Source organism: Dasypus novemcinctus, chromosome 7 (genome assembly GCF_030445035.2).
Source record: "Dasypus novemcinctus isolate mDasNov1 chromosome 7, mDasNov1.1.hap2, whole genome shotgun sequence".
Lineage (NCBI taxonomy): Eukaryota > Metazoa > Chordata > Mammalia > Cingulata > Dasypodidae > Dasypus > Dasypus novemcinctus.
Window position 1 is genome coordinate 78676154 of NC_080679.1, and position 288358 is coordinate 78964511.

General features: G+C 37.9%; 7 protein-coding genes and 2 pseudogenes across 16 annotated transcripts; 2 read left to right on the top strand and 7 right to left on the bottom strand.

Moving 5' to 3' along the window:
- Nucleotides 1–1042: 1042 nt before the first annotated feature.
- PHOSPHO2 (phosphatase, orphan 2) lies at nt 1043–8611 on the bottom strand. 3 transcript variants are annotated; one of them, XM_023589487.3, is made up of 4 exons: nt 8360–8611; nt 4201–4375; nt 2315–2469; nt 1043–1811 (listed from the first exon to the last, which is right to left on the bottom strand). In XM_023589487.3, exon 4 carries the CDS (start codon nt 1783–1785, stop codon nt 1060–1062), a length of 726 nt encoding a protein of 241 aa, XP_023445255.2. In that variant the 5' UTR covers nt 1786–1811; nt 2315–2469; nt 4201–4375; nt 8360–8611; the 3' UTR covers nt 1043–1059. The 3 variants fall into 3 exon arrangements, with proteins under 3 accessions (XP_023445255.2, XP_004460850.2, XP_004460849.2); XM_004460793.5 differs by lacking the exon at nt 2315–2469 and having other exon boundaries at nt 8441–8609; XM_004460792.5 differs by lacking the exon at nt 2315–2469 and having other exon boundaries at nt 8360–8609.
- A 46-nt stretch (nt 8612–8657) lies between these two features.
- CFAP210 (cilia and flagella associated protein 210) lies at nt 8658–95583 on the top strand. Of its 4 annotated transcripts, none has more exons than XM_058300677.2 (9): nt 8669–8817; nt 18946–19172; nt 26823–26996; nt 27096–27289; nt 46918–47074; nt 51307–51446; nt 58293–58485; nt 61128–61292; nt 95369–95583. In XM_058300677.2, the coding sequence occupies exons 1-9, from the start codon at nt 8751–8753 to the stop codon at nt 95480–95482; spliced, it is 1431 nt and encodes a 476-aa protein (XP_058156660.1). In that variant the 5' UTR covers nt 8669–8750; the 3' UTR covers nt 95483–95583. The 4 variants fall into 4 exon arrangements, with proteins under 4 accessions (XP_004460853.1, XP_058156660.1, XP_004460852.1 ...); XM_004460795.4 differs by lacking the exon at nt 95369–95583 and adding an exon at nt 70956–71392; XM_058300678.2 differs by lacking the exon at nt 95369–95583 and adding an exon at nt 64590–65496.
- Nucleotides 42942–44715, bottom strand: LOC139439358 (U2 small nuclear ribonucleoprotein B''-like). The gene is made up of 3 exons (XM_071216505.1): nt 44707–44715; nt 43644–44078; nt 42942–43190 (listed from the first exon to the last, which is right to left on the bottom strand). Exons 1-3 carry the CDS (start codon nt 44713–44715, stop codon nt 42942–42944), a joined length of 693 nt encoding a protein of 230 aa, XP_071072606.1.
- On the bottom strand, nt 76715–127701 carry PPIG (peptidylprolyl isomerase G). The gene is given in 15 exon segments (XM_004460800.3): nt 76715–81551; nt 81733–81869; nt 84520–84607; nt 86145–86312; nt 86817–86827; nt 86829–87022; nt 99699–99838; nt 99922–99951; nt 108388–108475; nt 109295–109339; nt 110493–110600; nt 110982–111056; nt 111150–111227; nt 111556–111605; nt 127549–127701. Coding segments are annotated over 13 exon segments (2244 nt in total). The 5' UTR covers nt 111211–111227; nt 111556–111605; nt 127549–127701; the 3' UTR covers nt 76715–80452.
- A 6566-nt stretch (nt 127702–134267) lies between these two features.
- On the top strand, nt 134268–186248 carry FASTKD1 (FAST kinase domains 1). 4 transcript variants are annotated; one of them, XM_058300679.2, is made up of 16 exons: nt 134287–134542; nt 137184–137253; nt 139738–140261; nt 143420–143488; nt 148806–148931; nt 157465–157863; nt 159336–159446; nt 161131–161262; nt 163941–164427; nt 167174–167288; nt 172999–173127; nt 173970–174101; nt 174548–174661; nt 181410–181548; nt 182207–182321; nt 186008–186248. In XM_058300679.2, the coding sequence occupies exons 3-16, from the start codon at nt 139927–139929 to the stop codon at nt 186098–186100; spliced, it is 2496 nt and encodes an 831-aa protein (XP_058156662.1). In that variant the 5' UTR covers nt 134287–134542; nt 137184–137253; nt 139738–139926; the 3' UTR covers nt 186101–186248. The 4 variants fall into 4 exon arrangements, with proteins under 4 accessions (XP_058156663.1, XP_058156662.1, XP_012381537.2 ...); XM_071216305.1 differs by having other exon boundaries at nt 134301–134410; XM_058300680.1 differs by lacking the exon at nt 148806–148931 and having other exon boundaries at nt 134268–134542.
- A 10478-nt stretch (nt 186249–196726) lies between these two features.
- Nucleotides 196727–217060, bottom strand: KLHL41 (kelch like family member 41). Of its 2 annotated transcripts, XM_012526087.4 has the most exons (7): nt 215854–217060; nt 210457–210614; nt 210226–210333; nt 207044–207229; nt 203976–204122; nt 198362–198473; nt 196727–196823 (listed from the first exon to the last, which is right to left on the bottom strand). In XM_012526087.4, the coding sequence occupies exons 1-6, from the start codon at nt 216961–216963 to the stop codon at nt 198362–198364; spliced, it is 1821 nt and encodes a 606-aa protein (XP_012381541.1). In that variant the 5' UTR covers nt 216964–217060; the 3' UTR covers nt 196727–196823. The 2 variants fall into 2 exon arrangements, with proteins under 2 accessions (XP_012381541.1, XP_004460859.1); XM_004460802.5 differs by lacking the exon at nt 196727–196823 and having other exon boundaries at nt 198137–198473.
- LOC139439359 (proline-rich protein 19 pseudogene) lies at nt 199048–203239 on the bottom strand (annotated as a pseudogene).
- A 2507-nt stretch (nt 217061–219567) lies between the features above and the next one.
- BBS5 (Bardet-Biedl syndrome 5) lies at nt 219568–245300 on the bottom strand. Its single transcript, XM_004460803.4, has 12 exons — nt 245148–245300; nt 241594–241676; nt 236426–236491; nt 235282–235331; nt 235021–235148; nt 232350–232485; nt 229703–229798; nt 226890–226952; nt 224712–224846; nt 221072–221155; nt 220123–220146; nt 219568–219968 (listed from the first exon to the last, which is right to left on the bottom strand). Exons 1-12 carry the CDS (start codon nt 245204–245206, stop codon nt 219867–219869), a joined length of 1026 nt encoding a protein of 341 aa, XP_004460860.1. The 5' UTR covers nt 245207–245300; the 3' UTR covers nt 219568–219866.
- Nucleotides 245301–263707: 18407 nt separating this feature from the next.
- On the bottom strand, nt 263708–264593 carry LOC101433153 (ubiquinol-cytochrome c reductase complex assembly factor 1 pseudogene; annotated as a pseudogene).
- Nucleotides 264594–288358: the final 23765 nt, after the last annotated feature.

Sequence of the window (288358 nt, forward strand, 5' to 3'; positions counted from 1 at the left end):
CTCCCAGGGCGGTGGTATCCTCTTCCATGTCTACAGAGCTCCCTTCCTCTGTTTATCTACTTCTGTGCATCTCCTTGACTGAGTGTCTGTTTATATAGCCCACGAAGGGGGTAGGGATTCAAACTGAGTTACACCCTACTGACATGGTCAAATCAAAGCCCTAATCTTAACATAATTTAATCAAAGACATCTCAGCTGAATCTAATACAATCAAAGGGTATCACAGCCCAGAGGAACAGACCAGTTTACAAACATAATCTCTTCTTTTTGGAATTCATAAATAATTTCAAAATGCCACACCATCTAAAATAAAAGCACTATTCTCCATCCTTCCTTGTAGTTAGGTGTGGCACTGTGACTAATTTTTGGCCAATGAAATTTAAATAGAAGTTTGGGGTCCAACTTCTGGGAAATTTCCTTAAAGAGGGTATAACCTTCTTGTCACCCTCCTTCTTGGAGGTTGAATGTTTATGTGAGGACTGGAGTTGGAACAGCAATTTTAGTTCATGAGGGTGTTGGTAAAGCAACACACGTCTTTTTTTTTTTTTTTAAAGATTTATTTATTTATTTAATTCCCCCCCTCCCCCAGATGTCTGTTCTCTGTGTCTATTTGCTGCGTCTTGTTTCTTTTGTCCGCTTCTGTTGTCGTCAGCAGCACGGGAAGTGTGGGTGGCGTCATTCCTGGGCAGGCTGCACTTTCTTTTGCGCTGGGCGGCTCTCCTTACGGGGCACACTCCTTGTGTGTAGGGCTCCCCTACGTGGGGGACACCCCTGCGTGGCACGGCATTCCTTGCGCTCATCAGCACAGTGCGTGGGCCAGCTCCACACGGGTCAAGGAGGCCCGGGGTTTGAACCACGGACTTCCCATGTGGTAGATGGACGCCCTAACCACTGGGCCAAGTCCGTTTCCCCACACCAGTCTTGAGATATTTACCTCTGGAATTCCTCTAAGTGAGAGAAAAAGAAATCTTTCTTTTTTAAAACTCACTAGTATTGGCGATTTTAGTTATATACAACTGAGCCTAATCTTAACTGATACACATTTCAATTGTTGACATATTACTTCTTTATTAGAAATTGTAAATAAGAAATTATTTCAACACCTGAAGACCAAACTACAACAGAGGACGCTACAGGATCAAGATTTTCAGACATTTTGGAAAGAGTTTTGTGCAAAGAATATCCTTTCCGTGGCATGGCAACATCAGCGTTCTTCAAAAACGTTACTGGACAGAAATCGTTTCCACCATCACCTACATAAACAATTTGTGCATAATTCACTCCTTGTTGTAACTGTTTGTCTACAAATTCTACCAAAACTGCTTTTTTGCAAAGATTCTTTGGGCATCTAGCGCAAGAATGAGCATGATAATTTTTCACAGTGAGATGACCATTGTTATCAAAAGAGGCTGGATTTGTAAATACTTTATCAAACACATCATGAAAATTGGAGGCTTTTAAAGCCCAATCTATGAAGATTGAATTTGAATCTGAAATAATGATAGAGTCAAATTTATCCTTATTCCTTCTTATAAAATTTAAAAGTTCCAACATTCCTGGAGTGAAAGGCATTGATGCCATCACATTTTTCATTTCATCTTCTCTTATACCTTCTTCTCCCAAATACTTGAAGACTCTGCCCATAAATTCAGTCCAAAATCCTTTTTGATAAGAATCTCGTAGTTCAGCAGGAAGCTTTTTCTCCGGAGCACATTGTACAATCCAGGTGTCACTATTTTCATTTATGATGGTACTATCAAAGTCAAAAACCAGCAAAATTTTCATGGTTCCAAATATAGATTTGGGTTGCCCTGAAAAAAAAAAAAAAAGAGACATATTCCCTAAACATTCTCAGTTTCACATATCTAGCTTCTATTCTTATTTAACAAACAAGTATGACGAGTTTCATTTTAACAATGAAACAGACAATCTGCTATAAGAAAGGAAAAATAAAAGCAAGTTAAAATGATTAAACACCCTTTTCCGGTTATAGCGTGGAGCGGTGAGGAACTCGTGTCTACTCTGAAACCTTGCCATCCAAGGGACCTTGTGGCTGGTGCAGGTTTTCCAATGCAAGAAGATCATTGCTATGGTACACTGCAAACGGGGCACCAGCCTGATCAAGCTGAATGGGCAGCCCCTGGAGATGATGAAGCAGTGCACGCTGCAGTACAGGCTGCTGGAACCCGTTCTAGTTATGGGCAAAGAGCTGTTTGCTGGTGTGGATATCCTCGTCCGTGTGAAAGGTGCCGGTCATGTGTCCCAGATTGATGCAATCCACCAGTCCATTTCCAAAGCTCTGGTAGCCTTTTACCTGAAATACGTGCATGAGGCTTCCAAGAAGATCAAGGACATCCTCCTCTAGTATGACCAGACCCTGCTGGTGGCTGATTCCTGTTGCTGTGAATCCAAGAAGTTCAGAGGCCCTGATGTCCATGCTCGCTACCAGAAATGCTACTGGAAAGCCTACTACAAGAAGCAGGGTTCAACTTTATAATAAACAAGGGTTGTGGGATTTTAAGGTAAAAAAAAATAATTAAAAAATAAGATGATTAAACATTTTAAGACCATGTTTTTCCTATGAAACAAAGCTTATATTTGAATATATCAAGTGAATGGAAAACAATATTTGAAAAGCATAGTCATACTATTCATGTTTCTGCTGAGGTGATACTTTTAGCGCTCAGAATGAAAATATGGAGTCATCCAGAGAAAAATTATGAAACATACTATTCTCTTACAGTCTAATTTATATCAGTTATAAGAACAGAAGAAAATGTAGGTTACTACTTATTATTTATCATTTAATTTTCAATTACAATTCTACTTATTTTCTTATTCTAAAAATATTTACAACAATCCTCATATTAAATAACAGGTCATGTGAAATAAGGAGTCACTATGTACTAACCAAATTTCTGACCAATTGTTTTTATAACATGAAGTCATACAAAATGTAAAATAATTAAATGTTTAAAAATATTTAGCTTAAAATCAATTTATAAATGCCAATGTCATATGAAACGTTATAATTAAATGACCATCTGATGTTCTACATGAAATTTTAAATGAGCTACTTTAATTGAAGGTCAACTCCATTCTTTCCGACTTGAAATAACTTTTGTTAACAATTTGACACATGTTCATTTCTCTATGCTGTAGATAGTTTAGCTCTGCAGTGCCAAATAATCTGGTTATATAAAAGTAATTACATTGCTCATGATCTAACAGTTACTTAAATCTCTGTTCTCATTAGAAGTTAAGGAAAGTCATTGACTATAAATCTGATGAGAAAAGGAAAGAATAGCATGGTCAAGAGATGGTATGGATGAAAATTATCATGTAAAAAGGAATTATACAGTATACCAGAAAATGCTACAATTAGTGTGTGTAAATGGAAAATGAAAAAAAAAAAAAAACACTAATATTTTTAAGAGTTATTTTGTGCCAGGCCCTGGGCTAAGAACTTGACAACCATTATTGCACTTAACTACTATCCTTTTGTGCCCAGGGAATAAAGACTATTCATCTCTTGCAAAATAAAATACTAAGTAGGTCATTCTGGCAAAAAGATGTTTGATTACATAAAAATATTCATCAGTCTCAAAGTACACACTAACCTTAAATCCCTATCTGTGATGGTAAATGCAGACTGAGAGTTTCTGACTTAAGTCTCTCCATTTAGAATATCTGCAGAATGACTAACCTAGAAAGTTATCTGAATTTAGATAGTAGATAATATTCTGGTCCTTATATCTAAATGCCAAATCCAGGTTTCCTGACTAGCTCCGAGAGATATAAGTGCAAATTTCACTTTCTCATATAAACAAGGTAATACATAGCAATAAGACATAGTTGATTATCATATTTTGAATAAACATGCTTCTTGAATTCTGAATTTAAACAATTTAGAAATAAAATTTCAAATGTAACTAATTCATGTTGGTTGAATATTACCCCATCTGGATTTATTTAATTAGGCATGAGTTACTGTAATGATTGAACATTAAACTCAAAATAGTAAGATGCCTTGTAAGACTGGAAATTAACTTGGTTTGACTACTGACCTACTAATTTCTATTAACAGTGTATGTTTCTTAATTTTGGATCTGTCTTTTATCAACACTCAACATCTCTGTTATTTCTCAACTTTGAAAAACTTAATTGTTGCATGAACCGATCTTTATTAAAAATACTTACCAAAGTAGTATTTCCAAGACAATTAATCTTACTTCAGCATAGGATTTAACGTTAAACAGTCAAGACAATCTTCAGTTTTAACACCAGCCATTTGTTCCTAGCCAACATTATCTCCTACTTTGTACATAAGATACAAAGTCTTCTTCTTTGGAGCAAAGGAATGACTTCTTAATTCCTAAAATTAATAAAAGTATTTTTAAAAATTTTAATTTGTGTGCTCTAATTACCTTTTTTCCTCTTACACCAGAAAAGCACTTATTGGCAATGGGAAAAACAAAATTTTGATTAAACAAGAAGCCTTAAATAAATACAGAAGAGGGAATGTTGTGTGAAAATAAGCTCTTATACAGTGGATAAAATCAACTATTATTCAAGATTTAGGTTGATTATGTTGAGATCTCCGGGTTCCTTTTTTTCAGGTACCAACCCAGGGATTGAACCTGGAACCTCATATGTGAGAAGCCAAAGCTCAACCACTGAGCCACATTGGCACCCCTGAGTTGCTTTTTTGTTTGTTTGTTTGGTTTGCTGGTTGGTTGTTTTTTTGATTTTAGGAGGCACTGAACCTGGGACCTCCCATATGGGAAGCAGGCACTCAACTGCTTGAACTACATCTACTCCCACATTTTTTTCTTTTTGCTTGTTAAATTATAGAATACCACATTCTGTTGTTAATAAATATTCAGGGGATTTAGTACTGTACTTTAAATAAAAATGGCTCCAAAAATTAAAGATATGCACAAAGATTTCATTACAAAGGACATAAATCTATTTAGTAACCAATTTGTTAAAATTCCAAAAAGCTATTTATTCTCTCCACAAGTATGAGCAGTGAATATTTGGTCTGTCTGCAATGTTTCCATCGTCTAAAAATTACCTATTGGCTTTACAATAACTAAATAAGATGCTACATAGATACTCAAGAACCAGGAATTTGTTAAATATGTATGTCATAATCATACAATGGAATATTATTGACCAGTAAAATTAAGATGCTCAGTTTTAAATTAAACAAGAAGTCACAAAACAGTGTGTATGATATCCCATTTTTGCCAAAGAAATCTATGTGTATAGTGGTAGGGTTATGGGTGTCAATTGTTTATACTTTATCTACACTGACTCTGTAATAAAATTTTTTCCAGAATTAAACTTTCTGTCAGATCAGAGTATATATGCTCCTTTCTTAAGTTCACAACAAGGAACACAAAAGAGGATTTAGAACAGGCATTCTTAACCTTTTTTGTTCCATGGACCCCTTTGTCAGTCAGGTGAAAACCATGGACCCCTTACTAAGTCCACACTGTACTGTATATTATTTAATAAACATATCACACCTACACCAATACATCCCCACAAGAACAATGTTTTTTTGAATTTGAATTCAAGCTCACGGACCCCTTGTTAAGAAGCCTTGAAGAGGGACAAGTAACTCTAAATTGACTTGGTTGCAAGGATTCCTAGGTTAAGGTTGGAAGTGAGCCTTAGAAGTAAAATATTTGACCACCATGTCAAATTGGCAAATTACTGACATCAAATCTTAAGAGATTCTACAGGTTTTGCAACCAATTTAGTTTAAAATTTGTGAGACAACTCTCCATGGGTTTGTAGTGGTTCTGCATATCTTATGAGCAAGGCACTGCCTGTCTTTCGTTCTGGGAAAAATTTTCAAAGATGTTTCTATAGTGAACAGCCTTGAAAGGCAAGCCTACTGTCCATTATAATAAAGATTCAGGTTCCTTAAACTCAGGGCTCCTCTCCTGTATGCCACACACTGCATGTGCCAGTGATGTCTGACCCTTTTTACATGGACCTGTGGAAATTGGGGCTTGGGGAACCAGTGCAAAATTGCTGATTCTCTGGTTACTATTTCTCTAAGTCTCTGACTCAAAGCCTTGCCTCTCTACTAGCATCTGTGGAACTGTGGCACGCTAACTTGTTACCTGCAAGTAGGGTAAAATCTCCAACTCTTCCCTGCTTTCCTTAAAAATGCTTCCAAAACAGCACCAGTGTTGTATATACATAAAATAATTTCTCTCTACAAATATTTTATTACTCCTTCCATAGTTACCAGCATCTTTATGGTAGGACATGTGATAGAAAAACCTTAAGAAAAATAGTATAGAGAAGCAGATGTAGTTAAACTGATAGAGCATCCGCCTACCATATAGCAGGTCCAGGGTTCAGTACCCAGGGCCTCCTGACCCACGTGGAGCTGGCCCATGCACAGTGCTGTAGCATGCAAGGAGTGCCACGCCACGCAGTGGTGTCCCTAGCCTAGGGCAGCCCCACACGCGAGGGCTGCGCCCTGTAAGGAGAGCTGCCCCACGCAAAAAAAGCGTAGCCCGCCCATGAGTGGTGCCACACACACGGAGAGCTGACACAGCATGATGACGCAACAAAAAAGAGACACAGAGTCGCAGTGCCGCCGAGACTGCAAGGCGACACAAAAACACACAGCGAATGGACACAAGAGAGCAGACAACGGGTGGGGTGTGGGGGGAAAGGGGAGAGAAATAAACAAAAGAAATCTTAAAAAAAAAAAATAGTACAACTGTGTTTTAAAACCTGAGTTATTAAAAGTCCCAGTCAATTAGCTTGTACTGAAACTATTTGCACAACAATTAGTTAGAAAATGATGTTTTGAAACCAAGCCCGCTGGCACTCTTAACAGACTTTTGTGACCCTAGAATGTGCCCCAAAACACATTCTCTCAATTAAGTATCATCTATTTTCCAAGAAATTTAAAATATCTTAAAGATCCTAACAAATGTTCTGGAAACAACATTAAGTTTTTTGTTTTTAAACTAACAGTGACATTTACTATATAGTTTTATCAGAAGGAATACACTTCGATCACAATTACATGGGAAAACACAAACTATATGAAATTCTTATTTTTTCCCCCTAGAATATTCACAATGCTCATGCAAAGTGAATGAGTACAGGGAAGCAGACGGGGTTCAATTGACAGAGCATCAGTCTACCCTACGGAGGGTACAGGGTTTGATCTCCAGGGCCTCCTGACCTGTGTGGTAAACTGGCCCGCGGGCCACCCCCATGTAGGGGTACCCCACGCACAGGAGTGCGCCCGCAAGGAGAGCCACCCCGTGTGATAAAAGTGCAGCCTGCGCAGGAAAGGCGCTGCATGCAAGGAAAGCTGATGCAGCAAGGTGGTGCAACAACAACAAAAGAGAGGCAGTTTCCCAGTGCCACCAGATAATGCAAGGAGACACAGAAGAACACACAGCCAATGGACAGAGAGCAGACAACGGTGGGTGGGGGGGAGGGGATAGAAATAAAATAAATCTTAAAAAGTGAATTAGTACAATAAAGATGACCACCGTGATTGAATAAACAGAATGTCACTAGTATTTTAGAAACACAGATTCTGACAGAAGCTACCATTAATTATCCAGAAATCTGAGTTAACATTCTATATTGCATAGTTGATAATAAATACAGCCATTAACTGTGCACACAGACTATGAATCCAAGGCAAGAGCCTAGAGGACAGTCACAGAGAATACAGTGAACACCATCCCACCAGAGTGAGAACAGAGCTACTGCAGGTTTTCAGCCCGTTCCCCCCTTCTCCCACAAGGGCCGTCTCTTTGGAGCTGAAATCTTCAACAGCTCACACCCATTCCCTTTGCCCCACTACGATACAAAGAGCCCAAGCCTGGCACTGGGAAGCCTTTCACGTGCTGGTATGATTCTCGATCATTCAACTGGACAGAACCCTCTCCATGGTCTTTCAGGTTCTGACTGTAAATCTCCTTCCCACAGAAGGAATCAGTACTGTTCCTGAAGCCACCAATGAGGTAACACAAAAAGAATTAGAAGAAGGAAGTATCTGAAGAAAGGGCACCTGCAAGTCTAAAGTCCTCTTTGGGGAGAGCACTGCACAGCCGCTGGGGCAGGGCTTTGGAGTACGGGGCGGGGCCGGGCACAGTGATCCACAAAATGAGTTCCCCGCCAGCAGGCAGGGCCCCAAATATCCCTGATCATGTCTCAGAGTCCAAAGGATTTAAAAACAGATTTTATGTCAATTTATCTGTGGGTTTCTATGGTTAATGGAGGGCGCTGCCCTTTACATTCCACCTGCGCGGTGGCCTATGGGGCGCGCACACCAAGCCTAGGCCTCGCTTTCCTCACACACCTGCCGAGTCCGCCCCGAAGGCAGCGCCCGTGAAGTAAGTGCTATGTGGGGACGGGGAAAACAGGACGGGCCGGTCCGGACCTGGCGCTGGAAGCGGTCCTGCTGTCTGCACTGCTCCTGCAGATTCAGCCCTCCGGCCTGGACCCCGCAGGCCCGAGCGATCCAAGTCCGCCACCCCTCAACCTCCGGACAAGACCGACCCCGCTTCTCGCGCAGGCGCAGTCTGGATTCTTCCGTCCGGCTGTCCCGGCCGCAGGGCGTTCTTTGTTACTCTGCGACGACTGGCGTCACTTCCGTCAGCGTTGCTAAGGGACCTGCTCTGTTTGTGAAACTCCATTAGCGCGAGTTCGCGGCTCTGCGCCCTAGACGCCTTTCCAGATCTGGGAGCACCATGGGCACCTCGTCAGAGAAGCTAGTGCGGTTTGGGCGGCGCTGTGGACAGGCGAGGGAAAGCAAGGGTGAGCTACTCTGGGCTCTCCCCGCACAGGGATTGTTTCTGACGCCCAGGCACGGTGTGAGTGGCAAGGGTGCCAAATGAGTTTCGGAGGTGCCCTGTGAAATTGGTTTCACAAGGTCGAAAGCAGCCCCGATGGGCATCATTGGATTATGTGTAAATTGCGCAGATTTGCCCTCCATGAATGAGTAGGAGAAAGGGGAAGTGGGAATGGGTGGGAGAAAGTTTACAGAAATAGTGGAGAAGAGATTGGAAGACAGAGACTGTTAACTGATTGGCTGATGCGATATGCAAGCTGCGGAATTGCAGCTCTAAGAGTCTGGGGTGTGCTGAATTTTTGCATGCCTAAGCTTTGTTATTCACTGAGTGAATTAGAATATCCTTTGGAAATATCAGTGACAACTTTAAAAGTTTTGGCTCTACTGCGAACATACGGAGTGGTTGTAGGAAAGTCTGCGAAGGAAATGTCTGTTTCCTCATCTCTAAGGTGGAGTTAATGTATCTCCTTTAGTCAAATACATCGATAATTTATTTTAAAAATGATACTTAAGGTATTATAATTCAAATAACCTGTTATAAAAATTTAGTTTTGCATTTAAAATAGCTTAGTAGAACTTCTAAAAGAGCTTTATCAGTTTCAAATATGACAGTTTCTTAAGTGGTAATTCCCAGTTAATATTGTTGTCATAGAGTTAGCTAGATCTTTGGGAAATTAGACTATCTTATTGCTCAAGCTTCTGTACCAGTAGAGCCTTTACCCCAAATGCAGTTTGAGAGCCAGCCATTCTTCCACCAGTGATAATAGGTATGTGTGCAGTGGAAGCCTTATCAAGTAGCAGCAGAGGGTCATGTCATATAGAACGAGAAAGACAATGTCCATATTGCATGTATTATAAAAACACAATTACTCTCACATATTCACTTTTCTGTATATACAGTACTGCACTAAAATACTTAAGTTTGCTTACTAGGTGTTAAATACTGTTATGTGGTACCTGGTCCAAAAGTTGCCTTCTGAAGTGATAAGTCCTTTCCCTCACTGCTAGTTTATAATTCCATTTGGAGGATGGTGAAATAGGAGAGAGTTCAGATATGTAGATAGCTATTGCTGTAGAAGTTGAGAGAGGTTCAATTATTTGTGTATAGAAAGGCCAGGATTCAGGAATAATTTTGGGGAGGAAAAAGGATTTATTTACTACCAGCTGGGCTGGGAGCTTCTCATTCAAAGTCCAAGCCCCAAACAAGATTTTTGAGTTCTTTTTATACAGAGGAAGGGCCAAAATGGTTCTTTGTTTCAGTGCTCAAAAAGCTTGAATTAACATATATCTTCCACATCCTTGGTAAGCTTTTAGCATGGACTTCATACATTCTAGATAAGCTTTTAGCATATTTGTTTTGCATTTTCCCTGAACATTTAAAGTTTATAGAGTTTGCATTGCTAAACTGTTTCTCCCAACCAGAGCTGTTGTCATGGTTACCAAGGGAACTGTCCCAAACGCACAGCTCAGGACACACAGCTCAGGGTATCTATGAAGAGATGAGCAGCGCACCCTTCCCCCCATAGCCTACATCACTACCTGCAATCTAAATACTTGCATAAAGAATAGTGGAGTAAGGACCTTGGAAAGTCCTCCATGCAGTCATTTAGGACACTGGTAAAAAATTGTCAAAATCAACTTTTTCAGAAATCTTAAACCAAAAACTTGCAACATGTGTTTATTCAAGAAAAATGGCTGAATTTCCATTGAAAGAACAAGTTTTTGGTGTTTTAATTTGTCCTGGACCCATACTTCTCTTTCAGGCCTGTGGTAGACTGGCATCCTCCAGAGGGAGCTCTTTCAATGCCCATTTCGAAGTCAACTCTATGACAGTTCCCTAGAAAATTCCACTTGAAAGTTTGTCTTTATTAGACCTGACTCAGAGCTTATCCAGTGTGAACAGCTGTTTTTCCCAGGGGTGTCTGCCGAAAACAATCAGCAGCTATTGTTAAACATTACAACTGCTTGAAGCAAGATAATAGTGAGAAACAACAAGTTAACCAAAAAACTTAAAAGAAAAACCTGGGAAATGAGTCTCATAGGAGACTTTGAAAACCTCTGGCATATTCCTGAGAATCTAGGAAGCTGAACAAATACCTAGAGCTATGCACATGCTCAGGAAAGACTTGAGAAAGCCTGAAGCTCTCACCTCTGTCAGACTTTGAGGCTCTGTGAAAATAAGAAGCAAAAGCTATGACAGAGTTGTAAACTGACTGCCTGAGCACTAAAGGCAAGCCCTAACACAGCCTTTCAGGAAAGGCTGGGAAATGGATTAGTTGCAGGCATTTAAGGAAATCTCTGTGCAGTCATTCATTAATTGACCGTTAATTAAGCAGAGGCTTTAGTGGCTACATACAACAAAGAATACAGATTTTTACAGAATTATTTCAGGAACATCATTAAACAGCATCAACAATAAACAGCAACAACAACAAACCCTGGGCGTTGGAGAGACTCTGATTTGCAGATTTGCCACATATTATTTAAAATTTCAAGTTTTCAACAAAAAATTATAAGGCATGCAAAGGAACAAGAGAGTATGGCCCATGCACAGGGGAAAAAGGTGCAATAGAAGCTGTCCCTAAAGAAGCCCATATATTGGTCTTATTAGACAAAAACTTTATTTATTTTTAAATAATCATTTGTTTCTACACCCTCTCCCCCCTTCCCCTGCCCCGCTAGTTTTCCGCTGTGTCCATTGGCTGTATGTTCCTCTGTGATCGCATCCATCTTTACCAGTGGCACCGGGAATCTGTGCCTTGCCTTGTTGCATCATCTTGCTTTGTCAGCTCTCTGCACGTGCAGGACCACTCCTGGGCAGGCTGCACCTTCCTTCGCGCTGGGCGGCTCTCCCTGCAGGGCATACTCCTCGTGCGTGGGGCTCCCCCACGTGGGGGACACCCCTGCATGGCAGGGCACTCGTTGTGCGCATTAGCACTGCAGGCATGGGCCAGCTCCACACGGGGCAAGGAGGCCCTGGGGTTTGAACCACAGACCTCCTTTGTGGCAGGCAGACGCCCCATCCATTGGGCCAAGTCCGCTTCCCTAGACAAAAACTTTAAATCAACAATTTAAAATATTTTCAAATAAATTTTTTAAATGTCTAAAGAACTATAGGTAAGTATGAGAATGCTACTTCTCTAAATAAAGGGTATCAACAAAGAGATAGAAATTATAAAAAGGAACCAAATAGAAAAACGAATTGAGAAGCACAATAACTGAAATGAAATATTTACTAGAGGGGCTCAAGAGCAGAGATGAGCTTGCAGAAGATAAGCCAATTATTAATAAGGTTATCCAGTTTGAGGAACAGAAAGAAAATTAACAGAACCTCAGAAAAATGTAACATGTCATCAAATATACCAACAATGTTTAATGACCTCTGAAAAGAAAAAAGGAAAGAAAGGAACAGAAAGAGTAGCTGAAGAAGTAATAGCTAAAAATTTCCCAAATTTGATGAAAAAAAATCTGGGCCAGTTTTAGCCCTGCCTCACTCAAAATGGTGGCATGAAAAGCTTCAGAGCTCCATTCCTCTACAGAAGCTTTAAACAACCAGCAAGCACTGGCAGAAACATCTTTTTCAAAGCTCCAGAAAAAGTTAAAGGACTATAATAGCAGAACAAGCACTGAATCAAGATAATGGCCACTTAACAGTGATAGGGTCTCCTGGCACGCTGGCTGTCTCCTCCTCACCCCCCACTGACTCTGTGCAGTCAGCCGACACTGCCAGTGTGGATCCCTGGTCCTGCTTCCAAAGAGAGCAGAGTAACATTCATGCATATACTGGGAGCATGTATGTCCAGCCTAGTCTCTGTGGAGGTTGCCTGAGGGACTCATTGTCCCAGAGCTTGTTCTGCATGTAGAAAGTGGCTCCTACAGAATGTTGTGGTGGAACAAGGGATTGCTTACTTTAAGTCATAGAGTGCAGTGCCCAGGACCATGAGGAAACTATTTCCTAGGGAAGAAGAGACATGAGTATCCATGTAAACAGGGGAATTCCTGGGTCCAAACATGCATGTCCAAGACAAGACTCAAATTACTAAGATCAGGAATGAAAGAAGGGATACTACTACCGATCTTATAGAAATAAAGAGGGTTATGGGTGAATATTAAGAACAATTGTTTGCACAAAATAAGGTATCCTAGATGAGATCTGCAAACCCCTAAAAAGATCTCTATGGAAACTCACTCAAAAAGAAATACAAAGTCTGAATAGACCTTGATAAAAGATTGAATTAGTAATTGAAAAACTTCCCATACAAAAGAGCTCAATACCATATGGCTTCACTGGTCATTTCTACTTAATTTTTAATGGAATATTAACAGCAGTCCTTCATAAATTCTTCTAGAAGATAGAAGAGGGGAAACACTTCCCAACTAATTCTTTCAGACCAACCCATCCAGTAGTTTGTTGAGGATTTTGCGTATATATTCCTAAGGAATACTGACCTGTAGTTTTCTTTTCTTGTAATGCAAAATCCTCAAGAAACTACTAACAAACTGCGGCGGCTTGCTCGGTCGGTAGAGGTGGGGTCTGGCTGCGGACGAGGGGTCGGTCCAGCTCTGGACGAGGGGTCGGTCCCGCTTGGGACGAGGGGTCGGTCCGGCAGCAGACGAGGGATCGGTCTCACAAGGGGTTGCGCGGTTCGGCTGACGGGGTCGCCCGGCGAAGCCGGCGACGAAGGGGTCGCCCAGAGAAGCAGGCGACGAACTGGGGACAAGGGAGGCCAGGCCCTTGTCGGGGCTCTCAGGACTGGAGGGCGCACGGCAGAAGAACTACCGCGGAGACAAGGTAAACACGCAAGTCCACTTTATTGAGGGAGAGGCAACAGTTTTATAGGGGCTGGGGAAGGCTGATTGGTCGAAGCCACGCCCTGTTCTGATTGGTTGCCGGTGAAAGGTCAGTGGGCGGTACTGGACGGGGGAGGGGTGGTGGTTAGGGATTGGCTGTCGCTGTTGCTGGGGGAAGGGGCAGGGTTTAGGGATTGGTGGCTGCTGTTGCTGGGGTGGAGGGCAGACTGGAGTTTCCCGCCCACGCCTGGCTGTTGCTGCTGTCGGGGGGGAGGGAAAAGGGCAGACTGGATTTTTCCGCCCACACCTGGCTGTTGCTGCTGTCGGGGGAGGGGAAAAGGGCAGACTGGAATTTTCTGCCCTGCGCCTGCGCAGGGAGAAGGAAGAAGAAGGGTGCCTCCCCACAAGGCATCAGGTGGCGCCATCTGGGAGGAGGGGTGGCCGCGGAAGCATGGCTGCCGAGAAGGGGAGACCCGAGGGCACTCTGCGCCCATGCTGAGCTTCCTTCAGGGGTGGCGGTGGGCCCGACCAACCACCCTATTATGGGGGCAGCGGAATTAGGCCTACCGCGGCCGCTCCCCTCGCCAGGCCAGCAAACCACACTTCAGCCTGAGGGGTGACCGCAACAAACCAAGTCCAGCAGCTTATAAAAAGGATTATTCCTTAACAGGTGGGATTTTCCCCAGGAGTACAATGTTGATTTAACATCCAAAAATCAATTAATATAATGCACATATTAATAGAATAAAAGACAGAAACCTCATGTTTATCCTGATAGACACAGAAAAAAACATTTGACAAAACCCAGTAGCTTCTCATGAAAAACACTCAACAGACTAGAAATAGAAGGGACTTTCCTCAGTCTGATAAAAGGCATCTACAAAAACCTATAACTACCATCATACTTGGTGGGAAACAATGAAAGCCTCCTCCCTAAGATCAGAAACAAGACAAGGTAGCCTGCTTTCACGACTTCTATTTAACATTATTGAAAGTTCAAATCAGAGTACATTAGGCAGGAAAAATAAAAGGTATCCAAATTGTAAAGGAAGCAGTAAAATAAATCTATCCACAGATGGCATGATTTAATATACAGAAAATCCTATAGAATACTCTAAAATACTATTAGAACACAAAATGTTCAGTAAGGTTGCAAGATACAAAATCAGTATACAAATTTCAATTGTTTTTCTATACTTGCAATAAACAATCCAAGAAAAAAAACCAATTCTGCTTATAATAGCATCAAAAAGAAAATAATGCTTAGGAATAAATGTAACAAGAGAAGTAAACTTACATTTTGAAAACTACAAAACATTGTCAAAAGAAATTAAAGATATATGTAAATGGAAAGATACCATATGTTCCTGGATTGAAAGATTTAGTATAGTTAAGATGGCAGAGTGACCTATAGATTCAACATAGTCCCTATCAATATCTGCAAAGCTGACTTCTTTGCAGAAATTGACAAGCCCATCCTAAAATGCATATGGAAATGCAAGGAACCCAAAATAATACGAACAGTCTTTAATAAGAACAAAGTGAAAGACTCACACTTCCTGATTTCAAAATCAGAGAAACATTACTGACAGAATATATATGTGTGTAAATAGTATGAGATTTATTATAGGAGTTGGCTTACATTACATGGGGATTGGCCAGTTTGAATTCCAAAGGGCAGGCTGCAACTTGGGAACTTTGATGAAGGTTTTGACGAATTCCCCAGGAGAAGCTGGCTGAAGTAGAGAAAGAAATCTTTCTTTTTAACTGCTAAAATCATCAGTTCTCCCTTTAAGGTCATCAGCTGCTTGGTTGAGACTTTTCTCATTGCTGAAGGCATTCTCCTTTGTTGATTGTAGATGTAATCAGCCATGGATGATGCAGTCAACGGACTAATGATTTAAAACCAGCAATACCCTCACAGTAACAATCAGGCCAGTGCTTGCTTGGCCAAACAACTGGACACCATGATCTTACCCAGTTGACACATGAACTTAACCATCACAGCTACAGAATTTTAAGACAGTGGTATTGGCATAAGGATAGACTTAAAGGTCAATGGAACAGAATTGAGAATCCAGAAATAAACCTATACACCTGTGTTCATTTGATTTCAACAGGCTGCCAAGACAGTGCAGTGGGGGAAAGAATAGTCTTCAACAAGTAGTGTTGGGATAACTGGATATCCACATGCAAAAGAATGAATTTGGACCTCTATCTCATACTATATACAAATACTAACTCAAAATGGATTATAGACCTAAATGTAAATATAAATAAAACTTTAAAACTCTTAGAAGACAACTTAGATGTAAACCTTGAATTAGGCAACAGTTTCTTAGAATGACACCTTAAGCACAAGTAATCAAAGAAAAAAATAGATTTAGATTTAGTCAGAATTTAAAACTCTTGAGTGTCCAAGTGTAAGATATGGGCTTTAGTTAGTGGTAATATTCCATTTCATCATTTGTAACAAAAGTTTCACAGGAATGCAAGGTGGTGGTGGTGGGGTGATAAATGATGACATACATATTTGTTAAGTTCACAGCATTTACTATACACTTATTGTTTGTGTATGTTTATGTATGAATTATATACTGCCATAACATTTTATTTTAAACTTTTTGGGTGTCAAAGGACACTATCAAGAAAGTGAAAAGATAACCCACAGAATGGGAAAAATATTTTCTAGTCATATATCTGATAAGGGTGTTGTATTCTAAATATAAGGGACTCTTATAACTCAATAATGAAAAGACAACCCAATTTTTAAAATGGGCAAAGTATTTGAATGGACATTTCTCCAAAGAAGTTCTCGTACAAAGGCCAATAAGTATATGAAAAGATGCTTAATATAATTAGCCATCAGGGAAATGCAAATCAAAATGAAATACTTCATATCCACTAGCTTGGCTAGAAAAAAATTGTAAAACGAACAATAACAAGTGTTAGTAAGGATGTAGAGAAATTGGAACCCTCAAACATTTCTGGTGGGAGTGTAAAATGGAATAGCTGCTGTGGCAAACAATTTTGGCAATTCCTCGTAAAGGTAAATACAGTGTTACTATATCCACTCCTAAGTATACATTTGAGAGTTGAAAACATATGTTCACACACAAAAAACTTGTATGTGAGTGTTCATAGCATTATTCATAACAGTCAAAAAAGTGGAAGCAACCCAGATGCTCTTCATCTAATGAATGGATAAACAAAATGTAGTATATTCATACAATAGTATATTGTTTAGCCATGAAAAGGAACGAAGTGCTGATTTGTGCTATAACATGGGTGAACCTTGAAAGCATTATGTAAATGAAAGAAGCCAGATATTTAAGGTCACATATTTTATGATCCTATTGTTTTGAAATGTCCAGAATAGGAAAATCCATAGAGACAAAAAGTAGATTAGTGGTTTACCAGAGGTGTGCAAGGGAGGAATGGGGAATGATTGCTACTGCGTACAAAAAGATACTGCGTATCTTTTTGAGGTAATGAAAATATTCTGGAATGAGATAGTGATGATGATTGCATAACCTCATGAATAGACTAAAAACCATTGAACGTTACATTTAAAATTGGCAAATTTAATGGTATGTGAATTATATCTCAAAGATTTAATAATCCATGGCAAATATATCAAAGATGGCAGACACATGGACTGATTTTAAACATCTTTAGGCAATTTGCAACAGCTTTTTTTTTTAAAGATCTATTTATTTATTTATCTCCCCTACCCCCACCCCCACCCCCACCCCGGTTGTTTGTTCTCTGTGTCTATTTGCTGCATCTTGTTTCTTTGTCTGCTTCTATTGTTGTCAGTGGCATGGGAATTTTTGCTGACATCATCTTGTGTCAGCTCTCTGTGTGTGCGGTGCCATTCTTAGGCAGGCTGCACTTTCTTTCACACTGGGCGGCTCTCCCTATGGGGCGCACTCCTTGCGCGTGGGGCTCCCCTACATGGGGACACCCCTGTGTGGCAGGGCACTCCTTATGCGCATCAGCACTGTGCATGGGCCAGCTGCACACGGGTCAAGGAGGCCCGGGGTTTGAACTGCGGACCTCCCATGTGGTAGACGGACGCCCTAACTACTGGGCCAAGTCCGTTTCCCTACCACAGCTTTTCTACCCTCTGTACTGCTTGAGAGTCTGGTAGTTCATATTATCCTTCATTCTCTCTGTGAGTCGAGTTGAGGTGTCTACCTAATGCCAGTTGCCATGGACCTTCCCAGAACCTCATTGTATGATATTTCCGGATGTATAACTTTCAAGGATGACTATCTGGCATTTTAGAAGGTTCAGTAATCTACTTAAAATCTCTTAATGGATTCCTTTTCTGCTTATCCTAGCTATGGTAAGTTAGATTGTTTACAACTATGATCCTCCAATGATTAAAAGGGTAAGACTCTTTTTTCAGAGGAGGGCTATTGTGAGCTTCGCTATATCATTTAGGGTGCTTTCAAGTTCACATAACTGAATATCCAAATCAATCATGTTTAAAAATAAGGAAATTTATTTGCTCACATAACAGGAACTCCAGGCTTTAGATTGGGTTGTTCTCTAGCAGTTCTATGGAATCATCATTGCCACAAGTTCTTTGAGTTTCTTCTTAGCAATTCACAGTAATGGCTTCCAAAACTGGCTCTTCTTGTGGTCATAGGATGGCTGCCTATCTGACCTTCATGCTTCCTTATTCATATCTACCTTGAGTCACTCTTGGATGTCTCCCAGGAGAACAAGAATAACTTCTCTAACATTTTAAATAAACCTCCTGCCTTTGCCAATTACCAAATTGCATTAATAATTTGCAAGGGAGATGAAAGTATTCTCTACAGCCCTTGGAACTGCAGTTCTCCAAATCACATGCTGCTGCTCAGTGGGGGAGGGGTAGAATACAGTCAATCGCAATGTCTACAGTCCCAAAAGATGAACATTCCCAAAGTTATCCATTTATAACCTGCCATTGGATGAATTCTGAAAAATGTTTTTATAGCAATCCATATTAGAGGTACTGGGTATTATTGATTTCAACTTTACAGATGAGAATACTGAGGTTACCAGAGGTTAAATGACTTACTAATGTTTACTCGGTAAGGAAATGACCAGGCCATGGCTCAGTTCTGTCTTATGATTTCAAGGCCTTATGTTCTTTCCACTTAATCCCAACTGTTCTAAAGAGAACAAAAATAAGATTAAATATTCAAAGTAATTTCCAGAAAACATGCCAATATAGAAATGTCTGAAAAATATTAATGAGTTAAACTCTTCTTGAAAACCTTTAATATTCAGTTTTTTATATTTACTAGAAATAAAGAACTGTATTGAAGATCAACTTCTTTATCCACCCCTTCTACCTAACAAAGTCAATCTCCATCAAGTCACCATAATTCCACACAATGAGTGGAAAAGGATTCAAGATAGCCTTGACAGTTTGACAAGAGAAGCAGCATGCCTTCGTGCAGAAAGAAAGGCAAAGAAAGAAATGCATTTCAAATCCCAAGAAGTGGTAAAACATTGGACTAATACATACATAGTAAGTATTAACCACCCAGGAGTATACATGCACCAAAGACTTTCTCTTGTTTTTTTAGTACTTTTTTATTCTTTTGTAAATATTTTGTACATGTAAAATATACAAATTTTATGATTTTTTGAAAGACATTTTAACAGCTTTATTGAGATATAGCTGACATTCAACAAGTTATATGTATGTAAAGTATACAATTTAATAAGTTTTGACATATCAATACACCTGGAAACCATTATCACAATCAAGATAATGAACATACTCATCACTCAAAAGTTTCTTCATGCTCCATTTTACTCCCTCTCATTTTCCCTGCTCCTTCTCCCCTGTCCCCAGGCAACCACCGGTCTAGTTTCTACTATTATAGATTAGCTTACATTTTCTATAGTTTTCTATAATTTTATATAAATGGAATCATATGCTATATACCTTTTTTTTTGGTCTGCTGCTCAGCATAATTATTTTGAGATTCACCCATGTTGTGTATATCTATAGTTCCTTCATTTTTATTGCTGAGCAGAGTTACTTTGCAAGGATATACCACAATTTATCTATTCAGTTGATGGACATTTAGGTTGTTTCTAGTTTTGGGGTATTACAAATAAAGCTGCTGTGAATATTCATGTACAAGCCATTATATGAACATATGCTTTCATTTCTTTTGGGTAAGTATCTAGGTATAGAATAGCTGGATCATAGGTAGATGTATATTGAACTTTTTAAGAAACTTCCAAACTGTTTTCCAAAGTCGTTGTAATTTTATATTCCTACCAGCAGTGTATGAGACTTCTATTTCCTCCACATTCTCACCAGCCCTTGGTATAGTCTTTTTTTTCCAAACGTTTTATTTTGAAATAATTTCTAACTTACAAGACAGTTGCAAAATTAATACAAACCCGTTCAGATAATTCCAACCTATCCCCACCCCCGCTCCAGATATCCAGATCAACCAATTTTAACATTTTACCACCTTTGCCATATCATTCTATCCATCATAACTAGCTAGCTATGAATCTATCTACCTATTTTCTGAACATTTGATAGCAGGTTTCATACATCATCCTTCTGAATATATAATACTTCCATGAATATTTCCTACAAACAAGGATATTTACTTATGTAATTGCCTTATGTGCAAGAAATTTAATGTGATATACAACCTACATTCCATTTTTTTCTTATGTCCCAACAAAGTCCATTTGAGCTTTTTCCCCCCTATTCTTATATCCCGTTCAGTATCATGTATTGCATTTAATAATCATCCCTTTTCTTTCTTTCAAGTTGTGACTCCAACTTGAGTTGTGATTCAAGTTGTGATTTTCCCAATCACAAACCCCTCTCAAGCATACCATTCAGAGGAATTAATCACATTCACAATGTACCCTTATGTATTAGTCAGCCTAAAGGGGTGCTGATGCAAAGTACCAGAAATCTGTTGGCTTTTATGAAGGGTATTTATTTGGGGTAGAATCTTACAGTCACAAGGCCCTAAAGAGTCCAACTTAAGGTTCCATAAGGCCCTAAAGAGTCCAACTTAAGGTTCCACATGCTGAAGCAAGATGGCAGGTGATGTCTGCGAGAGTTCAACTTTCCTCATCCTCTTAATGCTCCATGGGCCCAGCCTCTTCCGATCTCAGCTGTAGGCTGAAGGACTTGTCTCTTTCTGGAGCTCAGCTGCTCGGGTCTCTGCAGCTGCAAACTATCAGGCAAATGGCTCAGCTCTCTCCCTGGCCATCTGTAGCAGTATGATACGGTTATGAATTCCAAAAATCGATATTGGATTATGTTTGTAATCTGGTCTGTACCTGGGCATGATTGAGTTATGATTGGGGCTTTGATTGGGCCACGTCATTACGGCACAGTTAAAAGGCATGGCAGGGAAGCGGATGGTCCAGTGGATAGGGCGTCCACCTACCACATGGGAGGTCCGCAGTTCAAACCCCAGGCCTCCTTGACCCGTGTGGAGCTGGCCCATGCACAGTGCTGATGCGTGCAAGGAGTGCATCCAAGGGGTGTCCCCCATGTAGGTGAGCCCCATATGCAAGTAGTGCACCGTAAGGAGAGCCGCCCAGCGGGAAAGAAAGTGCAGCCTGCCCAGGAATGGCGCCGCACACACGGAGAGCTAACACAACAAAATGACGCAACAAAAAGAAACACAAATTCCTGGTGCTGCTGATAAGGATATAGAAGCGGTCACAGAAGAACATACATTGAATGGACACAGAGAGCAGACAACTGTGGAGTTGGGGGAGAGGGGCGAGAAATAAATAAATAAATCTTTAAAAAAAAAGGCATGGCAAAGGATTGGAGGTTTCTTAATGTTAGAGTTTGATGCTGAAATCTTAAGCTGGAGCCCAGGGAAAGAGACGGAGCCGTTCACTTGATAATGTACAGCTGACCATGTGGAGAGAGGCAAAGCCTAGAGAGCCTCATAGACTACAGCTGACCTTGTGGAGAAAGCAGGAGCTGAGCCCAGAGGAACCCAGGAAGCCTGAACCCTCACAGATGTCGGCAGCCATCTTGTTCCAACATGTGAAAATAGACATTGGGAGGGAAGCAACTTATGCTTTATGACCTGGTTTCTATAAGCTCCTACCCCAAGTAAACACCCTTTATAGAAACCAGCCAATTTCTAGTATTTTGCATCAGCACCCCTTTGGCTGACTAATACACCCTCCATCGCCTAAAACTCTGCTCTCTCCTCTGCCATGTCATTTTCTGTGTGAATATCTGTCCACCACGGGAGTGGGGACTCAACATCCTACTGACGTGGTCAAATCAAAGCCCTAATAGTAATTTAATCAAGTAAAAATGAAACCTCTGGGTTTAATACAAAGGGTATCATGAGACCAGTTTACAAACATAATCAGCAATTTCTTTTTGGAATTTATCAATAATATCAAACTGCCACAGTTATTTATCTGGGGTAGAAGCTTACAGTTACTAGGCCCTAAAGAGTTCAACTCAATGTACCATAAGAGGTATTTCCCCTCCAAAATCTGTTGCCATGTGTTGAAGCAAGATGGCGGATAATGCCTGTGAGGGTTCAGCCTTCCTCTCTCTCTTAAGGCTCTGTGGGTCCAGTTTCTTCCGATCTCACCTGTAGGCTGGAGGGCTCATTTATTTCCAGGCTCAGCTGCTCTGGTCTCTTCATGAAGTCAGCTGTAAACTATCAAAGATGAGGCAAATGGCTTATATCTCTCCAGGGCCCCAGGATCAGGTTCTCACCATGTCTATGGTGTTCTCTCAATTCCTGTGTCTCTTCCCCTGTCTTCTTGATTGAGTGTCCATTTATTAGCCCACCAAGGGGGTGAAAACTCAGTCCTGCATGCCCTAATGACGTGGTTGAATCAAAGCCCTAATCTTGATTTAATCAAATAAACGTAAAACCTTTGAATTTAAATCAATCAACAGTTAAAAAACCAGTTAACAGGGTGGTGGACTTGGCCCAGTGGTTAGAGTGTCCGTCTACCACATGGGAGGTCCGCGGTTCAAACCCCGGGCCTCCCTGACCCGTGTGGAGCTGGCCCATGTGCAGTGCTGAGGTGCGCAAGGAGTGCCCTGCCACACAGGGGTGTCCCCCGCGTAGGGGAGCCCCATGCACAAGGAGTGTGCCCCGTAAGGAGAGCCACCCAGTGCAAGATGAAGCAACAAAAAGAAACACAGATTCCCGTTCCGCTGACAATGACAGAAGCGGACAAAAAAGAAGACACAGCAAACAGACACAGAGAACAGATGACCCGGTTGGAGGGGGGCCGGGAAGGAGAGAGAAATAAATAAATAAATCTTTAAAAAAAAAACAAAAACCAGTTAACAAACATATTATCTCTTTTTGGAATTTATAAATAATATCAAACTGCCACACTTTACTCTCATTCATTACTATCATTTTCCCTTCATCCCAAACAGAAACCCTAGACTCATTTTACATTAACTCCCCATTGCCCTAGCCTTTCACCCCTGGTAACTTGTACTCTATTTTCTATGTCTATGAATATCTCTCAGATATTTTCTTTGTGGTTACCATGGGACTTAAATTTAACACCCTGAAGCTATAAAATCTCATTTGCTTTGATACCATCTTTTTTTTTTTACACCTCCCCCCCACTTTTGGCTTTTTTGCATGCTGTCTGCTCTCTGTGTCCATTTGCTGTGTGTTCTTAGGTATCTGTATTTTTTATTTTATTTCTCCTTTTCCTTTGCGGCTTGCTTGCTGTCTGCTCTCTCTGTCCATTCACTGCGGCCTGTTCTGTGTTCTCGCCTGTCTCCTTTTTGTTGCGTCACCTTGCTGGAATTGGCTCTTCGTGGCATCTGCAAGTTGGGCGGCACTGTGCAGTGTCTGTAGGCTGGGCGGCGCTCCACAGTGTGTGGGCGAGCCTGCCTTTACAAGGAGGCCCTGGGACGCGAACCGAGGGCTTCCCATATGTGGACAGGAGCTCATCTGATTGAGCCACAGCTGCTTCCCCCATCCTTTTTAAAAATATTTATTTTTTTTATTTCTCTCCCCTCCCTCTCATTGTCTTGTGCTTGCTGTCTGTCTTCTTTTTAGGAGGCACTGGGGACCGAACCCAGGATCTCCCATGTGGGAGGGAGGCACCCAATCACTTAAGCTATCTCCGCTCCCTGCTGGCTGTGTCTCTCATTGTGCTTCCTTGCTGTGTTCTTCGTTGTGTCATCTCCTCACTGTGCCAGCCTGTCACATCAGCTCACTGTTCTGCTCGCCTTCCCTAGGGCGCACCAGAAACTGAACTTGGCATCTCCCATGTGGTAGGCAGGTGCCCAACTGCACGAGTCACATCTTCTTCTCTGATACCATCTTAACAATTTCAGTTGCATACCTGAGCCATGTTCCTATATCCCTCTGTTTACCTCCCTTGTAGTTCTTGTTACAATCACATATTTATACATTATGAATCCCAAAGTAATTAATTTATCAGTAAATGTTATGCATTTGCCTTTTATTCCTATAGGAAGTGAAAAGTGAAGATTAGGTTTCAATTCCATTAGAATTGGGTTTCTGACTTGCTTGGGACCTTGTTCCTTCTAATTTCTCTCTTCTGGGATGGAATATCTATCCAATGCTCATCCCACCTTTGCATTTTGGAAGCAGATAACTTTTTTTGTTGTTAAATAGGCCCTATTTGTCTCATCTCTTCTTTGTGCCCTTCTTCTCTCTGCCTTTCTTTGGACTAAATATTTTTATTATACCATTTTATTTCCTTTACTAATAAATTAGCTTTAACTCTTTTATTATCTTAGCAGTTTCTTTTGGAGTTAGTTGCTTTAGTATATATGTTTAACTTATCACAGTCTAAGTTCAAGTAATATTATACCTCTTCACAGATAGTGAAAGAACCTTACAAAAATATACTTCCATTTCTCCCCTCTGACATTGTACTTTTGTTGTCTTATATTTTACTTTAAAAATGCTAAAATCCCACACTGTCTTGTCATTATTATTTTTTATAAACAATCAATTATGTTTTAAATTTATTTGAAAAATAAGAAAATCATCTTGGGAGCAGATATAGCTCAAGTGGTTGAGTGCCTGTTTCCTATGTATGAGTTCCAGGTTCAATCCCCCGCTAAAAACCAACCAACCAACCAAACAAACAAACAAACAAAAAAGCACTCTCATTGTGGAGTGGATGTAGCCCAGTGGTTGAGTGCCTGCTTCCCATGTATGAGGTCCTGGGTTCATTCCCTGGTACCTCCTTAAAAAAAAATCAGTGTACTAGAAGAATACCATTTCTGGTATTCTTCATTGCTATATGTAGAATCTGTTTTCCGTGTGATAATTTTCTTTCTGCCTGAAGACCTTCTTTTGAAAATTCTTATTTGTAAATTTGCTATGATAACAGTTTTCAGTTTTTGAATTTTTGAAAGATTTTATTTCTGGTCAGGGTAACTTAGTTTAACAGTTTCGTTTCATTTTTTCTTTCAGTACTTTAAAAGATGTTGCTTCACTGTTTCTTTCACTATTACCAGGCAAAATCTCCTATCTTCTTATCATTGTACCCCTGTATATTAGATGTCTTTATTCTCTTGATGCTTTTTAAGATTTTCTCTGAGAATTTGAGTATCTTATGCCTTGGTTTCATTTTTTTATGTTTCTTGTGCTGGGTTTTTTTTATTCCTGATCTGAGACTCTAGTTTTTTCATACTTACAACAATTTTGGCCATATTTCTTCAAATATTTATTCTATCTCTTCCTCTCTCTCTTTCCCTTCAGGGAGGGACTCCAAATTACACATATATTAGTCCACTTGAACTTTGTCTCACAACTCATTGATGCTCTTTTCTGTTTTTTCCCCCTTTATTATCTGTACATCAAAAAAGATATATATTTAGTTTTTCTTTTTTTTAATTTTATTTTCCATATTGCTCTATCTCCATATTTACTAGTCTTTACTCCTAAAGTGTCTAACATGACCATTAATCCCACCTAGTGTATTCTTCATCACAGACATTTTACTTTCTATATCTAGAAGTTTGATTTGGGTCTTTATTTCTTCCCTGTCTCTATTTACAATGTTCAGTCTTTCTGTTCAGAAAGTTTTCATGGGATTTTTTTTCCAAAACATTGCATGTTTCCTTATTTCATTGCAATTATACTATCTTTTGGTAAGGAACATAGAAAGTTTGTGGTATCTTGCTTTAGGAGCAATGTTCACACTTTATTCTCTTTTTTTTCTGTTTAATAGTGGAGAATTACATAATGACTGATATCATATATGTTATATAAGACATTCTGAAATGAGCAGAGCTATAGGGAAAGAAAATAGATCAGTGATTGCCAGTGGCTGCCAGTATGGAAGAGGTTGACTAAAAAGGTACATGAGAAAATTTGGGGCTGAGGAGGTTGAACTGTTCTATACACAGCTGTATGCATTTGTAAAACTGGGCAGTAAATATTACAGTAAACCTGGTTTTATAAATAACCCCTGAGCCATAAAGGAATAAGGGGATGCAATATTCCTTCCATTTTATTTTATAAAGAAGTAGCACACTATACTTAATGCTCTACTCCTCCTTGATTGTTAAAGAAGAAGAAGAAAGAAAAGTCCATCTTACTAGCAGGACTTACTGTAAACCTACAGTAGATAATACTGATATAAGCATAGAAATATACAAAATCATAGGTCAGGAGAGAGAGCCTAGAATCAAATCCATGTTATATATGGGAACTGGACATGACAGAAATGTCATTACAAATCTAAAAGGAAAAGATGGGATATTCAATAACATGAAAAAATGAAATTATATCCTTCAATACAGAATACACAGAAATTAATTTCAGCTGGATTAAAGACTGAAATGTAAAAAGCCAAACAGTAAAACGTTTAAGTAAATCATAGGAGAATATCTTCAGGATATCAGGATAAGTAAGTATTTCTTAAAGAGATTGTATATGAAAGTTAGGATTGGAGGGAGAATTTTCACTGTATACCTCTATAATATTTTGGAATTTTTGAACAATATAAATGTATTACCTATCTAAAATATTCAATTAAATATTAGCTCATAATTATGTCATATTTTATATTTGTAAATACAATAGAAAATCATAACAAGAGCGTGCATTATCACATTATAATGTTTCATTTTGGTAACACTGAATTTGGAAATAGAAGATTGCTTTTGTCTTTTTTACAGGGGATGAAAAAACAGAAGCTTGAAGCCAAAAAGAAGCGTGATGAAGAATTGGAGGCAGAAAGACAAATTCTTGATATAGAAGAAGCAATACACAAACAAGGAGAAAGAAAAAAAGCCATGGAAAATGCAAAGCAGTATCAATTTTACCAGACAGAAAGAGTGAAAAACTTCCATGTACTACTTAGATTTTCTCTTATTTATAAATATATATTATATATTTAATATATCTATACTTAAACTTTATTTTTTTTAAATACTGCATTTTTTTTGTAGTCAGGACTTCTTCTTAGTCGAGTTATGCAAGAACGTGATGCCCAGCTTGAATTCCAGAAGAATAAAATAAAATCAGATAAGAAATGGGAGGAACAATTGAAACTCAACATTGAGAAAGCTTTTAAAGAAGAACAAGAAAAGGCAGAAAAACGCCACAGAGAGAGAGTCGCTTTAGCCAATGATCATCTAAAACAGTATGTGTATATAAATTACTTTTTTTTTGTACCCTCTGTATTAGCCAAATAGGTGCTGATAAAAAATACCAGAAATCTGTTGGCTTTTATAAAGGGTATTTATTTGGGGTAGAAGTTTATAGTTACCAGGCCATAAAGCATAAGTTACTTTCCTCACCAAAGTCTTTTGCCACACGTTGGAGCACAGTGACTGCCAACTGTCTGCAAGGGTTCAGGCTTCCTCTTCCTCTTAAGGCTCCATGGTCCCAGCCTTTTCTCTCTTTTTTTTTTTAATATTTATTTATTATTATTATTTTTTAATTACATTAAAAAAAATATATGAGGTCCCATTCAACCCCACCGCCCCCGCCCCCCACTCCCCCCACAGCAACACTCTCTCCCATCATCGTGATACATCCATTGCACCTGGTAAGTTCATCTCTGAGCATCACTGCACCCCATAGTCAATGGTCCACATCATAGCCCAGATTCTCTCACGTTCCATCCAGTGGGCCCTGGGGGGATCTACAGTGTCCCGTAATTGTCCGTGAAGCACTATCCAGGACAACTCCACGTCCCGAAAACGCCTCCACATCTCATCTCTTCCTCCCGTTCCCCACACCCAGCAGCCCCCATGGCTACCGTTCCCACACCCATTCCACATTTTCTCTGTGGACATTGGATTGGTTGTGTCCATTGCACACCTATGTCAAGTGAGGGCTTAGATTCCACATGGGTACTGGATGCACTCTTCCCGCTTCTAGTTGTAGACACTCTAGGCTCCATGTTGTGGTGGTTGACCTTCTTCAACTCCATGTTAGCTGAGTGGAGTAAGTCCAATAAGTCAAAGTGTAGGAGCTGAAGTCTGTTGAGGCTCTGGGCCTGGGTGTCATATTATCAGTCCAGAGATTCAAATCTCCTAAATATATCTTAAACTCAGCACCAACTACAATTCCAATAAAGTAGCATGCAAGTCTTGTGAAAAGAGATCCCCTCTGAGTCCATTTCCATCACGCAGAAACACCAGCTCCAAAGAAGGGCCATCTGTCATGGCAGTGAACCCCTTCTGCCATGACCATAGAACCCGTGGGTCTCTTTATCCCTCAAAAGAACCAATACCTGGGGTTGTATCTACCTTATCTGTCTCTTAGACTCTGTTCAGTTGTACATAGGGGTATTCCTTCTGACAACCTCCAGACTCTTTTTTAGAGACTCACAGCCTTATAATCTCATTTCTCCTTTCCATTTCCCCCTTACATTAGGTCAAACCGCTTCCCGAAGTCATGTTATTATATGTAGACAGGTATATTCTGCTGTTCCGCATTGAATCTTTAATTCAAGGTCATTTTCTAGTTGCTTCTTCAGCTGGTATGTGGTAGTGATCCCTCGGTGCTAGGGAGGCTCATCCCCGGGTGTCGTGTCCCACGCTGGGGGGAATGCATCACATCTACACGCTGAGTTTGGCTGTGAGAGTGGCCACATTTGAGTAACATGAAGGCTGTCAGGAGGAAACCCCCAGGCACAATGCTACTCTAGGCCTTGTTCTTATTGCAGGTGCATAGGCTCAAAAGTGTAGCCATTAGTATCAAGAGCCCACTGTTGGGCCCTCCTTCCTTCCTGGTTCTTGCCGTTGCACCTGGAGGATTGCCGCTGCTCTCCCAGGGCCCACAACAGTGACCCCCCGGCCAGGAGCCCAGTACCCCCCCCAGCTGTTGTTTTTAATTGTTTCCACTATGAGTATATATAGACATTACCATATACCCTGGGCATATGCCCTGTATAACTCCCTGTCAACCATATATATCCTATCAATAACATCCCATATCAGTATTCCTCCGCTGCCATTGTTGAACCACTCTGTGATCCAAAACTTCCCGTAAAGTGAATCCCAACATAATGTCAGCTTCAGAAGAGTCTTAGATCACCAAAATTCATATATACAATATACAGTATTTCCCCAGATCCACCATAAAACCTTTTCCCTTCCACAGCAATAATCTTTTAACTTATTCATATCATATTTCCTGAAACTGATGTACAGATTCCGAAACTATAGTTTTTAAACAAGGTAACATTTGTGCTTACTATGTGGTCCATACTTTAGGTTGTACAGTTTTCTAAATTTTTTAGTTATCCTATGTTTTGTCTTATGGTTTTCATTATTAGTCTGTCGTCCCCTATATGTTTTTGGTGTAATATTAGCTGTTTTATATTCATCCTCGTGTACTCTCACATAACTCCTCTTTTGCCCCCTTATTTACCTTTGTTCTATCCATTGCACGTCCATTTTCCCCTCCCCTTAGGGCCCACAACGCCTGCCACTCTAATGCCCTGGGAGCCGTCCTTTCTCACGAGAGATACAGTTCTCTCTATTCGACGGCATTAGTCTTCCCCAGGATATGGGTCCACCCCACCCAATGGTAGAACCCACCTTCCAGCCTTTTCTTATATCAACTGTAGGCTGGGATTAGTCTTGTCTCTCTCCTGGGGCTTGTTTCTGGGCTCCGCTGTTTTGCTCTCTCCAGAGCCAGCTGTGGACTGTCAGGCTAATGGCTCATCTCCCTTCCTGGGGCTTCTGCTGTGTCTAATGAAGCCTTCTCTCCTTCCTCACATATCTCCTCTGTGTGTTTACTTCCCTGGCTCCAGGATCAAAACTCTAACCTTCCTTCTCTGAACTGGAGAAGACCAGTTCACAAACATAATCCCATATCTAGTTTTGGAATTCATAAACAGTATCAAACGACTACATCCTCTTAATGGATAAAGCTTTTTTTTTTTTCTTTTTATAAAGTAATCTTTTTATCTTAATTTTCCAAGACTGCTATAAAAAATACCATACCTTGGGTTGGCTTAAACAATCAGAATTTATTGTTGGGAATGTCCAAAATCCAGGTCTTGATATATGTTCTCCTGGATGCTGTTCTGGTGCTGCCTTACTGTCAACCTTGGGGTTCCTTGATTTGTATCTCTACCTCTCTCACATGGTCTCTTCCTGTGGTTTTCTCTGATTTGGGATTTCTGCTATTGACTATGACCTAGTTTCCTCTATGAGGCCTCCAGTAATACAGATTAAGGCCCACCCAGATTCAGTTTGGCCACACCTAAATAAAATCTTTGAAGAGCCTATTCACAAATGGCTCCACACCCTGATTCAACTTAATGTATTTGTGGCAGTTTGATATTATTGATGAATTCTAAAAAGAAATACTGATTATGTTTGTAAACTGGTCTGTTCCTCTGGGCTAGTGATACCCTTAGATTGTATTGAATTCAGAGGTTTCACTTTTATTGATTAAATTATGACTAGGGCTTTGATTGGGCCATGTCAGGACATGTCAGGATTGGGCCCATAGGACATCGAATCCCCATCGCCTTGGCAGGCAGGGACTCAAGAGAAAACAACATGGCAGAGGAAAGCGTGGGAGTCTTGAGCTGGAACCCTGGGAACTAAACATGCAGGAGAAGAACCCAGGAATAGAGATGGCTCCATAGACACAGCAGAGGCCCTGGGAAGAGAGACAAGCCTCTATAGCTGACCTTGTAGAGATACCAGAGCAGTTGAACCTGAAGAGAAGCAAGCTCTGGGAGAAAGACAAGACTTATCCCAGCCTACAGCTGCTAATTGGAAGAAGCTGGGACCACGGAGCCTTACAAGAAAGAGGAAGGCTGGATCCTTGCAGACTTTGGCAGCCATCTTGCTCCAACACGTGGCAACAGACTTTGGTGAGGGAAGTAACTTCCCCTTTATGACCTTGTGACTGTAAGCTTCTACCCCAAATAAATACCCTTTATAAATGCTGACTGATTTTTGGTACCTTGCATCAGCACCCCTTTGGCTGACTAATACAGTATGCAAAGATACTGTTTACAAATGGGCTTACACCCATAGGAATTCAGATTAAGACCTGCACATTTCTCTTTTTGGGGGGTAGCTGATTCAATCCCTAATAATCCTAAAATACCTAATCAAGTAGGAAAATTTTTAAAAAGAAGTTGTTAAAAATCACTATCATCAATAGTATTACTTTACTGTTGTTCCTATTATCACAATAATGCTGCGTAACAACCATACAATCTAGTGATGTACAACAATAAGACTTACTTCTCATACAGCCAGAGTTGGCTGATTTAGACATCCTGGGCAGATCTTCAAGATGCAGGGCTGGCTAGGTTTGCATTTTGCTGTGGGTAGGGGTCTAATCTGCTCAATGCATTTTTATTCAGAGGTCCAGGGTGAAGGGGCAGCATCTTTTCTCATGGTTTTGACAGGGGTATAAGAAAGCAAGCTCAAGCTTGCAAGTCATAACTAAACCCAAAGTAAAGGGGCAAAGAAGTACATGTGGCCCACCATGAGGCTACAACAACACTGGAACAGAGAACTGGACTCCTATAGTATTGGGGGGTGAGGGAGTGAATCTTTTTGAGCAGTTATCTACCACAGGAAATTACTGTTATTATTATAATGGTATATATCCATACAGACTTTTTTGGGGGTAGGTTTTTTGAGGTATAATTTACTTACAGTAAAATACACCTTTTAAAAGGCATGTGGCTATATAACCACCAAAATCAAGGCACAGAACACTTTCATCACCCCAAAAAGTTTCCTCTTGCCCCTTTGCACTATATTCTCTCCCCCACCTTTGGCAGTCATTGATTTGCTAATACAGACTTTGTTTCCCTGAGCACATATTTTTAAAATGAAATTGGATCAATGGTGTCATTTTATTATATGCTTTTTTCACTTACCAGTATGTCATGAGTTCTTGCTAAGACAAAGACCAGTGATCTTTTATTTTTACACAAATCAATTTTACTGGTACCTATTAATAAAGCATACAATTCAAAGTATACAGTCAATGGTATTTGGTATAATCACATAGTTGTGTATTCATCATGTCAATCATTATTAGAGCATTTTCATTATTTCAATAAAAATAATAATAACAAAAAACAGACAAAGAAAAAAGAAACTTCTTCACCTCTAATCTCTGTATGTTTCCCCTGCTGTACATAGCTGCTATTTCTGGCTATTCTTTCACAATTATTTATTTATTTATTAAGAAATTTTATTGAGATATATTCACATACCATACAATCTATGCAAAGTGTATAATCAATGGCTTTTAGTTTAATCACAATGTTGTGCATTCATCACCACAAAAACTTTTAGAACTATTAAATTACTCCAAAAAGAAAAACTCCACAACCCTTCGCATGCCTTCCCCAGCCCTACATAACCACTAATCTAATTTCAGGTTTATAAATTGATTTATGTTCACATTTTATATAAATAGAATCATACAATATGTTACACAATATATTTAGTTCACAGTAGTACAATCATAAAATATTTTTTCTTTTCTGTCTGGCTTGCTTCACTCAACATAATGCGCTTCAGGTTCATCCATGTTGTCATATGCTTTATGACTTCATTTCTTCTTACAGCCACATAATATCCCATTGTGTGACTACACTACAGTTTATCCATTCATCGGTAGATGGACACCTGGGTTTTTTCCAGCTTTTGGCAATCATGAATAACACCACTATGAACATTGGTGTGCAGATGTCTGTTCATGTCACTGATCGCAGTTCTTTTGGATATATATACTCAGCAGTGGTATTGCAGGGTCATGTGGCAAATCTATATGCAGCTTCTTTAGGAACTGCTGAACAGTTCTCCACAGTGGCTGTACCATTCTACATTCACAACAACAGTGAAAAAAGTGTTCTCTAATCATTAATGATGTTTTTTTTGTGGTGTTTTTTCTTCTTTTTTTTTTGGTCATTTGTATTTCTTCTTTGGACAAATGTCTATTTAAGTCTCTTGCCCATTATTTAATTGGGTCATTTATCTTTTTATTATTGAGTTATAACATCTCTTTATATATCATAGATATTAAACCCTTATTGATTTCCAAGTATGAAATGTGATTTCCAAGTATGTTCTCTCATTGAGTTGGTTGTCTTTTCACCCTTTTGACAAAGTCCTGTGAGGTGCAAAAGTGTTTAATTTTGAGGAGGTCCAATTTATCTATTTTTCCTTTTGTTCTGTGTGCTTTGGGTGTAAGGTCCCAGAAACCACCACCTACCACAAGGTCTTTAACATGTTTCCCTACATTCTCTTCTAGTAGTTCTATGGTCCTAGCTCTTGCATTTAGGTCTTTGATCCATTTTGAGTTGATTCTTGTATAGGGAATGAGATAAGGGTCCTCTTTCACTCTTTCGTGATAGATATCCAAATCTCCCAGCACCATGTGTTGAAGAGACTGTTTGTCCAGTTAACATGGACTTGGTAGGCTTATCAAAAGCCAGTTGGCATTCTTGGGACATGGAGTTGTCCTGGGTGGTGCCCCAGGGACAATTGCCAGATGTTGTATGTCCTCCCATGGTCCACTGGATGGAACGTGGGAAAGTGTGGGCTATGGTGTGGAACACGGGACATGGGGTGCAGCGATGCTGGGAGATGTACTCACCATACACAATGGATGTGACATGATGATGGGGGAGAGTGTTCCTGGGGGGGAAGTGGTGGGGTGGGGGCGGAGGGGGCGAATGGGGACCTCATATTTTTTTAATGTAATGTAATGTAATGTAATCTCATATTTTTTTAAAAAATGAATAAATTGAGTAGAATTTGGGAAATAAATAAATAAATAAATAAGCCAGTTGGGAAGTGGATTTGGCTCAATGGATAGAGCGTCTGTCTACCACATGGGAGATCCGCGGTTCAAACCCTGGGCCTCCTTGACCCATGTGAAGCTGGCCTATGAGCAGTGCTGATGCACACAAGGAGTGCTGTGCCACACAGGGGTGTCCCCCGCATAGGGGAGCCCCATGCGCAAGGAGTGCACCCCGTAAGGAGAGCCGCCCAGCATGAAAGAAAGTGCAGCCTGCCCAGGTATGGCACTGCACACATGGAGAGCTGACACAACAAGATGATGCAACAAAAAGAAACACAGATTCCCAGTGCCACCAAGAATGCAAGTGGACACAGAAGAACACACAGCGAATGGACACAGTGAGCAGACAACAGGGGAGAAGGGGAGAGAAATAAAAAAAAAAAGAAAAAGCCAGTTGATTGTAGAGGTGAGGGTTTATTTCTGGACTCTCAATTCTATTCCAGTTGTTGATGTGTGTATTTTATGCCAGTACCATGCTGTTTTGACCATGCTAGCTTTATAATGTTTCCAGCTCAGGCAGTGAAATTCCTCCCATGTTGCTCTTCTTTTTTGAATGCTTTTGGCTATTTGGTATTTTGGTATGAATTTGGTAATTGCCTTATCTATTTCTGTAAAGAAGTCTTTACTTCTTTGATTGGTATTGCATTAACCCTATAAATCAGTTTGGGTAGGATTGACATCATCACAATATTTAGTCTTCCAATCCATAAACAAGGAATGTTTTTCCATTTCTTTGAGTCTTCATTGATTTCTTTTTGCAGTGTTTTGTAGTTTTCTGCATATAGATCTGTACTTCTTTAGTTAAATTGATTCTTAGATATTTGAGTGTTTTTGTTGCTATTGTAAATGGAATTTTCCCTCTGATCTCCTCAGATTGTTCAGTGCTAGTGTATAAAAATATTACTGATTTTTTTTCTTGTATGTTGCCACTTTGCTGAACTCATTTATTATCTCAAGTAGCTTTGTTATGTTAACCTCAGAATTTTCTAAATACAGGATTCTGTCATCTGCAAATAGCATGAGTGTTACTTCCTCTTTTCCTATTTGGATACCTTTAATTTTTTTTTCTGCATTGACTGAGATGATCATGTTTTTTTCCTTCCATTTGTTAATATGGTGTATTATGTAGATTGATTTCCTTAGATTGTACCAGCCTTGCATAACAAGAATAAATCCCACTTGGTGCTTAGTATAAATCTTTTGATATGCTCTTAGATTCTATTTGCAAGTATTTTTTTGAGAATTTTTTTTAGCTATGTTCATTAAAGAGATTGGTCTGTAATTTTCTTTTCTTATATTGTCTTTATGTGGCTGTGGTATTAGGGTGATGCCTGCTTCATAAAATGTGTTGAGTAATTTTCCCTTGTCTTCAATTTTTGGAAGAGTTTAAAAAGGATTGGTGTTAATTCTTTTTGAAATGCTTGGTAGAATTCACCCATGAAGCCATTTGGTCCTGGACTTTTCTTTGTTGGGAGATTTTTTTTTTTTAAGATTTATTTATCTCCCCTACCCCTTGTTGTTTGTGCTCACTGTCTGCTTAGTCTGTTTGTTGTTTGCTTGTCTTCTTTTTAGCATGTACCAGAAACCAAACCTGGGACCTACCATGTGGGAGAGATGAGTTTAATCACTTGAGCCATCTCCACTCCTTGCTTGCTGTGTCTCTCATTGTGTTTCCTCTTTTTTTTTTTTAAAATGTATATATTCATTCCCCACCGCCCCCCGCCCCCCCCCCCATTGTTTGCAGTCAGTCTGCTCTCTGTTCCATTTGCTGTGTGCTCTCTGTGTCTGCTCATCTTCTTTTTAGGAGGCACTGGGAACCAAACCCAGGATCTCCCATGTGGAAGAGAGGCACTCAATCATCTCAGCCACCTCAGCTCCCTGGTGTGTTGTGTCTTTCATTGTCTTTCCTATTTGTGTCTCTTTTGCTGCATCATCTTGTTGCGTCAGCTCCTCACACCTGATGCCTTGCCAGCTTGCCTTCTCTAGGAGGCACCAGAACCAAACCTGGGACCTCCCAAGTGGTAGGTGAGCACCCAACTGCTTGAGCCACATTTGCTTTCCATTTTGGGGAGATTTTTGTTGATGGATTAAATCTTTTTAAACATGATTGATTTGTTAAGTTCTTATATTTCTTGTAGTGTCAGTGTAGGTTGTGCATTTCTAGGAATTTGTCCATTTCATTTGGTTGACTAGTTCATTGGCATACAGTTTCTATAATATCCTCTAATGATAATTTTTATTTATGTCAGTTGTAATTTCCCTCTTTCATTTATATTGTATTTATTTACATCTTCTCTTTTTTCTTCTTTGTTAATCTAGCTAGGGGTTTGTCAATTTTTTTGATCTTCTCAAAGAACCAGCTTTTGATTTTATTGATTTTCTCTGTCAATTTCATTTATTTCTGCTCTAATCTTTGTTATTTCTTTCCTTCTGCTTGCTTTGGGATTGATTTGCTGTTCTTTTTCTAGTTTCTCTAGTTGTTCAGTTAAGTCTTTGATTTTAGCTCTTCTTTTTTTTAATATAGGCAATTAGGGCTATAAATTTCCATCTCAAGACTGCCTTCACTGTATCCCATAAGTTTTGATAATTTGTCTTCTCATTTTCATGTGTCTCAATATGTTTACTGATTTCACATGCAATTTCTTCTTTGAACCACTGATTATTTAGGAGTATGTTGTTTAGCCTCCACACATATGTGAATTTCCCTCTTTCCTATCTATTCTTGATTACCAGTTTCATTCCATCATGATCTGAGAAGATATTTTGTATATTGTGACCTAACATGTGGTCTATCCTGGAGAAAGATCCATGAGTACTTGAGAAAAATATATAATTTGCTGAACTTGGAAGCAACATTTTGTATACGTCTATTAGGTCTAACTCATTTATCATGTTGTTCAAGTTTTCTGTTTCCTTGTTGATCTTCTGTCTCGTTGTTCTATCTAATGATGTAAGTGGTATGTTGAGTCTCTAACAAATATTGTAGAGTTGTCTATTTCTCCTTTCAGTTTTGCCAGAATTTGCCTTATGTATTTTGGGGTACCTTGGTTAGGTGCATAGATATTTATGACTATTATATCTTCCTGGAGGATTGTCCCTTTTTAAAATATATAATGACCTTCTGTATCTTTTATAACTTTTTTCATTTAAAGTCTGTTTTGTCAGATATTAGTATAGTTACCCCTGTTATTTTTTTATTACAATTTAGCGTGAGTGTCTTTTACCACACTTTCACTCTCAGCTGGTTTGTATCCCTGGGTCTAAGGTGAGGCTCTTGTAAGCAGAATATGGATGGCTCTTGTTTTTCTATCCATTTTGTCAACCTATATCTTTTGATTGGGGAGTTTCATCCATTCATATTCAGTGATATTGCTGTAATGCATTATTTGCTTCCAGCATTACATTCTCCAGTTTTGATATGTCACATATTATTTTCACCTCTTTTTACTCATTGGTTATCCTTTCTGTTATTCTTTCTTTTATACTGTCCTCCAAGCCTCTCTCTCCTGTCTTTTTCTGTCAGGCTCTAAGGATTCCTTTAATATTTTCTGCGAGGGTGGATTCTCTTTGATGAACACTTTTATTTTCTGTTTGTCAATATTTTATATTCATCTTCATATTTGACGGACAGTTTTGCTGGATAAAGAATCCCTGCTAGCAGTTTTTATCTTTCAGTATCTTAATTGTATCTTACCACTGCCTTCTTGCCACCATGGTTTCAATTGAGAAATCCACACTGAGTCTTACTGGGCATTCCCTGTGTTTGATAGTTTGCTTCTCCCTTGCTGCTCTCAGAATTTTCTCTATCTTTGACATTTGACATTCTGAGTAGTATATGTCTTGGAGTAGTTCTATTTGGATTTGTTCTGATTGGGGTATGCTCTGCTTCTTGGACATACAAGTTCATTTCTTTCTTGAGAGTTGGGAAATTTTCAGCTAATATTTCCTCAAATACTGTTTCTGCCTCTTTTCCCTTCTCTTCTCCTTCTTTAACTCCCATGACACATATGTTGTTGTGTTTCATGATGCCATTTAACTCCCTGAGCCCCTGCTCAATTTTTTCCATTGTTGTCTGTCTCTGTTCTTTTCTTCAATTTCAGCTGTTCTGTCTTCGGTATCACTTATTCTTTCTTCTCATTTCAAATGTGCTCTTGTATGCCTCTAATGTTTGTGTGTGTGTTTTTTATAACATATGTCAATGGTTATTCTTTCTATAATTATAGGGGAGATAGACAACGTAACTAATTTTGTTAAATATCTTTATCAAATGCCTATATGAAGGTTTCATTATTTTATGATTATTGGTTAATATGTGAAGATAAACAAATGTACAAGTTATATGGATGAGAAATTATGACCATCTACAAGAATCCCACCCTCTGAGATGGCTCCCTCATCTGTCTGCTCATTGTTTGCTCTTCTGGATGATGTCCAGCCTTCCCCTGATGTCCTAAACCCTAGAACAGTGGTTCTTAATCAGGGATCCATGAATTTCAGTGGGTCTGTGAACTTGAATTGAAAATTCAAAACAACATTATTCCTGTGGGGATGTGTTTGTGCGGATATGTTATATTTCTTGTGGGGATTTGTTTAGTATATATGCTGCCAAGTGAGCACCATATTTCAGTTTTATAGAACTCAGATTGCATGTTACAATTAAAAGACTATAAGTAGGGAAGTGGATTTGGCCCAATGGATAGGGCGTCCGCCTACCACATGGGAGGTCCAAGGTTCAAACCCAGGGCCTCCTGACCCGTGTAATGAGCTGGCCCATGCGCAGTGCTGATGCATGCAAGGAGTGCTGTGCCACTCAGGGGCGTCCCCCACATAGGGGAGCCCCACGTGCAAGGAGTGCGCCCTGTAAGGAGAGCCGCCCAGCACGAAGAAAAGTGCAGCCTGCCCAGGAGTGGCGCCACACACACGGAGAGCTGACGCAGCAAGATGACACAACCAAAAGAGACACAGATTCCGGGTGTTGCTGACAAGAATATAGGCAGACACAGAAAAACATGCAGTGAATGGATACAGAGAGCAGACAACTGGGGGAGGGGGGTGAGGAAAGGGAGAAAAATAAATAAATCTTTTTTTTAAAAAAGACTATAAGTAATTGTTATGAGCCATGGGCTCAAAAGTCTCTTTAAGCCAATAGTGGTAATTGGAATAGTAGCACAAGTATGAACCTGAGTTGGGAACAGAGGACCGTGTAATAGAAAAGAGAGAAGCAGGAAAGTTTTTTTTTCCCTTTCTTGAACAATGAGAGATTGTTAAAGGGCAAAATTTCAAAATAGGCTATTTATTCATTCATTAGTGTATTCATTCAATTTTTCATTCGTTCATGCAAACACTTATTGAGCAACCTCCATTTGCCAGCCACTATTCTAGTCATTGAGAATACAAAGAGGAATATGGTACAGTCTTTCCTTAGGAATTTCACAATCTGGGGGGAGGGGAGTACAGAAATGGAACAATTACAATATGATGATAAATATTTGTCAAAGTTGTGTATGGGTGTATGAGGCATAAAGAATCTGACCAAAAGCTTTTCAGAGATTGATTCCTGCACTTAATTATGACAAATGAGCAAGAATAAGCCATGCAAAGAGTGGAGATGGAGAGATATTTTATATATGGGTGAAGCCCAGAGATGAGATAGAGCATGGTGAATTTGGGGTTACCAGTAGTTCAGATGTCTGTAGTATAGAGGATGGAGGGGACAATGTCTCAGATAAGGTTGGCAAATCATATCATGGTGCATCTTGTAGGCCACATAGCTTACAGTCTGCCAAAGTTTGCCCCTGTTTGTGCAAAGTCTGTATTCTTTTATTGACAAAAAAATGCACATTACAGAATACCAAGAGGCAAGACTCTTCCTTTATGCCCTTGTAGTTATATTACCAAATCCTACACAGGTATCACCTTTCGATAGTTTAAAATATATCCATATATTTTTTGATACTCCTCCCTTCAAAGGTTGGGGCCTAATTCTTATCCCTTCCCCCTATCTTGAGTGTCAGTTCTACATAATGACTCACTTCCAATTACTAGAATGTGGTGGAAGTGATAGTATGTGACAACTGAGATTAGAATTTGAAAGGCATTGTGTAGACTGGGTATAGCTCAGCAGTTGAGCACATGCTTCACATTTACAAGGTCCTGGACACTCAAGCAGCTCTATGGAGAGGTTCATGTGGCAAGGAACTGAGTCCTTCTGCCAACAAATATGTCAGTGAACCATTTTGGAAGTGGACTCTCTGGCTTCAGTCAAGCCTTCAGATCGCTGCAGCCCCAGCTGACATTTTGATTGCAACCTCACAATAACTACCCAGCTAAGTCACTCCCATATTCCTGACTCTCAGAAGTGGTGTAAGATATTAATAAATGTTTGTTGTTTTATTAGCCACTAAGTTTCAGTGTAATTAGTTACTCAGCAATAGATAACTAAAACGTATTGTACAGCTGCTTGCCCAATGCCTGAAAATGAGATTCTTGACACACTTTCTAGACAATATCTGGCCCCAGACCTGGACAGCCTATTCTGTTGTGAACTTTTGACCAGTATAAAAGTCCACTTGTGATTTACAGTCCATTGGGCATGATGGGGATGAGGCAAATAAGAGACACCCTATTTACAATCTTTTAAACTCTGAGGGACAATGTTCTCCACGTATTTTCATTGAAAATCTGTTAAGTATATTAAAAGAGTGAGCAACCATGATTTCTAAATAGAGGGACTGTGATCAAGAACCATAAACCTAATTATTGAAAAGAAATTTTAAACAAAGTACTTATGGATACTGCATAGCTCTCCTCCTTCTATAAATAGGTAAGCTTTATACTGAGATGAGGGAAGTAGATGTGGCCCTATCAATTGGGCTCCTGTCTACCATATGGGAGGCCCTGGGTTCACTTCCCAGGGCCTCCTTCTGAAGGCAAGCTGGCCCGCGCTGCCATGGAGAGCTGATGGGCCCATGCGTGCAAAGAGCTGGTGCAGCAAGATGATGCAACAAAGGGAGACAAGGAGACACAGAAGAACACGCAGCGAATGGACAGAGAGCAGACAGCAAGCAAATGGCAAGGGGGGAGTAAATAAAATAAATCTTTAAAAATAAGTCTTAAAAAAAAATACTGAGATGAGACCTATAGACCTTGTTTAAGAACAACTCACTAGTAACTGTCTGTTAATTCCATCAGTTTCCCAAAAGAAGGAAAGAATTATCATAGGGTAGTTCACGTGCTTTCCCCTGGAAAGAGTAGAGAGAAGAGGGCTTAAGTGATCTCATCCATTCCCATAAATTTAAATGCCATCCTAAATATATTAACTTCCAAATTTATTTTTTAAAGATTTATTTATTTATTTATTTATTTCCCCTTCTCCCCCCTACCCCAGTTGTCAGTTCTCATTGTCTATTTGCTACGTCTTCTTTGTCCGCTTCTGTTGTTGTCAGCAGCACGGGAATCTCTGTCTCTGTCTGTTGCGTCATCTTGCAGGGTGAGCTCTCCGTGTGTGCGGCACCATTCCTGGGCAGGCTGCACTTTCTTTCACGCTGGGCGGTTCTCCTTATGGGGCACACTCCTTGCGCGTGGGGCTCCCCTACGTGGGGGACACGCCTGCGTGGCAGGGCACTCCTTGCGTGCATCAGCACTGCGCATGGGCCAGCTCCACACAGGTCAAGGAGGCCCGGGGTTTGAACCGCGAACCTCCCATGTGGTAGATGGACGCCCTAACCACTGGGCCAAGTCCATTTCCCTTCCAAATTTTTAATTCTCGTCCAGAACTTTCCCGAGCACCAGATTCACATCTCTAACTGCCTCCATGACATCTCCATTTGAATGTCTCACTGATGTCCCGAATTTAAAATGCCTAGCACAGGTAACTTTTTCTTTCCCTTCTCAAACTTGTTCTCCCAGTGGATTTTATGTTATCCAATTAGTTGTTCATACTAAAAGCCTAGTAATCCACCATGATTCCTCATTTTTCTTTATCTGCCACATCAAAGTTATCAGTTATTCATCCTGATTTTTTTCCTTCAAAATGAATCTTGAATTTACTGCTGTCTTAGTCCAGGCCACCCTCATCTGTCCCATGGATGATTGCATCAGCCTCTTAATGAGCCTCACTTTCTTATTCCCTAATCCCTTCTCCATCCAACATCCAGAGAGATTTTATTAAAATGAAAATTGATCATATTATTCTCCTGACTAAATCACTTTAATAGCTTTGCATTTATTTAAGAAAAAAAAACAAACTTTACCATCTCCTGCAAGTCCTTGTATGATCTAGCCTCACCTGCTTCCCCAACCTCATCTCCTACCACTCCTTACCCTTGTTTATTTTTCCTCACTTATGATGATCTTCCAGGTCCTCAAGTATGCCAAACCCTTGCCTGCCTGAGGGCCTTCTCCTGTGCCTTTTCTTCTGCCTGGAAATTTACCCTCCCATTCTTCACCTATGGACTTCTCACTGGCTCAGAGAGGCCTTCCCTTTGAAGAAACAGTTCTATGCAAAGTTACCAAAATGAATAATTCAATTATTATTCTTTCTTGATATCTTGTCTTTATAACAGCATAATTTATAATTACATAATTTGTCTAATTACTTGTTTATTTATTTATGCCTGTCTCTAGTAGAATGTAAGCTTCATGAGAGCAGGAATCATGTTCATTTGTTTCTCATTATGGTAGAGATTCAATAAACAGTTAAGTGAATGAGGAATCTGAGGATTATAGAGGAATTAAGTATGATTCTCGTGTGTGTGTGTGTGTGTATGTGTGTTTTAATACTAACAAAAGTTTATTGTACAAAATTAAGGCCTTTGTATTTCACAGCTCAGTATAGAATGAAAGACCAGATAATTTTTAAAGTCCTTCACAAAAATTCGGCTTTCATTATGCCCCATCCCCAACTATTAAAAATGGCCTGACCAATATTATCAAAACAAACACTATAAATAAGACCAATTCCTTTAAAGATTTTAAATAATGAAATGTTATTTCATGGCATAGGTCATCTTCATGGCGTGAGATGGTGCCATCTTAAATCCTTGTAAAGCATCCCTGGCAGCTCCAGCCTGCCCATCATTTTCAAATTCAACAAAAGCGATGTCATGTCTTCCAGGTACCAAATGGACTTCCCTGAAACAAGGGAACTGATTAAACAGCATGGATAACATCATCTCATTAGTTTCTTCTGGTAAATTATTAAGGAATAAAATATAGTTTGGAGAGTAATCAGGAACCTGAGGATTTGTTTTTTGGGTTTTTAAAAAATATTTATTTATTTGTTTGTTTGTTTATTTATTTCTCTCCCCTCTCCCCACCCGCCCCCGCCCCAGTTGTCTGTTCTCTGTGTCTATTTGCTGCGTGTTCTGTGTCCGCTTCTGTTGTTGTCAGTGGCACGGGAATCTGTGTTTCTTTTGGTTGTGTCATCTTGTTGTGTCAGTTCTCTGTGTGTGTGGCACCATTCCTGGGCAGGCTGCACTTTCTTTCCTGCTGGGCGGCTCTCCTTATGGGCGCAATCCTTGCGCGTGGGGCTCCCCTATGCGGGGGCACCCCTGTGTGGCAGGGCACTCCTTGTGTGCATCAGCACTGCGCATGGGCCAGCTCCACACGGGTCAAGGAGGCCCGGGGCTTGAACCTCCACGGACCTCCCATGTGGTAGATGGACGCCCTAACCGCTGGGCCAAGTCCACTTCCCGAGGATGTGGTTTTGTATGTCCTTGAGTGTTAGCTGAATTTGGTGTACCCAGACCAGGCTTTTTGTTTGCAGTTGTTGCAGCCTGTTCCACAGTTTTGGCTTTTTTCTTTTCTTTGTCAGCAAATGTGCCAAGCATTTTAGATATTATATCAGAATCTGTTTTCACATACTGGATTCGCATTGGTTTACCATAAAATGGAAATCCTTGTAACTGCCTTAAGGCATTTGTGGATGAGCACAGTTCTTTAAATATAAGGAAGGCCTGCTCCCTCATCCTCATAGTCTTTAAAGCTACAATACCTACCACGTGACCAAACGGAGAAAACGGGGCATACAGGGATCGCTTCAAATCTTTTTTAATGTTGTCATTCATATTGTTGATAGAAATTGTATGATTTGATCTGATATCAATGTTTGGGGTTAAACTGTCCTAATAACCTGAGGCCTATGCGGTCTCTCTTAGGGGGCTGAAAGCCGGAAATGGAGCCAGCCCCGGAAGTATGATTCTTAAGTCTCTAGTGTGGGCAACTGAAAAGATAGTGGTACTGGAAGCAATGTGGCTCAAGCCTTTGATACCCGCCTTCCACATGGGAGGTCCTGGGTTCAGTTCCCAGTGCCTCCTGAAAAAACAAAGACAACAACAAGCAAAACAAACAAACAAAAACCAACTCAGGAAAGCCAATGAGGCTCAGTGGTTGAGCAGCAGCTTCCTACAGACGAGGTCCCGGGTTCAATCCCAGTACCTCAAAAACAACAAGGAAGAAACAGATGAGGGAGCCATCTTGGGGGTGGGATGGGGAGAGAGTGGTACTGTTTATCAAAATAAGGAAGAGACTGAAAGAATCAGTTAGAAGAGAAAGATGATTTTAAACAAAGTGAATGTGAAGCACCTGTGAAACAGCTAGTGGTGATATCTGGTGGGTTGTCTATACAGTGTTGAAGCTCAACTATCAGATCTGGGCTATAAAAGTACAGATTTGGGACCTTCAGAATGTGAATCAGACATAGCCAAAGAGGTTTCATGACAAATTCAACTCTGATCTCTTTGCAGAGGCTACCCAGAGCATTTTGTGGAGAAGGGCCAAGACATGGAAGGAAAGAGTATATGTTGATTTTTGATGTCTGCTGTGGGCATGGGACTTGGAAGTAGAGTTATAATGATAGGTATTTCTTCCCTGGTCTAGAGGATCTCAAATTTCCATTTTTCATTAAGCCAAATTAGTGGCAGATAGGTGAGCAGTTTATTCATGCTAAAGTTAAAGTCTTTATTGACAACCAGGTAATTACATTTTATTTAATTCTTACAAATTATTATGTAAGTAACAGTATTATTTCCTTGCTAACACTAGAGACATTTTTATTCTTATTTATTGTCTTAGAATAATATATATTTTTTCTAAACCAGTGAGTTATCCAATATGGGCATAGATTTAATGTTAGTGATTTCCAGATTTGCTAAGAAATGTTTAAGCTACAGATTTTTATATCTACAAAATAGTAATTTAAAAACAAAATTTATTTTCTCAAAATTGGATACATCTCTTATAATGTTCTTTAAATCTTGATTGTTGACTTGTGAGTTTTCTTCTAAGAGATTGGTAGCTATAAAACATCAAATAGTTCTGGCAAAATAAATAAATACATACTAGATACATACATATATACATACATGCATACATACCTACATTCATACAAATCTAAAAACCTAGTTTTCCCTAGGGTAGTTATAAACCTGGTCTACCTGTTTACAGTGACCTTTTTCTTAGCTCCTTCTGAAGAGAGTCACCCTGATCTTAATGCTGCGTACCCTGTACAGGTAAGGCAATTGAGGATCTCCTGTCCCAAATTGACTTAACAATAATGAAGTGAACTTATTGGCTAAGTTAACTGTATATAATTCTTGGTACAGGGGAAGGGAAATTTTCTCCTCTCTGAAGCTGAGTGAGGGGACTCCAAGAAAAACATTCTTCAAATTGGGTGCATATGCACAAAAGGGTCATTGCTCAGTTGTATGTCTGTAGGTGGATTGTTGATCTACCCATGCCTACTTGTGCAGGAGAAAAGAAACTTAGAGTGAGATGGCAGATACGTAGCCTACACACATGCTGATCTGATTGGCATGACCAGGTATGCATGAATTTCCCATGGCAAGTAGATACCTTGGGCTTGAGCTAACTTGCCAATATTTCAGAGACTGGGTCTACAGCAGCCAGAGTCTGAAGTAATCTTCTGATGGTGGTAGCTCTGGTAGTATTGGGGTAAAGAAGGTTGGGGGGATATTTGAAGACATGGGCACTTGAGCCAAACCTCCCAGATCAGGGCTCCTCAGTCAAGAGTTGCCTCTGGGACCCCTGAAGAACCCACAGTAAGCCTGGAGATAAAACCAGCATTTGGAACCTTACCACTTAGAAAGCATCAATAGCTAGTCAGTGTTGGCCAGTGAAAAAATGACAATTGGGTAAAGAGTTCTTGGTTCCTCTCCTTCCGTTAGACCCTATCTCCTAATGTGCTAGGTCTAAAGCTTGTATAGTTATCTAGTACTGAAATCGAGAAGGTGGGATTAGGGGCTTTTCTATTAAAAATATCACCAGTCCTTTTTTTAAAAAAAATAATAATTCTTTTTTTTTTTAAGATTTATTTATTTATTTCTCTCCCCCACCCCGGATGTCTGTTCTCTGTGTGTATTTGCTGTGTCTTCTTTGTCCACTTCTGTTGTTGTCAGCGGCACTGGGAATCTGTGTTTCTTTTTGGTGCGTCATCTTGTGTCAGCTCTCCATGTGGGCGGCGCCATTCCTGGGCAGGCTGCACTTTCTTTCGCGCTGGGCGGCTCTCCTTACGGGGCGCACTCCTTGCAAGTGGGGCCAGCTCCACACGGGTCATGGAGGCCCAGGGTTTGAACTGCGGACCTCCCATGTGGTAGGCGGACGCCCTAACCACTGGGCCAAGTCTGCCGCCTCACCAGTCCTTTTTAATGTAATTCAGTTAACTGGTTCTTTCAAAAGGAGAAGAACCCTTGAGTCTGGTGTAGGATTTATTTTGATGAGGAATGAAACAAATTTTGAAGAAAGTGTAGTATTGATAATGCTGAGGTAATCTTACTGGATTTGCTTTTAGTCATTGCTATTATAAATGTCTGTTTTTTTTCCCCCAAAGAAATTCACAATTCTCCTTTGCAACTTTAAAACATCTCAGGCTGGAATCTAACTCATTTCTTAAAAATATAACATTTTTCTGCTTTGTTCTCAGTTATAATTATGTTTATGCTTTAGAATAAAGGAACATGAAGAGGAAGAAGAAAGAAGGAAAAAAGAAGAAGAAAAGGATGCTGAGGAAATAAAGCGACAGAACTTATTATATGAAATAGAAATGAGAAAAAAACTAAAAAAGAAAAAAGAAGAAATGCATGAAAGCAGGAGGCTGTTTTTTGTAAGTTACAAATACACCATATATTAAAAAAATGTATAGTCAAATGCCTTCCTTTTAATTTTTAAAAAATGAAAGTGGAGTAGAAAATAAGTTGCTAGTAAGTCAGTTTCTAAGAGAATACAAACTTTTTGAGAAGGCTATATTTGCTGTGGTGTGATATGTGTGTACTTTCAGGCATGAAAGACGAGAGTGAGATTTTTTTCCAAATGAATGTATTTTCTTATCCTCAAAATGAGAGTTGTAAGGAACAAATGGGGTGATTTATGTTGTTTGGTATGGGGTCTGCTGTACTATTAACATGTATTCAATAACTGGTAATAATTATTTTATAGCTATTATAATTTATTTTATAATTTTTTACATTTTTTAAAATTTTATTTTTATTCATAAGACATGCATGGAGTTAAGATACCGAACAGCACCAAAAGACTTAAGGAAAAAAGAGAATCAGTTTTTGCTTCACTCCTGTTCCCTGGTGGCAACCATTTCCACATTCTTTTAACTGTTTCTTCTAGAATAAAATCCTATTCTAAATACATATTAGAATATATGTTGATTTATTGATTTTATACATCATTTTCTGTCTCTCTGTCCTGACTATTGAGGTGTTAGTTGTCTTCCATAACTACCCCCTCAAAATGATTAATTTCCAACCTTAGTTAAATGATTGTTATGATTACATAAATATTTTTTTCTGCAGAGCCAAGTAATATACTATATTTCTTTGCTTGCATAAATGTTTCTCTCTGATTCAAATTCCTCTTTTAGTTTATGTTTTTGACAAATACCTCATTTTCCCCCAAATGTTCCGTAAGTTCTGTCAAATGTGTATGAATATTACTTTTCAAATGGTCAATTAGGTAATATTAAATTATCTATTGATTTCATGTTGTTTTTTGGAGATCTCCTTCCAGAGGGCTCAATCCTTTTATTCTTCAGAACTGCTTGTTCTTTAGGCTGCTGCACAGCTGTCATCTGGGTACTTCTCTGTGCCACTTTCCTTGGCTACATATCTTATTTCCCGAGTCTTATGTCTTTCAAGAGTCTTGGTTTACTCCCTCATCTTGCTGAAATACATCTTGAAGACAAGATATATGGGACGTAAAACTTTTTGAATTCTTATCTGAAAATATTATCATCTAGAGTCATACATGATTCTGTGTAGAATTCTGTGTTCAAAATTCAGAATTCAGTATTTTGTATTCATGGTTTCATATTAATCTAGTTCCAGTATTGATATTAAGAAGTATGATGCCATTTATAGTCTTCATTTGTACGTAATTTTTCCCCCCTCTCTCTCTGAAAGATTTTTGGATCTTATTTCTGTTGCTTTAAAATTTCACAGTGATATGCCTTGGTTTAGATTTTTTTCATTCATTTTTTTCTGGGCATTCATTTGATGCTTTCAGTCTGGTAACTCATGTTCCATTAGTCCCTATTGAATATAACTAAATATGAATATGAATATTTTTGTTTTATTTTTGGATAATTTTATCCTCTTCCACTTTGTCTATTTTCTTGCTCCATAACCCCTGCTAGACAGATATTAGACTTTCTAAATTGATTCTATAATTTAAAAGAAAACCAAAATAATTGTAGCTTAAACAAATATAGGTTTAAAGTGCAAAGGTTGTCATTCCAGGACTGACCTCCAGAGTCAATAGGGACTTGAGGGATCTTCTCTATTTCTTCTCAACTGTTCTTGGAACATGGGTGGCTTATGTCCTCAGGCTTGTCTAATGGCCCTTAATAGCTTTGGAACTCCAGCCTTCATGTCTACATTCCACACAGCATGAAGGAAGAAAGAAAGAGAAAAGGAGTGCCCTAGCTGTTTTCCTTTTAAGGAGCCTTCCCTGAAGTCTTGCTTTCCAATTTACACTTAAGTCTCATTTATCATAATTTGGTAGCACCTAAATGAAAAGAAAGCATGCATATGTAGTCTTTTAGTTGAGCATATTGCCACCCTAAGTAAAAATTGGGTCCTACTACTTAAGGAAGAAGAAAAGAAAGAATCTGGGGTAGGCAGCTAATTGTTCCTCCCATTTCTGCTGTTTTTAAGTTTGGATTTTTTGTTCCACTTTGAGACTTTTCCACAACTTTGTCTTCTAAGACTTCTATTAAAGTCTTAATTTCTATCAAAATTTTAATTTCTAAGAATTTTGCTTATAATATTATTGTTGCTTTTTAATACAATCTTATTCTTAGTCAATAGGTCCAAGATTTTTTCTCTCTCCAAGTCATTTTGCAGTGGAACAGACCTGGTCTTTTTTTTTTCTTTAAGATGTATTTATTTCTGCGTGCCCCCTTACACACCCATTGTTTGTGCTCACTGTAGGTGTCTTCCTTTGGAGGCACCAGGAACTGAACCCAGGACCTCCCATATGGTAGACAAGAGTCCAATTGCTTGAGCCACATCCATTTCCAGACCTGGTTTTGAACGCTAACTTTGTACTTAATAGTTACATGACCTTGAGCTGAGACTTTCAATTTTTAAAGATGAGAGTTAACTCTATGTTAATTAATTCAGTATTCTTTCCTACTATAAAAAGTCTATTTGGGAAGTGGGTGTTGCTCAACTGATAGAGCATCTGCCTACTATATAGGAGGTCCAGGGTTTGAACCTAGGGCCTCCTGGCCTGTGTGGTGAGCTGGCCCATGGGCAGTGCTGCTGTGCGGAAGGAGTGCCATGCCACGCAGGGGTGTCACCTGCATAGGGAAGCCCTATGTGCAAGGAGTGCACCCCACAAGGGGAGCCACCCCATGCGAAAAAATTGCAGTCCACCCAGGAGTGGCACCACACACATGGAGAGCTGAAGGAGCAAGATCACATAACAAAAATAGACACAGATTCCCATACTGCCGAGAATGCAAGTGGACACAGAAGAACGCACCACAATGAATGGACACAAGAGAGCAGACAATGGGGGGGGCGGTGAGGGGAAGGGAGAGAAAGAAAGAAAAATAAATCTTAAAAAAAAAAGTCTATGAACATTAAAATAAACTTGGAAAAACAGCAAAATAACACTTTTTAAAAATTATTCAAAATAATAACTTGTAAAAAGTTTGGTGTTTTCATTAGTTTTTCATGCTGTCTAATTTAATTCCTAAACAAACCCCCCAGACCGTTAAAAGTAGCATCCCAGGAGTAGAGTAGCTCAGTGGTTGAACACCTGCTTCCCATGTACAAGGTCCTGGGATCAATTTCTGGTACTTCCTAAAAAAAAGTAGAATCCCATAGACTAGAAGAGTACTTAAGATGCTAAGCACATAGACTCTGAATTATAAATATATTAGAAGAATGAATATTGCATTTAACAGTTCATCAGGACAGCTTTTACCTTGAAATTGTTTCTATTTATAGTAACAGAATAAACTAATATATGTATATATCCAGGCTATTTTGCTTATGTAGCTTATAGGCTGTTTTTATAATTGCTAACTCAGGCTAGGGTCATAGAATATATGCTGGTATGAACAGATTTTTATTTTTTGTTTAAAATTTTAATGATCTATTTTTAAATTTGTGTTAGAATAAACATCTGTATTGTATATATGCAAAAAGAAAGTCTGGATACTAAACTAGTAACTGAGTACTTGAGTCTGATGGGGGTTTGGGAATAGGCAAACAGTAAGTGGGGTGGGAAGGGGACTTTATCAATTTTTTAAAAATATGACTATTAAGTATTACTAAATTAAATGGAAATTGTGCATATATAATGTTTTTTTCTGATTATACAATTATTTTTAATTACATATTTTAAAGAAATGAGATATTTGAAGTACAGAAAGACAATAGAAAGATTTAAAAGTCACCCATAATATCATACTTTATAGAAAACTACTGTTAACATTTTGATATATTTATTCCAGCCATATGTATACTCCAAATTTGTATTGATACCTATTTGTTAAAATTGGGATATATTATGTAATATTTTATATTCTGTTCTTTTCTCCCACTTACTGTTTATATTATTGGTAAGTTTTATTTCACCATTTTTCTTTTATTGACTACTTAGAGATTGTTTCCAATTTTTGCTTTATTAATACTTTTGAGGTAAATTACTTGGTATATAAGTCTTTATGCATATCTCCGATCATCTCTTTAGGATACGTTTCTAGGAGAGAAATGACTGGATCAGAAGTTGTGACCATTTGACAGGTTCTTGTTAGACATCAGTAAGTTAAAAGTATCTTCTTTGTGATAGGATAATACACATTTTTCCCCTAAGGAACACATGAAGGATAAAAATATCATCAAAGCCGTAGAGCAGCAGCAGCAAGAGGAAGACAATGAAAAGATCAGAAATTTTATTAAAGCAAAAAAGCGTCTTACACAAATAGGAAAAGAAAAAGAGGCTGAAACTCACAGGTAGGCTACATTTTATATAATTAATAAAGCACTCTGCAATTATTTTGTTACAAATTAGAAATCGTGATGTGAGCGTGGTCTTTAGGAATAGCGAGCTCATTGTTTTTTATATAACTAGGGCATAAATGACGTGATGATTTCAGTTTGGGGCTACTAGGTACCCATATATAATCCAGGACATCTGGTAGGTGTTTGGGAATACTGGCCTGCTCTTTGAGAAAGGTGTGAACTGGTGACGGATTTGGGAGCCATTGGTATAAGTGGTATTTGGAGCTGTGGATACAGATGAACATACCTATAGAAAGTAGATAAGAAGTAAAGGTGATATATTCTCTAGGAAACACTTAAGGGTCAAGCGGAGAAAGAAGATAACATGAAAACCAAAGAATAGTTTCCAGTGATTGGAGGAAAACCAGAGAAACTTCAAGTGAAGAGAGTTTCAGTAAGGAGGGATTACATGAGATTTTAAAAATAAAGGATTAATCAGATTTAGAGATTATTGCTGACCTCAGTGAGCAGTTTGGTTTGGGGGATAGGAAGGAGAGAGAAGAGAAGCAGGTGTCAGATTGCAGGCCACAGTGTTTCTAATCAGATCATTCTATTCCCTTATGTAAAATCTCCTTCACAACTCACTTAGAGTCTTTACAGTGGCGCATAAGGGCCCATAAATAGCCCTTAATTCCCAGCCCATCCCAGTTCTATCTTTCAAATCCTATCTCTTCCTATACTTTCGTTCCTTTTTTCTGCTCCACACATACTGGCCTTCTCCTGTACTTTCTCTAGGAATTCCTATCACCAAAGAACCACATAGTTTGCTCCCTTAACTCTTTTCAGGTCTTACTCAAATGCTAACTTCTCATTGAGGCTTTCTCTGAATACTGTATATAAAATCACACTTTCCCCCACTCCAATTGCTTGTATCTTTGCTTTCTTTTTCTTTGTTGCATGATCTAGCACTTATGTATTTTAATTTCTTTTTTAAAATTTATTCCTGTCTCCCAATTATAATGAAAGTTCCCTGAGGCCAGAGATTTATTTTACTATTTGATGGTACATCCAAAGTACAATGTATGTTCTAAGGTTATATATTCTAAAGATATATCGAGCTGCAAAGAATTCTAAAACTTAATTCAGTATATGCACTGTTTGTTGTAATACTGGTAGAATTATTTAAAAATAATCATACATTGATTGTGGGATTAAAACATAAAGTATTTATTTTAATATTGCTAGGAACCAAGGGGGCAGAGATTCTTGTTCACAGTTATATTCCCAACACCTGGGATAATGCCTGCACATAGTAGGTTTAAATGCTTGTAATACTGTTTTTGAAAGCCTAAGTGAAATGTCATTTTTTCCATAAAGTCTTCTTTTTTCCCTCTTTGTAGTATTACTTTTTGGCTTTCTCATGGCATTCATCGCTCTTTCCCTTGTTAGTTAATTGCAGAAATGTCTTTTTTCCACTTTAGATTCTAATTTCCTTGGGAGGCATGAACTGTATCCTTTCTCATTATTTCTCCCACCTTGCTTTGCAACTCATTCAGTAAATTAGCATTGAATGAAGCCTTCATTCAATAAATTGGTGAATTTGTCATATAGAAATTTAATGTAACAATGTACATTTTTTGCCCAATTTCCTGAATGGAAATGCCCCATTCTTGGTCAGAGTTTCTGTTTGGGGTGATGGGGAATTTTGGTCATGGACTGTGGTGACGGTAGCTCAACACTGTGAATGTAATTATTGTCACTGAGGTGTATACTTGAAAGTGGTTAAAACAGGAAATCTTATGTTGTATGTATGCTACCACAATAAAAATTAAGAAAAATAGAGAAGAAAATGCCCCATTCTTTCTGCAAACATATATTTATTGTTTTTTTAAAATATTTATTTTATTTCTCTCCCCTTCCCCTCCCCCCTGTTGTCTGCTCTCTGTGTGCATTTGCTATGTGTTCTTCTGTGTCTGCACCACTGGTGGCACCAGGAAACTATGTCTCTTCTTTGTTGTGTCATCCTGCTGTGTCAGCTCTCCGTGTGTGTGGCATCACTCCTGGGTGGGCTGTGCTTTTTTCACATGGGGCGGCTCTCCTTACAGGCCGCACTTCTTGCACGTGGGGCTCCCCTACGTGGGGGTGCCCCTGCATGGCACAGCACTCCTTGCGCGCAGCAGCTCTGCGTGTGGGTCAGCTCATCATAGGGTCAGGAGGCCCTGGGTATCAAAACCTAGACCTCCCATGTGGTGGGCAGACGCTCTATCAGTTGAGCCATGTCCGCTTCCCTATTTATTGTTTATGATATGCCAGTTACCATGCTTGGCCCTATTGACCAGAGAGAAGACCTAGCTAGTCCCTGACCTCAGGATTCTCATGGTCTAAGGGGAGACAGACAAATCGATGGCGTCAATAAAGGGCTATGAGGGGAAACAGACTTGGCCCAGTGGATAGGGCGTCCTTCTACCACATGGGAGGTCCGCGGTTCAAACCCTGGGCCTCCTTGACCCATGTGGAGCTGGCCCATGCGCAGTGCTGATGCGCGCAAGGAGTGCCGCGCCTCGCAGGGGTGTCCCCCGTGTAGGGGAGCCCCATGCGCAAGGAGTGTGCCCCGTAAGGAGAACAGTCCAGCGCGAAAGAAAGTGCAGCCTGCCCAGGAATGGCGCCGCCCACACTTCCCGTGCCGCTGACGACAACAGAAGCGGACAAAGAAACAAGATGCAGCAAATAGACACAGAGAACAGATAACTGGGGGAGGGGGGGGATTAAAAAAAAAATCTAAATAAAATAAAGGGCTATGAATAAATTGCAGATAGGGTGTAGTAAGAATATGTATATTTTTCAGGATTTTGATAACTTTTCTGTAGATATTTTCAATTTTATTTTTTAAAAAGATCTCTGCTTTACCTTTTTTTGGTGAAGATTTATTTATTTATTTATTTATTTATTTATCCCCCCCCCCCCCCCATCGTTTACTCTCTGTGTCCATTCGCTGTGTGTTCTTCTGTGTCTGCTTGTATTCTCATTAGGTGGTTCTGGGAACTGATCCTGGGACCTTCCGGAGTGGGAAAGAGGCAATCATTCTCTTGTGCACCTCAGCTCCCTGGTCTGCTGCATCTCTTATTGTCTCTCCTCTGTGTCTTTTTGTTGCATCATCTTGCTGCACCAGCTGTCCATGTGGGCCAGCACTTTGCATGGGCCAGATCACCACATGGGCCAGCTTGCCTTCACCAGGAGGCCCTGGGCATCAAACCCTGGACTGCCTATATGGTAGATGGGAGCCCAATTGTTTGAATCACATCCGCTTCCCTGCTTTACTTTTATAACCTAAGCTTCCAATGTTAGAGTAAGCAGGGTAGTCCAATAAAGTATTTTAAAATATTTTCCATTGTGGAGAATTTTAACACATACAAATGAGATAATACTCTACATATTTTTTACCTTAGATTTTTAAATAGCATTATTGGGATATACTTTACATAACCATACAATTCACCCATTTACAGTGTACAATTCAGTGCTTTTTAGTATATTCACAGATGTGTGCATCCCATCACCAGAGCTAATTCCAATTTTAGAACATTTTCATCACCAAAAAGAAATCCCATACCTTTAGCTATCACCCTCCTTATCCATCCCTCCTCCCAAGACCCCCAGCCCTACACAACCACTCATCTCTTTTGTCTCTATAGATTTCCTTCTTCTGAACTTTCATATGAATGGAATCATAGAGGATGCAGTCTTTTATGACTGGCATAATATTTTCAAGGTTCATTCATGTTGTAGCATGTATCAGTACTTCATTCTTTTATTGTTTTTCTGGAGATTAAAAATGAGTTTTTATTGTACAAAAAACTTGAAGCCTCAATCTCCTCAATGTCCTCATTTTACTAAATTAGGTGGATATAGTCATTATTGCATGAGGTTATTTGATATTCTGCAGCATACAAAGTTCCATGGAAACTTCCAGTATCCTCGCTAATTCAATTTTTTAAAAATGTATTTTTATTACAGAAGTTGTGAACTTACAAAACAATCATGCATATGTGTAGAATTCCCATACAACACCCTTTCACCAACATACCACACAGCGGTGGAACATTTTTTACAGATTATGAGATAATATCATCAGACTATTACCACCAACCATAGTGTACTTATGGCACACTTTTTCCATACTTGCCCATTATCAACACGCTACATCTTTGGCATGAATATTACAGTATTGCTGTTAACTGCAGTCCATAGGTCACACCAATTGTATTTTTCCCATGCTTCTCCACATTCCTACCACCCTGCAATAGTGACATACATTTGTTCTGACTCACAGAGGGACACTCTTGCATCTGTACCATCAACCACCATTCTCATCCACCTCTGGGTTCACTGTTATTCTGTCCCTGGATTATTCTCTAACTTTCTTTCAGTTGACATTTACATCCCTAGTCCACCCTTTCCAGCCAAATTCCCATTTATAAACAAGCTGCTACTGGTTTATGAAGTGTTATCATCAACTCTATCCATTTCCACACTTTTACAGTAGTAAAGTTAATTTAAACTTCTACATACATTACGCATTGGTAATCCTTCTCAGCGCTCCTCTTATCTCCTAATAACAATCCATACTCTAAGTTTTAACTCCATGAATTTATTTTTGCATTTAGTTCACATTAATGAGACCATGAAATTTTTGTCCTTTTATGTCTGGCTAACCTCACTTAGCACAATGTCTTCAAGATTCATCCATGTTATTATATGTGTCCCAATTTCATTTCTTCTTAATGCAGCATAGTGTTCCATTGTATGTATATATCACATTTTGCTTATCCATTCATTGGTTGATGGACTTGGCTTTTTTCCATCTTTTGACAGTTGTGGATAACACTGCTATGAACATCAGTGTGCAGTTTACTAGGATATATTCCTAGTAAAGGAATTGCTGGATCATATGGTAGTTCTATATTTAGCTTCCCGAGGAACAGCCAAACTGTCTTCCATAGAGGCTGTACCATTTTACAATCCCACCAACAGTGAAGGAGTGTTCCTATTTCTCCACATACTCTCCAGCACTTACTGTTTTTTCTTCTTTTTAAATAAAGGCCATTCTATGTGATGTGATATGATATCTCATTGTTGCTTTGATTTGTATTTCCCTGATAGCTAGTGATATGGAATATTTTTTCATGTGCTTTTTAAAAAAAATTTTTGTCTTTTTTTTTTAAGATATACAGATCACAAAAAAATGTTAATTAAAAAATATGAAAGGTTCCCGTATACCCCACACCCCACCCGAGCCCACTCCTCCCACATCAGCAGCCTCTTTCATCATTATGGCACATTCGTTGCATTTGGTGAATCGTGCTTTTTGGCCATTTGTATTTCCTCTTTGGCAATTCATTCCTTTTTTATAACTGAATAATATTCCATTGTGTGGTGTACCATGTTTTGTTTATCTGTTTGTCCTTTGATAGACATTTGGTTTGTTTACACTTTTTGGATTTCATTAACAAAGTTACTGTAAATTTTCATGTACAAGTTTTTGAGTGGACATGTTTTCCTTTCTCTAGGCCTAGTTGTAGAATTTCTGGGTCATATAATAACTTTATGTTTGATCACTTGTAGAATTGCTAGACTGTTTTCCAAAGTAGCTGTACCATTTTCCATTCCCACCAACAGTGTAAGAGAGTACTAGTGTTTCCACATCGTCAGTATCACTTTTATGACTCTCTTGATTCTAGTCATCCTAAATCCTAGTAAGTATGAAGGGATATTTCACTGTGGTTTTGATTAGCATTTCCCTTATAACTGATGATATTGAGCAACATTTTATTGAGTTGTAAGAGTTCTTTTTTTTTTTTTTAAAGATTTATTTATTTATTTAATTCCTCCCCCTCCCCTGGTTGTCTGTTCTCTGTGTCTATTTGCTGCATCTTGGTTCTTTGTCCGCTTTTGTTGTCAGCGGCATGGGAAGCGGCATGTCAGCGGCATGGGAAGTGTGGGCGGCGCCATTCCTGGGTAGGCTGCACTTTCTTTCACCCTGGGCGGCTCTCCTTAAGGGTGCACTCCTTGCGTGTGGGGCTCCCCTACATGGGGGACACCCTGCGTGGCAGGGCACTCCTTGCGCGCATCAGCACTGCGCATGGGCCAGCTCCACACGGGTCAAGGAGGCCCAGGGTTTGAACCGCGGACCTCCCATGTGGTAGACGGACGCCCTAACCACTGGGCCAAGTCCGTTTTCCTGTAAGAGTTCTTTATGTGTTCTAGATGCCAATCCTTTACCAGATTTATGATTTGCAATTATTTTCTTCCATTTTGTAGGTTGTCTTTTTCTTTTTTTTTTTAAAGAATTTTTATTTTTATTTATCTCTCTCCCTTTCCCACCCTCTCCTGTTGTCTGCTCTCTCTGTCCATTTGCTGTGTGTTCTTCTATGTCTGCTTGCATTCTTGTCAGGTGGCACCGGAAATCTGTGTCTCTATTTGTTGCATCATCTTGCTGCGTCAGCTCTCAGTGTGTGTGGTGCCACTCCTGGGTGGGCTGTGCTTTTTTTGTGCAGGGTGGTTCTCCTTGCGGGGGTGCACTTCTTGTGCATGGGGCTCCCCTATGTGGGGGGCACACCTGCATGGCAGGGCACTCCTTGCACGCGGCAGCACTGCGCTTAGGTCAGCTCACCACATAGGCCAGGAGGCCCTGGGTATCGAACCCTGGACCTCCTATGTAGGCAGACGCTCTATCAATTGAGCCATGTCCACTTTCCTTTTTTTATTTCTCAGGTTTACAAAAAAATAATTTTTACTTAAAACAATTGATGTGTATAAGCAGCAATGGGACTCGTACTCGTTATGGTTATTTTGTTATAGGCTAATGGAGGAACGGAGAGAAAGAATTAATAACTTTCTGAGTGAACTAATAAAAGAGAAACTTGACAATGAAGATTTGATTATTGCCAGAGATATTGCAGAAGCTGAAGCTGAATGGGAAAAAAGAGAAAGAGAAAAATATGAAAAAAACAAAGCAGAATTAAAAGCGATTGCAGAATATAGAACCAGTGTGGTAAACAATTCAATTTTTTAAATTAAATTGTTTTTTTAAAAGATACATAGATCACAAAAAATGTTGCATTAAAAACTTAACAAGTTCCCACATGCCCCACCCCCCACTCCCCATTCCTCCCACATCAACAACCTCTTTCATCATTGTGGCTCATTCATTGCATTAGGTGAATACATTTTGGAGCACAGCTGCACTGCATGGATTATAGTTTACGTTGTAGTTTACACTCTCCCCCAGTACATTCAGTGGGTTATGGCAGGATGTATAATGTCCAGCATCTGTCCCCGCAACATCATTTAGGACAGCTCCAGGTCCCGAAAATGTCCCCACATCATCACATCTCTTCTTCCCTCTCCCTGCCCTTAGCAACTACCATGGCCGCTTTCTCCAGATCAGTGCTACAGTTTCTTTCATTACTAGTCACAATAGTTCTATAACAATTCAATTTTGACAAATAAAAATAAAAAGACAAATTTAAGTCCTTTCCATTGTGGTTTCCATCTCCCTGACCAAAAGCTGGAAAGGGTTTGAAAAACAATGCATACATTATTATTATTTTTAGGAGGTACCAGGGATTGTACCTGAGACCTCACACATGCAAAGCAGTCACTGAACCACTAAATTTTACTTGCTCCCCTAAATTATCTTTTTTTTTTTGAGGTACCAGGGCCAGGGTTTGAACCGAAGACCTTGTATGCTTGTATGTGGAAAGCTGACACTCAACCCCTGAGCCACATCAGCTCCTCTGAGTTGGTTTTTTCATTTATTTGCTTGTTTTTTTGTTTTTTAGGAGGCATAGGGAAACGAATCCAGGACCTCCCATGTAGGAAGCAGGCACCTAACTGCTTGAGCCATATTCACTCTCAAATTATCTTTTTTTTTTATTATTATTATTATTTATTTATTTTTTAAAATTACATTAAAAAAATATGAGGTCTGATTCAACCCCACCGCCCCCACCCCTCACTCCCCCCACAGCAACACTCTCTCCCATCATCGTGACACATCCATTGCACCTGGTAAGTACATCTCTGAGTATCACTGCACCCCTAGTCAATGGTCCACATCATAGCCCACACTCTCCCACGTTCCATCCAGTGGGCCCTGGGGGGATCTACAATGTCCCGTAATTGTCCATGAAGCACCACCCAGGACATCTCCTCGTCCCGAAAATGCCTCCACATCTCATCTCTTCCTCCCATTCCCCAAACCCAGCAGCCACTATGGCTACCCTTTCCACACCCATTCCACATTTTGTCTGTGGACATTGGATTGGTTGTGTCCATTGCAAATCTATGTCAAGTGGGGGCTTAGATTCCACATGGATACTGGATGCACTCCTCCTGCTTTCAGTTGTAGACACTCTAGGCTCCATGGTGTGGTGGTTGACCTTCTTCAACTCGATGTTAGCTGAGTGGGGTAAGTCCAATAAATCAAAGTGTAGGAGCTGAAGTCTGTTGAGGCTCTGGGCCTGGGTGTCATATTATCAGTCCAGAGATTCAAATCCCCTAAATATATCTAAAACCCCAGCACCAACTACAATTCCATTAAAGTAGCATGCAAGTCTTGTGAAAAGAGATCCCCTCTGAGTCCAATTCCATCATGCAGAAACACCAGCTCCAGAGAAGGGCCATCTGCCATGGCAGTGAACCCCATCTGCCATGATCATAGAACCCGTGGGTCTCTTTATTCCTCAAAAGAACCAATACCTGGGGTTGTATCTACTTTATCTGTCTCTCAGACTCTGCTCATTTGTGCATAAGGGCATTCCTTCTGACAACCTCCAGACTCTTTTTTAGAGACTCATAGCCTTATATTCTCATTTCTCCTTTCCATTTCCCCCTTACATTAGGTCAAACAGCATTTTGAAGTCATGTTATTATATGTAGACAGGGATATTCTGCTGATCCGTGTTGAACCTTTAATTCAAGGTCCTTTTCTAGTTGCATCTTCAGCTGATATGTGGTAGTGATCCCTCAGTGCCAGGGAGGCTCATCCCTGGGTGTCATGTCCCACGCTGGGGGGAAAATTATCTTTTTATATTCTTAAAATCAGACCATGTTTACTCTCTAAAAGATGACATGATAATTAATTATAAATAAGATATTTATAAATGTAATCTTTCTATTTCAGAACCTGAAGTGCAAAGATTATTCATGTCATACTTATTTTCATTTGAATGCTAAGACAACAAACCAAGTCACAATTACCCTTGTTGTATTTCTATATTTCTTAATCCTTCAAAGATTATCTTCTCCATGACAGTTATATTTAAACTGGATAGTTTACAAATATTGTACCAGTTAATCTATCCCCTACAAGTATTTCCCTACCTTGAGAAGCTCTTGTTTCTGTGTTGGTGTATTTTCTTTTTTAAATGAATATGTAAATAATAATAATAATAATAATATGTATTGGTCTATCACTCTACTTGTGTTTTCATTGGGTGTTTCTTGCTATTCAGTAAATAGAACAAAGCCAAAGTACACTGGACACATGGGAACAAACCAGCTGCATAGTTTTCTACTCCTTCATCACTCCTGGCTGACTGATTCCTTGAAGCTTTCTACCTCCATGCCTTATTAGAGTACGTATATGCTAAAACTGGTTTTAATTTTTTTCCTTCGCCTTTTAACATCTAGATGAAAAATAAAGAGGAAGTAGAAAGAATAAGAAAGATAGAGGCTAAAGAACAATTGCTGGCTATCATAAAAGCAAATCAGATTTTCCTGGAGCATGAAAAGGAGAAAAAACGCAAAGCTGATAAAGAACACCGAGAAGTTCAAGATGCCCATATTCAGCAAATGGTAATTATTCCTAACATATATACCTATTGTAGCAATAAATAAATAATATAGAATTTATGCTAGTTTTTTACCTCCCAAACATTTTTCTTTAAGAACAAATGGTCATTAAGGTTATGATATAGTAAATATATTAAAAATGTGAGTTGGTTTACATTATTTGTATTGAACTTCTCAAACTAAATTTATGTCTTTTGCACAAATATTTCTGTAGTGTTTATGGTGCTTTAGTAAACATTAAAGGAAACACAAATGCATATGACAGACCATGAAACTCATCTTGTTTTACCTTTTTTATCTTTTATAACTGTATCCCAGACACTATGTTAATTTGGATCTCATAGGTTTCAGATTTGAGATGAGTGGGATTTTAGATGTATGGAGTGTCTAGCACCCATTCATTTGTGACTAAAATGAATTTCCAAAATGGTTGTACCATTTTCCATTCCTTCCAGTGGTGCATGCAAGTACAAGTTGTTCCATGTCCTTACCAACATGTGGTATTGTCATTCTTTCATTTTAACTATTCTAGTAGCCATATAGTGGTATTGCATGGCTTTATTTCACATTTCCCTAATGACCAAAGACACTGAACATCTTTTCAGGTGCTTGTTAGCCTTTTGCATGCCTTCTGTTGAAAACTGTCTATTCAAACCTGTTGCCCATTTTTCAGTAGGATTGTTTTCTTATTGTTGAGTTTTAAGAGTTATTTATATATTCTAGATAGAAGTACATACATGTTACATACATGTTTGCAAATATTTTCTCCCTATCTGTGGCTGGCCTTTTCATTTTTTAATGGTATCTTCCTGAATAATTTTAATGAAGTCCAATTTATCATTTTTTATTTTGAGATTTATGTTTTCTATGTCCCTGCTAAAAAAATTTTGCTTAAACTAGGTCATAAAGTTTTTGGTCTATGTTTTTTTCTAGAAGTTTCATGGGTTTTGCTCTTATGTATAAATATATGATCCACCTAAATTACTTTTGGGGAGGGCTGTGAGTGACCTGCTGCTCAGTACTGTCATGACGGATTTGCTGAAGAAGACCATTGGCCTTGTGGGATTGGCTATGATAGTCCACATGAGAGGCTAAGTATATTGTACACAAAGATCCTTGATGTTCTTGAGCAAATCCCTAAAAATGCGGTATATAGAAAATATACAGAGCAGATTACAAATGAGAAGCTGGGTATTGTTAATTCAGAACCAGATGCTAGAAACTGGAAGACCAGCTTCAGAGTTCAAATAGAAGAGGTAATTGTTCAGGCTGAAAGTGAACTGAGTCTGGCAAGAAAAATGATACAGTGGGAACCATGGGAGCCTTTATTTGAAGAACCTACCAACAATCAATGGAAATGGCCAATATAATTATCATTAAATGACTTTGGTGTGTTGATGGGAAAATGATATATATATACATATACCAAGTATATATATATGTATACAAATTACATATATATACATATACTTAGTATATGGTATAAGGTAAGGGTCAAAAAAACAGATATTCAGTTATTTTAATGAAAAGACTATGCTTTCTCCATTTAATTACCCTGGAAGTTTTGTAGAAAATCAGCTGAACATCAAGGGATCTATTTCTGGTCTCTCAATTCTTGTTCCATTAATCTGTCTATCCTTACACTCACACAATTACTATAGCTTTAAATAGTAAGTCTTTGTTGTGATCAAGTAGTGTAAGTCCTCTTCTGGCTTTGTTCTTTGAAAAAATTGTTTGGCTATTCTAGGTGCTTTGAATTTACATATACATTTAGAATAAGCTTGTCAGTTTCCAAAAACAAAGGGCTGTTGGATTTTGATTGAGATTGCATTACATTATGTATAATAGCTAGATCACTTTGGGGAGAATCAGAGAAACTATTTTGGGAAGAATAATTGGGGGAAATACTGTAACAATATTGAATCCATATTTATGAACATTGCTTATTCTATTTAGGTCTTCTTTAATTTCTCTCTGCAGTATTTTGTAGTTTGGGGTGTACAGATCTTACACATCTTTTGTTAAATGTATTCTTATGTTTTTTAATGTCCTTGTGAATTGAAATTTTTATTTGGATTTGGATTATTTGTTGATGATTTGATTTCATATATTGATTTGTATACCCTGAAAGCTTGCTGAATTTTCTTATAAGTTCTTCTAACTTTTTTGTAGATTTAGAATTTTCTACCTATGTGACCATCCATGTCATCTGTGAAAAGTTTTAATTTTTCCTTTTCAAACTGTATCTTTTATTCAACTGGCTAGAACCAGTAGAATACTGAATAAAAGTGCAAAGAGTGACATTTTTACTTTGTTTCTGATCTTAAGTAGAAAGCATTCAGTCTTTCATCATTAAAATATGATGTTATCTGAAAGATTTTTGTAGATGCCTTTTATCAGCTTGAGGAAATTCCCTCTTTTGTCCCCCATATTCTTAATTTGCTATTGTTGTTTTTTTAATTTATTTACCATGTATCAGTTTTTAATTTTGTCAAATGCTTTTTCTGCATCTATTGAAATGATCCTGTGAGGTTTCTATGTTAGTCTATTCTGTTAGTCTGTGTGGTATGTTTCATTAACTTATTTTTAGATGCTAAACCTGTATTCCTGGGATCAACTCCAATTAGCCATGATATTTTAGCCATTTTTATATATTACCGGATAAATTGCTGATATTTTGTTTGTGTATCTATATTCATGAGGAAATTGGTCTGTAGTTTTCTTGTAATGTCTTTGTCCAGCTTTGATTTCACGGTAATGATGACTTTGTTCAAGTGTCTTTTCTTCTCCATTTTCTGAAAGAGTTTGTTTAGGATTGGTATCAGTGCTTCTTAAATGTTTGATGGAATTTACCATTGAAGTCATTTGGACCTGGAGGTTTCTGTGTGGCAAAGATATTAAATTACTAATTCAATTTATTTGATACATTGCTAGTCAGGCTTTCTATTTACTCCTGAGACATTTTCATGATTTTTGTCTTTCAAAGAATTTGTCCATTTCACCTAAGTGGTCACATTCATTCCATAAAGGTTTTTATGATTATCTGTAGGTTCTGTAGGGAGTGATATCCCCTTTTTCATTACTGATGTTGGTTAATTTGAGTCTTTTTGTACCTTTTTTAAAAAAGTCAAAGTAAAGCTTTATTAATTTTATTGCTTTTTAAAAAAGATTTATTATTTTATTTTCCTCCCTTCTCCTCCCCCTCCCTCACCCTGCTGTTTTTTTGCTGTCTGTATCCATTCTCTGTATGATCTTCTATATCTATTTCTCTTTTTGGTCTTCTCATTTTCTCACCTATAGGATTCACCAGAATTCGATCCTGGGGACCTCTGATGTGGAGAGAGGTTCCCTGTTAGCTGCGCCACCTCAGTTCCTGGTCTCTGCTGTGCTTCACCTTGACTCCCCATCGTCTCTCTTTTGTTGCACCATCATCTTGCTGTGTGACTTACTTGCGTGGGCACTTGCTTGCCATGTGGACACTGGCTTGCTGCACGGGCACTGGATCACCACACAGGCACTGGCTTGGTGTGCAGGCACACTTTCTCTTCTTTTTCACCAGGAGGCCCCAGGGATTGAACCTGGGTCCTCCCATATGGTAGGCAAAAGCCCTATCGCTTGAGCCATATCTGCTTCCCTTTTATTGCTCTTTTCAAAGAGCATTGATTTTTCTCTATTTTTTTCCATTTCCTGTTTCGTTGATTTCAGTTCAGAGCTATATTACATTTTTCTTTCTTTTGACTTACTTTTTTTTCAAATTTCTTAAGGTAGAAGCTTGAATCATTGATTTTACACCTTTCTTCTGTAATATAAAAATTTGAAACTAAAAATTTCCCACTAAAACCCACTTCTTGTTAGGATCCTAAAATGTAGCATTTTACCTTTGATGAGGTTATTTTTGCTTTTCCAGACATTTTCTCTGATATTGTGTCATTTTCTACTTTTTTCAAACTCTTAGTATTCTATCACCAACTCAACAAAGAGTTCATAGGCCTTAATTTTTAATTGTAGTTATAAACCTTTTGGTATTTCATACTCATATGGTTGCTATATTTTCTCTTAAATTTCAGCTTATCATAGATCGATATCACATTTGGGTGACTGTTTATTCTTTTTTAAAAAGGATTATCCTACTTTACTTCTTATTTTAATTAGAGAAGTTATACAATTACAGAAAAGTCATGTTAAAAAAATACAGCATTCGCATACACTCCCCTTACTGTTGACATTCTGCATTAGTGTGGTACCTGTGTTTCAATTGATGAAAGAATATTAAAATAGTACTATTAAGTATAGTCCATAGTTCACATTAGGTGTATTTTTTCCTCATATCCACCTTATTATTAATACCTTGCATTAGTGTCATACATTTGTTATAATTCATGAAAGAACATTCTTATACTTGTACTATTAACCCCAGTCCATTGTCTACTTTGGGGTTCTCTGTGTTATACAATCCCATGCTTTATCTTCTAACTTTCATTCAACTAGCATCATAACCCAAATCTTCCCCTTTCAACCACATTCACATATATAATTCAGTGCTGTTAATTACACTCACTATAATGTGCTACCATCCCCATCATCCATTTCCAAACCTTTACAATTAACTGAGTAGAAATTCTGTACAAATTATCAGTTCACATTTGGAAGACTGTTTATTTTTAAGTTTTGGTCACTGATTTTGAAAACATTTTCATGAATTTCATAAATAGACAAAAATCACTGTAAGATCACCCCCCCTTTCTTTTTTTTTTTTTTACAAATTCGGTTTTTCTTAAAATGCTGCTATGAAAAATTACAGATTTTCTCCTATGAAAATAGATGCAAAAATCCTTAACAAAATAGTAGCAGTTTGAATCCAACAGCACATTAAAAGAATTATACACCAGAATCAAGTGGGATTTATTCCAGTTGTGCAAGGTTGGTTCAACATGAGAAAATCAATTAAGGTAATACACCACATTAATAGAACTAAGGGAACAAAACACATGGTCATCTCTATCAATGCAGAAAAGGTGTTTGATAAAATCCTGCATCCTTTTTTGATAACAACACTTAGAAAAATATGAACAGAAGGAAACTTCCTCAACATGAGAAAGGTTATATATGAAAAACCTACTGCTAACATCTTACTCAATGGTGAAAGAGTGAAAACTTTCCCTCTGAGATCTGGAACAAGATAAGGATGCCCACTGTCACCACTGTTTTTCAAAATTGTACTGGAAGTTCTAGCCAGAGTAGTTAGAAAAGAAAAAGAAAAAAAAGAAAGGCATCCAGATTGGAAAGGAAGAAAGAAAACTTATATTATTTGTAGATGACATGATCCTATATATAGAATCATATATAAAGAAAGTCCCAAAAAAACTCAACAAAGGCACTAGAACTAATAAAAGAATTCAGCAAAGTGGATGGGATAACAAGATCAACATGCAAAATCAGTAGTAGTTTTCTTTACACTAGTAATGAGCAATATAAGGAGGAAATCAAGAAAAAAATTCCATTTAAATTGGAAACAAAAAGGATCAAATATCTAGGAATAAGTTTAACTAAGTATGACAGCTTGAAGCTATTTGTAGATCCCAGAATAGATGATGTCCTTAGAGCTAATCCATTCCTGTGCGTGTAAACCTATTGTAGATAGGAACTCTTGATTATATTACTTATGTTAAGAGCCTTTAATTAGAATGTGTGACCCAGGGTGGATTTTAATACACTTACTGGACTCCTTTGTAAATGGAGGACTAAAAAAGCTGCAGACAGAGAAATAGTTTGCAGAGAAGCTGAGAGGAAGTCCCAGAAACCAGAGGCTGGTATTAGTGGAGCACAAAGGCACAGAAAGAGGTCTTCAGGAGGCTGAAGGAGATGAGGCCTGGAGGAGAGGGGAGAGATGAGCCATATGCTTGATCACCCACAGCTGAGCTCAGGGAGAAAGTAAGCCTGGAGAAGGCAAAGACTGCTGATTGCCTACGGCTGCAACTTGGTGAGACAGCATCTCTTGATGATTGATATCTTGATTTGGATACTTCCATGGCCTCAGAACTGTAAGCTTTTAACCTAATTAAATTTCCATTATATAAGCAACCCATTTCTGGTATGTTGCTCCCAGCAGCATTTAGCAAATGAAAACACTAGGATATAAAGGACTTACACAGAAAACTATTAAAACTTTACTAAAAGAAATCCATTTACAATAGCAACTAAAAGGATCAAATATCTAGGAATAAATTTAATAAAGGGTGTAAAGGGCATGGAAAAACTTTGCTAAAAGAAATCAAGAGAGGGAAACAGATGTGGCTCAGGTGACTAGATGCCACCTACCACATGGGAGGACCATGGTTCGGTTCCTGGTGTCTCCTAAAGTAGACAGCGAGCAGGCATGATGGGCAGGTGCAGCTAGCTGACAAAACAAAATGATGCAATAAGAGACACAAGAAGAAAAAACAAAGAGACACACAAATAAGCAGGGAACAGAGGTGGCACAATCAATTAGGTGCCTTCTTCCCACATCTGTGGTCCTGGGTTCAGTTCCCAGTGCCTCCTAAAGATACAGCACACAAGTGCAAGCAATAAGGGGGTGGAGAGAATTAAAAAAGAAAAAAATCAATGGAACAGCATTCAGTGTTCATGGATTGGAAGACTAAATATTGCTTTTTTTTTAAAAAAAGATTTATTTATTTATTTAATCCCCCCTCTCCCCGGTTGTCTGTTTTCTGTGTCTATTTGCTGCGTCTTGTTTCTTTGTCCACTTCTGTTGTCGTCAGTGGCACGGGAAGTGTGGGCGGCACCATTCCTGGGCAGGCTGCACTTTCTTTCGCGCTGGGCGGCTCTCCTTACAGGGCGCACTCCTTGCACGTGGGGTTCCCCTACACGGGGGAGACACCCCTGCATGGCGGGGCACTCCTTGCGCGCATCAGCACTGTGCATGGGCCAGCTCCACACAGGTCAAGGAGGCCCGGGGTTTGAACCGCGGACCTCCCATGTGGTAGACGGATGCCCTAACCACTGGGCCAAGTCCGTTTCCCCTAAATATTGTTAAGATGTCAGTTTTACCCAAGATTCAACACAATCCTAGTCAATATTCCAACAGACTACTTTGCAGAAATGGAAGAGCCAATTATCAAATTTATTTGGAAGGGTATGAGGCCTCAAATAGACAAAGCCATCTTGAAAAAGAACAAATTTGGAAGACTCACCTTTCCTTACATTAAAACTTATTACAAGGCTACAGTCTTCAAACCAGCATGCTACTAGCACAAGGATAGATATATAGACCAATGAAATTGAATTGAGAGTCCAGAAATAGAACCTCACATCGAGGGCTAATTGATTTTTGACAAGGCTTCCAAGTCTACTCATTTGGGAAAGAATATCTTTTCAACAAATGGTGCTGGGAGAACTGGATATTCATATGTAAAAGAATGAAGCATGACCCCTATCTCACACCATATACAAAGATTAACTCAAAATCAGTCAAAGACTAAATATAAGAAGCAGGACTATAAAACTCATAGAAGAAAATGTAGGGAAAATGTAGGGAAGCATCTTCAGGATCTTGTGTTAGAAAATGGTTTCTTAGATTTTACACTGAAAGCACAAGTAACAAAAGAAAAAATAGATACACAGGGCCTCACCAAAAGTAAAAGTTTTGTGACTCAAAGGACTTTATCATGAAAATGAAAAGACAGCCTACTTAATGGGAGAGAATATTTGGAAACCACATATCTGATGAGGGTTTAATATACAGACTATATAAAGAAATATTGCAGATCAACAATTAGAAGACAACTCAATTAAAAATAAAAGACTTGACTAGAAATTTCTCCAAAGAGGATATACATATGGCAAGAAAGCACTTGAAAGGATGTTCAACATCATTAGCTATTAGGGAAACACAAATCAAAACCATGGTGAGACACAGTCTCATACCCACTAGAATGGTTACTCTTAAAAAATGGAAACTTACAAATGTTGTGGAGAATGTAAAATGGTGCAGCTGCTGTGGAAGTTTGAGGGTTCCTCAGAGAGTTAGGTATTGAATTACCATAAGACCCAGAAATCTCTCTTCTAGGTATATATCCAAAAGAATGCAGAGACTCAGACAGATCATGTTTGAACACGTGTTCCTGGCAGCATTACTCACAATTGCTAAAAGGTGAAACCAACCCAAGTATCCATCAACCAATGAAAGAATAAATAAAATGTGGTGTACACAGGGGAGCAGGTGTAGCTGAGTGGTTAAGTACCCATATATGAGGTTCCAGGTTCAATTCCTGGTACCTCCAAAACAAAAAATGTGGTATATACATAAAATGTAATAATATTCAGCCATAAAAAGGAATGAAGTCCTGATATATATGACAACTTGGATGAAACTTGAAGACATCATATTGAATGAAATGTCAGGCACAAAAGGACAAATATTGTTTGATCTCACTGATGTGAAATAATTAGAATAAGCAAACTCATAGAGTCAGACTCTAGAATATAGGATACCAGGGGCCATGGATAGGACAGAGAATGGGGAGGTAACATTTAAATTGTAGAGTTTCTATTTTGGTTGGTTGTAAAGTTTTGGTAACAGATGGTGCTGATGGTAGCACAATCTTGTGAATGTAATTAACAGCACTGAATTGTATATGAGAATGTGGTTAAAAGGGGAAATTTTAGGTTCTCTATATATTACTAGAAAACTAAAAAGGAAAAAACGCAGGACCATACAACACAGTAAACCCTATTGTAAATAATGGACTATACTTATTAGTACAGTTATAAAAATGTTCTTTCATGAATTGCAACAAATGTACCACTCTAATATAAGGTGTTAATAATAGGATGGTATATGTGTACTATGTATTTTATGCATGATTTTTCCCCATAAACCTGCAACTTTTCAAATTAAAAAAAAATTAAAAGGAAGTTTCTGTAAACCTAAACCTGCTCTAAAAATAATTTTTAAGGTTACCCAAAACATCAGAGATCTTAAAAAGTTATTAAAGTCACATCACCCAATGTAAATTAGTATGAACAGTTTTAAAAAACACTAAAAATATATATATATAAAGTTATTAGAAACACATTTTTGTACAATTTCGGTAAATTGACTTTTGGTAGATGGCCTAAGTTCTTATTCCATCCAGTTCTTTATTAAATTAACTTACATTGGTAAATGTTACTTGTTCCAACTTCAAATTCTTGGGAGAAAGAGAATGTAGTGGATTTAATTTAGCTCAGATATTCACTGCTGACTTAATCTTGTGTCTGGATTATATGATATATTGAACTGACCCAGGGACTGTGGGGTTGAGTCAGTGCCTTCAGAGTGGTGGATGTGAGGGGAGCAATGATTGGTATGCTTTCTACACTAATCAAAGGTTCAATTTTTAAAAATGATATAAACAGGATTCTAACTTAGATTATCTGATTTTATCTGACTTTAAAATTTTTAACTATATTGGTATTATTTAAAGATGCATAACTGAAGACTATTAAGGCAAGTTGCATTGAGACACTATTTTAAGCATGGAACTATTATAAGTGGGAGTTTTGGAAATAAATATAGTTTTCAAATAGAATTTGTAAAGTATCAATTAGTTTGGAAAATTATACCTACAGCTTTAAATGCTATTAATTTATGTTAAAATTGTATTTCCTTTCTTTCCCAAATAGGCTAAAAATAAGTTTAATGCAAAGGAAGCAAAACAAGCAGAAATAGATTATTGCAGACTTACTGAAGCTCTTGCAGCTGAAAAGGAGAGAGAATTTCAGGCTTATGCAAGAGAAGTAATTGAAGCTGAGTCCCAATCAACAAGTAAATATATTTATCCTCTTGTAAAAGCTGTACAGGAGGGACCTGGAGGTGGCCGTGGACCAGTTTTTGTAGACAGAGGTGGAGTAAGACCCAGCTATCAGACAAATGATATCACTGGAGTCCAGCTCCCTTTTTATAACTCTCATGGATCACAATATAATAATTTTCAAAAGTCTAAGAGAAGGTTAGGTTTTACATGGTAGACAAATTTTATGATTTTATTTTTAAAATTATAAAACTGAGAAAACGTAGCAAATATTGAGCTACAAATGTAAATGGATTATATGCCTAATTTGTTAATAAAGCTGTGCTTCATCTAATAACAATTGTTTAATTGATTCTTCACAATATTTCCATTGGGTATATAAAACCCCAGGTTAATTGATTCAAATCCTTATTTTTATTGTGGTAGAATACATAACATAAAAGTTATTTTAACCATTTTAAAGCATTTAAAGCATACAATTCATCGCATTAAGGACATTCACAATGTTGTGCAACCATCATCTAGTTCCAGAACTTTTTCATTGCCTATAAACAGAAATCCCATAGCTATTAAGGAGTCACTCCTTATTTCCTCTCCCCCAAACTCAACAACCATTTATTTGCTTCTTGCTCTATGGATGTCTATTCTGTATATTTCATGCAAATAGAAACATACCATTTGTGACTTTTGTCTAGTTTCTTTCACTTAGCATATGTTTTCTATGTTCATCTGTGTTGTCATGTCTATCAGTATTTCATTCCTTTTTATGGCTGAATAATATATCATTTTATGTATATACCATTTTGTTGATCCATTGAATGGATCAACAAAACGGACATTTGGGTGGTTTCCACCTTTTGACTGTTGTAAATAGGACTTAACATTTGTGTACAAGCTTTTGTGAATACCTTTTTTTTTCCCAGATTTTTCTCTCTCCCCTGTCCCCCATCCCATTGTTTTTGTGCTTGCTGCCTGCTTTCTGCATCCTTTCTTTCGCTGTGTGTTCTTCTGTGTCTGCTTGTCTTCTCTTTTGGCAGCACTGGGAACCAATCCTGGGACTTTCTGAAGTGGAAGAGAGGCACTCAAATCTCTTGCACTATCTTAGCTCCCTAGTCTGCTGTGTCTCTCATTGACTCTCCTGTGTCTCTTCTTGTTGCATCACCTTGCTGTGCCAGCTCTCCACGCAGGCCAGCACTCTGTGCGGGCCAGCTCTCCACTCAGTCCAGTTCACTGCACAGGCTAGCTTGCCTTCACAAGGAGGCTCTCAGAATTGAAACTTGTGCCTCCTATATGGTAGATGGGAGCCCAATTGCTTGAGCTAATTCTGCTTCCTGAATTATCATTTTAAAAAATTACTTTGGGTATATATCTAAAGTGGGATTTGCTGGGTCATATGGTAATTCTATAAGTTACTCAAGAACTGCCAAACTTTTCCACAGTGGCATTTTACATTCCTACTAGCAATGTATTAAAGAGCTCCATTTCTCCAGTTGCGAAACTTTTTTTTTTAATGTGGTCATTCTAGTGGGTGTTAAATAGTAACTCGTGGTTTTACATGCATTTCCCTAATGACTTATGATGTTGAGTCTCTCTTCACATACTTGCTGGTTATTTGTATATCTTCTTTGGAGAAACGTCCATTCAAGTCCTTTTGCCCACTTTTCAATTGGTTTGTCTTTTTATTTTTGAATTCTAATAGTTTTTTTATATATATTGGATATTAAACTCTTATCAAATATGAATTCCAAATATTTTCTCCCTTCTGTGGGTTGCCCCTTCATTCGCTTAATATTATCCTTTGATGTGCAAAAACTTTAAATTTTGATGAAATCCAATTTTTCTTCTGTTGCCTGTGCTTTGGGTATTATATTTAAAAATTCACTGCCAAACCCAAGACCAGGGAGATTTTCTCCTGTTTTCTTCTAAGAGCTTTATAGTTTTAGCTCTTAAATTTAGGTATTTGATCAATTTTGAGTACATTTTTGTATACAGTTTAAGGGTCTGACTTCATTCTTTTTGCATGGGGATATCTAGTTGTCCCAGCACCATTAGTTGGAGAGACTGCTCTTTCCCCCTTGAATGGTCGAGGCACCAATGTTGAAAATCATTTGACCAGAGATGTATATTTATGGACTGTCAATTCCAGTCCATCAGATTATCCTTATGCCAGTATTACAATATTTTAATTACTATAGCTTTGTAGTTAGTTTTGAAATATGGATGTCTTTCAAATTTCTTTTAAAAGATTGTTTTGGCTATTGGGAAATCCTTGGAAAGCCTAATTAAGGCTAAAGATTAGAGGATGCTGATGGCCAAAATGCTGGTGAATGGTCTAAACCAGAGGTTTTAAAGGAGAAGCAACTGTTTTTAGGTCCTAAGCCTTATTGGACAAGAGCGCTTGTCTTTCCTCAAAACCTTTGAAATCAGTGATGAAATAAATCTAGCCAAAGTTGCAACCCAGCCCAGCTCAATCTCAGCTATTGGACTAGTCTGGCAGATGATGGTGCTCGTCTAAAGGCAAATATCATGTACTTCAGTCTCTATGATTTTAAATAAAGTCCATCATAGAAAAATAAGTCCTACAAGATATTTGAAGAAAATCTCATAAATGGATTTAGCAGTTAAATTTAAAAATTAAAAATGTTCAATGATTTAGTGGGAAAGACTGACAAAATAGGTAAACAGAACTAGAAAATCATCAAATGGAAATTCTAGTACTGAAAAAGACATGATCTGAAATAATTTTTTCAATATGCTTTAACAGACTGACCCTTTCAGGACACAGGTTGTAGATGTTATCCAAAGTGAATTATGAAGAGGAAAAAAAAAAAAAGGAAAAATATTGAGTATCTGAGATCTGTGGGACAATAACAATGATGAACTATACTTGTAATTGTAGTTCCAAAGCAAGGCAAGAATGGGATAGAAATATTTTAAATGCGTCAAGGTCATGAAAGACAGAGTAGATGAGACTAAAGAGATGGAGCATCTAAATGCTGTGTAGGATCCTGAATTGAATTCTGCAGGAAATAAAAATGGTGAAAGCTAAATAAGGTCTTTAGACCAGTTAATACAGGATTAATATTAATTTCCTGGTTTTAATAACCACATTACAGTTATATAAAGGGTAACATTAGAAGCTGGGTTAAAGTACACCTGAAGTCCCCATTGTTTTTGCAATTTTTCCATAATTGAAATTATTTTAAAATAAAAAGACAAATGTCTTCTTTTCTGACTCAGACTAAAAATCAAGTCCTTATACTTGCTAGAAACCTCCTATGTGATCTGGCTTCCTAAGATTTCCTCCTCCCACCCATCCTCAGCAGCTCTCTGACTTTGTCTCCTATGATTAACTTTTCCTCACCTAGGATTTGGTTATTCAAAGGCAGTCTGTAAAGGGAAGGCAGGATAGATTATTGATGCATTTTTTCAGAAAAGTTGACATCATAGCAAACTCTAGACTTGTCCAATGAGTGCTTTGAGTGTAATAATTCATGGGTTTTCACATGTTTAATGCATCAATCCATTGATGTCACTATCTTTTTGATGCTTACATTGCCCCCAATTTTGGCCAGTGAAAGCCTTTCCAAGATGGCTGTCTTAAAAAAAAAATTGAGATATATTTCCTATTATCATAGAATTCACATTTATTGTTCAATGATTTTTAGTACATTCAATTGTACAACTACCACAATTTTAGAACATATCATCCCAAGAAACCCTGTACCCATTAGCAAAGTTACATTAATTTGAAAAAGTTATCTTTAGATTCCCATGCTTTTACTCATCCCAGAGTTAATATATTGCATAGGGGAATGATTCTCTCATACCCAAGATGCTGATTAATTAGATACAGGTTGAGGATGGCCACCAGTACTTTTAAAAGATGGCAGAGATGCTTATGTGGCTACCATGGGCTCTGAATTTTCTTACAAGTAATGGTCCCTAGATTTTAAAACAAAACTCTGCTTTAAAATAAACTGATTAAACAAATGACTTCAATCAATTATGAAAGAATACTATGTGTAATGCTTCCCAAATTGTGTGCTAATGTTGAGTGATGACTGATCTCACAAAGTCACAACTGGCGAGATATTTTTAAAATTTGAAGGGAACAGTGATATTTGACATCTACAGAACATCGTGTATTACTAGATTGAGGTAGTTCAATTTTAAGATTAAATGCTCCATTCCTTTTATTGGCATTGTAGTTGTAAAGCTGGATTTTCTACAATCCTGGGACAAAATACAAGTATCACGTGAAAACCAATATAGAACAGGAAAAGATTAGTGGTGTCCAATCTGATTTCAAGATTTGAGAATTTGTGCAATGGCCAACAGGTGCACACATCCTATCAGTAGTTGTACCTAAGAAAAAAAATTTTTTTCAAATGCAACTATTTAATAAACAGAACTGCTCAGGATTTCTTTTGGCCAAGAAATACCATGTAAAAATAACAAGATGCAAAGGCAGTTTGGGAACCTCTGCCATATGCCTTTTAGTGTAAATTCATTTTTAAGAGTTGTTATTTAGGGATGATTACATTTGGATAAAACCATTTTCCCAGCATTACACAGGTTATCGGTTTCTACGAAATGGTTAATTTCACAAACTGGTTTTACGACCACTTACCCAACTGAAGGATAGCATTAATATGAAACAATTCAGTGAAAAGAACTGAGTGGTGAAACACTCAAGGGCAGTGGAAATACAACTCTTTTAATCTGATACAAAAAACTCACTGCTAAAACTTTTGACAAAGATGTAAATTGGAACCAGGACATTTTGGCTATTCAGCAGACACTGAGGAAAAAAAAAAGAATGTAAAAATTATGAATCAGTACTTCAGAAATAAATTCAATATTAGGTTAGGGAGTATGTTCAAAAAAGAAATCTATAAAGCAGTAAAAATAGAAAAAGCAGATGCTAGAAGTATTTTAATACACAATTTGCAGTCCAAAGGAAGCTCTCACATTTATATATTCTCCTAGCTAAGGTATTTACAGAGTCCAAAAATTGAAAATTTATTAATAATACTCTCCTGTTAATACATACAGACCACTGAATGGTCAATGTTTTTACCTACGAATGTATTTTCATTGACTAGATCTAAAGGTAATGAGGCACATTTTCCCTACATATGCCTAATTCAAGTAAAAACAAAGCCAAACAAAAATCCCAAAAATGAGACCAATTTGTTTTAAAAAGTCAACTTATATTTACATGGGTTTACAGTGATAAGTGTTATATTAAAACAGGATATATTAGTGTTCCCAGTGCTGAAAAATTTGGAGGTACTATAAAAAGCAAATGGTAGAATTCCAGTAGGAAGTAATAAAAATTCCAAGTTTAAATTTGAGAGTTTCCTGAGGTGAGATGTATACTGCGATTTGAAGCATTATGAGTAAAAAGCTATACTTTAACGTACTGCCAAACCTTCTTCTAGAAACTGTCACCTCTGGCTAAATTCCTAAAGAACTTGGGTATTGTTAAATTCTCTTTAGTTTTCTTGTAATACAAATAGTTCTACACCCCCATGTGTAAAATAAAAGGATATTTTAGTTGATCTTTAGCTTTTAATAAAAAGAAAGGTTAATACAATACTTTTAAAAAATACAAAAAACAAATTGTTTATAGTAGCATAGTTTTATTTAATACAATGTTTAACTATAAAAGTTAATACAGTTTCCAAGTTTAAATTTTGTAAAATGCAGATTGCAGAAAACAGTTCAACATTTACTAGGCTACTGATGAGAAGCAGCATTTGGAAACTAATTTTATAATTAAGAAGACAAAAACTTTTTTTCTAAATTTCATTAAAAAAATATACATCACAGTGACTTCTGAGCTAGGAAAAGTAAGTGCATTAACTTTGTTTCTTTTCCACAAAGAGAGCAGCCACAGAACCTTTTACACCCCCATATACAAATACCCAATTCATTTATTAGTCTTTCAAAATACTATACACACACAAAAGGGGAAGAACATGTACAGGATGTGCTTTTGGTAACATGAAATTTACGTAAAAAGGGCAGACACACAAATTCAATCCCACCACTCTCCCCAGAAAATAAACAAATTCTGAACTACTCCACTCCTTTCTTCATCCCTATTGATGGAATTTTCTTAATTCATTTTTTCCTTTTTATTTTCTTGCTGGGTCATACTACAAACCAGAGAGTTTGCATTTGCCTAAAGGCAGTTGGGAAGTCCAACTATGGGCAGGTATCCCAGCCAATGCTGCACTTGCAGGGGCTCACTTTTTATTTTTTAAACAAATATTGTAATGAACCTATTTTTTCAAAATAGGGTATCAACTTAAAATCCTTGGAGAATGTATGCAACTGTGTAAGTATGAATCTTAAACTGTATAATTACAACAAAGAAGCAGGACCAAAAGGAAAGAGAAAATTATCTATTTTATGGTTCTTTAATACAATGAGATCTGTGATGTATTTTAAAGTATCTTCTGGTCAAGGCAAACCAAACATTTCCATAGATATTTAATATAAGAAATTCTAAGAGTGATGAAAACTATTACCAACAGAAAGTGCAAAGAACTACTAAAAACACATTAACTTGTTCCATATACTAACTTGAAATATTAATGAATACCATAACCTAAATACCAGAAACCAAATGTGTGCTGTCTCAAAATAGGAAATATTTACTTGTTTTAGTGTCATACTTTCCACTGGGCACAAGAATTAAAAGCCAGTTGGCAGAGCCAATATGCATCATTATCACACTTGAGTAAAGACAGGTTTGTCATACTAATTCTTTAAAATTTCTATGAAGACTTTCATTAAAGAACTTAAACTATATTGCTCTATGAACTGACTATAAAGTAATTTAATAAAAATGTCTTAAAGAAACCTAGTAGCTTCTCCACTGTTCATCAATATTTAATAATCTCTCTAAAGCATCAATTTCTGTAGCAGATAATTTAGGAAAATAATTCACACAAAATAACAATCATGAAGATTCTATACACTGAAAAGAATTTGCTCAGATATTGCCAACCAAACAATAAAAACAATCTAAAATTCTTTTTAAAAAAGATATTAAGTTAAAGATACTTTGAAGTAAACTGTAAATGCTAAACTATGAATCAATTTGACAGGAAAGAATGAAAAACCTGACTTTTAGGCAAACAGAGTACATTCAAAGTAAAAAAATAAAGATGGCACAATTATTAAAAATATAATGAAAGGACCATGCTAGCCAGGGCAAATCTTGCAAGTTAATTTTTTAAAAAACATTCTTTATATTCTGAAAATAAAATCTGGTTGATTGTCATTTCTAATCTCGACTTCTTTACCACATCTGTTTTACTGTTATAACAGCTAACAAAGCTTAAAAAATAAAAACAAAAAAATGCTTAGCAGAGTTGCTCTTTTGATAACCATAACAGAGAATACTGCTTATAGACAGAAATTCCTAAATTCTTCCCCCGCTATAGTTACCTTTCAAAACTCTGAGATTTGAAAAGTACTTGCCTGTAATTCTTGATAGCTCTAGGATCAGACAACAAAAAAGTTTTTAGTTAGCATCGTATTTAAAAAATGTTTAGCAATCCTTTCTTAAAATAGCACCGTTCTTGAAACTCAATTAGTTTATACCAAAGATTTAAAATATGCAATTTACTGAATTTAAGACAAATAATAACTAAAACATGTAACTGATTATACAGTTTGGGTACTCAGATTCAACAATTCCCTATTGTGGGTTTATTATGGTCAAAGTCCCTAAGAAATCAATTACCCTGGATTATAATATACATCTATTACCTTTATAATCAGGAAAAAATTTTGGAAAGAACCCATTGTGAATATTTGTTTCAGGGAATTCCAACCAATCTTATCACTATCCTATTCATTCCGTAAACAGCTGCCACAAAGCCAAATGTATTATTACTGTATTCATCAATAACGACAAGCATTCTGTTAAGAATTGCTTTATTCAGTTCAAATAGTATTGAATAGCTAGTAGATATACCAAGAAGCTACCTTGGTCATTAGAGTTGACATTATATTGACAAGTATTAAAGTACAAAACTTACTAAAGGGTACTATCAATTTGAATTCTGAAATTTTTAAATGAGGCAGATTTTGTATTTGCTAGATGTTCAATGTTTTATTTAGAAGAGAAATTACAGGATAAAAGGCCACTTACCACAAAAGAGCAAAATACAACACAAAACTCTTAATGGACTTTTGGGTATCTTGAGTGAGTCAATAAACATGCTATAGCCTACCATAATACATATATTAAAAAGATGCATTTTCCTGCCATTAAAACTCACAGCTTGGGAGTTAGAGAAGTCAGGTCAACTTAAAACAAAACATGCAGAGTTAACACAACTCTATAATAGTTTGATGGCCAAAAAAGAGGTATCTTGGAAGTTAATAAGTCAAGATGTCAATACTAATAATTTTTAGAATCTAATTTAAGGAACTGCACAAGTGGTACATTTTAGTATTTTTTTTTAAGTTTTAGAAAAGGTTAACAGTAATAGTAGTAATAATTAACAATATTCCCAAAAAGTAATAATTTCAACTCTTCAGACCAAAAAGCAATAACATAGAATTGAGAATTAGAATATGATTTTTCTAAGGTATAGGTCCTGTCAAATGCTGTGTAAGAGCAAGTCAAGCTCAATTAGTACCTCAACTGAAAAAAAACAACACTTTTATTTTTACAGACAGTTAAGTAAAATAAAACTGGACAGGAAAAACATTAACATTAAATAAGCTAGGCTTGAACTACAAAGAATCAGAAATGAAGTGCAATATAAATAACTAAATATCTTTTTAAAGCATAAATTACAGTGATGATTTAAGATCTCAACTTATTAGGATTCTGCTTCTGGGTAATTAAAAGTATCTGCTGCAAGCCTCTATTATAAATGCAATCAGCAAATCTATACAAGATATATTCTACCTAGAGGCTTTTAAAATTACTTTAATCAAACACTAGCTTTTGTAACAATGTATTGCAACAATCAGTTATGCTTGTTTGCAAGTTGTTGATCAAATTAGGATGTTGTATAACACATTTGCTATTGGCTGATTGTTCCAACACAAAAATGCACACAAGAAATAATTACACACAGCACACAGTATGACACCAAAGTGTTTTTCTCATTTCAAGTTTATTAAAACTTTAGCAGTACAAATTATTCAGGTTGCAGATTATCAAAAGATCAACTCGATGAAGTCCACATTAAAAAAAAAAAAAAAAAGACAAACATAAAACCCAAAAACAACGAAAAGAGGAAAACAACATAAAGGAGATTCATCAGCAAGTCTCTAAAACTTAAAATTTGAGACAGAATGGAAATAAGTTTATACAACTCACTCATCCACTCATCCACTTTTGTCTTCATCTGTGCCAGGGCTTGATTCATGATCAAATTTTTTATTTTTATCATGTACGTGGTCATTTTCTTGACCCTTTGATATTTGGTTTATTTCCTTTTCCATTGAGGATCTGGTCTTCTCCTCCTTATTTTTTAATATGTCATTGTCCTTACTGCTTTGTTTTATTTTTGACAATGGACTTTGATCTCTATCAGCCTTTTTTTCCCTATTATAACTTGAGCTATTATGATCACGATTTTTAGAGTACATCCTTTTTTCACCATCAGAATTTTCTTTTCTGTGTGAACTCTTACTTTCTTGGTTTCTGTATTTTTCTTTGTTTCTGCTTTGACTTTCTTCTCTCTCTGAGCTCCGTGAATCTCTCCTCCTCCTCCTCCTATCTTTACTTCTTGATCTTCCAGGTGTTGTTCTTCTCTCTCTGCTCCGTGACCTTCCTCTTCTCCTGTACTCCCGTTCTCTGTATCTATGGTACTCTTTGCTTCTGCTGCGATCTCGGTCTTGGCTTCTAGATCGTACTCTTCTATTTCTGTCCCTACTTCTGCTTCGTTCCCTTGTTCTACTGTTGTAACTGTGTTTGCCCTTAGTTATAGCACGTTCTCTACTCTTTGACTGTGCACGTCTATCCTTTTCCTTATTTTTATTATGATCATGCTCATTACTTTTTGAGTCTACCTGTTTAGACTTCTCTTTACTCCTACTCCTTTCCTGGTCTTTCCCCTTAGAATCAGACTGCTTTTCTTTTTCTTTAACATTCTCATGATCTCTTTCTTTACTCCTTGACCTCATCCTCTTTTCTTCATGTCTATTATGCTTTGAATCTTTTTCCTTACTCTTTGATTTTTCTTTGCTCTTACTCCTACTTTTAGATTTGGCCCTTTTCTTTACTTTGTTTTTATTATACTTATCATCTTTATCTGAATTTCTGCTCATGTCTCTGTCTTTGCTGCTAGATTTATGGTCTTTAACCTTTTCCTTTTCACTTTTTCTGCTTGGACTTTCTGACACATGCCTGTGATCAGTTACTTTTCTCTCTTTTACTCTAACTGGGCTTCTCTGATTTTCTTTTATTTCATTTAACTCACTCCTGAAAAACAAGAAATATAAAGATTTTAGAAAAGAATTGTATCTATTATTTGCTAGAAAACAGTATTAAAATTTCCCGAAGGCATTTAGAAACAATTAAAATAGCTATTAAAATAACTTTATGCACAATAGTAAATACAATACTTGTCAGATACATTTGTAATAATATAGTTAAAACTCACTTATCCCCTTTGATCCATCTTTCACCACTTGGTACCCTCATTCTTTGCGCTCTCTGCATCTCTTGCCTCCAATGTGGAGGAGTCTCACTACGCCTGAAACGATCCCTTGATCTGGATCTGGAAGGAGTTCGATAACGCTTAAGAAAAAAAATGCAAAAATTTTAAAAAGCATTATAAAAATAGTTAAAAGTTTATCCTTAGGCAAAGAGTATGTATTTCTAGGTTCAAATAGTCTGTTTTCGTTTTTCCCTTTAAAATTGCTAATATGTTCCCATATTTAAGGACGAAATCAAGAGAACAAACATTAAATACTTATATTGCAAATTCCAAAAAAGAAGGATTAGCCATATAGCACCCTATGTCACCCAATCCTTTTCCTCAAAGTCCTACCCAACTGATGCTATGGCATAATAGGTACAATAACCCTTAAAGGCTGCCAAGTTCCAATTTGGTGTAGGTGTACTTAACTGATCAAGTAACTATTTCCCATATTATGAGAAAAACTGAGTAAATGCATATATACACATTTATTCAACCAATATTTACTCAGCCCTAAGGATGGCAAATCACCTGACAATGTACTCAGGAAAACTTCAGTGAGCCAAGACATATCTGATTTTGCTCCCTTGAACTTTATATTCTATGTCCATATGGATGGACATAAAATCACAAATACTAAGCAAATATAAAACTACAATCAGGATGAGTACAAGAGAAGAAAAAGGTGCTCAGTGAACACATAACAGAGATCTGATCTAGTGTGAGGAAAGGATTTGGTTAATAATTAAAAGTTGAGAACTTTTTCTCATGCCAAGTTTTTGTTTAGGAGGACTTAGCTAGGCAAGGGTGAGGAACAGAAGGTTAAGAATGGAGGGGTGAGGAAGAACATTTGAGGTGCAAAAAATGCCATGTTTGAAGATCCTGAAACAGGAAGGAACATACCATGTTTTAGAAATGATCAATATGATCAGTATGGCTAGAGCTAACAACAACCTTGAGGGAAAATTGTACTAGATAATAGTGATGAGATAATCAATGACTAGATTTTGGGAGGTCTCACAGGCCATGGCAGGAATCTTGGATTTGTTCTAGGATCAATGACAAAGGAGTGACAAAATCAGATTTTTATTTTTAAAAGATCATTTTGGCTACTGTTTAGAGAAAGGATTTAATCAGTGATTCTCATAGTGATCTAGGGATCCCAAGACTCAGGAGGCCTGTAAGATCAAAAGTTCAAAACTATTTTTATATTATCTCATTTTTTTCACTTTTCATTCTTTCACAACAGCGTTCCAAAGACTCCTTATGTTCTGATGTCAATGCTTTCACAGCTAATGGAATGTGTCCATTATGCTCTTGTGTTTTGAATACTTGTTTTAATTTCTAAAATGGTAAATATTGATAGGTATGACCCACATCAATAACAACTCTTCGGGTCCTCAATTAGTTTTAAGAATGTAAGGGGATCCTAAGACAAAAAGTTTGAAAACTGCCAAGAGAGTAGTTAGGAAGCCATTGTACTAGTTCAGACAATATATGATGGTGAATTGAATTAAGATGGTAGGAGCAAAGCCTGAAAAGCATATGGATTTCAGGTATTTAAGAGGAAGAACTGCAGAATTTGTTGATGGAAAAGACAGTAAGGTATCAAGTAAAGGGGGAAATCACAAATATTTCTTTTTTTTTAAAAGCAGTTTTATTGAGATATTTCTCATACCATATAATCTATCCAAAGTGTACAATCAATTGCTTTTAGTATAATTATAGTGTTGTGCATTCATCATCACAAAAGATTTTAGAACAATTTCATTACTCCAAAAATAAAAACTCCACACACTTAAAAGTCACCTCTCAAATCCCTCTATCCTTCCCACAGTGATTCTTGGGCTTCAGGTTCAAGTAATTGTGTAGATGGTGGTGCCAATCAATAACACTAGGATTCTAAAGGTGGACCAGGTCTGAAGAGCAAGTGCTGTATGCTCAACGTCTCAATCTGAGACATCCATTAGGCTGCTCAATGGCTGTCAAATCAGCCTCTAGTACTGAGAAGAGCAGATGACCATTTGACAGTTATCAGCATATAGGTAGGTAGCCAGTGAAGGCTTGGAGTGATGAGTTTGTCCAAAGAGCAAATGCAGAGTGAGAAATGTCGGAACCTTGAGGTACTTCAATATTTAAGTCAGGTAGAGGAATGGCACTGGAAATATAAGACACACTGGCCAAACAGCTGGAAAAAAAAAGTCATGGATGCAAAGGAGAAAGAGTAATACAAGGAGGGATTTCAAGTATGATGAAGACTGAAGTGCTCTACTGAATTTTGCAACATGGAACTGACCATAAAAGTAAGTACTGCTTTCTGCAGAATGATGGGGGTAGAAGACAAACTGAATAGTTAAGGAATGGGTAAGAAGTGAAAAATAAGAAACTAAATAGTTATGAAAAAACAAAAGATATTTAAATTCTGATGGGCAGAACCAGTAATGAGCAAGAGAATGAAATACAACATGAAAGCTAATTTCTATTTATCTTTAACAAGAATAGAGATATGATCAGGAAGCAAGAAACACCACAATTCTACCTACTGATCCCAAGTTTTACATCGCATGGATTTTCAATTTGGAACTAATGACATGCAGAAGTTTCTGTCATCTATAAAAAGGGAAAACATAATTCAATATCCCTAAATTTCAGTTATTTGTATAGTAAATTAGTATTTGAGAAGCAATAAAATTACTTGAGGGAGATAAATGTAATACTGTTAAGATTTCTGGAAAAAGATTCACCTACCCTTGGTCCTCTTCCTTTAATTTTTCTGCCAGACCTAGTAACTAGAAGTCGCCTCTGGTATGAAGCAGGCTGGGAGTTAGGTGGATTACTACAAGGAAGCAGAGGGAATGTTAAAACATATTGTTTTATAAAAACGCATCTGAAGGATATAGCTTTACTGATGTAAATGAATAAATTTAAAAACCTATATATAATAAGTAGTTCTCAAAGACTAGTAGTATCAATTCCTAGTAGTTATCTGGAGAAGTATGGAACCATTGTTTTATTGTTGTTTTTTTAACTGTCGATGACTGGGGGGATGCTATTGGCACTTAGTCCCTGGAGTCAGGAATGCTAAAAATCTTGTAATGCATGAGAATGAAGGATTATCCTGTCCCAAATGTCTGCTGTTTCCTGTAGAGAAAACACTGCTATATAATGACTACTAAGATGAAGTTAATTTGACAGTAAAGTACTAAGGAACATCAACATAGAAGAACTCAGAGTGGGCTATATGCTGTTGGTAGAATAATTTTAAGATTACCTTATTATAAAGTACCGTATTATCCTAAAAGCAATTGTTCACTGGTGATACAGGCATATAAGTATATATAAGCATATTAAGTATACTAATGTGCATTAAGCATGCACAAACTGGTCTGAATTAGCAAAAACTTCACATTACAGTTTATACAGAAAAGGGAAACTCTTTTCAAATAATAGATAAGTTAATATTTAATTAGCACATTAACTACATTCATGAAAGTGATGCTTCTAATATACCTGAAAAGTTAATTCTAAAGTAGTTTAAACATTTCCTCTTAAATCTTTGTTTTGTACTTAACACCCTTCCCCAATACTAGTGGAAATATAAATGCAATCCAATCCATCTAAGTTACCTGATTTCAATAACTAAATCTCATTTTTATATTTTGATTGTATTGTAAAAGCACAGAGAGATTTCCTAGAATTTTACTAATTGTATGTTACAACATTTCTGATCAAAAAGAAGAGAAAAATTTCATTTTTTCCCTACTTTTGGACATGCTATTCAAAAAGAACAAATACAACTATTTATACTAGTGATTATACTAGATTTACTTAGAAAAATTTTCAAAGTACTTGAACAAGACAAATTTTCATTACCATAATACTATATATCAGGTAAGGAAAATAGCAATTTTTCTTATTAGACAAATTGAAGAATCAAATTTCTTACTTGCCTAAAAAGTCTTAATGCAAACAACACAATAAAAACACTTTTATTTTAAATGGAATTAGTTTGGATTGCCACTTTATGTGTGTGTGTGTGTGTATATATATACATATATATATAGAACCTGGGACACCTCGTATGTGGGAGGCAGGTGCTCAAGCACTGAGCTACATCTGCTCCCCTGACATATTTAATTTTTTGTATATGCAATACTTTAATAGAAAGGAACTGTCACTCGAAAACTGCTTGTAATTTAAGTCAATTTATCTTTCTAGCTATATGGTTAGCAAAAATGAGCTTTGAAACAACAACCTTTCAATCTTTGGTATAAGATCAGCAATTAAATCTTGTCTAGAGTTAAGTAAAAATTTTTAAAAAAGAAAAGCTATGGTAAAGAATGTAGAGCACTCTATAAAATATACATACTCACCATTCTCTCTCTCTCTCTCTCTCTCTGTTTTTCCTTTCTTTTTCATCAGCTTTAGGAGGACTTTTTCTCATTAAGAACCTATTTTCAGGTATAGGAGGGATTTCTTCTGGACGGACTGTAGACTGGGGTTGTGCTTCAGGATTTTCAGCCTCACTTTCACTAGACGCGCTTAGTAGACAGAAACACATGAAAATAAGTTACATTTAGTTATTACCTACTCTGAATACCAAACTGTTGGTATTTATTTCCTTTACGAAAGGTGTGATAATACATACACTCTCTATTCTCTTACAAAATGCTATCATATGGGGAAAATCTTCCTCCATTCCTCTGACAAACCAACTAACCAAATAACAAAACTAAATATTTATCACACTAAAAAAATTTTCACTAATCATTTATTCCTCCCATAAAATACACAAACCTATAAAACTAAAAGCATCTTTTCAATGAATATACACAAAATGATCTGAGTGGTTTTGCTGAAAAGGAAATGAATGTATCCAAATTTAATTTACAGAATGTAGATATCAAAATGGTCTCATGATACTTTGCTATGAAATATTTCTATTTCAGTGTTCCTATATGAATGATCCAAAATCCCAATCAATTTATGTATAAACAGAAGGGAATTAGAATACAAAGGCAGTATTATAGAAGTAAAATTAAGACCTTTTCTTGCTTCTTCTTTCGCTTCTTCTTTTCTTTCTTATGTTTTCGGGAGTTTTTTCTGTGTTTCTTTTTTCTTTTTTTTGATTTTTCTTCAGAAGCACTTTCAGAATCAGAAGAATCAGAAGAGGACTGAGAATCACTTGAGCTATCTGAGTCACTGGATGATGATGATGATGATTTATGTCTTTTCTTTTCTTCTTTCTTAACTTTAATCAAAAACAAAAAGATTAGGTCAATACTTTTTAGATAAACTTTTTAAGTGTAAATTAAAAATTTCTGCTGATTCTCACTAATTTCCTTATTTAACATTTAATTCATCTCAGCTGTTTGAACAGAGAGGTACATGAAAAAGGTGATTTGGCTTATATGACAAAGGAAAGGAGTTAAAACTCAGGATTAGAATCCAGATCCCCTAGCTGCACGGGTCAGAGTTGTATCTATTAGGAATCAAAGAAAATTGAAAGTACAAGTCTAAAACACCAAACTAAGCTATTTACAATAAGAAACATTAGAACAGCAGTTTTAAAAAAGCACAGAAACAATATTCCCATATCTGATCTTAGTTTTTTACTATTTCTCTTATTTTCAAGACTGGAGGTAGAATCTGGAGCAGGGAAAGAACAAACACTCTGCATGAATGTGGAAAGATGAAACATGATTCCACTGCATGGGCTTATGTTCTATGAAGCCCGAGCATTCCTCTAATGATTATGATTTATGTTTTGGGGTCTGTGGCAGTTTGAGATTATTTATGAATTCCCAAGAGAGATTATGTTTGTAAACTAATCTATTGCTCTGGGTGTGATACCCTTTGAATGTATGACATTCAGTTGACATGTCTTGATTAAATTACCTGTTAAGGGAACGCAGACTTGGCCCAATGGATAGGGTGTCCACCTACCACATGGGAGGTCCGTGGTTCAAAACCCAGGGCCCTCCTTGACCCGTGTGGAGCTGGCCCATGCGTAGTGCTGATGTGTGCAAGGAGTGCCACACCATGCAGGGGTGCCCCCCACATATGGGAGCCCCACGCCAAGGAGTGCGCCCCGTAAGGGGGGGAAAGAGGAGAGAAATAAATTAAAAAAATAAATCTTTAAAAAAAAATTACCTGTTAAGATTAGGGTTTGAATTCAACTATGATAGTAGGGACATGGCTCAGGGTTGAGCCCCTACCTCCATAGTAAGGTAGATACTCACTCATGAAGTGAGTAAAGTAAATGGATACTCACTCATGAAGACAAATAGGAAGAGAGAGAGCTCCACAGACACAGAAGATATGTGGAAGAGGAGAGAACTTGGTCTTTTTGGTCCTACTGTGTGAAAGAAAGGAGAAGGCTCAAACAGCTAAAGTCCCAGGGAGTGCTGAGCCATTCACCTGATAGTCTGCAACTGATAAGGCCAAGAAAGAAACAAGGCCTCCAGCCTCCAGCTGAGATAAGAAACTGGGCCCAGGGAGACTTTAAGAGGAAGAAGGAAGAAGATAATAAGCAGAGATCACCTGCCATCTTGCTTCAACACATGGCAAGAGACTTTGGTGAGAAAGTAGCTTTTGAGTTGAATTCTTTAGGGTCTTGTACGTTTTTTGTTTTTAAATATTTACTATTTATCCCGTTCCACCCGCCCCAGTTGTGTCCATTCGCTGTGTGTTCTTCTGTGACCGCTTTCCATCCTTATCAGCAGCACCTGGAATCTGTGTTTCTTTTTGTGTTGCATCATCTTGTTGTGTTAGCTCTCCGTGTGTGGAGGCGCCATTCTTGGGGCAGGTTGCACTTTCTTTCGTGCTGGCAGCTCTCCTTTCGGGCACACTCCTTGCGCGTGGGCCTCCCGTATGCAGGGGCACACCTCTGCGTGGCACGGCAATCTTTGCGCACATCAGCACTGCGCACGGGCCAGCTCCACACAGGTCAAGGAGGCCTGGGGTTTGAACCGTGGACCTCCCATGTGGTAGGCAGACACCCTATCCAATGGGCGAAGTCCACTTCCCTCTTGTAAGTTTTTTACCCCAAAGAAATATCCTTTATAAAAGCCAACAGATTTCTGCTACTTTGGCTGACTAATACAGGGACTCTATAAAAAGTCATTTCAAAGTGAAATTTTATTTTGGGTTAAGGAAGTAATAAGTATAAAGAGGGCCAAAAATGCAAGTGTATGGAAGACTAGGAAATTAATTAAGTGAAGCTAACCAGGAACTGGAGAAGATGCCAAGCACTGGATAGTGCTTGACCCATCTAAAGTTATTCTAATTCAAACTATGGTGGACTTGAAGAGGCTAACTCAGACCAAACATGGGACTATACTGATATATGGATAATTATAATGACTTAGAATACATCAAATAAATAAAAAACCATCACATCAAATAAATAAAAACCCATCAATGCATAATGATATTGGTAAATAAAATACAAAGCATTTAAACTGCCTTTCCGTATACAAACTGTACCACTGGCTAATCAAAGAGTAGCTATGAAGGGAAGTTGTTCTTTATAAAAATAGTAGCCCAGGAACAGATGAAGAAGGAATCATAGAGTATCATCACTTTCAACTTCTAATGAATCACTGACTACCAATGGCTAAAAGAAGAGACGACCCTCCAGTGCTACTTCTGCTCACAACAAAAGGAATGGGGGGAAAAAAAAATCAAAACTATCAATCAGTTTTTCAGAACTAACAATTTATAAGAATGGAAGTACAGCAGGAACATAGATAATACAAGGATGCAATCAATAAAATTCTGGCTGTGCAATATGGGAAATGGTACTGTACAAATAACCTATGTCTTCAACAAATAAATTTCAAGGCAACATGAAAGGATATTGTAAGGGAACCAATTTAAAATAATAATAATAATTTCAAAAAACATTTAAGAAGACCATTTCAACATGGTAAACCTTATTTGGATCCAGTTTCAAACAACAACAAATTACATTAATGAAACAATTAGAAATTTGAATACTGCTAGGATTTTGATATATATAATGTATAACTGTGTGTGTCCGGTACTGGTTATTATTTGAAAAAGTAATCTTTTGAGATAAATAAAATAGTTACATATAAAATTGTCCTGTCTAGAATTTGCTTCAAAATAGGAAAGCAAGTAGTAGAGAATAGGTAAAATGAAATTGGCCATGAACTGTTTAAGCTGAGCTATGAACATGGGTGTTCCTTATATTATTTTACCTATTTCTGTATATGTTAATATACAAAAATCAAGGAGACCCAAACAAAATATATCTTTGTACTATCTGTTGGCTCTCTGGCTCAGAGCTCATTTTCTGACCTTTCCTCTAGCCTCAGGAACTACCGAGCATTTCACTTTTGGCTAAATCTTCTTTCTAACTCTTACCTCAGAATTTACTGCAAGGAAATTAAAGTAAATAAATAAGAAAGGCTTTTTCAGGCCTTTACAGCCTCCCTCTTGGAAGCAGCTTTGCCACAGATTACTGGATCTGTGGCTTGGATTTGAGCAACTAAACAGGGACAATCCTAAAGAGCTAGAATAGGTTGAACCGAGAATCAAACAACAGCAGTAACACACATCCTCCTGTCACTAAATCCTTACACGATAGGAAAATTGAGCATCAGAGTAAACTCATCATCATAATCAGATGCCTAAACATCAGTGCGAAATTACAAACCATACTAAGAAAATGGATGACTGATTCAAGCAAAAAAAAAAAACAAAAAAAACAAACACACACACACGCCAAAGCCCTACATGAGACACAGGATTTGAGACAACTAATCAGTAAGGTTCATACAAATCTCTTAAATAAAAAAATTCTCAACAGTTTTAAATAATTATAAGAACAGTTGAGTATTTTTTTCTTCATTTACCAAGTTTTGTTGTTTTCTGTGAGTTACATTTTAATTACTTAATGAGTACTAGTATATATAAAGAATTTACAGGAATATACTATATCCAAGATATATGAGTCTGTTTAAAATTATTATATACTTGACTAAGGACCTGTGGCTCACTGTCAAATTGTTATCCAGTACTGAAGAGATGCTGCTGCATTGGGGAATGGGAGCAATGGGTATTAGTTTAAGGGAACCCAGAGGCAATGGCTTACCTGAACTGAGGTAGACTTTCCTCACCCAGCTGTATCTCAGGACCACATACATACTAAGTGTAAGGTGTTTGAGACAAATACAGGTTGTGCCCGGAAATCATGAGATCTCCACTATGCTGCTGTTGAACAATTCACATTGTTACCTACCCTGTAACCTTTTGTAAAGGTAAGCAAAAGTGTTGGGTGAAGCCTACTTGTCTCAGGTGTTTGTTAATTTGAACCCAAGACTACTACTGCTGGTGTAGGCAGAGTGAGTATTACAAATGTGTAAACTGAAAATATATACTAAACACCTTAGTGATATGCAGGAAAAATTTTTTTAACCTTTTAAAGAAATCTAAGGAAGAAAATTCAAATGAATACAAGCAATTCTAAATAAAACATGATACCATATAATATGCAAACAAAACATCCAGAAAGGATAAGAAGGCAAAAAATGGAGACCTGACAGTATCAATATTAAGTCTAATAGAATGTACCCTGAGTTTCAACATCTGTGGTCTAAATTAAAATATATTATTTAGGCACATTAATAATCTAACTGCAATTTTACCCTAAGTGAAGCCAACCATTAGGTACAATTGAACAGTACATATAGATACATACTCAAAACAATGCTAGAACTCTGAGAGAAAGACTGTAGAACATTTGGGGAGGTTCCACAGAAAACTCTATATAAGCTCTGCACTCACAGAGCTTGCAATCTATTTGGGAAAATAAGAAAAACAAGTGTGAATCCATTAGCAAACAGCACCAGAAAATATATACTTAAGTAATAAATTTTGTAGATAAAACACTATAAATTCTATATGGGTTTATGAGTATGGTCAGCGAGAAGAGTAAAACAGAAAGGCTTTGGAAAAGTACAGTCAATTGTGCTATAACATATGTATTCCTAAAACTCACTGTGCTATGAAAAATTGCACAATAAAAACCACAAGGCTTACACGGACAATGATAAAGGGGCACAATACTGAAAATCTTTTGCCAGTGACACATTAAAAAAGAAAAGATAGGAAACTAATAAAAAGGGGAGTACAATTTTACACATTAAACAGTTAAGAAATACATAAATATTATGATGCTTTACTTTGAAAAACATCCAAGGTTTGAGTTGGAAATGAGAGTCAGAGGATGACAGCTTACAAGTTATTACAGGGAGTTGGAAAGAGGTTTCCCTGAAATTGTATGGAAAGTTTTAGTACCAGGTCGTGCATGGGTATGGTTAATAACCTAAGTCAGTAGATGTTTCAGGCATGTGCATTTTATATTTTCCTATGCAGCTCAGTTCAGCTGGGTATAGTATTCTGTATTCATCTAGTGTTTCTTATAGATAAGACCACAGATATGCAAATTAGAAATTCGTGCTACACCCTAATCATTTTCTAATACATCAATCATATTGGAAAAGTGTTTTAAAAATAAAACAGTACAGCAAAACTACTAGAACTTGAAATGAGAGTGGGAGAAAGTATGGCAAGTGCTACCTGTAGAGTACTTACAAAGTGCTAAGCACTCTACAAAGTCCTTTAAAAGTGTAATATCATTAAAGGAGCAGAAGATTCTGGATAAAAGGAAAGATTTATAAATAAGGTGAAAAACAAAAACAAGACGACTCTAAAAGATAGAAAGGAAGACTGGTCAGGGACCCCTCGTTTGAGGACGATACAGTGGTGTGGTCCCTGGAGTTTGTTTTGTCTCCCACATATCCTAGAATGCATACTTGGAAAGCCTGCAACTGAGGCATCCCAATAGACAGAAATTTTAAAAAGCCCCAAGAAAAGCCTGCTCTTTCCAAACAAAGTGCTAGGAAAAGGATGGTGAAGCACATCAGAAATCTTTTTGCCAGTATTGTACTGGCATTACAAGCATACACCACAGAAAAGGTTGTGCACACTTGCCAATGGCAGTAAAGTTTGAGTGGGGAGTTACGGCTTTCAATTCTCTGCTGGTGATGCAATACTTCCCCTTCCTTGCATGACTGATAGCGGCAGACTAAATGGAGAGCCTGGACTTCAGCACCCTCCTACTTGCCCACATGCAGTGAAAGATGGTATGGATTCCAGAGAGTGGGGACCTGGAGAAAGGGATTCTTTAAACCTATATATAAGTCCTGGGCACCCCACAAGTATAAATGACCAGAAATAATATTGCAAAAGGTTCAAGACCTAAATTATAGTGTAGAATAGCAACCAGGTTTTCAGATTGGCATCTGGGTAGCACACAAATGAAGCCAAACAGGAGAGCTCTAAAAATGAAATTATCATTGGACTCAGGGTCCACAAAAGTAGGCTGTAGCAATTTGATATTATTTATGAATTCCAAAAAGAGATATTATTTTTTAAAATTGGTCTGTTCCTCTATGCATGATAAACCTTTGAGTGTATTAGATTCAGCTGAGACATCAGATTAAATTATGTTAAGATTGGGGTTTTGATTCAACCACGCCATTAGTGTGACTCAGCATTGAATCCCAGCCTCCTTGAGCTGATAAAACACCCTTACACGGAGGTAGACCCACAGAGAAGAACATGGAGGATGAGAAACAGTTCATGAGACATGGCAGAGATCCTGGGAAGAGACATGAGCCTAACAGTCTACAGCTAACCTTGTGAAGACTAGAGCAGCTAAGCCTGGAAAGAAAGGAGCCCTGGGAAGAGAGACGAGTCTTATGCCAACCTACAGTTGAGATAGGAAGAAACTGGGACCACGGAGCCTTAAGAGGAAGAAGGAAGGCTGAGCCCTCGCAGACATCGCCTTGCTTCAACATATGGCAAATGACTTTTAAGGTAATGTACCTCTTACGGTACTTTGATTTGTACTCTTTAGGGTCTTGTGACTATAAACTTCTTCCACAAATAAATAAAAGCCAACAGACCTCTGATACTTTGCATTAGCACCCCTTTTGGATGACTAATACATAGGCCAAGATCTGTATGCTTAAGCTCAATGGGGTGACTGCCTGCTGAAGGAGAAAATTTAAATAGAAGCCAGAGTCTCATAACATAATACCAAAATGTCTAGGACACAAACAAATAAATAAATCATCCATTATACCAAGAACCAGGAAAATATACGGGGTTAAAGGATTAACATGTAAAAAACATATATAAAAATAAAAATAGGAACACTCCTTCACTATTGGTGGGAATGAGGAATGGTACAGCCTCTGTGAGAGATGGTTTAACAGTTTCTCAGGAAGCTGAATATTAGAACTGCCATATCATCTGAAAATCCCTTTACTAGGAATATTCAGAAGAACTTAAAACAAGGACACGAATTGGCATTTGCACACCAATGTTCATAGCAGCATTATTCAGAATTGCTGAAAGAGGGAAATAACCCAAGTTGTTTCCCATCAATTGATGAATGGATAAACAAACGTGGTATATATATGATGGAATACTATGCTACTGTTAAGAAAAAATAAAAATGGAATGCATATGGCAATATGGATGAAACTTGAGGACATTAGGTTGAGTGAAATAAGCCAGAAACAAAAGGACAAATACTATATGGTGTCACTAATATGAACTAAATACGATAAGTAAATGAATGGAGTTAAAATTTAGAGAATAGGTTACCAGGAGATAACACGAGGGCTGAGAAGGTGTATGCATGCTTAATGTATGTAGAATTGTTAATTAGGTTGAATGTAAATGTGTGGAAATTAATAGAGTTGATGGTAATACATTATAGTGAGTATAACACTGCTGATTTATAAATGTGATTGTGGCTGAAAGGTGCAGTCTAGAAAGGTGATGTTAATTGAAGAAAGATGGAGAAATAATCTAGGGACTGTTGAAACAGTGAACCTGGCAGTGGATGAAGAGTGTGGTTAATAGTACAAATACAAGAATGGTCTTTTATGAACCATAACAAATGTACATCACTATTACAAGGTAATAAGAATATGGTGATACTAGGAAAAATACAATTAATGTAACTTAGGGACTATAGGTAACAACACTACTGTAATATTCTTGCATCAAAGGTAAAGAAGGTACTGTATCAATGCTAAGAGTCACCAATGGGGGAGGGATAAGTAATTTTTTTCTGTTGGAGTAAGGACAATGTTCTAAAATCGACTGAGGTGATGACAGCACAACTGATGAAACTGAGAGACACTGAGTGTACACTTTGGATGGAGTGTATAAGGCATGGGACTGAACCATGTGGTAGATGATGGACCATTGTTAACAATACAAATATGAAAGCATTCTCTGGTGAACTATGACAAAAGTACAATACTAACACATCGTGTTAATGATAGGTTGATTTATGGAAAAAATACTCCAATATTCCACAACAACGCAAAGGGTTGGCTGTGGGGTGATGTATGGGAATTACGCATATTATGCATAATTGTTTTGTAAGCTCTCAACTTCTCTAGTAAAAATAAGTAAAAGATAATTAACATAAAACTCTCAAAGAAATGCTAAATAAAACAATCTTTTTTTTTTTTTAACTAATTAGGCAGGAAGCGGATTTGGCTCCACTGATAGAGCGTCTGCCTACCATATGGGAGGTCCACAGTTCAAACCCCGGGCCTCCTTTACCCATGTGGAGCTGGCCCATGCGCAGTGCTGATGTATGGAACGAGTGCCGTGCCACGCATGGGTGTCCTCTGCATAGGGGAGCCCCATGTGCAAGGAGTGCGCCTGCAAGGGGAGCCTCCCGATGCGAAAAAAAGCACAGCCTGCCCAGGAGTGGCACTGCACACGCGGAGAGCTGATGCAGCAAGATGACTCAACAAAAAAGAGACACAGATTCCCAGGGCCTCTGACAAGAATGCAAGTGGATAAAGAAGAACACACAGCGAATGGACACAGAGAGCAGACAACAGGGCGGGGGGATAAATAAAAAATCAATCTTAAAAAAAAACAAAAACTAACAAAAACTAATTAGGCTGGCAAAGATCAAAGACTCTGATAATATTTTGCAAAGGTTGTACAGAACTTATTCTCCTATAGCCTGATGGCACTGTCTATGAAAATTACATTTGCATGCCCCCTATAATCAGTAATTCCATTTCTAGGAATTTATCCTACATGAGAAACATTCACACACATATGGAATGATGTACAAAGTTATTCATTTCACTGTTTGTAATAAAATAATGAAAACAACCTAACTGCCTACCAACAGAGAATCAATTACATAAATACTGGTATATCCACACAAATGAAATGCTTTGCAGTTTGAATAGAAAACAGTGGTACATAAAAAATCAATAATATTCATTGCCTGTGGGGATGGAAACTGAGAAGCAAGGATGTGAAATACACTTTCCACTAACTTTCCTTTATGCTTTCTAAATTTTGAAACAAATGAATGCATAAAATTTTTGAAAATCAAAGAATATTTTAAAATAATGTTTTCACCCTACCCCCCCCCCAAAAAACCCTTTCATTTCTTGCCTAACCAATTATATAAAATCCATTTCAAAATATCTTTTATAAGCATATAAGTATAGTTAAGGTAAGATAAAACAGTACCAAAAAGCAAAACCACAATGTAAGTTAATAATAATGGATGAAAAGGAACTGCAAAGAAGAATCCTTTCAACTCTTGGTCAGTTTATTTTAGATTGCATAATTTGCTTATTACATAAAGATTTCCTGAACCTGTTCACTGACTTTTTTGGAGGAAGGGAAGTAATCTTATCAATTAGGAACTGAATTTACTAGTACGATATTATGGTTTAAAAAACACGCTGCCTTGTTTTTTGAGGTCTTCAGACTATACCAGTATGAATTTCACTTGAAACCTTGATATTGAAGGAAATTTCTAAGTCTCCATCAAAGTAAGATCTGAAATAAGGCATAGCGCTATTCCTAAAATAGGTCTTTAGACATTTTCGTTTTGTATTATTCCTCGTCTCTTTTTAACAGTTTCTAAGTTTAAGATCCCACTACGTTCCAGTGAAAATGCCATAACACATGCTCTCTTATATTCATAATAAGGACATTAAAATGAGCCTATCACTGCGAAATGAGCCTCTGGTGTTCTTCACTTGTCTCCTGATAACGAGATTCCCTAGAAGCTTCCTCTTTTCTAAGAACTGTGTTTCCTAAGCATTATCTATTGTCATGTTTCCATAACTCAGCTCTTGTGTTTCTGTGTACTCTGGGACAGCAACGCCTCATCTCTTTTTGCATAGCAAAGATGGACAAACCCATTTTTAATGACTGCAATGATCATCATGATTTAAAAAGTCATGCCAAACTAAAAAAACCAGGCTGTGCCTCAGTCAAGGTAGCTCTTTCATTTTCTAGTGGTCTGTATTCTATCTTCTACTCTGCCCTTTGACAGTCCTTTTTCAAGCCTCTCCAGAGGATCCAGTTTTTATTAGCCACCAATGTTCCAGCTCTGCATCTGCTGGAAGGTTCTTCTCCTTAACTCTGAACTTTATCTGACATATTTAAATAGCCACAAAAAGCAGGATCTCCAATCTTGCAACAGCAAAGGGAGAAAGGCCCAAGAAGATTGCCCAGACTCACCAAGACCATATACAGGTGGGCCCAGACAGTCAGATTTCTTCAGAAGTCTTTTTGTTTTCTTTCAGGAAGTTAAAAAAAGAAAAAAAAAAGATTCTGTATTTATTTCTTTTTAAACTGGGGTCTAAAACTCTCAAACAAGGCTTTAAAATATGATGATGATGAACATCACACATTGTTGCGTTAAAGCTTTTTTGACTGTTCCCAACTTAAAACTCTTTTAAGGAGGCCATCAAACTTATAAACTGGATTCAAGGCAGAGCTCTGTCTAAAATAAGATTACACAGATGAGTCACAAAATCCATTCTGACCAATGTTCTGAATGGTAACTAAAGGACTGTGGAGTAACAAGTGCTAAACTGATGTCAAATAACAAAGATCTTTTCCTCTTTCCACAGAGTGATCCAGAATATCATAGGGCATGAGAAATCTGGTTCAAAACAAATCTGAAAAGTTCAGGAGACTCCTAGGAAGATAGTAATAAAGGGCCAAATCTTCCTCACCAGGGCCAAATCTTCCCCATCTTGACAAAACTCATAAAAGGTATGCAAACTTGAGCTTGAGTGAAACACACTAGGATGTTATTATCTATCAACTTTCAGTGTCCACATTGAATAGGTAAAATTAGCATTTATCTCTTCAGGTAACAATACATTATAAAGATGTAAGTAGCAATATATGAAGATCTTTTAGGCAAATATTCAAGTACTGCCTTTTTTAGTACCAAAAGAATCTTACATCGAATCCATTAGTTGCATGGTTAAAAATTTAAGCTTTTTAACCTCAATCTCTTTCTGAATATATAAACCACACAGCATCCTCAACTTTTGTAAACAGTGAGAATAGATCCTAATAAGAGAAGTTAAAGACTACAAAATATAAGAAAAATAATTAGTTGTCAAGTCGAGAATAGAAATTAAAGATTTCCTGAATGATGTGGCAAGAAATAATGCCTTAAGCCAAAATATTGTAGTGATACCAATAACTCTGAAGAATTAAACATTAGGTTCAGGGTCTAACATATGCAAACATATCTATATTAAGTGCTTCTTAGTATTTTTTTTTGAAACTGTAAATGACTGCATTTATAGAGCATCACATAAAGATACTCAACATCTCATTTTTACTGTTTGTTAATAAAGACAGAGTCACAAACACCAAGAAGTTATAAAAACTGTCCAATTATGAGCTGCAATATATTAACAAGGTATTTATTTGATATGACATGGAAGAAAATTAAATGAACAGAATCAAAGTGGAATACAGAGATAAAAAATTAAAAATAAGCATTTTGTATTCTCTATGCCCATCTTGGTTCTTTTAAAATTAAGACAAAATTTACATGTTTCTAAATGTTACAGAACAAGTCAGTTTATCTAAAAAGCGAAAACAGAATTTTCTACGCAGGGCAATTCTGAAAGGAATGTTAAAAGATATTTAAAGTTTAATGAGGTAGTTCCACATAATGGAAAAAGCCCTAGGTCTGGAGCCAGTACATGTAGGTTTGATATCTAGTTCCTTGGCATGGTAACTAACATAATCGTGATTATTTTATTTGTAAAATGGACTAAACAATATTATAGGGTTATTTGCAAGCATCAACAAAGATCACAGATCACTCTCATACTTGTTAATCATAAGAAATTAAATGAGTATTACTCTTCCCTTTGAATTCAAAGAACAATGAATCAGTTTAATATTTTATTTCTTGCTACTCAGATTTAAAGGTAATCTCACTCCATTATTTTTAGAGTGACAGACCCAATATCTGTAATTAATAGCAGCAGTTATACATTTCTATATAATACAAAGACTTAAAGAAAGTTCTTACTATTTCAGATAATACATAAAACCACTGATCATATTAGCTTCAAGTGTTCTGGTCAAACTTGCCAGATGCTCATGAATCTAAGACATGTATGGAGGAGAAAGAATTTAATCCCCCCAAATTTCTTACTCTATCTTATAATTTTCAATTTTCATCCTGCCCCATTATCCTCCAAACTGCCTCTTTCCCCAGAAGAGTACCACGCTATGCGGACAACTACAGTCAAATACACACACACACCCTAAAATCCAAAACACACAGTTGAAGCAGAAGGGCAAATTACTGCAAAATAATAACAAAGAAAATTCAGTTGTTTCCATTGTAAATGAGCAAAGTAACAAGTAGGGTAAAACATATTTAAACACAAAAACCTCATATTTATATTTAGCTTTTAGTGCAAATTTCGTGCCAACTATTTAGGGTATCCTGGCCATTCTGTATGCACGAGAATTCTCAAAAATATGTACTGTGTTCTTACCTTTAGATTTGGGAATTAGCTCTCCACAACTGAGTATCCGTACCTCAGCAAATGGTTTGCTAGCTGCATCAGTTTTTTGGTTTTCTATTTCTCTCACAACTTCTTGACCAGAGATCACTTGCCCAAAAACAACATGATGTCTAGAGTCAAGTAAACACGATTAAAGTTTCTTATTTTAATATGAACTTAAAGTAGGTTCTAAAAATTAATAAACAATATTTACCCATCCAAATGAGGAGTTGGTTTAGTTGTTCTTTTGGAAGTCATCAGATGGAAGTCATCAGATGGAAGAATAAAAACAAAGTCAAAGAAAAACAAAGTTAGCATCTCTAAAAATGGAAAAGAAAATAACTGCATTAAGAAAAAAATATCTCGGGAAACGGACTTTGGCCCAGTGGTTAGGGCGTCCGTCTACCATATGGGAGGTCCGCGGTTTAAACCCCGGGCCTCCTTGACCTGTGTGGAGCTGGCCATGCGCAGCGCTGATGTGCGCAAGGAGTGCCGTGCCACGCAAGGGTGTCCCCCGTGTGGGGGAGCCCCACGCACAAGGAGTGCGCCCGTGAGGAAAGCCGCCCAGCGTGAAAAGAAAGAGCAGCCTGCCCAGGAATGGCGCCGCCCACGCTTCCCATGCCGCTGACGACAACAGAAGCGGACAAAGAAACAAGACGCAGCAAATAGACACCAAGAACAGACAACCAGGGGAGGGGGGGAAATTAAATAAATAAATAAATCTTAAAAAAAAAAAAAAAAAATCTAAAACAAGATATGCTCTGCCAAATAGAATTACAGAACAGGATGCAGTCTTTTGATATAACTTATTTTTTAAAACTTCTAATTGTAAAAGTAAAATGTACTCACTACTGAAAACATAGATATACATTTTGGTATTATTTCTATCCACTCGTTTCTTACATATAACTGAAATATTATGGAATATTCAGGGTTGCATAATGTTCTGCTATATGGACATTCCATTATTTATCAACAATCATTCCACTAGTTTATTCATTTAACAACAGTGTTTTATATCTTAACATTTTAAACAATTAAAACACAGGTTCTGATGGCCTTCAGGTATGTTCTGCTGGACCTGAACAAAATTGGTCCACACGATGTTTTATTATTTAAAACAAGATATTTTTATGTAAAAATCCAGATTTCAGACCTCTCTGGAGAACCTGGAAGATGTGGCACCAGGCATGTGGCAATAATTGGCCAGAGCTGAGAAACTGCTTTCTTTAGCAGAGGGATTTATAGTATAGTTTCTTGTCCCAGCAGGCTTTGTTTGTTTACTTGCTTTCCCTGACAAGGAAACCTCATTTTGAAACTGCAATCTGGAAGAAAACTGGACAAAACCTAAAAACAAAAATGTCTACTTTGCAAATTAATTTAAAAAATTATCATTTTTCTCTAGATCAACCCAACTATGCAGTTTAGAAGGCTGCTACCTGAGTAGCCACAAAAACAAGCTGGCACAATAGGTTGAAGGTGGGCACTGTGTAAGATTTATTTTTAAAAATCTTATGAGAAGGAAAAATTTGGAAAAAAGGAACATAATTTGAGCTTACATTTGATTAATGCACACATAACACCATTTTAAAAAAACCCAACCATTTCTTAGCTATATTTACCTAACTTAAAAATCAATAGCCTATAATTTCCTTACTAGCAGGTATTAAAATCACCTAGAAATGTAAAACCCTAAGTGTACATTATATATGTATTTATATGACGTTATATTTACATTGCATATACATATAGTTTGCCTCTAGATATACAGATTACAAGCAATATTAAAGAATTGCCTTCCTTAAGCCTGTTTTTCTAATTACACTTTCTTTAAAGCCCACTCTAACAGTTTCTAGAGTCAAAAATAGTAAACCAGGGAGGAATGCTTTGGAACAGGGGTTCTTAACAAGGGGTCTGTGAGCTTGAATTAAAATAAAAAAAAAAACATTATTCTTGTGGGGACATGCTGGTGTGACACATTTATTAAATAATATGCAGTGTAGTGTGGACTTAGTAAGGGATCCGTGGTTTTCACCTGACTGGGAAAGGGGTCTGTGGAACAAAAAAAGGCTAAGAACCCCTGCTTTAGGGAAGCAGATGTGGTTCAAATGATAAGAGCTTCTGCCTACCAAATGGGAGAACCTGGGTTCAATCTCTGGGGTCTTATGATGAAAAAGAAGAGGAAAAAGCGTGCCTGCACGGCAAGCCAGTGCCCACATGAGTGTCCGAGTGGTGAGTCAGTGCTCCACCCAAGTGAGCAACGCAGCAAGATGACACAAACAAAGGAGAGACAAAGAGAGAGTCAAGGTGAAGTGCAGCAGAAATCAGGAACTGAGGTGGCACAACCGACAGGGAACCTCTCTCCCCACGAGAGGTCTCCAGGATCGAATCCTGGTGAATCCTAGAGGAGAGAAAATGAGAAAAGGACAACACAGCAAAAACAGCAGGGCGGGTGGAGGGGAAGGGGGAAAAAAAAATCTTTAAAAAAATAAAAGAACCCCTGTTTTAGAAATAACTCACATTTTTCTCATTTTACAGATGAGAAAACCTTCGCAAAGTCTCTCAATACTCTTAACTAGAAATGATTATCTACTTTGAACTTCTATGAAATGATCTGTATTATTTACAAGACGTTTATCTTAATGTGATCTGTGCCATGGCTTCTGAAACAAAAGAAGCACTCATCATAACAAAGAGTAGAGCACACCGAAGAGGTGCTCAAAATGTCTAGAGAATACTGAATGAATGACTCAAACTCAGACTCCTTCTGATATCAAATTGTTTCCTACAGTGATCTCAAAACCGGATTGTCATGCCTGATGTCAACTTTAAAATATTTTCTTCATAGCCATATATAACAGAATCACCTTAATTAGGGGTTAGGTTTTCTAAAGCTGTTGTATAAGGGAAAACTGTGATAGTATTACTTTTATGGAGTCTGCTGAAATCTACCAAATTATCTTTCAAGTAATCCAATGCAATCATTTTCTTCAGCACAGTAATTAAATGGTTTCTTTAATTGAATGCCACCTGAAAAGGCAGTTCATTTATATTATGAAATGTTATATAATAAGCACTTACTGTTAAATATTAAAATCACATTTAATGTGGCAACATGCTCATCACTATGATAGGCACAAGAAATAATTGCATTGGGAGAAGAGCTGAGAGAAGCGCATTAACGGTTTCCATTTTATACATACTTCCAGGACACATGCTCACTGACTGAAGGTGGATGGAGCAGACCACACTCTAAAGATATTTTTTTTACCATTTTTTGTATAGTTGAATTTTAGTTAAACGTCTGTATACTCTATGGCATAGTTTTGTTGTTTAAAAATTTCTACAGGCTCTTTTGTACTCTACTGGTGTTATTTCTTACGGTTGAGCTAGGTTTCTTGTTTTCTCATTTATTGGTTATATGATCATCTGTAAATAACCTGAGAGACTAATTCCCTTGTCTATAAAACCAAGCTAATCTCCACCTTGGACGTTGGTCTGAGCACAAAATAAGTACATTTAATTATTCTAAACTTGCTTTGCTAAGATTTTAAGTCATCTTTCTCATTCAAAACTGTCTTTGATTTTATAGTATTTGATCATACTTAACATATCTTTTCAATATATATTTTTTGAACTTAAAAAAATTTGAACTTCATACCCTCAACCCCCCAGATCCACCAATTTGTTGGTCTCTACTTACATAATTTTTTTTTGGAGGTACCGGGGATTGAACCTAGGACCTCATACATGGGAAACAGTTGCTCAAGCACTGAGCTACATCTGCTCCCCTATATGACAATTAAATAAGATAACAGTGCTAGAAAGTAAAACGACAATATTTCCTTCCCTATACAGTTTATATTTAAAATCATTAATCCAGGAACTTTGTGACTGTTTTATTGAAAAAACTTGTATTGTTACTTTTCTTTGGACAACCAAGTGATTCTGTACAGTCTATCTCCACTAGATTAGTTCTTTAAAAATTTTTTTTTAAATTTCTATTTATCCCCTCCTCGTTTTGCAGTTGCTGTCTGCTCTCTGTGTCCATTTGTTGTGGGCTCTTGGTGTTTGCTAGTCTTCTCTTCAGAAGGCACTGGGAAACAAACCTGCACCTCTCATATTAAAAAGAGGTGCACAATCACCTGAGCTACCTCAGTTCCCTGGTTTGTTGAGTCTCTCATGTCTTTCCTTTTTGTGTCTCTTTTGTTGCATCAATTTGTTGTGTCCACTCACCATGCCAGATTGCCTTCTCCAGGAGGCATAGGGAACCAAACCTAGGACCTCCCATGTGGTGTTGTGGGAAAACGGTTTACCTGTTCCTTATTGTAAATGTTACACCTGTTCTATTGTAGATGTTGCAGTTGTTACATGTTGGCAGTTATTCCCTATTATTGTAGATGATGCTGCATTCTAATAGCAAATAGCTGCTTGATAGTTTCCAATAAATATGAGGAGGAAACTAAGGTTGAGGCTCTCAATTCCAGAAGCTGTAAGTCCCCTGGTCCCATCTTTCTCTTCTCTCTTGTGTCTGTCCTTTATTTCTCTAAGTTCTGCGGGGCTGCCTTCCCTTCAAGCCAACCTCTTGCTGAGCTGGTCTCAGCAACTGGTGCCCAATGTGGGGCCCGCAGGGAAGCTCAGCAACTGGCACCAGAAAAGGGACCTGAAGGGAAAAAGGATCACTTAGAGTTAAACTAAAGTGGTTGTGATGGCACAGAGCCCTGAGTGGTTTGGAAAGCCTTCGAAGTCCTCTACGGTTTGCATTTCCCCAGGCGATGAATAATGTCATGTGTGAGTACCGACTCGTCAGATAAAGCCATACCATGAACATCAAGAGATGATGAAAGTTCCTGTGGGACCCAGAACCTCCAGTCATGCAGATGGAGAGACAGACGCTGGAAACTGCACGGCTGGGTCTCATTCTGAAGACTAGAATAGCTTTACATAGAAGTATCTAAACTAAAGAACTTGTCCAAGCATGGCATCATAAAGCAGGTATGGCTTGGGGACAGAAAGATATTAAGAAGGAAAGTGAGAGGAGGAAAACTGGAAATGTTGAATTATAAAAGGAAGCAATGAAAAAATTCTAGATTAATAGATTTGGAACTGCTTTTGTATTTGTTCAATGTCAGTGGGTGTGTTGTATGTAACTGTTTCAGTGTAACTGTTCAAAAAGAGAGAAAGGAAGAGAAAAAGTGAGAAAGGAAGGAAAGGAAAAAAGAAAAAAGAAAGGAAAAAAGAGAAAGAGGAAGAAAAAAAGAAAAGGATAAAATAAAAGATGTAAAAGTTAAGTGAATATTGAAAAAGGTAAAAAGTTTGTGGGAATGCTAACTGAAATTTAATAAGGTGCATTTTGTCCTAAAATAAAGAGGTTAGTTTTATAAAATCAGAAATGGAGATAAGTGGGACAGAACTAGTATGCATATAGCAAGTTGTTAAAGTATTGTGGTAGCATTCAGTGAGATAGTGTTTTGTGGAAGTAAAACAAACCTAAATATAAAAGGTGCAAAAACTGTCGAAAAGGTCAGCAAGGGACTTTTGCAGTTCTTCAAGGCTTTCTGCCCTAGCCGGATGGCAATGAACCTGGCTGCATAGAAGAAACTGTGGCAGTTACTCTACTAAAAAACATCAGAAACAATGGTATTTTAAGGGACTGAAAAAAGGCACACAGTTGGGACAAGCTGTAAGGTCCCTGCTGCTCAAGCAAATTCTTAAATGTGTGGGTAAAACGAAACTATATTTTCTGCTGTAATTGATAAATACATTGTTTTCTCATGTTAATGGAGTTTGTAATGGCTTAGCCGTGAACTGGATATGGCCAGCACTAATATTGCGTACTGGCCTATATAGCCTTATAGGTTGGGAATATTAAGCCTATAAGAAATGAAAGTGTATTTATTAATTGTTTGCTAGCTGGAAGTCTTATTGTTTGTTGTTGCAGTTATCAATTATGTATCAAAAGCTTGAATACTAATCAGAACTTTAATAATGTAACATATTGTATACCTGAGTGATTTGATGAACTGTAAGTGCTACATAAATGTACCTTATTGAATGTATATGTAAATCACTTGTTTTAAGTTTGAACAATCCTGGGACTGAATATATTGAGAAAAAAATTTAATGAGTATTGTTCAAACTTAAAAGTGAAATATCATGCAGGAAGCTTTGTTAATCAGTGAAACGTCATTTGTGTAGACTTTGCAAAAATAAAAAGGGGGAAATGTTGTGGTAAACTGGTTTACCTGTTTCTTATTGTAAATGTTACACCTGTTCTATTGTAGCTGTTGCAGTTGTTCCGTATTACTGTAGATGATGCTGCAGTTCTAATAGCACACACAGCTGCTTGGCAGTTTCCAATAAATATGTGGTGGAAACTAGAGTCAAGGCTCTCAGTTCCAGAAGCTGTGAGTCCCTTGGTCCCATCTTTACTCTCGTGTCCTTCTGTTATTCATTTATTCATTCATTCATTCATTCATTTATCCCTGCCCCAGTTGTCTGTTCTCTGTGTCTATTTGCTGCGTCTTCTTTGCAGGCTGTACTTTCTTTCGCGCTGGCCGGCTCTCATTACGGGGCACACTCCTTGTCCCCTACACAGGGACACCCCTGCATGGCACAGCACTCCTTGCGCGCATCAGCAATGCACATGGGCCAGCTCCACACGGGTCAAGGAGGCCTGGGGTTTGAACCGTGGACCTCCCATGTGGTAGACAGATGCCCTAACCACTGGGCCAAGTCTGCCACACCCTGTGTTTCTTTTTGTTGCGTCATCTTGTTGTGTCAGCTCTCTGTGTGTGCAGTGCCATTCCTGGGCAGGGCGCACTTTCTTTTGCGCTGGGCGGCTCTCATTACGGGGCACATTCCTTGTGCATGGGGCTCCCCTAAGCAGGGACATCCCTGCATGGTAGGGCACTCCTTGCGTGCATCAGCACTGCGCGTGGGCCAGCTCCACGTGGGTCAAGGAAGCCCGGAATTTGAACCGCGGTCTGTCCTTTATTTTGTAAAGTTTTGTGTTGCCTTCCCTTCGAGCCAACCTATCGTTGAGCTGATCCCAGCAATGTGGTAGGTGGAAGCCCAATCATTTAAGCCACATCTTAGTTCTTTACTGCTTGGAGGGGCTCTTTTATCATCAGCATATATAATAATCATTTATAAAAATGTTAAATAATTCTGAAGAAAATTTGCTTTCTATCAGATTCAGAAATATGTTTATTCCTATCCCCCTTTTCCCCTGCTAAACTGATTTGATTGTTCAGCTCACAAAGTATAGATATAGAAGTAAATTTCTAAGTGTTTGGTGTGGAACAATCTTACCACCACAATAAACCAAATTCTGTGGGTTTAAAAAGAAAATGAATTCAATGATATGATATAAAATTCTTCCCCACCTTCACAAAAGGGAATTGAAAAAGTGGTGTCTACATATTGTGAAGAAAATGGTTTAATTATAACATCCCTTTAGTACTTTATTTACTAATTCTGAGAACGTAAATAAATGTAGGAATCCAAACTGATCAAAGAAAAACTGGTCATAAAAAGATGTATGGTGTAGCAGTTGAAATTAGTGATGAATTCCAAAAAGAAATACTGGATTACGTTTGTAAACGGATCTTTTCCTCTGGGCATATTACATTATATTAGATTCATAAGTTTCCTTGATTAAGTAATCATGTAAACCTCTTGTGCCAGGAGGGCAGATAAAAGCCATGGCAAAGGAGAGAGTTGAGGGTTTTTGATGTTGGAGTTTTGATATGGAGTTTGATGCTGAAGCCTTAAGCTGGAACCCCAGGAAGTAAGCACACAGAGGAGAGAGAATCAAGACCCTGGAAGGGAAGAACCCAGGAAGCCTGAACCCTTGCAGACATCAGCAGCCATATTTCTCCAAAATGTGGAAATAGACTTTGGTGAGGGAAGTAACTTATGCTTGATGGCCTGGTTTCTGTAAGCTCCTACTCCAAATAAATACCCTCTATAAAAACCAACCGATTTCTGGTATTTTGCATCAGCATCCCTTTGGCTGACTAATACATATGATGAAAAGGCACGGATCAAAAATTTGGAGACCTGGCACTCCAGAACCAGCTCCAGTATATACTGTAGTTATATGTGAGTGAATTACAGGATGTCTTAAAGAACTAAGCAGAACTCCACACAGTAGTATCTCTATCAAAAGACTGAAGCTCTCTAAAAACTGGTACTATTTTTATCAAAAAAGATGATGTAAAGAGGAATATAAAAGAGGTTATTTAGAAATGGAAAGATGTAAAGAAGAAATCAAGACTCTTAAGATTCTGAGAATATATATGGACGAGTATATAAACTTCACATAGGGGTTTTGGTTGGCATAGGAAGGATTTTACTTAAAAGAGGAAAATAAATGATAACACATTGGTGAGGCTGTAGTGAAACTATGTTATACAAAGCTGATGGTAAACTACACTTCCACTTGGAAGTCAACGTGGCAATATATAGTTGATTCTCATTACTCACTGTAGTTATGTTCTATGAAGTTGCCACAAACACTGAATTAGCAAATACTGAACCAGTAATCCAAGGCAAAATAGTTAGGTTCCAATGAGCATCTGGCCACAATATTTGCATCAACCAATCAAAACATAACTTTTTAAAAAATGTTTTGTTCAAAACAGCTATTTTAAATTACCAGGCCATTAGTACTTACATGAAGAACTGTGAACCATTTGTATCCTTCCCTCTGTTGGCCATTGACAAGAGAAATTCCTTATTGTGTTTAACTGCAAAACTCTCATCTACAGAGAAGCAACATTTTCAGTTACATTTTGGAATAACCACCCTGTCCCCCAATTCATTTTTACTCCTCATATCTAATATGTTTAGAGTCAGACAAGATTTAGTTAACAAAGTTAGGCTTTGAAAAAAACCCAAATATTATTCATCAATTTCCCCATTCTTTTAGATTAAAAATAGTTCTAATTTTCTATTTCTTGCTATAATCTCAGTCATGGCATCACCTATTGCAGAAAGGAATGTGCCTTTGAATCTTGGATTAGACTATGAGAACAAGGCAAGTGTAATTTCAGACAAATTTCACTGATTCCTGAAAGTGCAGGATGAAAAATATTTAACTATTTCCAGATTAGACATGCTTACAAAGTTTTTCAAATGATCTTCTAAAACAATAAAAAAATTCCAGAGAGAAAACTTAAATTTGGAGAAAAAATTCATAGGAAAAAATATCTTTTGAGAACCATTAAACCATTAGATATTGTTGCTTGGAACCACTGCTGAATTGCTGAATCTCCTTTAATAAAGGTTATTTTAAAATCAAGCTACGAAAGTTTCTATTGTAGCACTTTAATTCTAAGGATATAGTATAGATCACTGAAACCTTCAATTAACATAATGTACTAATGTCCAGAAAACAAACAAAAAAATCCCACCTCTATAAAAGTCTCTTACAAAGTTGTTCCTAAGAAAATTAACCTTCAGCTTATTTTAAGACAGCTGGATATCAGAATACTGTTTAATGAAATCTACTGATTAAATAAATAATAATAAACAAATAAAACAAAACCTTAAAAACATAATTTAAACAGAAGCATTTTTACCTTCAAAAAATCCTCCATAAATAGATTCTCCTCCTCGTCCATTTCCTAAGAATGAAAAACATGTACTCTCAGAACTCTCAAAATAGTAAGTTCCTTGAAGGTGCTACCTAAAAGAGAATGTTTCTTACAAAGTAGGCCCTCAAATGATTTTGAATCAACAAATACTCAAAGGATCAAAGAAAGTCATAAAAGAGGTTAGTATTAATACTGACAAGATTCCAAATTACCTTACTTCCTTATGATACAATGACAAATAAACTGACAAAGCCTATTAACGTATATGGTAAAAATAACTTTTCGATTCTAAAGATTATACAAAGTCTACCAGCAGGAATTATTATATTTTTTTCCTAAGAAGAAAGTGTCTTTAAAAATATGGTTTCAATGTTTTTAACAACAAAAATAACATAGGTAAAAACTATTTATTTATTTATTTTTTAAAAAGAGATTTATTTATTTATTTAATCCCCCCCCCCCCCCCCCCCCCGTTGTCTGTTCTCGGTGTCTATTTGCTGCGTCTTGTTTCTTTGTCCGCTTCTGTTGGGCAGGCCGCACTTTCTTTCGCGCTGCGCGGCTCTCCTTACGGGTGCACTCCTTGCGCGTGGGGCTCCCCTTCGCAGGGGACACCCCTGCGTGGCACGGCACTCCCTGCACGCATCAGCACTGCGCATGGGCCAGCTCCACACGGGTCAAGGAGGCCAGGGTTTGAACCGCGGACCTCCCATGTGGTAGACGGACGCCCTAACCACTGGGCCAAGTCCGTTTCCAGTAAAAACTATTTAGATGAACTGTATGCTTTATTAATATGTACCAATAAAATTGATTTGTTTAAAAAATTATAGTAATAATTACCAGATGGTACAAAATCAAACACATACATACTCTGATAGGTTACTAAGAAATGAATACAGTGTTTTTTTGGTTATTTTTTTGGGGGGGAGGGGAAGGGTTATTTTTTTTTATACAGAAACAAACTTTAGAAATAAACTCATGTATCAATGGTGAAAAATTTTTTCTATTACTTTCTTTTTTTAAAAAATATTTTTAATAAGTATTTCTAATTGTTTAAGCAAGGACTATGAACTAAATAAGGGGAGGACTGGTCTAGGACCTTTAGGGACTGTTTAATGTTGAGATTTATGATATTTAAAGAAGACTATGAATACATGATTTTCTTTTGTGAGAAGCAAAATCTTACCTTCACTGAAGTCACCACCTTGAACCATAAAATCCTTGACAACTCTGTGAAAGAGACAACTTTTATAATGTAATGGCTTCTGAGTTGATTTCCCTGTACCCTTTTCACCTGTAGAGAAGAAAATTTCATAGGATATTTAATAGGAAAAAAATCATGGAAGTAGTATTAAAGCAAAAAAACTAATGAGAAGAGCTTTTACTCTTTAAAGTTATAGAATTTCAGTATCCTCAAGAATTTTTTAAAAATTCATTTAAAAGTCACCTGTGTTTTTCAGGTAAGTATAAGAAATCAACCTCAGATAAAATCCCATTACAACTAACATTTCTGAGAATTATTTCCATGGTCTAGTAAATGCAGCATAATTAGCATGTTAAAAGAAGGAAATGCTCAAAGAAATCTAAAATATGGTAAATAAAAAACTAAAACAAAACTTAAAGCAAGACGTAATCAAATGGGATACCGTGAGGGCAAATGAAAACGTCAACAAACCTGTACAAAGACAACGAAAGTTCTCGCAAGTTTTGGGACACACATCAGAAAATAATTCAAAGACAACTCTTCCAGCTGAAAAAGAAAGTAGTTGATTTAAACCTCTGTATTAATTTAAAATATTAAATATTTGTTTATAAGTGTTCAATTGGAACATTCTTTTCTTACCAGGTTGATTGTTAATGGCAATGTCAAAAAAACATCGAGGACGCTGAACCTTTATTCCCATGACTCCAATACTTCAATCTATGAATAAAATATAGTTTCAAGAAAACAGACTTGTGTAAAATAGCAAAGATTTTTCATAAGTTTCTGGGAAAAAAACTCTGTAGAGTATAAACTAGAAATGTAGTTTGAATTTTGAAATTTACTTCTGTGAGATAATAACATGGATGAGTACTTTCATTTTAGAGGTTAGATCGCATTTTATGAGGCAAACAGAAAAGATTTAAAAGAAAAAATTTAGCCATTATCACGTAATCAAATTTCTATCTTACCAACTGACGCTAGATTGTGAACCCAAATAGTGATTTGTAGTTAAATATTTATGATTAGTAAACAACAAGCAGATTACCTTTAAGTAGAGAAAGTCAAAAATCAAGAACTAATCCAATGCTTTAGATCCTGGAAAACAAAAATGCAAGTTTTAAGAAAATGGTGGGAGTTTTAGAAAGAAAAACATTCAAATGCCTAAAGAATACCAAAAATAAGCTGTATAGAGAAAAGATGGGTATGTTAATGGTAGCAATATATGCTAAGTTTTAGGTTATGAGGCTACTTTCTGATCATGATCAACAGCTTTACTGGGAAGCAGATGTGGCTCAATTGATAGAGTGTCTGCCTACCATATGGAGGGTCCAGGGTTCTATACCCAGGGCCTCCTGACCCATGTGGTAAGCTGGCCCATGTGCAGTAAAGGAGTGCTGTGCCACGCAGGGGCGCCCCCCCGTAGGGGAGTGCCCCGCAAGAAAAATGTGCAGCCTGCCCAGGAGTGGAGCCGCACGAGAGCTGATGCAGCAAGATGATACAACAAAAAAGAGATGCAGTTTCCCAGTGCTGCCTGATAATACAAGTGGACACAGAAGAACACACAGCAAAAGGACACAGAGAGCAGACAACGGGGTGGGTGGGGGGAATAAATAAATCCGTCTTTAAAAACAAAACAAAACAAAACAAAACAGCCTTTACTGATATACTAGTGTAGACACAAAAAATACCAAGGAGGAAGAACTCTCTGTAACAGCTTCATCTACGTAGCGGATAGCTATTATTTATAGACATTATTTTGATAAAACATTTATTTTAAAGATTTAAAAGTAATACTTGGAAGTAGGTGTAGCCCAGTGGTTGAGTGACTGCTTCCCAAATGCAAGGTCTCTGGTTCAATTACCAGTACCTCCTTAAAATAAATAAATAAATAAATAAAAATATATAAATATAAAAATCTAATACTTGGCAGGGGATGACAAGATAGGATGAAAGGCAGAAGAAATAAAGGCACTAAAGGTAGACAGCATACAAATTCAAAAAACTACAAAAATAATAATCTATTTATCTTAGCCAAGCCGGTGGTTCAGCAGTGTGTGACATTTTAGGTTTTATCAGGCTCTGAAAAATCTATATTCTCCATCCTGAATAGATTCCTCTATCAATTTTAAATTGAAAATTTAATGAGGGAAGCAGATGTGGCTCAAATGTTTGAGCTCCCATCTACCACATGGGGGGTCCCAGGTTTAATTCCCGGGGCCTCCTGGTGAAAAGCAAGCTGGCCTGCGTGGCATGGAGGGCTGGCACAACAAGATGAGGCAACAAAAAAGAGACACAGGGGAGATACAGTGAGAGACCCAACAAACCAGGGAGCTGAGATGGCTCAAGTGACTGAGTGCCTCTCTCCCACGTCGGAAAGTCCCGGGATCGGTTCCCAGTGCCTCCTAAAGGGAAGATGAGATGAGTAGACAAGCAGCCACAGAAGGAATGCACAGCGAATCGACAGAGAGCAGACAGTTGAGTGAAAGTGGCAGGGGGAGAGGAGATGGATAAATAATAAATTTTTAAACAACAACATAAGCAGTTTTAATATCCTGCCAAGTTTGTTGCATTAAGTTTTTACTTGTATAGAACTTAGGAATTGAGATTCTTATTAATCATAAATCTGGGAAAACTCTTAAAAGAAAAATATTAAATTACTACTTAGTATCTGATTATACTTTATCTTCTAAACAGTTTTTGTAGACTTTAAGTTCTACACTTTTGAGAATACAGAAGAGCAGAGGATGTTTAATCATTTATTTACATATTTCCCTTGCATGAAACTTCTACAGCTATTTAACTGCAATGTCCCATGTGGAAATTTCTACTCCTCAATGTGTGTACAAGGATAACACTGCCAACACAGTACACAGTGACCACAATTAATAGTTATTTTCTTATGTAACACTTTTTGGAAAAATTCAGAATTTGAAAAGCAGGCAAAAGTTATAAAAGCTCAAAAAAATTCCCTAATTAAACACCATTTTTGATGATTTTCAATGTTTCTCAAATCTAAGGCAATCCTACAGTTCTGGGACCTGATACTACAATGAATACCACCACTGATTTATTGAGTTAGAAGACAAAGATAGTGACTGGATGAGTGTACAAGAGGATGTACTAGGACAGTAATTTATTCTATTGTTTAGTTTTTTTTTTTTTAAAGATTTATTTAATTCCTCCCCTCCCCCGGTTGTCTGTTCTCTGTGTCTATTTGCTGCATCTTGTTTCTTTGTCTGCTTCTGTTGTCGTCTGCAGCACGGAAAGTGTGGGCGGCGCCATTCCTGGGCAGGCTGCACTTTCTTTCGTGCTGGGCGGCTCTCCTTATGGGCACACTCCTTGCGCATGGGGCTCCCCTACGCGAGGGACACCCCTGCGTGGCACGGCACTCCTTGCACGCATCAGCACTGCGCATGGGTCAGCTCCACACGGGTCAAGGAAGCCCGGGGTTTGAACCGTGGACCTCCCATGTGGTAGATGGACGCCCTAACCACTGGGCCAAGTCCGTGTCCCTAGTTTTTTTTTTAATCTCAGTGTTGCTAATGTAAGTGAGTTTATATGATGGTTAGGTTAATGTGTCAACTCAGCCAGGTACTTGTGCCCAGTTGTTTGGTCAAGCAAGCAATGGGCTAATTGCAATAAAAGGCCATTTATGGACTCTAGCCACCATTGACTTTACTGCAGTGGTAAATCATAGATGCTGATTACAATTACATACATCAGGGAGACTGCCATCAGCAATGAGTGACGCTTTACCCAATCAGGTGAATGCCAGAAGCGATTCCAGCATTGAGTGAGAATCTCCCAGCTCCTCTTTGGACAGCCAGCGTCTCCCAGAACTCGTCATTGAACCTTCATTGACTTTCATTGCAGCCCCTGGTTGTGGCCTGCTCACAGAACCTGGACTTGTGCATCCCCATGGTTGCATGAGAGACTCTTATAGAATCACATACTATTGACAGATATTTCTTGTTTATTCTGTTTCTCTAGAGAATCCTGACTAATACAGCTTGGTACCAGGAGTGGTTCTTGAGGAACAGAGTCTTAAACATGGGGTGTCTGAGGTGGTTCTGGGAGTTTTGCAATTGTCTTTCTACCCTAATTGGATTCAAGCGTACTGACGATTCCCTTTCCAATAACGAAGAGGATGCTAATAGTCCATGGCTTGAATTAGCAATCAACATACACAAAATATCATCACTGGATTCCCTTACTTCCATGCTTATGAGAAGCAAGGATCTGGGTGACAGTATTTTCAACATCTTAAGAGTTTTGTGGAGTCAAATGGTATAATAATGTTGGCTGGCTCCTCCTAGATACTCTGGATACTGTTACAAAAAAAAGAAATGAAACTTAAACACTGCATGAATGTTGCAAAAGTTTCTATGTGTGCTCTGAAAGAAAATCTTGTCTCCTGCAGTCACAGGCTTGAAATATCTGAAAACCAAACTCAGACTCTCATTATACGAGTAGCAGAGTTAAGAAGGAAACTATTATCTTAACCCCACAGGGTTTCTGGAGTTAAAGTGAAGCAATGACTGGAAAAGAGTGGAACCCAGAGAATTGGAATGGAGACATATGAGATGATGGTAATATAGGTGGGGACAACGGAACCCTAAATTCTGCTGAGGTTTTATCAGATAAGCCTGCCAAGGCATGCCCAGTGGAGACCACACCTTGCCAACCTTGTATCACCCAACCTCTGGAGTGCCCCACTGAGTCTGGACCTCCTCCCAGCCCACAGGCAGTTACTAGCCAAACTCCAGCATGCACTGCCAGTCAACAGCCTGTCATAAGGAACCTGCCTTCCAATCCCTGCCTGAAGAGATTAATCTGGTCTTACCAGAAGAAAATGCAAGGGAATGCCCCAAGGTCAGTAGCTTGTAAGGCATTTTTAATCCTTCTCTTTCTCCACCCCCACCACCTCTCCTGTCTTGGAGATCTATTACTAGACTAAAATCACAACAGGCACACAAAGGTGAAATACAAAGTGTGACCCATAAGAAAGAAAAGTCTACTCTGAAAGAACTGCATGAGTTTTCCAACTTACATAGAAATCAGGAGAATATGTGTGAGAATGGATACTAAGGGTATGGGATAATGGTAGAAGGAATATAAAGTTAGATCAGGCTACATTTATTGATATGGGCCCACTAAGCAGAAATTCTGGATTCTATGCTGTAGCTCCAGGGGTTAGAAAGGGCTCTAACAGTTTGGGTGACAGAAACATGGACCAAAAGATGGTCCAGCATGTCTGAGATTGAGATGCCTGATTTGCCCTGGCACACAGTAGAAGAGGGAATTCAAGGGCTTAGGGAGATTGGAATGCTAGAATGGATTTACCATTTGAGAGCTTCCCACCCACCCCAGGAATGTCCAGAGAACACACCTTTAATCAGAACTGTGAGCAATAAATTTGTAAGATTAACTCCATTTTCCCTGAAGAGCTCTGTGGTTGCTCTTCTCTGTAGTCCAGATATTACTATAGGGAGGGCTGTAATAGAATGAGAATCCTTAAGTGTCACGGGGATGATCGGATGTCATTCTGGTAAAAGTCAAATATGTTGGCAGTTAATGGACAAAGTCAAGGTGGGCGTGGCTATCGCAATGAAAGGCAGATTCAAAAAGCACTCAAAATAGTCTGAGTTGCGTAGTTATGGCATTGGGGAATACATCATGGGGTACCTAGTAGTGAAAATAAGACGGGTGGTCTACTAAATTTCTTCTGAATCTGTATAAACAGAAGAGTTCTAGGTCAAAACAAAATTCTAACTCAAATTACAGACACAGAGAATCACAGCCCCTAATAAATCCCAGAATTGAGACAGTTTATAGACCCAGAGCCCCGGGGGAAAGGATACTGTTAAACTGCCAAAAATTTATAGTTAATCTTCCTCTCATCTTTCCCCAAGGAGACCTATGGCCTTTTACCAGAATAACTGTGCATTGGGGAAAAGGAAATGATCAGACATTTTGGGGATTATTAGACACTCGCTTAGAAGTGACTAATTCCAGGAGACCCAAAACATCATTGTGGTCCACTAGTCAGAGTAGGGGCTTATGGAGGTAAGGTGATTAATGGAGTTTTAGCTCAGGTCCATCTCACAATTGGTCCACTGGGTCCCCAGACCCATTCTGTGGTTATTTCCCCAGTTCCAGAATGCATAATTGGAAAAGACACACTCAGTAACTGGCAGAATTCCCACACTGGATCCCTGCTTGTGGAGTGAGGGCTATTATGGATGGAAAGGCCAAGTGGAAGCCACTAGAACTGTCCCTACCTAGCAAAATAGTAAACCAAAAGCAATATTCCTTGAGTGATTGCAGAAATTAGTGCCATGATCAAGGATTTGAAGGATGCAGGGGTGGTGATTCCCATATCCCCATTCAACTCTCCTATTTGGCCTGTACAGAAAACAGATGGCTCTTGGAGGATGACAGATTATTGTAAATTTAATCACTCAGCGACTCCAATTGCAGCTGCCGTCCCAGATATGGTATCATTGCTTCAGCAAATCAACACATCCTCTGGTACATGGTATGCAGCTGTTGATTTGGCAAATGCTTTTTTCTCAATTGCTATTAGTAAGTACCACCAGAAACAGTTTGCTTTCAGCTGGCAAGGCCAGCAGTATACCTTCACTGTCCTGCCTCAGGGGTATATCAACTCTCCAGCCCTGTGTCATACTATTGTCCGCAGGGGTCTTGATCCTCTCTCCCTCTACAAGACATCATACTGGTCCATTACATTGATGATACCATGTTGACAGGACCTAACGAGCAAGAAGTAGGAAAGACTCTAGACTTATTGGTAAGGCATTTGCATAAGAGGATAGAAGATGAATCCAACTAAAATACAGGGTCCTTTCACCTCAGTGAAATTTCTAGGAGTCCAGTGGTGTAGTGCATGTGGAGATATCCCTTCCAAAGTGAAGAATAAGCTGTTGCATTTGGGCCCTTGCATGACGGAAAAAGAGGCACAAGGCTTACTTACACAATCTCTTCAGATTTTGGAGACAATACTTTCCTCATTTGGGTGTGCTACTCCGGCCCCTTTATCTGGTGACCAGAAAAGTTGCTAGTTTCGACTGGGAACCAGAACAAAAGGAGGCTCTGTGCCAGGTCCAGGCTGCTGTGCAAGCTGTATTACTACTTAGGCCATATGATCCAGCAGATCCAATGGTGCTGGAATTTTCAGTGGCAAACAGAGATGCTGTCTGGAGCCTTTGGCAGGCCCCTATAGGAGAATCACAATGCAGACCCTTAGGATTGTGGAGCTACTGGGCCTTAGTAGACGAATACTTAACCACAGGCCATCAAGTTACTATAACACCTGAGTTGCCTATCATGAGCTGGGTACTGTCTGACCCACTAAACCATAAAGTTGGGCATCCACAGCAGCACTCCATGATAAAGTGGAAGTGGTATATATCAGCAGGTCCTGAAGGCACAAATAAGTTACATGAGGAAGTAGCCTGAATGCCCACGGTCGTCATCCCTGCCATGTTACCTTCTCTTTCCCAGCTCACAGCTTTGGCCTCTTGGGGAGTCCCTTACAATCAGTTGACTGGGGATAAGAAAACTCGGGCCTGGTTTACAGATGGTTCTGCATGATATGTAGGTACTACCCAAAAGTAGACAGCTGTAGCACTGTAGCATCCCTGAAGGATAGTGGTGAGGGCAAATCCTCCCAGTGGGCAGAACTTCAAGCAGTGCAGCTGGTTGATTATTTTGCTTGGTAGAAGAAATGGTCAGAGGTGCATTTGTATACTGATTCATGGGCTGTTGCCAATGGTTTGACTGGATGGTCAGGGAACTGGAAGGAACACGATTCAAAAATTGGTGACAAAGATGTCTTGGGAAGAGTTATGTGGATAGACCTTTTTGAGTGTGCAAACACATGAAATTATTTGTGTCCCACGTGAATGGCCACCAGAGGGTGACTTCAGTAGAGGAAGATTTTAATAATCAAGTGGATAAGATGACCTGCTCTGTGGCTAATGCTCAGCTTCTTTCCCCAGTCACTCCTGTCACTGCCCAGTAGGCTCATGAACGAAATGGCATGGAGGTAGGGATGGAGGTTTTACATGGGCTCAGCAACATGAACTTCCTCTCACCAAGGCTGACATGGCTACAGCCTCTGCTGAGTGCCTAATGTGCCAGCAGCACAGACCCACACTCAGTCCCCAATATGGCACCATTCCTCGAGGTGACCAGCCTGCTACTTGGTGGCAGGCTGACTACAATGGACAACTTCCACCATGGAAGGGCAAATGATTTAACTGGAATAGACACAAATTCTGGATATGGTTTTGCATTTCCTGCACAAAATGCTTCTTCCAAAACTACCATCCATGGACTTACCGAATGTCTTATCTACTGCCATAGCATTCCACACAGCATTGCTTCTGATCAAGGAACCTATTTCACAGCAAATGATGTGTGGGAATGGGTACATGCCCATGGAATTCACTGGTCTTACCATGTTCCCCATCACCCTGAAGCAGGTGGATTGAAAGAATGGTGGAACAGCCTTTTTGAAGACTCAATTACGGTGCCCACTAGGTGGCAATACCTTGCAGGGCTGGGGCAATATTCTCCAGGAGGCTGTGTACACTCTAAATCAGCATCCACTCTATGATGTTGTTTTTCCCATAACCAGGATTCATGGGTCCAGGAATCAAGGGGTGGAAATGGGAGTGGCACCACTCACTATTACCCCTAGTGACCCATTAGGAAAATTTTTGCTTCCTGTCCTGCAACCTCAAACTCTGCTGGTCTATAGGTTTTAGTCCCAAAAGGAGGAATGCTGCCACCAGGGAACACATCCATGATTCCAATGAAGTAGAAGACTGCCCCCTGGCCACTTTGGGCTCTTCTTACCTCTGAATCAACAGGCAAAGAAGGGAATTAGTGTACTGGCTGGGGTGATTGATCCTGACTATCAAGGGGAAATACGAGTACATGTACATAATGGGGGTAAAGAAGAGTTTGCTGGAATAGGTGTCTAGGGTGTCTCCTGGTACTGCCATGTCCTATGATTAAAGTCAATGGAAAACTGCAACACAATCCAAGTAGTACTAACAATGGCCCAGAATCTTCAGGAATGAAAGTTTGGGTCACCCCACCAGGGAAAGAAACATGGCCAGCTCAAGTGCTAATGTGTATTAGAAAAAGGTAGTGACAAATATGAACTTCAGTTTCATGTCATAATATTTGAGGATATCAAGTTTAAGAGTGACTATTACCCAAGAACTTGCACCCTCTTCTGCAAGTTCTATAATGCGTTTCCAGTTGTATGCAGGACAGTTGAACATTGTTAGGTGGAATATATATATATATATATATATACACCTGTCTGTTATTGTTTTTACTTAGAGACTAAGTATGGTTTAAGGTAATGTGTATGGTTGCTGAGTTGACAAGGGGTGGACTGTGATGGTTAGGCTATTGTGTCAGCTCACCCAGGAAGTTGTGCCCAGTTGTTTGGTCAAGCAAGCACTGGGCTAACTGCAATACAAGGGCATTTATGGACTCTAGTCACCACTGACTTTACTGCAGTGGTAAATCATAGATAGCTGATTACAATGACATCAAACAGGGAGACTGCCATCAGCAATGTGAGTAAAGCTTTATCCAAAGAGTTGAATGCCTTAAAAGGGGAAGTGATTCCAGCATTGAATAAGAATTTCCAGCTCCTCTTTGGACAGCCAACATCTCCCAGAACGCATTAAGGACCTTCAATGGACTTCCATTGGAGACCCTGGTTGCAGCCTGTCTGCAGAACCTGGACTTGTGCATCCCCACTGTTACGTGAGAGACTCTGATAAAAACTCTTACTATGGACAGATGGCTCTTGTTGATTCTGTTTCCCTAAAGAATTTTGACTAATAGAGTTTACTTTGAGAAAATGTCTTGCGCTACCCTTAGAATCTGTGTACTTTTTGGTATGTTATACTTCAATAAAAAGTCTGAAAAAATATATCCCAAACAACTTTTGATTTCCCCAAAAAACTCAGTAAACATTATCACTGTCCAACCCAGCAACTAAGTAAACACTTGCAGTCTTCTTAGATTCCACTCTCCCTCATATCCCATTATCCAAATTATTAGGAAATTGGTTGTTTCTAGCTTCAAAAATTATCCCAGAGTCTCACTATCTTTTACCACTATTATTTTTTAAAACTCTGGACCACTGCAATAACCTCCAAATAGATGTCCCTGCTTTTACTCATAGTCTCGTACAATCTATTCTCCACAGAATAACTAGAATAATTCTTTTAAAACATAAACCCTATCACATCATTTTCCTGTTTAAAACTTTCTAATGACTAACCATGACACATAAAACGTCTTACCATAGATTTTAAGCCTCTAAACCAGTGCTAAGAAATATGAGCCACATACGTAATATAAATGTTTTAGTGGCCACATTTTAAAAAGCAAAAATAAGCAAGTTAATTTTAATGTCTCTTGCTTAACTTAATTATGCCCAAATATTATTTCAACACAAGTCAGAATAAAAGCATTATGAATTACATATTCTACATTTTACTAAGTCTTTGAAATTCAGTGTATATTTTACACTTAAGGCATTCTCAGTTCAGACTAGCCACATTTCAAGTGTTCGATAACCCAATGTTGGGAAGCAGATGTGGTGCCAGTGACTGAGCTCCCCTGCCTACTACATGGGAGGTCCAGGTTTGGTTCCTGACCTCCTAAAGAGGACAAACTAGACAGGAAGCTGAAAAGGAGTAAATACAGTATAGATCATTATCTCTCAGAATTGTAGATGAAAAAGTCTTAAAAAATATCAGCAAATAAAAGTCTTCATGAATAGCAGTGTTAGCATATTCACTGTCCAAATGATCCATAAATGCAAACTTAAGTTAAAATTGAAAAGCTGATTCCAAAATTTATCAAAATGGAAATGACCTAGAATACCTAGGATAATCCTGAAGAACAATAAAATTATATGATCTGTAATATTAAGATTATAAAGCTATAGTAATTAAGAAAATGTTTTGATAACGGATGGTAGTGATGGTAGCACAGTGTTGTGAACATAATTAACAGCAATGAATTATATATTTTAATGTGGTTAAATGGGGAAATTTGAATGTGGTTATAAAAGGGGCTGTATATATGCTACTAGAAAAAAAATTTTAAGCCATAGGACTGTACAAAACAATGAACCCTAAGGGAAATCACTGACTATAGTTAATAGTACAATTATAATAATAGTCTTTCATCAATTGTAACAAAATTACAACATTAAGGCAAGGTATTAATAATAGGGAGGTATGTGGAAACTGTATCTTCTGTATAATTTTTCTGTAAACCTACAACTTCTAATAAAAAAATTGAAAGGAGAAAGAATGTGAGGGAAGGAAGGATGAAAGGAGGAGAAACAAAGAGATTATTAATAATAATAATAACAACAGAGTCCAAATCAGGCCACCACATACATAGCCACCTAATTGTAACAAAAGTATTCCTCCGGTTCAACAGGGAAGGGGAGGAGTATGATAAAGGACGTGGTATTTTTAATTGGGTAAATCATTCAAAGAATAATATGGAAGTTTCACATAGTTTGAGAGAGCCTAGTTTTGAGACTTGGGTCTTGAAAAGTAGTAAATTATTTTTAGTTATTAATATGTGGAGCAAGTCTCTGCTCCTTCCCAGTTTCTTGGCTATTTCCTATGTGTTCTTAAGGATTCAATATAGCCAGATACTCTTTGGGAACTTCATCTTGACTTTCTAGGGTCAAATGAACTTTCAGTGCTGAATACTGTTCTCATTATTACCAACTTGTCTTAAAACTCTTTGAACTCAGAACCTTCATATTCTAAACACAAATTAAACTGCCTGGCTCAGGACCACATTATCAAATAGAAAGAACGCTAACTAATCCAGGTATGAGCAAAACTAGACTATTTTATTAATAATTCTGTGCTTTTCCCCTTAACCATATGGCTTCTCACATGGGATATTGCTAATATTTATCTCATCAGTAAATTCCCCATTCTCCATTAATTATCTCTTCAGTCTACTCCATGACTGAAACAGCCAATTCTTTTTTTCTGCCTTGTAGGCCTGCATTCTTTCTATTAAAAAACTGTTTTGGGTTTCTTTCTTTCTTTTTTTTTTTAATAATCTACTGTAACAGAGAGCACCTTCAAGACCAAAAAACAAAGATGGGAAATTCTCACCTGCTGCAATTTAATTAAACAGGTGACAATTTTAATACATGTCCACCTCTAAATGCAATCATATAAATTAAACTAAAACATGCCAGATGTTCAAGATTATGTTCAAGGAAGGCAATCGAACATGCATAACACCCTCTCTACCCCACCCCTAACACAGTTCATGGAGATCAAATTAGAATGAAAATGAATTGCTTTAAAACTATATTTAGGGGAATGGATCTGGCTCAAGTAGTTGAGCTCTTCCTTTTCATATGGGAGGTCTTGGGTTTGGTTCCCAGTGCCTCCCCCCAAAAAACAGTAGGGAAACGGATGTGGCTCAAGTGACAGAGCTTCCGCCTACCATATGGGAGGACCTGGGTTCAATCCCTGGGGACTCCTGGTGAAAAAGACAAAGAGAAAGAGTGCCTTGGTGGCAAGCCAGTGCCCTCGAGTGCCAGTGTGGTGAGCCAGTATCCTGCGCAAGTGAGTCCTGCCACCAAGATGATGATGCATCAAAAGAGAGACAAAGGGAGAGTCAAGGTGAAGCACAGCAGAAACCAGGAACTGAGGTAGCACAACTGACAGGGAACCTCTCTCCCCATCAGAGGTATCCAGGATTGAATCCTGGCGAATCCTAGAGGAGAGAAAATGAGAAGAGAAGACAACACAGACAGCAAAAACAGCAGGGCAGGAGGAGGGGAAGGGGGGAAAATAAATAAATAAATCTTTTAAATAACAAAACAAAACAAAAAAAAAGAGAGAACATGGCTGAAGTGGTTGAGCACCCACCTCCCACATAGGAGGTCCCAGGTTTGGTTCTCAGTGCCTCCTGAGAAAACAAAGACAGATAACAAGCAAAACAAATGAAAAAAGCTAACTCGGGGAAGCCAATGTGGCTCAGTGGTTGAGTGTTGGCTTTCCACATACAAGGTCATAGGTTCAATCCCTGGCTCCCTGTACCTCAAAAAACAACAAAACAACAAAAACAAACGGTATTTAAATACATTTATGAATGCCAAACTGCTAATGAATTAAATAAAAACAAGCTAACATTTTGAGGTGCATATCCAGGAAAGACAACTATGATATTCCATATAATGTTCCTTTCCTTAGTGTCTCTGACAAATGGTTACAAACCACTGGACCGGTAGGAACATGTTTATATGGACACTTGCTGGATTCTTAAATTAAATTAAATCCTTCAAAAAACATGAGAGAAAACCACAAGTTTAAATAAAGATATTATATACTTCTTACACATATACTTTGAGGGACACGAAAGTATAGCACACCTACATTAGTACCAAACCAAGTAAGCAAACACTAACTGGGAAATCTCTGCCAATATTCTAATACTGTATCCCTGCAATTATTTATTTTCTCATATGATAAATGTATCCCACTGATTATTTATACCATTCTAGCCCCATGTTATTCAATCCAGTAATTCCTACATAAAGAGCTATAGACTTCTGGAGTTTGAAGACCATCTGGTCTAATCTTCTCATATTATAGATTATGAACAAGAGACCTAGAGCTAAAATGGCTCAAAAGGCCAAGATCACAGGTGGAAAAGGTTTTCTGGTTTAGTACTCTCTACAACTTTACTGTAGAAACTAGCTTAATCACAGATATTTCAGATGTCTTATTTAATTTTACTCTCCACATTATGACCACTATGCAATAGTTTAATTATGAATAAATCTTAAGCTAAAGTTTATACATATTTGACAGCTTAATATTTAATGTTTCATTCATTTAAAAAACTGAGTCAGGGAGCGGATGTGGCTCAAGCAACTGAGTGCCTGCTTCCCACATGGGAGTACCAGTTTCAGTTCCTGATGCCTCCTAAAAAACAAAAACAAACAACAAGCAAAACAAAAGAGAAAACCAATTCAGGGGAACCAATGTAGCTCAGTGGTTGAGCACTGGCTTCCCACATACAATTGCACCCACACAGGGTGCAATCCCTAGTTCCGGTATCTCAAAAAAAAAAAAAAAAAGGAATCAAGGAATCAACCATGTTTTAACATTTAAAACTGATGTTTACTTTTATAAGTAAATATTAAATAGCTCAGTTTTGAGAAGAGGTTGGTGATCATTTTAATTCATCACTCTAAAATAAAGTACAAATGTTTTCCTACTGCCAGAAGTACAAAGCCCCAGTTATAGCAGTTTTCCCTAAATATTTGCAATATTGCCTGAAGTCAATTTCAAGACGTAAGTTTTCCCCTACAGAAATAAAAACATACTAACTGGGTGACAAGGGCAAAACCATCGACACATAAAGTAAATGAAAACTGCAACTTAGTGCTAATATTAAAACAAAAATTGAAACAAAAAAAGGTACAATACCACAATGCACCAGAAAGATTTGCAATGAACACTTCAAATCAATTGAATTAATTATTTATGGATTCCTATTACTTAGGACTGATAATACATTAGTATCTTAGGAGACTTAAAAACAGCCAACACATAATTCTATTAAAATATTCCACTGGTAAAATAGTAAGGAAAAAAAGTCAACATGCATTTTCTAAAAGGGGCACCTACTTAAAGAATTAATTGCAGATACTGTCACGATAACTAATAGAACTAGTTCATCCATCTACTACGAATGGTTACCCATTTCCCTATATGTAAAGAATGGAATGATGTCTGACAGAAAATCTAATTAAAAATATGCAAAATATTTTTAAAAAAGAGAAAAAAAAGGAGCAGGTGTAGCTCAGTTGGTTGAGTGCTTGCTTCCCATATATGAGGTCCCAGGTTCAATCCCTAGTGCCTTCTAAAAAAAAAAAAAGGAAAATAAATGCACACAATTTTAACAATTGATTGTGTGTATACATTTTCAAGCCTATAGCTGCTGATAGCTGGAAATCAAGGTAATGTCATTTTACAGATGAAGAAAGTTGGTTAAGCCCGGAACAATCCAAAACTTGAAACCTAGAAAGTTTTCATACTTGCATATTCCTGACAGAAGAAGCCAACCCTGGGAAGTGGACATGGCCCAGTGGATAGGGCATCTGCCTACCAACATGGGAGGTCTGTGGTTCAAACCTCGGGCCTCCTTGACCCATGCAGAGCTGGCCCATGCCCGAAGTGCTGATGCACACAAGGAGTGCCCTGCCATGCAGGGCTGTCCCCAGTGTAGGGGAGCCCCACGTGCAAGGAGTGAGCCCCATAAGGAAAGCCACCCAGGGCGAAAGAAAGTGCAGTCTGCCCAGGATGGCGCCACACAATGGAGAGCTGACACAACGAGATGACGCAACAAAAAGAAACACAGATTCCCGGTGCCGCTGATGAGGATAGAAGGGGTCACAGAAGAACACACAGCATGGACACAGAGAGCAGACAACTGGGGGAGGGGGAATAAAAAAATTAAAAAAAAGAAGTCAACCCTGATCATTGTCAGCAGAAAAGATTAGAAAAACCTTAAAAAGCAAATACAACAATTCAAAATATAGACTAATACAAGTTGACAAGACCCATTAGGATTTCAGGGAAGCAATAATAACGAATCAAAGAAAACATTAAGCAATGTATATGCACAGTTTAAGACAAGGAAGTACTCAATTTGTTATTTGTCAAAGAAAAAAAAAATCCAATTCCAAACGGTTACAAAAAGGGGGGAGAGGTGTGTGTACTAAAACAGTTAAAGTTTTCCGGTATATAGAAAATTTGAGGGAAAGAAGCAGCCATTCTAGACACCTGAGGCTTTCCTGCATTGATGGCACTATTTCAGAACTGATCTAAAATGTTCACCGCCAAAGAAAAATCATTATTGTTATGAACTAGCAATTAATGGCTATATATATACATACATATATATCTGCACTCTTCTATAGGGTTTTAGCTACTTTAATCCTAAATTCTAACTGTTCGTTGGGCGTATTTGTGGTCACTAACGCAAAAAAAAAACAAACAAAAAAAACTAGTTATTGCACAGAAACTACTACAGGGAAGAAATAAAAACCAACGAACAAAATGGTGCTTTTATAACATTTCCAAAAATGACTAGGCGTGCTCCATTCCCACAGATTTTGACTTAGCTCCTTCAAGGACGAAATTCTCACACTTCCCTTAAGACTCATGGAGCTCCAAAGCCACCACTTTCTTCCCAAGGAGTAATTTCAATTTCCTAAAAGGCCTACGCCACTCACAGTTCTTTGGGAACAAGGGAGAAATCTGCGACAGCTCAGGGATGAGTAGGTAAGACCTCGGGTTTAAATTTTTAGAAGAATGCTTAACTAAGTGGCATTGTCACTTAACTATGCACGACAGCCTCTCTGAGAGGAAAAGGTCGAAGTAGAAGGAAAAGAACCAGTCTAATTTTAACCCCTGCGATTCAGGCTTCTCGCCCGCCACTCTCCAACCTAACCTCACAGAACGTCAGGCTGCATCTCCTCGTCTCCGACTAACTCTCCCATGTACCCGGTAATAGTACTTAATCTTACGATTTTGAAGCACTAAGAATCACCCCGACTCTCCAGGATTCAGGCCGCCGTCGCTGCCGCCATATTACAGCTTGTGCGGCAAAATGCGTCAGGGAGGGAGGTGTGCGCTGGAGTGAGGAAGGCTGAGTCTGGCAGGGGGAGGGCCATTTGCCAGGCCCCGGAGGTTCGATTAGAAGCCTTCTCCAGCTGCAATAGCTGCAAGGCCAGCCCCACGGTCCTTATGGGCCTCCTACAGGTCCAGGAAGCCCCAATACCTCGAGGGGAAGACGGTTAACTCAGCCGGGCCTGTCGCGCCGGCTCCGCCCCTCTCCCCAGGCCTTTCCCGCTGTCGTACCCAGAACTGTTGCAAAGACGCCGCCGAAATAAAACGGGCCTCGCGCCAGCTACCTGCACCGGTGCAATTTCTTCTTCTCTTCAGGGTCCGGTCCTTTAAAGCGCTTCAAATCTACCGCCGCCAGAAAAGGCGCTAAAGCCCACTAACCGCCTCCCTCCCCCACGGCTCAGTCCCGGCGTGGAGGGGTAATGTCGCGCCGGAAATACGTCACGGATTGGTTGACGGTGCCTCTTGGCGTTCTGTTACTTTCGTCACCACGGCGTTCCCAGGAGTCTTAAGATGTGGGTACATGATAAATGCTTAGTTTATATGTTTATGTTTGGGTTGGTTGAAAGCCCTGTTACAATCAAAATGCTATATATGGTTCTTAAAATGTAGTACTTCATTAATTGACTCTTTGCCAAGTTGTTGGGAGAGAAGTCTGCCTTTAAGGAGCTTCCAATTTTGCTGTTAGTTGATGCTGTGACACAAAGTCGGAAAACCAGAAATGTACAAAGTGCTATTTGAGCACAGAGAAGGAAATTACAGAGGACAATGAGATTTTCTTTTTTTTTCTTTCTCTTTTCTAATCATAACAGCAGCCCCATTATATAGATTATGTCTGTTTTACAGAGAAAGATTTGAGGCTCATGGAGAATAAGTGCCTCTCCCCTCAACAGCCTGTTCATAAATACCAAAGCAAGTCTTCCCCCCCCATTGTATAACTTCTTATTTTGAAAAAATTTCAAGCGTACAGGACAATCGCAAAAATAATACAAACCCCCTACTGAGAACTCCAACATATCCTCTAACCAGATATCCAGATCCACCAACTTTTAACATTTAGCCACATTTGCTATATCTTTCTTTTATTTTTTTTCTTCATTTATGGGGTCAGGGATTGAATTTGGGACCTCGTAAGTGGAAGGCCAGCACTCAACCACTTAGCCACATCAGCTGCCCTGAGTTGCTTTTTTTTTCATTTGTTTGCTGTTTGGTTTTTTGTTTTTAGGAGGTATCGGGAATCAAATCCAGGACCTCCCATGTGGGAAGCAGGGCTTCTACCACTTGAGCCACATCTGCTCCCCTATTTTCTAAACACTTGAGAGTAAGTTGTACACACCATGCTCCTTGAACACTTAATACTGCTTTCCCTGTACATTCCCTGAAAACAAAGATATTCACTTATGTCACTGCTTTGAGTATAGTTTATTAAGTTCAAGAAATTTAACATGATATAAGGCTTGTAGTCTATAGTATAATTTTTTCATATGTCCCAGTAATGTCTTTTTGGGTCTTTTCTCCTCTAATATTGGTTTCATTCCAGGACAATGAATTACATTAGTCATTGTCGACTTAGTTGCTCTATTTTCTTTAATTGTAGAAACATATATGCAACATAAATTTGCCCATCTCAGACACTCCCAGGCATACGATTCAGTGGGATTAATCACATTCACAATGTTGTGCTAGCCTTACTACCATCCAGCACTAAAAAAATTTTTTTTCATCACCCGGAACAGGAACCCTACATCCATTATGCATTCATTCTCCGTTCTTCCTCCCCCATGACTTGGTAACCTGTACTTTGTTCTGTCTCTATGAATTTGCATACTCTACCTATTTCATATAAATGAATCATAAAATTTCTGTTCTTTGTAGCTGACATTTCACTCAACAGGATGTCTTCAGAGTTCATCTATTTAGCAACATGTATCAGAACTACATTCCTTTTATGGTGGAATAATGTTCCAATGCTTGTGTTTTATTTATCCACTCATCTACTAACGGACAATTGGTTTGGTTCTGCCTTTTGGCTATCGTGGATAATGCTGCTATGAACAGTGCAATGCAAACACCTGTTCAAGTCCCTCTTTTCAATTCTTTGGGGTATATGCCTGGAAGTCCACATCATTTGGTAGTTCTGTGTCTAACTTTTTGAGGAACCACCATACTGTTTTGCAATGTGGTTGCACCATTTTACACTCCCACCAAATAATGTTTTTATTTCCCTACATCCTCGCCAGCACTTATTTTTTGTTTTTGTTTTTTAATAGCCATTCTTGCAGGTGTAAAGTGGCATCTCATTGTTGTTTTAATTTGCATTTCCCTAATGGCTAATGATGTTGAGCATCTTCTCATGTACTTTTTGGCCATTTGTATATCTTTGGAGAAATGTCTGTTCAAGTTGCTTGCCCATTTTTAAATTGGGCTATTTGTCTTTTTGTTGTTGTTTTGTAAATGGAATTATATATATTTTTTCTTGTGTGTCTGGCTTCCATGCTTAATATTGTGTTTGTGAAATTATCCATATTGCTGCATGCACAAACACAATATTGAGCAAGGAAGCCAGAAATTATTTCTAATTTCTGTATTGTACTCCATTTTTTCATGTTTACACATTCTGCTTTAAATGGATATTTGTAATGTTTTAAAGTTTTAGTTATTTTGATTAAAGCTCCTGTGAACATTCTTGTACCTAGGGTATTGGAGTACATGGATTTGCACGTCTGTGGGAATATACCCAGGGGTTGAATTGTTAGATCTTTGGATATGGGTAGGGTCAGCTTTGGTAGATACTGCCAGTTTTCCAAAGCGGTTGTACCAGTTTATTCTCATTGTGCATACTCTTTTATTTAAGTGAGAGCTCTCATTGACAACAGAAATCCACCTTGACCTAGCTTAGGTAAAAAAAAGGAATGTATTGCTTCACACTGTTGGACAGTGTGGTAGCTTTAAAATAAGTCCCAATTTCTTCAATACTCTTCTCTTCAAGAAATGTAGCCTAATTCCCCTAATTAGTGACTTGCTTCTAACAAATAGAATAAGGGAGAAGTGACAGTGGGTGACTAGCGGGAGACTAGGTCACAAAAGGTTCTACAGCTTCCTCCTTGCTATATCTCTTAGATCACTCATTCTGGGGTAACTTAGCTGTGATGTCTGGAAGATACTCAAGCAGAGTATAGAGAGGCCCATGTAGCTAGAAAATGAGACTTCCTGCCAAAATCCAGATAGGAAATGAGGCCACTGTCATCAGCCATGTAAAGTAGCCACCTTAGAAGCAGATCTTCCAACCCCAGTCAAGCCTTCAGATGACTGCAGTCACTGTTAACATTTGACTACAACCACATAAGGAAAGCTGAGTCAGAACCACTTAGCTGAGCAACTTCCGAATTCCTGATTCACAGAAACTGTGGGATAATAAATGTTGTTTTAAGCCATTAAGTTTTGGAGTAATTTGTTACACTGCAATGTATAATAAATAGAGAAAAGAGGTTAGAGGGTGCCTTAGTAATGAGTGAATGTCATAGAACTTCCTCTCCCTTATTGAGTTCTACTTTTCTGTTTATTGACTTCATTTTCCAGACTGATTTCTCTAAGAGGTGACCTCACATGTTAATAGCCTGAGTTTCTGTTAGTTCCAATTATAAAATGCCAGAGAATTCTTTAACATAACAATGACCAAAATTCATAAATTCATGATCCTATTTCAATAGTGAATGTTGCCACTGGCAAATGGCTGTCCTGCACAGAATTACATTTTTTTCACTGTCTCCTTGCATCTATATAAGGACATGTGAATAGTTCACATCAGTGGAATGTGAGTGGAAATGTGTATTACATAGGCCAAGATGTTTAAGAAGTGCTGTGCCTTCACCATGTTCTCTCTTTTTGCTTCTGTCTATTGGACTAAGGATTTTAAGATCTTGGAGAATTAGAGAAGAAGCCTAGGTTTCTGAATCACTATGTGGAAAAAAGTCCTCCACAGGCCAGGAATACTCACATTGGAATGTGGTATGATTGAGAAATCAAATTCTTTGTGACATATGTTAAAAATTCTACTGACATTTTAGCTTTATTTATTATATCAGATAGCATTACTCATCTAATAGGCCATGAACCTGAAGACTAGATTTGGCCTCACCTGAATCATGTCAGTCCTTGTGGTGAGAGGAATGGGGTCTTTCAAAATGCATACTTATTTGTCTGTCACATATATTGCACAATAATATAAGCTATTGTAAAAATTTGAACATTCCATAGAGGCTTAAAATTTATTAATCTCTTCTTCCCCCTTCCAATTCCATTCCCCTCAGTATCCAATAATACTGTTTTCTATTCTTCTACTAACATTTAAAACCTTTATTTAGTATTTCATTCATTTTGGCCTTTACTTCATTCTTATCCTCTCAGAAATTCATAGTGGCTGCTATACTGCCACTTCCAAGTTCAGGGCAAGAAGATGGCAGAAGTTAAGGGGTACTTAACTCATTCAGGAAAGGAAACTCTCTCCCCCATTCCTGTCCCTTTGGTGTCCCTTTACATCTCTTTAGCCAGAATGGTTGACTATTATATGCCCTCCAATAATAATAGCTAATACTTTTTGCATGCCTTACTCTTGTTCTCTTTAAGCCTCACAATGACTATGTGATAGGTATTACTCCCAATATGATCCGTTTTTGTTTTTTTTTTTTAATATAAGGAACCTGAGATTAGAGAAGTTAAGTAACTTGCAAGGTCACACAGGTAGTAAGTGGTAGAGTCACATTTGAACCCAGACAGTTTGTGCTCTTAACTGTCTATTGGGTAGGCAATGAACAGTGTTTGCCCACAATACTTATACCCACTTGGTTCATGTAATACTTATATACTTAGTCTATCTCCCTCTAAAATCATTATAGTTGATAAATTAGTAGACTACTTATTTTATAAACCCAATTTTTTCTTTCATCTCCCACTTATTAACATATGCATAGAAAAGTACTTAAGAGGGAAGTGGATGTGGCTCAAGTGATAGAGCTTCTGCCTACCATATGGGAGGACCTGAGTTCTATCCCTGGGGCTTCCTGGTGAAAAAGAAGAAGAGAAATTGTGCCCGTGAGGCGAGCCAGTGCCCACACAAGTGCCTGTGTGGTGAGACAGCGCCTGCGTGCTGAGTGCAAGTGCCTGTGTGGTGAGCCAGTGCCCATGCAAGTGAGTCATGCGGCAAGATGATGATGCACCAAAAGAGAGATAAAGGGGAGAATTGAAGTGCAGCAGAGATCAGGAACTGAGGTGGCACAATTGGCAGAAAACATCTCCCCACATCAGGAGTCTCCAGGATTGAATCCTGGTGACTCCTAGGGGAAAGAAAAATGAGAAGGGAAGACAACCAGACAGCAAAAATAACAGGGTGGGAGGAGGGGAAGGGAAAAAGAAATAAAACAATGGATTTTTAAATTTAATTTTAAAATGATTATATTTTAAAAGTAATGTAACAAGATAAACTCTCTCCCCTGAATAGTTAGCTGGGGGTTTCATGCTTCAAGTACAGAATGATCAAATGATAATGTCATTATCAGTCTCCCCCTTTTCTTGCCCCCACTCCTAATTAAGTGCAGCTCATTTTCCTTAGGCCAGTCTCCTTATAGTTCTACAAACAGGTGAAAAGGAGAAAAGCAGCCCCAAGCAGTGAAGAAACTGGCCTGGCACTATCAGCAACTGGCCTGTCATTCAGAGCTAAGCCTTGGTGATCTCTTGTTGAATATTAAAAAAAAAATACACATTACAACATCAGGCAAGACTACTCTCTGACTGATGGATTAAAACAAGAACAAGACCATTCTGTATTCGTGATTAAACTCAGACAAGAACAAGAACATTGTTCAAACCACAAAACTGACCATATTCTGGCTAATATGAGTGACTGCTGCTTCTTCGCCAGTTAGTTTTAACTTTATCTCATTCCTCCTGCTTTCTAGAAAAAAATCTGTCAAGATACCTAATAATAGAAATATCCCCCTTCCCCAAGGCATCCAATCTAGCGCAAAGCCCTCTTTCCTTAAACCCTTCCCAAGATCACTTAACACAAGGCCAAATCCTATAATAAGTTCTTTCTAACATCTTATTAAGGCACCCTCTGGGGGTGCATTCTGCTTCACTGCAAGCAGTCAACAAACTCAACTTCATTTAACTGTGGTTTCCTGGTGGTATTTGCAGAGCATTAGCATAAATCACATTAGGTTTCATTACTACTTTTTCTCATATTCTAAAACTCCTTCTGAGCATCCAGATCATCCTTATCTTCAAATTTATTAACAATTGACCTATCTTCAAACAACCTAATTAGTGCTAGCCAAGTGCAGTCTGTGATCAGTAGTTGCCTAGAGGTGGGGGCCTAGGGAAGAATGGGGACTGAATGTTTATGCATAGGAGGTTTCTTTCCGAAGTGCTGAAAAAGTTCTAAAATTCATTGTCCTGATAGTTGCATAGGTGTAAATAAACTAAAGCTGGTGAACTGTTCACTTTAAACTAGTGGATTGCATGTTGTACGAATTATATCACAGACAAGCTGTTAAAAACAATAAAGTGGGAGCCAATGTGCCTCAGTGGTTGAGCACTGGAGGTCCAGGGTTCAATTCCGGGACCCAGTAGCTAAAATAAATAGACAAATTAATTAGTTAATTTTTTAAAAAAATGTGGTCTGTAAACTGGTGCCCGTTCTCCACGACAGAAGCGCAGAAATTGAGAATAAGAGTTTAGATGCTTCTATGGCCATTAAATTTCATATTTGTTGAAAAAAGTAAGAAAAAAATTGTATGCATCTTTTCCATTTTTATATCTTCTAGTTACTGAATAACTCACTTTATTATATATTATTAAAGTATCATCCACTACAACTGAAGAAAAAACCCACAGATAATTGAGAAGAACTGACCGAAAGTACCTACACCTTTTTAAACTGTTTAAGCGCTGCTCCAAGTCCCGGAATTTCCCCAACGACGTAAACGACGTCGGTTCCGCCGAGTTCGCCGCGATGGCCTTTGGGATATGTAGTGCGTGCTTCGGCCTCTCATGCCGCTCTCTCCCGGCATTTTTTTCCTTGGTTTGCGGATACACTCCGCCACGGAAAGGTGATACGTGTCGAGGAAAAGCTGAAAACCTTGGGACCTGAGGGTGAGCGAGACAACCGAGCCTGTCGCGTCCTTTGTTGGAGACTGGTTGCAGTCCTGACTTTTAAGAATCCAGCCAACTTTCCCCCGGACCTTCGGAAGAGTTGCCCAGCGTTGAGGAAGGAAGTCCTTGCCGGTTAGTCAGTAACAGATAGTGGTTGGTGGTGGTTTTTCTCCCTCCACCCCGTCCCCCGTCACTTTTCTGGGCCCGGGACTCAGAGGTCGCCTGAGAAACAGAGGCTTCGTTTCCCGTAATACCTTCTCGGCGGAGACCCCGCAGCAAGGGCAGGGCTGCGCCCACGCCGGCTCGGGTATCCGGGAGACTCATTTTTTTGTTCGGTGCCGGGCACGGAGGACGCCTGTCACTTACAAAGAGCGGCACTGTTTACCCTTCACTGTACCTGTTCTCAGTTACATTCATGGGCCGTTACTTGGGTTAAGGTACTTCCCCGACGTCACTCGGTTACAGCAGAGCTGGAGACTTAACACCTTTGTATTCTAACCCTGGAGCTGCCTCCACTTTGAATTGTGAATGGACCGAATGTTCTGGATACCTCTGCCTTTGTGCAGGTCTTTTTGTGTTCGTGCACGACTCTGGTCAGCTTGGGTCAGGATGCTGTACTAGTTACCAAAAAGTAGCATGTACTGCCTCCTGTTTCTTCTCGTGAAAGAATAGATTGGTATTGTAGTAGAAAGGGGCCTGAGGCATACTTTCAGTGATAGACTAGGTCAGAGTTGCTTTAATAGAATGAGGCTATTCTGGAAAAAGTTGGGAAGAAAAAGTTGGGTTGTAGTTCCAGTTGGGCTAGCAGTTTCTTAACCTTTTTTTTTTTTTTTTTTACTTTATTTTATACATTTAATAATTGAAAATGTAAACAAACTAAAAAGAAAACAGTTGAATAAAAACATACGTTTCTCAGTTAAATGTACTGGATACATATAATTTTTTTTTTTAATCATATAACCTGTTACACAATATATTTGGTTCATAGTAATGCAGTCATACAGTATTTGTCATTTTGTATCTGGCTTGCTTCGCTCAACATAATGTCCTCCGGGTTCATCCATGTTGTCATTTCTTCTTACAGCTGCATAATATTCCATTGTGTGAACAGACCACAGTTTGTTTATCCATTCATCTGTTGATGGACACCTGGGTTGTTTCCAACTTTTGGCAATCGTGAATAACAGTCTCTATGAACATTGGTGTGTAGGTGTCTGTTCCTGTCACTGCTCTCAGTTCTTCTGGGTATATACCCCCTAGTGGTATTGCAGGGTCACGTGGCAAGTCTGTTCAACATCTTTAGGAACTGCTGAACAATCCTTCACAGTGACTGTACCATTCTGCATTCTCACCAACAGTGAATATGTGTTCCTATCTCTCCACATCCTCTCCAACACTTGTAGTTTTCTGTCTTCTTAATAGTGGCTGTTCTGATATGTGTGAAATGATACCTCATTTAGTTTTGATTTGCATTTTCCTGATCATTAGGATGTTGAGCATTTCTTCATGTGTTTTTTCACCATTTGTATTTCTTTGGACAAATGTCTTTTTAAGTCTTTGCCCATTTTTTAATTGGGTTGTTTGTCTTTATTGTTGAGTTGTAACATCTATTTATATTTTCTGGCTATTAAACCCTTATCAGATATGTGATTTCCAAATATTTTCTCTCTTTGAGTTGGCTGCCTTTTCACCCTTGAGGTGCAAAAGTGTTTCATTTTGAGGAGGTCTCATTTACCTATTTTTTTTGTTTTTATTGCATGTGCTTTGGGTGTAAGGTCCAAGAAACCACCACCTGCTACAAGGTCTTGAAGATGTTTCCCTAAATTTTCTTCTAGTAGTTTTATGGTCTTGGCTTTATATTTAGGTCTTTGATCCATTTTGAGTTGACTCTTGTGTAAGGAATGAGATGGGTCCTTTTTCATTCCTTTGGTTGTTGATATCCAGTTGTCCCAGCACCATTTGTTGAAGAGACTGTTTTGTCCTGTTACCATTAACTTGGTAGGTTTGTCAAAAACCAGTTGACTGTATAGGTGAGGGTTTATTTCTGGGTTCTCAATTTTATTCCAGTGATTGATGTCTTTATACCACTACCATGCTGTTTTGACCACTGTAGCTTTGAAGTATGTTTCAAGGTCAGGCAGAAATTCTTCCCACATCGCTCTTCTTTTTTAAAATGCTTTTGTCTATTTGGGTGCATTTTCCCTTGCAAATGAATTTGGTAATTGCCTTTTCTAATTCTGTAAAGTATGGTGTTGGGATTCTTAACCATTTTGAACCTAGGTTTCCATATTTGTAAAAGGGAAATGATAGTATTTACCTGGCAGGGTAGTTGAGAGAATTTAAGGAGATATTAAAAGTCCTTTATAAATTGTAACATGTTACAGAAGTGTTAGAAAATATTTTAGTCCCAGCTTTTCTAACTATTGCTTTTCAATTTCATATATAATATATATATATTTAAAGATTTATTTTATTTATTTATCTCTCCCTACCCCCTCGTTGTTTCCACTTGCTGTGTCTGTCTTTGTTTCTTTAGGAGGCACTGGGAACTGAACCGAGGACCTCTGATGTGGGAGGAAGGCACTTAATAGCTTAAACTACCTCTGTTCCCTGCTTTGTTGTATCTCTCGTTGTTTTTTCTCTTGGGTCTCTTTTTCTATCATCCTGTCGCATCAGCTTGCCGTCCTGCTCATCCTCCTTTGGAGGCACCGGGAACTTCTGCTCCCTGCTTTGCGGTGTGTCTTATGTTTTTCTTCTTGTGTCATCTTGCCAGGCCTGCCAGTCACACAGCTTGCTGTCTTCTTGAGGAGGCACTGGATGCTAAACTACGGACCTCCCATATGGTAGGTGGGAGCCCAATATCTTTTTTTTTTTTTTTTTAATTTTTTTATTTTTTATTGACTTTGTAATAATATTACATTAAAAATATATATGTGAGGTCCCATTCAACCCCACCCCCCCACCCCCCCTCTCCCCCCCCCAACAACACTCGTTCCCATCATCATGACACATCCATTGGATTTGGTAAGTACATCTTTGGGCACCTCTGCACCTCATATACATTGGTTCACATCATGGCCCATACTCTCCTCTATTCCATCATGTAGGCCCTGTGAGGATTTACAATGTCCGGTGATTACCTCTGAAGCACCATCCAGGGCAGCTCCATGTCCCGAAGACGCCTCCACCTCTCATCTCTTCCTGCCTTTCCCCATACCCTTTGTCCATTATGTCCACTTTTCCCAATCCAATGCCACCTCTTCTATGTGGACACTGGATTGGTTGTGTCCATTGCACCTTTATGTCAAGAGGAGGCTCAGATTCCACCTGGATGCTGGATGCAATCCTCCCATTTTCAGTTGTAATCACTCTAGGCTCCATGGTGTGGTGGTTGTCCTTCTTCACCTCCATCTTAGCTGAGTGTGGTAAGTCCAATAAATCAGATTGTAGGTGCTGGAGTCTGTTGAGGCTCAGGATCTGGCTATCACATTGTCAGTCCAGAGATTCAAATCCCCTAAATATATCTTAAACCCCAACATTAACTGCACCTCCAGCACATTAGCATGAAAGTCTTATGAAGGGAGATCCCATCTGAGTCCAGATTCATCACACATAAACACCATTTCCAAAGAGGGGCCATCTGCCCTGGTAGTTAACCCCATCGGCCATGACCATAACTCCCATGGGTCTCTTTAGCCCTCAAAGGAACCAATATCTGGGGGTTGTATCTGCTTTATCTGTCTCTCTGACTCTGCTCAGTTGTGCATGAGGGCAAACCTTCTGCCAGCCTCCAGACTCTTTTTTAGAAACTCGTAGCCATATAAACTCATTTCTCCTTTCCATTTCCCCCTTACTTTAGGTCAAACAGCATTTTAAAGTCATGGTATTTTATGTAGACATGGATATTCTGCTGATCCGCATTGAACCTTCCGTATAAGGTCATTTTCCAGTTGCATCATCAGTTGGTAGTTGATAGTGGTCCCTCGTTGCCAGGGAGGCTCATCCCTGGGTGTCATGTCCCACGCTGGGGGGAAGGCATTGCATTTACATGCTGAGTTTGGCTTCGAGACTGGCCACATTTGAGTAACATGAAGGCTGACAGAAGGAAATTCCCAGGCACAAAGTTGCTCTAGGCCTTGTTATTATTTTGGGTTTATCAGCTCACAAGCATAGTCATTAGTATCAGGGGCTCACTGTTGAACCCTCACTCCCTCCCGGTCCCCACCACTGTACCTGGGAGACTGTCGCTGCTCCCCTAGGGACCACGACAGAGCACCACTGGCCAGGAACCCAGTACCCCCCCTACTGTGGTTTTTAATTGTTGCCACTATGAGTATATCCAAACATTACCATGCACCCTGGACATATGTTCTGTACAGCTCCCTGTCAGTCATATATCACCTGTCATTGGTATCCCATACCAGTATCCCTCCATTGCCATTGTTGAAACACTCTGTGATCCAGAACTCCCCGAAATTTGAAGCCCAATATAATGTCATGGTCCCTTACTAGGGAATAGAGCCCAATATCTTGAGCCACATCTGCTTCCCTGTAATGTATATATATATTTTTTTAATAAAGAATTTTTACAGCAAATTTTTTTCATAATTATCTTTGGCTTTTATATTGCTTCAGTGTGTCTTGCTACATTACTAGATTTCTTTTTTTGTGTGCAATTCAGAATTTTTTTAACAAATCGATTTTATTCATGCATATTAATATAGCATAAACCCATCCTAAGTATACAATTAATGATATTTGGTATAGTCACATAGTTTTGCATTTCCTAGTTTTCTCAGTATGTCTTGATTGGTGCTTTAATCATCTCATTTACTGGTTAAAGTTTATCTAAGACTAGTAGTGCTTAAATTGTTTGTGTTATTAATGTACAAAAAGAAAGGAAAAAGGAATTATTCTGGAAGCAAATACACCAGAGACCTTGGGGGGTGGGGTGGGGAGGGAGGAGTTTCTACTATGGCTCTAATCTTCTTAGAAACTTTAAAGGCAATATATTTATTTTTAAAAAATTTATTCTTAATAAAAAAACAACAAAAGAGTTCTAAGTGATTTTTTTTTTTCCCTTCTGCTTTTTTGGTCATTTGAAAACGTCATGTAAATGTCAGAGTCAGCAAATATTTTTAAAAATGAGGTACAGAAAGAAATCCCTTTTTCTGAACATTTAATTTTCAGCCAAATCCTGCTATCTAATTCAGATTAAGAACAGACTCTCTAGGTAATACATGAAAAACTTAACTTTAATTTGAATTTCAGAATTAACTTAATATTTATGATAAAAGAATAACCATATTAAACATATCCTTTTACAGAAACTGCATGTTGGAATGGGATTTGGAATTGTGATAATGGAAGCAAAATACTGAAGGAAAAAGTTACTGTTATACCTGCATATTGTATGACTACTACTGACGACTAGTTACAAATGGTTTTCTTTACATAAGAAAACTTGTGATGTAAATGAAAAGATAACTTTTTTCTATACTCATTGATTACAAATAATGCATCGTCTAAGAGCTCTTTTTCCATTTTCCTGGAGAATATTTCAATTTCGACCTTCAAATTGTGAAACATTCATTAACCAGATGAATAAGTGTACAGATGAAGAACAAGTATTTGATCTTATTGAAAGAAACAAAGCCACACTTTCGGAAAAGCAAGTGGGATATGCATTTAATATACTTTGGCAGTTTCAAAAGCAGAAGACCAGCTTGTTAAAAAATGTTGAATATGTGAAAGACCATCCCCAATTTCTTAGTCTTTGTAATTTAACTAGAAACAAAGTAGGGTTAATGAATGATGATACCCTGGTGAATGTGTTGTACATCACGCAACAGTAAGTAATTTATTTTTGGATTTTATGGAAATAATTATAGTGTATTTTTATATTTTGAAACATTTTAAAGTCTCTTTAAAATGAAAATATTTCTTTTTTTCTAATAAGAGTTTTCCTGACAATCTAATATTTTGAAGACGGTTAGAGGATATTCTTGGACACTTATTAATAGTATCACAATTTTCAAACTTGGTATATAACCAATTGTGAAAGTAAAGATTCTTTACTTTGGCTGTATGTAACTGGATTATTGTGGAATTTTATAGACATATGATTGGTTAAAGAGAATGGATAAAATAGGTAAACAGAATTCAGATTAATGCCTTAAAATAACGAATTAGGAAATTGTATTTTTGTTGACCTATTTGTAGCCTCATGGTTATCACAATTAAATTGATGGTCTAAATGTTTTTTAGAGTCTGTTGGTACAATAGGTGGGTGGTTTCCTAATAACAGTTCTTGAAAACAAAGGAAAAGAGAATAAAATGATTTTATAGATTAAATTATACTTGATAACAAAGTTTCATAGATTATAATCCATGGATTGTTAATAGGTGTTATATGAAAGGAAAAAAAATTTCCTTGATTTCAAAGGAAAGTAGATAAATTTGAGCATTAAGAAAAGAAATTTAAAAGAAAAGAAATTTTGTATGTATTGTTGCATGGAAAGTCCAGCCTTCAGAGGGAACTGGGATCAAGCAGGTATATAAAAGAAAATAAAACAAAGAAAAGCAAGAGTGTTTATTATTCCCATTGTTGGAAAAAACAGCAGTTTCCTCACATGGTTATCCAACCTGCAAGGGTTTTTTTAGTAAATATTTGTAAGTGTCAACATTGTAAAAGTCAAAGATATAGTTGTTTTTATTGGAGTCTGCCTTTACAGGACAGGACTTTAGGTTTTGCTTATGTTTGGGGGACTATTATTAGACTAAAAAGGGTATTTCCCCTTTTTTGGTGTGTTTTTTTCAGGTTGCAAAATTTTTCACTAATCCTGCCAGGACAAGTGTTAGTTTTGCCTTTTCAGTAGTCATGTTGGTTTGGAAAATGTTGAATCTGGCAAAAAAATTTTTTTTAAAATTCTTTTGTTTCTTTTTTTATCTTATCTTTTCTTGTGTGTGGTTTATTTCTTATTCTTTATTTGTCTTTTTTGCTTTGAATCTGGCAAAATTAAACAGTTCTTTACTGTAGGCCTTTTCAGAGCCCTAAGTATACTAATGTATACTGTTAATATCTAAGGCTAGGGGGCCATTCCCTAGTCTTATTAACAGCAAAATGTTAGTATTAAAATTTCACATCTTATGTTTGTGAGGCACTCAAGGTGAAATGCTGCCTAAAAACTGCATTTCTCTGTTTCCCTCTTAAATATTTTAATAAGGAAGGGATTTCAAGAATAGAATACAATTTTGTTTTTAGTTTTTATTTATTTATTTTTTATTCCTCTCTCCTTCTCCCCACCCCGGTTGTCTGTTCTCTGTGTCTATTTGCTGCGTCGTCGTCTTTGTCCGCTTCTGTTGTTGTCAGCGGCATGGGAATCTGTGTTTCTTCTTGTTGTGTCATCTTGTGGTGTCAGCTCTGTGTGTGTGTGGCGCCATTCCTGGGCAGGCTGCACTTTCTTTCGCGCTGGGCGGCTCTCCTTACGGGTGCACTCCTTGCGCGTGGGGCTCCCCCACGCAGGGGACACCCCTGTGTGGCAGGGCACTCCTTGCGCGCATCAGCACTGCGCATGGGCCAGCTCCACACGTGTCAAGGAGGCCCGGGTTTGAACCGCGGACCTCCCATGTGGTAGACGGATGCCCTAACCACTGGGCCAAGACTGCTTCCCAGGTTTTGTTTTTTTATTCCCCCCGCCCCCTTTGCCGCTTGCTTGCTCTCTGCTCTCCTTGTCCTTTCGCTGGGCGTTCTGTGTTTTTGCTTGTCTCCCTTTTTGTTGCGTCACCTTGCTGAGTTGACTCTCTGTGGTGCTTGCAGACTTGTGGCATTCCATGGCGCCCAGGCTGGCAGCTCTCTGCAGTATGCCAACGAGGCTTGCCTTCACAAGGAGGCCTGGGATGCGATCCCAGGGCCTCCCATATGGGTAGACAGGAGCCCAGCTGATTGAGCCACAGCTGCTTCCCTGTTTTCAGGTTTTTTAAACTGCAGGTGGTTAGATTTTGCTTCATGACTCAACCTGAAAGTGTTTGACTTTTAGAAACAAAATAATATAGAATTGATATTATAAAGATGTTGCAAATTAGTTAAAAAAAGAGATATATATAAAATACATGATATATGTGCCTTAGTTTCCTATCTGTGTGTGTGTGTGTGTGTGTGTGTGTGTATATATATATTTAAGTATTTTTAGTGAAGGTGTAATGGAATAGGAACTCTTACATGCTACTGCTGGTACAATATGTAGCAAGAGCTTTAAAAATGCCCCTTGACCTAATATTTTACTAAGATTTACCCTAAGAAAGTAATCCAAGAGAATGTAAAGATGCTTATAGAAGGTTATTCATCATAGCATGGTTTATAATATTGAAAAACTGAAAGTGTAATATTGGTGAATATTTAACTAAATGATGTCACATTGACATAATGGAATAATATGCAATCATTAAAAATCATGTTTTGGAGATTATTTAATCTGTGGGCATATGCTCACAATATAACATTAATCTACTAAAAAAAGGCAGGATACAGAAGTATAAAATAAATATGTGTATTTCATTTAGCTATAGAAAAAAGAACTGGAAAGAATTGCTCCATGGTAATGGAGCTATTTATGAGTAGCAGGGTTATAAATGATTTTTATTTTCCTCTATATGTTTTTATTTATTTTACAAACTTTCTCCTATAAAATATTTTTATAATCAGAAAAAGTAATAAATAGTCTGTCTATTTTTAACATAAAATGTATCATTGAACATGTTCGTTGTCACTAGTGGAAAGCCTTGGAATGAGAAGATAAAAGGGTGAAAAGGGAATGGAGTAAAGTGGTAGATGTTTATTAGACGGTACCAGGAAATTGGAATACTGAAATGGAAATGAAACAGAAATAAAGACTGACTGTGTAAGGGGAAAAGAACTTGAAATTCACTTTGCATTATAAATCTGCATATGTGTTTAATGATTAGGAAATGTTTATTTATGGAGAATTGTTTTCTTTTGTTTTCATTGAGGTTTGCTGTTGAGGCCCATGACCCTCTAGTAGAGGCACTAATAACAGAAGCATGGAGAAGACTGGAAAGGCAAGTACTCTGGGTTCATTTTCTAAGATCAAGGGTTATCCTTTCAGGGTTGGCACAGTGAAATCATGCAGGAAAAGAGTGGGGAGCTACTGCCTGTCTGTCAAGTTTCACTGAAAAATATATATTTAAACTCATTTTAGTTTGGGTGCTTTTTGATTGTGTATGTGTGTTTTCTTTTTAAGAGAGAAAAGTATTTCAAATATTCTGTCTTTAAGAACAGGAAACAGCATGCTTTTCCATATATATAATTGATCAAAATATAAATAGAGTCCAGCTATCCATGGAATAGCCTTTTTTAGACTTTTTTGGAAGAGTTCTGCTTCAGAAAGAAAAGATGCTCTAATCTGATCAATTGGCTGCATGATTAAAAAGCTAGAAGTGCAAAAGCCATTAAAGGAGAAAAAGAAGATAACAGTTTAGTAGGAAGGAGGGCCATATAACACTGTATAGGAGCAACTGTAGCTACTTTTCTGTCACTGCATCTTTATGGAGATGCAATGAGCAAAGCTCATAGGTAACATTAGGAGCTTTATTAAAAAAGCAAGTTTCAGGTCCGCTACAGTAGATAGTAATTATTCTGATTTATTTCTTATACTGCATACTATACATAGCTATATTTTCAGCACATTACCTTAATTGATAATCGTCTAAAAATGTGAAATGTGTTCAAGGTACCCTTATAAGTATAGAGAAGTCAATTCTTTAAGTATATATGAAGCGGATTTCCATTTATAAAGCAGCAGAGGATATAGCAGAGCTTATTTTTGTTAAGTTTTAGCTACTTTCAAAAACTTTGAATTTAACCTAGGGATTCTCGATGGATGAGGTCCATTATTAGGGGAATAAAGCGAATGTTAGTGAGGAAAGGAGGCAGGAAGATTAAAAAAAGAAACAACTACAGAACAATTCTCCCTCTAAACCAAATAGAAATGTAGGGCAGAAAGGAAAGAATTGACTAAAATAAAAGAGAAACAAGAGGCTATTTGTAGACAGAGAGGGGTAGACACTCGTATTGTGAATTAAAAAAAATTTTTTAAAGCATATTTCTTCTTAAAGCTTGAACCATGATAACGTCTTACAATTAGTCTTACTTGGCCAGCTATCTAGGCCTTTGTTGTATGGGCTGGATTAAATTAAACAGGCTTTAAACAGTTCTTTGGGCTTAGAAAGTATGCCTTCATTTGCTAAATTGTGATTTTAGTTCATCTCATTACTTAAACCTGTCTACCTTCTTATCTTCTCCATTCTTGCACCCTCTCTAGTATCCTTTTATTGAGATTAAGCAGAGCAATCTTAATCCTTTCATGAACAGTTTAAACTCTTGCATCTTTGGTGTTAAATTTGATCATTGTCGATAATATCTCAAAACTCTTCAAAGCAACATTTAGTGTTACATGTATTATGCTGCTTGAACAAATCAGTTGTAAACAGATGATTTTCTTTTAAAATACAGCTGTTAATGGAAATTAAATTATAAATGTACAAGTGTACTTTCTGGTAAGTCAGATCTTTTATATTTTTTTTCATTTCCAAATAACTCAGTGTTGGGGAGCAGATGTAGTGCAAGTGGTCGAGTGCATGTTTTACACATACGAGGTCCTGGGTTCAATTTCCGGTACCTCCTAAAAACAAATAAACAAAATCCAGCACTCTTTGGGGAGTGGAAGAATGTCAGTTGTTGGCACCTGCTTCCCATGTACAAGGTCCTAGGTTCAGTCTCCAGGCCTCCTAAAAAAACCAAATAAACAAAAAGCCAAAATAGCTCAGTGTAATAACTTTGCTCTATATGATAATTTTTATTCGTGGCTAAGTTATGAACAATTTTAAAACCCTACTTTGTATTCCATATATAGAATTTCTAATAGTCTTAATGGAATGAGCATTCATTTTTGTGTCCCTGTGAGGTAACCACAAAAAATTGCTATTAAACAGTGATTTTGCTAAAATATCTTAATTTATGTTCTATGAATATAATTTGTAATGATTCAGATGTATTTCATTGAGATATCTCTCATATTTCTGTCTTTAAATTTTTTTTGTCTTTTTTTCTCTTCTTTAGGTAAACATTATAGAATGTAGGCCTTATTTTTAATCCAATCATAATTTATATCGTTTCATTATTGTAAATAACTCAGTATGTATCTCTGGACTCTTAAAAATACATATAACCACAATGCCATTATTATACCTATAAAAATTAAAAATAATTCCTAATATCTCCTGAAACCTGGTATGTGTTCAAATTTTCTTGATTATTCTATAAAGGTGTCTTTTTTTTTGACACCAAGACTGGGCATTGTACCTGGGACCTCATATGTGGGAGACCAGCACTCAACCACTGAGCCACATCAGTGGTTGGCTCCCTTGTCTGTTTGCTTTTTGTTTTTGCGCGTTGTTTGTTTCCTTTAGGAGGCACCAGAACCAAACCTGGGATCTTCCATGTGGGAGGCAGGGGTCCAATTGCTTGAGCCGCATCCACTCCCTAAAAGTGACAGTTTGTTTAAATCAGTATCCAAATAAGGTTCACACATTGCATTTGTTTGCTATGTATGTTTTTTAAAAGTGAACATTTTATTGAATTATTACATCATTTGAGTCTGATCATAAGTATACAGCTCAATAAATTTTCATACTGACTGCTTTGATATAGCACCAAGATCAAGAAACAAAACATTACTAGTGCCTCAGAAGCTCCCTTATGACCTCTTCCAGTCTCATCTCCCCACCCTAACAGTAAGCACTTCCTTGACTTCTACCGCCATAAATTAGTTTTGTTTTTATGGCAGTGGTTCATAAGGTATGTACTCTTAAGTGTAGTTTGGTTCACTCAATGTGTTTAAAAATTCATCCATGATATTGTAGCTCTTCTTTATTGCTATGGAAAGTCTATGTTATCAGTATGTGTAATTTATCCACCAAACTCTTTTTTTTCTTTTAGTTTTCTTTTTTTAGGAGGTACCAGGGATTGAACCTGGGCCCTTGTACATGGGAAGGAGGCATTCAACCACTGAGTTACACCCGCATCCCATTGTATTCTTTTTTTTTTTTAAAGATTTATTTTATTTATTCCTCTCCTTCATTGTTTGCACTTGCTATCTGCTCTCTGTGTCCATTTCCTGTGTATTCTCTTTGTCTGCTCATCTTTTCTTTAGGAGGCACTGGGAGCCAAACCTGGGACCTCCCATGTGGGAGAGAAGTGCTCAATCACTTGATCCACCTCAGCTCCCTGCTTAGTTATGTCTCTCATTGTCTTTCCTCTTTGTGTCTTCTTGTTGCAGCATCTTGTTGTTTCAGCTCACCATGCCTGCCTGTCCTGCCAGCTCACTGTGTTGCTTATCTTCTCCAGGAGGCACTGGGAACCGAACCCGGGATCTCCCGTGTGGTAGGCGGGAGCCCAATTGCTTGAGCCACATCTGCTTCCTCCATTGTTCTCTCTTTTTTTTATCTCCTCCCCTTGCGTCTTTTTGTGTGCTCTCTGCTCTCTGTGTCCATTCTCTGTATGTTCTTATGTGTCTGTTTTTATTTATTTATTTATTTTTATTTATTTTTTTAAAGATTTATTTTTATTTATTTAATTCCCCTCCCCTCCCCCGGTTGTCTGTCCTCTGTGTCTCTTTGCTGCGTCTTGTTTCCTTGTCTGCTTCTGTTGTCGTCAGCGGCACGGGAAGTGTGGGCGGCGCCATTCCTGGGCAGGCTGCTCCCTCCTTCGCGCTGGGCGGCTCTCCTTATGGGCGCACTCCTTGTGCGTGGGGCTCCCCTACGCGGGGGACACCCCTGTGTAGCACGGCACTCCTTGCGTGCATCAGCACTGCGCGTGGGCCAGCTCCACACGGGTCAAGGAGGCCCGGGGCTTGAACCGCGGACCTCCCATGTGGTAGACGGACGCCCTAACCACTGGGCCAAAGTCCGTTTCCCTGTTTTTATTTATTTTTTATTTCCCCTCCCCCCTTGTGGCTTGCTTGCTCTCTACTCTCTGTGTCCATTCGCTTTGGGCTCTTCTGTGTTCTCGCTTGTCTCCCTTTTTGTTGTGTCACCTTGCTTAGTCGGCTGTCTGTGGCACTTGCGGGCCAGGTAGCACTCTGCGGTGCCTGTGGGGTGGGCGGCGTTGTGCATCGTGTGGACGAGCTTGCCTTTACAAGGAGGCCCGGGACGCAAACCAAGGACCTCCCATATGGTAGATGGGAGCTCATGTGATTGAGCCACAGCTGATTTCTCCTATTGTACTCTTTTTGATGCATTAAATATTTTATTTTAATTTTTAAAATATTGTAAATTTTTATTATGGTAACATATACAAAGAAAATTTTCCCATTTTAACCACTTTCAAGTATCATTTCATTCACAATGTTGTCACCACCATCCATAACAAAACTTTTCCACTACCGCAACAGAAACTCTGTACCCATTAAGCATTAGCTCCCATTCCCCACCCCCACCCTGGTACCCTGCAATCTACTTTCTGTACCTATGAATTTGCATTTTGTAGTTTTTTCTAGTTGCATATGTCCTTTTGTATCAGGCTTATTTCACTCAACATTATGTTTTCAAGGTTCATCCATGTTGTAGCATGTATCAGAACTTCATTCCTTTTTATGGCTGAATGATATTCCTTTGTATAGAATACACTTCATTTTATTTACCTGTTCATCCATTGCTAGACACTTGGGTTGCTTCCATCCATCTTTTAGCTTTGTGAATTTATGCTGCTATGAACATTGCTGTACAAATATCTGAGTCCCTGCTTTCAATTCTTTTAGTTATATACTAGGAAGTGGGATTTCTGACTTATCCATAGAATTCTTGATGGACTTTTGGATTTTTTTATAGGTTTCTGCTGTTACATGTGGTGCTGCTGTGAACTTTCTTCTTATGTATGTCTTTTAGTGAATTCAGAGTCTTGAAATGTATAACAGTTCTCCCTCCCTCTTTCATCTTGCCATTTATTTGTTGAGGAAATTGAGCCATTTTTCCTGTAGAAGAATTACCAAACTTTTCAAAGCAAGGTTTTAGTATTCAGTGTTTGTTTTACTTGTTACTATGCAACTTTGAGTTGTATTGTTCTGTAATTCAAATAATTAATAAGCAAATGATTTAAATAATTTGGAGTGATTTTCCCTTTTTAAATCTTTCTATAATCTGATTTTTTAACTGTTTACATATATAACTTTTATAGTAATTAACATTTTAGAAAAAGCTCATTTTTATGTTAATAAAGATTATAAGTAGCTCTATTGATTTCTTTTTATTTTATAACTTTCTTATGTGCTTTAAGTGAAAGTAAATACTAATGTTCTCCTTTGTATATTTCCTTTAATAGGTTTGATATTAATGTGCTGTCAAAATTTTCCTGTTGCCTAGCAGATCATCGTTTGCATTTTAGTCCATTAATGGGAAAAATAGTTGATATTGTAAATAGGAACTTGGAAACCATACAAGACTTAAGGTAAATCTGTTTAGGGGGCCTTAGGTTGTAGTATAAAGATTCTGGACTTTGGATACTGACTCACCTAGATTTGCGACTTGCTGACTGTGTAATTTGGTCAATTTACTTAGCCTTTCAGCCTTTCAGTCTATAAAACAAGGATAGTAGTATCTACTTTGCATTGTTGCCATGGGGATTAGCGATAAGGTTTTTTAAGTCCTTAACACAATATTGTTAAGAACTGTGAAGGGATTTAGTCTGCTGTGAAGGGAGTTAGGCTGACGGTTTCATAGATGCTGGCAGAAGGCAAAGGATTTTATTTCTCAGAGCAATAGCAGTAGCCAGAGTACCAGAATATGCTTCTGCTGGTTCTCTTAGCTCCACTTCCCATAGTGGACTGCATTGCAAGGTAGGAATCCTGAATTGGGAAACCTGAATCTTTTATAATGGGCAGTAAGCAAGTCTGGCCTTTGTTTGATGTGGAGACACTGTCTCTACTTTTATGAACTGTTTGCTATATAAACATCCTGGAAAAGATGGCTCTAAACAAAGGCAGTCAGTGCCCTGCTTACAACATGTAGATTATTTGAGAAACCCACGGAGAATTGTTTCCTTTGCAACATAGAAGTTTTCAATAATTTGTAGTTGCTATTATTCTGAAGTAAACCCAAGAAATATTTAAATTAAATATGAATTGAAATTTTGCATATGTCATTCTTATTCCTTCCATCTGGAAATATTTTCTTCTTTTCAATTTCATAAAGGTGAGTTAATGGCTATGTTAGCCGAGTATCAAAGAACTGTTAGTGTGAAAGTAATATTTGAGGAGTCTCTCTGGTTTTCAGACCATTTTTTTTTTCTTTTTTCCTTTTTTTCTTTTTGGTTTGATAAGATTAATTACTGTCAATGCTTAACCTTCATAACCCAGGACTATATAATTGTCTTTCAATTTTCAGATACAAGTTTTCCCAGTACATTACTTTTTTTTCCTCCTGCTAGCCAAATGCCTTCCTGACCCACACGCCCAGCACATTACTTTTTTTTAAACAAATCTATTTTATCGATACATATTAATAAAACATAAAATTCATCCAAATGTACAATTAATGGTATTTGATTTAATCACAAAGTTGTACATTCATCACTTTAATCATTATTAGAGCATTTTCCTTATTTTAATAATAATAAACAAAAAATGGACAAACGAACAAGAAAATTCCGTACCTCTCAGTCTCTGTATGCTTCTCCTACTGTACATAGCTGCTGTTTCTGGCTATTTTATCCAAAGTGTAATCAGTGGCTTTTAGTATAATCACAATGTTGTACATTTATCATTTAAAAATTTTAGAATAATTTCATTACTCTAAAAGGAAAGACTCTACACCCCTTAGCATTCCTTCCTCAGACCTACATAACCACTAATCTACTTTTATCTTTATAAATGATTTATATTTACATTTTATATATATAGAATCATACAGTACGTAGTACTCTGGTCTCCTTCACTTAGTATAATGTTTTTTTTGGTCTGATATTAATATTTTGTACTATTAACTTAGTTTGCTCAGCTTCAAAGAAAAATGGTCTTATATATGCAATTCTACCCATATTCATATTTCACATAATATACTTATAGTTCATATAATATGTTTAGTTCATAATAGGGTAATCATATAGTATTTGTCCATTTGTGTCTAGCTTGCTTCACTTAACATAATGTCCACCAGGTTCATCCATGTTGTCATATGTTTCATGACTTCATTTCTTTTTACTGCTGTATAATATTCCATCATGTGTATACTCCACAGTTTATCCATTCATCAGTTGATGGACACCTGGATTGTTTCCAATTTTGGCTATCGTGAATAACAGTGCTATGAACATCGGTGTTCAGATATCTGTTTGTGTCACTGCTCTCAGTTCTTCGGGGTATATACCTCGCAATGGTATTGCCGGTCCCATTGCAAATCTATATTCAACTTCCTTAGGAACTGCCAAACAATCTTCCAGAATGGCTGTACCATTCTACATTCCCACCAGCAGTGAATAAACGTTCCTATCTCTCCACATTCTCTCCAACATTTACAGTTTTCTGACTTTTTAATAGCGGCTTGTCTGGGTATGAAATGGTATCTCATTGTAGTTTTGATTTGCATTTCCCTAATCGCCAGTGATGTTGTAAATTTTTTCCATGTGCTTCTTTGGCGTTTTTATTTCTTCTTTGGACAGTTGTCTTTTCAAGTCTTTTGCCCATTTTTTTTAAAGGTTTATTTATTTGTTTATTTATTTACCCCCATGTCTGCTTGTCTCCTTTTGTTGTGTCATCTTGCTGCGTCAGCCGTCAGCTCTCCGCGGTGCGTGAACCAGCCTGCCTTCACAAGGAGGCCCTGGGACGCGAACAGGGCCTCCCATATGGTCAATGGGAGCTCAGCTGATTGAGCCACAGCCGCTTCCCTTTTGCCCATTTTTTAATCAAATATTTCGTCTTTTAATTGTTGAATTTTATGATCTCCTTATCTATCATGGATATTAAACCCTATCAGATATGTGATTGTAAAATATTTTCTCCCATTGAGTCGGCTGCCTTTTCACCCTTTTAACAAAGTCCTTTGAGGTGCAAAGTGTTGAAGTTTGAGGAGGTCCTGTTTGGTAAAATTTTAGGTTTCCTGCTCTCCTTCCTCCACTCAACTCTCCTCCCAGTCTTTCCTTTTTTTTTTTAAGATTTATTTTATTTATTTATTTCTCCCCATGTCCTTGTTTGCATTTGCTGTGTCTGTTGTGTGCTAGTCTTCTTTTTTAGGAGGCACCGGGACCCAAACCGGGACTTCTCATGTAGGAAGGAGGCCCCTAATCCCTTGAGCCACCTGTGCTCTTTGCTTTGTTGTGTCTCTCATTATGTTTTTCTCCTTGTGTCTCTTGTTTCATCATCTTGTTCTGTCAGCTTGTCATGCCAACCCGTTGTGTCAGCTTGCTGTCTTCCTTGTCTTCTTTAGGAGGCACCAGAAACTGAACCAGGACCTCCCGTGTGGTAGGCAGGAGCTCAATTGCTTGAGCCATATCTGCTAATCTCCCCCCCTCCTTTTTAAACACACCTGTGCCACCATTGGCTAACCATTCTTGCCTGAGGGTTCCCCCCCCAGTTGCAAACATATATTAATTTAAGATACTTCTGAATAAACTCACTAATTACGTGTGAAAATTGCTATTTTTTTCAGTTGAGGTTTAATTTATAATCAATGAAAACACAGATCTTAATGGTACAGTTCTATTGATTTTGAAAATTATGTATTCCTATATCAATATAGGAAATATTTCTATCACCTAAGAAAGTTCCCTCATGGTCCCTCCCAGTCAAGTTAAGCTCCCTCTTTATCAGCAATTATTATTTTGATTTCTGTCACCTTACATGAGTTTTGTCTGACCCAGAACTTCATATAAATGGAATCATACATTTTGCAGTATTTGTGTCTGGCTTGTTTTGAGATTGATAGCTGTTGTTCCATGTAGTAGCAGTTTATTTCTTTTTATTAGAATTGTTTTCCATTATGTTAATATATCACAGCTTGTTTATCCATTCACCTGTTGATGAACATGTGGTCTATTTCTTGTTTTTAGTTATGAATAAAACTGCAGTGATATCCTTACCAAGTCTTTTTAGGAGTGGAATTGTTGAATCTTAAGCTAGATGTCTGATTTTAAGAAACTACTTCATAATTTTCCATCTAATTACGCCATTTTTCATTCCACCAGTTATGTTTCAGAGTTCTAGTTGCTCAGTATCCTTGCCAACATTTGATGTTAATATGTTTAAACTATCTAGTGGTTGTGCAGTGGTTTCTCATTGTGGTTTTAATTTGCAATTTCTTGTTGACTAATGATATTGAGCACTTTTTCTTGTGCTTATGGTCCATTTGTGAAGCATCTGTTCAAGTCTTTTGCCCATTTTTAATAATAAAAAACCTTTTGTTTTTATTATTGAGTTACAGAAGCACTTTATTCTGAATACAAGTTCTTTGTCAAATATATGTGTTGTGAATGTATTTGTTGGCCTGTGGCTCTAATATTCCTTTTCTGAATAGTATCATTTGATAAACAGAAGTTTTAAAATTTCTTCTTTTAAAGTTAGTCTTTTCTGTATCCTCTCTATGAACTTTCTGCCTACTCTAAAATCTTTTCTTTTGAAGCTTTATAGTTAGCTTTATTTTTGGGCTTATGAGTCATCTCAAATTAATTTTTGTGTATGATATGTGATAGGGTTCAAAGTTTTTTTTTCTTTTCTATATGGAATTCAGTTCCAGTACTATTTATTAAAAAGACTTTACTTTCCCTGTTGAATTCCTTTGGTGCTTATGTCTAAATGGGAAGTGGTTGTAGCTCAGTGGTTAAATGCCTGCTTCTCATATATGAGATCCCAGGTTCAAACCCTGGTACCTCCTAGAAAAAAAAATCGTTTGACCATGTATATTTAGGTCTGTTTATAGACTATATGTTCTGTTCCAGTCATCTATCCTTTCATTAAAACTACTGTTTCTTGATTATTGTAGTTTTGTAGTAAGTCTTGAAATTGGATACTGTATGTCTTCAAACTCGTTCTTTTTCAATAAAGTTTTGGATAGTGTAGGTCTTTGAATTACCTTATAAATTTTAGAATAGGTATGTTGTTTTTAAGAAAAATGCCTGCTTCAATTTTGGTAAGGATTGAAGTACATCTATAGATCAGTTTAGTAAGAGTTGTTATATTAACAAAATTGAGTCTTCCAATACAGGAACATCGTATAAATTTCCATTTATTAAGGAGAGGTAAAGTTTTCAGTGCAGAGATCTTACATAGCTTTTGTTTCATTTATTCTTTACTTTTTTTGACTTTTCAAAAAAAATTTTTATTTTTAAATGAGCTTTAGATTATATAAATGTTACATTTTAAAAAATATAGAGGATTGCTGTTAACCACAGTCTATAGGTCACACCAATTGTAGTTTTCCCATGTTTCTCCATATTCCTGTAGTGATATATATCTGTTCTAGCTCACAGAAGGACTCTCTTGGCATATGTATCCTTAACCACAATTCCCAACCGCCTCTGAGTTCACTGTGTTATTCAGGCCCTAGATTATTCTTTAGCTTTCTTTCTATTGACATTTACTTCCCTGGATTACCTTTTTTACTTACAATCCCATTTATAAACCAGTTGTTACTCACTATAATGTGTTACTATCAACTCTATCCATCTCCACACCTTTACAGTCAAGTTAATTAAAACTTCTACATACATTAAGCATCCATACAGCAATACTGTAATATTCTTGCATTAATGCCAAGCTATACTGTGTTGATAATGGAGGTGTATGGAAAAAGTGTGCCAAATGTATGCTATGGACCATAATTGGTGGTAATAGTGTGATGATATTATCTCATCTGTAACAAATGTTCCACCAGGGTCTGGAGTTATATGGGAAATCTACACATCTGTATGATTGTTTTGCAAGTTCACAGTATCTGTAACAAAAATACATGAAAAAAAAATAGTATGGGTTGGGGGGAAAATACACCAAATGGAAGATAAAGAACATAGTTGGTAGTAATATGTTGGCAATGCTCTTGCATAGTTTGTAACAAATGTTTCATACCAATGCAAAGAATTGGTGGAGGGGTGATGTATGAGACCCCTGTGTGATGTTATATATGTTTATTTTGTAAGTTCACAATCTTTACTATATACTTATTGTTTATGTGTGTTCATGTAAGATAGACTTCAATATAAAACCCCCCCCCCCAAAAAAAATATATAGGGGATTCCCATATACCCCACTCCCTTCCCCTCCCACACTTTACCCCATTAATAACATCTTTCATTAGTGTAGTACATTTGTTACAATTGATGAACATATATTGAAGCATTGTACTTAGCAAGGTCTGTAGCAGGGGTTTGTAAGCTTTTTTTGTTCCACAGATAACTTTGCCAGTCAGGTGAAAACTGACCCCTTCTCAGAATGTAGCGGCAGATAGTTCTGTGACACTCAACATTGGCATGTCTTTAAATTTTACAATTTAAAATTCAAAAAATTCAAGCTCAAAAAACCCCAGAATCTGTGGACCCCTGGTTAAGAACCCCTGGCCTATAGTTTATATTATGTTTTACATGTTGCACTGCACAATATTGTAAGTTTTGACTAGCTGTATAATGGCTTGTATCCATCATTGCAATATCGTGTAGAACGATTCCAGTGTCTCAAAAATGTCCCATATTACACCTATTCTTTCCTCTCCCTCCTCTCAGAACCTCTGGTGACCACTTTATATCAATGTTACAAGTTCTTCCATTACTAGACTATTAAGTCTACTTTAGTCCATAGTTATATTCCCCCTTATGTTTGTTAGTTCCTCTAACTTGAGGATTTTAGGATGGTGATGCCTACACTGCTTCTGATAGAGAGGAGGCTTCGATCCTATGGGGATGGAATTGTCTTACTTGCAGTTGCAGGTACTCTCTGCTTCTTGGGATGGATGCTATCGATCATCATCCTTTTCTTAGTTGAACTGGAGATTAGGTGTTGGCTACAACTCTGCTGAAATTCAGGGTTCACCTTCATTTATTCTTAAATATTTATGTTTTGAGATGTTATGGAAATGGTATTTTTTTAAGTTCATTGCTTGTTGCTAATATATGGAAATATAATTGATTTTGGTACATTCATTTTGCATTCTCTGACATTACTAAATCACCTAATAGGGAGAATTTCACTTATCTTGTTAGGCTGGTGGAAGTTATAGTTTTATCCTGGCTTTTTAAAATCCTACAAATGGCATTTTCTAAGTATCCATTTCTGGTTGGGCCATCTTTGGTGACATGAAATACTGAGATTGAAGGAAACCTAGGAAAATTGTTTAAAATACAACAGCACTGGTAATTTTAGGAAAGGGATAGAAATTTTATTACTAGTGGGTTTGTAGAAGTAAGGCTAGAGAGAGATAGCTGAGAATGTGGGCTCATTAAAAGACTGGGAGGATGTTTTAGGGCAGAACAGGAATGGCTCTGAATGCTAGGGTAGGTATCTGAAATGAAAATGAAAGCGGTGTTCTAGTGCTGAAAGAAGACCAAAAATTTGAATGTAAGCATCGTATAGTGTAATCTCCATGACGTTCTTAGGAGATAAGTATTTATATCTCCATTTCCACATAAGAAACTGTAGCATGATGAGGTTAAATTACCTAATGTCTCTCATCCATTAAGAGGGGGAACCAAGATTGGAACGAAAATTCTGATTCCAAAGAATCATGCTGCTTAGCAGTAATAGTTTGACACATTGTTTACTGTTTATTTCTAAAGGTTGGAAAGTTAGAAAGTAATGTGTATAGGAGGAGACAGTAATGAAAATCATTGTAAAATAACATTTTCTTTAAATCTTAAAAATACTCACAGACCTCTTTGAGAATCTGATGAAATCTTTGGACATTTCCCCACTCTATACTGCAATTACAAATATATACAGTTTAAAAAGCAATTTCAGAGGTTCATAGTGAAACTAAATATCAATATTAACTCATCATTTAGTGGTAATTAATAGTAACAATAAACATTTGTGACCTGAGAAGCCAAAGTATTATATAAATGAGTTTTTACAAATTTATTTAATATAAACATTGAAGAAATTTTTTTCAGAAGGTAAAAAGCAACATCCCCACTACCTTAATGTTGTGATGGTTTTAGATGTATATTTTTGTCCCTTTTTTTGCATGTTGCTTTCTAACTATCAACCACAAGCATTTGTTAATGTTCTTTCTGTTTTGCACAGTTTTTTCGTAATAGGTGTGTTTCTTGTATTTGTGGTTTTCTGATTTCTGTATTATGTAAGAAAATAGTCTTTGGGGGGCAGAAATCAACTCTTAATTTTTCTGTCTTCTACAGTGCCTTTCAGAGTGACATTTAATGCCATTGATTGTACACTGTAGATGGATTGTATGGTTTATAAATACATTTCAATGAAATTGATTATAAACTCAAAAAAAAAAAAGAGCGACTGGTGCTCCTTTAGTGTTTGCTGAGTGATAAAATACTATATACTTCATCTTATTGAGTACTCTCTTACTGTCAAATAAAGAGTGTTGCATGAAACATTAAAAATATGAAATATTCATTACTGGGAAATATTTGACTAAAATTTTTATTAGTACATTTTAGATGTACAGAGGAGGAAATAACAAAGTGAAGTCTACTTCCAAAAATGCAAAACGAGATGCTGAATGCTGCATTCATGGGCTATTAGTCAGAATTGTTTCTGAGTAACTTTTATGAAAATATTTTCCACCAAAGCAATTTCAACTGCAAAACAATATTTTGCATATTTAATAAAAATATTATTTCAATGCTTTCTGTCTAAAAGGATTCAGTTACTAGGAGATGTGAGTTCAAGTCCCACTCGTATTTAAAAGAAAAATTTCATGGTATGAAACCTAAATATTTTTCCCTATTCCTTTCCACATCTAGTCATTTAGTCTCAAAATTGGTCATTATTCTTAAATAACGTAAAAATGTTTACCTCTTTTTCCTCTTTCAGGTCCTTGTCTGTCTTGATGGTCAACACATCGTCTTTAATATCACAGCATTTTCGAGAACGATTAATGAACAAAACAGAACTTCTTTTTGACACCATAGATTCTTCACAGGTCAATATTTCAAGAAGAATAGTACAGTTTCTTCACAATGTTAAATATACTTATTACCCATTATTAGAAAGGTGCAATAAAATATTTTTAAGCAATATGAACCACCTTGATTTGGATTCCATCAGTAAAATACTTGGTCTATACCAGGGTCTACAGTTTCATAGTTTTGAATTTGTTATAAAGGCTAAAAAGAGGCTAATTGAAATGATTCCTCTGTGTGATCATCCTGCTAGCTTTGTAAAATTGTTTGTAGCCTTGGGACCCATCGCAGGACCTGAAGAGAAAAAACAGTAAGTTCAGTTAAAAATGTTTTACTTTTCTCTTGGGGATATGCAGATCCTTAAGCTAGGTCTACTGGAAGCACTGGAAGGCACAAAAATCAATCCATCAGACTGAAAGAGAATAATCTCTTATGCTTTCCTCCTTGGTTCTTTTTCTGATTATTCTAGTTTACCTCTCAAACACTTAATATTCTGTGCTCTAAAGAGTGGCCAATAACCCCTTGCTACTGGATTTACACATAGGCCTGAGGCTATAAGACATCCCTTCCCCCAAGCCTAGGATGTGGTATATTCAGAATTGATAGTAGTCCAACAATGGGCCATTTTACTCTTTGTTGTCCTCATTACATTCATCATCAAAGACATTTATTGTGTATGCTGGAATAAGTTCCTATGCCAAGTTTGAGTGAAATGTTTCCAATTCTGCCAGATATTGATGTAGATAGGAATATTCAGGATATACAGAAGAGCAAATGTTAAATTAATTATTATTAGGTATGAGCAGACAGACAAGTATGATTAGTAGGTTCTGTTAAGCCAGGATTCCAGGAATTGCATGATAAAGGAACTGTATCATGCCTTAGTTACAGAAAACTCCATGGTGCAAGTTTTATTTTTAAGAATACTTTGAATTATTTTGAGAATTTAAGGGCACATCTTAAGAGAGTCTATCAAGATAGAAACAAGATGGTAAGGTGTAAGAGATAAACTTAATGGAACTTATTCTTTTTTTTTTTTTTTTGGTCACCAAGTACTGTTAAAATCTCTAGATTAGGTAATACAAAAATTGGAATTTGACAGAGCCCCGGCCTTCAAGGGATTTATATTCTGGTTGGGAGAATAGAAGTATATAATCGAAATATGTAAATACCATAATAGAGTTTATGAATAGATAGATAAAGGTAAACTGAAATGGCTGAGATAAGTTTCAGGGAGAAGCCGGGTTTGAACCCTTTGATAAGGTTTGAACAGGTGAAAAGGATGGTGTGGTGCTATCCAGCATGAACAGAAAAATAATTTTATCCTGCTGTTCTCAGATTTCATGTTTTGGGTCTACTCTCCAAGTTATTTTAGATGACATATCTTGATACTTTCATTATTGAACCATTTCGGATGGACCATCTTTGTAAATTTTCAGTTTATAGTGTTAGAACAAGAGTTTAGTATATAAAATTTCTGTTAATATGCAGGTTTGTATAATATGCATATTATCTATATCAGATCTTATTTGATTTTAAAATATTTGGAGATTATAACAAATCCTTAGTTCGTTTGAATAAAACCATACTATGTATTTTTCTTTATTCAAAAATTTATATTTTCTCCGAGTTATATGGGGAGAGGATTGGAATTACATATTGAATTCAATTTTTTGTTCATGTTTCTTTTTGTTCCTTACCCAAAAATTGTTATTAAAAACACTTTTTTATAAAAGCTAATCATCCGTTTTCAGTCGGTAAAATTCTTTTTTGTGCTTCTAGATTTTACTCAACAATATTATTGATGTCTGAGGAACTGACCAGCCAACAAGCTCTGGCAGTGGTGGAAGCAATGGAAGAGATGGAAAGCAGAAATTCACGCCTGATTAAAAAGTAGTCTTTCCTTTAATTCATGATGTTAAGTTTGTGTTGTCTTGTGTGTGTATCCATTTTTTGAGGGGAAATTGTTTTCTTTCTATAATTTAGTTGTTTTTGAAGAAGTAAGGGATTAACACTTAAGCATTTTTAAATTTTTTTTTTTTAAAGATTCATTTTTATTTATTGCTCTCCCCTTCCCCCCATTGTCTGTTATCTCTGTCCATTGGCTGTGTGTTCTTCTGCATCTACTTGCATTATCAGGCAATACTGGGTAATGTGTCTCTTTTTCGTTGCATCATCTTGCTGCATCAGTTCTCCGTGTGTGTGGCGCCACTCCTGGGCAGGCTGTGCTTTTTTTTTTTTCCCCACGTGGGGCGCCTCTCCTTGTGGGGCGCACTCCTTGCGCATGGGGCACCCCTATGTGGGGGCACCATTGCGTGGAAGAGCACTTGCGCGTGACAGCACTGCACATGGGCCAGCCTACCACATGGGTCAGGAGGCCCTGGATATCCAACCCTGGGCCCTCCATATGGTAGGCAGACACTCCATCTGTTGAGCCATGTCCACTTCCCTTTAAATTATTTCCTAAATAGTTTGTTTTTCAAACGAGATGATGACATTGTTTATGACATCTTTCATTTTATTTGCTGCTGCTGTTATACTCAGGAGATCATCATAATCTAGAGAAATGGAGAGTATAGCAAAAGGACTCCTACTTCTTAAGTGATAGTTTCTGCAGAACAAGAACATCCATGTGAACTTGAATTGTCTCATACCACAATTGTTACCTTGAAATTATAATGCTATATTATGGGCTTTTTTGTTAATTTGGAAATTCAGGAAGGAAAAATTATGTAGTTCAAATTACATATGCTTTTTAATTATCTATTATATGTTCCTTTATTTTAATATTCTTTCTATCCTGTTTCCTCCATAGCCTTTTAGCATTTCCCATTTCTTTTAAGCATCTCTATTAGAGAACAGTTTTGTCACTCTTGGTCAAGATTTCATTGGAGGATGTGGAATTTAATGGCTGTTCTTTGAGATTTTTTAACCTAGGGAATAAAACGATATGCTTTTCTGTCCTCTTATTATTGATAGCTGAATATTACTTATTTTTAAAAGATTTATTATTTTTAAAAAATTTATTAATTTCTCCCCACCCCGTCATTGTTTTGCACTTGCTGTGTCTGATGGTTGTGTGCTTAACTTCCTTTTTTAGGAGGCACCAGGAACTGAACCTAAGACCTCCCATGTGGGAAGGAGGACCCTAATCACTTAAGCCACCTCTGCTTCCTGCTCTGTTGTGACTCTCATTATGTTTTTCTCCTTGTGTCTCTTGTATCATCTTGTTGCATCTGCTCTCTGCACCAATCCATTGCGCCAGCTTGTTGTCTTGCTTATCTTCTTTAGAAGGCATTGGAAACCGAACCTAGGACCTCCCATGTAGTAGGTGGGAGTTCATTTGCTTGTCCCACGTCTGCTTCCCAATATTTTTTCATTTACAATTCATTGATGGGACTTCCTCTTCTTGTATTTTAATTGTGTATATCTCTATCACCATCTTAAGACAGATCTTTAGAACAGAGAACCTTGTCTTAGTCATTGCTGTTAGTCCAGCATATAACATAGTATCTGGCATGAAAGAACTCCTCAGCAATATATAATAAATGATGAATAATATATTATTCTTTTTTAGAATTGCTTCAGTCCTGCATAAACATTTGGATGACTATAAACCAATAGAATTATTGAAGATAATTCGAGCATTGATTTTTCTGCATTTTCAAAGTAAAGAACTTTTTGTGAAACTCAGAAAACTATTGCTTGGGTAAGATTAAATGGAAGTGTTTGTTTAGTCTTTAATTTATAATCTAGTTTCAACATTTCTTTTGTTTAATATGTGCTGAGTTGCTTGAACTTTTTGGTGGCAGAATCAGCTAGCTTTTATTATAAAGACACTCTCTCCCCATCTCCATTCTGCCATTGTCCCTGCTTGGTATATTTTGAAATGGCAATGAGTCCAGCAGCCTGATTGGAGTCCAGCAGCCTGATTGGGTTCTCTGTGATATGGATAGCAGTGAAAGTCAAGCTTTTCTCCTTTCTGGCTGGAATTGGAATAATAATGAACTGATTGGGAGCTGCAGGAGGCAAAACTCTATTTGGAAGCATTCAAGTATGCTTACTTCTCTATGTTAAGGCACATAAATTTTTTTATTTTAAAAAAGGGTGATGGTGGAAAAATGTTTTCATATAGAATTTCCCTTCATACTTTAAAATTCCCTGATTTTTCATGGATGTAGCATTCATATTTCAACTAAGAAGTTATTCAGTTTTTCATTGACTTTCATCAGGATAAAATAGGGTTTTTCAATAATTTGAATAATGTCTTTTTTTTTTAACTTATTGAAGTAAAATATACATAAAATGTATCCATTCATTACTCACCTCCACCCTACCCAGCCCACAAGGGTGACTACTATCTCTGCTGCAAACAGCACTGATTAGTTTTGTCCTGTTTTATATTTAATGCATATTGAATCATGCAGTATGATTTCTTTTGTGCCTGCCTTCTTCTGATCAACATTATATTTATGAGATTTATTCATTTTTTGTTATATAGTATTCTATTAGAATGTACAAAAAAACTTATGTATCCTTTCTACTGTTTATGGATATTTGATTTGTTTCCTGGTTTTGCTGTTTTCAATAGTGCTGTTATAAACATCACTTATATATCTTTTGATGAACAGTGTATGCATTTGTGTGGATATTTATTGAGTGATAGAATTGCTGGATCATAAAGTGTGTATATGATCATCTCCTGCCAAACAGTTTTCTAAAGTGGCTGTACCAGTTTATACTCCCATCAGCAGAATATGAGTATTCTTGTTGCTCCAATCCTCACCAACCCTTGGGCACTTTAAAATTTTTGTTTTCCTGGTGGGTATGCAGTGGTATTGTAAATACACACAGGTGGATACCTAAGGTTTGAAATTTGAGGGAATGTCACAAGGAAAAACTTCAGATGGATTATGTTTTTGCATGTTGGTTTATTTTTGGACAAGGGTCACAATATTGGCTAATAAAGTTGAGAGGTTTGTCTCGTGGGTCAGTTTGCTAACAGATACAGCTTTATGGGATTTTCTTGTCTCATATATGGGTGTATTAATTTTTTGTGATTATAAAAATAAAGTATTAGTACTTATTGAGTACCTACTTTGTAGCAGGTAAAGTGCTGAGAATTATATAGAAAATAATCATTTTGAAAATTTTGGAAAATGGAAAAAGTATAAACAAAGTAAAAATCATTCATAAACCCATTCATCCATGGTCCAAAATTTGGTTTATTTCCAGTGGTATATATACACACACACACATACACAGACACTTTTTTTGCGTAGCTGAGAATCATAAACATACAGTTTCTATCCATTTTTTAAAATACTTAACCTTATAAATATCTTCCCACATAATTAAGAACTTTTTGTAAATCTTTTAATGGTTGTACTATCCCTATCATATGGCTGTACTATGTAACTCACTTAAATATTCCCCACCATTGGATATTTAGATTGTTTTCAATTTTTGGCCATATTTAAAAATATGATGAATCACATATATAACGTTTTAGATTATTTTCTTAGGCTAGTTTGCTAGACAAGAATTGGTCATGTCAAATGATATAGTTTTAAAGCTCTTGAGCCGTATTGCTCTACTGCTTTCCAGAAAGGTTACACCAGCTTTTTAAGCTTGCTATTAGTATATGAGTATGCACCCTTGGTAATGTTGAATATTATGGTTTTTTAATATTTAAAAAGGTAATTCTGTTTTTTTGTTTTTTGTTTTTAGGAGGTACTGGGGATTGAACCCAGGACCATGTACATGGGAAGCACGTGCTCAAAACACTGAGTTATACCCACTCGCCCCATTTTGTTTTTAATTTAGATTTGATTACCCTTCAACTGTTTCTAAATGTAAATATTCTATAAAAGTTCCTAGTATTTTATTTATTTTTAAAGAACTGCTATCATGTGGAACTCTTGAGTTTTGGGAAAGAATATGTAGAAAATGGGGTAAATTGGATGCCATGTGTTTTGTTTTTTAAAGGTTAGATTGCCTATATAGACAAAGTAAGAAGGGAATCAACATTATTGCATGATTACCGTATGCTAGAGACTGTTAGGTCATAACAGTTCCTGCTAGGTCATATCAGAAATTCAGCCCAAATTCTGCCTTCAGCAGCACTGAAAACATGGTTCTGACACTGACATTTTTTTTAACCAGGGATTATGGTTTAATTTTTGCATTAAAAATGTATGTTGTACTTCAGAACATCTTGGGCTTCTCTTAATAATCTGTTATGGACCTGTCATCTTTGAGTATATCTTAACCCTTCTGAATCAACTTGTATTATAATAATTATATATTCATAATTTAATATTAATATGTTTTGTTTTTTGTTAATGATGTATTAATTTTGTTCTTTTCATTTTTCTCCCTTTCTAGTTATTTGAAAATTAGTGTCATGCCTAGAGAGATTTCCATCCTGGTCTGTGCTGTTTCCATGCTTCCCTCTCCTCACCTAGATGAAGCAGTAATGTCCAGAATTGAAGCAGTTTTACCACAGTGTGACCTAAATGATCTAAATATTTTTGCTACATGTGTTTTAAGATGGATTCAATGTGATCATATGAACCTGGATAGTATTACGGGGAAACAACTGAAACTACTGCAAAAATTAGATCACTATGGTCGGCAGAGACTACAAAAAAGCAACAATTTGGATCGGTTATGGGAGGAAATTAAATCTGTAAAAGGAGACTGGTTTGCTGAGTCACTTCTTGAAGAAACAGTTGCTACTTTACAGCATTTGATGGATGAAATCAATTACACAAATGTTGCTGGGATTGCGTCTTTTATTTCTAGAACTAATTACCTCAGTACTTTGCTACTTGATAGAATAGCTTCAGTGGTCATTCAGCAGATTGAAAAGGTGAAATTTAAGTGTTCCACATTAGTTTTATATAGTTCCATTTCTATTAGCGTGCTTTCCCCCCCCCACTGTTAGGTACTATTTTATTTTATTTATTTTTTAAAATATATTTTTTATTTATTTTTAAAAGATACTTAGCTTACATAAAATGTTACATAAAAAAATATAAGGGATTCCCATATGCCCCACTCCTCACACCTCCCAGTTTTCCCCACATTAACAAATTCTTTCATTAGTGTGGTACTTTCATTGTAATTAATAAACACATTTTGGAGCATTGCCATACAATATGGATTATAGTTTACATTGAAGTTTACTCTTCCACTCCATTCTGTAGATTATGGCATGATATATAATGTCCTGTATCTGACTTGACAATGTCATTCAGGATAATTCCAAGTCCTGAAAATGACCCCATATTACATTTCTTTTTCCCTCTCCCTGCCTTCAGCAACTCCACATCAATGATGCAATTTCTTCCATTCTAGAATCACAGTAAGTCTATAGTAGAATACCAGTAAATCCACTCTAGTCCATTTTCTTCCCCAGTCCTGAGAATTCTGGGATGGTGATGCCTGCTCCACCTCTAACTGAGAAGGGGTTTCGATCCCAGCTGGCTGATGGATGGGACTCTCTTGCTTGTAATTGTAGACTCTTGTTTCCTTGGAGTGGTGGTTGTCCATCCTCACCCCCTTGTTAGTTGTCCTGGGTGAGTCCAACGAACTGGAGAATAGGTGTTGCAACTCTGCTGAGGCTCAGGACCCAGCTGGCACATGGACAGCCCAGAGATTCAAGTCTCTTGGACATATAGATATATTTTTTATCCACCCCCCCCCCCCACGGCTTCTTTTGCTTGCTCTCTGCTTTCTGTGTCCATTCACTGTGTTCTTCTCTGTATGTATTTATTTTATTTACTTATTCCCACCCCCTCTTGCAGCTTGCTTGCTGTCTGCTCTCTGTGTCCATTCACAGTGTGTTCTGCATTTTTGCTTGTCTTCCTTTTTTTGTTGCATTACCTTGCTGAATTGGTTCTCTGTGGCATGTGTGGGCTGGTGGCACTCCTCAGCGTGTGGATGAGCCTGCCTTCACAAGGAGGCCCCAGGAAATGAACCCAAGGCCTCCCATATGGTAGACAGGAGCCCAACTGATTGAACCACAGCCACCTCCCTCTTGGACATATTTTTTTATTTTAATTTTTTTTTAAGATTTATTTTTATTTCTTCTTTCCTCCCCACCTCGTTTCTGCTTGCTGTCTGCTCTCTATTCGTCTTCTTTAGGAGCCACTGGAAACCAAACCTGGGACCTCCCATGTGGGAGGGAGGCACCTGATGACTTCAGTCACCTCTGCTCCCTGCTTATTGCGTCTCTTGTGTTTCCTCATTGTGTCTCTTTGTTGGTATCTCATGTCATCTTTTTGTGTTAGTTCACCATGCCAGCCAATAGCATCAGCTTACTGTCTTGCTTGTCTTTAGGAGGCATTGGGAACTGAACCTGGGACCTCCCTGTGGTAGGCAGGCACCCAACTCTTGAGCCACATACATTGGCCAAATTGTAATCTAGTAACATGCTTCTCCCCCCCCTCCCATCCCCCCAAAACGGCATCCTCATCTCTGTGCACATTGGTTTTTCTCATTGTTTTTTCTTTAGGAGGCTCTGGGAACCACCCAGAACCTCCCATGTAGGAGATGGGTGCTCAACTGCTTGATATATATTCACTCCCTGCTCGTTTGTTTTTGCTTATTGTCTGTTTGTTTTTGCTCATTTTTTCTCATTGTCTGCTTGTTGTTTTTGCTCAATGCCTGCTCATTGTCTGTTCATTGTCTTCTTTAGGAGGCACTGGAAACTGAACCTGGGACATCCCATTTGGGAGGTGGGCACTCAACTCCTTGAGCCACATCTCCTCCCCAGTAGCATGCTTTTTTATCTTAAGTGCTTTGAAAATTTGGTATGGAATTTGAAATTTAAAAATTAAACTCTGGTTTCTGGTTCAGCAATTTATTGTCATTCCCCTTAGACTGGTTCTTACAGCCAAAGTTCACTGACTAGAAGGAAATACATAAATATAATAATAGTCGTATTAGGAGAATAGAGTATAAGGTATTCACTGACTTCATATTCTCAAATTGTCCTTGTATCTTCTTACTGATTTATTTCTGGAATTAACTTGTAAAGTGATGCTTTTTAGAATTATGTGTAAAGACACTCACGAAATTTCTTTTGTATATTCAGGGTAAGGCTTTTACTTAGAAGACAATATTTCTCACAAATGAAAATAAAAATGTGTCTTATTTGCTTAGCATACTGCCTGACAGCATTAAGTAATAGATGAATGAGTGAATAATCAAACAGAAGAATGAATGAAAGAAAAATATATGCTGATGATTATAAGTTAAGCTAAGATACAGAAACTTCCTTAATTACATAATATGAGTCTATAAAAGCACTGAGTGTCATAGAATTAGCTATGCAGTCTCCTACTCATTTTAATGACTTATGGATTCTGAAACAGGCTTTTACACCTAACAAATTAATTTGTAGATTGTCTGATTTTTTTTTCTTGCTTTAAAACTTTTGGAGTTACTAGTAATTATGGTGTAAACAGAATGGATGGAAAAATTAAAAAATAGTGATACATTTATTTAACTACAGGCATGTTAAAAATTTACTTCTATCCAAAATAATAATTAGGTTAAAATTTTGTTTTGTTTTACTGAAGTTTAAACTATAAATTTTTTTATTTATGCAGATCCATCCTTTTTCAATCTCTGCTATTATTCATCCATTCAGCACCTTGAACTATGATCCACCTCAAAGGAATGAATTTTTTGGAATTTGCATTCAACACCTTAATTCTTACTTGAGTAGGTATATTATTTGGTCTACACGCAAATCAGTAAGAAGAGATGTTGCTGCTGGGCTGATGGAGATCCTTCAGTTGAAGGATAGCCACAATAACCTTGAATTCTATAATGTAAAGGGGAATAGTTTTCTATCCTTTTTTTTTTTTAAGATTTATTTATTTCTCTCCTCTTCCCCCTGTTGTCTGCTCTCTGTGTCCATTCACTGTGTTCTTCTGCATCTGCTTGCATTATCAGATGGCACTGGGAATTTGTGTCTCTTCTTTGTTGTGTCATCTTGCTGTGTGTCATCTTGCTCTCCATGTATGTGGTGCCAATCCTGGATGGGCTGTGCTTTTTTCATGCTGGGCGGCTCTCCTTGTGGGGCGCACACCTTGCAAATGGGGCACCCCTACATGGGGCCACCCCTGCGTGGCATGGCACTCCTTGCGCACAGTAGCACTGCTCATAGGCCATCTTACCACACAGGTCAGGAGGCCCTGGGGATTGAACCCTGGACCTCCTATATGGTAGATGCATGCTCTATCAGTTGAGCCATGTCTGCTTCCCTCTATCCATTTTTGAACTTTATTATAAAAAATGTCAAACATATAGAGAAATTTTTTTAAAAAGATTTATTTATTTCTCTCTCCTGCCCCCCTGCCTTGGTTGTCTGTTCTCTGTGTCTATTTGCTGCGTCTTCTTTGTCCGCTTCTGTTGTTGTCAGCGGCATGTGAATCTGTGTTTCTTTTTGTTGCGTCATCTTGTTGTGTCAGCTCTCCGTGTGTGTGGCACCATTCTCAGGCAGGCTGCACTTTTCTTTCACGCTGGATGGCTCTCCTTACGGGATGCACTCCTTGCACGTGGTGCTCCCCTACGCAGGGGACACCCCTGTGTGGCACGGCACTCCTTGCGCACATCAGCACTGCACATGGGCCAGCTGCACGTGGGTCAAGGAGGCCCGGGGTTTGAACCGCGGACCTCCCATGTGGTAGACAGATGCCCTAACCACTGGGCCAAGTCCACTTCCCATAGAGAAATTGATCGAACAAAGTACAGCTATATATTCACTGTAGATTCAAAACTGGCTAACATTTTTACTTACTTGCTTTACCCGTTTGTCTCTCTAGCTTTTTTATTTTTTTCTGAGCCATTTCTAAGTAAATTGTAGGCATTATGACCTTTCACCCTTAAGTATTTTAGTATACACCTCTTAGGAATAAGGACATTCTCCTACCTAGTCACAATACAATTATCATACCTAAGAAAATCGATGATAATTCCCTAATGTCTAGTACATAACCCATGTTTAAATCTCCCCAACTGTTCCCCAAATACTGTTGTATTCTTAAGCTGTTGTTTTGACCCTGGTTGGAAACAGGGTTCACTTGTTACATGTTATCTCTTTAGTCTTCCATTCTAGAATATTCTGTAACTTTTTTTTTCTTGCTTGCATTGATTATTTTGGGGGAAGGTTATTGTTTTCGTTCTAATGTTATCAAAGTTTTAAAGTATACAGAAAAATGGAAAGAACACACAACATCTGTATACTTTTACCATGTCCTACCTGGAATTTGCCACATTTGGTGTGTGTATGTGTGTACGCTGAACCTTTTAAAGTATCACCCCTAAATAGTTCAAATTTTAAGGATATTTTCTTTATACCACAATACCATTATTGCATCTAAGAAAATTAACAAATCCTTATAATCTAATTCTCCCTCCATAATCACATTTTCCCAATTGTTACCAAATTTGTTTTTATAACTTTTGCTAAGCAACCAACATTTGGTTGGCTTACTTTCTCCTCATCTTTTTTTAATTGACAATGATTTTTTAAAATAAAGAGATTAGTCATTTATTATAGAAATACCTTATTCTGGATTTGTCTAATTGCTTTCTTTAAAATGTCTTTTAACTTACCATTCTATTTCCTGTATTTCTGGTAAACTAGAAGTTAGGTTTAGAGGCTTAATTAGATTTGTATTAAACATTTCCAGCAAAATAACCTTGTATGTGGTATTGGGTACCTTATATTTGTATCAAATCTGGAGACATTTAATACCTGGTGTTTTTTGTCAGTTTTTTTTTTTTAATTTTTGTTGTGGTAACATTTATACAACATAAAATCTCCCATTTTAGCCACTTTCAAGTTTATAATTCAGTGGTATTATTTACATTCATAATGTTATGCTACTATCACTACCAGTTATTACCAAAACTTTTCTATTACCTCAAACAGAAACTTGGTACCCATCAAACCTTCTATTAGTTTAATAGTTTTTTTGTTTGTTTTTAGCAAACAAATATTTCTTCAGGGCCTTCAGTAGTTTATGAATTGTCTAAGGATTACAACTGTGGCACTAATTATTATATGTCTTTTTTAAAAGTCCTTAGTGTATCAGTATTAGAAAAAAAGTAGAATAGAAATAGTCCCTCATATGGTTGCCCTGAGATAGCATAGCAGAAGCAGGTATGTAAGGATAGCAGAAATCCCCTTCCTCCCCGACTTTCATCCTTTATTTTGGGTCCTGAACTGTGGTTGTGATAGTTTGGCCTTCAATGTAGAAGCTTTTAAAGGACTTCTCTTCTCAGACCCAAACTTCTCATTTATCGGTTTTATGTGGCAGTTTTAGGAGAAGTGAAATAATCTGTTCAGTAATGACTGCCTTTTCATTGAACACTGGCCAAGTGTTTGTTGCATACCAACCATCTGTCAAGCACTAGGCATTGCAGATACAAGAGAGAATAAAAACAGACCCTATCCTTAATGAGCTTACCTTCTCTTGAGGGAAGACCGGCATAAACAATAAATATATGATGTCAGTGATAAGTACCCTCAGAAAAATTAGAGCAGGGTAAGTGTATAGAATGGAGAATAATGGGGTGGGGTGGGATGTACTGCTCTTGTAGATGAAGAAGAAGTCAGGGACTACCACTCTGAGGAGATTTCATTCGGCCATGGACTGAAGTGAGAGAGTGACCCACATCAACAGATAGGGAAGAGATTAAAGCTAGTGCACAAGGCCCTGAGGTGAAGCATTCTTAGTTTTTCCAGGAACAGCAGCTTCAATGCTGCACGAGAGCAGTGAGGTAAGGGATGAGGTTGGAGAGACAGCCAGAGACTAGTTCCCTTAGAGCTTTTTCTGTGCCTGGAGAGTTGGGGTAGCCAGTTAATCATCCACCAAGTCATAGATATTTATTGACTGCTTCCATGTCCAATATACAGTGTTAGGCTCTGTACTTGTATTGCCCTATAGATGTCTGGTTAGGCTGGTGTGAAACCATCATAAAAACTGATATTGGTATTCTTAATTATATCAGTATCATACTAAAGCACTTTGCTATATTTTTGTTGGCATTCTTATATACTGCTTTTTAGTAATACAGTTATATGTAGAAAGATGAGACTTGAAACTGAGACTTGAGTGTGTGCTCCTGGTTGTTCACTGGTATATCAACACAGAAGGAAATGAAAGTACATCTCTTCCTGTATTCTGCAAATGGGGCTTATGTGATTAGGAACTTTTAAAAGAGTATATAAAAGAAGGAAAGTTAAGTATAGCTTTGATATTTTTAAAGTCTTAATACTTGGAAAATTCTTGGAGATCTTTATGAGTAAATTTTTTTTTTTTAAGATTTATTTATTTCTCCCTTCCCCCTTGTTGTTTGTATTTGTTGTATCTGTTCTTTTTTTTTTTTTTTTTAGGAGGTACCAGGAACCGAACCTGGGACCTCCCTTGTGGGAGGGAGGCACCTAATCGTTTGAGCCACCTCAGCTCCCTGCTTTGTTGTATCTCATTATGTTTTCCTCCATGTTGCATCATCTTGTTGCGTTAGCTTGCCACAGCAGCCCATCACGTCATCTAGCTGTCTTGCTTGTCTTCCTTCGTAGGCACTGGGAACCGAACCTGGACCTACCATGTTGTAGGTGGGAGCTCAGTCACTTGAGCCACATCCACCTGCCATGAGTAAATTTTAAAATAATTAATGGATCAATAATTTTCTTTATCTTAAATAAGTATTAGTGTTTTTAAAAAATTATTTTGTATTATTTTTTAAAATTTTATCCCCCCCACCACCACCACTGAGTGCCTAATCACTTGAGCCGCTTCTGTTCCCTGCTGGTTGCAGTAGTTGTGGCATCTGGTGGTTGCGGTGTCTGCCGGTTGCAGCATCTGCTGGTTGCAGCGGTTGTGGCGTCTGCTGCTTGCAGCGTCTTGCTCATTGTGGCATCTTGCTGGTTACAGCATCTGCTCATTTTGATATCTGCTCATTTTCTTTAATATGTACCAGGACCTCACATGTGGGAGGCAGGCATCCAGTTACTTGAACCACATCCACTCCCCAAATAATAGTTTAGATCAGTTTTGCTGGTGGAGATAATCACATTAACCTCATTTATGACTTGATTTTGCTTTGTTAAGTAAATTCAGCAAAAAATGTAGAAGGAAAGATTTAATGCCTTTTCTGTCCTTTGTAAGAATATTGCTGTTAATACATGTTTTAGATAGCTCCCTTCCCCTCATCAGAAATGTCTCTTGGATGGGGCAAAGCAGGTAAATCACCTCAAGCATTTTACTCTGAGACCAGTGCTGCTGGTGACAGGTATGAGAGGAGGTGCTAAACCTTGGCCTCAGCCTTATATATTTCTACATTCGCCTGGAGATCCCACAGTGGTTCAGGCTCCAGAACTGGACTCTCTGGGTTAAATCCACCCACCAGTTACTGTGTGATCTTGTGCAAGTTGTTTAACTTCTCTGTGCTTCAGTACATTCATTTATAAAAGGAAGATAATTCTTACTGTATAATGAAATGAGGTTTAAATGAGTTAACAATATCAAGTGTTTAGGGGGAAGTGAACGAGGCTCAACTTAGAGCGTCCATTTACCATATGGAGGGTCCAGGGTTCAATCCCCAGGGCCTCCTGACCCATGTGCTAAGCTGGTCTACACACAGTGCTGCCATGTGCAAGGAGTGCCCTGCCATGCAGGGGTGCCCCACATAGGTGTGCCCCATTTGCAAGGTGTGTGCCCCATAAGGAGAGCTGCCCCGCATGAGAAAAACGCAGCCTGCCCAGGAGTGGTGCCGCACACACAGAGAACTAATGCAGCAAGATGATGCGACAAAAAAGAGACGCAGTTTCCTAGTGCCACCTGACAACACAAGCGGACGCAGAAGAACACACAGTGAATGGACACAGAGAGCAGACAATGGCAGGGGAAGGGGAGAGAAATAAATAAATCTTAAAGTGTTTAGAAAAGCACCTAATATATTCTGAGCACTATTAGATTGTTATTACTAATACCTAGAGATTGGGATCACTTCTTTCTATATGTATCAACGATCTTTTGTTTGGAGTTCTTTGTATTTTAAAGACATTAAAAAAAAAACACATTTTATGTAAGTATAGCAATAATACAGGAACATTACAAATCCTAATATATAGCTTGAATTTGTACAAAGTGAATCACCTGTGGAATCGATATGCAGATTAACAAACAGAACATTAGTACTCTTCTCTCCTTGTCCCCCTTTTCAGTCATTGTTCTGCCCCCATCCAAAGCTAACCATTTAACCACTATCCTGACTCTTAACAGCATAGATTAGTTTTGTTAAGCCTGTATTTATGTCGCTTTTTAAAAACCTGGTTTTACCTGAATAAACTATATACTTATGTATGTGAGGTAGTTGAATGACAGAAGCTTTTAAAAAATTCTTAATTTTGTTTTAGGTATATTGGATCCTCTCATGTTGGTGTTTCTTAGTTTTTCTTTGGCCACCCTTGAATATTTTCCAGAAGATCTGCTAAAGGCAATTTTTAACATCAAATTCTTATCCAAATTGGATTCTCAACTTGAACGTATGTTTCTACCTTTTATTAATTTAGCACTTACACTTTACATCCAAGTTTCAGTGTTACCTATACTGAAGTATATTTATTTTTATTTTATTTTACTGAAGCATATTAATAAGATTTTTTGCTTATAAAAGTATATCATATTTATTGTAGAAAATTTGGAAAACAGAAAAATGTAAAATAGAAAATAAAAATTAACCATATTCTTATCACCCAGGTAAAACTACCACTTTTAATGTTTTGGAGTATTTTATTCTCTTTCTGTCCTGATCTTATGTATGTGTGTATTTTTAAACAAAATTTGGATTATTTGTATATTCACTTTTGTATGATGTCTTTTTTCATCTACCCTATATTATGAGCTATTCTCCACATCATTAAATATTTTTTGATGTCATGAGTTTTTTCTTTCCATGAATTTTTAATTGGCTACATAATATAACATGTGAATATAACAAAGTTTGTTTACCTGTTATCTTGTAAGTTGTTTCCAATTTTTCATAATCATAACTAAAGAATTGTTGCACATAAATCATTGACCTCATCTTTGTTTCCTTAGGATAGATTCCTAAATTTGGAATATTAGGTCAATGAAAATTTTTTGATATTTAAAAGAATATAGTTTTAAAATGCATGGTTAGTGAAAATAATGTAGGAGTTGATCCTAATGATGCTACTGAATGCAATAATTTTAAAATATCAAGCATGTGTGTGCAAATAAAATAGTTTTATAATATAAAAATAAAAGTGCAACCAGTAATGAGGCTAACTGAAGTATAAAAAATGGATTGTCTTTGCTAAGTCTAATCTATCAAAATTCATTAATATTTTATTTTTAATTTCAGTTTTACCTTCATCTCTAAATTTAAAGGTACAGTTTCATCTTATGGAATTAAATAGAGCAGTCTGCTTGGAATGCCCTGAGTTTCAGATTCCATGGTTTCATGACCGTTACTGTCAACAGCAGTTTAATAAAGGTTAGAGCTTTCTTTTGGCCAGATAGGAAAGTATAATTCTAAAATATAAGATGGTAGGTAATAATGATTATTTTTGCTAAACCTATACCAGACAGCAGAGTTCCCTAGAGAGCCATGGTCTCATTTAATGGAACCATTTTGTGGGTGAGAAATGTGTTATAAGAATTTCTTAAGATTTAGGACAGTAGAAAGCAAAGAACTTGTATTAAATTGAATGTCATTATTTATGGTATTACACCGAAGTTTTTGTTTATTTTAACAAGATTTCAAAGATAATACAAGAATTAATTTTTTACTCAGTGGTTGAAACAATTTGTGAAGGTACCCTTTATGTAATTTGGGTTGTTGGAAATATTAAACTTTATTTTTCAGTTTGTAAAAGTAGGATAATTTTTATTCTAAACCTCATTAATTTATTTTAAATGAACTGATTTATTTTCTTAAAGATATTGGTAGCATGAATGGAGCACATCAGCAAGTTTATAAAATGTTAACAGAGCTACTAGGAGGAATCAATTGTGTAAAAGCCTCGGTTCTTACACCTTATTACCACATGATAGGTAAGTCCTATAGGGTGTTTTAAAGGAACATAAACTTGATATAAACTAACAATGTAAATGGTTGCTTGCCAAAAATCAAACACCATTTTAAATGATATTAATAATAGTAACAAGGAAGATGATAGTCCTATTGTATTGTTGTTCAGACATTTTTTTTTTTGAGGTACCAGGGTTTGGGGATTGAACCTGGGGCCTCATGTGGGAATCTGGTGCTCAACCACTGAACCACATTGACTTCCCTGAGTTGTTTGTTTTTTTTTTTTTTTCAGGAGGTTTTCTCCCATTGGGTAGACTCTCTCTTCACTTGCTTGACAAACTCCTTTGAGGTGCAAAAGGCTTTAATTTTGAGGAAGTCCCATTTATCTATTTGTTCTTTTGCTGCTCATGCTCATGGGTGTGAAGTTCATGAAACCATTTCCTATTACAAGGTCCTGTAGATGCTTCCCTCCATTGTTTTCCAAGGTCTTTATGGTCTTGGCTCTCACATTTAGGTCTTTGATGGATCTTGAGTTGATTTTTGTATAAGGTGTGAGATGGTAATCCTCTTTCCTTCTTTTGCATGTGGATATACAATACTCTAGGCACTATTTGTTGAAGAGGCCATTCTTTCCCAGTTGAGTGGCCTTGGTGGCCTTGTCAGATATCATATGAGTGTATATATGAGGATCTATGTCAGAATTCTCAATTCGGTTCCATTGGTCAGTGTGTCTATCTTTGTGCCAATACCATCCCGTTTTTACTACTGTAGCTTTGTAGTAACTACTGTAGCTTTGTAGGATGTTTTGAAGTCAGGTAGTGTGATTCCTCCAATTTCGTTTTTTTTTTTCAATATGTCTTTGGCTATTCGGGGCCTCTTTCCTTTCCAAATAAATTTCATAGTTAGTTTTTCAGGTCCATTAAAAAATGCTGTGCTGATTTTTTGGGGGGATTGCATTGAATCTGCAGATCAGTTTTGGTAGGATAGATATCTCAATATTATTTAGTCTTCCTATCCATGAACAGGGAATATTCTTCCATTTATTTAGGTCATCTTTGATTTCCATGAACAGTGTTGTGTAGTTTTCTGTGTATAAGTCTTTTACATCTTTAGTTAAATTATTCCTAGATATTTGATTTTTTAATTTACTATTGTAAATGGTATTTGTTTCTTGATTTCCTCCTCAGATTGCTCATCATCGGTGTATAGAAATGCTACTGATTTTTGTGCATTTATCTTATAACCTACGACTTTACTGAACTCATAAGTTCTAGAAGCTTTGTTGTAGACTTCTCAGGACTTTATGTATAGGATCATGTCATCTGCAAAAGAAATAGGGTTTAGAAACAAGGTGGGCAGGTAAGATGGTGAAGGAGCTAGAAATCATGTTTTGGAAAGAGCCAGAGAGAACTGGGATTGCATGGATTTCAATTTTTGAGCAAGTTCCTAAAAAACCTCTAAACCTTATGAGTGTCTTCATCTGTAAGATGGGAAAAATAATACCTGCTTAATAGGATTAACAGAGATATTGCACTTAGCTCTGCCCTTGGAACATAGGAAGAGCTCAATATTAATTTTTTTAAAAAAACTTGGGATGTTTAATGTGAAAAATGGAAGTCTTGTGGGAAGCATAACTTTAAAAATGTCATGTGGAAGGAGAATTAGAAATCTCTAAAGGATTGCAAAAGAGTGAAAAAAATAAAGGAAGAATATTTTGACTATAAGAATTTTCTGAAAGACTTGTTGAAACATGAAATAATGAGCTGCTTCTGAAGAAGTAATTATAGTAATAATGTTCAGGCAGAGGCTGGATGATGAGATGATGTGTGATTTCTGCACTGGGCAGGAGGCTGAACTAGACAGTCTTTACTAGCCTCATCTGCACTATCAAACACAAACTATTAGTCTTTTGGTTTTATATTAGTCAGGATTAGATTTGTCTGTGAGTCTAAAAATCTACAAGTAAGAGTGATTTAGCAAATTAAAATTTATTTCTTTCTCCCATATATATAGAAAGTCCAGGCCTGTAATGCCATCTTTACAAACTTTAAAAGTCCCAGGATCCTTCTATTTTGTTATATCTAACATCCTCAACATGTAGTAGCTTCCATTTTCTGACCCAAGATGGCTGCTCTAGCTTCAGCCTTTCATCTACCATCTACACAGAAGGTAGAAAGGAAGGAAAGGGAAGTGGGGGTATCCCTTTAAGCACAGTTCCCTGAAGATGCACATACCATTTAAGAGTATACACTACCAGTTAAATGGCAACCACACTTGGCTGCAGGAGAGTTTAAAAAATGCTTTTATTCTGCATGGCCATGAATCCAACTATGATTTTGGGATTCTATTAAAAACAAAGGGAAGAATGGGTATTGGGTGACTACTTGAAGTCAGGTAGACAGTTGTTTTAAAACATAAATATGCTCCTGTTTATTATAAAAGTAATGCTCACAGAAGGAAATGCATTAAAATAAATAAAATAAAAATGATCTGTAATTCTGTCTAATACAGGGTTTTTAAACAATTTAAAATTAAGGAGCACCAACTTGTGGCAAGCCTTGTGGATTTTGTTCCTATTATCTCATTTCATTTTTTTTGTTTGCTTGTTTTGTTAAAGTATCCTTTAAACTAGAAATAATGCTTATCCATTAGAGAACATTTGGAAAATAGAGAAAAGAAAAAAAGAAAAAAATAACAATAACTTATCCCAAAGTCACATATATAATTAGTAGTGAAACTAGGATTATTGCAACTCAAGCCTACTGTATTTCTAATTCATATTTGTACCTTCTTTTGAAAAGAGGCTTATTTTTATATGGAAATAAATATAAATAATTAAAAATAAGATTTAATCAGTAATATTTTAATTACTAGGTTATGGTATGATTAAGACAGTACATAGTATGATTAAGAGTGAAATATCAGAAGATTACTTAAGATATTGGGAAAAAACGCATTTAAAAATCACATGATACATGCTAACATAGAAAACTAGAAAGGCAAATAGTGGAAAAGAAAAATTACCACTGTATTACTTTGATGTCTGTTTTTCTATCTATGAATCTTTCTTAAAAACCAAAAGTGGGCTTATTTTATAGTTCTTGTAACTTTCTTTTTCTTCTTTTTTTTCCAGTACCTAAAGTTTCCCTTACATTCTGTAACTTCTCTGTTTGTTACTGGCTGAGCTATGCTGTGGGCAGAGAACTCTTTATCAGGAAGCCCCATGGATTTCTTCTTATCCTTTATTTTAACCCATGGTGCTCTCAGATAAGCAATGTGATGTGTTTAGACTTTATATTGTAGTCAGTAGAAAATATTCATTTCCATTGCCCAGATTCAGACTCTTATCTGATCGTTTTACCTCTCCTCTTTCCTTTTCACTCTTCCCTTCATTTCTCTGAGTAATATTCCTTTTTTTTTCATTTTTTAAATTATCTTTTTTTTAAAAAAATACATGAATCACACAGAAACTTATAACTTTCTTTGTTTATAGATATACATATATGTGTAAATATATATATATATATATAGGTGCTAAAACCTGGGATGTTTATATATTTTGAATATTTTTCTATGTCTATACACTTGTATAACATCATTTTTAGTTACTGCATAATATTTCATTGAATGTGTATAATATAATTTATTTAATCAGTCCTTAAGGAGTTTGTTTTTTTTTTAAGATTTTATTTATTTATTTATTTATCTCCCCCCACCCCCACCCCAGTTGTCTGTTCTCTGTGTCTATTTGCTGCGTCTTCTTTTGTCCGCTTCTGTTGTTGTCAGCGGCATGGGAATCTGTGTTTCTTTTTGTTGTGTCATCTTGTGTCAGCTCTCTGTGTGTGTGGCACCATTCCTGAGCAGGCTGCACTTTCTTTCGCGTTGGGTGACTCTCCTTGCGCGTGGTGCTTCCCTACGCTGGGGACACCCCTGCGTGGCAGGGCACTCCTTGCGCTGCATCAGCACTGCGCATGGGCCAGCTCCACACGGGTCAAGGAGGCCCAGGGTTTGAACCGCGGGCCTCCCATGTGGTAGACGGATGCCCTAACCACTGGAACAAGTCCGCCGCCCCTTTAAGGAGTTTTGTTTGTATGTGCATCTGTCGAAAAATGCTGTAATTTCACACAACAGTAGTGGCATATATTTATTACATTTATATATTGCCTTCTCTGTGGCAGACATTGTTTTAAGTGCTTTATGTATAGGGAAGTAGACTTGGCTCAGTGGATAGGGCGTCCGTCTACCATATGGGAGGTCCGTGGTTCAAACCCAGGGCCTCCTTGACCCTGTGGAGCTGGCCCATGTGCAGTGCTGATGCGCGCAAGGAGTGCCCTGCCACGCAGGGGTGTCCCCCACGTGGGGGAGCCCCACGTGCAAGGAGTGCGCCCTGTAAGGAGAGCCGCCCAGCATGAAAGAAAGTGTAGCCTGCCCAAGAATAGTGCTGCACACACAGAGAGCTGACACAACAAGATGACGCAACAAAAAGAAACACAGATTCCTGTGCCGCCGACAACAACAGAAATGGACAAAGAAGACGACGCAGCAAATAGACACAGAGAACAGACAACTGGGGCAGGGGGGAGATAAATAAATAAATAAATCTTTAAAAAAAAATAAGTGCTTTATATATAATAAACTCATTTAATCCTCATAACATCCCTATGAGATATATAAATTATCCTTTTTATAAATGAGGAAACTGAAGACCAGAGATATCACTGCTTGTCCATGTAGCTGGCAAACAGCAGAGCCAGGAATTTGAATCTAAGCATTCTGGCTCCAGAATTCATTTTCTTCATGTTTACTAATTATCTTGAAGAGGCTTCAGCGCCCCAGGTTCCTTTGTTTATAAAAAGTAAATAATTAAATCTGTTCTTTCACCTTTATATATATTTTTTAAAGGTTTATTTTATTTTTTAATTTATTTCTCTCTCCTTCCTTGCGCCCTCCCCCCCCCACAGTTGTCTACTCTCTGTGTCCATTCGCTGCATGTTCTTCTGTGTCCGCCTGTATTCTTGTCAGCGGCACCCAAATCTGTGTCTCTTTTTGTTGGGTCATCTTGCTGTGTCAGCTCTGTGTGTGTGTGGCATCATTCCTGGGCAGGCTGCACTTTTTCGTGCTGGGCGGCTCTCCTTATGGGGCACACTACTTGCGCAGGGGACACCCCTGTGTGGCATGACACTCCTTGCATGCATCAGCACTGTGCATGGGCCAGCTCATCACACGGGTCAGGAGGCCCTGGGTTTGAACCTTGGACCTCCCATGTGGTAGGTGGATGCCCTATCCATTGGGCCAAGTCCACTTCCCTATGTTGTTTCTTTATCCTTTTTTTCTTTCTTGATTTAAATACTTTCATTACTTTTTTTTTATTATGGAAAATTTTCAAACATATGCGAAAATACAATAATATATAATGAACCCCTGTCCAGTGTCAACAATTATAAGCACCTACTCACCAGTCCCACTTGATTCTTTCCAAATACCAAACAGTATCATTTCAGCATGTCTATCTAAAATTTAAGGATGACTTTAAAAATATGACCACAGTGCCATCAATATCACACCCATAACCATTAATAATTTTTTAACATCATCACATAATTATTGAATGTTTAAAGTTATCCATTGTCTTTTATACCTTTTATTTTACAGTTTATTTGTTCAAATTTGGATCCAAACATTTGGTTGATTCATCTTATGTTGTCTTTTTTCCCCTTTCAGCTTATTTATTGGAAAATAAAAAGTCTTTTCACATTCTGGATTTTTTTCCATTGCAACCTTGTGATGTTATTTAACATGCTTCTGTGTTCCCTGTATTTCTGGTAAACTGGTAGTTAGATCTAGAGGCTTGAATCAGGTTCAGGTTAAACTTTTTTGGCCAGACTGCTTCATGGGTGGTGTGTACTAATTGCATCAGTTCAGGAAGCACACAGTGCTGGTTGTCTTCCTCTTGTTATATTAAGATTGATCAGTGGGTTTGCATGTCATCAGGTGCTTCATCCATTATAAAGTTTCCCCATCAGCTTTCACCTACTGATTTTAACAACCGTTTTTGCCTTAATACATCATTCATGAAAGGTGGTAAAGTAGTGAAATTCTCTATTTCTCATACTCTCTGTATTTATTAACTGGAATTTACCTAAAACAGAACTTTGCCTTACCAACTATTTAGTTTTCCTTGGGTACAGTTGATTCAGGAAAGGCAGAATAAATGCTTGATTATTTCTCTTTTCCAGTTTTCAGGATGAGTTGACTTAGCTTCCTCTAAAGCAGGAATTCTTAACCTTTTTTGTTCCATGGACCCCTTTGCCAGTCAGGTGAAAACCATGGACCCCTTCTCAGAAGGTAGCAGCAGATGGTTTTGACACTCAACATCAGCATGTCTCTAAATTTTAGGATTATTTAAAATTAATTCAAGCTCATGGATGCCCTGAAATCCCTAAGGGATCTGTGGACCTTTTGTTAAGAAACCTGCTCTAAAGTAACCAAGAAATTTAAAGGGGGTTAAAATAAAAATCTGAAATATGTTTTGCCTAACCTAGTGCTAAATATAGTTTAGTAATACTTTCTGATTGATTAGTGATTGATTTTCAAAGAGGCTTCATTGGACCAGTTCTTATAAAGTATGGTAGATATTTTAGAAGGTACATAATTCTTTTTCATTAATAAATATATTTGAGTTTAATATGTATGTTTAAAATATATTAATATATTTTGTTTTTGCCTGTAAGAATTTTCCTAATTCATACCTTTGATTTCTATACTTTATAGATTTTGAGTTTGTCTTAGATAAAAGGAGAAAACCTCTTCCTTATGGAAACCATAGTATAATTTTTGGACAACTGCCAGAAATGCACCAGAAGTCAAATACCCAGAAAGTTGGATCAGGGCTGCCACCAGGAGCTGAAAGGTATCTTGTTTCATAGTTTTGCACTTTTTTATCCGAATGGTAAATTTGGCATAATTTCATGAACTTAGTTTTCAAAGGTTGATTTTGTGAAATCTGTTCCTCATATATCTCATTTATTCTACCTCTCTATCTTTGCTCTTCCTGTGCTTTCTGCCTGTAATGTTCTTCCTTCACTTGTCCAAAGCTTAGCAATCTATCTACAGTGCTAACCTCCTAGGTGTCCCTCAGCTTGTAATAAATTAGTGTCCTCTTTTGAACCCCCATATCTCTCTACTTTACTAACGGTACTTAGCCATCCTCTGTACTGCATTATAATTAGTTTACTATATATCATATGTTCTCTTAGGACTATGAGCTATGTCACTTTATCTTTGTATCCCTCATATTACCTTATATAAAGTAGGTACATAATGTATATATTTTGGACAAAGAAACAAATGGATGAAAAGATGGAGATATTTACTATAATTTGTTATAAATTCTACTGTTTTGTCATCAAGTATTAAGTTCTTAAATATAGAAATAACTTGGTATACTCATTTATATTAATTAAACTTTGTGAGTTTATAAAGCTATACTCTTGTTCTTGAATTGAAAGGCTTGTAATTATTCAATGTTTCATTTTGATTTTGGAAGTAAATATTTTTGTCTTATGTAGGATTGCTTTGGAATTTTTGGACTCAAGAGCTTTTTGTAAAAACATTCCTCACTTAAAAGGAAAAACTGCCATGAAAAAACGACAGTTGGAAATTTTGGGCTATCAAGTAATTCAGGTATTAAAAAACTCCTATAATTCACACTCTAAAAAACCCAGAGACACTGACTATTCATGTATTTCCTTTTTATTTTTTTAGAAAGCAGCTGACTTTTTTTTTTTTTTTTTTAAAGATTTATTTATTTTATTTAATTTCCCCCCCTCCCCTGGTTGTCTGTTCTTGGTGTCTATTTGCTGCGTCTTGTTTCTTTGTCTGCTTCTGTTGTCGTCAGCGGCACGGGAAGTGTGGATGGCGCCATTCCTGGGCAGGCTGCTCTTTCTTTTTCACGCTGGGCGGCTCTCCTCACGGGTGCACTCCTTGCGCGTGGGGCTCCCCCACGCGGGGGACACCCTTGCGTGGGGCGGCACTCCTTGCGCGCATCAGCACTGCGCATGGCCAGCTCCACACGGGTCAAGGAGGCCCGGGGTTTGAACCGCGGACCTCCCATATGGTAGACGGACGCCCTAACCACTGGGCCAAAGTCTGTTTCCCAGCAGCTGACTTTTATTAATTTTCTACGTTTCTAGATCTTACGAGATCAGCTATACTGCTGAGAAATTCATCAATATTAGACTGATGGTGTTTATTAGGTATGGCTTAGAATCGCAAAATGTTCTTTCATTTTTAAACTAAGCAGCATTTTAAACAATAAGCTCAGAAGGAAATGAAGATGTATAAATAAGGCAGAGGTATACTAGGGAGCTTACAAATAAACAGGTTAGTTTTTCCTATTATTTTGGTTCTAAGTGGAAGGTTTTTATTTCAAATATATGCAGTCTGTTTTTCATAAATTTCTCCCAAAAACCTTTGAATTAAGCAATTTGAGAAAAACATTTTTACTTTTGTCTGACCACAAGTAGTTTATTGCCATACACACAGTGCATATGAACATAGGTAATTTATGTAAGCTGCTTAACTATGAACTGTGTGAAAATGAGACTGTCTCATGTTTTTGTGTGCAAAATTTTAGGTATCTACCCTACACAGTATAGTTTTCATAATTTTTATTCAGTGGGCTTAAAGTTGGGAAACAATCCCAAAAATTATTTACAATTTAATAACTGATTATCTGATGATGTTACACTGAGAGTTTGGTGTGTTAATTGGTAACTTTTTTATTTTAAAGAGGTACTGGGGAATGAATCCAGGACCTTGTACATGGGAAGCAGGCGCTCAACCACTAAGCTACATATGCTTCCCAATGAGAGTTGGTTTTTTCGCTTGTTTGTTTTGTTTTCAGGAGGTACGGGCAATCAAACCCAGGACCTTGTACATGGGAAGCAGGCACTCAGTCACTTGAGCTATGTCTGCTCCACAAATTGGTAACTTTTTATAAGTCTTATTTTTAAACTGGCATATACAAATATAACCAAAGCCCTAAAATTATTAGGAAAGAAGTAGTTTCTATCATTGAGCATTTATATTATTCAAAAGGGTTCACAGAGCACAGGGGATTAAGAGATTTTTGAAGAAAATAGTTAAAAAAAGAGAAAACACATAGCCTATGAGGCAGAAATCTAAGTTATGGTTGTATTCAACACTGGCAACTATGAGAGGTAATATTGAATTATGTATATATAATAAACTTACATAGAACTATGATTATTAACACTTCCCTATCATAGCTAATATACTGTACAACACAACAGAAGATATTCCTGTGTCTTTCTACCAAGGCTCAGATTTTAAAAGAATTCAGCATTTTTTCCTTGACTCAAAGTCTAATTCTGTAACATAAGAAGAAGCTATGCTTTTGTGTTTTTTTTTAAGGGAATAAAAAATATAAAAATATAATTTACAATCATTAGAGTTCCTGTGCCCCCACTGCAATAATAATGACATCTATAAGTGGTGTTTTTTTTTTTTTAAATTTCTCTCCACCCCCTCTCCTCCAGTTGCCTGCTGTGTCCATTCGCTGTGTGTTCTTCTATGACTGCTTCTATCCTTAGCAGCAGCACTGGGAATCTGTGTTTCTTTTTGTTGCATCATCTTGTTGTATCAGCTCTCCGTGTGTGCGGCGCCATTCTTGGGTAGCCTGCACTTTTCTTTCGCGCTGGGCGGCTCTCCTTATGGGGCACACTCCTTGGGCATGGGGCGCCCCTACGTGGGGGACACCCCTGTGTGGCACTGGCACTCCTTGTGAGCATCAGCACTGCACATGGCCAGCTCCACAAGGATCAAGGAGGCCCAGGGTTTGAACCATGGACCTCCCATGTGGTAGGTGGACGCGCTATCCATTGGGCCAAGTGCACTTCCCTATAAGTGGTTTTTATTACATTTGAAAATGGCATTCTTTGCAGAACCTTCAGTTTCAAGGGTGCCTTTCATGTAGGTTTCTGTATTTAAAATAAAATAGGTAATAAGTGAATCTTTAGAAAGTTCCCAAAGTTTCCCTTTTCTAATATTTTCATATCAGACAAAAGTAATTTTTCATATGGATGATGATATTTACTAATGCAAGCAAATGTGTCTGTAGAAGAATTTGCTGTTCTTCTCAGGTTCTGTGAGTCTATAAGGAATCTGCTTTTAATTGGAAACTACAGATTACATCAGAAGGTTAAATTTAAAACAAGAAAAATGGGCAATAGCCAAGTTCCTAGTAGATTATGAAAAAAATGACCCTGACATGTCCAGGCCTAAATATGAACCAAAATCAGTATAAAAGCAGCAATGTCATGAATTTGGAGTTCTCAGGTCTCTTGATTGCAGAATGTTACTGTGTATCTCACAGTTTGCTGATGCCCATTTGGAGGTTTTATTGTGTCTGAATTGAAGTATTTGATAACTGAAGTTTATGAAGCCGTTGGACCTTGAAAAGGTCTTCTCATATAGCATAGGTGGATTTTATGATCAGATACAATGTCACAATAACAAAAAGCAAATTGTAGGATAATATAATATAGAAATTTCCTAGCCAATTAAATCTTACAAAGTCGTCAAGTAGATCAAATCTAGTGATTCCCGGTGTTCTTGACATTACAGACAGTACAGAGCTCAAGACCAAGACTGACACACAATTCCCAATGATTGACTTTAAAGAAGTCATAATAATTAAATATGTTTACATATATGCATTTATATATATATATATATAATAACTTCTCCCTTTTAAAACAGGCTAGAATAATGGAATATATAAGAAGAAAACAAGCCAGTGGCTCTTACAAGTTATTCTTCATCATCAGTCTATGGTCTATGTATTTCCTTTTAAGAAAGAGGTTCCAGAATTACCTTCTTTCATGTATTGAAATATCTCTGAAACAGAGCATTGCATCCCACCCCCTCATACTTTTTTTGGGGGGATAGAACAACAAGAAATAAAAATGATCATTTCCTTTTTTTCTGTAAGGTCTGTTGATTTGTGTGTTTATCTTACTAAGAAGAGCGGCATTATGGAGATGGGTAGAGTGGATAAGAGAAAAAGGCTACTGTATGAGATAGAAGGGTATGTAGGAAAAAAGAAACATCAGTTGCTGATATTGTTAAAACAGGAGGATGAAAGGAGCTGTGAGGCAAGAAAAGGTCTTCAGGGCAGTTTGGGAAGAATGACCCACTTGGCTTCCAGAGAGGATTCAAAGTCTGCTTATATGAACTAATTTCAAAGATTTTCTACAACTTTGTTCAGTAGTGCTTATAAGTCTTACCTGATGTTTTCTGTTGTTGTTGCTTTAAAACTAATTCAAACTGTACTGCTTATTTTTTAGATACCTCATTTTGAATGGAACTCTATGGCATTATCAACAAAGGATGCTCAGATGGACTACCTGAGAGAATATATATTTGGAGAAGGCAAATAATGATTATAATTTTTATTTAAAATTTATCATGTGTCACATTTGGACTTACTTTAATTAAGCAGCCTGACTTAAACATAATAGTGTGGAATTGACTGATTTCAAGGTCATTTGAATAACTCTTACAATAAATAGACATTTAAAAATGGAATACTTTCTCTACTGTCTGGTTTGGAAATTGTTTAACATTCTTTTTTTTTTTAAAGATTTATTTATTTATTTCTCTCCCCTCCCCCCCCCCCCACCCTGGTTGTCTGTTCTGTGTGTCTATTTGCTGCGTCTTCTTTGTCCGCTTCTGTTGTTGTCAGCGGCACAGGAATCTGTGTTTCTTTTTGTTGCGTCATCTTGTGTCAGCTCTCCATGAGTGCGGCACTATTCCTGGGCAGGCTGCACTTTCTTTTGCGCTGGGTGGCTCTCCTTACGGGGAACACTCCTTGCATGTGGGGCTCCCCTATGTAGGGGGACACCCTTGCGTGGCACGGCTCTCCTTGCGCACATCAGCACTGCGCATGGGCCAGCTCCACACGGGTCAAGTAGGCCCGGGGTTTGAACCGTGGACCTCCCATGTGGTAGATGGACACCCTAACCACTGGGCCAAGTCCGCCGCCTAACATTCTTAATTTAAATATATGTAACTTTTTGAAAGTGTAAATAGTTTTCCATTCATTCTTTGAGTATGTACTATGCCAGGAACTATTTTAGGCACTAGGGCTACAGCATATTTTCTATGGGTATAGTGAGACATTAGATAAAATATATAAATAAAATATTCGATGATAATAAGTGGTATGGAGAAAAATCCAGAAGAGGGATTAGACTATTGCGTGGTGTGTAATATTAAATAGGGTAAACTGGGAAAGGCTCATTGGATATTTGAGTAAGGACTTCAAGAAATAAGGCTATCTGGGCATCAAGAATTCCAGTTAGAAAGAACTGTAGGTACAAAGATCCTGGTGCATCTAAGTGTGGCTGGAGCAGAACACATGGAGATGGGGAGTGAAATAAAAAAGGTAAGAGAGATGAATCAAAATATGTAGGTACTAATTTATAACAAATGCTCCACAACAATGCAAGGGCTGGTGGTAGGGTCGTATATGGGAATTCTGCATGTTATGCATGACTTAGTAAGCTCATGACTTCTTTAATATAAACATAAACATATAATATATATATATATATATATCCTCATGGCTGCTCTGAAATGAAAAGATTTTAGAGGGTTTTGAGCAAAGGAGTAATAGGTATTCACATTTGAACTGGATCGCTCTTAGTACTCTGTTGAGATGAAAAAAGACTGCGGTGGGGCAAGAATATAATCAGGGAAACCCATCAGAAGGTCATTAAATAACACAGGCAAGAAATGGGTGGTGGCTTGCATAGAACAGTAGTGGTGGCAGTAATGAAAGTGGTCAGATTTTTTGATACAGTTTGAAGGTAAAGGCAACAGTTTGCTGACTGATTATATATGAGCACTAATATATACTCCCTTATTATATATGAGGTATTGATATGGGCTATGGGTGGAGGCTGTGTGTATCAGAGAATAAAAACTGCAGCCCCACCTTTGTGACCATGCCAACCACTCCATTCCCGGAAAGCCAATTAAACAGTGTATCCTCTATAGACTTTGAATAGTCAGGGAGGATGCAAACTAAATATGTTAATTCAAGCCTATGTGGAATATGGGAAATATGTGTTAACTCAAGCTTATTGAGCACTCAAACAAAGCACCATTTGGCTCTTCCTCTGTATAAAAAGAACCCGAAAATCTTATTTGGGGCTCGGGGTTTTCAACAAGAGTCCCTGAGCCTGGCCAGTCGTTAATAAATTTTTCCTTCCCAAAATTATTAGTGTCCTGGCCTTCCATACACAATTATTGAATCTCTCTGCTTCTGCAGCATTTCTGGGGGCTCGTCTGGGATCGCAACAAAGGCTAGAGATGGGAGTACTTCACTACCCCTGCTGGGTGTCTCTGAGGAAGCTGGGAGGCCTTAGGCGAATCCTAAATCTGAGCACTCCTGGACTCTCTTCAGTCCAGAAAGAGAATATGGGCTCTGATGAAGTCCTTCCAGCAAGAATCAAATGCAATGGAAGGTCTAAAGAAATTCTGGGAATGAAAAACCTCTGCACACCAGGTAAGATCATCCCCTGCGGTGGGCGTAGTGTCAGGAAAACCTAACTTTAAATGTTAGAAGGGGGGCCTGATCAGCTCCCAAAAGGGGACCCCAGTGCCTCCAGAAATTCCGGGGGAAGCTGTCTTCTCCAGGTCTGAAAGAAAAGAAAAGCCTGATGTTTAAGGTTAGCTAACTGTGTGTTAGCATCTGATTCTGGTTCTTCCTCCACTAACATAGTAAAGGTTTAATTATAGTGGAAAAGGATGTTGATGGGTTTGTCTTAATGCATCCTGAAAATTGGTCTGGATTTGGAAACTCTTGGTTACAGGAAAATGGATTGACTTTTGTAGTAAGGCTTGATCTGAGTATAAAGTTAAACAGTGGGAAAGGGTTAGCCAGAAATAAGTCTTTGTTTTGGTGCTGGATTGCTAATAAGCTTTCTTTGTAAACAGCAAGAGTAAGCAGAAAGTCCTGTTCAAAGTTTGGTGTTGGAAGTTCCCTCTTCCTAAAGTTGCAATGGTTGCTCAGGGGCAGCCATGCTGGAGATTAATGAGCTTTGTGCATCTGTCTGTATTGAATGCCGGTATGTATTTTGATGCCTCCCGATGATAATGTTGGATTGTGTAATTGTGTGAAGTAGTGAACTTTGGTTGAGCTAGAGCCCTTCCTTGCCATTGGCAAAGGAGTGGAATGATTGTAGTTTATAAAGCAAAACCACAGAGTCTGAATGTGCATGCACTCAGGAATTGTCTGTGTCTGCGCTGCACACCCAAGTTTATTAAAACTGGCCCCAGTCAGAATGGCTGATAGAACAGTAGCTTAAATCATGGCCCTGCTAGGGCAGAGCTTCCCTGGGAAGGTGCTGAGCCTAGGAGGCTTTTTCAAGCCATTTTAGCATCCTGGAACTTGCTGCCATTACCTTCTCCCACGTCCTCCCTTAGGGAGATTGACCCTCCCAGTGAGTCCAAGCCTTTGTAACCCACATTCCTGTCTAAGCACACCCAGCTGCCTGGGAGGGGGAAGGTAAAAAGGCACCAGGCAGAGCCAGAATGAACGCAATGGAAATTCTTCCCCAGGGCATCACAAGCCAAGATACATTTGCATACTTAACCTCTGCCCATGTTCTGCCTTTTTGAATTTCTCTTTGCATGTCTATGTTAAAAGCTTTAAAATATTTTAAAAGCTATGAAACTGATAGAGTGCCTTTGTCTAGCAAAAAGGCTATTGCCTTGGAAACACAAGACTGTTAACTAGAACAATGAACCTCTAATCACTTAATAGCCTTTTTTAAAAAAGATTTATTTCTCTCCCCTCTCCCCTCCCCCCCCAGTTGTCTGTTCTCTGTGTCCATTTGCTGTGTGTTCTTTTTTTGTCCACTTCTGTTGTTGTCAATGGCACGGGAATCTGTGTTTCTTTTTGTTGTGTCATCTTGCTGTGTCAGGTCTCTGTGTGTGCAGAGCCATTCCTGGGCAGGCTGCACTTTCTTTTGTGCTGGGCGGCTTTCCTTATGGGGTGCACTCCTTGTGCATGGGGCTCCCCTATGTGGGGGACACTCTGGCATGGCACGGCACTCCTTGCGTGCATCAGCACTGCGTGTGGGCCAGCTCCACATGGGTCAAGGAGGCCCGGGTTAGAACCGCAGACCTCCCATGTGGTAGACAGATGCCCTATCCACTGGGCCAAGTCCGCTACCCTTAATAGTCTTTTGATGGCTAATTCAGTGGGGAGGCTGTCGATCAATAAGGTCTGCAGAAAAAACAGATAAATCTGAGGTCCAGAAACCTCATGTTGTTTCTCCTTAAAGAAATGAGGAAATAAACCTCAAACTTCTCAGTTTAAACTCAATTATGCCTATAAAAAGTGTGAAGAATGATCAAAATAAAAACCTCATGTGCCATCAATTAAAGTCAGAGTCCCTTCAAATGCAAAAGGTATAAAATTCTTGTTTTAATTTATGCATAACCTTGTGTTCAACTTTGAAATCTGTGTTTAACTTCTGTCAGTTTGCTTGTGCCTAAGAAATCACAGTGAAAGATAACTTAAAAATGAATCTTTAAAGGTCAGTACTGTCTTGCTTGTGGATTTAATGTATAAATCACAAGTAAAAATAATCCAGTTACTAGAAAAGCAGAAAAACTTTTTCTGCTAATTAGTTATTGCTAATAAAGTTCTTGTGGCTTCGTTAATAAAGATACCCAATTCACCTTAAGGTCAGCTGCCTGATGGTAATTATAAACTACATTTTCTTTTGCTTATGGTTCCTGCAAATCTGGCCCACCCCTTGACAATTGAACTTGATAATTGGACTTTAGGAAACTTATAGTTAGATTTAAAAACAAAAGGAGGGAAGCGGACTTGGCCCAATGGATAGGGCATCTGCCTACCACATGGGAGGTCCACGATTCAAACCCCAGGCCTCCGTGACCCGTGTGGAGCTGGCCCATGCCCAGTGCTGATGTGCTCAAGGAGTGCCGTGCCACACAGGGGTGTCCCCGGCGTAGGGGAGCCCCACGTGGAAGGAGTGTGCCCCATAAGGAGAGCCACCCAGTGCTAAAGAAAGTGCAGCCTGCCCAAGAATGGCACTGCACACACGGAGAGCTGACACAACTAGATGATACAACAAAAAGAAACACAGATTCCCAGTGCCACTGCTAAAGATAGAACAGAAGAACACACAGCAAATGGACACAGAGAGCAGACAGCCGGGGGTGGGGGAGAGAAATAAATAAAAAATAAGTCTCTGGCCATGCTCCTGAAGTGGATGGAAACTACTTTGCAGTTTTGAGCTCCTGCAGCAGCCAACAGTAGCTAAGTACAGCCAAATGTACAATGGATATCGCCTCCAGACTGGTACTGTTTTATAGTGCCAAAGAGCACTATGCACCAGGCCAGTGGAATACTGGAAACTACCTTCTTAGCTTCTCTCTAGGATCAACAGTGCTTCAGCTTGTTCACCGTGTAAAGGACATACCTAGTGGAGCCATGATCACCAGAGTACTGTAAGTAGAACTTAAATACAATTGGCATTATGGCCTGCTCCCATGGAGAGATAACATGTAAAGTATTGCAAACCTGAAACTTAAATCTATTAATAGCAGCTCAAAGAAAAATAAAACCTTATGCATTAAGTAATACATTAATTAATATTAAGTATTATACCTTTATCCTGTTCTAAATATATGCCTGATAATTATAGTGTTATCTTTTCTATTCTAAATCATGTGCAAAAGTACATTGAACATGTTAAAAGTCCTGGTAAACTTCATTTTATGCGTACTTAATAAACATGTCTATAAGATAAAAAATAGCCATCTTGCCTAAAAACAGTGGTACCAACAGCCCTTTTAATCCAAAGGCCACCAAACTTACTTGGGGGCAACCTCTCACAATTTTCACCCCATACCAGGTGAAGAATGTGCTTAAGGCCAGGGGTCACCAGTGGCTTAGAGATAACTGGTTAATTAATATCAGGCTCAATTACTAAAAACCTCCAAAGTGGTAAGGGTGTGTCAAACTCTTAACCCAGCCACCCTACTACCGGTAAAGGGCCCAAAGTCAGATCCTGAGGGACAAACTGTACTGATAATTCAAAAATTAAGAATTATGCATTGTCCAGGCCATCAAAAATGAAGCCTGGTAAAAACAGTAAAAAAAATTACCAGGAATTATTCAATTAAAGCCAAAATGTTAAAAAAAAACTTTACTCTGTAGTTCTGATCACTTCCACAGCTGAAAGCTAAAAGAATTTACAACTTGGTGCACTTATCCTGAATGAAACCAGCTGCCCAAGAAAGTTCCAGTTCACAGAAGCACGTGACGAAGCACATGAGTGCCAATCATTGGACAGCCTGAAATGCATCTTCAAAAACTAAGCTAAGTACTTAATACTCTTATCTATTATAATTTCTCTCTGGGGGTTAACCAAGAACATAAAATAACTTAAAAAAAATATATATATATATATATACTGTTCCCCACCAACTTAAAAAGGGTGCCATCTCTTCTACCTCTGTGATCCAGTGTCCTCTTAAAAAACCATGTATTTCAAAAATCTAATTAAATTTATTTCTTTTAGAATGGGCATCTTATTAGTCAGGTGAAAACTTCATCCAGCTTCATACAGAATGCCAGATCCTGGGAAGTGGATTTGGCTCAACGGATAGAGCATCCGCCTACCATATGGGAGGTCCAGGGTTCAAATCCAGGGCCTCATGACCTGTGTGGTAAGCTGACCCACATGCAGTGCTGATGCATAAAAGGAGTGGTGTACCACGCAGGGGTGTCTGTTGCATAGGGGAGCCTCATATGCAAGGAGTGCACCCCACAAGGAGAGCTGTCCTGCGCAGAAGAAAAAAAAAGAAAGGAGTGGCACTGCACACATGGAGAGCTGATGCAGCAAGATGATGCAACAAAAAAAGAGACACAGATTCCCAGTGCTGCTGACAAGAATGCAGGCAGACACAGGAGAACACACAGTGAATGAACACAGAGAGCAGACAATGCGGCGGGGGGGGGAGGGGGGGGAGAGAAATAAATGAAAAAACAACAACAACAAAAAAAAACAATGCCAGACCCATTCTTCCTCCAGTCAAAATAAAATAACAAAGTTTTTACACCTTTTCAGGTAGGGACTACAGCCCATGGCCAGCAGGAAGTAGCTACAGAAAAAGAATCATTTCCCTTCAGCACCCCTTTAAGATTAAAGGTGTAAACTCTCTAAAAGAAAATAAAAATTAATAAACCAATCTGAAGCCTGGCAAAAAACCCACATAAGCACCGGTAACCCCCAGAATGACTGCTAGGGGGGCTCCACCCACAGGATTCTGCTGTCCAGAACGAGGACTTCTTCTGGGAAAAGGAAAAAGCCCTGGATGTTGCCCAGGGGCTTTGTTTTTAGGCCCTCACTGGGAAATTGATGAATGGGGTAATCAATCAAAAGAACAAACAGCTACCCACCTCATAACTCCAACAATAGTTATGCCAAAACTTAGCAAGTTAAGCTTGCATTAAGGGGGGAATGATATGGGCTATGGGTGGGGGCTGTGTATCTCTTCATGAATAACCTGGGCTGTGTGTATAAGAATAAAAACTGCAGCCCCATCTTTTGTAACCATGCCAACCACTCCAGTCCCGAAAGCCAACTAAACAATGTAGGCTCTATAGACTTTGAATAGTCAGGGAGGATGCAAACTAAATATGTTAATTCAAGCCTATGTGGAATGTGGGAAATATGTATTAACTCAAGCTTATCGAGCACTCAAAGCCCCATTTGGCTCTTCCTCAGTGTAAAAAACCTGAAAATCTTACTTGGGGCTCAGTTTTCAACAAGAGTTCCTGAGCCTGGTCAGTCATTAATAAACTTTTCCTTCCCAAAATTATTAGTGTCCTGGCCTTCCATACGCAATTATTGAATCTCTCTGCTTCTGTAACAGTATGAGAGAAATAGTGGTAGTCAAGAATAATACTAAGTTTTCACCCTGAGCAACTAAAAGAATGTCATTGCCATTAACTAATATGGGGAAGCAAGTTGGGGTGCAGGGGAGGATCAAGAGTTTGGTTTTAGACATGTTGAGTTTCTTAGATGCTTTAAGCATCTAAGTAGTTATACCAAGTACAATTCAGTAAATCAGTTAAGAACTCAGGGGAGATGACTCCAGATATAAACTTGGAAGTTCTCAATGGTATTTAATGGCATGTGGCTAGAAGAAATTACTAAAGTGTGAATACAGAAGAGGTCTGAGACCTGAGCTCTGGGTCATGCCAGCACTAAGAGGTCAAGAAGAACAGGAACTGGGAAGCAGATCTGGCTCAACTGATAGAGCGTTTGCCTACCATACGGGGGGTCCAGGGTTCAAACCCAGGGCCTCCTGACCCATGTAGTGAGCTGGCCCATGCTCAGTGATGTGTGCAAGGAGTGCCATGCCATTCAGGGGTGTCCCCTGCGCAAAAAAAGCACAACCTGCCCAGGAGTGGTGCTGCACACACGGAGAGCTGACACAGCAAGATGATGCAACAAAAGGAAACACAGATTCCCAGAGCCGCTGACAAGAATGCAGAGTGGACACAAAAGAACACACAGTGAATGGACAGAGAGAGCAGACAATGGAGAGGGGAGGGGGAAGAGGAAAGAAATAAAAAATAAATCTTTTTTTTAAAAAAGAAGAGGGACTAGCAAAGGATACTGAGTAGGGGTGGCCAGTGAAGTAGGAGAAAAAAGAGGGATGTATCCTAGAAGCCAAATATAGCTTTTCAAGGAGGAGGAGGGGAGTATGTTATATCACATGCTGCTAATAGATCAGGTAAGATGACTGGGAAATGTCCATCAGGTTTAGCAACATTAAATTCATTGATAACCTTGAACAGAGAAATTTTGGTGAAGTGGTGAGTTATAAAAGCCTGACTGGTTCAAGAAAAAGTAAGAGGAGGCAGAATACGAGTTTCTGACTCTGGCATCCTTCCAGCCTGAACTCTTTCTCTAGGAGTAATATATTTGTACTCCGCAGAAAGCCATATTGTATGTAACTCCCTCAGGCCACCTGATGGGGGTGGAGGAAATTGGCCACCTGAAACTTTCTTCTTACTGCATGACCCTCTAAATTTATATTGGTAGGTAGAGTGTCTTCAACCTAAAGAATAGCTTTAAGATGTGTGTCCTGCGTGTACTTACTCCACTGAAATTTGTCTTAGGCTTAGTTTTTGTTTAGTTTGTTTATCCAATGACTTTGCATGACTTGAGCCCCAATACTCAATAATCTTGCATAGGACCTTTTGTGAAAAACAATCAGAACAGTAAGCCAAGTGAAAGATGTCCATAACCAGTCTCCTTTGTTCTGAATTTCCTCATGATACTCATTTGCACTAGTTGCTATACTGAATTCTAAGTGTTTAGTATTCATTTTCATGAATGTTTTCTCCCAAAGCAAATGATATTCTAATAGGGTTCCCATAGTTAAAATTCTTAACAAGAACTAATGCCCCGAAGAGGTTAACATATTTCACTATGAAACTTTTTTTAAAAACTTTTTTTCTCCCTACTCCCTCGTTGTTTGCATTTGCTGTGTCTGTTCATTGTGTGCTTGTCTTCCTTTTAGGAGGCACCGGGAACCAAATCTTGGATCTTTTATATGGGAGGGAGGTGCTTAATTGCTTGAGCCACCTCCACTCCCTGCTTTGTTGCATCTCATTATGTTTTCCTCCTTGTGTCTCTTGTTGCATCAGCTCGCTGTGCCAGTCTGTCATGTCAGCTGTCTTGTTCATCTTCTTTAGGAGGCACTGGGAATCAAATCTGGGCGGAACCTCCAGGCACTAGGGAGGGAGCTGAATCACTTGAGCCACATCTGCTTCCCTATGAAACTTTTAAATGGTTAGACTGAAAAGGGTTATAAATTTTTTCGTTTCCTTTGGATATAAATAATTGAAAATCTAGTTGCTGTTTAGATTCATTGAAATCTTGATTCAGTGACCTCTGAGGTTCCTTTCACTTCTGTTACACATAATCTAACTTTTCACATCTCCTTTTACTCTCCTTTCTCTAGATTGCCTTGCCTCTGAGTTAAATTGTTTTCTTTTGAATGTATATAATACGTATATATAATTTTTCTATCTAAATTACTGGAATTGTTATAAAGAAAAGCATTATTGTTTTTTAAATATTCTATTTTTCAAAAAGATTTATTTATTCTCCCCCTTCCCCTCCTCCCATCCTGTTGTTTTTTGCAGGGAGAGAGTTTCCCTGTCATTTGCACCACCTCAGTTCCTGGTTCCTGCTGTGCTTCACCTTGACTCTCCCCTTTTCTCTCTTTTAATGCATCATCACCTTGCTGCATGACTCACTTGCGGGGGGGCACTGGTTCACCACGTGGGAACTCGCGCGGGCACTGGCTCACTGTGCAGGCACTCGTGCAGGCACTGGCTCATCACACAGGCACTTGCGCAGGCATGCTTTCTCTTCTTTTTCACCAGGAGGCCCCAGAAATCAAACCCAGGTCCTCCCATGTGGTAGGCGGAAGCTCTATCACTTGAGCCACATCCACTTCCCAACATTATTTTTTTATTGAGATAAAATTCACCTGCCATAAAACTTACTTTTTTTTTTTAAATTTACCTTTTTAAAGTGTACAGTCAGGGAAGTGGATGTGGCTCAAGTGATTAAGCTCCTGCCTACCACATGGGAGGTCCAGGACCAGTTCCCGGTGCCTCCTAAAGAAGATGAGCAAGACGGGGAGCTGATGCAACAAGGGACATAGAGGAAAATATAATGAGAGACACAAAAAAGCAGTGAGCAGAGGTAGTTCAAGCGATAGGTGCCTCCCTCCCACTTGGGAGGTGCCAGGTTCGGTTCCTGATGCCTCCCCCCACAAAAAGACCAGCACACAACAAACAGACACAGTAAATGAAAACGAGGGGGTGGGGAGAAATAAAATAAATCTTTTTTTAAAAATGTATGAGCAGTGAGTTTTAGTATATTCACTATGTGGTGCAACCATCACCACTGTCTAATTCCAGAACATTTTCACATCTTCAAAAGACAACAGTGGGGAGTGGGCATAGCTCAGTGTTTTGAGTGCCTGCTTCCCATGTACGAGGGTCCTGGGTTAAATTTCTGGTACCTCCTAAAAAGAAAAAGAAAAAAGAAATAAACCCGTAAAAAGCATTGTTTTGACTTGATTTTATGTCTACATCTACCTAAGTCAGCATTCTCTCCCAAAGTAACCACTATTCTGATTTTCTAGTAAGCACGTACTCTTAAAATTTTATCACTTCAGGTGTGCATCTTTAGACACCAAAATTTGCCACCGCCGCCCTTTTAAGTCTGCCTTAATCTATAGGCTTCCCCCTCTTTCCCTTTCTTTTACCTTACAATTTAACTGTTGAAGAACTTATAGTTTCCCATTGTCAGGATTTGTTGGTTGTGGACTCATGGTACTGTTCAGAGCAGTATAGAGAAACTTTTCTCTATTAATCAGAATTCTATGTCAGAGATGCAAAGTAAAACTAATTTTTTTTAAATACATTTCAATATTTACAGTAGAGAAAATAAAATTGTATGAACAGGTAATCATGGAATTCTCCAAATTAGTCCCAAATTAGGTTTCTCAGAAAATAACATGTGTGAGGAAAGAAGTCAAGTATGTTTATGAAAGCTTAGTCTGACAAAATGGCATGTGGCTAAGATCAAAGGTGATGATTAGTTGATGGATTGCATATAGCTGAATGGGATATCCGACTGTGGACAGACTGAGGCATCAATTTATACACACACACACATACACACACACACACCAAGAACAAACAACTTGAATGTAGACCCTCACATTACAGACCAAAGGATAATACAGTCAATCTTTCTTGCTATCAGAAATTTGCAAACAGGTAGATCTTTCATGGAAAGCATAGCTAAAACTTAAACCAATGGATACAAATCTTCCTCCACGCACCCATCCCCAATTCCTGCCCCCATTTTCTACTCCCACCTTCCTGCCATGGATGGCTGTAGTTAATGTCCTGAAGACTATGATTTACTGGTTCAACTTTTAAAAAATTTTAAAATTTGATTTGGAAATCACAATACAATGGTGTTGCAAATAAGAATGGAAAAAAAAAAGACCACTTGAATTTGAATATTTTACTTAGGGAGTTTCCCTCTTCAAATGATACCCATCTTTAAATAGTATTCCCAAAGTTCTTCTCATGGCATGCAGTCTCCTATACTAATTTGTATAGGATTCTTGCCATATCTTGAAGCAGTAGAGAAGGTTTTTAATAATACTTTTAAAAAATGCAGTGTACAAATTTCATTCTCCAATTTCATTTGTAATAAAAAACGAGAGTAAAGTTGCCCAAACAATGCAAATGAAAGGATTAATAACTTAAATTTAGGCACCTCCTTTACAATCCAATGAATGAGACAGATTAGCAAAAGAAATAATTTGACCTAGTATTTAATTTCATAGTACAAACGTTTTAAATGGGGATCATTATATTGAAGATTCAGTAACTTTTGAGTTTTTAGAATCCACTCCTAACCTTAGACAACTCAGTTAATAGGTTTCTACATGAATCTCTGTATAGGCTTTTAAAAAAACAATAAATTAAAGCCCTGTTATCCAAACAAACCACCTCCCAATCTACTGTTTTGTCACTTTCTTGCCTATAGTTTAGATAGTTTGAAGAGATTTAAACGTGTTGCTAGGCAACTAGCTCCTGAAGCATAACGTATTTCCTTCAACATGCCAGCCCATTCTTTTTTGTCATCTTCAAACCTGATGGAATGGAAAAAAAAAGTAATTAGTAAACAGTTTATAAGTAGCTTTTTAGTTCTATAGGCATTCCTGGGTTAAAAAATCTACAAATGTGGATCTTTGAAAAGTACCATGACTGTATGGCCTTACAATCCTACTGGCTCTTTCCCAGAGAAGGATTAGATGATGGTTTGCATATAACAATGTGAATTACTCCCAAAATATGAATTCTATGAGTGAGCGTATATCTGAACTACTGCAACAGTAATCAGGATGCCTAGGCTGTTAAAGCCTTTTCTGGGAATCAAAAACTGTCCATAGGTTAAGAGCAAAAGATAGTTAAGCAGTCATTCACCTTGTGTGATGGGAGATAGTTGGTCTCTTTAAGTCAAGGTAAACTGACACTTACTTAATAGTAAGAACTAGGAAAGAGCGACTGTTAGTAGTCTTAATTATGATTTCAACTGTTTTCCATAGACAAGTGTCTAGCAAAGCACCCAGTACATAATAATCACTAAAAAAAATTTAATTCCTCTTCCCCTTTATTTTCCTGTTTGAGAACTACTCTTAGATTTACATATTTGACTTTAGGTAAGAACTGGTCTTTATCTCTGAATCTGAGTCTTTTTTTTTCCCATGAAGAAAGTACTTTACTGAGATGATTGAGAGTAAGGGTTCCCTTCCCCAGTCCTAGCCTCAGCCCCCTCAGTAAAGTCTCATGGATGGAAAGGACCAGGCCTCAGGTCTGCTCTGGGCCACCACCTAGGAGAGGCTGGGTAGTGGGGCAGGGGGGCTGGGGTTCCAGTCCAGAGCAGAGGTCTGGGGCAACAAGGATGATGGCGGTGGAAGCAGGGACTGCGGAGGGCCAGGGAGGGGGCAGTGTGGCCACCAGTCAGATGCTTTTCAGCAGGTCAAAGGCTACTGGGGGGCCACAGGCAGCTCCAGATGGTGAAAGCAATGAGGGCAAGGGGGGAGGCCAGGGGTCCCATGGCAGTGCCAGGCTCACCCTGTGCACAGTGGTTGTGCTGGAGGTGTGAGCTATGATGAAGGTGAGCTCCTTTGCCCCCTGTTGCCTTCTCTGCTGCCCCTCCCCTGGGGCCTACTCAAGGCTGTTGATCCAAGAGGGGGTGATCCTTTGTCTCTCAGGGTCCTTGGGCTTGAACCCTGGCAGGGGTGGCTGGCAGCCCTGGAGCACCAGGGAGAGGTCAGGCACACAGCCATGACAGGCCTGTAAAGTGCCCATGATGGCATCAAGTTCCTCCTGGGCAAGGCCTGTGGCAGCATCAGCTGATACTGCAGCTCCCCTAGCAGCTGTCCTAAGCTAGGGGGCTCCAGGGGACTGGGTGGGTCTGGGCCTGAGCCTCCAGGCACTTGGTTCTCCTTGCCTCTTGATTGTGGTTCTCGGGCTTGGAGAGGGCCTGGTAGGGAGTGGGGGGCAGCCTGGTTCCAGCGCCCTACTGCTAAGCAGCCGTGCCACATCCAGGGATTTTACTTCATGGTTGAACAGACCCTGATGTTCCCGACTTAGTCAGCCCTGGGTTATGACCATGGGCTTGGGGGCAGCAGGGACTACAGAATCCCAGAGGGCCACAGCTGGATCCTGGCTGGCTATGGGAGGATCCTGACAGGCCACTGGCCGGCGGCTGCCCACCAGGGCCTCATTACACTCTCGCCTGGTCTTCTGACGGTGGACACAACCAGGTTTCTCAGGCCACTGAAAAGGCTGAGGGGCTGCCCCCAGGGGTCCATGGTGTGTCCTGCCCCAATGAGCCCTGCTCCACCTCCCACCCCTCTGAATATTATCTCTGAATATTCAGATACAGATAACATGAATTTCTTTGAAACATGTATGTCTAACATAATTTCCTTTGCCCAGAATGCTCTTTTCTCTTTGCATGAGAAACTCTCAAAAGTTATCTTCTCTCTGAAGCTTTTCTTGCCTTTCTCAAGCAAGGTTTGCTGCTTTCTCTTCATTTTTACATAGCCCTTTATATATCATATTATCTATTATAGCAATTATCACTATTATAATTCTTTTCCTGTATCTTTATCATCAACAAATCTAAAGCTCTTTGAAGGCAAAGAATATATATTTTTCACCTTAGTATTGTCCCACCTCCAGAAGCTAGCACTACTTGGTATATAGGAATTACTCTAAATCATTCTATGATACATGAGATTTAAAAACAATAATTATTAAAGTTAGCTGGTCCCTACATAATTTTCTCAATGTTCCAAATTTAATTCTCCTCAACTGAACTGTGCACTAAGTGATTTCTATGTAGAGAAAAGTAGGCAAAAATATTTTAGTACTAATATAGGGAAGAATCCTAATTAACATAAAATTTGGGGCAATAAGAGATAAAGAATGGTTTTAAATGGCTTGAAAAGAAAGAGTAACCATGTTTAAGGAATAGGAGGTTGAGGTTAAATAAGGCTCAAGAATGTTTGCTTCCTGGCAGTTATAATTTTTTTTCAGCTAATAACATAATCAATTCTAAATTATGGAATAATTTCAAGAAAAAAATAGAAGAATGGAATTTTTCTTTTACACACCACAGAGTGTAAGAAAGTATACAGGTTTAAAATGTGGTATACTGTTCATATGTGTGAAAAGAGGTTCATGAGGAAATTGAGGACATATGGGAATGAGACTATTAGCTCTCAACTGTAGTTACTTGCATGCTTTATAAAGACAGATTACTGGGCCCACCCCTAGAGTTCTGATTCAGTAGGCTTGAGGTAAAGCCTGAGAATTTGCATTTTTAACAAGTACCCAGGTAATGATGCTGTTGCTTCGAGAATTACTGACCTAGGTCATTGACTCTCAAACTTGACTGCACATTGGCACTACCTGGAAACACTGAAAGATATGGAAGCCTGGGTCTCACCCATAGAGACAGAACTTAATTGGTATGGTGTGTACCCTGGACATCAGGATTTTTAAAAGCTCCCTAAGTGATTCTAATATACAGTAAAGTTTGAGAATCATTGTTCTAGACTATATTACCAAATAGAAAGTAGCAGTACCCAAATTCAAAATTTTATAGCCCCAAACAGAAGAATCCCCCTTTTTGCCTTTCCTCAATCAGTGGTTCTCAAACTTGTCTGCACATTAGAATCATCCTGGAGTCTTTTAAAAATTCCAAAGCCCAGGCCATACTTCAGGCCAGTTAAATCATTATCATTCAGGGTGAGAAAGAGGCATCAGGACTTTCTGAAGCTCCCTAAATAATTCCAATCTGCAAGCAAATTTGGGAACCAATGCCCTAATCACAAAATGAACTGTAATCAGAGAGGATCCCTATTCCAGGTTCTCCTCAGCAATGTTAAGGTCTACTTTTAGCAGTATATGCTAAAACTTTGTCCTCCTGGGGCAGCTTGGCTTCCAGCCATCATTAGGAACCAGGCTAGCTCTTGTGAGGATCAGCCATTAATATCACCATTCCTTAATGCTAGTGTTTCTCACCTTGGCTACATTAGAATCACCTGGGAAGTTTTATAACATTACTGATGCCCAGGCCCTGTCTCCAGAAATTCTGATTTAACTGGTCTGGGTTAAGGTTCAAGTACTGGTATATTTTAAAACCTCTCAAACAACTGTAACATGAGCACAAGTAGAGAATCAGTGCCTATTTATCCTTGTTGCCTGGCCCTGGTTTCCAAACTCTAACCTCCCCACCCCTCTATTATTTTATTTCCTTTTTCTACTGTGTCTAGACTTTCCCTGTCTTCACCCCCTTGCTAATTCTAGCCTTTTTCCTCTCTGGAAATCTCCAGGTTTCCCTTCCCCCTACCCCCTTTTCCCCTCTATTTTGGGGGAAAGTGGAGGTAATAGTTAACCTCCTTTTCTTTTCTTTTCTTCTCTTTTTCTTAGGAGGTACCAGAGATTGAACGCAGGACCTTGTACATGGGAAGCAGGCATTCAACCACTGAGCTTCACCTGCTCCCCATTCACTTCCTTTTAGAACTACTTTTTTCCCTTGATTTCCAGCACAGCTACTCACGATTACAAGAATATAAGGAAATGCACAAAATAATTGTTTGGTTAAGCTACCAGCCTTTCAGCTTTCCAGCTAACTAGCTGTGAGTAAGGCATCTCTGTTGGTTCAGGTACAGAACAAATCATATTCATTTTCACCCTCAGGCTCAGTGGTGTACTTTCACTAATCAGGTAGAAGTGGTGCATGTCCAAAGCTGTACTCAAATGTGCACACAAAATAACTTAAGAATCCTGTTAAAATGCAGATTCTCCTCATTAGTTAGAATATGTATATAAACCTTTATTTTATGGCCATAGAAACTACACTAAGAAGGAACCTGTTGGAAATAAATGGAAACGGAGTCTAGTTGAGATATTTGGTACTCTTCATTTGCTATAATTTCAACTTGAGAAGTAAATCTTGTCATAAATTTTTAAAAAAGCAGATTCTGATTCAGTAGGTCTGGGGTAGGGCCTGGGATGCTGCATTTCTGAGAAGTTCTCAGATACCAATGTGCTTCTGCTGCACAAACAATACTTTAAGTAGCTATGTTCTATACAATCTGGTAACAGGCTAGGTTAAAAGGAGAACATGAATTTTGCACTGATGTTTGTAATATCTAACCTTGGATCATGAGGCCTGACCTTTAAGCTGACAGGGAAAGCATGAGCTTGGCAATTGCTGGGTGAGTGTACAGCATGAACTAACTTATCATTTTGAGTACCTGAGACCTATCTCCTGTAAACTTTGATAAGCAGTTGCCATTTGGCAGACACATGCAGTATCCTGATGGTGACCAGACATCTAGACACTAAGCACTGTTCCTATCTACTCTGCTACTCTCTAGAACACAAACTTAAACTTCTGCTCCCAAGACTTCCTGGATACACTCTGGTCTCCGTGTGAGATTCTCTGCATTAGAAACTCTGGTAAAATACTCTCTTTTTTTAAAACATTCATTTTTAATCCTAACTATAAAATAAGTTTAATTGCATAAAAATAGCAAGTGTCATACTTAGGGAGAACTGCCCAGCACTTATCTGGGAGGTAAAATGGATTGTTTTTATTTTTTTGTCTTTAGAAAGAATATGTTAACTGAATCCACAAACAAATAGAAAACTGTTTAAATTAGATAAAAAATAGGATTAATGAATTCAAGGAAAACCCAAGAAGTTAAATACGTATCTTTGGAACCCTTTCTTAGGAAATAAACTACTTTGGTAGAAAGGCAGGTGGTTTAGAAGCAACCTTTGCTCTGTTGGATATCTGGAGCATTAGATTTGTAGAGGTGAAATGGAGCTTACAGGGTAAATAGGCCAACTCTCACTGATTATTTCTTTTCCAAGCGCACAGCTAATTAGAGGCAGTACTTAAGTAAGTGGCAAGTGGAATAGTTCAATTAGGTTCAAAGAGTATTTACTTTATAACAGGGAAAGAACTTACATGTTGGGAAATTCTGGCTTATTATTTATTACAAAACTGTTTTTATCAATTATCTGATTTAATATTTGTTAAGAAAATTGAAGTGAAAACAACTTACTTCCATATGTCATTGACTTCAGTGGGTGCAAACTCTTTAGACTCCAGCTGAATCATAGCAAAGCCACCAATGGCATACAAGGATCCAGCTAGGCTGACCAAACTGATGGAACTTCTTTCTTGGGGGAACTCTTGCATTATTTCCCATCTAAGTATTATTGAAAATATGGTCAAATATTGAACTCTTAAAGAAATGTCAAATGTATTTATTGAACAATTATTAGAAATTTTAATGTTAAAAATCAACTAACACAGAGACTCCAAATTATAAGATTAAGACAGTTTGCTATTAGGAAATATTTGAATATTCCTTTATTTGAAAGATATAACCACATTTTGATATAAAGCCCTCAATATGTCCATCCTAGAATACTCTACTTGCATTGTTTAGTGCTTTTAGCAGTGGTTTTAAAAATGTGTGCCACAAACTGGCTCCTGGTCCCCCAATGTGCTACTTGGTTAGATTTCATTTGAATGCTAATACAAAGATCTCCAACATACTAAAATCTCCAAATCCTTTGCAATGAAGGAACGTTACAAGGATAGTATAGAAAATGGGGATGGAAATTCCTTTTTATGATTTACATTTCATCTTTTTCATAAAGGATTTAAGGAAAAATTTTATTGATAACAATGATCTGAAATAGGTCAACTAAAATTAAAACAAATCATATTGACTGGAAGTATCAGGAATCTAAAATGAATGGGTTATTTCAGTAGCTTTCTATTCCATTAATTTGACATTAAAATTAAACCGCATGGGAAGCGGACTTGGCCCAGTGGATGGGGCGTCCGTCTACCACATGGGAGGTCCGTGGTTCAAACCCAGGGCCTCCTTGACCCATGTGGAGCTGGCCCATGCGCAGGGCTGATGCGTGCAAGGAGTGCCCTGCCATGCAGGGGAGTCCCCCGCGTGGGGGAGCCCTACGCACAGGGCGTGCGCCCCGTAAGGAGAGCTGCCCAGCACGAAAGAAGGTGCAGCCTGCCCAGGAATGGCGCCGCACACACGGAGAGCTGACGCAGCAAGATGACGCAACAAAAGGAAACATTCCCGTGCTGCTGACAACAACAGGAGCGGACAGGGAAGAGCGCCCAGCGAGTGGACACAGAGAACAGACAACTGGGGCGGTGGGGGAGGTGGAGAGAAATAGATAAAATAAATCTTTAAAAAAAAAAAAAATATATTCCTCATCATGTCTTTAAAAAAAAAATTAAACTGCATTGTTTTTCTTTAAACATAGCGTTTTCTAATTATAATATAAAAATAATACATGTACCTTGTAGAAAATCTGGGAAGTACAGGAAGTATAGAAGAAAACAAACATCCCCCATGATCATACCCTCCAGGCATATTAGCCTGCAATTTTGGTGTAATTTTGTCATTTTTTCAAAAGCATATAAGTTTAGATATAAGCATCCATACATATTACCAAACTAAGAACACAGCACACTTCCAATTTTGTATCCTGCTTCTTTAACTTCTAATATCATGAACATTTCCCCATATTATATAGTCTTTAAAACATGGCATTAATGAATTATTTAAAGGAGAGCAGATATGGCTCAAGCAGTTGAGTGCCCGCTTCCCACATGGGAGGTCCTCAGTTTAGTCCCTGGTGGCTCCTAAAAACAAACAAACAAACAAAAAACAACAAGCAAACTAATGAAAAAACCAACTCAGGGGAGCCATTGTGGCATAGTGGTTGAGTGCCGGCTTACATACGAGATCCGGGGTTCAATCTCTGGCCCCGGTACCTCAAAAAAAAAAAATTATTTAAATACCATTCCTTAAAAGTTTGTGTTGATTTTTGGATACTAAAGTCTAATTTGTAATCATGTATACATGGTTCCTTAAAAATATATATTTTGTGTGATCTATGTAATTTTTAAAAATAAATAAAAAATATATTTTAAAAAAAAAGGATATTGTTCTTAGGGTTTTGATCAAAGTACAGAAATTAAACTGCTGTTATCATGCATTCAACCCAAGTGTTAAATTAAAATGCCCAGCAACTTTGGAGTTTATTTGAGCAGATGTTATCTATTTATGAAAATAAACATTATAGAAGACTAGCCAAAAAAAAAAAGTCCCGGAAGTGGATTTGGCTCAACTGATAGAACATCCACCTACCATATGGGAGGTCCAGGGTTCCAACCCCGGGCCTCCTTGACCCCTGTGGAGCTGGCCCACACGCAGTGCTTATGCGCGCAAGGAGTGCCCTGCCACGGAGGGGTGTCCCCCACATAGGGGAACCCCCAAGGAGAGCCGCCCCATGTGAAAAAAGTATAGACTGCCCAGGACTGGCACCGCACACACGAAGAGCTGATGCAGCAAGATGATGCAACAAAAAGAGACAGATTCCTGGTGCCGCTGACGAGAATGCAAGTGGACACAGAACACACAGCGAATGGATGCAGAGAACAGACAATTGGCGGGGCGGGGGAGGGGGGCGGGGGGGTGAAGGGGAGAGGAAAAAATAGTGTAATTCATTTAGTAGACTGTCTAATTTTGTCTTCATTGCTAAACTAGGAGTATAAAAAGGATATACTCATGCAAATGTATAAGATAAAAAATTTGAAAAACACTGATTTTTTCATATTAAGTCAGTAAAAGCTTAAAAGTGGAAATTTTAAGAAAATTATAAAGAGCATAAAGGAATTAAACTTCTGAAGATGTCATAATTTACAAATTTCATAAATAAGCTAAGTGAAGGTCTTTTGGTTCTTAAAGAAATGATGTATTTCAAATTGATATAATTATTCAGAGGTATTACCTCTGAATGACTAAATTCATAAAATTACATTAATAACAAGGGTAAATATATCACTCCCACATTAACTCGATGGTTCTGTGCTCCAAATTACATACACATGATGCATCAAAATATTAGAATTTTTATACTCCACAATGGCAGCAGAAGCCCAGATGAAAATATTTCCTCCTTAATCTATGCCTCCCTCCCCTTCCCTCCCCATGTTCTAATTAGAAAGCTTAATTTTTTTCTCCAAAATTAAAAATTAAAATGTACACTGATTGATATCATGCACTGGTAAGACAAAGCAACTCACTTATTGGTTGTGAGGTCAAAAGCTTCAACTGAAGCTGAAAGACCATCTTCAGTGACACCTCCTGCAATCACAATTTTGCCTTTATGGACTGCCACTCCAAACATGGAACGAGGGGTTTTCATTGGAGCCAGATCTTTCCAATCTCCTTTTTTGGGGTTGTAGATGAACACTCTGTTTGTACACTTTCTGTAAACATGAGAGACAGTAAAACGATCCTTTTATTTTTTAAAGATTTAGTTTATTTCTCCCCACCCCCGTTGTTGTTTGCACTTGCTGTCTGCTCTTTGTGTCTGCTCATTGTGTGCTCTTTGTGTCTGATTGTCTTTTCAGGAGGCACTGGGAACCAAACCAAGGACCTCCGATGTAGAAGGTAGGCGAAAGGACCTCCGATGTAGAAGGTAGGCGCCCAGTTGTTTGAGCCACCTCTGCTGTCTGCTTGTTGTGTCTCTCATTGTGTTTCCTTGTTGCATGTCTTTGCTGCATCATCTCATTGTGTCAGTTCACCATGCCAGCCTGTCACATCAGCTCCCTGTCTTGCGCATCTTTAGGAGGCACTGGGAACCGAACTTGGGACCTCCCATATGGTAGGCACACATCAGCTTCTCCAAAATGAGCCTTTTAGAACCTTCTTAGAATTTTTGAAAGAAGCAACATTTATAATTTAGCTTTGCTTCTTGGATGAAAATATGTAGTATTACAGAGGGTCAGAAAAACGCCACAGTGTTTTTAATTTGAATATATTCTACTAAGCAACAGAGCAATTCCAAACGTGAGGACCAAAATTATTTTTTAACTTAATTATACCACTAGAAGGTACAGTACCTATACTTCTAGGCAACTGTCTAGAAGCCCAGAGTATATCTTAATGTATCTGCTATTAAATTAGACAAAGACATGAGTAGAATAAAAAAAAAAATCATAAACACTTTGTGCTCATTAACAATGTTAAGTTAATTTTATAATATGAATATCCTTAGTAATGAATCAGTTAATTACAATTAGGCGTGAATATACCTATTTTTAATTTAACTATGTAGAATGATCATTTCATTTTACTCTAACACTAAATATATCAATGCATTCTAAAAATCTGGAACAATAAATTAGACAACTAGTCATCTGAATTGATGAAATTATATGCTAAATGCTGCCCAGGCAAACCTAGACTCATCTGATTATTTTTCAAAGTATGTTTCTTCTGGTTCCTTAAGGTTAATCCATAATTCAGGAATGGGAGTTCAAAATTCCAAATACCTGATTAACTGGTAATACAAAAAACAAAAAAACACAATGTTTTGCACAGATTTTTTTTTTCTTTAAATTAAAAATTTATATCTACACTAGAAGAATTTCCTCTGTTTGACTATGGGTATGGCATCACTAAGTAAAATTAGATATAAGCATGATACAAAATCATGGTTTCCAAATTCCATGGTTTTCAAAAACTAGTGCAATTCTGTGCTTTCTTTTAGATAATGACTCATTTCAAAGTTCTTAACTTTGGCATTTGTCAAGGAATTCTATCTTGGTTATTCATATTCACAAGATTAATATATTCTTACTGACAAACTGTATGCTTCTTACTGACATATCAATTTCCTAGTTACTAATACTACTTGAAGGAAACAATTTAAATTATTTGGCAAGGTTCCTATGTTTCAGAAGTCAGCACACTCTTATGTCAGAGAGATATTCCATTCCATTCCATTTACTCAGGAAAAATGCCAGAAATAAGACTTTGTGAGTTTAAAATATACTTTCTTCAAATATTTATTTGATGGGAATAGCTGGAATTAAGAAGGATATATTAACATTTCAGAATATTTTATCTTTGCATATAAACAAATTACATTAGAACCACTGCTTTTTTTTTTTAGTTTTTTTTTTTATGGGTAGGCAAGGGAGTAGAGTTTATTAAGAAACAAGAAAACAAGAAAAGTACAGAGTCTGAGGCATGGACTGTGGGTATACTGTGGGGTGAGTGGTGCGTACTGCTTTTTAAAATGTTTTCTGTGCTGTATTTACCATTTTTATTGAGTAATAATCAATTATTATCTCCAGAATATAGAAGTCTTTATTTCTAGCACATTTCCACACTTTCCTCTCCTTTCCTGTTTTGCCCTTATAATTCTCAATTCTGGCTCTCTCCAGGATTGGACATCTCTATGAATTAAACAGCCTAAGCAGATGATGACAAGCCAAATAAGGCTGTTTTCAGGGGCCGAAGGTTATTTCTGCTCATTGTCTAAACTGAGAATGTTTATTTTGGAAGACAGGCTTACTGGCCTAATGGATTTCTGGAGCACTTTGAAATAATTTCTCCTCCACTAAGTTGTAGGTCTTTTTCATAATCACTTATTCCTTAAGAACGGACCAGAAATCAAGTTATGTTTATATCTGAAACCTGGTCCTGCTTTTCTCACAAGAGACTGGACACAATGGGTGTACCAGGGAGTACCTGATCTTGATCAGTGCCTATTTGAGAACAGTTGTTAAATATTTTGAGTATTACCTCTGCCTAGGAGTAAATATGTGAAACATTAATGAGGAAATAACTGCACTCTTTTCAGTTACCATGCTTTTCAGTTTCATATTTTAAATTCCCTTTTATGGATGTAAAGTATTTTATATGCTATTGTTTTAGTAATTATAAATTATATTTTAAATATTAGAGGTAACAATTTTTATCCATCTATGGCTAAATAAAATTGTATTTAATGTAGTAAAGTATAATTATAAATTAGCTAATTAAAATACTTAATTGAAGTGATGAATGCACAACTATGTGATTATCTGAACACCATTATTGATTGTACATTTTGGATGGATTTATGCTTTATTAATAGGTATCAATAAAATTGATTTGCTGAAGAAAAAAAGATCACCTCTTAAATTCTGCTTTTCCACTGTATAAATGTTTATGATGGAGACATGCTCGTTCTAGCAATATGCTGGGTATCTACATTTACTTCAGCAACGTTTACATTTTATATGGTTTTCCTTTAGAAATATTTGTAATATCTTCCAATAACTTTTCAAAATTTTACATTGAAATTCTACTTTCGAAATATTGAGCAAGGACCAAATTTTAAGTATGTAGATTCAAATGAAAAGAGCAAGGAGTCCTTATAATAAAAAAAAACTCATTTGTCTAAATCATAAGGAAATTTCAGTATACTTACTTATCATCTGTCTTTCCTCCCAGACAATATATCATCCCATTATGTGAGATTACATTATGGCCATAGACTTTGATAGGAAGCTTTTTTACTTCACTCCATTTTACAGCCCTAAAATTAGAAGATGATAGAATTTATATGCTTTCAAAAAATACCAGGTTCTAAAAATATGAATATGTTGTATGCACTCAGACAACTGAATATTTAGGGAGCAGGAATGCCATTTCAACTTACACAGGATCATAGCATAGTACTGAGTCCAGCGAAGCCTCTGTTTGAAGGTCTTTGCCTGCAACTACATAGATTTTGTCATCTACCTCTCCCAGACCGAAGAGACACCTGGCTGAAGGCAGAGGAGGAAGTCCAATCCACTCAGATGATACATTGTCAAGCTGAAAAAATACATGAGGAATTGTGGAGCTTGTTAGAAAAAAGTCACAGGTATACCAAAAAATATACACTATACTGTATGTGTTGCTTACAATTCAATGAGATAGACAAAGATCTGGCAAGTAAAATGAAACTACAATTCACAAGTATCATATTTTAGCTCTGAATTACCAAGAAGAGAAAACCTACGAGGCTTACCAAAATAGCTAAAATTATCCAAATATTCAGGACTTCAATAAAAGAAAGATAATAAAATAGAATTGGGGAGTGGATGTGGCTCAAGCAATTGAGTGCCTGTTTCCCACATGCAAGGTCCCGGGTTCAGTTCCCGGTGCCTCCTAGAAAAAACAAAAACAAGTGAGCAAAACAAATGAAAAAACCAACTCAGGAAGCCAATGTGGCTCAGTGGTTGGGCACCAGCCTCCCACATATGTTCAACCCCCAGTCCTGATAGCTCAAAAACAAAAAAAACAAAAAAAAACAAAAAAAAATAGAATCACCAGAGGTTAGTTAGCACTGTGAGGTTTCTTATCAAATTTTCTTCCCGTGTTGCCTTGTTTGGGTTTGAAGCAAGGAATCTTAATACATTTAGGACACTGAGGAAAGAGAGGCTGCTGCAGTAAGGAGGGTCACAGTCTGTGAATAACCCAGCATACTATATTTAACATATTCCCCAAGGTGGCATCAGGACCAGGACAGCTGGACCTGTCACTTAGCCCACAGACAACTGAGAGGTTAAGCAATATCATTTTTCTTTCTGTTTAAATTTTTAAAGTTCTCTCTTTTGCTTTATTACTTCTGACATAGGTAGGTTTTAATGTTGTAGGTTTAACGACTTCTTTTGGGAGTCATTTGAAATACCCTCCTCTCTCTCTTTTGAATTATGAAAAGAAATAACTTCACTTGTTTTTGCTATTGCCATACCTGCAAGCCCAAGTTAGGTCCTTGATTCTGGCATGTTCAGAACTTACTATTGGTAATTTTAAGATTTTTCCACTTTGGACTTTATGACACCAAAGCACAAGAAAACTTTTCTGAGGGAATGCAGCCACAGATTTGTTCTTTCTGGTGCTACTTCTATGTATCAGAAGAAAAATGAATGAATCCCAGAATCACTGGATACCAAGAATAAATGCTGGGCGGCGGACTTGGTCCAGTGGTTAGGGTATCCGTCTACCACATGGGAGGTCTGCAGTTCAAAGCCTGGGCCTCCTTGACCCATGTGGAGGTGGCCCATGCGCAGTGCTGATGCGTGCAAGGAGTGCCCTGCCACACAGGGATGTCCCCCTCGTAGGGGAGCCCCACGTGCAAGGAGTGCGCCCCGTGAGAGCCGCCCAGGGCGAAAGAAAGTGCAGCCTGCCCAGGAATGGCACTGCACACACGAAGAGCTGACACAAGATGACGCAACAGAAAAAAACACAGATTACCGTGCCGCTGACAACAACAGAAGCGGACAAAGACAACACAGCAAATAGACACAGAGAACAGACAACTGGGGTGGGGGGGAAGGGGAGAGAAATAAACAAATAACTCTTAAAAAAAAAAAGAATAAATGCTGATATAAAAAGTTGTGGTTAAAAGGGGAAATTTCAGGTTGCACATGTTACAAGGATAAAAATTACAAAGAACAAACATAGGACTGTATAACACAGTGAACCCTAATGTAGACCATGGACTATAACATTAATGTGCAATTACAAAAATGTTCTCATCAGCTGTAACAAATGTGCCACATTAATGCAAGGTGTTAAATAATAGGGTGGAATACTGGAACCCTGAATTTTATGCATGATTTTTCTCACTACTTTTTTAACAAAAAAAAAAAATTTTTTTAAGGCTGTGGTGTAGGGAGGGGTCTCTATAGAAGCCTGTTTATGTCTTAACCAGTAAATTCAAAGTGAGTTGGGAGGTCATTCTGGAGGTTACACTTGTACAGGTCTCATTCAGACTTCACAAACTGCAACAGTAAACAAAGCCTCCAACAAAAGTGCTCCTGAGGGCTCTAGGGCCGTCCAGATGCCACAGGCAAGTCACATGACCATATGAAATCAATACCCTGTGGGTGGGCCTTTTCTGGGAATATATGAAAATTTATTTCCCCAATATAACATAGTTGTACTCACTTATAATTCCCCTAATCATGATTCTTCTACTCCTTTTATTTGAATCCATAATTTTCAATCTACTTGTTAAGTATATTCTCAGAGACTTAAATCTTCTGATTTGTCATTGACGGCTGAGTCCTGAAACCCAGCAGAGTGTAGCCAACTCCTACTCTCCAGTTCTTTGGGCTTACCATGGACAACTAACAAAATGATGATGAAAGACCAGCCTCATCCCAAAAGGAAGAAGTTATCTTCAACTGCAAATAAAACAATTCTTTTCCTTTGCCCCATAATATCTATGTCCATTCTCAATCTCCAGCAGTCAGAGTGGACATCACCCCAAAACCCTCAAGAATGAGGAATGAACAAATATAAGGGCATGGACCAAAGCAGATTCACTGTTATTGTAGTTATTATCTTGTATTAGGGGAGTAATTTATAATATTGATATAAAATTTTTTTAATGTAAAAATTAAAGGCTGTGGGGGAACAGGCATAGCTCAGTGGTTGAGCACCTGATTCCATGTATGAGGTCCCAGGTTCAAGTCCCAGTACCTACTTAAATAAATACTTTATATCTTATGTAGTAAATTCAGTTAAAATAAAGCACTAAAGAAAACTAGTCAGGATGAGGAATTTTATGCCCACATATGCATTAATAGTTTTGCATCCACTAATTTCATCATCTAGATAATAATCACTAATACTTCCCTTTTTGAAAAAACAAAAAACCCTGGATCAAGCAGGTGGTGTGTAGAACAGGAAAAGTAATAATAAACATTTATGGATTTTGACTCTGTGATGGGCTTTGTACTAAATGCTTTATTCAGATAACGTCATTTAATTCTCCAGGATAGGTACTTTTCTCATGCCCATTTTACAGATGAGAAAACTGAAGCATGGAAAGGTAAAATGTGCCCATGTTCACAGAGCTTTTAAATGGAATTCAAATCCAAGCTATCAAAAACCAGTTTGTTTTAAAAAATGGAAACAGCAGCCATCATAATTGCAAACTTTTAAATGGAATTCAAATCCAAGCTATCAAAAACCAGTTTGTTTTAAAAAATGGAAACAGCAGCCATCATAATTGCAAACCTGTGGGCTTAATCCCCACAACATCCTTCGTAGGGCACCTTCTACAACAGCTGTATAACAGTAGGCTGCCTAGCAGGCTCTCCTGTAGATAGGCCCTGTGATCCTGGCTAGATGATTTCACAGTTTCTGGGTTCCAGTTTCCTCATTCTTAAAATTAGGCACCTAGATTACTTTAAGATCTGGTGCTATTCTAAACTTTGATGAATCTATTTATTCTATTTTAAAAAATCACTTATCTAGGTAAAGATTTTCATAATCTGGTTATACCATGCAATCAAAGGACAAAATACTCCTAAATTAATGTATTTTAAACAAAAGTGACCAAGCAGAAAAATAAAAAACTTTCAATGTTCATATAAATATTTTCTTATGAATCAAAACCCCTCCTTCATAGGTCTTATTATAGCATCTTGTTCTTCTACTGTCTTTTAAAAGCATCAAGGCATGGGTAGTGACAAGGAGTTAACACAGCAGTTGACCCTTCCCACAGTGTATAACTGTTTTTGCAGCAGTAAAGAACATTGAGCAGGTTTCTTGAACCAAAAACGAGAAACCCTGCCAATAAAAGTAAGGGTAGTAATAGGATGGGAGAGAATAAGGATAAAGATTAAGGTAAATATTTGAAAGTAAAGGGTTTGTGGATGTATTTAATTAAGATTAAATATGAAATGGAGCAAAAAAAATAAACCCTAGGAGTTTTTCGGAATCATTATTATTCCCTGACTCAACCTTTTCTAGTTGTCTGTCTATCTCTCTATCTTGATGCCATTTTAACTTTCTGGATATATTTATGGCCTTTATTAGTGAATTCATCCTTTCTGAAACTGATCTGAATTTACATTAGGGCTTAGGAAATTTTCTGGCCTGCATTCAAATAGTTACGATTACAGTTTTTATTTTATGTTTTAATTCATAGTTAACCTTCTTCACTGAAACACTGAAAATTAAGAAACATGATTAATATGTATAGTTAGATATATTTTTTTAAGATTAGAAAAAGCTGATTAACGGCAGTATTTTTTGAATGCACGGTATGTCACACACTTTGCAAACTAGTACAGTGATATGACATTCTACACTTACTTATCTTTGGTCTTTCCAACACAAATGCCATAAGGCCCAAGTCATGATTAGCTATGACCTAAACAAATTCTTTTGAGCTAGTTCTAAGCTACAAAGTACTGATCTTAGCATTATTAAAGATAAAGGTTAAGTTACTCATTCCTTCATAAGCTGATAAAGTATAATGCATTGATAATATGTAAAAAACTCTCTTCAAAACAAACTAGAGTCTATTAGTTTAGGCGGATTTATTTTCTTGGAAACTACTATGGTTTCACAAAACAAATTGTTAAATTATAATAATACCTTAGTAAAACTCTGACCCAAATAAATATGGTCATAAACAAAACCTTCTAAAGATAATTAATCAATTTAAACTAGTGACACTTATGTAGACATTTTTTCCTGGCAAGTAATCTGAAGTGTGTAGAATATATACACAAGAGTTTTTCATTTTCAGCATTATATTTGAGGCAATCACCATAAAAAGTGATGAAATACTACTACCAACAACTTCAAATCAGTTTAAGGACACTTGGAAGAAGGTATAAAATCTAACCAATTATTACTTCTTTGTAACATGATAAGTACTATCAGGGAAATACATTAATTTACTTTTCAGGTGAGAGTATAAAATATTATATTTAGTTTTTATTAAAAAACTGGGGTGTGAGGGATTACGGCCATCATCAACCATAAACGTAGCCTTTGGGATAATAGGGTATAGAGAAAATCTGAGTGATCATTTAAAAATTGATTAGAACTTCATTCTTCATCAAACCTTTTATTCACTATTAAAAAGAAGCCAAATTAAGTGATCTAAATATTTCTCTGTCAACCCTCTAAGTATTGAAGTGCAAAGGAATAGAGTAAGACATCAATTAGAATAAAATGCAAGTAGCCTGAGTAATTCACAAATTGGTAACTGAATGGCAGCAGCCTTCCCTTCATGCCTTTATTTAAAAATAGTCTTTCTTACCTGGAAAAAGTAAGACTGTAGAGACTGATCCTTATTTTCTTCATCCACATATAGTCCTCCTACCACGTATACCTGATTTTGTTTGGTAACAATGCTAGAATGGTTTCTGGGAATCTGCTCAGCCAGTGCAGTAAGGTAGCACTCATTTTCTGTGGGATCATAAGCTACTGCAGCTGTATCATTAATCAAAAGGATGAGGTCTTTGACAAACATTCCATGCCTAGGAATGTCATTCAGGTAACCAGGAAGTAAATCTTCGTCACCAACATCACCATTCACCTCAGCAGCCCCAGTCTTCTCGGCATTTTTGTTAGGTTCTGGGAGTTTGCCTGCAAAGGCATCTTTTATAACTTTGATTTTCTTCTGGAGTTCAGGGTTGCTTTTAATGATATCATCTTTCTCAACATGATCTTTAAAATATTTTTCTGTCATAAGGCGAAAACGGATGCAATCAAATACTTCGCTAAGGTTTTTAACCCTGTTTTCTTTGTCTGTTCGTACCCATTTCATCACTGCCTCATATACTGCTTCTTCCTTTTCTACATTTAGGCTGTCATTTGAAATGACTGAGATGAGTTCCTGTGGAGAAAGTTGCATAAAGTCCTCTTCCTTACAAATCTGCACAAAGCGATCAGAAACAAATTCACGGGCAGAAATGGCAAGTCTTGGGCAATCGAGAAGTAGTCCTAGTCTTAGGATCGCTAGACAGTTACCAGGAGCCAGTCTTTTTTGAAGATAAGAGACACAGACGGTGAACACTGAGGGGATCTGAAAACGGCTGGCCAATGCAAAAATATCTTGCACATTTCCATCATTGAGATCAATACTGGCAGAGTACAGGTATTTGATGATTAAATCAAGTATAGCAGGATCCACATTATCTAGTACTACCTCCTTTTTTTTCTCCTCATCAATTTCAGATAAAAAGAACTCACGGAAGTAAGGACTACAAGCTGACAAAATCAATCTGTGGCAAGGAAGACTTTTCTCACCTGCTTTTAGGGTGCAATCAATGAATTTTTTCTCATCCAGGAGATCTTTTAGACCATCCTGAAGGAGGGTCGATTGGTAGAGGCGCAGTTCCTCTGTGAGTTCGCGCTGGGAATCCATTTTGTGAGTAACCTGGGTAAGGAAGGTGACACTGAAGGCTTTAGCTCCTTGCAGCACACAGGTCTAGCTGTAAAAAGACAGATCAGTGTACCGTGCCCAGCTTGAAGCCTTTGCAATTTAATCCCACCAGTTAAATATAGATTCCAACTCTAACAACGGGAATTTAGGAGAGCTAGCTTGGAAAGAAGAGTTGTTCTTGCAGCTGTTACTGACTGAAAGGAACAACTGAACTTTTAATCACTAAGGAGACAGTTAAGAAACAAGACATTTAAGTGATGCAGAAAGCCTTAAAATACGTAAAGCATTAGGAAAGAGGGGAACAAAGGCTACTACAAGAAAATGTATATTGAATTAACAGAAAACTGAAGCATAGAAATGAGTCAGTTCTCTAAAAATGGTCTAATGGCAAACTCCTTGGCTCCCGGAATTAGTTATGCAAAGGTCAAGAATATGAGGTGAGCTCATTTGAATACTCATAAGCAAGATTCCCCTTTCCAATAAATGTTACACATAAATTTTTTTTTCTACTCGTTAGAATGGGATACACATTTTTCTTTTAAAAGTAGGAAATGTAAAGACTTTTAATTATGTACTATATGTAGTTTTTAAAATTGTGGTGATGTATATAAAAAATTTTTCCCATTTTACACAATTATTTAAAAATCCTTAAAATAATAACACCCCATTCTAACTGAAATAATAAATGCAGAGAAACTGCTAATTTTAAAAAATATTCTAAATTATCTTTATTCTTAATTGGAAAAAAATTATAATTAGTGTTGAATTAAATTATAAAATTATTTAATTTATTCACACCCTGCCTTGCACTCCAAAGGATATGAGGTGGCAATTAAAAAAAAAAGTAAAATAAAGGCAAAAGATTAAAAGGAATCATAAAAGGCCAGCAAAAACAAACAAAAACAGAAACAGATGAAAGTCAAGACTGGGAAGAAAAAAACCCATGCACATATGTGATTGCTAAAAACGTTCTGTTCTATAGTTCTAAGTGTTGAAAATTATGTTTAATACAAGGTTAAAAAATAGAATAACTGTAACCCTAAGAGAAGAATGTTATTAACAGAAAAGTTGATGTACACGTTGTTATTAATATAATCAGGGTGAGGTGCTATATCTCCCATACAATTTGATAAACAAGCCTTTGGAAAAAATATGTAACTGGAATCATAATGTAAGTTGATAAGAGAACACCATATTAATTATGGAATACACAAGTCATGATTTGAAAGAAAACCTATCATTTATATATAAACGGCATCATGTATTTCTTCATGAAATATTTTATTACATAATCATATTATCATATTTTCTGAACTCAGTTGGGCTATACTGTAACTTTAATTTCAAACGATGGCATTCTAAAACATGGCCGGGAACTAAGTTCCATGAAAATAGTAATTGTTGTGTTTTGTTCTGTTATATTGGGTGCTACAGCCCCAAGGCCTAGTTGGTGCTCCATAAATATTTGTTGAATAAATGTCACCAGATCAGACAGTCAAATATTTTTAAACTTTTAGGTCTCTATCCATGAGTAACATTTTTTTTACATCAGAGTGAAGTCAATGGTACTGTCAGCTGCAAAAACAGCTGAAAGAAGAACTCATTGACTCTTTTTCCATTTATAGATGCCACTAAGGATTTTAACACACTAGAAAAAACTAACAGCTGCTTCCTTGTTTAAACAATAAATGACTCACTTCTCTGGACACACAGCACCTAACATTTGAAAAGATAAATGAGTCAGATGCAAATGGTATGATATGACACTTAAGATTATTCCTTAACAACTCAGCAATTTTATAAAGTTTCTTTTTCTTGAAAACAGTATTTAAATAATATTCCTGGCAGTGTTTTATTTGTGATTGCTACAAATTTTTCAGATGCTTTTTCCCCTGAGATAGGTTACTTATTATAATTCCCTTAAAAATGCAGAAATCATTCTCCAGAAATGAAACAATAATTTCTAGCTTTTGTACAATGATTTTTAATAAACTCAGATTAGCACATGGGTTATATTATGTGTCCATGTTTGTACATACAATTGAACCTCATTTTAGATGTTTTTACACATTCACTCCTTTTCCTCTAGAGAAAGAAGAATCATCTGGATAACTCAAAATATTTGATGAAGTTTCCTTAAAATATTTCTTTAGACTGAGCAGTAGCAAAAAACACTGAATGATGCCAGAGAGGTCACCAAATCTTACCTAAGAAATCAGAAAATAATATCCTATTTTTGAAAACTTCAAAGAAATCTCAATGAATGCAAAGAGAAAGTCAATAAATGAATGAAACCATTTCCTCACAAAATAAATGTAATATTGTCCAAAGTATACTGAAATTATTTATAAAATAGTGCCCCAAACTTTATCTAAGGGCTGATAGACTTCAGAGAGTATAATATTTAGTTTACAAAATATGATCCACTTAAAACGACAGGTTTAAGGATCATTATTTGTATTATATTTGGCTTTCATATGGAACTGGTGATAATACACTTAAACCAGATCTTTAAAATAAAAAAGTGTTTTGATTATTCCATAGGAATAGTCTTATTCTTTTAAATAACACTTTCAAAACATTAAATGGTACTGCATACATTTTTTATTAAACCCAATGTGATACAATCATTTAATATCCAAAAAGTAATAATTTACAAGTATTATGTACAAATTAAGAATATTTACAGACTAGATACATTTAAATTACAATTTTAAATATAATTTTAGAAAACTGGCAGTAAAATCTTGATAAATGAGTTTTTTCTTAATTATTAAAAACTCTTTTAAAAGCTTATTCTATAAAACTATTCTGTGCCTTTTACAAGGTAACTAGTAACTTTAATCTTGAGATATCTTTAAATAGAAATCTAGGTCAACTCAAGATCAACTCATTACTTCCCAAAGTCCCTGTAGGGTGAATCCATCCTTCAATTTCTCTATTGCAAGCCCCAGTTCTTCTGAAAATACAGGTTCCCGATCTTGTTGCTTTTTGAGAGATAAGAAGATAAGATGGGAATAGAGAAGGTGGGCAAGGAAGAGGAAAAAAACAACAAAAAAAATAGGTTTCACATAAGTTTGTGAATACTAAAGTTGAAATAAAGAAAACTTTTTTCATATACTTTAGGTAAAATGTCCTTACCTTGTTGCCATCAGCAAAATAAGCCTACAAGATAAAGAAAACTGTATTTCATATACTCCACATACATTATAATTTAGATCAATGGACTGAGGAACAGGTAATTAATTTATGGAATGATTTTGTACATAATTTACTGTGTTATCTAATGGTTTTCTCACCTCTCCTTACAATGCTGGTAGCAAAATCATAATATAATTTTGTCAATTATTATTAACATTTCTAAGAGTTAAGCTTTAGGCTCTAAAAAAAAATGTGCTTTGGAATTAGTGTATAATTACAGTTGTTAATTTGAAAGGAAATTTAAAAAAAAACCTTAGAAGCTATAAAATGGTTCCCCTATTCTTGGTTTAGAAAATAATGTTGATGAAAAAAAGAAATAAAACTAAGCAATCAATCTGTGCTCCAATGTGCCAGCAAATGCATAGTGTTAAGTAGTAATAGTATACTTTTTCATACTAACACATAACACTTCAGTTTCAAAACATTTGTTTTCAGAAAAGTATTTTGGTCAAATTCAAAGACTATAGTAAAGAGAAGGCATTATTATTATTTTGACTATTAATTAAATCATACTAATATGGGAAAAGGAAAGTTTATTTTTCAAATGCATATCCTTTAAAAAATCTATAAATCGAAGGGAAGACCGTTTCATAAAGATTATAGAAAATGTGGATTTTAAGTTAATTTACCTATAATTTCTAACGTATTTTGTTAATGTAAGATTTGAAAAAACTTTTCACATATCTGAAATCCTCTGAATAACTGAATTCTCAAAATATTCTTACAAAAGACATTCCCTCACTTGAAAAAAAATTATCCTTGAACTCATATTCTAAAATATTCTCAAAAGTCTCAAGTTCTATGACATTTTACCAAATTAAATCATGAAGTAATTAAGCATGACTGATAGAAATCATAAGAAATTTAGTAGTTCTCTTGTAACGCTCACCACGAAAGCATCTGTGTGATCATCAGCATCTATTTCTACATCATCCTGAATTTGTTCCACCGTCAGAGCTTCAAGGGGCTGTGGCTGAAAAGCAGATGATATTAAAATGCGGCATAGATACAATATAAACTAAATCATTTTTGTAAAATGTGCTTTGAAAATTTTCTTTACCTACAATAATTACTCAAGGTTTACAAAACCACTGCAAAGTTATATTTTTCTATTTAACACCAACTTCAGTAATAAAATGAGTCAGTTAAATTTAAGCTTTAAATATGAAGTAAGGGGAAGCGGATTTGGCTCAACTGATAGAGCATCCTGCCTACCACATGGGAGGTCCAGAGTTCAAACCCAGGGCCTCCTGACCCATGTGGTGAGCTGGCCCACACACAGAGCTAATACATGCAATGAGTGCTGTGCCACGCAGGGGTGTCCCCCATGTAGGGCAGCCCTACATGCAAGGAATGCGCCTCGTTAGGAGAGCTGCCCCTAGAGAAAAAAAAGCACAGCCTGCCCAGGAGTGGCACCACACACATGGAGAGCTGATGCAGCAAGATGACGCAATAAATATGTCAGTATCACCAAAAGAATTAGAATGGCAAATTTATACATACTTAATATGACAGATAATATTGTTAAAGAAAAAAAGCACTCACTTGACTTTATATGATTCTCTTTCACATGGTTAATAAAATTAAGTTCTCTATAACAGCATATTTTCAATTTTCTCAAATAATTAAGTAGGATTTGTAAAAAGTAAAAGAAAGATTTTTATAGGATATTCTCAAGGTAAAGGAGAATAAAACTGAACTCAGAATGCATAGGATTACATATAAATAGTGGAACTGGGATTAAAAATTTGTCAGGATCCCAAGATCATGTTTGTTCTAAATTATTCCACAGGCAAAAGTAGTAACGTCTTGGGGAGTGGGTGAAGATCAATGGTTGAGTACATGCTTCCCATGTATGAGGTCCTGAGTTTAATCCCCGGTACCTCCTTTAAACAAAACAAAACCAAAAAACTAGGAGTCAACAATAAGTTGACCAAATGAGTTTATCCTAAGAATACATGGTTGATTCTAACAAACAAAAGCCAATTAATTTAATAAACTATATTCATAGAATTAATGAAAAAAGGCTTATGATCATCCCAGTAGAAACATAAGAAGCAGTTGACAAACCCCATTACCCTTTATAGTAAAAAATGCTCAACAACCTAGGAATAAGAGGAAACTTCTTCAACCTGATAAAAGGCATCTATGGAAAATCCCATAGCTAACATCATACTTAAGAGTGAAAGACCAAAACCTTGCCCCCTAAGATGAGGAACAATTAAAGATGTTTGCTCTTGCCGCTTCTATTGAACATTATACTGGAGGTACTGGCCAGGGCAATTAGGCAAGAAAAAGAAATAAAGGATTAGAAAGAAAGAGGTAAAACAATCTCTATTCACAAATACCATGATCCTGTATGCAGAAAATCCTAATGAAACTACCAAAAAAACCCCCAGAACTATTAGAACTAATAAACAAGATTAGCACATTTGCAAGATAAATATATCAAAAAAATTAGTTGTATTACTATATACTAACAAATTGAGTAATCTGAAATATGAAATTAAGAAAATAATTCCATTTACAATTGTGAAGATAGCAATGAATGATCTATAGATTAGGTGTAATCCCTATCAAAATCCTAGTTCCTTTTTAGCAGAACTTGACAAACTCATCTTAAAATTCATAAGGAAATGCAGGGGCCCAGGATACCCAAAAAAGTCTTGAAAAAGAAGAGCAAAGTCGCAGGTCTCACACTTCTTTTCACAATTTACTACAAAGTGTCACACAATATTAACAAAAATTAACTCAAGGGAGAAGACGTAACTCAAGTAGTTGGGTGCCTGTTTCCCATGTATGAGGTCATGGGTTTGATCTCTGCTACCTCCTAAAAACAAACAAGCAAAACAAATGAAAAACCCATCTCTCATTGGGGAGCAGATGTGGCTCAGTGGCTGAATGCCTGCTTCCCATATATGATGTCCTGGGTTCAATTCATGGTGCCTCCCCCTCTCCCCCAAAATATGTAATAACAGTGACTGCAGTTTGAATAAAAAGAAAGAGAGGAATAGGAAATCTGGAAGAGACTGGTATAATTGGCTGAATGTGTAAAATAAGAAAATGAGAAAAATAAAAAAGGAAAACTACAAGGGTTTGAGCATAAGGGACTTTGACAATGGAATTAAAATCAGCAGATGCTGCCTTTGAGAAAAATGATAGGGCCAGTTTTAGGCATGTCAAGGTTAAGATGCTCACTCAAGTCCTAGTGTATCATATTGACTTGGGTAATTAAAAACTTGATGAAATTACTAAAATAAACTTTGAAATGAGAAATTGAATTGGTGTTTTTTGGATGCACACCTATGTGAAAATATACAACAGTACCTGGAACCATAAGATGAGAGAGTATGTCAAGATTAGAAAGACTTGGGAGTTATCCACCAATGTGTAAGTTGGAGAAGGTGGAGGATCAGGACATTTCACTGAGGAAGATACAGAGAATATAGAGTGAAAGATTGAGTGTGTTGAAAGAACTGCATGATGGGAAGAAAAGGATGGTTAAAGAGGTGTCAGCCAGGGCACCAGCAACAGAGGGTACAGTACAGTGAGGATACCCATAATAGGGCAGACAGCAGGGACACTGAGGAAGGAGCAGACAGTGGGGCCCTGGTGATAGGGCAGACAATTAGGGCCCCAGCCGAAGAAAAGAAAGCAGTGGAACCTCTGATAGGATAGTCAGCGACAATTTCAGTGATAAAGTGGACAGCAAGGGCACCAGGAATAGAACAACTGGTAAGAATGGACAGTAATTGTACAAATGATAGCAAGGACAGTGAGGGCATAGGCAACAAATGGGACAGAAAGACACCAGCAATAAAATGGTTAAAATGGGCACCAGAGATAGAGCCACCAGCAAAGGTACTGTGGTGACATCTCTGATGGAGAAGATTGTGATGACATCTCTGATGGAGTGGCTTGTGAAGATATCAGTAATAGATCAGATGACAAGGGCCTGGCTAGAAAGGCTAATGACAGCAAAAAAAAGAGATGGTTTACCCGGTGAGCAAGGACTACTGCAACCAGAAATTATGAGGAAGGCAAAAAGCAGACATGTGGGCATGATATTAAAAGTATGTCTTAAGTGGTAGGGCAGAGGCACTGATCAATAGGAATGTACACCAGCCATACTGCTGGAGCAGAGTCCTGGATTTGCTAGACTGTAAGGCACTGCAGGAAAAGGATGCATCCAGGAGGCCTGTAAAATCTGTCCATGCTATCCAGGTTGCTTATGTGGAATAAAAATAAAGCTGACAGAGTGAGAGACTCAAGGCTGGCCTACCTTAGTGAAGCCTTGGACATGGAGACTTATCTATATAGGCTCACCTATGTGAGCCTCCTGTTAGGAAACAGGAGGTAGGGACAAATTAGTGATGGTTCAGGGGCATGCTCACTGAGCAGAGTTTGTGTATTCATCATTTTAAACACAGGTTAAAATTAAATGGTATGTTATATATTTATACCTGAATTTGATAGATTTGTGTAAAAGAAATTCTTCAAACTCTTTATTTCACATATGGAACAATTACCTTTTCTTCCATTTCATAATCCACTCCAAATATAGGACTGGCAGAATAGACTTTGTGAAGTGAATTGATTTCCTTAACTGATTCTTGTAATTTTTCCACAGGATCTATTTTAAAACCAAGAACATATCCTCCACTCTGCAGGAAAAAAATAATGAAAAAAAAACAAAGACTGAGGAATGGTATTTATAATGTATGATAAACTATAGGTCTAGCTGTCCCTATTTTAGAGCATGACGTATAAGTTGATTTTTTAAATTAAGCTTTCTGTTATGAAAAATTTTAAGTGTTTTAAGAAATGGAGAGAAGAGTACATTGAACTTTCACGAGCCATAAGAGAGCTTCAACAAGTAACATGTGGCCAACTCCCTTTCATCTAAAACCTCCTCCTAGCCCCTCAGGAAAAGATCCAAAGCTGATATTTTAAAATGAAAAATATTCTGTATGGGAAGCAGATGTGGCTTAACCAGTTGGGGGCCCGCCTAACACATGGGAGGTCATGGGTTCGGGTTCTGATGCCTCCTAAAAGAAGACGAGCAGACACCCACCCCCTCTGCAATGGGCTAGACGCTGCCCTCACTGCTATGAGCAGATGCCACAAGCCAGCAGCTGCCACAGCCCATGTGGAACAGATGTGGCTCAGCACTTGTATCTCATGTGGGAGGTCCCAGCTTTGGTTCCCAGTGCCTCTTGGAGAAGGCAAGCAAATAATGAGCAGACAGATGAGAGAACCATCTGGGGGAGGGGGGGATAAAGTAAAGAAAAATAAAGTAAATTTTTTAAAAAGGTGTAGATTACAAAGGCCAAGAAAACTAAATTTTTCTTAAGATAGGCCTTAAAAAGAGGGTCTTCTTTTTTTATACATTAAAAGAAGAGAAGCAAAAGCCTATCTGAGCTATTTCCTTGCAGAATTAGGAAAGAAACTTGACCATAGATTGTTGGAGAAGACAGTTATATCTGCTGCTATAAGCAGAAAAGAATGAAGTAGCAAACTGTAATAGGTTGAGAGCATATGCTTAGCATTAAGACCACACACTTTTGTGTTCAAATTCTGGTTCTACAACTTACTTTCTAGCTGTGTGATGCTGGGAAACATACTTTCCTTACCTTTTTTTTTAAAACAAAAAATATAACATTTACATCACTGTGAGGATCTCTCCTTTTGTGCTCTTTTTTAGCCACACCTACACCCTTCCACCCTGGACCCTTCTTTAACTCTGGCATCCACAAATCTGGTCTCCATTTATATCATGTTAAAATTTCAAGAATGTTATACAAATGAAATCATAATAGTATGCAACCTTTTTGGGTAGACCTTTTTTTTCACTCAGAAGTTTTCTGAGTACATTCAGATTGTTGCATTTACAACAGTGCTTTCTTTTTTATTGCAAAGTTTTATTTCATAGTATGGATGTACTACTGCTGGTTTAACCATTCCTTAGTTGAAGGACACTTGCCTTAACTTTCTAAGCCTCAATTTTCTAAACACAAAACAGTTATTAAGTTGTTGTATTAAATGAGATGATGTATGTATAACACTTGGTACAGTTTCTGGCCCTCCATAAAAAAAGAGAGTAGATGGTCATGTTTAAACTTAGAATTTATAAGAGAAGTAATTTCTCTTATTTAAGTGTATTTCTGTAAAAACCTGGTATTAATGGGGTGCAGCAGTTTATAAATAGGCACAATATAATCTGTGTCTAAAATCTCAAACTGTGTCTATGAGTACATGTATTTGTATACATGTTTCTGAGAGACAGTCCTGGAAATCATTTACACCAAAATCAAAGCCTAGCAATGCACCTCCCATATTGACTAGCTGTGAGTCCTCTCTAAGTCTTAGTTTTCTCAAATGGGGAAAAAATAGTAACTTTATCACAGGGTTTTACAAAGATGGAGATAATGCATGGAAACCCTTTAGCACAGTGACATGACTGCCATTAAAAATAAAAATGATGGTCATAATGATAATGAAAATGTCTGTTCAACAAAAAGACATAAGCAGGATTCTTTCTATGGGAAAAACTATGACTTTAAATACCTTTCATATATGAAAAACTTTTCATATAACTTCATAATATAGCTAATATTCTTCTTGGTGGTAAACTGCTTACTATAAATCTAAACCATCATATGGTTTTTAAAATCTATTGAAGACTAAAAAAATGTAAAGTATCTTACCTGCTGAGAGCTTTCTATGACAAGAGCTAAGCCAAATTTTGAATCTCTAATCTTTATTGACCGCTAGATATAAAATAAAAGAGAGAAAAAAGGCAAGCTTTTATTATCTGGTAGTTGTGATTCTTTAACACAGGTTTTTACAGAATAACTATTTTCTGACAAGATAAACTTGGTGACCATTAAAAGAAAAGAATTCTTCCTCTTTTCTTTATTATTCTCCCACAGAGATGTAGTAAATGAACCAAGACTTATACTGAAAATAGGTAACAAACTTGTAAGGCAATAAAAAGAAGACAGCTCTGAAATTTGTACAAAATTTTCTGACTCAAATACAGCCCCCCCCCCCATGTATAGGGAGTCAACAAATTTACTAAATATTTTGAACCAGGGCCAGCAATTTTTTAGTTATGAAGATCCAGTGTCTTTTGTGGCTCCTAAGACTGGGTTAGTTTTCAAAGTCAGGAGTGCCTTCCATTTCTCAAATCATAGGTGGATAAATTCTTAAAGAACCTCCATTCCACTTATTTATTTATTTATTTATTTATTTATTTTTTAAAAACAAGTTTCTGAGTATTTGGTCATTATTGCCACTTTTGGTTAGTTTTAAAGACAAACATAGTACTATTTTTAAGGGCAAACACAAAACAACAAAAAATATCAATTTCATTAGTAGTTGAAAACTAAAGAGTTCAACTGCATTTTATTTTTTTACCATAATAACTATAAAACTAATAAAAATGTTTTTGCCTTCCAAGATTTTCATAGGGCAACAAGAAAGGCTGAGATAGACTGAATGTAATTATCAACAGGAAAATGTGACATGAGAATTAAGACATACCACACTGTCCAGACAGATGGGTTATTAGAAGTTGAAAGAGGGATAGAGAGAGAAAAAGAACGAAGAGAGAAAGGCTTTACTGGCAACTGTTATGAAAACCTGGCATTCCATCACTTTACCCCCTACTAGGAATATACACAGTCCTGGTTAAGTACCACAGAATATTGGCACCTGGCTGTCAACAGGTAATCAAACCAGGTGATTGTGAGTTACATGGGCTGAAGGCAGTATATATCTTAATAGTGGCAATGTCAATGGCTGAGGCCTAGAGCTAAAGTTAGAACATGACTGCTGCAGTGACAGACTGTGATGATATCAGATTGCAAGTTGTTTGGGTGAGGCTGAATTCATTCCAGAGGCCATTTTTGGCAACTTTATTCTTAAGGAACAAAATATATCCTATTTGAAGAACAGAAAGCACTGGGGTGTTTACTACTCAGTAATTATTCAGCATAACAGAGGTTAGGTTAGGTAGGTTAGGAAAGCTATAATGCATGTAAATACAATATAAAAAAGCCATGAACAATAAAAACACTAATTTATCAAATACTTAGGTAGACTCTGCTTGTTAAATCTTACCAGACCCTGATAATAAAAATTCTTACATTTTTTTAGATGGTTAGAAATAATTACATTCAGTCTATCTCAGCCTTTCTTGTTGCCCTATGAAAATCTTGGAAGGCAAAAACATTTTTATTAGTTTTATAGTTATTATGGTAAAAAAATAAAATGCAGTTGAACTCTTTAGTTTTCAACTACTAATGAAATTGATATTTTTTGTTGTTTTGTGTTAGCCCTTAAAAATAGTACTATGTTTGTCTTTAAAACTAACCAAAAGTGGCAATGTGAATGTGTTGCTTTTCCCGACCAGACTGCCTCCCTGATGACAGAACTATGTACTGGTTCACGATTTTCATAATTGTATTTCCAGCACCTAGCACAGAGTAGGTGCTCAATATTTGACATATGAATGAATGATCAGATATTTTAAAGTAACTCAGAAATCAATTTAGCAAAAGATAGGCATGGGAATATTTTGCCGAGAATTAGTTTTCTCATGGACCAAGAATTCTCTTAAAAAAAATAAGACAACTTTCAGATATCACATACATTGTATCTACTCAGTAAATACTGAAGAAGACCTTAATCTTAAAACTACTTGTGCTCTACAAAAAGAGCAATCCTAATAGGATAACCTCAGTTTTTCATGAACTATTTTTATGTTCCATCTAATCTGCACTTGAGTCCTATAAGTAGTTTCTTCATGTAAAATTTCATTCTTCAGCTTACTGGAGTTTACTATTTGTTTCAATGAATTATTTACTTAGAGCAGTAACAGAGTAAAAAGAACTACACTTTACCTACTCCCAAAACAAACTTGTCTCAGATATAGTTAATTCTTATTCTGGATTTTATTAGTCTTAACTGAATTTATTCTAAAAGTAATATCATTAAAAACCATTATGATTCCTTTCATTAAATCTGTAGCTTGCATTACAAGCTGTATCTGAGTACAATGAAAGCAGTTAATTCATGGAATTAACGAATTCATTCTGGCTTTTAAAGAATTTGGAACAGAAAGTGGAAAGAGAGCCAAGATAAACTGTGTGGATCAGTGTGCCAAAGTCAGGCCAAGGGACCACCATATCCTCATGGAAAGGTTATGGAAAAGCCCTATGAACGGAATCCTAAAAAGACACACTTTACTCTAAATAACTATTTTAATTTTTAGAATCCAGTATATTTTCTCTTAACAAGTTGATAATGGCACTATTTTCTTTGAATATAAATGTAATTGGGTGTTGAATATAATGTAATTTACTGAGTTGAAAGACTAAATTAGCAACATTTTAAAGTATATTCTCAGCTAATAACTGTTCCCTCTTAAAAAGGGAGAGAGAGCGCTCATTGCAAAAGTCCTGTTAACTGCTGAACAGAATCAAAACAACAAGGTCACCAAAATGCATATACTTACAATCTGCAGATATGGTATACTGACATTAAAACTGTCATTCATATTTGCATGCCACACAATTCTCACATTGGTAACAAAAAAGGTTCCTAAATTTCCCTATAAAGAGAGTAACAAGAGATATATCAATGACCATTTATTTGGATACTGACAATTACAACATCAATAAATATCAGACTTGAGTATTATGGAGTACCAATGACTTCATCCCTCATTGGATGGCATTACAATTAGATGACTAAGAGCATGGACACCAGAGTCAAGCTGCCTAATCATTACACCGTCAGTACTTAGTAGTTGCGTTACCACAGGCAAATTTCTTCTTTGTGCATTTGTCAATTGTGAAATGGAGATTTGATTAAATAACTGAAGCCCTTAGCACAGTGCCTGGCACATAATAAGTATTCTATAAGTGTTAGATATTACTATAATTATTATTCAAAACCTGGAATAAGTCAAGGCAAAGGAGTGTGGCAAGAGACAAAATACGTGATAACCCCTATCAGTCCACAGGAGTTAGCTTATGGCTCTTTAACACTTAACTACCCATGAAAACTATACTCTAGTTATCACATGACCCCTTAATAGCTATTCAAAATACCCCAGTATGACAGCTAAAGTTTCTCAAAAAATCCTTGAGACCTAATAACACAACACAGAAATTATTTGCTTCTACCATTTATCTATCTTTCTCTACACATTCTCCTAAAACACTGAGAGAAATTTATTTTATACTTTGAAGTTGGACATAAAACATTAACTCACAATCAAGCCCCAAACCTAAGAAGTTCCTTACAGTGATGACCAGATTTGAAACATCAGAAAAGAAATCCTATTCCTTAATCATAAATATATGTACATGCACACATTTTTCCCCTCTGCTGTCATAGTGCAAGAAACTGTTATACTGAATATTTTAGCCCTCATTATTCCCTCCCCAAATTCCATTAATCAATAGTCTAAATTTATGTCACCATTTCCTCTTATTTATTTATGTCACAATTTCCTCTTATTTAGAAAAAGAAAACAATTTGCAAAATTTTAAAATAGGAGAGCACATTTTATTTGCTTTATTATTTTTCAATAAATACAAGTTAGGATGCCAATAGCATCCTTATTTTCAATAAAATGATACATATGATAATCTCAGAATATCTTTTTAGTTGACTAGCAAAAAAAACCAAGTTCCATGCTAGGTGGTATGGATATAACCAAGAACAGAGTAACTCCACCCCTATCTTTATAAAGCCTACAGTCTAATGTGGAGTATAGAAAAGCTATATATTTTAGAATAATACTAATTTAGATTGGTAATTGCTAAGTACAGACTACATAAGGAGTACACAAAAGAAACTTTCAGAGAGTAACATCTGAACTACAACTTAAAGCTTGTGTCAGTCTGCCACTGGGTTTTGTATGGCCTGCAAGCTGAGAATGATTTAAACCATTTAAAAATGGTTAAAAAATAGTCAAAAGAGTATCATTTCATAATGTATGGATAATGCATGAAATTTCTATTTTAGTGTCCACAAATTAAGTTTTATTGGAACACAGCCATGCTTACTTGTTTGCATATGGTCTATGGATGGTTTTGCCCTAGAACAGCAGGATTCAGTAAGTGCAATAGACTGTATGGCTTGCAAAGCCTAAAACAGTTGCTCTCTGGTCCTTTATAGAAAAAGTTTGCTGACCCTTGACCAAAATGATGAGAAGTTATTTATATAGAGAGCTGTCTATATCCTACCTCTTTATCATAGTTTAAAATCATAACTTTTTATATGAGAAAAGGCTATCATATATTTACAATTAAAGTATATATTAATGATTCAATGTTTAACTAGCAAGAAGCTATTCATACAAATGCTATACAGCTACAACAATGATTTTCAGTCTAATCAAGGTTATAATACAAAGGCTGGAACTATTTTTAGTATGGGACGCAGACTTGGCCCAGTGGTTAGGGCGTCCGTCTACCACATGGGAGGTCCAAGGTTCAAAGCCCAGGCCTCCTTGACCCGTGTGGAGCTGGCCCATGAGCAGTGCTGATGCGCGCAAGGAGTGCCCTGCCACGCAGGGGTGTCCCCCGTGTAGGAGAGCCCCACGCGCAAGTGTGCGCCCCGTAAGGAGAGCCGCCCAGCGCAAAAGAAAGTGTAGCCTGCCCAGGAATAGTGCCGCACACATGGAGAGCTGACATAACAAGATGATGCAACAAAAAGAAACACAGATTCCTGTGCCGCTGACAACAGCAGAAGCGGACAAAGAAGAGGACACAGAAAATAGACACAGAGAACAGGAAGGGGGGGGAGGGAGAGAAAAAAAAGAAGACTGTAGGGTAGCAAAGTACAGGGCAAAGAACACGGTTCCAGGAAAAATTAAATGTGTGAGGTCACATAATTCTTTTCTTACCAATAAGTGAAGAAAGACAGAACTGAATGATCTCTAAGATCCATACCAGCTCTAAATTCAATATAGATCAAAAGTTGCTTAAAAGAGTACAAAACCAGAAAAATACAAAAATCAGAATATTTCATATCAAGAGCTATAATGCTGATTTCAACAATTAAAGTTGAATGAATATAGAAATATAACAATGAAGGGAAAATTGGTCACAGCACTGTCTCAAAAGGTCCATTAGTTCTTTGTAAAATACCTGATCACTGGACAAATTCCATACTCCATTGATTTTATCATATACATGTTCTTGTGGTAATAATCTTAGTTGCTTATTTTGAATTAGTGCACTTCTCAATTTAAAATCACGATACATTTTAGAAGTTTCATATGCTCTATAAAAAAAAATGAACAAACAACCAACCCAAAATGAAAATGTGGCTTACAGTTTTATGTTCAACACACAAAAATTATAAATTAAAAAAAATTTTTTCAATGTATTTTAGTGATTATGGTTTTCTTACTGGTTTGCTATTTTAGTGTGGTATTCACACATTTTATCTCAATAATCCATGTTTTAGATATGTAATTTTTTTTTAGTAGCAAGAAAATTTAATGTAAAGCAAAGCACACACTCAAGAGGAGTGCAAGCATACTCATGAGTCGCAGGAATCATACCACATACGTAATTTTTAAGTATATATACATATGGCATAAATGAGAGGAAACAGATTTTTCTCTTTAAACTGAAAAAATGTTATGTATTATAGTAGGTGTGTTTTTACTATCAAAATACTTCTCTTTATTTCTCTGTTTTATTCAAAGGCACCATTATTCTTTTGACACAAACAGGATTCCTATTACTTTTCTCACTGCAAATATTAAAAACACTATGCTCACATCTACCTTTGTATAGAAACTGAATGAATCTGTACCAAATCCAAATGGGACCCTGGTAAATGTGTGTGTATGTGTTTGCAGGTCTATGCATATGTATGTCTGTGTGTATGTAACATCTCTACGACTTTGTTTACTTTTCATGTTTCTCTTTTGATAAAGAATAAATACAGGCTCTCTCTGCCCAGAGGAGCCTGCACCAAACATTGGAGTTTATTTCCATCTTTCTCTCTCATTTCTCAGTAAGCTCTGCTCTTCCCCCATTTCCCAAATAAATCCCTTTTACTGGCTAACGAAAATAAATAAATAGATACATGCACACATACAGAAAGAAATTCTGGTTAATTTTTTATTAATTCTAATTTTATTCCAAATTAAAACAGGCTAATTTGCCCATTTAATAAGAGTAATTAAAGGAATTTCTTAGCCTTAGTAGTTTTAGAAATTAGATAAATTATAATACTTGTTGTTAAACTTGTGGTTTTTACTTTTATCAACTTTCTAAAAAACTGTGAAAAAGATACCTATGAATCTGAGTTTTCTTTAGTGCTATTATTATCTCTACTTAGCCAGTGGGAAAGGGGAGAATGGAAACGATGCTGTAAATTCGTTCGTGGGGAACACTCATAACATTTTATAACACATGATAACAGTTCCATACTCCCTTCATGCTCTATTTAAATCTTTATTTCATAGCACTTCTCCAAGAAAAGTGAAATAAAGAGCTGAAGTACAGGTATATGCCCAAGAGAAATGGTAATGGCTGCATAATCTTGTGAATATACTAAAAACCACTAAAGCTTACACTTTAAAGCAGTGAATTTTATGTTATATGAATAATATCTCAATTTAAAAATTAAACCATTATATAGATAAAAAATCATAAACAAAATTTGAAAATCAAATAAATTAGTAAACTATGAAATAACATTTGCAACATATATAACAGACAAGGGCACAAATAAGAAATTTAGAATAGAAAACTACAGATAGCCAGTAAATATATGAAAAAATGCCAATATCACTAGTAATAAAAGAAATACAAATTAAATCAATGAAATGTGTATTTTTTTGCCTGTCATCTTAGCCAAGCTTTTTTTAAAAAAAGGGATGGTTAAGAAAAAAAAAAAAGAGCTGAGGTAGTGAAAACAGAAGTTAGCAAACAAAATCAACAAAACAAAAACAACAAAACTCTAGGGAAAACACCCAAACATGCTTTCTACACTGCTAAAAAAAACCCATATATATATATATTTTTCCCCCCCCATCTATTTGCATCATTGTCTTTTTGGTGTGCCTCTCTGTGCATGTCTGGGACACCTTTTTTCTTTTTTTTTTTTTTACCAGGAACCCAGGTCCTCCATATGGTAAATGGGAACTCAATTGCTTGAGCCATAGCCATTTCTCAAAAAATAATCTTTTTAACTAATGAGTTACCTTACTTGGTTATCTACATTGAATGACTTTATCTATGTTGGTAGTCAATTTGATGGAATCTTCAGGAGAAATTTTTATAAATCTTAGTTTTACATTTATTTTACAAGTACTTTCAAAGTGTTTATAGAATGATGGAAAGTGTTCTTTTTTGTTTTCATATTTACACTTTTTTTAAAATAGAGAAGTTATGGGTTTATAGAACAACAATGCATAAAAGATAGAATTCCCATATATCATCTATTTTTTTTTATGTGGTACCAGGGATTGAACCCAGGAGCTTGTACATGGGAAGCAGGTGCTCAACCACTGAGCTACATCTGCTCCCCAATGAGAGTCAGTTTTTCCATTTGTTTGTTTTTCTATGTCTTTAGGACATGGGAAGCAGAAGCTCAACCACTTGGGCTACATCTGCTCCCCACCATCCTATTTTAACACTTGCATTGCTGTGGTAGAAATGTGTTTTTAAAGGAGTATTCAGGATATTTCAAATAGAGCTTGGAGGTAGACAGCATCACACTTCTAAACTCTGTCCTCTAAACCTTAATATCATAGAATTGCCTTAAAAATATCCAATAGTCCATAAAGTATTACTATACCTGTGTACTGCAATGACAGAAGTAAAAAGTCTAGGACTTCCAGGAACCACATTTGTGAATATAAACTCAAAACGAGTACTGTTACATTTTGTTAGTATATAAAGAGCTTCAGTTTGGCCTCGTAATTTCTGTAAGGATACATTTATTTAAAAGTTCAGATTTTAAGAGTAACTTTTCATTTATAGTGAAAATCATAACATTAAGCTCAAATATCTAGTATCTCTTAATTATACATATTTCAATAAGATTTTTCATACTTACAGAGTTAGCAGTCCTTGTTGTAATATTCAACACACAGTTGTAACCAACAGCTAAAATTCAAGAGATAAGAACATGATACAATAAAATGATAAAAAGTACTTTCTAAAAATCATAAATTTGGAACTTTTAGCAATTAAAAATTAAACATATAGAGAAATACAACTTTGTAAAAAATTTTTGAAATAATTTAAGTTAAATAAATTAAAAGAAATGAGAGCCAATTTTATCTCCTTGAACAAAAATGGCAAATAGGAAGGCTTCTCTAAAACCTATATATTATTAATTACTGAAAATTTTAGCACCACTATGTCAAAAGAAAAAGTTTAGCTAACTACTCTAAAATAGTACTAAAAATAAGTGAGCCATCATTTAACACAATGAAAAACTATATATTTATCAGAGTTTAGAGATCCCTTCTTTCAGATCATAGGAAACGTATTACAGCAAGTTGTCAAAGACAAGCAAAAAATAAAAACAAAAGTTATTCGATGCTGCTATGGATTGAATCATGTCCCCCACAAAGACAAGTGTTAAGTTCTAACCCCCAGTCCTGTGGATATGAATTCATTTATAAATAAGATCTTCATCAAGTCTACTAAGATGAGCCCAAACTGAATCAAGGTGGGCCTTAATCCAATATGACTGGAGTCCTCATAAGCAGAGGAAATGTGAGCACTGTCTGAGTAGGAAGCAGAAGGAGAGAGATGGCTAAGTGACGGAGGCAGAGACTGACTTAAGGAATGCCAGCAAGCCACCATCAGAATGCTACAGCCTTCAGAGAAAGCATGATTGTGCTGACATCTTGATTTTGGACTCTAGCCTCCAAAACTGTGACACAATAAATTCCCATTGTTTAAATCAATCAGTCTGTTATTTATTACGGCAGACCTAGCAAACTGAGGCATATGTAAAAGTCTTAATCTTATACACGTCCAAGAGACAAAATGGAACAAGTGAAAAAAATAATATGGATCACTTCTTTTGACTATGATGCAAACTGTGGTTACTCTATGATTTCTGACATTTTTATCAATTTAAGATTTCCACATATTTCATGGTACAGCTTATTCAGTATAAAAGCCACTCTGCAAGTTCACTTGACAAAGAATTTTTTTCTTGATAGTTATCTAACAAAGATACTTACAAAGATTGACTCTGGGTAAAGCTAAAGAGTGCCAGATTATTCTTAAATTTGTTACTAAGAGTCTTCCTAAAAGCAAAAAAGCAAACAAACAAAAATAAGTTAGCTTAAGTAAGGACACATTATTGAAGTACACCATGAAGTGGATGCAGAAATTCTTGCCCAGTATTAGCAGCAACACATATAGATATTTTTCATACTTTTATTTTTTTTTACAGAAGGTATGGGTTTACAGAATAATCATGCATAAAATATAAGATTTCCATATACCACACCACCTGTTGGTGTGGAACGTTTTTACAATTGATTAGAGCACTTTTTAATAATTATATTATTTTTTTAAAAATGAAAGTTACCTTTGTTACAATTGATGAAATATTATTACAATAGTCATATTAACTATTGTCCATAGTTTATATTAGGTGCATTTTTCCCATATACAACCCTATTATTAACAACTTGCATTAGTGTTGTACATTTGTTGTAATTAATGAAAGAATATTCCCATACTTGTACCATTAACTATAATCCATAATCTGTAACAGGGTTCACTATGTTATATATTCCTATGTTTTATCTTTTAATTTCTATTCTAGTAACATATATGACCTCAAGTTTCCCCTTTCAACTATATTTACCTATGTAATCAGTGCTGTTCATTATACTCTCAATGGCTACCACTACCATCCATCCATAAACCTACCTTTACAATCAACCTAATTAGAAACTTTGTACAAATTAAGCATCAGTTCCCCATTCTCTACCTACATCTATCCCTTGGTAACATATATTCTAGATTCTAACTCTCTGCGTTTGCCTGTTCTAATTGGTTCATATTTGTGAGATCATACAATGCTTGTCCTTTTCTGCCTGGCTTATTTCACTCAATAGAATGTCCTCAAGGTTCACACATGTTGTCACATGCATCAGTACTTCATTCCTTTTTATAGCTGAATAATATTCTGTCATATATATAACCACATTTTGTTTATCCATTCGGTTGATGGACACTTGGGTTGCTTCCATTTACTGGCAATTGTGGATAATCTCACGTGAACATCAGTGTGCAAATATCTGCTAGAGTCCTTGCTTTCAATACTTCCAGATATATACCTAGCAGCAGGACTGCTGGAGCATGTGGTAATTCTGTATTTATCTTTTTGAGGAAATGCCAAACTGTCTTCCACAGAGACTGTACCATTTTATATTCCCACCAGCAATGAATGAGTGTTTCTATGTTCATAGTCTCTCTAAAACTTGTAATTTTCCATTTTTTTCCCTCTAACAGTAGCCATTCTAATGGGTGTGAAATGATATCTTATTGTGGTTTTGATTTACATTTCCCTAATAGCTAGTGATATTGAGCATCTTTTCTTGTGCTTTTTAGCCATTTGTATATCCTCCTTGGAGAAATGTCTACTCAAGTCTTTTGCTCATTTTAAAATTGGGTTGTTTGTCTTTTTATTGTTGAGTTGTAGGATTTCTTTATATATTCTGGATATTAAACCCTTATTGGGTTAGTCATACATTTCTTAATTCAAAATATTTATTATATATATATTGATCCTATATAAAGTACACAATCACAGAGAAACAAAAATATGAGGGGTACGGAAGGGATACAACAGGTATTCACTGCCAACAGCTGAGTTTGACTCAGACTGAGTTAGGTGAGATTTGTGTACTAGTCTTTTGTCTTGATGCAAGCTGCTCTGGAGATTTTAGCAAGTCATATATATACATCTGAGAATGAGTATGGAATAGAATAATTACAAAGCCATTCATTTAATTACATTATTCAAAGATTCTCACATACACACTCATCCCCGCCCTATGAATGCTCTATTTGACAGTTTCCACTTAATTAAACCATATATTTATTTACACAATTTTGCTATTAACAAACTGTTTTGCTCATATGAAGTTGTGGCCAGGGTGAATCTATTTAAGGCTTTGTGCTTTTCATTCTTAGCATCAAGTTGATGATCTAATATTCTAAGTTCTTGTATTCAAATACAAAGTTAGATAAACTTCATTTCTCAAATTATGTCCTATGGGACGATTACCCCTGTAGATGTTCCAAGAAAAAAAAAAGTCAAATAAATTGAGCATGATAACTATATGTCTTAGAGATTTACAGTATCATTAGCATATTAAAAGCTTTGAGATGTCCTGAAATAATAAAACTTGTTAACTTTGTTTAACACATGTCTCCAATTAATTAAATCAAAGGATTCTTTGATGAGTAATCTGTAGCTAGGTCATATGCTCTCCTCCATGAAAACCCTAAAACATCTAAAATCAGAGAAACTAGGACTGCATGAATACTGGAGTGACATGGAATAGAAAAGGAGATTCCAAAAAGAAAGGAAGACACTTTAAAAAAAGAGTGTGGAAAAATCACAGGATATGTTTCAAAAATAATAAGTAATGCAGCATAGCTGGAATGTAAGTTTCACACTAGATCACAGATAAATAGACACTGCATCTATCAGAAGTCCAACAGAAAACATGCACATTCACATTAGGATAACTGAGGTTTATTTACAAGAGAATTTACTACAAAGGTATGGGTGGCATGTTGGGAACCATAAGTTGACTATGCAGCAGACTTGCTACCAACTCAAGCCCAAAGGGACCAGGTGAGGAAGCAGTTAATGAAATCTGGAAGGGTCCTATAGAGCTGACTGCTTTGAGAAGAGTGACATAGCCAACCTGTCACAAGAAGAGAACCAGAACCCTCATCTCACTCTCTTGCCTTCATTTTATCTGCTGTGGTTCTTCCACCTAGAAGCCAGAAGGTATAAGGAGCCCTTTGATGTAATCTATACAAGTCATCCTCCCCAAAAAAGGGAAAAAGAATGGAAAAGGGTGTTGGGTCTGGAGAAGGGTATGATGCAGGCAAGAAAGGTTATCTGTGGCCAAACTAGAAATACTGCAATGATAGATCAAGAAATTCAGACTTAGATCTATTAGCAATGGAAGCAGTGGAGTGGGGATAAGGAGTTCAGAATTGGGGTTGGGGAGGACTGAACATATTTGAAAAGTGAATAATGTGATCTTAGCAATTTAGAAAGCAATGTACACAGTTCAACTAATCACTTACTAGCTATATGACTTTGGAAAAGTTAATTAACCTTGTTGTTCCTCAGTTTACTCCTCTTAAAAACCAGGATAGTAATGCCATCTACTACATTTTTTTCATATTATTATTGTTAAATGAGGTTATATAAATGTAACATAAAAGACTTGTTACAGTGACTGACAAATTGTAAACACTGAAAATGTTAACTGCTACTAGTATTGTTAATATTTCAGTTCTTTACAAATTCATTTTTTATGACATTTTGCTATTGTGGATACCTTGGGGTTTTTTTTGTTGTTTTCTTTAAAAAAATTTTTTTAATGCCATTTCACCTAGAAACCTATCATGTTTCTACAACTAGGCTCTATGAGCTAAAAGTCAAGAACTTCTATTGATTCGTTTATATTTTTCTATTAAAGGATTCCAGGAAGAATTATGGACTGGGAAAGGTTTGCCTTACAAAACCACCTACCAACTCCATATACCTGTTCTTCAGCTCTTGGTACATTTTCTACAAGTCTCTAGAAGTTTTATGTTGCCTTTTTTTCTGCTGAAAGAACCTGTCCTACAGCTCTAAATGCAGTGTAGTACACATGGACTCTTTTCTCTCTCTTCCCCAAACACTAAAATATAGTTGTTTCCGTTTTCCCAAGTCTCCCAAGCACTGAAATATGGTTGTTCCAGTTTCATTCGCATAGGGCTTCAATGCATGAAGCTAATCTGATAATTTTATCTCAGGGTATTTGCAATTGAAAATGGATTAAATGTGTTAATCTTCTTGGGTTCTTAGGGTTTTAACTTGGGGTCTCCTGAACTTGACAATGCCTTAACTTGGTCATTTTCAAATGAACAGAAGTTTCTGAGGTGTGTGCACAGATACAGAGTTATTTTTATTCATAATAGTATTCCAGGCACTGTGGTGATTTCTGCCCGGAGAGTTTTTTGCCCTTCTTGCTCCAAAGTACTAGTAGAGAATCCTGCATTCAATGAATATTTGATGAACCAAAAAAATGTTATATTATCCATAGTCTTTGTATAGACTGGTAGGTAGACTGTCAATAAGAGTTCTTGCCAATCTGAATGAGATAAAGCAAACTTGCTTGCCTTGGCATCTTCAATGTAACTCAGGTTTTATCAAGATATGCCCATCTAGAGATTACTATTCCCCATTTGTGCCTTTTTCCAATAAGAGAGGTTTATGTCCCTCTTAAAACTCCTCTTCCAAAGAAAATTTTTTTAGATACAGTAAACTGCCCACTCACTATCACCCATTTCTTTTTCCTTGAAGAACAGTAATAATACCTCTAAGCCTTGCAGATTGCTGGTCACTGGATCCATGGAAACTGCTGTGTACAACTTAGACTTTTTAAAACTCCAGCATAGGGGAAATTTTATTTGGGAGGAACTCTGGGGTCCAGCCCTGGTTGTTATTCAGTGACATTCAGAGCAGTTTCACAGGATTTTTCAGTATTTGAACTAACAATACACTTCATAATATAGCACTATATTTGCTCTCTGTGTGTCCAACTCTAAGTGTCAATTTTAGAGGACTGTGCATTATTTCTGCATTTCTTACAAGGAAGCATGGCTCTACCTACCATAGCTATAATATACTTACATTGCACTACCCTATATCCTTTCTGTGGGGAAGCAGATCCAAGGATCAGAAATACCCTATGACAATTGTGGACAGGGCTCCTAGGGTTTGTTTATTATTTAGAGAAGTTGTGGGTTTACAGAACAATCCTGCATAAAATATAGGATTCCCATATACCACCCTATTATTAACACCTTGCACTGTTACAATTGGGAGCCTAGGGTTTTAACAGTTATGATGGAGAAAGCTGATGTCAGAAGCAGAACTTATGGAAGGTCCAAAGTTCTGAGAGAGAACCTATGTTTCCTGGCTAAAGGGTTAAAATCTACTCTTTCTTTTGTTAAGCTTGAAAAAGTCTCATATGAATTGAACTCTTCCATTCTCACATTACATTTAAATATGATGCTGTTTCACAGCTTATTCTCTAAGATGATCTGACATTTGTAAATTAAACTAGAAATACAAAATACATTAGAAAATGTTACTTACCTCTATCCCCATTATTTCCTTTCGTGTCTTCAACTGAATCTAAACAATCGATAAGGACTTCTCCAGGTCTTGTTTTCATTTGTCTAAAATAAATATAAAGGCTTTAGTTTTATAGCTACAACTATAGTTGCTACAGTCTAGTTAGGAAGAGAAGAGACATGCATATAAAATAGCAAACAATATAAATGGTACCATATCAAATGTTCACGCATTTGAAAATTGAAACTTTATGAAGCTAGAGATCAATGGGGCCAGGAGTGACCAGGGGCACTTGGAGTAAGCCAAAACTTGAGGACGGGTTAGGATTTAGAGAAATAAAAAGGAGAGAGAGGAAATTCCATGATAAAAGACCAGGAGTAAAAAAATGATAAGTGATAGTGGGAAGACTGGTCTGTTTGGAGAAGAATCCATATTTAGAGGTATGGGTCTTATCTTGTGCACAGTGGAGAATTCCTAGAAGTTTCTGAGAGAGGAAAGGAAACCAGGCAGTTAAAGAAGGAATAGGTTAGACAGAGAGAGATGTATTAAAAGAATCACCAGGATTTGGTAAACAATTAGAGGAGACAAGGAAATAAAGAATGAAGAATAGCTTGCTTACTGAAAGAACACATTTAGAGGATCAAAAACAAGTAGCAAAGTGGATTTGGCCCAACGGATAAGGCGTCTGCCTACCACATGGGAGGGTCCAGGGTACAAACCCAGGGCCTCCTGACCCATGTGGTGAGCTGGCCCATGCGCAGTGCTGATGCGCGCAAGGAGTGCCCGGCCACGCAGGGCAGTCCCCCGCGTAGGGGAGACCCATGAGCAAGGAGTGCACCCCGTAAGGAGAGCCATCAAGCTCAAAAAAGTGCAGCCTGCCCAGGAATGGCACCGCATACACGAAGAGCTGATGCAACAAAATGACGCAACAAAACAAGACACAGATTCTGGGTGCCACCAACAGGAATACAAGCAGACACAGAACACACAGCGAATGGACACAGAGCGCAAACAACTGGGGGCAGGGGTTGGGGAAGGGAAGAGAAATAAATAAAAAAAAAATAGATTAAAAAATAAAAAACAATTCTGAAATTAATTTTAAAAAGTTAAAAAAAAAACAAGCAGCAGAATATCTGGTAAAGCTTTCTAATATTCTTCACACAGACAACTCAATTAGTACTAGAAATACAGATATGATCACATCACTTCCCTGCTTAAAAGCCTTCCATGTAATCCCACTGCCTAGAAAATGAAGTTCACAATCTGGCCAATCAACCTTTCCATTTGTACCTCTATCTTCTTCTGTCACAAACCCTGTCTTCTAGCCAAAGAGATTCATACCCCTAAGACTCTGCTTCTAGTTCTTTTTCTTTTTCTTCTTCCTGGAATACTCTCCTCCTGTCTACCCTGACAAGGTCTTGCCCATCCTTCAGGGCCCAACTCAAATACTGTTTCTTCTGTGAGGCATTTCCCAGGCAGAATTAACTGCTCTATCTTTTGTTTTCTGTTCAATTTTTTCAGGAGTGTATTGACCACATTTATTATAGTTTGTTGTCTATGCGTACCTTTTGCACTAGATTAGGCTGGAAGGAGGATCATTTCCTATTATTTTTGTATCTCCAGGTAATAGAACAGTAAGCAGCACATAGTAAGCATTTATAGTAGTTAATAAACTGAAATGTTCATGGAATAGGCTTTTGTTTGGATTAAGAACCCTCCAAGAATGCCAGAAAAGTCATAGAATGTGTACAATATGCAACTATGGTTTCTAATTTTACAAATCTCTTTCCCTCAATGTCTTGGAGGATCAAACACTTATGTCAAATGTCTTCAGCCACATTTAAGCCTGCAAATTGTATCAATATTATGTTTTTCCATCTAAGAAGGTGCTGTCCATGATGGGAAACTATATGAAGCAGGTACGAAGCTCTATTTCATTAACTCAAGAACCTTAGCTTTACTGTTATTTCCAAAACTCAAGATCCTATCCAGGCAGGTTTTTTTCAGAATCTTTTGGTGAGGAGGTTTCCAAATATCTTTAAAGCAGAGTTCAGAGCAGGGGTTCTTAACAAGGGGTCTGTCTGCTTGAATTGGAATATTAAAAAAATTATTCTTGTGGGGACATGTTGGTAGGGGTGTGACATATTTATTAAATAATACACAGTGTAGTGTGCACTTAATAAGGGCTCCATGGTTTTCACCTGACTGGCAAAGGCATTTGTGAAACACAAAAGATTAAGAACCCCTGGTTTAGAGGAGCTATTTTCCATAAACACAGCTTCTGTTTGAGGGGCTCCTTCCTGTTGGTGAATCAGAGGAATGGTTAGATAAAAGCCTACTACAGACGTAGAGTCCAAGTCGTCAGGAATTTTGAAGAATTCTTACTCCCACTTCCCTCATTTTACAGATAAGACTCAAGCTTAATATATTAATTAGTTTATCCAAAGGCCTACAATGTGTGGTTATGTGGTTACCCCAGATCTGATTTTAGAGCCTTGATTTCTTGAGTCCCTCCCCTACGTGTCTTTTTATTTTATTTTTTTCCTTTTTATTTTCTTTTAAATGTTACATTAAAAAAATATGAGGTCCCCATACACCCCCCACCCCACCCATACCACCCCTCCCACATTAACAAACTCTTCCATCATTGCGGTACATCCACTGCACCTGGCAAATACATTCTGGAGAACCACTGTAGCACATGGACAGTGGTCCACATTGTAGTCCACACTCTCCCCCAGTCCACCCAGTGGGCCACGACAGGACACACAACGTCCAGCATCCGCCCCTGCAGCACCACCTAGGACAACTCCAAATCCTGAAAATGCCCCCACACCATATCTCTTCTTCCCTCTCCCGACCATCAGCAGCCACCGTGGCCACCCTCTCCACATCACTACTACAATTTCTTCCCTTACTAATCACAATAGTTCCCCAGCAAAACACCAGTAAGTCCACTCTAATCCACACTCTATTCCTCCATCTCGTGGACCTGGGATGACTATGTCCAGTCTCCCTCTACATCAAGAGGGGGCTTAGATTCCACATGGATGATGGACGCAATTCTGCTTGCAGCTGTAGGCACTCTTGGCTTGCTGGTGTGGTGGTGACCCTGTTCACCTCCCTGTCAGCTGGCCAGGGTTAAGTCCAAGAAAGCAGAGGGTAGGAGCTGCAAGTCCGCTGAGGCCCAGGGCCTGGCCGTCACATGGCCTGTCCTACGTTTCTTCCACCACACGAAACTGGCACCCAAAGCTCACTTGGGTATAATGGACAGTCAAGCCCTGGGTGGTTCCTGCCGCACTTGGAGTCAGCTTCCTGATACTCCCCCACTCCCACCCACGGTCAGGACCTGCCAGGTTCGCACGGGACCGAAATTCGGTAATCTAGATGCGTTCCTGCTAGGTCTGTGGATCTCTCACGACTCTCTCTAGGGTCAAACAAGTACCACAAATATCCTCCCACTTCAGCGAGGGCGGGCGCCAGCGGCGGGAGCCCAAGGCCCGCTCGCGAGCCCCGAATTCGCGTCGCGGCGCCCTCTACAGGCTCCAGGACTCTGGGGAACCCAGGCGACTCACTGAGAGGACACATCGAAGCGGACGTCCCGGTCCTCCCAAAGAGCGTCTAGCACCGACATAGTGACAGGGACCCCAGGCTGGCGCTTTCCACAAGGTAGGCGGCCGAGAGGCGTCGCGTCGGCTCCAAGGCAACAGGCCACCCCTGCCACGAAGTCTACGGTGAGCCCCGAGACCCAAGCTTCCGCGAGGTAGCGTGTTCGCTTTCCCCTCCCTGGCCCTGCCCTCTCTTGTTAACTAATCGGTTTTGAGGCTTTGAAGCTGGATTGCGAAAAGCCCTGGGGCATGCGGTTGCTTCTGGGTAATCTTCCTCGTGTTCAAGTAGCGGTCCACAAACCATTCCACCTCTTCCCACCCCTGCCCACCGTCCAGAAAACTGGGCTTAAAAACTCTAAATTCCTTTCCCGGCCCCACCCGATCTGCCCCTGCTTACTTTTTCCAACTGATGTCGTCCTCTCTGCTCTTTACACTTCAGCCGGGCAGGGTTTGGAGACTTGGGAGAGTCCCTTTTCTCTGTCTGGAATTCTGTTTTCCCCAGATCTTTGAATAATGGGCCCCGTGTCAGTCAGGTCCCAAAAAAACTTAACACAGGCCTTTCCTGATCTATCTATCACCCTCTCCTGTAACTTCCTGACCCAATTCACCACTTTGAACCGTGCCAGTGCGTAGTAGGTACTCAATAAATACTTTTTGAATGCATGAAAGTGGCTTCCTTCTCTCAACTCATGACAATTCTTTAACACAATGGTTCTCAAAGTGTGAGACCCTTTAGGGTCCCCAGGATTCTTTCAGAGGGTCCACAAGATCAAAACCATATTCATAAAAATATGAAGATATTATTTGCTTTATTTACTTTCATTCACTCCTGAATGTACAGGGGAATTTTCCAGAAGCTACATGATGTGTAGTTGAATGTGGAAGGAGATAGACTCCACCTACCTTCTAACTCAGACATTAAAAAAAAAAGATTTGCAAAAATGCTAGCGTTATTCTCTCACTAATTTTTTTAGAAAATGTGATTATTTCTAAAAATGTTATATATGTTAATATATAATGACTTTATTATTACTTTTTAACGAATCAATTTTTGAAAAATGTCTCAGCAAATATTGAGAGAGATATCCCATATAAGCAAAAGCTCTTTTGGGTTCTCAGTAATTTTTTTAAGGGTATGAAAGCGTCCTGAGACCAAAAGTTTGATAAACACAGCTTTAAATTATGATCTAGAGCTCCTGTGATAGGCTGGAGAAGGCCATGAGGAGTTTTTCTCAGTTTTTCTCAGGTTGAAGAGGGCAATGGAGGCAAAAGAACATGTGTTGGACACATCCTAACCGTGGCCCGGGAAGAATTCCAATCCTCTCTCCTTGATTCCAGCCAACAGAATATGGGATATCATTTCCTTAATTAGTTTATGTTATACTTCAAAGGTGACAGGATATCACTCCTATGATTATGTAATGTAAGAGTTGGTGTCGGCAGATTGGAGGGAGAGAATGTTCTAGAACTTCATATAAATGGAGCAATATAGTATGAATTGTATGTACTCCGTGTACCTGGCTTCTTTCATTTGGCTTAATATTTATGAGGTTCATTCATAGATACCAATAGTATGTTCCTTTATGTTGGTGTCTTCTATTCCCTTCTATGGATATGCCATAATTCGTTTTATCTGTTGGACATTTGGGTTTCCAGGTTTTGACTGACATGAATAAAACTGCAGTGAACATTTTTGCACAGATCTTTTCATGGACATATGTTTTCACTTCTCTTGGGTAAATACCTAGGAGTCAAATTGCTGGGTCATACAGTACGTGCATGTTTAAATTTTAAAGAAATTGCCAGATGTTTTCCACAGTTGTTTTACCATTTTACATTCCCACCAGCAATATATGAGAGTTCTAATTGCTGTACATCCTTACCTTCATTTGTCAATCTTTCAATTTTGGCCATTCTAGTGGGTATATAGTGATAACTCATTGCAGTTTTTTTTTTTTAAAGATTTATTTTTTATTTATTTCTCTCCCCTTCCCTCCGTTGTCTGTGTCCGCTTGCATTATCAGGAGGCACTGGAAAAGCGCGTCTCTTTTTCGTTGCGTTATCTTGCTGTGTCAGCTCTCCGTGTGTGCGGCTCCAATCCTGGGTGGGTTGCGCTTTTTTCGCATGGGATGGCTCTCCTCGCAGGGCGCACTCCTTGCACGGCGCACTCCTTGCACGTGGGGCTCCCTTATGCAGGGATGCCCCTGTACGGCAGGGCACTCCTTGCGCACTGCAGCACTGCACGTGGGCCATCTTACCACACGGGTCAGGAGGCCCTGGGTATTGAACCCTGGAGCCTCAATATGGTAGATGGATGGATGCTCTTATCAACTGAGCCATGTCTGCTTCCCTCATTGTGGTTTTAATTTGTATTTCCCTGTTGCTAATGATGTTGAGCATCTTTCATATGCTTTTTGGCCACTTACAAATCTTTTTTGGTAAAGTGCTGTTGAAGTCACTTCACATTTTTTTATGGGATATCTATTTTCTTATTACTGAATTGTGAGAGTTCTTTATACATACTGGCTACAAGTCCTTTGTTAGATGGACATATTTCAAATATTTTCTCTCAGTCTCTAGTTTGCCTTTTCATTTCTTAATTTTTGTCTTTCAAAGAGCAGACGTTTTTAGTTTTTAATGTTGTTAAAATCTAATTTGTCTATTTTTTCTTTTCTGTTTAATGTTTTTGTGTGTCCTGAGAAATCTTTCCCTATCCAAGGTCAGAAAGATTTTCTCCCATGTTTTCTTCTAAAAGTATTATAATTCTGGCTTTTCATTTAAGTTTATAATCCCTTTCAGGTTAATTTTTATATATGGTATGAGGAAAGGCCGAGGTTTGTTTTTTCCCATGAGCTTCATTTATTTTCTATTTGGATATTCAGTTGTTCCAGCACCATCTGTCAAAATATTCTTTCCCTCTTTCCTGTTCTTTCCTTTCAAGAACACCTATTGGGAAGTGGATGTGGCTCAAGTGGTTGAGCTCCTGCCTACCACATGGGAGGTCCCAGGTTTGAAACCTGCTGCCCCCTGGAGAAGACAAGCAAGACAGTGAGCTGGCACGATAGGCTGGCACGATGAGCTGACACAACAAGGAAATATAAAGAGGAAACACAATGAGAAAATGACAAAGCAGGGAGTGGAGGTGGCTCAAGCGATTGAGCACCTCTTTCCCACAAGGGATGTCCCAGGTTTGGTTCCCAGTGCCTCCTAAAGTGAAGATGAGCAGACACAGAGAGCAGACAGCAGACAGCAAGCACAGACAATTGGGGGGGAGGGGGGGGAGTAAATAAATAAATCTTAAAAAAAAAAAAAAGAACACCTATTGATATTCTTAGTTTCCCAGAGTGACCATAACAAATTAAAATTAAATTGAGTGGCTTAAAACAACACAAATTTATTGTCTCATATTTCTGGAGGCTAGAAATCTAAACTCAAGGTGTTGGTAGGAGCATGCTTCCTCTTAAAACTGTAGGGGGAGATCAGTTTCATGCCTCTCTCTCTTGGCTTTTGGCAGTAGCTTACTCTGTGGCACTTTCTGAGTAGTTATCACATAGTGTTCTTCCATCTATCTCTGTCTCCTACTGTGTCCAAACTTACTCTTCTTATGAGGGCACCAGTCATATTGGACTCCAGGCTAATCCAGTTTGGCCTCATCTTAATTACATCTTCAAAGACATGTTCAAGTCCTAGCCCATGGACATGTAGGTGTGAAGCCATTTATAAATAGGAACTTTGAAGATATTATTATTAGTTTAGGTGTGAACTCATTTGTGAATAGGAAATTTGAAGATCCTGTTTAGATGAAGCCAAATTGAAACAGAGTGAGCCTTAATTCATATGACTGAAGTAAACAGTAGAAATTCGGACACAGTCAGACAGTAGAAATCAGTAAATAGAAACCAGAAGTCAATAAAAATCAGAGGAGCAGGTGGAATTTGAGAATGCCATGTGACGGAGGATTGCAGGAATGCTAAAGACTCTGGGAGAAAACAAGCCCTGCCAAAGTCTGATGTTGGGCTTCTAGCTTCCAAAACCATAACATGATGAATTCCTATTGGCTAAGCCAACCCATTGGGTGGTGTTCTCATGGCAGCCCTTGATAACTCAGAGAGAATTTCATTTTATATTTGAATATGGCAATACTGAGACCTCTAGTGAAGAGGTTCTTCACAAGCCTGTTCTGTCTTGGTTGCATAGTGGGCTACACGAAGAGGTAGAGAGCTGAATGGAAACTTGGAGAGCTGGACAGCAGAGCAGGGCGGTCAGGAACATTCTGCTCAACACAGCTCTCAGTGGACCAAAAGGCTATTAAATTCCTTTTTAAGCATTCTAAATCCATGACCTAACAAGAAAAACCTTTCCAGCTATGTAAGTACCAATTAAATGGAATGAATTAAATTTATATATAAGGTGAATCTTCATTTCTCTTAAACATTCCAATATTGTTTATACAGTCAGCCAACAATTTAATCTTTTTTAAAAATGTAGACTCTAAAATTGTTTTCATTTTTTTAATTAGAGAACAGTTACAGAACAATCATGCATAAAATACAGGATTCCCTTTTACCTCCCTATTATTAATACTTGGCACTGTATGATACATTGTTTCAACTGATGAAAGCACAGTATCATAATTGTATTATTAACTATAGCCCATGATTTAACTTAGGGTTTACTGTGTGTGTAGTGCAGTTCCATGGATTTTTAAAAATTTTAGTCCTGGGAGGGGGTGTAGCTCAAACAGTTGAGTGCCTGCCTCCCATGTGGAAAGTCCCAGGTTCAGTTCCCGGTGCCTCCTAAAAAAGACAAACAATAAGTGGACAATGAACAGACATCCAGCAAACAATGAGAAAAAACAATGAGCAGACAACGAACAAAAACAATGAACAAGACAACAAATAAACAACGAGCAGACAACAAGCAAAATCAAAATGATCAGGGAGCATATGTGGCTCAAGCAGTTGAGTGCCCACATCCCATGTGGGAGGTCCCAGGTTCAGTTCCTGGTGCTTCCTAAAGAAAAAATAAAACAGACAACAAGCAAAAAACAACTAACAGACAATGGGCCAAAACAAGCAGATGAGTGACAAGAAAAAACAAGCAAAAATTTGTCTTTTGTGTCTGGCTTATTTCATTCAACATGATGTCATTAAGGTTCATCCACATTGTTGCATGTAATTTTTAAATTGTCTTTGCTTTTCAAAAATTTTTTATTTTATTTTATTTTGAAAAATGGTTTAGATCACATAAATGCTTCATTCCTTTTTATGGCTGAATAATATTCCACTGTATGTATATACAACATTTTGTTTATCCCTTTGTCCATTGATGGGCACTTGGTTTGCTTCCATTTTTTGGCAATTGTGAATAATGCTGCAATGAACATTGGTGTGCAAATTTCTGTTCAAGTCCCACTTTCAGTTCTTTGGGGTATATACCTAGAAGTGGGATTACTGGGTCATATGATAATTTTATACTTAGCTTTCTGAGACACTGCCAAAGTGGCTGCACCATTTTACATTCCCATCAGGAATGAATGAGTGTTCCTATTTTTCCAGATCCTCTCCAACACTTGGAATTTTCTGTTTTTCAATAGCAGCCATTCTAGTAGGATTGAAATGGTATGTCATAGTTTTTATTTACATTTCCCTAATGGCTAAAGTTGTTGAGCATCTTTTCATATGTTTTTTGGCCATTTGTATATTTCTTTTGGAGAAATGGCTATTCAACTCTTTCACCTATATTATAATTGGATTGCTTGACCTTTTGTTGTTGAGTTGTAGGATTTCCTGATATATTCTGGGTAGCAAACCCTTATCAGATATGTAGTTTCCAAATATTTTCTCACCCTGTGTAAGTTGTGGTTTTACTTACATGATAAAGTCTGTTGATGCACAAAAGTTTTAAATTTTGATGAGGTCCCATGTATCTATTTTTTTCTTCTCTTGCTTGGACTTAGATGGTTAGTCTAAGAAGCCATTGCCTGACACAAATCATAAAGATACTTCCCTATATTTTCTTCTAGGAGCTTTATACTTCCGGTTCCTATATTTAGGTCTTTGACCCATTGTGAGTTAATTTTTGTATATAGTTTCAGGTAGGGGTCTACCTTCATTTTTTTGCCTACGAAGAGCCAGTTTTCCCAGTATCATTTGTTAAAGAGACTTTTCTTTCCCAACTGTGTAGACTTGGGAAAAATCAGTTTGCCATAAATATGAGAGTTTATTTTTGAACTCTCAACTTGATTTCATTGGTCTATAATCTGTTCTTGTGCCTATAACATGCTGTTTTGATTACTATGCTTTGTAATAAGTTTTTAAGTCAGTAAATGTGAATCCTTCATTCTTCTTTTTCAAGATGGCTTTGGCTATTTGGGGCCCCTTTCCCTTCCATATAAATTTGATGATTGACTTTTCCATTTCTGTAAAGAAGACTGTTGGAATTTTGATTGGAAGTGCATTGAATATGTAAATTGCTTTGGGTAGAATGGACGTCTTAACAATATTTAGTCTTCCAATCCATGAAATAGAAAGTCCTTCCATTTATTTAGGTCTTCTTCGATTTCTTTTATCAATGTTTTGTAGTTTTCTGTGTATAAGTTCTTTACATCCTTGGTTAGATTTATTCTAGAATTTGACTCTTTCAGTTGTTCTTATAAATGAAATATTTATTCATTTCCTATTCATATTGTTCATTACTAGTGTATAGAAACACTATTGATTTTTATGTGTCGATCTCATACCCTGCCTTTTTGTTGAATTCATTTATTAGCTATGGAAGTTTGTTGTGGAATTTTCAAGATTTTCTGTATATAGAGTCATGTCATCTGCAAATAGGGCAAGTTCTACTTCTTCTTTTCCAATATGGATGACTTTTATTTCTTTTCCTTGCAATTGATCAATTCAGAACTTCAGGACAATGTCAAATAACAGTGGTGACAGTGGGCATCCTTGTCATATTCCTGATCTTAGAGGGAAAGCTTTCAGTCTTTCACCATTAAGCAATATGTTAACTGTGGGTTTTTCATATATGCCCTTCATTATGTGGATAAAGTTTCCTTTTATTCCTAGTGCTCTAAGCGTTTTTATCCAAAAGGGGTGCTCAATTTTGTCGAATGCCTTTTCTGTGTAATTTGAGATGATCATGTGTGGTTTTTTTTCCTTCATTCTGTTAATGTAGTGCATTACATTAATTGCTTTTCTTACCCCGAACCACCCTTGTATACCTGGTATAAATACCACTTGATCATGTCATAATTCTTTTAATATGCTGTTTGATTAGGTTTGCTAGTATTTTGTTGAGGATTTTTAGATCTATACTTATCATTAGATCTGTTACCCTTGCTTACATGGCTCAATGTAGCTGACCTCCACAGAGTGTGCTTCTCAGAGCCCAGCATCAGCTGAGTCCCAGCTGGTGTGGAGCATTTGGTGGTATTAGTGGCATATTGGAACACAAGGTTGGAGAGGAAATGAGATAGGTTTCTCCCTCCCTTTCTGCCTCAAGGGACTACTTTGGCAGTTGCTGAGCCTCCTCCATGAGCCTCCTCCCTGTGGTTCCTTCTTTTGTTGGTGGCCCTGATCCCAGGTTTCTGGCAACAAGTCCTCCAGTAAAGGGGTGATTGTTACTTCCTGCTGTTGCAAATCCCATTACCTGTTTGGCTCTTAGTAACTCCATCCTGTGTAACTAATTCCCTGCATCCCATTCCCTCTGTTGTAAAACCTTGAATTGTTTTCTGTTTTCCTGGTTAGACCCTGACTACTGATTCATCTACCATGGAAACAAATTTTATTAAGGCTAATAAATTGGGTTCCAACCTAAGCAGGAACTCTGATACCATCTTGGTGTGTTAAGATTGTTTATTGGCCCAGATTTGGGGCTATAACATGAAACCTGCAGCCACAGATATCAAGAGTGATTCTCCCCTTGACACTAATAGATACTGGTGAATCTAGGTATCTGGAGGTATACTGGGAGTATGCTGTATGGATTTTGCATTATTTTTGCCATGGTCCTATACATTTAAAATTATTTCAAAATAAAAAGTTTTAAGAAAAAAGAATCCCCAAGAGGACCTCAAATGGGGTGATCCTGCATCCCATATTCCTTGGGCTCACCTTAACCTGTTGGCTCCCTTCACTACATGATTGGATCTTGCTTTTCTATCTGGCTCCAAAGATACTTTAATCAGATCCATCACAGTCACATTCATATGTAATTTTTAACTTTACAGCTTGATTTAGGGAGAGAGAATTATGTTTTCTCCTCATGTTTTTCCTGTTTAGCTAGACCACAGCTCTTATGGTTGATTTTAAAATGACTTGTAGGGGAGCTGGTGTAGCTCAGTGGTTGGGTGCCTGTTTCCCATGTATGAGGTCCCAGGTTCAATCCTCAGTACCTCAAAGAAAAAACAAACATCTAATTGGATTCTGTGTATCTTTGACATGTTTGTCATATAAAAGATGTGCTATGAATGAGTTCTTTTTCCTTAACTTGGCCCAGAAGGCCCTCCTTTGACTATCTCAGTAGCCCCATTTCTTCATATTCTCTTCCTGGTAATGATAAGGCAGCCATGTTGAGCTTCTTTCAGTGCCTTGTATGTATTGTGCTCCTTGCTTCTTAGTCTTGAGCACTACTTGATCGCCTTTCTGCTCTCACCTCTCTTCACCTAGATAACTCTCAATCTTCCTTCCTAAAACCATACCTCTGAGAGGTCTTGCTGGCCCCGTCACCAAGTACTCTGAACTATCCATGTCTTAATAGTCACCAAACTTTGTTCAAATTATTTAAGACATTCAAATTAAATTTAAATTACAAATAAATAATTTCAACTATATGCAAAATACAATAATATAATTGATAGCTAATGTACTACAATGTTAACATTTTGCCATATTTTCATCAGTTATTTTCTCGTAAGGAAGTAAACTAATAATAATAAGAGGGAGGGAGTGGATGTAGCTCAAGGGGTTGAGCCTTTGCTTCCCTGGGTTTGATGCCCAGTTCTTCCTAAAAAAAAAAAAAGGATTAAAAAAAAACAAGAGGGAAGGTCTCTTTCCACCCCATTCCACTTCTTCCCTCTTCAGAGGTAACCATTACTGTGAAGTTAGTGTATGTTATTTCCCTTCATATTCTCACAGTTGTACAAGGTATGTTGCTATAAACAATGCATAATATTATTTTAGATGTTTAAAATTTTACACAAATGCACATTCTATTTTTGCAACTTTTTTTTTAACAAGTTAGGTATTCAAGATTTATTTATGTAGGGAGATGATGATCTAGTTCACTCATTATCTGCTATGTATTAGATCATTGTATGAGTATACCATAATTTGTTTGTTATCCTACTGATGAATGTATAGGATGTCTAGAATTTTTTTTTTTTTGCTAATGTCCATTGAGCCCATAAAATTAGAATTTTTATAGGTAAATACCTACGAGTAGACTTGCTTTTCGAAGTGATTATGCTGTTTTATACTTCCAACACCATAAATTCTCACTTCGGTAACTGAACAAATATTTATTAAACACTGTTCTTGGCGCTTACAGCAGTAAACAAAACAAAGTCCTTGTTTTCTCTAAGATCCCTACATTCCAGTGTTGGGGGAAACAGAGTTGGAAACAAAAAAGTAGTGTAATATGGTAAATGAGATGTTGAAAAATTAGGAAGAGTAAGGGATTAGAGAGTGATGGAGGATTTTATTTTTGGATTATGTGGCAGAGAAATCTCTGACAAGGAGACATTTGAGTAGAAACCTAAACAATGTAGAAAAGAAAAGCCGTGAGAAGTCCTATTCTTGGTATTATCAGATATTAAGATTGTTCCAACTGGACAGGTGTGAAATAGTATTTTATTAAACTATACTTTTACTTATTTTGGATCATTGGTGAAGTTCAGGAATTTTTATGTTTACTTGGCCACTCAGGCACCCTTTTCTTTGAGTTTTCTGTTTATCCTTGGCCTATTGGAAAAGTAAGTTGTCATTTTCATATGTGTAAAAAGTAAGTTGTCATTTTCATATGTGAAAAAGTCATTTATATAATATGGGTATTAATCCTTTTTTTTTTCCAGTTATTTACCTTATCACTATATTCTCTTAGTGGCTTCTTTTTTTAAAAGATTTATTTTATTTATTTATTTCTCTCCACCCCCTCGTTGTTTGCATTTACTGTGTCTGTTTGTTGTGTGCTGGTCTTTTTTAGGATATACCGGAAACTGAACCCAGACCTCCCATATGGTAGGTGGGAGCTCAGTCACTTGAGCCATATCCTCTTCCCAGTGGCTTAAATTTTTTTAAACAAACTTGTTTATGATGTGTTTGGTTATAGAGAAATCTTAAATTTTAATGCAAACAAATTTATTAGTCTTTTCTTTTATGATTTCTGCTTTTCAAATTTTATTTAAGAAATCTTTCCCTATTCTGATCCATAAATATGTTCTACTATATTTTCTTCCAAAAGTTTTTTGTTTTTAATTTTGCTTTACGTTTACTTTATGTTTTTTTTCGGGGGGGAGAAGTAGTGGTTCTGTATCGATATGGGGAGGGTGCCCTTAGCCCCCAGGAGCATGAGGTAGTCCACTGGGCCTCCTGCTTACACTTTCCCTAGGTCCTCCTTCAGCTTGACGGTCCAGTCACACTGATGTGGAAAAGGATGTATTAATTGAATTGATATTTACTGTAAAAAGTTTGAAGTCTCCATGCTTCAAGTAATGGGAAGAACCAAGCCTCTACTCATCTGTGTCAACAACCCCCTTGACCTCCTGTCTGGTCAAATTAGAAACAAATCAATGATTCCTAAGCAAACCCCTCCATTCCCAAAACTTTAAATGACTCAACTCTCTGCATAATAATCTTCATCTTTATCATTATACTTCCAGATTACCCCAGGATTCTAGCCTTACATCTTGCTATTTAGCTATAGCCAGATACTCTGATCTATTGAACTCCAACTCTCTGCACGTAACTGGCCTTTCCTTTATGCTGTTCTCTGCATGGATTCACCATCCTCCTCAATCTGAACCTATCAGATTATCAAGCTATATTTCTAATTATATATATAATGTAAAACTAACCTCCACTAACAAATGGACAGGCCTTTTTATATTAAATTCCATTGCCAAATGATTACCATTTCTATGGCAGCCACCATACCAAAACTAAGCACATTTGTGTCAATACCTTAATACCACTGTATTTCACACATGGTGTGACTTTCATCTAAGTCAATCTACATTGTATCTCCTGTATACCTTCTGTATAAAAAAGAACGAGGAAAATGTATGTAATTATTATAGTCCATTATTAATCATTTTATAAAACATTTTATAAACACTATTTTCAACTCATACTTCCAAAGTAGATCTACTATAGTGCCAAAAGTTATTTTAAAAGTATGTCATTAATAGTACATAGTAACACATTTGGAAGGTTATTATTTTTATTTTATAATATGATCTGTGCACTCAAATTGGGCCTCAGTAGTCAGTGGGCAGATGAAATTGCAACCCCTTGCAGGGGAGGGTGCCCCTAAGCATCAGGAGTGAAATGGTTTTAATCACTATTGTTCTTTCAGGCAAATCCAAAACACAGAAACAGTCTGAAGATGGTGGAACTCTTTACAGTACATTAACCATCAAATTAAATGTTAAAGATTAGAGAGGTTATAGAAAGAAGAAAAAAGTTATTGCCTGTTTCTTGGAATTTCCTGTATCTCCTGATTATAACTAGTAAAGCTTAGAAATTCCATTTTGTAAACTATAATATCTGCACTAATAAAAAAGCAAACTATGAAAAATGCTTTCCAGAAGGCCATCATCATATACTTTGTGGCTACTTTTATTTATTTATTTTTTTTTTAATTTTTTTATTTTTTATTGACTTTGTAATAATATTACATTAAAAATATATACGTGAGGTCCCATTCAACCCCACCCCCCCACCCCCCCTCTCCCCCCCCCCCCAACAACACTCGTTCCCATCATCATGACACATCCATTGGATTTGGTAAGTACATCTTTGGGCACCTCTGCACCTCATATACATTGGTTCACATCATGGCCCATACTCTCCTCTATTCCATCATGTAGGCCCTGTGAGGATTTACAATGTCCGGTGATTACCTCTGAAGCACCATCCAGGGCAGCTCCATGTCCCGAAGACGCCTCCACCTCTCATCTCTTCCTGTGTGGCTACTTTTATTGGCAGGGGAGGGAATGAAAGGAAGGCAAGTCCTGCTGAGTAGCCTGGGGGGAGGCTAAAGTAGAAATGGCCATTTCAAAACATGACAGAAGGTCATTTGAATAACATGAACGTTGCCCTCTGAATTTAAAATTATCGGTAGGACTGTGATGTAAACCCCATTAATCTCATAAAACTTTAAGAAAAATCTGTTATAATCACACAGGCTTTGTGTGAATGTTTCCTCTTTGTGTAGAAATCAGAAAGAGGAGCTGAATTTCATGACTGAGAATAGGGATAGAGGGCTTGTGATATCTGAAATAATTAATTCAAAGGAATTGGAAGCTTGGAGCTGTAGGTGACTATGAGAAGACCTCACAGACATCTTGGGGACATTACTGGGTTTTGAACTGAATGAGGAATGGATGTTTTAGCCAATCTTATCTCCCTGTTAGTAGCAGAATGATACTCTGGTATCTGAGATTCATGTAGATTAATATCTATTTTTGCATATGAAAATGATGGCATCTTGGATTCAATGAAGATATAGAATATACTTTCCCTTTCTTATGGTCATTCTTATAGACTTTATAATCAAACTCCAGTGATTCTTCAGTCTCTAAGACATGTATTCCCTCTCTCTAAGGTTTCATTTTGAAATAACTTCAAATTTACAGGAAAATTACAAAAATAACACAAAAACAATCCATAGAACTTCAACATATCCCCCCAATTTACTAACTTTTAGCATTTTGCTACATTTCTTTTATCATTCTCTATCTATCTATCTATCTATCTATCTATCTATCTATCTATCTATCTATCTACTTACCTACACCTAATTTATCATCTATTTTCTAAGCATTTGAGAATAGGTTTCATACATCATGCTCCTCTAACACATAATACTTCCTTGTACATTTTCTAAGAACCAGGACATTCACTTATGTAACCACTTTAAGTATAGCTATCAAGTTTAAGAAATCTAGCTCTGATATAAAGCATATAATTCATATTCCAATTTTTTCAGTTGTCCCAATAATGTCCTATTGGACATTTTCTCCTCAATTATTAATTCCAGTCCAGGATCATGTATTGTGTTAAATTGTCATATCTCTTTAGTCTTTCTTGTATTTTTTAAATTTGTGGTAACATATATACATGTGTGTGTATATATATGTGTGTGTATACACACACACAACATAAAATTTTCCATCTTGTCCATTCCCAAGCATATGATTCAGTGACATTAATCACCTTCACAATGTTGTACTACCATCTCTACCATCCATTAACAAAACTTCCCATCATCATGAACAGAACCTTGCACCATGAACTCCCCTATGTATTCTCTTTTTCACACACTCATCACTTGCCTCCATTAGGGATGGATATGTCTAGGACCAGGACTCAGACTCCAAACTAGAGCTCTGAGAGCTACTCTTTATCTTTTCCAATTACATTTGCCACATAACCTTGTATCTTGTACCCAGTGTGGTAATAGTCTTCAATTAATCAGCAAGTATTTATTCAGCTTTTGAAGAAAGGTAGCTGTGGCAGTTTGATATTATTTCTCAATTCCAAAAAGGGATATAGATTATGTTTGTAAACTGGACTGTTCCTCTGGGAATGATACTCTTTGATTGATTTAAAAGGCTTTACATTTACTTGATTAAATCAAGGTTAGGGCTTTGATTTGACCATGTCATTAGGGAATGCAGGTTTGAGTCCCTGACACCTCGATGGGCTATATAAACAGACATTCAATCAAGGAGAACACAGAAATAGATAACATATAATAAGATACACAGAGAAAGGGAGCTCCATAGACATGGAAGAGGATCCTGTGGCCCAAGAAAGAGCGATGAGCCATTCACCTGAGAGTTTGCAGCTGACCTTGTGAAGAGAACAGAGCAGCTAATCCTTGAAAGAAATGAGCCCTCCAGTCTACAGCTGAGATTGGAAGAATCTGGCCCACAGAGCCTTAAGGGAAAAAGGAAGGCTGAACCCTCGCAGACATCCCCCGCCATCTTGCTTTAGCACTTGACAACTGACGTTGGGTGAGAAAAGTAGCCTTGAGTTGGACTCTTTTTTTTTTTTTTTAAGATTTATAATTGGGGAAGCAGCTGTGACTCAATCAGTTGCGCTCCCATCTACCATATGGGAGGCCCTGGGTTTAAGTCCTGGAGCCTCTTTGTGAAGGCAGGCTCGCCCACACACCGCAGAGAGCTGACGGCCCACACCCACGTTGAGCTGACAGCCTGCGCCTGCAGAGAGCTGACAGCCCACACCCATGGAGAGTTGGCACAGCAAGGTGACGGAGAAAAGGGAGACAAGCAGACACAGAAGAACGTGTAGCAAGTGGACACAGAGAGCAGACAGCAAGCAAGCCATGAGGGGGGAAATACAAAAACAAGATTTATAATTAGTTTGCCCATTTAGTCAATCATTTGTTTATATCGGTATGGGCTCATTGATATTTAATTTATTCTTTGGGCTATAAACCAAAAGTTATGTATTTTGTGGCTCAAACTCAAATGCTTTAAAAATAACTAACAATCTAGCAAGCTAACTTGTTAACAAACCAAAGTCATGTGTGACAGAGGAATAGGCATATTAGGAGTCTTTTTATGTTTTCATCTTCTTACTCATTCTTCTCTTACTGAGTCCCTACTTTTAACTTCTGCGGTCTGATGAAACAAGAGTCAGGTGGATGGGGGGATGTATGTGAGACCACAAAGCTAAGTTCAGTTGAGATGGTCTGGAAGGAGTGGTTGGGGCTCTGTATATTTCTCACCAGCCCCAGCCTAAACTCCTATTATTGTAAAAAATCAATGACTTTCTGCTTTTTTGATATTGTGTATTCCTAATAGAAAGTCCCAGCAATAATTTCACCAGGTTCCCAGAATAAACTGGGACTGATTTAAAATTTTTTGTTGGAAGCGGACTTGGCCCAGTGGTTAGGGTGTCTGACTACTACATGGGAGGTCTGCGGTTCAAACCCCGGGCCTCCTTGACCCGTGTGGAGCTGACCCATGTGCAGCGCTGATGCACGCAAGGAGTGCCCTGCCACGCAGGGGTGTCCCCCGTGTAGGGGAGCCCCACGTGCAAGGAGTGCGCCCCGTAAGGAGAGCCACCCAGCACGAAAGAAAGTGCAGCCTGCCTAGGAATGGCGCCACACGCACGGAGAGCTAACACAAGATGATGCAACAAAAAGAAACACAGATTCCCACGCCGTTGACAACAACAGAAGCGGACAAAAGAAGAACATGCAATAGATGGACACAGAGAACAGACACCTGGGGTAGGCGGTGAGGGGAAGGGGAGAGAAAAAATAAAATTTTTTGTCAAGGATTGGACTCAATCAGTGAGCTATACTTTTTTACTAGTTTTAATGAAAGTTGAAAATGCTGACTAAAAAACTGTCCAAGTTTTATTAAAAAATTACCACATGCTTCTTTAATTAGATTAATTATAATTTATTTTAAAAAACACATATTAAAAAATTATCATTTCATCACTTCAGGCCATGTTTAATTTTTAGATGACTAAGTGATTATATTGTTTATTTTGAGTTACAAATGTCAAGTCTATCTTCGGTATGAAAAGGCTTTTCACCATCTCTTTTGTCCAAGTGAAAGTTTTCGTTGCATTTCAAGACTTTACAACTGCATCCACATGAAAGAATGTATTTCAGACAACCACTGAAGTTTTAAATATAGTGACTCGACCAATTGTTATTTCATCATGCTTTGACCAATGTTAGTTTTTAAATTAAAAATTAAATTTGCAGAAATTTTATAAAGTAAAACAAATGAATCTTTAAAAATGAACTACTATAATTTTCACATATGAAATAGTCAAACATTACTATCTTTTATATAAATTTAGCACAATTTTTGTAGTGGATGAAAAACAAAATTTAATCCAGGAAGATGGAAATAGAGGATAAAAAGGGATAGGCAGTATGAAAAATATAAGCTAAAAAAAATCAGAATTCCTAAACACCTCACCTAATTTTATCCATTCAAATAGAATTGACCCTAGTGTGGCTTGTATCATCCCTGGGTTGAGTTTTTCCCTGCACAAAAATTTGCACAGTGGTTGATAGAGGTCAATATTTCAGCATTTTTTTTTTAAAAAACAAAGCTGCAGCAATAGTTTAAAAATTTATCACACAGTAGGGTGCCTCGGGGTTGTACAGGTAGGTGGTCCTGAGTTCCACCTTTTGGCCTTTAGGAACAGGTCTGATAATAAATAGCAAGTGTGTGCTGAATAGACTATTCAGTTTATTTATTTATTTATTTATTTATTGGCTATACAGTTTAACATTGACTCTGGTATGAACTTAAATAAAAACAAAGACCTTTTGATTACTTCAATTATTATTTGTTGTTGTTTTTTTTTAAAGATTTTATTTATTTATTTAATTTCCCCCCCTCCCCCAGTTGTCTGTTCTCTGTGTCTATTTGCTGCGTCTTGTTTCATTTGTCCGCTTCTGTTGTCATCAGTGGCACGGGAAGTGTGGGCGGCGCCATTCCTGGGCAGGCTGCACTTTCTTTCACGCTGGGCGGCTCTCCTTCCGGGGTGCACTCCTTGCACGTGGGGCTCCCCTATGCGGGGGACACCCCTGCGTGGCAGGGCACTCCTTGCGCGCATCAGCACTGCTCATGGGCCAGCTCCACACGGATCAGGGAGGCCCGGGGTTTGAACCGCGGACCTCCCATGTGGTAGAGGGATGCCCTAACCACTGGGCCAAGTCCGTTTCCCTTCAATTATAATTTGTGAGTAAAAATAACTATGTTACCCTCAAAGGTCTTTCAAGGACTATGATGAAGTTGCTTCGTTCAGTATATGATAGTGAATAATTTGAATATATTTAACAAACTCTGTTACCATAACCATAGATGTTAGGAGGTGTGTCTAGAAACCACACTGTGATAAGGAGCTAAACACAGGATACCCTCCATCACTGTGTTCTACTTTCCCTCTGGCAAAGCCATGGCCACTCTGATGCAAAGTGATGCAAAGTTAAGACTACATTAATGAGTTTTATTTTCCTGTTAAGTATCAACTTTTTTTTTTTTTCTAGGTACACACAGTAAAGTTTATTTTCGTGCATTTCAATCCATTCAAAATAAATTAGTCAGCAAATTCCTGCCTGGCTCAGCCCTGGTTTATGTAACTATTACTCAGCTGTAATGATTTACAAGGTATTATTATCTCACACACACAAAGGAGGCCTCACTCTCGAGCTCCATTCCCAGCAAAAGCATCTTAAATAAATGGAGAGAGAACAGTTTGATTTGTAATGTTTTCATAGACGTAGGATATTCCTCACCCATAAAGAATTTCTTTATATGACTCATTTCATAGCAAGTTAAGTGAAGGAAGTTTGATGGGTCTGTGTCTTAGTGTGGGAACAACATGATCCCCTACCCCTTCCTTCAATTTAAGGAAAATCCCCGAAGAGATGGCCCATATTCACAGGAAGGAGGGGATGGCCCTCAGGCCCTCAGACTACGTGGCACTGCAGCACCTGCCCCAGAAGCTGGGAAGGGGCAGGAAGCTGGGCATGAGGCTGGGTCCTGGGACGATAACAACTAAGCCAGAAAAAAGGTTCTCTTTTCCTCAATACCTTGAAGGATGGTGGTGGTGATGGTTAGAGAGTAAAGACAGCATATTTCTCACCCCATTCACTGGGTGACACAGGGAAGTTTGTTCCTGGGACTTCTTTTCAAATGACTTAGGATGGCCCCTTGGGCCTCACAGGCTCCTGGGTCCCAGAGGACATGGCCTGGCAGGTTGTGCCTTGGTCAAAGCAGTACCACATGTCCATAAACTGGAGACAAAGGCAGCAGAAACCCTTCCCACCCTACCCTTTACCTGTCTCTGAGCTAGGTGCTACTCCTTGGCTTATAGCACCCACCATCTAGGTTCGAAATGACCTGAGAAGAATGGAAAGTCATGGCAGAGATAAGTCTCCTTCTTTTGGTGGCCAACTCGACCCCATGGTTCAAAACGGGGACAGATGTGTGGTAACCTGTCTTGAATTAGCAACATTACAAACTGCTCTTAGGCCACAGCGGGTCCTTGGTGGGGATGCCCCCTTCTCTTGAGGGAAGGGATACTCCAGAAGAGGCAGGGGTCTCCCAGCGCTGTACCCCACCAGATCAGACTCCTGGGCACACTAAGTAGAAAATGGACACAAAGGGGCAAGCTATTTGACAGATGCTGTTCAAACGTCTGTTCAGGGCACTTTCTGCTGGGTCCTGGGCAAAACAGGATCTCTCTCCTGGCAGCTCCTTAATGCCGGCCGACCAGCTGGTTGGAGGGGCCAGTCCATCAAAGAGCCTCTTCGTTACAAATTGGGGAATAGGGCGTCAGGCTGCACTGAGGATTCTTCTCCGCGAGAGGGCGCCAGCTCGCCTCGCCGGTCGGAAGCAGACCCCAGCGTTCACGGAGTCCAGGTACCGCGTCCGTTTTCTCACCCAGGCCACCAACAATTCAAGTTGATGAGGGCCGTCTCATTTCTGGTCAAAGAAGTTTCTCCAGAGGATAGCAGCCAGCCCTCTTCTGAAAGGACCCTCTCATCATATTCCAAGATTGCTGCATAGAAATTGTCATGAGAATCAGGCTCTTCTTCAGGATATCGGGATTAACCCCACGACTCTGCCCCGCTTTCAGCATCCTCCCACGTAAACTGAGCTTTGATGTTACACATGTCCTTCCCTCTCCGCCTTTCCTGCTTCATTCGGAATAGACACATCCCATACATGAAGTAGAGTTATAATAAACCACGAATTCAATGTATCAGGCATCTGACACCTTAGAAAGAATTTCTCGAAGTCAGTTTTCTCCACACAGTATACTCGTGCAGGGCTGCAATTTAACCTTCCATTTACTGTTTTCCAAAGGTCCTGTGAATCCCATGGCTTTTATTATCTTTGTGAGGTATCAACCTTCTCCTCAACAGGCTGTGAGGAATCCTTAGAAGTGAAAAGCGTATTTGTGGTGTGAATCATCCTACTCAGCTGTATGTCTATTCCAGGAATCTGTTCTGATCCACCACATGCTACAGCCTGGCTCATCTGGGGCCACTGGGAAGTGCCAAACAGTTCTGCACTAGCCACAGTCCTTGGGGAGGAGACACAGGTACCAACTGGCAGCACACCAGAACCCACTGAGTGTTACTAGTTTGGTTCCTAAGGACTCTCATCTGCAATGCCATGTTCCTCAGCAACCGTTTCCCTACTTTTTTTTTTTTTTTTTTTTGAGGTACTGGGGCTGGGGATTGAACCCCAGACCTCATCTGTGGGAAGCTGTTACTCAACCACTGAGCCATATTGACTCCCCTGAGTTGTTTTTTTCATTTGTTTGCTTGTTGTTTGTTTTTAGGAGGCACCAGGGACCAAACCCCAGGACCTCCCATGTGGGAAGCAAGCACTCAACCACAGGAACCACATCTGCTCCCCTGCATTTATTTTAACTTGAGTTGCCTTGGTCCCTGGTAGATGAACGTCTTGCCTGAAGCCATTGTACTGGTCTCCTTGAGATCTTCCCTGTTAGAGTAAGTGACCCACACCAAAGGGAGAGGAGCAGGGAGGATTTCAAGTCCAGAAGACCATTTTTGAACATCAAATTAGTTGGACAGGGTTGCTAGACAGCAGCTCTAACCTGCACATTATGTCCTGGAGGTCCTTTGCTAAAGGTTCCCTGGATTTCTGGCTCTCTTTGAATTTCTTATTCACCCTAAGGATTTGGTCATAAAAGAAAATAACATGAATTCATAGTCATATCCTTCTTTCCTTTCTCTTCTCATCCTCTAAATACCAACATTCCACAAGTTCTGGCTCAGCCGTCTCCTTCCCAGGGTCTATAAATTGTTCCTGGCTGTTACTCCATGCCCAAGGCTTCAACAAGCACCTTTATTCTACTGGACCCATGGGTCAATTTCTCAAGTGGTTCAAAATCTGGGAGAGGCTGGGATATGATTAAGTGAGGCCCAACCCCATTGAACCCCAATACTTCACTTCACTTGGATAGCACTTATCTTTTAAAACTTGACTAGACATCACCTCCACCAGAAGACTTTGCTGTCTTCATCTCCATTCTCAATTTTGAGTTCAAGGCCCCTGTACTGTTCTTCCTTTCTAGCAGAACACTGACCAGAAAATATTGAAATTAGCTTGACCCTTATTAATGGTCAGTCCCACAAGGGGCATTTTTGAATCCTGAGTACCTGGCACAGTGCCAACCATCTAGTAGCTGCTATATTAATGTCTGTAGCTGCTCCATTAATGTCTGTTGTGGAATGGAAATAATTCAATACCCAATTGTGAAGTGAAGTGTTTGTTTGTTTGTAAAAAAAAAAAAAAAGAAAAAAAAAAGAAAATTAAAATTTACTTAGTAGTGGAGGGAGCTCCAGGGAGACCTCAAAAAATATAGGTAGCCATCCTCCCAAACGGCTGAAACTGAGGCACAACTCAAACCGGACTGCCCATGACCTAGGGAGTCTTTGAAATCCCTGATGCCCAGACTGTGTCCCAGACCAACGGAATCAGAATGTCTGGGGGCACAGAGGTTTGTTTTTGTTTGTTTGTTTGTTTTGGGACCAGGGCTGGGGATTGGACCTCATAAGTGGGAAACCGACGTTCAACCACTGAGCCGCATCAGCTCCCCCGAGTAGTTTTTGTTTGCTTGTTGATTCTTTTTGTTTTTAGGAGGCACTGGGAACCAAACCCCGGGACCTCTCATGTGGGAAGCAGGCGCTCAACCACTTAAGTCACATCTGCTCCCCTACCACCATTTTTAACCTGTAAAAATATGGGGTAAGCATGGAGATGCATGCTGTATTATTCTGCCAAAAGGGTGCTGATGCAAAGTACCAGAAATCTGTTGGCTTTTATAAAGGATATTTCTTTGGGGTAAAAACTTATAATCCAAAGGTCGTGATCCAACTCAAGGTACCATAAGAAGTACTTTCTCACCAAAGACAGCTGCCACCTGTTGAAGCAAGATGGCATGCAATCTCTGTCTGGTTTCTCGGGGCTTCCTCTATCAGTCTCTGGTATAGGACTCATTTTCTTTCTTCGCCTTCTCAGTTGCTCAGCTTTTCTGTTCTCTGCTGAAAATTATCGGACCCCAGGATCAAATGTGACTGAGCTCTCTCTCTTTACGTGTGTCTCCTTGAGTAAGTGTCCATTTATATAGGACCACCAAAAGGACAGGGATTCAGTCTGAGTCACACCTTACTGACATGGTCAAATCAAAACCCTAATCTTAACAGGTAATTTAATCAAGAACTCCTCAACTGAATCCAATATAATCAAAGGGTATCACACCCAGAATAGATTAGTTTACAAACATAATCTTTCTCTTTTTTGGGATTCATAAATAATCTCAAACTGCTACACGTCTTTTTTTTTTTTTTAAAGATTTATTTATTTATTTCTCCCCTTCCCCCCTGTTGTCTGCTCTCTGTATCCATTTCCTGTGTGTTCTTATATGTCTGCTTGTCTTCTCATCGGGCAGCACCTGGGGATCTGAGTCTCTTTTTGTTGTGTCATCTTGCTGATGATCAACTCTCTGTGCATGTGGCACCACTCCTGGGCGGGCTGTGGTTTCCCGCTGGGTGGGGGGCACCCTTATGCGGGGGCTGGCACTCCTTGTGCACAGCAGCACTGTGCATGGGCCAGCTCACCACACAAGCCGGGAGGCCTTGGGTATCAAATCCTTGGACCTCCTATATGGTAGGTGGATGCTCTATTTGTTGAGTCACATCCGCTTCCCTACACATGGCTTTTTTTGTTTTGTTTTTTACTTCTTCTTTATTTTCTTTTAAATGTTACATTAAAAAAATATGAGGTCCCCATATACCCCCCAACCCATCCACCCCACCCCTCCCATATCAACAACCTTTTCCATCATCGCGGGACATCCACTGCACCTGGAGAATACCTTCTGGAGAACCGCTGTACCACATGGACAGTGGTCCACATTGTAGTCCACACTCTCCCCCAGTCCACCCAGTGGGCCCTGGCAGGCCACACAACGTCCAGCATCTGTCCTTGCAGCACCACCCAGGACAACTCCAAATCCTGAAAATGCCCCCATACCATATCTCTTCTTCCCTCTCCCGACCATCAGCAGCCACTGTGGCTACCCTCTCCACATCACTACTACAATTTCTTCCCTTACTAATCACAATAATTCCCCAGCTGAACACCAGTAAATCCACTCTAATCCATACTCTATTCCTCCATCCTGCAGACCTTGGGATGGTTATGTCCAGTCCCCCTCTACATCAAGAAGGGGTTAGATTCCCCATGTATGATGGATGCAATTCTCCTGCTGGCAGCTGTAGGCACTCTTGGCTCCCTGGTGTGGTGGTTGACCCTCTTCACCTCCCTGTCAGCTGGCCAGGGTAAGTCCAACAAACCAGAGGGTAGGCGCTGCAAGTCTGCTGAGGCCCAGGGCCTGGCCATCACATGGACAGTCCAGAGAGTCAGGTCTCCTGAGTATACACCAACCCAAATGCCAACCACAGGTCCGGTAAAAGTAACAGAAGAGTCATGTGTAGAAAGGTCATATCCGAATCCAACTCCATCACACTCAGGAACACAAATTCCAAAGTAGGGCCAACTGACATGGCCCTGAACTCCAGAGCCATCTGCCTTGACCATAGAACCTGTGGGTCTCTGCAGCCCTCAGGAGAACCAGCACCTGGGTTTCCATCTACCTTGGCTGTCTCTGGTACCCTCTGAGGCATGCATAAGCATTACCCCTCTGATGACCTCCTGACTCTTTTTTGAAGACTCATAGCCATATAAACTCACTTGTCCTTTCCATTTCACCCTTTTATCCAAAGTCAAAAAGCAGTTTTTAACACCTGATATTACATGTAGGCTGAGATATTCTGCCGGTCTGAATTGACCCCTTTATTCAAGGTCTTTTTCTAGTTACATCACCAGCTGGTACTTGGTTGTAATCCCTCAGTGCCAGGGAGGCTTATCCCCAGGAGTCATGTCCCACACAATGCATCTACATGCTGAGTTTGGCTTAGAGAGTGGCCACATTTGAGCAACACGGAGGTTCTCAGGAGGCAACTCTTAGGCATGCTGTAGCTCTAGCCTAGTTTGTATTTCAGGCACACAGGTTCATAATCAGAGCCAACACTATTAAGGGCTTATCGTTGAACCATTCATCTTTGTTGATCTTTGTCATTGCACTTGGGGGATTGTTGCTGTTCCATTGGGAAATGTGATAGAGCAACCCTGGCCAGGAACTCAGCACTCTCTCAGCTGTCGTTTCCAACTGAAACCACTATGAAAATATCCAAACCTTTCTATGTACCCTGTATACATGCCCTGGAGAACTCCCTCCCAACCATGTGCCCCCCACACAAGTGCTCCTTCCCCACCATAGTTGAACCTCTCTGTAGTCCAAAACTTCAAAAAGGAAGCTCAATATATTGCCAGGTTCCATTAATAGTAAAATGGAATATAGTGATGGGTTTAAAGGTTAGATATATAGAATACATAGTAATTTAGAAAAATTAAATAAAGGAACAATAAATTGGGGTATCAAAAAATGAAAAAATGAAAAATCTCTGTTTTTAACATTTTGCCTTTCATCACTGCTATACGTGTTGCCCTGTATGTTCAGTGGCAAGGCTATTTCTTCCATTTCTTCCTCAGTGTCTACATCCTTTCTTTTTTTTTCTAATTATGAAGTTTGTCTTCACATAAGTTTTAGATCACAGTAATTCACATATACAATATATGGTACTCCCACATATCCAATATCAAACCCTTTGTCCCTTCCCCAGCAGTGATCTTTTTACATGTTCATATTATATTTGCTGCAGCTGATGTACAGATATTGAAATAATAGCTTTCAAACATGGTTCCATTTGGGTTTACATTATGGTTTATATTTTAGACTATACAATTTTCTAAATTTTTAGTTATCTTATTTTTTACACTATGATTTACATTTTAGCCTATAGACTTTTATACATTTTTGGTGTAATTTAACATGTCCTATATCCATCATTGCATGATCTTGTGGAACACTTCCATTGCCCCACAGTTACACTAATTATATGTATTCAACACCTCTTTCCTCCTCTCCTCAGGGCCCATCATGACAATCAATCTTCATTACTTTGAAAGACCATATTCAGAGATACTTGCAATAATGTTGAGGGCTTGACATACTTGACTGCCCTAACCCATTGGGAGCCACCAATTCTCTTGAGAGATACAGTTCCCTCTGTTTGAGAACATCAGTCCTCCCCAGGATGTGGATACACCTTTACTCTCATTGTATGGGTCTCCACCCAATGATATAACCCACTATGACAAAATGAGTACTCACACACTTCCTAGAAGCTTGCCCTGTGTCAGATGCACCCCCTTAAGCATCTTAAACAGGTAACCTTCTGTATTATATTTTCTAAAGAGTTTTCTCTACATTATAATTTCAACCACATACCTGACAATCTCCTATGTTCAAATGTTCCCCCTACCCTATCCCCAATTTCTTGGGCCATCTGACCCATCCTCCCATCCCGAGTCCCCCTCAAGTCCACAATGCTCCACTCAAAGATATCCCTATGCCCCCAATTTATCACTTCCCTGTCCAAATACTTACCTCCAGGTTATCATAGATTTCACCCATGTAGGTGTCAGCTTGCAACCTTCCTCTACCCTCCAACTTCTTTTAAGTTTATCATCCAGTCTCTAATTCTCTGAGACAGCTTGATTTACTTATTTCATATCAGAGAGCTCATGTAGTATTTGTCCTTCAATGCCTGGGTTGCTTCACTCAATGTAAGGTTCTCAAGATTCATCCATGTTATCACATGTGTTTGTACTGTATTTGTTCTTATAGCTGAGTAGTATTCCATTGTATGTATATACCACATTTTATTTACCCATTCATTTGTTGATGGGCATTTGGGTTGATTCCAACTTTTGGCAATAGTGAATAGACTACACATAGTTTTTAATCAAGGTCTAGGTCTCAAAATTCGGACAAATTTGGATTCTAGTCATCGTAAGAGTTAACACGTACACTGTGCTTTCCCTGTGTCAGATATTCTTCTTTAGTGCTTTAGGTACTAACTGATTTAAACCATACAACCACCCTGTAAGATAGGTATTATTAGAATCCCTTCCTTACAGAGTCAACTTGAAGCACAGAAGGATTGAGAAACTTGCCCCTGGCCACATAGGAAGTGTGCTATAGAATTTAGAATTTGAACGCAGAAACCTTGGCTCCTGATTCTGTGCTTCTAACCCTTAAACAGTTAGTTGGCAATGCCACAGACCAGGGATGCAAATGCCCTTGGGCAAGTTATTGAATCTCACTGTGCCTCATTTTCTCTTCTTAATGGTAATTATCTCTCAGGATTAGTGGAAGGAAAGTGACTAGTAAGATGCCTAAAGCCTGGCATGATTTTCTCCCTGTAGATGTTATTCTCCTCTACAGCCAGGCAGGTTATTGTCAGCTCATTCTATCCTATATACCTCTGACAAGGACATGGGTGTTTATTTAATAGTTAGTTAAAATAGACTAGCAGAGGCTCATAGTTCACTTTTCTTATGTCCTACTTCAGAATGTAAAATAGTAGATAAGACTACTGTACTCAAATAGACTCCAGCTTCTCGCAGAACATACTTTAAAAGTAATGATTTCAGAAGATGATTCATTTCAGAATCTTTTGTCCTGAGTGAAACCACCTTCAGTTTTTTTTTTTTTAAAGATTTATTTATTTTATTTAACCCATTCCCCGGTTGTCTGTTCTCTGTGTCTATTTGCTGCGTCTTGTTTCTTTGTCCACTTCTGTTGTTGTCAGCGGCACGGGAAGTGTGGGCGGCGCCATTCCTGGGCAGGCTGCACTTTATTTCGCGCTGGGCGGCTCTCCTTACGGGCGCTCTCCTTGCGCGTGGGGCTCCCCTACGCGGGGGACACCCCTGCGTGGCAGGGCACTCCTTGCACATCAGCACTGCGCGTAGGCCAGCTCCACACGGGTCAAGGAGGCCCGGGGTTTGAACCGCGGACCTCCCATGTGGTAGACGGACGCCCTAACCACTGGGCCAAGTCCATTTCCCACTTTCAGTTTGGCTTACCTGTGTTTAGCCAAGTTAAGAGCCTGCTTGGGATGATTAGTTTCTCCATAGTGATCCTAAACCAAATCTCTATTCTCTGAATACCCTAGGCTGAGGGCTGATTACCCAGGTCTATCCTGAGCGTGAACAGGCTTCAAGTCTAGACCAGGTATGCTCAGACCTTTTTTGCATACTGTGATTTTTCATAGTACTTATTACATAATAGGTACCAAATAAATCTTTGATGAATGAGTAAAATGAATAAGTGAGAATCCCCATAAATTCTTTGGGTTGCAATGAAATCTCTGAAATCCAATAGTGCCCTTTAATTTTTTTTTGCAACTTGGAACAACTGTATAGTGCTGTGAAATACAGGATGCAATATTTTTAGTAGAACATTGAAATGCAATGGCACATTAAAATTACATTTACTAAATGAAGGAAAAAAAGCTCCTTGGATTAAAAGGTGATGCCCTTCCCTAATCCTTCTCCTATCATACTTGTTCCTTTAAATTAAACTTAACTGTTTCCCAAGAACAATAGTGACATCCTGTGGCTAATTCTTATAATAGACTGTATTAAACAGAGTGGGTGTGGATTCCCTTCAAGAAGATGAAACAATTCTATTAACAAGATTAATCAGACTTCAAATTCAATAAGAATTTATCAAGTGACTACTATGCATAGGTACTGTGCTTTCATAGGTAATGTTTCCTTCTATTATTTCATATTTCCCCCAGAAGAAAATTTCATGTTTCCCCTAGAAGAGCTAAACTAATTCCACATATATCTATGTGGCAGAGCAGGGTGTCTGGAACACCTAAAATTCTATGCAGAATGCTGTGTATATATTTTTTCCAGGAGTAATGGGCCGATAGCTTTTATAATATGCTCCCATGGGTTCCATGATTGCTGACACTGCCACCTTAGAGCATGTTTCTAACACTACCATTATAATATAGATTGAATTAGCTTCATCAATCTCTTTTTATCTAGAAGTTGCTATTTCTACTGGCAAACACTAGGCTGAAAAAAATCTTATAATAGAAAAGGAAAGAAAAGCATAGCAAATAAAACAAAATGAATAGTATTAGATAGCATCACAACATGGTATAGTGGAAAAAGCATTGGAATATAAGACAGTCCCAAATACATTACTTGCTGCTCATCCAAGCTAAGTCGAGTTGTTAATTTTTGACTCTTGATTTCTTCATCAGCAAAATGAGATAATAATGTAGAATAATTATAAAAATCAGTTAATGGTGATGAGTTTTTAGAGACAACACCAAAAGTTAGGTCCATGAAAGAAAAAATAAGTTGGACTTTATTAAAATTAAAATCTCATTCTCTGCAAAATACACTGTTAAGAGAATAAAAAGACAAGCCACAGACTGGGAGAAAATATTTTCAACATGCATGTCTGATAAAGGACTTGTATTCAAAACAAAAGGAATCAACTGAGAAAACTTAAAAGTTTGAAAATGATAATATACCTTGCAAATATAACACTTTTATTTCTAGAACTTACAGTTTTTCTTTTTTTATAAATTAATATACAATCACCATAGAAAAATATGAAAATGAGAAAAATATAAAGAAAAAATGCTATTTATCTCATTATTCAACAATAATAATTGTCAACATTTTGAAGTTTAGTTTTTATAAAACAAATATATATGATAGACATGTGGTATCTCATTAGTTAACTGGTGTTTAAGGTTGTCCTATTTCTTTTGCCTTATGGGGTCTGGAATTCCACTGAGAGAAAGAAAACCTCTTTTTGAACACTGAGGTGTACAATGCTAAGCTCTGGGAGTTACAACTAGGTCAGAATTGGAAGAGAAGGAAATACACTTCTCTAGATTGTACTTGCTGGCCTCTTTTGTCTATGAGCAGATGTTTCTTGTGTTCGGGTGTGTGCATGTGCACATAAACATGGAAAGAACTAAATAGGGTTAAGAATCAAGCACAAAACTCTTCTCTTCCAGAAAAATAGCTGGAGGACAGGCTGAAATGGCCTGGAAAAAGATCTTCTAGGGTTTAGGACACCAAGCAAAGTCTGGACACTGCCCAGAAGAGAGGGGCAAAGGAGGAGAATTGTGAGGGCAAAATTGTGAGCTGAAACTAGAGGATGCTACTGCTGGCACACTCCGCTACACTAAAGACATTTTAGAATTCTCAGGTCTCTGAGCTGACAACAGGCCAAGGGTGATCCAGGGATCCAATGCCCCAAGAAAGGGAAGAGAGAGACACACACCCTAAGGCTGACTCAGCTTTGGACCCCAAAATTTGGTCTGCTGTGACCCACCAGCCCTTCCAGGTCCGGTCGGACTGCACTGTTGATTGCCCTGGAAGATGGCAGGGAACTGGAGAGATCTGACCTTTCAATCTCCCTCTCTTCTTACTGGGACTGATTGTTGAGATACAACTCCCTGGGAAAGGGGAGAGAGGAACACAGTGCAAAGTTAACTCAGCTTCTGATGCACAGATTTGCTCTACTGAGTCCATGAGCCCTTCCAGGCCAGACCATTTGTTTGCCTTGGGAGCTGTATAAAGAGATCTAGAACTAAAGAGATCCGATCCCCCCAATCTCCCTTTCTACTAAGCCTAAGCGGGAATGATTGCTGAGGACACAGAGGAGAGTGGAATTATTTCCTACCTGGGAAAAGGGAGGAGGCTGCCAAAGAAGGCTGGAGAACTGTCTCTGAGAAAGTTTGAATTACAAGGCTCTAAACCTCCAGGCAGGAACCTCTAACACATGATCCTGTCTACATTGCAGCAAACACACCCTGGCCAGGCATTGACTGAGAAGGCTACTGAAGAGTGCTGCATCTGCTGGCATACCAAGAAAGTGCATGTGAGAGATGAAAAATAAATAAGAAAGGGGTTTTCTAGCCTTTATAACCATCCTTCCCAAGGCCCTAGGAAGCAGATCTGCAACCCATTACTAGGTCCAGAGCCGAGATTTGAGCAACTAACAGGGACAATCCTACAGATCCAGGAATCAAAGAGCAGCAGTAACACACAGTCTCCTGCCACTAAATCCCTAACAAAGAGAAAGGAATCAAGCATCTGAGTAAATTGCCATCCTAATCAGATCCCTAGACATCAGCAAAAAATAATGAGCCATACTAAGAAAAGGGAAGACATGAACCAAAAAAAGGAATATATTATAGCCCCAGAAGAGACATAGAATTTGAAAGAACAAATTAATAAGATGCACACAAATTTCCAAAATCAAATTAATGAATTGAAAGACAATATGGCTAAAGAGATAAATGACATCAAGAAGACATTGATTGAGCACAGAGAAGAATTTGAAATCTGAATAGAAAAGTAACAGCCATGGAAATGAAAGACATGATAGGTGAGATCAGAAACATGTTAGAGGGAAGTGGAATTGGCCCAATGGATAGGGCGTCCGCCTACCACATGGGAGGTCTGTGGTTCAAACCCCAGGCCTCCTTGACCCATGTGGAGCTGGCCCATGCGCAGTGCTGATGCACGCAAAGAGTACTCTGCCATGCAGGGGTGTCCCCTGCGTAGGGGAGCCCCATGCACAAGAAGTGTGCCCCATAAGGAGAGCTGCCCAGTGCAAAAGAAAGTGCAGCTGCCCAAGAATGGCACTGCACACACACGGAGAGCTGACACAACAAGATGACACAACAAAAAGAAACACAGATTCCCGGTGCCGCTGATAAGGATGGAAGCGGTCACAGAGGAACACACTGAGAGTGGACACAGAGAGTGGACAACTGGGGGGGGGGGGGAGAGAAATAAATAAAAAATAAATCTTAAACAAAACAAAACAAAACAAGTTAGAGACATACAACACCAGACTTAAAATGATTGAAGAAAGATTAAGTGATACTGAAGAAAGAAGAACTGAAATTGAAGAGAGAAAACAATGGAAAAAATTGAGCATGGGCTCAGGGAGTTGAATGACAATATGAAATGCAACAACATACATGTCATGGAAGTTCCAGAAGGAGAAGAAAAGGGAAAAGGGGCAGAAAGAGTATTTGAGTAAATAATAGCTGAAAATTTCAAAACTTTCATGAAAGAAATGAACTTACTTGTCCAAGAAGGACACTGTACCCCAATCAGAATAAATCTGAATAGACCTATGCCAAGACGCATACTACTCAGAATGTCAAAGGTCAAAGATAAGGAGAAAATTCTCAGAGCAGCAAGGGAGAAGTAAGCCATCACATATAAGGGATGCCCTTTAAGACTTAGGGTGAATTTCTCATCAGAAACCATAGAGGCAAGAAGACAATAGTATGACACAATTAGAATACTGGAAGAGAAAAACTGTCAGCTGAAAATTCTTTATCCAGTAAAATTGTCCTTCAAACATGAAGGTGAGTATAAAATAGTTACAAACAAACCGAGAAAGTTTATGAAAAAGAATCCACCTTTGCAAGAAATAGTAAAGGAAGCCTTGGGGAAGTAGATGTGGCTCAAGTGATAAGGCCTCCGGGTTCAATCCCTGGAACCTCCTGGTGAAAAAGAAGAAGAGAAAGCTAGTGCCCTTATGGTGAGCTGAGTGCCCACACGAGTGCTTGTGTGATGCACCAAGTGCCCAAGTAAGTGCCTGCATAGTGAGCCAGTGCCTGTGCAAGTGAGACATGCAGCAAGATGATGACACAACAAAAGAGAGACAAAGGGGAAAGTCAAAGTGAAGTGCAGCAGAGATCAGGAACTGAGGTGGCACAATTGACAGGGAACCTCTCTCCATGTCAGAGGTCCCCAGGATTGAATTCTGATGAATCCTGGAGGAGAAAGATGAGAAGACCAAAAAGAGAAATAGATACAGAAGATACAGAAGATCACACAGTGAATCAAAAAATAGCAGGATGGGGGTAGGGGAGGGGAAAATAAATAAATCTTTTTAAAAAATAAAAGAAGAACTTATATTAAAAAAGAAGACTTAGAACCTGAAAGAAAAAGACAGGAGAGAGAGAGGCCTAGAGAAAAGTATAAAAGAAAGAATAGCAGAAAGGATAACCAAAAAAGAAAAAAGACGGGCAAAAATATGACATGATGTATGAAAACCAAAGAATAAAATGGACTTGGCCCAGTGGTTAGGGCGTCCGTCTACCACATGGGAGGTCCGCGGTTCAAACCCCGGGCCTCCTTGACCTGTGTGGTGCTGGCCCATGTGCAGTGCTGACGCGCACAAGGAGTGCCCTGCCACTGCAGGGGTGTTCCCCGCATAGGGGAGCCCCACGCGCAAGGAGTGCGCCCATAAGGAGAGCCGCCCAGCGCGAAAGAAAATGCAGCCTGCCCAGGAATAGCGCCGCCCACACTTCCCATGCCGCTAACGACAACAGAAGTGGACAGAGAAACAAGACGCAGCAAATAGACACAGAGAACAGACAACCGGGGGCGGGGGGGAAGGGGAATAAATAAATAAATCTTTAAAAAAAAAAAGAATAAAATGGTGGAAGTAAATAATGCATTTACAGTAATATTGTTGAATGTGAATGGATTAAACTCCCCAATCAAAAGATACAGGCTGACGGAATGGATAAAAAACCATGAGCTATCCATATGCTGCTTACAGGAAACTCACCTTAGACTCAGGAATACAAACTGGCTGAAAGTGTAAGGTTGGAAAAAGATACTCCATGCAAATAGTAACCAAAAAAAAAAAAGAGCAGGAATAGCTCTACTAATATTGGACAAAACAGACTTTAGATGCAAAAAAAGTTATGAGATACAGAAGGCCATTTGTACTAGTCAGCCAAAGGGGTGCCGATGCAAAATACCAGAAATCTGTTGGCTTTTATAAAGGGTATTTATCTGGGGTAGAAGCTTACAGTTACCAGGCCATAAAGCATAAGTTACTTCGCTCACCAAAGTCTATTTTCATGTGTTGGAGCAAGATGGCTGCTGGTGTCTGCCAGGGTTCAGGCTTCCTGGGTTCCTTTCCTCCCAGGGCTTGCTTCTCTGTGGGATCAGCTCCTCTATTATCTCCGCAAGGCCAGCTGTAGACTACCAGGTGAATGGCTCTTTCTAATCCCAGGGCCTTTTCTCTTTCCTCACAACCAAACTCCTCTATGTGCTTACTTCCTGGAGCTCCAGCTCAAAAACACCAACCTCTCTTTTCTGCAATGCAGTTTCTCAGCAGTTTCTCAACATCTACTGATGTGACCCAATCAAAGCCTTAATCATTATTTAATCAAGTAGAAGTAAAACCTCTGAATCCAAACACTCTAATACACCCAGAGGAAAAGACCAGTTTACAAACATAATCCAACATTTCTTTTTGGAATTTATCAATAATATTGAACTGCTACACCATTATACATTAATAAAAGGGACTATCCACCAGGAAGAAATAACACTTATAAATATCTATGAACCTAATCAGGGTGTCCCAAAATACATGAGACAAACTGGCAAAACTGCAGGGAGAAATAGACATCTCTACAATAATCACTGGAGCCTTCAACACACCACTCACATAATTAGATAGAATAACTAGACAGAAAATCAACAAGGAAACAGAGAACTTGAACAATATGATAAATGAGTTAGACTGAACAGACACATACAGAATGCTGCATCCAAAGTCAGTCGGTTATACATTTTTCTCAAGTGCACATGGATCTTTCTCCAGGATAGAACACAGGCTAGGGCACAATGTAGCTCTCAATAATAATTTCAAAATATGATTTCAAAATATAATTTGAAAAGATTGAAATTATACAAAGCACCTTCTCTGATCATAATGGAATGAAACTAGAAGCCAGTAATAGACAGGAAAAAGGTAAATTTGCAAATGTGTGGCGGCTAAACAACACACTCCTAAATAATCAGTGGGTCAAAGAAGAAATTGCAGGTGAAATCAGTAAATATATTGAGATGAAAATGAGAACATAACTTATCAAAACTTATGGGATATAGCAAAGGCAATCTTGAGAGGGAAATTTATAGCCCTAAACACCTATATTAAGAAAGGAGGAGCTAAAACCAAAGATTTAGCTGAACAACCAGAGAAAGCAGAAAAAGAACAGCAAAGTAATTCCAAAGCAAGCAGAAGGAAAGAAATAATAAAGATTAGAGCAGAAATAATTGGGAAGAAAAAATCAATAGAGGAAATCAACCAACCCAAAAGCTGGTTTTTTGAGATGATAAATCACATTTAAAGAGATTGAATCAGTCATCAAACATCTTCCAACCAAGAAAAGTCCAGGACCAACAAAGAAAATTCACTTCATGGGTGAATTCTACCAGGGATTTTGAAAAGAATTAATACCCATCCTGTTTAAACTCTTCCAAAAAATTGAAGATGAGGGGAAATTACCCAGCACACTTCATTAAACCAACATCACCCTAATACCAAAGCCAGATTAAGACACTATGAGAAAAAAAATAACAAACCAATCTCTCTAATGAACAGAGATGCAAAAATTCTCAACAAAATAATTGCAAAGCCAATCCAACAGCTTATCAAAAGACTTATATATCATGACCAATTGGAATTTAGTCCTGGTATGCAAGGCTGTTTCAACACAAGAAATTTGGTAATTGCCTTTTCTATTTCTGTAAAGTAGGCTGCTGGAATTTTGATTGATATTGCATTGAATCTATAAACCGGTTTGGGTAGGATTGACATTTTCACAATATTTAGTCTTCCAATCCATGAACATGGAATGTCTTTTATTTTCAAAATTTCTTTTAGCCTTTTATTGTAGTTTTTTTTTTTCTTTTAGGGGTATGAGTGCTCTTTATTTTTATTTATTTATTTTTTTACACTTTTTAAATTAAAGTTAATAGATCTGTATTTTAGTTTTATACATATAGGTCCCATAATTCTTTGGTTAAATTGATTCCTAGGTAGTTGAGTCTTTTTGTTGCTATTGTGAATGGATTTTTTTCCCCCTGAATTCCATTTCAGATTGTTCAATACTACTGTACAAAAACATTACTGATTTTTGCATGTTGTTTTTATATTCTGCTACTTTGCTGAATTCATTTATTACCAAATTCATTTGGAAGGGAAAGTGCACCCGAATAGCCAAAAGCATTCTAAAAAAGAAGAGCAATATGGGAGGAATTTCACTGCTTGAACTTGAAACATATTACAAAGCTACAGTGGTCAAAACAGCATGGTACTGGCATAAAGATAGACACATCAGTCAGTGAAATAGAATTGAGAGTCCACAAATAAACCCTCACCTCTACAGTAAACTCATTTTTGACAAACCTACCAAGTCCATGTTAATGGGACAAACAGTCTCTTCAACAAATGGTCCTGGGAGAACTGGATATCTATCACCAAAAGAATGAAAGAGGAGTCCTGTCTAACTCCTTATACAAGAATCAACTCAAAATAGATCAAAGACCTAAATATGAAAGCCAAGACCATAAAACTACTGGAAGGAAATGTGGGGAAACATCTTAAAGACCTTGTGGTAGTGGTGCTTTTTCAGACCTTACACCTGAAGCTTGAGCAACAAAAGAAAAAACAGATAAATGGGATCTCCTCAAAATCAACCACTTCTGCACCTCACAGGACTTTGTCAAAAGGGTGAAAAGGCAGCTGACTCAATGGGAGAAAATATTTGGAAATCACATGTACAATAAGGGTTTAATATCTATGACATAGAAAGAGATGTTACATGGAAGCGGTTGTGGCTCAACTGATAGAGCATCCACCTACCATATGGAGGGTCCAGGGTTCAATACCCAGGGCCCATGTGGTGAGCTGGCCCATGTGCGGTGCTGCCTGTGCGCAAGGAGTGCCGTGCCACACAGGGATGTCCCCCTTGTAGGGGTGCCCCACGCGCAAGGAGTGCGCCACACAAGGAGAGTCGCCCTGTTCGAGAAAAACGCAGCCCACCTGGGAGTGGCGTGGCACACACAGAGAGCTGATGCAGCAAGATGATGCAACAACAACAACAACAACAAAAAGTGACACAGTTTCCCGGTGCTGCATGACATGAATGCAAGCAGACACAGAAGAACACACAGCGAATGGACACAGAGAGCAGACAATGGGGGGGTGGGGGGGAGAGGAAAGGGAGAGAAATAAAATAAATCTTTAAAAAAAAAGAGACGCTACAACTGAACAATAAAAGACAAACAACCTGATTAAAAAATGGGCAAAATACTCAGATAGATATTTGTCCAAAAAAACACAAATGGAAAAAAAGCACATGAAAAAGTGTTCAATATCAATAATGATTAGGGGAAATGGATGTGGCTCAAGTGATTGAGCTCCTGCCTACCACACAGGAGGCCCCAGTTCACTTCCCATTGCCTCCTAGAGATGAACAAGACAAGCAAGCTGACACATTGTGTTGATATGGTGAGCTGATGCAACGAGCTAATGCAGCAAGAGATTTGGGAAGGAAACCATAATGAGAGACAACAGAGTAGGGAGCAGAGTTGGCTTAAATGATTAGGTGCCCCCCTCCCACACAGGAGGCCCAGGGTTTGGTTCCTGGTGCCTCCTGAAAGGAAGACAAACAGACAGTGAGTGCAAACAATAAGGAGATGGGGAGAAATAGATAAATAAAATATTCTTTAAAAAAATGATTAGGGAAATGCAAATAAAAAATGCAACGAGATATCATTTCACACCTATCAGAATGGCTGCTATTAAAGATACAGAAAGATGGAGGAGGTTGTTATAGGGGGAGGAGTGGGGTGAGGGGAATGGGGGGTATATGGGGACCTCATATTTTTTTAATGTAACATTAAAAAAATAAAGACAAAAAAAAAAGATACAGAAAACTACAACTGCTGGTGGGAATGCAGAATGGTACAGCCGCTGTGGAGGACTGTTTGGCAGTTCCTAAGTAAGTTGAATATAGATTTGCCATGTGACCCTGCAATACCACTACTGGGTATATACCCAGAAGAACTGAGAGCAGTGACACAATAGACTTCTTCACACCTATGTTCATCATGATTGCCAAAAGTTGGAAGCAACCCAGGTGTCCATCAACTAATCAATGGATAAACAAACTGGTGTATTTACTTGATGAAATGTTATGCAGCTGTAAGAAGAAATGAAGTCATGAAGCATATGACAACATGGATGAACCTGGAGGACATTATGTTGAGTGAAGCAAGCCAGACACAGAAGGACAAATACTGTAGGATTGCACTGTTATGAACTAAATATATTGTGTAACATTGTATGATTCCACTTATATGAAATGTAATATAAATCAATTTATAAAGATGAAATTTTATTAGTGGTTATGTAGGGGTAAAGAAGGTATGCTAAGTGGTGTGGAGTTTTTCTTTTTAGAGTAACATTTTTTTTGATGAAGAATGCATAACATTCTGGTTATGCTAAAAGCCATTGAATATACATTTCAGATAGATTGTATGGTATGTAAAATCTCAATAAAACTGCTTAGTAAGTAAATATTATGCAAGAATAGTCAGGAATAGCAGCTATGTACAGTAGAGGAAACAGAAATTGAGAGGTGAATTTTCTTGTTTGTCTGTTTTTTTTGTTTATTATTGCTACTAAACAATGAAAATGCTCTAAAAATGATTGAAATGATAAATACAACTATGTGATTATACCACATACCATTGATTGTACACTTTGGATAAATTTATGCTTTATTAATATGTATCAATAAAACTACTTTGTTGGGAAGCAGATTTGGCTCAACTGATAGAGTGTCCGCCTACCACATGGGAGGTCCAGGGTTCAAACCCAGGGCCTCCTGACCCATGTTGTGAGCTGGCCCACGTGAGAGTACTGATGGATGCAAGGAGTGCCCTGCCATGCAGGGGTGTCCCATGAGTAGGGGAGCCCCATGTGCAAGGAGTGCGTCTCCATAAGGAGAGCTGCCCTGCGTGAAAAATGTGCAGCCTGCCCAAGTGGCGCTGCACACCTGGAGAGCTGATGCAGCAAGATGATGCAACCAAAAGAGACACAGATTCCCAGTGCCGCTGACAAGAATATAAGCAGACACAGAGGAACACACAGCGAATGGACATAGAGATCAGACAACTGGGGGAGGGTGGGGAAGGGGAGAGAAATAAATAAAAAATAAAACTTAAAAAATCCTCAGAGATGCTGCTGCTGAGTAGGTAGTGAGCACTCTCAGAAAACTGTGGAAGCAAAGGATTCATGATGTTTCCTTTGGGCCAGATATGATCATACGGGAGTGAGAGCAGGCTCTTTTAAATCTTGTCCATGCCTGGACACATGATGGAACACCAGGAGAGAGAATGGACTGCGGAATGCTGAGGATGGAGCAACTGGCTAGGGGAAAATGCAATCCTCATGACTAGAAACATAGTTGAAAGTACCCAGTGAGAACTTCTGAAGGTACCATTAAATGAAGAGCCAGCTTTAGATATCTACCAGACTAGAGAGAGCAAGGACCATTTTAGGAAAGTTCCAATCAAGGAATAACTTTCCTGCTTCCCTTCCAAGCTCCCTTTCCCTTTTGCCCTCCTCCTGCTGTGACCCTGGGTAAGTCAAAAAGCACAGCTAGAAAAATAGCAAGATAGGAGAGGAGTGGAACTCGGGGTGGGAAAATAGGCTCATGCTCCATTTTTTTGCTTACCTACTTGCAAAGTCCAGAGGAGGGAGAAGTTTAACTGTTAAATCAGAGTCAATGTTTTGGTGATTACTTACCAAAATGTGATTACTCGCTTTCATTTCCTGAACTGAAATTTTGTTTACAACTTGGATGTGACCATTTGGACTTTTTATTATCTAAGAATGACCAGCAAAGTCATGAGATTACCTGAATTTCATTCAGGGTGAAAGCAGAAAGGAGCCAGGGAGCAGACCCTTCACTTGCATTTGAACTTCCTTCCTTCCCCCAGCTAGGAAGTTGTTTTATCCCCTCTGTGAGGATAAAATTCTGTAGGGGTGAAAATCTGCCCTGACTTTATATCTGGCACCATATAGGTTATATTAGGACTAATACAAACTCTATGCTTAGTTCCTTAGGCTTTAACTGAGATATTCCAAGTCAAATCATATTGGAATTTAAAACAAAATCATGACTGTATTTTTTCAAGTACTTGCAACTCAAATCTTTTGTTTTGCTTTCAGAATATGATATCTTTTGGGACTTGAAAAACTGATGAGGCAACTCGATTGGCATCTTCTTTTTTTAAGATTTATTTATTTATCTCCCAACTCCCCTCATTGTTTGCACTCACTGTCTGCTCGTCTTCTTTTTAGGAGGCACCAGAAACTGAACCTGGGACCTCCCTGGGTGGGAGGGAGATACCCAATTGCTTGAGCCACATCTGCTCCCTGCTTGTTGTGTCTCTCATTGTGTTTCCTCATTGCGTCATCTTGTTGCACTAGTTTGCAGCACCAACCCTTTGCATCAGCTTGCTGTCTTGCTCATCTTCTTTAGGAGGCACTGGGAACCAAACCTGGGACCTCCCATGTGGTAGGTAGGCACCCATGTGGTAGGTAGGTAGGAACTTCTTGAGCCACATCTGCTTCCCTCAGTTGGCTTCTTTGTTCTAGGCTACATAGGTAGAAAGCTTCTGGACAACTAGGAATAACTAGGAGTTATGAGGCCAAAACAGTATCAGTTTAATTATTTAAAAAACATTATCCTGCCTCACACCAATATTAGGTAGGTTCATGGCATGTATTTTCACTGGTCTTCACTTGGCTGACCTTGCAATAAGCAAAGGGTGGGGGTATCATTTGTAAGGTCATCTCTGAGTTACACTAGCAGGGTTGGCTCATTTCAGTAACTGTAGTGACTAGAGAAGAATGATAGCTTCCTTCACTTTGAAGACTCATGGTATTTCATTGGGTGGTGATAAATAAAATAAATAAAAATCAAAGCTAAATGGCACTAGAAAAGATGCTGAAGGAAAATCTTCATTATTGATCAATATGGCAATTCTAAATGCTTATCTCATCTCAGGATATTGTATTGTCATCATTATCACAATTAAGGGGCCAGGAACTCTTTTTTTTCTAACCTTTTCCACAAATCCTACTTGGTGGTAAAAGTGAGTGAAGTGTGGGTGCTAGAGCAATGTCCCAAATAAACAGCTTTGGGTTGTAGGTCCTCAAGAAGCCTAAAAAAAAAATAGTTGAAGCAACCTGAGACCAACTACAGGTACAATTAAACACACAGTAGCATTTACTGCTATTGTTGAACATGAAGTGACATTTTAGTAATAGCAAACTGCCAGTCTTATTGACCAAACTCCTAGAAAATTTCTTTGGTAATTTGTATCGTCCTTTCAGACTATTTACTTGGACAACAGCTTGGATCAGTAACTTATCCATTGATTCCTTAATCTCAATTGGTATTTGTGCTTCAGTGGAAAAGTATGCCTTGTCTAATGACACCCTCCATTCTATCTGATACTTATCAGATATTTTTACAAATTTAGCTATTTTTATGATTCTGTAAATTGAGATAACTCATTGCAATGCAAAATAATCCTTATCTATAAACATGCACTTTCTGTCCTATCTAGCTCAGGTTCAATTCACTACCTTTCTTCACTGAGGGAGCTAATTTTCCCTCCATTTGCAGTCATTTCAACTTTTCTTTACTTCATATAAAGTTATGCTTTTTATTTTTACTTCTCCTTTGAACTTGTTGTAATACTTCATCAGTTTCTCATTGAGTTAAATAAAATCTTTAACACATATTTGTCCATTTTAATATATGTATGAGTCATGGTTACCTTTTTTTGAAAATTATCTTTTAATATTGTCGCAAAATTTTGGATGAATTATATGCTTTATTAATATGTATCAATAAAATTGATTATAAAAATATTGTCATGATATTAGTGGCTAACAAACCATGTATTGCAAACTGTGGTAGATTGAGTCATGGCCTCCACAAAGACATGTTCAAGTCCAAACCTCTGGTCCTGTGGGTGTGAACCCATTTGTAAATGGAGCCTTCAAAGATCCTTTGAAGAGGAAGACAAACTGAGGAAAGGGCAGGGGTGGGGGTGAGGAGGACTTAATCTGATATGACTGGAGTCCTTCCAAGCAAAGGAAATTTGGACACAGAAGCCACAACAGGAGACAGAGAGAGAGATTGCTATGTGAGGGGGGAGGGGTTGATTGGCAGCAAGGCACATCACCAGAAGGCGGCAGACTTTGGAGAAGACATGGCTTGCCAGTACCTTGATTTTGGACTTCTAGTCTCCCAACTGTGAGCCTATAAACACCTGTTGTTTAAGCCAACCAGTTTGTAGAATTTGTTATAGAAGCTCTGGAAAACTAAGACACTAACCAATGACATAAAGAGTGATTATTGTGTATATACTTGGCCCAGTGGTTAGGGCGTCCGTCTACCACATGGGAGGTCCACGGTTCAAACCCTGGGCCTCCTTGACCCATGTGGAGCTGGCCCATGCACAGTGCTGATGCGCACAAGGAGTGCCCTGCCACGCAGGGGTGTCCCTGCTTAGGGGAGCCCCATGCACAAGGAGTGCGCCCCGCAAGCAGAGCTGCCCAGCGCGAAAGAAAGTGCAGCCTGCCCAGGAATGGTGCCGCACACATGGAGAGCTGACACAGCAAGAAGACACAACAAAAAGAAATACAGATTCCCGTGCCGCTGACAACAACAGAAGTGGACAAAGAAGATGCAGCAAATAGACACAGAGACCAGAAAGGGGTGGGGGAGGGAGGGAAGGGGAGAGAAATAAATAAATCTTTAAAAGCAGAAGTTTGATATGGAACTATGAATCTTTTTTTTGTTTCTTTGGTCTTTTCCCCCAACCCCTCCCCCTCCCCCTGCCCTGCCATTTTTGATGTCTATATCCATTCACTGTGTGATTTTCTCTACTTATTTCTCTATTTGTCTTGTCTTCTCATTTTTCTCCTCTAGGATTCACTGGGATTTGATCCTGGGGATCGCTGATGTGGAGAGAGGTTCCCTGTCACTTGCACCACCTCAGTTCTTGGTTTCTGCTGTGCTTCACCTTAACTCTCCCCTTCATCTCTCTTTTGTGGCATCATCATCTTGCTGCATGACTTGCTTGCGTTGGCACTGGTTCACTGCATGGGCACTCGGCTTGCTGCGTGGGCACTGCCTTGCTGCGTGGGCACTTGTACGGGCCCTCAGCTCACTGCGCAGGCACTCAGCTCACATGTGGGCACTCATGTGGGCACTCGGCTTACCACACAGGCACTGGCTCGCCACGCAGGCATGCTTTCTCCTTTTTCATTTTTGCCAGGAGGTCCCAGGGATTGAACTCAGGTCCTCTCATATAGTAGACAGAAGCCCTGTCACTTGAGCCACATTCGCTTCCTGAAATTTTTAAATCATATTTTCTAGATAATTTTCCTTGGAAAATTGGTGGCTTTGGTGATTATGCTGTGCCTGTTATATATGGTCAACAGATATAAAGGAAGGCCTGGAACAATAGAATCTCTTACGTTTACCCAATTACTGCAGTATCTCTCAGCAACTCCTTCCTCCCAGCCTCCACCCCCACCCCCATCGATGAACCGGGGGACAACAGGAGGACCAAAAAAGAACCAACACTTCAACATTAAATTACAACAGGCACTGCCACCTGTGCCTCCCTGTGCTCCCAGGCATCCAGAACAAGTCCCCTTCTGAATACAGGGAGCAGAATACACCTCCGCTCCAGGCTTAGGAATATGTCAAGTCTAGTTTAACTGAAAGACTGATGTTTCTTGATTGCAAATTAAAAAGAATCAGAGTGGTTCCTTGGCATGAAAATCTTCTCTGAGCCCACAATATTATAATAGCAACAAGTCATGAAAAAAAGCCTGACACAGGGTGACACCTGTGACCCTGTCAACTTGTGTAGAAATCAATTATTGTCTTCTTTGAAGTCTAAAGTTTTGAATAGACTCTAGCTGTTTTTCTAGGCACTGACACTAATTATTTCTGATCTCTACCTTTTAAGATTCTCTTAGCAATTTGGCCATTGCACAAGTACTGTGGGGAATATGTGCCCCAGTTTCCTCATAAATGTAGTAAGGTTCAAGCTTCATAGATTCTGACAGACGAAAACAAATGCCAACTAAGTGAATCCCAGTCACTGGCTGAAGCTTTTGCTCTGTAAGAGTGTTTTCCTCACCCACCTCTCCTCGCTGAATCATTCCTCCCCAGAGAAATTTCACTTTTGATACCTCTTCAGTCCCCAAGAAGGAAGGGAGAAGGAAGTTTTGTGTGTGATCAGAAAAGTTCAATTAGAGCAAAGGTGTCTGGCACATTCTCTTGATACTGTCTTGGTGGTGAAGACAGAGTTATTCCATTTGTAAACTGGATACTAGTTGTTTACAGCCATTTTTGCACAATTTCTTCATATGAAATTCATTCACGTTTTATTTTTTAATCTAGGAGCTGTAGTCCCCTCTAGGCCTCTGTGTGTACCTTCTGTTACTGGGCTGAATTTTACTAATTTTATCCCTATGTTTACATAATTGGTATCATAGTTAAGTTCCAACATTGAAGACAACTTAGTTGGCTAGAATACAAAAAGTGCAGGGTATTTCTCTTAAATCAGGATTTTAAGCCTACAGTAAACTGACCTGTAACAAAAGCACGGTATCTTTTCCATTCTGTAAGAGCTGCTAGTCTTAGATTTAGGACATCTTAGTTAATTTAGGCTTTCTAAATATACTTTTCAAATGTCTATGAAAACTTGATTGACATTCTTTCTCCGTTTCTCAGAATTTGGAGAATTAGGGTATACTAATCAAAATTTCATGTGTCGTGGTGCCTTGTACTAGGGCTTTATAAGAATGTCCCTCGGGAAACGGACTTTGGCCCAGCGGTTAGGGCGTCCGTCTACCATATGGGAGGTCCGCGGTTCAAACCCTGGGCCTCCTTGACCCGTGTGGAGCTGGCCATGCGCAGTGCTGATGTGCGCAAGGAGTGCCGTGCCACGCAAGGGTGTC

What these genes read in the sequence shown, in the direction of transcription:
- BBS5 (XM_004460803.4), bottom strand. Translation starts at nt 245,206, where the DNA reads ATGTCGGTGCTAGACGCTCTTTGGGAGGACCGGGACGTCCGCTTCGAT. An exon ending in TCTGTCATTGCAGTACACAG is followed by an intron (nt 232,486 to 235,020) that starts GTATAGTAATAC and finishes TTTTTTTTATAG; the next exon opens with AGCATATGAAACTTCTAAAA. An exon ending in ATTTTGCTGATGGCAACAAG is followed by an intron (nt 219,969 to 220,122) that starts GTAAGGACATTT and finishes TCTCTCAAAAAG; the next exon opens with CAACAAGATCGGGAACCTGT.
- KLHL41 (XM_012526087.4), bottom strand. Translation starts at nt 216,963, where the DNA reads ATGGATTCCCAGCGCGAACTCACAGAGGAACTGCGCCTCTACCAATCG. An exon ending in GTACTATGCTATGATCCTGT is followed by an intron (nt 210,334 to 210,456) that starts GTAAGTTGAAAT and finishes TTCTAATTTTAG; the next exon opens with GGCTGTAAAATGGAGTGAAG. An exon ending in GAAGTCAATGACATATGGAA is followed by an intron (nt 198,474 to 203,975) that starts GTAAGTTGTTTT and finishes CCATTCCATCAG; the next exon opens with GTTTGAAGATGACAAAAAAG.
- PHOSPHO2 (XM_023589487.3), bottom strand. Translation starts at nt 1,785, where the DNA reads ATGAAAATTTTGCTGGTTTTTGACTTTGATAGTACCATCATAAATGAA.
- FASTKD1 (XM_058300679.2), top strand. Translation starts at nt 139,927, where the DNA reads ATGCATCGTCTAAGAGCTCTTTTTCCATTTTCCTGGAGAATATTTCAA. An exon ending in GTGTTGTACATCACGCAACA is followed by an intron (nt 140,262 to 143,419) that starts GTAAGTAATTTA and finishes GTTTTCATTGAG; the next exon opens with GTTTGCTGTTGAGGCCCATG. An exon ending in ACACCTTAATTCTTACTTGA is followed by an intron (nt 167,289 to 172,998) that starts GTAGGTATATTA and finishes ATTTTGTTTTAG; the next exon opens with GTATATTGGATCCTCTCATG.
- LOC139439358 (XM_071216505.1), bottom strand. An exon ending in CAAAACCACATCCTCGGGAA is followed by an intron (nt 43,191 to 43,643) that starts GTGGACTTGGCC and finishes ACAAATCCTCAG; the next exon opens with GTTCCTGATTACTCTCCAAA.
- CFAP210 (XM_004460795.4), top strand. Translation starts at nt 8,751, where the DNA reads ATGGGCACCTCGTCAGAGAAGCTAGTGCGGTTTGGGCGGCGCTGTGGA. An exon ending in CAGAATATAGAACCAGTGTG is followed by an intron (nt 58,486 to 61,127) that starts GTAAACAATTCA and finishes TTTAACATCTAG; the next exon opens with ATGAAAAATAAAGAGGAAGT. An exon ending in ATGCCCATATTCAGCAAATG is followed by an intron (nt 61,293 to 70,955) that starts GTAATTATTCCT and finishes TTTCCCAAATAG; the next exon opens with GCTAAAAATAAGTTTAATGC.